Below are 288,358 nucleotides of genomic sequence, written 5' to 3'. Positions count from 1 at the left end.
TTTCCTTCCACATCTCAGCTGCCCACTTCCCTCCCGCCGTCTCCTACGATCACCTCCCAAATAAACTTCTGGCACAAAAATCCTTGTCTCCAGCACCACTCCCGGGAAACCCAGGCTAGGACCTACTTTAAAGAGGCGCATGTCAAAAGCTGCGTCGTCAGGGGCGCCTGGGTGGCCCAGACGGTTAAGGGACGGTCTCTTGATCTCCGCTCAGGTCACGATCTCACGGGTTGGCGAGTCCCAGCCCCACATCGGGGTCTGTGCTGACCGTGTGGAGCCTGCTTGGGATTCTCTCCCTCCCTCCCTCCCTCCCTCTCTCTCTTTGTCCCTCCCCTGCTCACGCGCACGCTCCCTCTCTTGAAATAAACTTAAAAAACAAAATTGAGTCTTCCACTGACTTTTTTGTTTTGTTTTTTCTTTTGCTGCCTCCTCTTGGCTTTGGTCCAACACGGATCAGCAGCCTCTCCCGGACTAAGGACCCTGTTCCGGGCACCGCACCTGCGCCTTCTCTCTGGGGGGAGTCAAAAGGTTCCCGGAACAGACAAGAACAAGAAAGCAGGGCTCTGCCTCGAGGCAGGTCTGCCTTTCTGCGTTCCCACTGCCCCCCGCCCCCCCTCCGCTACCTCCCAGCTGCTTTCAGTTTTCAGCAACTACTGGGTCTCCAGGAAGAATTCCAGAGGGCCAGTTCTCACCAGGGTGAGAGAGGAGACAGTGCAGCTGGGCTGGGTCAACACCTGCCCACCCCCCCCAGCAGTCACCTTCCCCGTCCCCGGCGGGCCAGCCCTGCCTGTATTGCCGGCCACCCTCCCAGCGACTGTTTGCATGGGCTCTGTCCCCCGTTATCTGTGCCCCTTGATCTCCTTGTGCTTTTCTGACCTCTCCCCCTCGGTCAGCCCAAACTTCCAGTGTTATCATGCTCTCTCGTCCTTGTCACCACTCTGTCCCAGCCGCCGCCACTGACCGTCAACACCGCACAAACACAGAATGAAGAGGGAAGGAGGGAGAGCATTGCACCCGGTCAATGGAGCGGTTCGAGAGGGGGGAAAGGTGGCGCTTTTTTTTTTCTTCTTTTTTAGAGCAGGTCACTTGTTTAACTTGCATTGGTCAACCATTACCCCTAATCGACTCATCGGTTCCAATGGTCAACCTGATAGAACTGGTAAATAAATACAAGAGCCCACGAGTTCAAGGCCTCCTGCCCTTCCCTCCTGATCTGAGAGGAGGAGAAACCCGCTACCTGAAAAACCAGGCATGGAAGCTCAAGGCAGCCTTGACCTCATGAAAGGGAGCCGTCGTTGCATAAACACACGTTCTCGTGTCAGGCTCATCTCAGCTGGAGCCTTTAAAATATTCTGGAAACTTCTTTTAGAAAACACAACAAATTCCTCCCTAAGGCATCCACGTCCCGTGCTCTGGCTGGTAAATCAGGTCTTCAAAATTTATCTGGGTGAGGGATGCCCGAGTTGCCCAGTAGGTTAAGCATCTGACTTTGGCTCAGGTCATGATCTCACGGGTCGTGGGTTGGAGCCCCACGTCAGACTCTGTGTTGACAGCTCGGAGCCTGGAGCCTGCTTCAGATTCTGTGCCTCTGTCTCTTCCTGCCCCTTCCCGACTTGTGCTCTGTCTTTCTCTCTCTCTCAAAAATAAACATTAAAAAAAAATTTTTTTAAACAGTTCTTTAGGTGAGGATATGAACAAGTCATTCAGAAACCATCTCAAAATTCCCAGTTTAAAAATACTAATCAAAGAAGGGCGCCTGGGTGGCTCCGTGAGTTAAGCATCTGTCTCTCCATCTCAGCTCAGGTCTTGATCTCAGGGTCATGAGTTCAAGCCTCACATTGGGCTCCGCACCAGGCGTGGAGCCTACTTTTTTTAAAAAAAGTAAAATTGTAATATATTTTAGTTACATTTGTATAAAAAAGAACTTTGGTGTTATATCTGGCAAGTTAGAGCTAGAGATGATGTTTTTCATTCCCTCTTTTCCCAATATCATTTAATAATTTTCTATAGCTTTTATAATGAAACCAAAGCATCTAAAAAACTCTGAATACATAACCAGATCGATTATTTTGGCAAAACTGATTAATCACTATAATTCTATCACTTAAAAAATTTGAGTAATTTTTTTAAAAAATTTACATGCACACTTCAACTTTTCTGGAAAGTAATTTAACAACATTTATTAAAAGCCTGAGAAATATTCATTTTGGGGCGCCTGGGTGGCTCAGTTGGTTAAGCGTCTGACTTCGGCTCAGGTCACGATCTCACAGTCCGTGGGTTCGAGCCCCGCGTCAAGCACTGGGCTGACAGCTCAGAGCCTGGAGCCTGCTTCGGATTCTGTGTCTCCCTCTCTTTCTGGCCCTCCCCTGCTCTCTCTCTCTCTCTTTTAAAAACAAACGTTAAAATTAAATTTTTTTCTTTTTTTTTAACTCAGAAATTGAAATTTTAAAAATCTATACCAGGAAATTTTCAAAACCTCAGACCCAGGTTAGTGCCCAAGGCATCCACTGCGGTATTGACTGCAGCCACACAAACCTGGAAGCAATTTATATCCTACTAATAGAAAAGCAAATTATGATATACTCACACTACAAAATACCATTCAGCCATCAAATGATCATAAAGAAAACAAATTGCAACGCCCAAAGCATAATGTTGACTAAAATAGAATGTAAAGCTCACATTTGGTGTAATTTCAACCACATATATAAGAAATATGTACACATTCCTATCAAAACACCACCAGCATTTTTTGCAGAGCTCGAAAAACCGATCGTAAAATGTGTATGGAACCACAAAAGACCCCGAATAGCCAAAGCAATCCTGAAAAAGAAAGACAAAACTGGAGGCATCACAGTTTTGGATTTCAAGCTATATTACAAAGCTGTAGTCATCAAGATAGTGTGGTACTGGCACAAAAACAGACACATAGACCGATGGAACCGAACAGAAAACCCAGAAATGGACCCACAACTATACGGTCAACTCATCTTTGACAAAGCAGGAAGGAATATCCAATGGAATAAAGACAGTCTCTTCAGCAAGGGGTGCCGGGAAAACTGGACAGCGACATGCAGAAGCATGACTCTGGACCCCTTTCTTACACCAGACACAAAAGTAAACCCGAAATGGATGAGGGACCTGAATGTGAGACAGGAAACCATCAAAATCCTCGAGGAGAAAATAGGCAGCAACCTCTTTGCCCTCGGCCAGAGCAACTTCTTACTAGACAATGTTGTCCAAGGCAAGGAAAACAAAAACAAACATGAACTATTGGGGCTTCATCAAGATAAAAAAAACTTCTGCACGGCTAAGGAGACAATGCACAAAATTAAAAGGCAACCGGCGGAATGGGGGAAGACATTTACAAATGACATATCTGATAAAGGGTTAGTGTCCAACATCTATAAAGAACTTCTCAAACTCAACACCCAAAAACCGAATAACCCAGTTAAGAAATGGGCAGAAGTCATGAACAGGCATTTCTCCAAAGAAGACATCCAGATGGGCGACAGACACATTGAAAGATGCTCCACACCGCTCATCATCGGGGAAATACAAACCAAAACCACGATGAGATACCACCTCACACCTGTCCGAATGGCTCACATTAAGAACTCAGGCAACGACAGATGTCGGCGAGGATGGAGAGAGAGGATCTCTTTTGTACTGCTGGTGGGAACGCAAACTGGTGCAGCCGCTCGAGAATAGTACGGAGGTTATATCTATACACAATGGAATATTACTCAACCATAAAAAGAATGAGATCTCGCCACTTGCAACAACGTGGATGGAGCTAGAATGTATTATGCTACGCGAAATAAGTCAGTCTGAGAAGGACAAACACCGTATGATTTTACTCATATGTGGAATTTAAGAAACAAAACAGATGGGCATGTGGGGGGCAGAAAGAGGAGAGAGGGAAACAAACCACAAGAGACTCTTAATGCTCGAGAGCAAAAGCAAGGGTTGATGGAGGGAGACGGGTGGGGGATGGGCAGATGAGTGACGGTACTGAGGAGGGCACTTCTTGGGAGGAGCACCGGGTGTTGTATGTAAGTGACGAATCACAGAATTCTACTCCTGAAGGCAATATGGCACGGGATGTTAACTAAAATTTCAAGAAAACAAAAACAACAGTGAAAGAAATACACACACACACATATGATCTTGACATTGTCAGACATTGTCAGACAAGGGAGAGGAGGCCCAAATATTTGTGCGTAAATTTACATCTACCACCAAAGAACGGAACTTTTCTCATAAAATGAGCGTACTTCCTGACGGGTCGGCTAGAACTCATGCGCTCACGTAGTATGTGATTCGAATCCACACCTCCGTAGTTTTATAACTCACTGTTTGCACTGGGATCATCCAAGGAGAAGAGGAACTGCATATTAAGTTGATAGCTGTTAAACATTTGCCAAGTACATATGAATAAGAAAAGTGGAAGGAAATTACCCTTAAATAGTACATTTTTCAGTGATTTATTATATACACCGTATATTATAATTATTATGTACATGTACTGTATTATATATTTCTATTTCCTTATTTTCTCTAGGAAACCTATATCATTCTTATAATTAGAAAATCAATACTTAGGGGGCGCCTGGGTGGCTTAGTCGGTTAAGCGTCCGACTTGGGCTCAGGTCACGATCCCACGGTTCGTGGGTTCAAGCCCCGCATCGGGGTCTGTGCCGACAACTCGGAATCTGGAGCCTGCTTCGGATTGTGTGCCTCCCCCTTTCTCTCTGCCCTTCCTCTGCCTGTGTTCTCTCTCTCTCTCTGCCTCTCTCTGTCTCTCTCTCTTAAAAATAATAAACATTAAAAAAAAAACAAAAAGAAAATCAATATTTTTAAAAGTGTCCACCCATTTTAAAGTGTATTTAAAAACAGAAGCTCCTGGGTGCCTCAGTCCGTTAAGCATCCAACTCTTGATTTCAGCTCAGGTCACCAGCTCACAGTTTGTGAGTTCAAGTCCCACGCCAGACTCTGAGCTGATGGTGAGGAACCTGCTTAGGATTCTCTGTCTCCCTCTCTCTCTGCCCCTCCCCTGCTCATTCTCTCTCTGTCTCTCTCTCTCTCTCTCTCCTTCTCTCTCTCTCTCAATAATGAATAAATAAACTTTAAAAAATATACTTAAAAATAAATATTAGTTTTTAAATGGTGTAAACCATTCCATTATAACCGCTCAGCCAATCTAATCAGAGCAATCTCACCACGATGAGGCTGTCAGAACCTCCAAAATGTTTCAGAATTAGTTTATCTTCAGAATTAGTTTACCACCTGGTAAGCATTAGCTCACAGCACCAAATTTTAAGCTTTTCTTATCGTACTAAGACTCCATTTATTTGGAAATTGAAGCAATCTTTTTAAAAAAAAAAAAGTTTAGGGGCGCCTGGGTGGCGCAGTGGGTTAAGCGTCCGACTTCAGCCAGGTCACGATCTCGCGGTCCGTGAGTTCGAGCCCCGCGTCGGGCTCTGGGTTGATGGCTCAGAGCCTGGAGCCTGTTTCCGATTCTGTGTCTCCCTCTCTCTCTGCCCCTCCCCTGTTCATGCTCTGTCTCTCTCTGTCCCCCAAAAAATAAATAAACGTTGAAAAAAAAATTTAAAAAAAAAAAAGTTTATGTATTGGGGTGCCTGGGTGTGGCTCAGTCAGTTAAGCATCTGACTTTGGGTTGGATCGTGAACTCGTGGTTCGTGAGTTCGAGCCCCACATCCCTGCTCCTCTCTTCCACCCCTCTCGCCAACAAATAACTAAATTTAAAATGTTTATTCATTTATTTTGAGAGAGAGAGAGAGAGTGAACCGGGGAGGGGCAGAGAGAGAGGGAGGGAGGGAGAGAATCCCAAGCAGGCTCCGTGCTCCGTGGGGAGCCCGACACACGGCTCGATCTCAGGACCACAAGCTCACGACCTAAGCCGAAATCAAGAGTCGGACACTTAACTGACTGAGCCACCCAAGCGCCCCGAGAATTTGAAGCAACCTTAATCCCTAGGGGAGGTTAGGCCCCCCCCATTATGCACTTACCATGGCTTTCTCCTGCAGGAATTTATCACAATTATAGTCAGTGTGTGCGTGTGGCCTTAAACTCTGTCTTGCTTCATAAATGAGAGCAGAGAGGTATCGATCGGTGCGTTACTGTATCCCTAACGCTAGTCCAAGAGCGTAGGACAGACACTGTCAATGGCTGGCTTCATATCACCCGGGTCCACCTTTGCGTGTACAGGTTTCTGCAAGCTGACTGCTCCCCACGTCCAGTACCTGCTTTTTCCGGAGTTTGCTAGAGGTACGCAGATTCACGCCCCCAGTGGTAACTCTCAACCATTAAGGGATAGGAATAAATGCTCCCCACCCCATCCCATAGATGGGCAATTCGGAGATGCCCCACCTGAATTCTCGGGTGTCTGCAGCATGACTGAACCCCACTCATTAACATGCCCTACATAGGTTCTCCTCACCCCTGCCGCACCCCATTTCTTACCGCTCCCCCTCCCCCCCCACTCCTGCTTATTTGTCGGATAAACCGCTGGTACTCAATCCTTGCCTCAGGCTCTGTTTCAGAGCGAGCCCAACTGAGATGCTTGCTTCATAGTTTTTCAACGAGTATTTGTTGAGTAGATAGACAAGTGAATACATTCTCACTGTGGCTAGTTTGCGATTAACAGTTTGCAGCAGACCCTTTTCTTTTCTTTTCTTTTCTTTTTTTTAAAGTTTACTCATTCGTTTTGAAAGAGAGAGAGTGGGACAGGGACAGAAAGAGAGGGAGACACAGAATCCCAAGCAGGCTCCGCACTGTCCGCGCAGGGCCCAGTGCGGGGCCTCGAACTCACAAACCGCGAGATAAACAACCTGAGTCGAGGTCAGATGACTGACCGACGGAGCCATCCAGGTGCCCCTGGAGCAAGCCCTCTCCTCATTGCATGTGAAATTATTAGTATAAACAAGCCCGTGAGAGGAACAGGTAAGGCACAAACTCAAGGACAAACTTGCATCCCATTGCCATAAAACAATCCGATGCTGTTTGCACGTTATTCCCATTCCTACATACAACGGACCCTGCAAAACCCAGGCCTTCGTAGCGTGGTCACGTACTTTTCAGGTGAGGGAGAGGTAAGTATCTATCCGGGAAGAAAGTCACCATTTCCAAAGGGGTCCTGTAACCAGGGTGTATCTTCCAGCGCCCTCCGCTCCGAGTGTTACAGCCTCATGGAATGAATTAAATTTGGGGTAGAAACCAAGCCGTCCCTCTCTGACTAGTTACACATCATTAGGAAAATATCCTCAGCTCCACTCTTCACGAGCCTGCTGGATTTTCCTGATGGCCCCTTTCAACATCTGTGACCAGCTGGAGGAACTGGCTGCCCTGGGATCGGCCCTTGCACGGCCTAATGTAAGCAATCACTGGGACACTGATTAATTTCTCAAGACTCAAAAATAATTAAGGTAACAATAATCCCTCACCCACACACTCCCCCCACTCTTACGGCCATTTAAGGGAGAGGCGGCAGAGGTCAGGCAAAACATTCAGCCCGGAGTTCCCATAACCGTCCTGCAGATCGGAGCAACACGCACTCTGGAGAATCATTAGAGGGTCCTACGTGCGGGGCGCGAAACACCCCCATAAGCCCCAGAGAGTTGTCCACCCCCCCGCGTGAGCCACATCCACCTCTCACTTGTCAATCGGGAGGGGGACTCCTATGCCTGTGAGCTTCTCCTGGGGAGGAGGAGAGACTTGGAAGCCAAAAAGGTTGGAAAGCAGGGACGCAAGCAGATGTTTGCGCACCGTGTTCACGGCGGCTTAATGCGCAACAGTGAGAAAGTGGAAGCAGCCTGAGCGTTCGTGGACAGGTGAATGGATACACAAAATATGCCGTGTCGCAGCGGAATATTAGTCTGCCATAAAAGGGAAGGTGTAAGGGGCGCCTGGGTGGCGCAGTCGGTTAAGCGTCCGACTTCAGCCAGGTCACGATCTCGCGGTCCGAGAGTTCGAGGCCCGCGTCAGGCTCTGGGCTGACAGCTCGGAGCCTGGAGCCTGTTTCAAATTCTGTGTCTCCCTCTCTCTCTGCTCCTCCCCCGTTCATGCTCTGTCTCTCTCTGTCCCAAAAAATAAATAAACGTTGAAAAAAAAATTTAAAAAAAAAAAAAAGGGAAGGTGTTTCTGGGGCACCTGGGTGGCTCCCACAGTTGAGTGTCCAACTTCGGCTCAGGTCATGATCTCACGGTTGGTGAGTTTGAGCCCCGCACTGGGCTTGCTGATGTCAGTGTGGAGCCCGCTTTGGATCCTCTCTCCACCCTCCCCCTGCTTTTCCCCCACTCACACCATCTCTCTCAAAAATGAATAGACATTTAAAAAAAAGGGGGGGGAAGGACTTCCTGACAACATGGATGAATTTTAAAGACACCACGCTAGCTGGAATAAACCAGTCACCAAAGGACAAGGACTGGATGAGGTTCCTAGAGTCGCCAAATTCACAGGGACAGACAATAGAATGACGGCTACAGGGCTTTTCATAAGGAACGAAACATCCGACTCGAAAAGTCACAAGAGACAAACTAGAAATGGCCGATAAAGGTATTAAGCGATGTCCCATCCCACTACTTCTCAACGAGAGGCACGCATGGTGAATATATACTATTTTGCGTGCACAGGAGAGAAACCAAATTCTACTGGACAATGTTCCACTCAACCATGTGTTGCTAACGGATATATCGCTCACCTTTCTTGGGGGCATGTGACCCAAGCTGGATGTGTTGAATGCTTGGCAAGAGTTTTTATTTCCATGGGAAGGGGCAGGGAAGATCCCGTGGATGTCTGCTCATGTCACGAAGGTCTTGCGTCTGGAACTTTGCAGAGTCGTATCTACAGACCATCTCCTCCCTGCTGATACACACACACACACACACACACACTCACTCATTCCCTGGTCAACAGTGGGAAGGCCCTGAAGCCAACGCAGTTCCATAATACATTGAAAAACCGGAGCTGGATGGCCTTAGTATCCTGATTCCAGTTGGCTATCTGTCCAGCTGCAACTCCATCACTCCTCTGTTCTTCATCCTCGAGCCAGTAAACAAACGTTCTCGCTTTTCCCTAAGCTGAGCTTCGTCCGGCTTCTGTCGCTTGTAACTCGGGTCCTGATTAAAATAGCAAGTAGGCGTAACGTCGATTTTTTTTTTTTTTTTTGGCTTGGCCCCTTTATGTTTGCTAAATGAAAAGAGCTGGGTAATAATGAGCACTTCACAGGTCAGATAGTTGCCGTGTAAGGTCATCTGAAGGAGATCGGGTGGCCAGAAAACTGTACAACAGCCCACGTCGAGAATCAACAAAGCAACGAACAAATGAGCCTATGTGCATCGGAAGCAGTTCTCGGGTATGGAAGAACAGAACAAGGCTACAGAGGTAAATGTCAGCTCCATCCAAAGGCAGACCAGGGTAACCACCTGTTGCAAACGTTCCCCATCTCAATGGCAGGGCTGTCCTTAGGACGGAGTGAAAGCAGGGAGACTAGAGCCAACGGACTTCGAACGCTATTCTTTCCGGCAAACCCGTTGGCATCTTTGATGCCGCTGAATTCTCTCCTTGCCTTTATTTTGAGTCATGTTCATCAAACGACTTTTTCAAAATGTGTATATATTTATTTTTGAAAGAGAGAGAGAAGGAGGGAGGGAGAGAACAAGAGGGAGTGGGGCAGAGAGAGAGAGGGAGACAGAGAATCCCAAGCAGGCTCCACGCTGTGAGCAGAGCCCGACGTGGGACTTGAGATTCTCTCTCTCCCTCTGCCCCTTCCAGGCTCACGTGCACTTTCTCTCTCGCGTGCTCTAAATAAATAAATAAACAAACAAACAAACAAATAAATTTAAAACAGAAGAAATGGTTCTATTGAAAGAAATGTTCCTACTGACATAGCGTGATATTTCATCGAGTAAAAAGGAAATTTTTCTAGAGCAATTTTGAAGGCATGATGACCATTTTACGGACGTCTGTACGTATCTGACATATATACGTGAAAAGGATCGATCGGGATGGCGAGAAAGTAAGTGGTTTTTACTGTTTGTTTACAAGTACGTAGCAACTTTTCCGTTTCTTTCTACCTTCTGCTGAAACACGTTTGTAAATAGACGTTCTGGAAAAAGCCTACAACTCTAAAAACAGTATGTATCTATATATTTATAAATGTACCCTCTGGGAAATTCTCTCTTTCTCAGACAAAGCTAAAGTACGGAAAACACTTTAACTCTTGTGGCTCTTCCAAAGTCCCAGATTATTCGCCTTTCGAGGGCAAAGGTCAGATGGGAACGCCCACCTCCTGGGGAAGAACCGAAGAACCGGTTCGGGACTGGAACAGGCTTCAGACAAGGTGCGAAAACGGGACTTTCTCTCACTGCTTTGTCCCTGAGGCAGAAAAGGAAGTAATCAAGGTTAATTGGGAAGACTAAATACACTGTTATTTTTATAAACAACATTATGTTCCTAGAGGTAAATCATGTCATCTGTTGGTTGCATAAATACACATGATTTTAAAAATACAATGGAGTCGGGGGAAAGGTCAGTAATATACAGTCCCAGTTAACCAATTTGCTACCTTGTGGAACACAGGCACATAAAGGTGGAAATTGAAGCAATCATTTTTTTTTTTAAGTTTATTTATTGGGGTGCCTGGGTGTGGCTCAGTCAGTTAAGCACGGGAGTCAGGACAGCATAGTAATGGCCGCGGGTTCTAGAATCAGATGAGCGCGTTCAAGTCTTGGCTGCTCCATCTATGAGGCAGAGTTCTCTGGATAGGTTGCCTCAACCCTCCAAGCCACCATTTCCTCGTCTCTAAAATAGGCATCATAACCTTTGCAGCAACGTGGATGGAACTGGAGGGTGTCATGCTAAGTGAAATAAGTCAGAGAAAGACAGGTATCACACGTTTTCAGTCATATGTGGAACTTGAGAAACTTAACAGAAGACCATGGGGGAAGGGGGAAAAAACAGCTACAAACAGAGAGAGGGAGGCAAACCATAAGAGACTCTTAAATACAGAGAACAAACTGAGGGTTGATGGGGCGGGCGGGGGAGAGGGGAGAATGGGTGATGGGCATTGAGGAGGGCGCCTGTCGGGATGAGCACTGGGTGTCGTATCACGATGAATCACGGGAATCTACACCTGAAACCAAGAGCACACCGTATACGCTGTATGTTAGTTAGCCAACTCGACAGTAAATTATAAAAAACAAAACCAAAAACCCAATAACGTAACATAGGCATAAGAATAAAAGTATATAGCTCATAAAGCTAACTTTGGGTAGGAAACAATGCCGTGTGCAACGTGCAGGCATTGAAAACAAGACAGCAAGGCCAAAATGGAATTGCTTTTGCTAAGCCCCACATCACCAAATTGAGACTAACTACAGTTTCAGCGGTCTCAGAAATAGACTCTTGAACCAGGCAGGTACCACATGATCAGCACAACTGGGTCACCTGCCTGATCGACCCCTGGCGTTCCCTGAAAGAAAGTGACCGTGCAATGACCAACCTGCTTTTTTTGATGGTATAGCTTTCTTGTCCCCACCGTCGTCTACCTGGAAACTTCTTTTGCTTGGCACAAGCTCCTCAGAGCTCCTTTCTGTCTGCCTGATGGGACGCTGCCTGATTCGTGAAGTGTCGAATAAAGCCAGTAAGATCTTTCGAATGTACTCCGTTGAATTTTATTTGTTAATACGTTCCATAACAGTATGGCCACTACCATGAAAAGTGTTCCAAAATGATTTATCTCTGGGACTGCCAACCAAGGTCGCTCGTCTACACAAAAGGACAGTCTTCAAGCAGTGGTAACTTTTGTTTTTAAATTTTTTTAATTATTAAAATTTTTTAAACTCATTTATTTTGAGGGAGAGAGAGAGAGAGAGAGAGCAAGTATGAGTGGGAGAGGGACAGAGAAAGAGGGAGAGAGAGAATCCCAAGCAGGTGCCACCAGCACGGAGCTGGTCACAGGGCTTGATCGCACGGTCCCGGGGCTCGATCGCACGCACCGTGAGATCATGACCTGGGCCGAAATCAAGAGTTGGACGCTCAACCGACTGAGCCACCCAGGTGCCCCCAAGCCATGGTAGCTTTGTATCATGAGTTGTACAATATTATTTGGAAATGAAGACCTCTGCATATAGTTTACGCATCTGTGATCTTCTCTCCTCTTATTCCTTCCCGCATCACAACTGTTTATTTGTTCAGATATTAGCTCACAATCCTCTCTTGACTTCCTCAGGTGAAATCATGCTCCTCTATGTATAAAGCCATGAATAGTTACCACATTTTGTAATTGCATATTGATTTGTAATTACTTGTGGTTATCTCTTGAATGGTCATCTCCTCCCGCGATACTGTGATTCATAAGAAATATATGTATTCGGTCTTCATCCCCATTTCCGCCACGGGACTCCCCGAAACCCCTGGAACTTCCTGTGAAGAGAGTGTCCAAGGTGTCTTTGGTTATATCAAGGAGGGGACGCCAGGAAAGCACCTGAGGAGGGTGGCTGGTTTCCAGGGGATACCAAGCATGTGTTCGAAGGTTGGAATATTCCATGTCACTTGGACTTCCTGAGAAAGGAAAGGGGCTGGAGGTTGAATCACCAGTGGCCAAACATTTCATCCAGTGGGCGTATGTAATGAAGACTCCATCAAGTTCGGAGAGCTTCCTGGTTCGCGAACATGTGGAAAAGGGGGAGAATGGTGTGCCCAGAGAGCATGGATGCTCTGTGCCCTCTCTCCACACCTCGCCCCATGGATCTCTTCCATCTGGTTGTTTCTGAGCTATTACCCCTTTATCACCAACTGGTCATCCAGCGAGTGAAATACTTCTCTGAGTTCTGTGAGCCACCCTAGTAAATTCATCAAACCCAAGGAGAGGATGGTTGGAACCCCCAATCTATAGCTAGTCACAAACTCAGGTGACAACCTAGACTTGTGATTGGCATCCGAAGTTGAGGATGGGGGGGCGGCCCGTGGGGCTCAACCCTTGACCTGTGAGATCTGACCTCCCACATGTTGGAATTGATACTAGAATCGTATTACCTCTCAGTAAGAACGTCACCTCCACTGGGTACCTGGGTGGCTCAGTCGGTTAAGTCTCTGACTTTTGGTTTTGGCTCAGGTCACGATCTCACGACTTGTGAGTTCGAGCCCCGCATCAGGCTCTGCACTGGCAGCATGGAGCTTGCTTGGGATTCTCTGTCTCCCTTTCTCTCTGATTCTCTCTCACCTGTGCTCTCTCTGTCTCTCTCTCTCTGTCTCTCTCAAAAATAAACAAAAAATATTAAAGAAAAAAAAAGTCACCTGCATGAGGTCAAAGGCCACACCCCATTCTCTTACCCATTGTCTGAATATGGTCTTCAATAAATATATTCTGAAGAAATTGATTAATTAAAACATTTTAAAAGGCAGTACACTTTAAAACAATTCAGCCCTTATATACAATTGTAAGTAATTGTAATTGGACCTGCATATAATTTAGTACTTTTCTCTATAGAATTAAATGCTCTTTAATCACGGGTTGACCTAATCCTGGTTGTGCGCCCAGCCTGAGAAAAACTCATTTTCACTTACCTTGAACCTTTATTTTTGACATGATTAACGTCCAGAAACTTTTCAGACTTCAGCACTAATTGTGCGTCCACTGATAAAATGGGATCTTAGAGGAATCTGGCAACTGCAAACTTTGAAGGGAATAAAGTCTAAAACAATCCACGAAATGAGTTGAAGCCGAGTGTCTTCTGAGGAGCAGGAAGTAGGGCGGGCAGCGGAGGCGGATGTCATTTGGGTTAGGAATCTCGAAGAATTAATTGACATGCATCACTTTCCTTAAAGAAATAAGCATTTCAAAAAAAGGTAGAAAAAAGTAAGTGGAGAATGAAAAATAAGAGGGGCACCTGGGTGGCTCAGTGGGTTAAGCATCCGACTTGGGCTCAGGTCATGATCTCAGGGTTCGTACGTTCGAGCCCCGCGTCGGGCTCTGAGCTGACAGCTCGGAGCCTGGAGCCTGCTTCCGATTCTGTGTCTCCCTCTCTCTCTGCTCTTCCCCTGCTCATGCTCTCTCTCTCTCTTTCAAAAATAAACATTAAAAAAAATTTTTTTTTTAAGTCCTCAAGAGGGGCACCTGGGTGGCTCACTCAGTTAAGCGGTTAAGCGTCTGACTTCGGCTCAGGTCATACTCTCATGGTTTGTGGGTTCAAGCCCCGCGTCGGGCTCTGTGCTGACAGCTCGGAGCCTGGAGCCTGCTTCGGATTCTGTGTCTCCCTCTCTCTCTGCCCCTCCTCCGCTCACGCTCTGTGTCTCTCTCTCAAAAATAAACTAAAAAAACACTTAAAAAATACAAAAAGAAACGAAAAGAAAAATAAGAGACATTAGTGTGTGGACCAAGGTGAGCACGGAGTGCTATGGTGGTCCATAACTGTGTCCTGGGGGGCAGAAGCACTCCACAGGAAGCCTTGTATAAAAGTTTAAACATCTAAAGAAGTAAATCAAAAAGCAAATCAACAATAACAACAAAACTGTTCGCTGCTCGAAGGCAATCATTTGAGTGTCTCCTCCTAGCACAGGTATCTAGAGGCAATCACTGGAATGTACCTTCTAGGACACGTATGTTAATGTCTTTCAAATGCCTGGCTAATGAAGTTACAATTCCGTACCCTAATGTTTCCACCCAATACTACGAAAGAACCACGTTCCCCATGTGACTCTCTGAGAAAGAGAGCAATTCGTTGAAGTCCTCCTAAAGATCATAAACTTTGATTCTGTATTCATCCGACTAATTCTGTTTATATCTAGACTAACAAAATAATCAAAAAAGGGAAGACGGTGTACCAGATTTTTCATGAAAGCCTTGTTTGTAACAGCAAGACATTGGGAACAAGCAGACTTTCCAAAACGAGGGAAGAGGCAAGCAAATTATGGTAAATCCGTAAGATAGACAATCTCAAAAGTCATAAAAAGTTGTGCTTCCTAGCAACGTTTGTAGCTACGAGTCTGCTTAATAGAGCACGAAAGCAATGTGAAATAAATAACGCAAGATGAATAATAATGTATATTTTTACTAATTCTTAGACTACAGATATACATTTATATACAAGTGTGCATAGAAAAGAATGGAAGGTATTCTCCTCCAAGGGTCCACAATGATCATCGCCAGGTGGTAAGATTCTGGTAATTTTTATAGCCTCACTATATTTTTCTATAGTTTCTAAAGTTTATATGATAAGGAGGCATTAATTTCTTTTTCCAGAAGAGGAAAGATAATATTTTTAGAAAGCCCTTTGATTGAGTTAATGCATAAAAGTCATTAGAAATTTTTTTAAAAAGCCTTGGATGGCTCTACTCTCTACATGAGTGATAGCTACAAATAAATCATATTTGTAGGACAGCCCTTAATTAGGTGGAAATAGTAGTGCTTAAAAAAACTTTCTTGGGTTAAGTTTTAAAGCTTTTGATTCATAAATTCCCAGCTAAGCATTAGAGGTGTCAAACCCTTCAGATCCATCACGGCGTGCCCAGGCCTCCCTCTTTCTCTCTCTCTCTCTCTTTTTTAATGACATTTTGAAATGTTATTTCACCAACTCAGGGACTGGAGATGATCCAGAAGATAATGACTTGAATTTTACAAACTCTTTAGGTCAAAATTTATTTTTTTCAGAGACACATTTATGTGTCTTTCCTCTCAAGCAGTCCAGTCCATTCACAGGACGCCAGGCCAAGATGGGGGCGCCTGGGTGGCTCAGGGTTGAGCGTCTGGCCTCGGCTCAGGTCATGATCTCGCAGTTCGTGAGTTCGAGCCCCGCATAGGGCTCTGTGCTTACAGCTCAGAGCCTGGAGCCTGCTTCAGAGTTTGCCTCTCCCTGCTCATGCTCAGTCTCTCTCTCTCTCTCTCTCTCTCTCTCTCTCTCAAAAATAAATAAACATTTGAAATTAAAAAAAAAAAAGAAGAAGGAAAAGATGTGAATGACCCATGAAGAATCTGGTTAGATTTTCTAACTTGCAATAGCACTTCACGTAAAAGCCCAGACAACAAGCCATGGGAGAGGGGAGAGCAGGGGGTCAGGGACAAGATCCAGGGACCCTGGGACGCACTACTCTTCAGGTCCACTTTTGCTTTAAAAGTTGGGGCAGAAAGTTTTACTGGAAAGAAAACACACTTGCGACTCAAACTAGAGTCTCATCCCGGGCTCAGCTCCCTGCAAACTATCTCTAATATGGTGACGAGGGCTCGCACCACAGCCCTGTAAGAAAATCTCCAATTTTTTTTTTTTTTAATATTAGCAATCACTTTTTGTTTTTAATGTCAAGACCCTGGCGGGCCAAACCAAACACCTTTCTGGACAGCACTAGTCTAGGGGGTGTTACTATGTGGTTGGCGATCAGAACCTGGCCTCGGAAGTCAACCACTTGTTAGTTCGACTCCTGCCTTCCCAACCGTGTGACCTTGGGCAGGTGACCGAGGCTTGCAAAGCTGCAGAGTCTCAACAAGGGGCATTACTATTGTTGTTGTTGTTGAAAGTCGTCCTGGAGAAGTGGATGAGGGCCTGGAGGAGGAGGGAATATTGGAGGAGCACCTTGAGTAACCAGGAGGAGGTTAGGTAAACATTCCTGCAGTCAACACATATTTGGAGCGCCTGCTGTGTTCCAGGCATTCTGTAGATTCTGGGAATCTTGTGCAAAACAGTCTCTGCTCCCCTGTATTCAGTTAGTGGAAGAAGTTTAAATACTATGCTTAGTGGTAGTTAGACACTATGAAGAAGAAGAAATCAAGGGAAAAAACCCAAATGTCCGTTAACAGTGATGTGGATCCATCAAGTGCGGTGTGCTGGTGGAACGGAACACCATACAGGAGAGATTAAGAAAGAACCACAGCTGGGGCACCCGGGTGGCTCAGTGGGTTAAGCGTCCAAATGTTGATGTCAGCTCCGGTCATGATCTCAGGGTCGGGGGATCGAGCCCCGCCTCAGGCTCCGTGCTGAGTGTGGAGCTTGCTGAAGATTCTCTCTGTCTTCCTCTCTCTCTCTCCCACTCTCTCTGTTTAGGAAAGAAAGAAAGGAAAGGAAGGAAGGAAGGAAGGAAAGAAGGAAAAAAGGAGAGGGAAGGAAGGAAGAAGGCAAGAAGGAAAAGAAAGAAAGAAAGAAAGAGAAAGAAAGAAAGAAGAAAAGAAAAGAAATGGAGGGAGAAAAGGAAGAAAGAAAGAATGAAAGAAAAGAAAGAAAGAGGGAAGGAGGAAGGGAAGAAGGAAGGAAAGAAAAGAAAAGAAAAGAAAAGAAAAGAAAAGAAAGATAGAAAGGGGGAGGGAAGAAGGAAGGAAGGAAGGAAGGAAGGGAAAGAAATCATAGACTTCCACTTTCCAGAGAGGGAAGGGAGAAAATACAAAGAATGCCAAGTGAAGACACAGACACAAAAGGCAGAGGCAGATTGGCGTTTTGTTGCCCTGAACCGAGGAATGCCTGGGGCTACCAGAAGCTTTGGGAAGAAGGATCCTCCCCTGAAGGTTTTAGGGGTAGCACCTTTATTTCAGGTGTCCGGACGCCAGACCTGTGAGACAGTCTATTTCTACGGTTTTAAGGTGCCCAGTTAGTGGTCCCTGCTCACAGCAGCCACAGGAAGCACCTGCACAGACCTAACCATTCCAACTCTACCGTAAAAAATCCGCTCAACTCTTCCTTGGGACCCAGCCTCTCCCGTGTCCCTGGGGGACGCTCTCAGAACCCAGCTTCTCTCTGTGTCTTCTTCCTCCCTCAGGTTCCTGTCTCCCTAAATGTCTCTCTAGAGCCCATCTCAAAAAATTAGAATCCCTTCATTTAGTTTTGTCACTGCCTAAAGAAGCCACCTTTAACATTACCTTTCAGTAACTTTTGGTCTCTCTTGCCTGTCTCATCGTCTCTTTCCCAGGCTCAAGGCCAAAGCCTTCTCTCTCTTTTTTTTTTTTTTTTTAGCTCATTTGTATTTTCTTTCTTTTTTTATTTTCTTTTTTATTTTTTAAAATTTACATCCAAATTAGTTAGCATCTAGTGCAACAATGATTTCAGGAGTAGATTCCTTAGCGCCCCTCCCCCACTGAGCCCATCCCCCCTCCCACCACCCCTCCCGTAACCCTCAGTTTGTTCTCCATATTTATGAGTCTCTTCTGTTTTGTCCCCCTCCCTGTTTTTATATTCTTTTTGTTTCCCTTCCCTTATGTTCATCTGTTTTGTCTCTTACAGTCCTCATCTGAGTGAAGTCATATGATTTTTGTCTTTCTCTGACTCATTTCACTTAGCATAATCCCCTCCGGTTCCATCCACGTGGTTGCAAGTGGCAAGATTTCCTTCTTTTTGATGGCTGAGTAATACTCCATTGTATATATAGACCACATCTTCTTTCTCCATTCATCCATCAATGGACATGTGGGCTCTTTCCATCTTTGGCTATTGTCGATAGGGCCGCTATCAACATGAGGGTGCATATGTCCCTTCGAAACAGCACACCTGTATCCCGTGGATAAATGCCTAGTGGTGTAATTACGGGGTCATAGGGCAGTTCTATTTTTAGTTTTTTGAGGAACCTCCATACTGTTTTCCAGAGTGGCCGCACCAGCTTGCATTGCCACCAGCAGCGCAAAAGAGATCCTCTTTCTCCGCATCCCCGCCAACATCTGCTGTGGCCTGAGTTGTGAATGCAAGCCATTCTGACGGGTGCGAGGTGCTATCTCCTTGTGGTTTTGATTCATATTTCCCTGATGATGAGTGATGCTGAGCATTTTTTCGTGTGTCGGTCGGCCACCTGGATGTCGAAGCCTTCTCTTTCTAAAACCCAAAGTCTTTACTGTTTCTTAAACCATAAGAAAGCTAAGAAGTATTTCGTCCTCATGAAAAGCTAGCTTTCAGGATATCACTTTTCCTCCACGTAAAACAACGTCGTCACTCACCTGTTTAAAGTTCTTATCCTTTCACCCTCAGAATATAATCCCAACACTTTCTTCCTTCGTCCAACAGAAGTTAAGCAGCTCTTGGGTCTGGGTACCTTGAAGACCCTTTACTGATGAACAAGAAGCCATAGTCTCTGCTGTCATGGAAATGGCGGACTAGTGCTGGGGAAAGACCACAAAGGAACACAAATACGTGCACTGCTATACATTGCAGTAAGTGCAGAGGGAGGAACCAAGATGGCGGAACAGATTGGAAGATTTTTTGCATCTTGCGTCCATAAAATACAGCCAGATCAATACAGTGCAGCAAGTGCTATGGAGGAAAGAGATTGGATTCTCTGAGCTACAAGAAGAGCATAAGTTCATCTAGACTGGGGATCGTCACAATTCTCCATTATCCAAAGCACCCCCAAACTTAGTGGCTTAAGACCAAACGCGGTCATGATCTCGCTCGATTTTGTTGGTTGACTGGGCTCAGCTGGGTGGTTCTTCTAACCCATGTGAGGTTGACTGTAGCCGCAGTCAGTGGAGGGGTTCAGGTAGCTGGAACCCCCAAAGTGGCTGGCTAATATGGCTGGCGGTTGAGTCCGGCTGTCTTCTGGGAGCCCAGCTGAGACTGTTATGCAAAACACGCATGGTGTCTCCATTCGTTTTCGGCTACTTATAGCATGGCAGCTGGGTTCCCCGAGGGAGCATCCCAAGAGCGATTGTTCTTTTTTTTTTTTAATGTTTATTTCTGTTTTTTAAATGTTTATTAATTTTTTTAATTTTTTAATTTTTTTTAATGTTTAATGAGTGGGGGAGGGACAGACAGAGAGGGGGACAGAGGATCTGAAGCGGGCTCTGCACTGACAGCAGAGAACCCGACACAGGGCTCGAACCGATGAACCTCGAGATCATGACCTGAGCCAAAGTCAGATGCTCAACTGACTGTGTCACCCAGGCGCCCCAAAGCGTAAGTGTTCTAAGAGAGGGGAAGCAGAGGTGGCCAGGCCAATGAAATGCCGTGGGCACAGCCCTGTTTCCCTTGTCTCCTGATGATTAAAGCACTCGGAGACACGGCACCCAGTCAGTGTGGGAAAAGGCTATTGAAGGGTGTGAACGCCCGCCGTGTGGTTCACGGGGGGTAACCACAGTTAGAGAAGACCTCACCAAGGGCCGAGTTCCTGCATACGGAGGTGGTGCTGAGTTCTGAAAAATGAGCATAAGTTCGCCAGGCCAGGAGTTGGGAGCAAGGCGGCCCCAAAGACCTTGGTTTCCTTGGGAGCGACAAGAAAAGAAGACTCTTGTGGCTGGAGCTTGGGGAACAGGGAGGAAAGGGACTGCGGGTTGGACTTGAAGAATGTGAAAGAGACGCCAAGAACAACTTCAAGTTTTCTGGCTTGACGCCCCCGAGGCAGCAGGCTCAGGGGACCGGGTGCAGGAAAGAGAACCGAGGGTTCCATTTATGACATGCTTTTCCTTGAGATGCTCATGGAGACGTCCAGATGCAGGCAGCAGGCAGGCAACCGGATGAAGGAGACTAGAGCTCGGAAGCAGCCGAACCGCTGTTCGTTTGCCTGCAAAACAGTCTTCTGCCGATGCCTCCAGACCCAGCCTCTCCCCTTCCCCCACACAATCCGGGCTCCGTCCCTGCCCCCACGACTGGCTGCACTTATTCACGGCTCTCTTCGCCCTCTGCCTGCCTCTCGCCCTCCATCCATCACCTGGCTGCCTCCTGCCAGACCTGTAGGTACGACCCCTCCCCCTCCCCTGCCCCGGATCAGGTTAGGATCTCCCGGCCCCACTTCCCATGGCGCTTCGCCACGGCCCTTGCCATATTGCATCCCGCTGTTATCTGCACACATCCTTCAAATCCTCCCCGCCTGGAATGTGAACTCCTTGAAGCAGGAAGCGTGTGGCGTTTAAGGTTGTGTCCCTAGCAGCAGTGGGCGCTCCTTAAATACGTATTGGATGAATGAGCCGATCTCTGACTCCAGCCCCTTCTTGCCCTGGTTCCTACGGAATATCACGCCTTCCCTTCTCAAGAAGCTCCGGAGACTTTCTGTTGTCTCCTGATTTCAGCGCAGTCTTGGCGTCTTCTATCATCTGTCTTTTTGCTAAATGTGTTGAAAGAGAAAACAGGCGGAGCCTAGGGGAGTCCCTGCAGGGAAGCTTCTCCAGGCGTCTCGGGCACCTCTGCACCGAGGTCTCAAGTCCCTTTTCAGTTCCCACACGAACACTAGACTGTGGCACGGAGCCAAGATGCCAAGTTCTCAAATGGAAGACGCGGGCTTCGAGCCCACCGGATTGTTACCACCGCTGACTTTCTGCAACGAGACTGCCCCCTCACCCGGCATACACCTAGCGATGGTAAAAATGAGCAAGAATGGAAAAATGAAACTAGATGCTGCTATTAAGAGCTAGTTAGATCCGCCCATCACAGCTGAGAACACGAGGGCCAGACGGAGTCTCTAGCCTTAAGTCAGTGGGCTTTTGGGGGTCAAGCGTAGAGTCCGTTGCTAAGGATGAGAAGAAATCATTGTCTATCATATAGAAAATGCTGGGGATATATTGTTGAAGATTGAAGGCAGAAGGTGAGGTGGAAAGCATCATTAAAAAATTTTTTTTTCATGTTTATTAATTTTTGAGAGACAGAGCGGGAGCAGGGGAGGGGCAGAGAGGGAGGGAGACACGGTATCCGAAGCAGGCTCCGGGCTCCAAGCTGTCCGCTCAGAGCTCGATGTGGGGCTCGAACCCACGAACCATGAGATCATGACCTGAGCCGAAGTCAGATGCTTAGCCGACTGGGCCACCCAGGCGCCCCGAAAGTGGCATGTTAAAGGAGTTTAATCCTCTTTGAAAAGATCCTCTGTGATATACGCATCTATCATTCCACTCACAGGAATACGTTAGAGGTGAGTATATGGGGGCCTCCCGAAAAAAACAGGACCCAGCAGAATGAGGGTAATCCCGGCAGTAGTAACCACTATCTGAAACGCAGAGACAGCTACTGATCCAGACTTTCCAAAAGGAGACCCAGAGGTACAAGGGGGTGAACGGCTTCATAATTGCCTTGGTTGGTGAAAGGTCAATGTGCTTGATCAGAGAGATCCAAAGTCTCTCATTCCAGAATGGAATGATAAGAAGCCTATGCCCCTAGTGGGGAGTCTCAAATTTTTGCATGAATCAGAATCAGCTGGAGAGCTTATTAAATCCCGCATTTCTGATTCAGTAGCTCTGAGGTGGGGCATGCCTAGCAGGTTCCCAGGGGATACTGATGGGGGTCCAGACACCACACTCTGAGAACCATGGCTCTCAAGCTTGGCTACCTGAGAGAACCACTTGGGGGAGCTTTTTCGGTTACATTATCTTATTTTTAAACATTCTCCAGCTTTTCTGCGACCTAATTGACAAATAAGATTGTGTAAGCAGGCCTCCCCGCTGATCTCGTAGCCTTGAGAGTCATTTACAAAGAACCTGCCTCACATATTTGTAGATTAGTTGGATTTTGAAGTCTGCCAATCAACCTACCCTCAGAATGCCTGTGTGTGTGTGTGTGTGTGTGTGTGTGTGCGCGCGCGCGCGCGCACGTCACCCACGACCGCGCGCATCTGATTGGTTATTCAACAAACCCGCACAGTCCCCGTCCCCCCGCAACACGCCGTAAGACATAAAAGTACCCACAAGTTGGTAAAATATATTTTATTCGTCCATACAAAGAAATAGTATGAATTACCAGATTTTCATTTTCCTAGAAACCTCTTTTCTCTGTGTAAAATTAATCTGTGTTATACATAGGACAAAATACTTGATTTAGTTGTTTTTTTTTTTTTTGTACATATTGGCTATTCTAACATCCAGGTTATAGAAGACACGCCGCCAGAATTTGCACAGTATTTCAGATTCCTGGGCTGAATGAACTCCGTCATAAATTAAGGTTACAAAAGCGAAAAAAAAAAATCTAACCACACCTTTAAATTTAAGGGACCATCCTTCTCGAGAATAACGAAAAAAAAAATGACACGGACATCTCTGTCTGTGTTTGAGACCCACGCTTAAGTATCTCTAGTTTATCGGAGCCTTCCGTTTTCCTTTCTTAGGTAAATAAATATCCTGGCAGGATCTGAAACTTTCTCCAAAAGTCTAAACTGTCACTCGAAATAACTTCCAAAGAGAATCCTATGAAAAAGATAATTTCTCTTCCTCCATCATCCAAATAAGTATTTCTTAGGCAGCCAATATACCTAAATACCTTTCCAGGTACGACCTACCAAGTTACCAGACTACGACACAAACACCTCCAAGCGAGCACGGATTTCTGGGACAGTAAAAAACCTCCCATTTTATTTTTCTTTATCTTTTCTGCTTTTAATAAAGAAGACAAAACCGAGAGGGGTCAAGTACCCCACTGAATAGCAGAGCTTTAAACTGGAAGAAACCCAAAACGTGCTGAGACAAAAGGCCGAAACATGAAATGGGTGTTTGTCTTCTAACAGCTAAAAAACTTGAGTCGGTGGCCTTGGAGATTGCTAGAACAGGAAGAAACTCAAGGCTGAATTTTATGTGTTTGTGTTGCTTAACTCCTACTGGAGGAAGGCATGGGGGTTCGGGCTCTACAATAACTATCACACGATGAGGTGTAACCTGGGGGCAGATGTCGGGTCTGGATCCGTCAGGAATTACGAGCCATCAGACCTCTATGAAGAGATGCGCAGGAAGTTTGATTTATTTGTCTGCTCTAGAAAAACGTGCTCTAGTCCGTCATTGCTAATTAGCGCCATCTGTTTGGATTCAAGGATTTGACCCAGAATAGAATCTTGACTCGCTTCAGGGCTCATGACTCAATGACCCTCCCCTCCTTCTATCTGAAAACTTCCTGTTTCTGTTTTAAGGCAGGGAATAAACAACTTCATCCAAATTGTCCAGCCTGGATAGACGGCGGGGACCCGAAGGCGGACTGCTTTGTCGCAAGCCCTCCTCCGAACCTTTCTGCAACTCTGCATCATGAGCCCTGTTGGGGCTCGCATTTGGCCAGAGTGTGGCCAGGGCAGGGTGAGGCGGAGGGGGTGGACACTGGCTTTTACTTGAAACGATACTCTGTTACTGAAAAGCAGCATCGGTGGTTTTATTTCCAGTGAGCTTTCGGACTGGAAAACCACACGACCCATCAGCACCCTTCTGGACCAATCGGCACCCTTCTGCAGACGTCTTGATGCCAAAGCAGCAAGAAGGGAGAAAGACCCACGCCAGGGTTAGGGTGTTCCTCTAAATGCAGCTGCTAAGCTACCTGGGAGAGGCAGTGACAGAGCTTTGAAACGAACAGAACATCTGAGGATCGCACGGAGCCCCCCCGGCCCATCGTCCTACACAGACCTCACCCGACCCACGATCGCTTTGCAGCTGAGGGCGAGCTGGGTGCACCCGGGCTGAAACGTGTGGGCAAACACAAACCAGACATCACCTAATGACCAGTGACATCCTGACCGATTGCTAAAGAGGGACCATCTCTCTCCTTTCATACAAGTGTTCGTACTCTGTCGGGCAAGTTATCCCGCAACGACACACGAAAGCGACTTCGTGACCATCACGCCCCGACCATTCTGCCGAGACGCGTTACCTTCCCGCATGTGCCCCGGCGAAAGCAGAACTCGAATCAAAACCCTCTGATGGCAGCAGCAGTTGCGGTTCGGAAAACAGGATACGGGGGGTATGTTCGTTACCTGACACTGCTATAGGATTACCCAACTGCCACAGGCTACGTCCTCAAAAATGATCTCCAACTGCTCGCTCGGCAGAGAGGTACCGGGCGGGGGGAGCATTCGGCCATCAGCAGCAACAACGCTGGAAACCTTCTGCCGGGACCTAGCTCAAACAGGGGGACATCTTCACAACTGGCAGGCGTGAGTGTCTCCAGGCAACACGGGGCCAGCTTTCCCAGCCTGTCTTTACAAGAGCCACTCTTCGTTCTTGCAGCCTGGCCGTCGGCTGCAGACTGTGTTGTCAATCTGGGATGAGCCAGGGATTCCGAGGAGGAGAGTTCCAGACATCAAGCGAGGGGGCCACGACTCACTTCCGCTGGCCACCTTTCTGGTGGGGGTTTGTCTTTTCTCCCCTCGGAGGTGGTCTACTCCCACAGTCTACTGGGATGTGCCCAACTGGGGCTGGCTGTGCACCTAGCAGCACCTTGGCGGACTCTGATGGGGTGGGATGCACTTGACCCCTCTGGACCCGTGCGGTCTCTGCCAGGAGATTCTGCTAGCCTAGGGGATTTCTTTGGTGTGTCAAAGCAGAATTGTCTGGCCTGGAGAACGGGGCATGGCGATGCGTGCAAATCAGGGGTCGTCTTTATTTCTAAAGCAGCATCCCAGCATCACACACACACACACACACACACACACACACACACACACACACGGGGCCCGGGAAGGAGGAGCTACCGTCTGCATACGCTTCGAGCTGCTTAACGAACCAGGGACTGGGGCAGAAGACGACACAGGGCCATCTTTCAAAACCCCACGCCCAAGTAAACGTTTGGACCCTGGCACAAAGGACTCCCCAGAAAGGAGGCGGGCGTCCCCGCAAAGGCAGGGATGTCCCCCACGAGCTGAGCAGACTTGGGGGAAAAGCCTCAGCGCTGTGGTTTGGCGTCCACGTCCTCGGAAATGTCAACACAGGGGCGAGGAAGCTGCCACAGGAGACGTGACCCTCTGGGGGGAAGGGAGGGGGGTGTCGCGTTCCTGCGAGGTGTGCAGGCAGGGACAGAAATGGGAGCCGCCCTAGGAGACCCAAGACACAAGGAGACGGCGAGCGAATTCAGCCAGCGATCGGAGGCTGCGTACCCGTAACGACAAAAATCTCAAGTTGTGCTTTTCTTCTTTTTAAATAGAATGGGGGAGGGGGGCGGGGGGGCACACGGAAGCACCATCAACTGTGAGGAAAAGAACCGATGAGAAGCTTTGGAATGTGAACGGGTTACGAAGCTAAACCCTCTGAAGAGTGTGGCTAGGCAGCTTAGTGAATTAATTGCTTACGAATTAAAAATAAATTATTATAAAATAGATTTCTGTACATTTTACATACATATAATCTCTGTCAACATAGAAGCCAAGTGGGAAAGTCACATCGCGCGGCGGGATGGGGGGGGGTGGGGGGTGGTCCCGTCAGTCCCAGCCGAAGTCCTGGCCGGTCATCTGGTAGAACTTCAAGTTGAACGGCCGGTAGAACTCGCGCAGCAGGCGCACCACCTCGCGGTCGATCTCCGGGTGGGTCCTGCCCTTGGTCTTGCCCAGGCAGTGGGGCTTGCTGCTGCCCTCGGCCTTCTTGAGGCAGGGGAAGCCCTTGGTCTTGTTGAAGTAGAAGTGCTTGTCGGTGATGATCCTCTTGAGGCCCAGGAAGTCCTGCACGCGGCCCAGCTCGCCGGCCGGGTCGCTGATGAGCCGCTCCCCGCTCACGAAGAGCATCTGGCCGATGGGAAAGTGGCGCAGCCAGTGCTCCAGGTGCTTGGCGTAGATGCCGATCTGGATGGCGCTCCACGACGTGTCGATGAGGCCCGTCGTGCGGTTCTTGAACGTCAGGCTCTCGAAGGTGGGGATGTCGGGCCGCTTGGACAGCGTCTGCGTGTAGTCCGAGATGGCCCGGGTCACCGGGTCGCGCACCACCACGATGAGCTTGGTGTCCTTGGACATGGCCGAGATGCGCGCGGGCGCCTCGCGGGTCACGAAGTAGCTGGGCGTCTTCTCCATGGTGATCTGCCCGTCCAGGGTCCTCGGCATCAGGTCCCTGGGGAAAAGCAAGCAGAGCAAAGTCGGCTCAGGAGGGGACGCCTCTTTGGCCGCGCGTCTCGTCTCCGAGACGACACTTTCGATCCCGGCTTCCCCTTTGTTACCGGGAACGGCTGCGGAACCGCGAGAGAGTGCCAACAGCGGGTCGTCCCCGGAAGGTACCTTAACATCCCCACGGAGGCCAGATGCTATCTCCGTGAAGTATGACAGCACCTTCCTCCGAGACAAAAAGAGGAAGGAAGAGAGAGGAGTTCTTCCCGATCTTGTCATGGGCACCACCCCTGACTCACTGTGCAGGCTGCCCAGCTTTCCGGACCGCCCCAAACATCAGGGGTCACAACACAAAGGCCCCTGGCCTCTGGGTATGTACCCTTCCTGACCACAGCACCTGGAGCCCCCAGAGACGGTGCCGTCCAGGAGTCCCCACCAGCCTCTCTTCGTGTGCTCACCAAGCCTGGGCACATGTGCGGCGGGAACCAGGAGGAAGAGGTCCCCCTGGCCCATCCAGGCCATACCTGCTTCACCGCGGCGACCACGGACAAAAACGCCTTCACGGCAAAAAGCACGCGGCAACCTAAAACCCAGGTGAAATCGGATGGAAGTATATAAACAGACGCAAACTTGCCAAGAGGAAATTCCCAAGACCCAGCTCTAGAAGCTTCCAAAAAATACTTCAGATTCCATTAAAAAAACAAAAGGGCTCGTAAGATCTCTATCACAGCCTTAATTTAAATAAAAGTATGCCAACAAAACTGTTAACAACCTATAAGAGATGCAGGCCATGATATTGGCACCAAAAAGCTGCTTTGGGGGCACCGGCGGCGGAGGGGGCCTCAGTGGGCTGAACATCCGGCTTTGGCTCAGGTCATGATCTCATGGTTCATGGGTTTGCGCCCCGCGTCGGGCTCTGTGCTGATGGCTCAGAGCCTGGAGCCTGCTTCCGATTCTGTGTCTCCCTCTCTCTCTGTCCTTCCCCCCACTCACACTCTTTCCCTCAAAAATAAATAAACATTAAGAAAATCTTTACAAAGGGACTCCTGGGTGGCCCAGTGGGTCGAGCGTCCGACTTCGGCTCAGGTCTGATCTCACGGTTCGTGGGTCCAAGCCCCGCGTCGGGCTCTGTGCTGATGTCTCGGAGCCTGGAGCCTACTTCGGATTCTTCTTTCTCCCTCTCTCTTTGCAACTCTCCCCCTCACGCTGTCTCTCTCTCTCTCTCTCTCAAAAATAAACATTAAAAAAGAAAAAATGCTGTTTTGTGGTGGCAGTTAGCTTTGCAAATAACAGTAATCGATGATGGAAGGTTGTGACTTACATGCTCCCTGGCCTGGAACATTCCACCACGTGATGTGGGAACAGTGGTACTTCGTTCAGCGTGTCTGTAGGAGGTTAGTAAAGCCAGAGCAGTTTAAACAGTTAAGGGACGTGGGCTCAGACATCAGATCACCTGGGTTCAAATCCCAGCTTTCAGCGTGTATGCTGTGCCACCTTGAGTAACTGTCTTACCTTCTCTGGGCTTCTCCTCCTCTGTAAGAATGAAGGTGACAGTACCTACTTCATGGAAGTTGGATGAGGAGTAAGACCATTAATGATCATAACATGCTCTGAACACGCTTAACATATGTAATTAATACATACTAACTGCTGCTCCTACAAGAGGATTATTTCCAGTATTACTGTGTTCAGCCCGCAGTTTACAGCACATGGTGGGACAAAATTGAGTACATGTGTGCACATCAAAAGGAAGGGAGATGTGTTAACTAACTGGAGACTCAGTGTTGGTCCCGGATGCACAATCTTCCATTAGCCATGGGATAGAGATTTCTACGTGGGCCCGGGAATTTTAAAGAAGGCCATTCCCACATCATTTCTGACCAAATATTCACCTCCCAGTAGGACATCCTAAACCTCCAGCTTCAAGCCACCCCTCATCTACTGAGAGCACAGCTCCTCTTACTAATAAAGCACATTTACGGAAACGACAGAAAGTTCTATCGCACGAGCCAGAAAGGGCCACATGCTGGGAGAGCTCCTTCTTCAAAAACAAGTTCGGGGGAAGGAGGTCGTCCCCCAGGAAGGCCGCTGCACAGCCCTGGAGCCATCCCTGGCTTGCCCTAAGGCTGGACCGACCCACTTTGCCCATTAACCACTTAGGTGAACGTGGCAGTGTCGTGGGGCTGATGGGATGGAGGGAAAAAGAGCCCTGGCTCTCAGTCTGTTCTGCGTTTCACTCAAAAGCAGGTGGAGTCTAGGGGCGCCTGGGTGGCTCGGTCGGTTGAGCGACCAACTTCGGCTCAGGTCACGATCTCGTGGTTGGGGAGTTCGAGCCCCGCGTCGGGCTCCTTGCCGTCAGTAGAGAGCCTGGAGCCTGCTTCGGATCCTCTGTCCCCCTCTCTCTCTGCCCCGGGTATTAAGTCACTGGCAACTGGACATCTGGATCACGACCTGAGCTGAAGTCAGCCGCTTAACCGACTGAGCCACCCAGGCACCTCCTCCCAACCCCACCGCCGTGTCCTTAAAGAAAGGGTCTGGCAGCAACCGAAATGGCTCACTGGGCCACGGGAGTAAGACACCACAGAACAGAGCTAGAAACCGGGAGAGCCTCACTATCCCCAAGTCCAAAGGCAAAACCTCCTTGGCCACAAAGAAGGATTCCTTGAACGGCGGACAGATTTCCTGAGCTTGACCGCCTGGGGGTCACCCAAGCCATCCTGGCTGCCACCAGCTCCAAGGGATCCCTCTCTCCCCAGAATGGTCTGCAGTCTGCACACATGTGGCAAAGAGCACACAAGGGGCCCCCAGGACTTTCTTTGATCCTGCAAATGACAGCCAGCGGACTCGTGCCGTGACAGACTGTTCAGCCCCTGCCCACTGGAGCCTGTGGGCTGCTCCCCCCTTGCTTCGTGGCTGATGGTGGAGTACACAAGTGGGTTCTCCCTCATCTCCGCACATGCCTCCTGAGTCCCTTCCACAGGCTTCCGGGGGGGGGGGGGGGGGCGGTCCTCCATGGCGGGCCCTGTGCTCAAGACAGAGCCACCAGCTCCCAGCACAGCCCCGTGGGTTCACTGGGTGGGGAACACGGCTTGAGGACCGTGTGGGAAAATCCCTGGCACCGAACCTTCCGGCAGCTTCCAGGCAAGTCCCCTTCCCCCCCCCTCCCCGCCCCCTCCCCAGGTCCTGGAACGAAGCCTTTTCCATTCTCTTCCTGGGGCTCCCTCCTTCCCCCCTCCCTTCCCCAGCCGGGCTTCTCGTCCCGGGCTTCTCGTACCCAAAACCTCTCTGGGCACAAGTAGCACCAAGAAGAAAGGAGGAGACGACGACATGGCCAAGGGCAAGCCCCTCCCCCACGCGTGGGCCCTGTGTGCCCCTCCCAGTGGCCCCAGCAGGACAAGCCGGCCTCAGGCCAGGGGGGAGGTTTGCAGCTTAATTGAGCGGCTCGTTATGCAAGCCAGTTTCTCAAACTGATCATCACAGCTAATAATTATATAGTGCTTGTGAGCCTGCGGAGAAACTCTCTCTTGCATTATCTGATTTAATCCTCACGACGCGCCTCTGGGGGGGGTGGGGGGAGGTCCTGCGATCCCCAGTTCACCAATGAAGAAACACGCCGAAGGAGAGAGGGTGGCTCCCTTGGACACAGGTCACCGACCTACAGGTGGGCGGTGGGGGCCCAGTCACCCCTCCGAGGCTCCTTCCCCTTCCCAACCTCCTGTTTCTTCTCAATCTGATGAGGAGCACACAGGGCCACACACAAGTCCCCTCTCTTTAAATAGATACCTGCCTCCCCTCCCCCCCTCCCAGATTAGGATCTTAATAATAGGTATTTCAGTGCTAGAATCAGAGGGCTGTGATCGTAACTGTTCAAATAGGAGTCAGATTTCAAAACAATAGACGTCGTAGGCCCACAATCTCCGGCGGTCAGCCGAGCCTGGGAATATTAGCGATTGTGGGAACAGATCTCCCCCTCCGGTGCCCGCCCCAGCCCCCTCTTCCACACGCGGCACGTGGTGAAGCCCGCGGGGCTGGACGGTGCCTTTGCTGCAAGTCCAGGGAAGACACGCTCACACGCACAAGAAATGCCCTTAGCAGAAGCCTAAGGGATCCTGACCAGGCAGATCCCCCAGGTCAGAGAGCAGAAAGGACCCCACTTCTTCAACGAACCCTCAGATGCCAAGGCAGCCGTGTCACCGCCATCAATACCCAGCAATGACCAGCACAGTGATCTTCTGGGAATATCAGTGACACCCCCCCCCCCCAAGAGCTGGGCCACGGAGCAGGATACCGGAGGCCCCAGGGGGGCTGGCTCTAATATGTTCCTCTAAAAGCAGACAATTAAAAACAAACCTTCAGGCCCAAAGGCGTAGGAAACTCGAATGAACCAGAGTTCTAAAAAGCCTGACAACAGTGATGTTCTCCAGCAGCCAATGTGGCCCTAATTTTCCTGCCCTGCGTCTCTTTCTCTCTCCTCGGGTGACGCCCCTGCTCCCGTGGTCCAGCAACTGAACTTACTGTTTGAACTGGCAAATTACACAACAATAAAAAGGACGATTATTCAAATGGGTGTAACCACCTCCGCACAGCCTGGCAGATGCCGGAGACATTTATGCAAAGCGGAGGGAAGCGAATGCCCTCCAGGGGGGGAGACAAAGCTGTGAGCCACAGTCGTCCGGGAGGGCCAGTCTCCCACTCAGACCTAAGAGACCGGGGGAAGAGACCAGGGAACATTCGGCCTGCCCCTTTCTCCTCCCCCTGCCGGGATGACGAGGGCCTCGCTCGGTTGCAGAAATACCCCCATGTTGTCCGAACTCCGACGAAGATTTTTTTTCTTTTTCAACATTTCTTCCAGGGGTTAAGCGGCCAACTTGGGCTCAGGTCAGAGCCTGGACCCTGCTTCAGATTCTCTCTCTCTCTCTCTCTCTCTCTCTCTCTCTCAAAAATAAATAAACATTGGGGCGCCTGGGTGGCTCAGTCAGTTGAGGGTCCGACTTCGGCTCAGGTCACGATCTCACGGTCCGTGAGTTCGAGCCCCGCGTCAGGCTCTGTGCTGACAGCTCGGAGCCTGGAGCCTGCTTCGGATTCTGTGTCTCCCTCTCTCTCTGACCCTCCCCTGTTCATGCTGTGTCTCTGTCTCAAAAATAAATAAACGTTAAAAAAATTTTAAATAAATAAATAAACATTAAAAAAACTAAAAATAAAAATGTCTTTCAAACTTACATATAGTAACTCATCACCCTTGGTGTCTAGCTTTATGCATCAGAAAATGCTCAATCGGGACTTAGGTATCTTGACCTCACGGGTATAACCGTTGACTTAAAAGACAAAAAAACCAACTCGTCTCCAGGAGGGCCTCTCTTCTGGTTCTGGTTCCGCTCCTAACTGGCATGACCCCCTGGCCGCATCCCTGACACGTCGGGCCTCAGCTCCCGATCTGTAAAGTTAGTATGACCAGGAGGCTGCCAGGCTCGGGATATTCCGACAAAGGGTGACCCTCCTGGGGCACAAGCCAAGAACCAGTTCTGCTATATTTACTTTAGCTTTTCCTTGAAGAAGCGGGAGCCCAGCCTCTGAGAATTCGGAACACAAAAGCAAGAACGGAACAATCCTCACGAAGCAGAAGAATCGAGGTTTCTAGAAAGGTTATGCCCCCCACGCCTAAAATAAAGTAAAATAAAATAAACCAAACCACCTCCTTCCTCACACCTGCACAGTCCCAAACCTGTCCAGGACCTAAGGATGTCCCCTTCAAAAGGCAAGTCGGGGTTCCTGGGTGGTGCAATCGGTTAAGCGTCCGACTTCGGCTCAGGTCACGATCTCACGGTCCGGTCCGTGAGTTCGAGCCCCGCATGGGGCTCTGTGCCGACAGCTCAGAGCCTGGAGCCTGCTTCGGATTCTGTGTCTCCCCCCCTCTCTGCCCCTCCCCCCAGCTCACGCCCGGTCTCTCTCTGTCAAAAATAAATAAAATAAACGTTAAAGAAAAAAAAAGGTGAGGCAAGCAGAATGCCACCTGATAAACCCACACATACCGGAAGCTCCACGCAAACACAGGGGGATCTGCAGAGATTAGGGGGAGAGGCGACACGAACAGACGGTGAGGGGCACAGGGGATTTCTAGGGCAGGGGAAACTGTCTGTCCAAGCCCATGGGATGTACGCACCGAGAATGAACCCTACCAAAAACTGGAACTTGGGAGACTATGACGTGTGCAGGCAGGTTCATCAGTTGTAACAAATGTCCCTCTCGGGTGGACGATGTGGATGGTGGGGGATGGTCCCGTGTGTGTGTGGCGGGGGGGGGGGGGGGGGGGGGGGAGTGTCTAAGGGAAATCTCAGCACCTTCCCCACCTTCCCCTCAATTTTGCCACGAACCCGAAACTGGTCTCAAAAAATGAAATTTACTTGAAGCCGCAACACGAACCCCAAAGGACCCGGAGGATCTCATCGGGCTTCAGCTTCTTTTCTGTGAGCTGTGGTTTCCTCCTTGGGGAATTCATGGGGTCTCACGCCCTCCCCCCGCTAAGTCTAGGTCACCACCCTATGGGGACTTCTCGCCTTCTCGCCACAGTCCAGTCCGTCTACACTCACTCTCCCTCTGAGCTGAGGGCTCTTCCTGGGACGCAGGTTGCCCAGCTGCGTGGCCCGGTCCACTCTGGCCCCTCCACCACCACCGCCTTGCCCCAACCACCCAGGATAAAAAGAAAAGCCGAGATTCTTAAGACATACGAGACAAGGTCTGAGAAACATGTCAAGCTTTCTGCCTTGAAAATATATGCACCCCCCCACACACACACACACAAAGTCTTTATTTTATGGAAGGACACCTGGATCACTAGGAATGGGACTGCTCTGTCCCCTCATCTTGCAGAGTTGGGGCTGTCCAAGCCCCTCTACTCCCCAGGGGAGGAAGGGAAGGAGCCAGAGCCGGCTGGGGGCTTTACTTCAGGCTCAGTGCTAGCTAAATGCCTCAGTATCCCCACTGCGGGGAGGCCAACTTGACAGGACAGGAGGGGGGGGGGCAGCAAGCTCAAAGCTGGAAGACAAGTCGCTGGCAGGTTGTGGGGAGGAGGTGTCTCCCCCAGGTTTCTTGGGCACTTGGTACCTTAGGCCACATTAAAGCATTTTCAGAGGAAAGGGAAAGAGGAGGTCCCTGGGTCATTACGGTCCTGGTCGCTGGACTTTGGTAACAAGTGTGGGCTAATCTCGTACCTTCTTCTGGGGGCCTCTCTTACCAACCCTAATTATCCGGCACCCCCTAAAAAAACTACCCCCGCCCCCCCGTGTCTTTCCATCTCGTCACCCTGTAAGTTATAGCGCACCTCCAGGGTCAAACACACACAAGCTGCAGCCTATCAGCCTCCCCTTTCCTCTCCTACAGAAAGCCCAGGCACCCGTGGACAGGGAAGAAACTTCTAGAAACCCTGACTGTGGACAAGGCTGGAGAGACCTTAACTCCCAACAGTGGGTCTTAACTCTGGGTAAGTTTCTTCTTTAAAGCCGCTTTCTAACCGACCCCCCCCCCCCAAACCCCGAGGGAGGCCGGAGGAAGGGTGGGCGGGAGATGCGTATCAGCTCTGGCCCCTCCTTATCTGGAACCTTCTTCCTTTCCTAGGGAGCCTCAAAGCCCACCCGTTCAAAGAGCCACATCTCCATAAATAATTATCTCCATTTGGGGGAGATGTTTGCATATCAAAGAACTCCTTTGGGAGGGTTTTAAAAATAATTTAAAATGAAATTGTAAATAGTCTGCTGTTCTCGGGGTCTCCCGGGTCCCCAAGCTGGATCCCTAGGGCTGCCGGAAGTGAGGTCATGACTCATTACAAAGTTTACTGGGGCCTTTTCCCCCTTCCTTTTATTTTTATAATTTTTTTTTAAGGTAATGGGTAGAAAAGAAGAAAAGTAACAAAAGGCTCGACTCCCCCACGCCTCCTCCTCCTGCAACCCTCCCCTCTCCTTTCTCCAACCCCCACTGCAAGGATTTGGCCTCCATTGTCCTAGAATTTCAATACTGCTCAGAAAATGAAAAGCCCCTGAATGCCATAAGGGGGTGGGGCGCAAAAGAGCATCTCGCTCCTTTGGGTCAACTCAAGATGCCTTTCTTTTTGGCAGAATCCTCTGTTATAGACGCTGCTTCACAAAGGCCTGAGTTCCTGTTCCTGGAAGGGGCTGGGGGGGGGGGGGGTAAGTGGTGAGGGGGAGGGAGAGAGGGTTTCAATTAGAAGCTAATAGGCTTTTGTGGTGAGCTCTCTGGGGCACCGCTCCTGCGTTTATTGGACCTGACTGTGTGCCGGGACCAATCCTGTGCAACCAGAGTAACGTGTCCCATTTCCCGGAAACAAGCGCGCGCGCGCGCGCGCGCGCGCACACACACACACACACACACACACACACACACACACGCGCATGCACTTTTTTTTTTTTGATCATTGGAAAGAAAAAAAGTTTTCAAGGAAGCGGACTTTTGAAGAAAGTTAATCCAGCCCTGCTGGTGGGGCGGAGAGGGACAGGGCAGAGGACCAAGCGTGGAGGAGGGGAGGGGGGCACCTGACCCCAAGTGAGCAAAGCCCGAGGTGACGAGGTCCTGCTCCTGCTTTGCAAGGCTTCCTGGGCGGAGACGGGGCCAGGGGCCAGGCGGTGGTCTCTGATCAGTGCTGGCTTGGGGGTCTGCACAGGCTCCTGGGGCAAGGAAGCCTCAGCACTGCGGCGGGGGGGACGGGACACTTGCCTGGCAGCACAGGGCCCGCCTCGTGTGTGTCACAGGCTCCTGTAAATCGCTCCCTGCCTCATCCCGAGACAATCTGCCTTCCCTGTGCCCTTGGTAACTCGGTGCAAATGTTTGTAAACAGGCCCCCGCCCAAGAGCTGCAGAAAACACTCAGCACTAGCGAAGGGCAAGCACTAACGCTTACCGGGGAAGCTGGGGGAGGGAACACACAGGGCAGGGGGGCAGGGGGAGGGGGCTTTCTAACACTGTTAAAAAAAAAAAAAAAGCAGAGGCTACAGAGCTCACGAGGCTGTGCGTTCTGGCTCCCGCTTTGGACAGGAAGGCACTCAAAGCTTTGGGCTCTGTTTCCCTCTATATGCAAGTTAATGGGTTGGTCTAAAAGGATGTTCTTGGGCTCTCAGAATCTGAAAAATGACGCTGATCATCTCCATCTCTCCCCACCGCACCCCTCCTCCATCTCCTGTTCAGCCAGCAGTGGTCTGACCCAAGCTGGCAGGGGTGAAGTCGAACCGGGATGGAGAGATCTGTTTCTTTGACATGCATTAACTACATCTCAGGGGCACCGGTATAGGCCGACAACACCTTGGGGTGGAATTCAGACAGAGGCCAATGTTCAACGGGCCCGCTTATTAATATGCACCCGCTTATTAAATAGCCTGGTGCCTGGTGGGGTGGAAAGAAAAGCAGGGTTCAGGGTCAGGCTGTGTGGCCTCCGGCAAAGTGCCTAACATCTCGGAGTTGCCTTTCCTCATGGGTAAAGGGGAAAGATTTGTCCTGCCTAGTTTACAAGAAAATAATAATAAAATTGGATGTCATCTGCAGGTGAATAAAAGCTCTTAAAGCAGCAAGACCCTACCCAAAGGTAAGGTGGAATGAACCCCACTCGTATGTCTTTATTATCTCCTCTGGCTTGTGGCTGTAGATCCTAGGGGTATTTCTGCGGAAATACTGCTAAGGAAAAAGAAAATACTAAACTGGTTCTCAAATTCAAAGGCTCATGAAAAAACAAGCTATCTGAAGAAGTCTCAGCTTCCCTTAATTCTCCACTCGTGCTATGAAAGAGCTCATGACTGCACCTTCTTTCCTAGTCCCCTGGTAGGACATCAGAGACAAAGGAATATTGAGTGCCCATTCTTGGGTTGACTTCAATGAATGAGTGTGGTGATCCAAGCCACAGAAGAATGGAAAATGAGGCAGCCTTTAATAGAATAGAAACACAACCTACTTGGGAAGATTCTTTCCTTTTTTTTTTTTTTTTTAAACATGGCAGAGAATGTTTACAAGGATCAAACCAGCCACAGTTTGGGGGCGGGGCGGGGGGGGGGGGGGAAGTCCATCTGAGGCTGAAGGAAAGAAATAGCCCAACTGGCTGAAACCAGACCCACCTAGTGAAGACTTGATATCATCAGTTACCTTCCTGCCTCCCGGCCGTGCGGCCAGTAGGAGTTCGGGACCAGAGAAATCCCAGTCAACTCTAGACAGAAGTCCAAGATAAGGGCTCCATCCTTCCCCTCGACTCAACAAACAGGACCCCGTTTTATGGTTATCAACTGAAAACCGTATAAAGTGAATTAGGCCAATAAAAATCCCGAGATGTAGGTTTAAAGTCAAGCTAAAGTAAAAGGAAATGAGTACAAATAAACGTCCCTTATCGCAGGCTTTAAATAGCTCAAGAACGTTTTAGAGAAGAAAAGAAGTACTTTCTACCCAGAGAGAATATCCAAGGGAGAGGATAAACTTCAGAGGAAACTGCTGACAAAAGAAAAAATTGCTGGTTCTTATCTCACACTCCTGACCGTCATCAGTTGGGCTTGACCAAGTCCTTGAAACTGACCCACAGGGGTCTCAAGAAAATGAGTGGCACCACATTGCCGATGGAAACCCCAGAGACACTCGCCAAAGTCCCCCAACTCCCCACCCCCCAACCGTTTTTGGAATTCTCAGCTTAAAAAGTATGGAAGTTCACCAGAGTCCGTTTTCAGCAGAAGAAAAGTCCAACTTCCCCAATTCCCATCCGTTCTTTGTCATGGTCCGCCTTTTTTTTTTTAATATAGAAAAGCAATAAATTTGGAACAGATTGTAGAGTCCAACTTGACTGTGGATTTCACGTCCAAGGAAGGACAGGAGGGATGGAACGTGCTGGGAGGCTGATGCTACGCTCCAGGGAGTGTGTGTCCCATGGTGATTTTTTACATTCAATGAGAAGTTTTTGGTGGATGAGCCTGCCTGCCTGGTGAGTTTTAGCATTTCCAGCAGTTCTGTGCTTTTAGACACAGCGCTTTCTCCCCACCGACACCACAATCCCCCAAGGGAACAAAACTTGAAGCACCAAAGAGATCAAATAACTAAATGGTGAGTGAGAGAGGCTGCTAAGAGTTACAAGTCAGATTAGCCTTTTACCCTGCATCAGCCTGAGCGGAACACTAACCCTGTAACTATTTTTAAGCTTAATGACTATTTCTTTTTTAAATTTTTTTTTTCAACGTTTATTTATTTTTGGGACAGAGAGAGACAGAGCATGAACGGGGGAGGGGCAGAGAGAGAGGGAGACACAGAATCAGAAGCAGGCTCCAGGCTCTGAGCCATCAGCCCAGAGCCCGACGCGGGGCTCAAACTCCCGGACTGCGAGATCGTGACCTGGCTGAAGTCGGACGCTCAACCGACTGCGCCACCCAGGTGCCCCGCTTAATGACTATTTCTAAGAACAAAACGTTTGGTACAATCTTACTGCCCTCCATGTTTTGTTTGCATCTGTTTGGATTGTGAATGTTAAGGATTTTTTTTTAAGTTTATTTACTTATTTTGAGAGAGAGAGAAAGTGGAGCAGGGGCAGAGAGAAGGGGAGAGAATAAGAGAATGGAAATCCCACGTAGGGTCCGTGCTGTCAGCGCAAAGCCCAACATGGGGCTCGAACCCATGAACTCTGAAACCACGACCTGACTCAAAGTTGGATGCTTAACCCACTGAGCCACCCAGGCGCCCCAAGGACCTTTATCTTCAAAAGACACACAAAACAGCGAAAATGGATGTGCTTGATGTGCAAATAATGTGCTTGATGAACAAGTAAATGAATGAATGAACGTAAATGAGCCAGCAATGCTTGAGGCTAAATGACTGGAAGCCATTTGCAGATATCCAAAGAGAAGAGGGCGCAACCTGGAATGAGAAATTACTGTTTGGGGCCAGGTTGGAAAACGGTGATAATCTCAGAGGCGCCTGGGTGGCTCAGTTGGTTAAGTGTCTGAACTTCAGCTCAGATCATCTCCCGGTTCACGAGTTGGAGCCCTGGTCGGGCTCCGTGCTGACAGCTCGGAGCCTGGAGCCCGCTTCGGATTCTGTCTCTCTCTCTCTCTCTCTCTCTCTCTCTCTGCATCTCCCTAGCTTGTACTTTCTCTTTCTCTCTCAAGAATAAATAAACATTAAAAAAAAACAAGAAGGAAAATGGTGATGATCTCCTATCCCAACGCCCAAAGAAATGGACTGTGCCTTATTTTCACTGTGGCAACAATAAGTGGGCTGTTTTCTTTTAATTTTTAAAAAATGCTTATTTATTTTTGGGAGACAGAGTATGAGTGGGGGAGGGACAGAGAGAGAGAGAGAGAGAGAGAGAGAGAGAGAAAAGGAGACACAGAATCCCAAGCAAGCTCTGTGCCGTCAGCACAAAGCCCCACGCAGGGCTCGAACCCACAAACTGTGAGATCATGACCTGAGCCGAAGTTGGATGCTCAACAGGCTGAGCCACCCAGGCGCCCCAGTGGGCTGGCTGTTTGATGAATGAAGTAGGTAAGTGGGTAAATGGACAAATGCTAGACCGAAGCTGGATTTGATCTAAGGCGGTGAGAAGCCACATCAGACGGAGCAGGGGGAGTGGCACAGAGATCTATTTGGAGTGTGGCCGATGGAGCTTCCCAGCAACACATATTGAACAGATCTGGGCTCCGGGAGTCCTACTGGAGACTGATACAAGGAGACGTCAAGAGCGGCGCCCGGGTGGCTCAGTCAGTTATGCATCTGACTCCCGATTTCAGCTCAGGTTGTGATCTCATGGTTCATGAGTTCGAGCCCCGCGTCGGGCTCTGCACTGAGAGCTGGGATCCTGCTTGGGATTTTCGGTCTCTTCCTCTCTCGCTTTCTCCCCAAAATAAATAAACATTAAAAAAAAAAAATGAAGAAATTTAGAAGGAACAAAAAAAGACTGCCAACGGTGGGGGGGGCGGGGGGGTCTTCCTTCCAGTTAGCTGACTCTAGGCTTTTACTGCCTTTGAAATATTCTGCAACTCTAGGAATTCTAAATTAACAACACAGCGATGCAATATAGCTCTTGACCACAGGCATGCGGAGAAACGCTTTCTGGGGGAGGCTCTGTGGATTTCCTTCTCCACTTCCCACCGCTTGGGGAAAAAAGTCCGATTCCCACCCTCTTTCTAAAGTCACAGCAACGTTTCTTTACTCCAAGTGAATTTATGTTCTTTTGACGTCTCCTCGGAACCACAGGTAACACCTGTCTGGTTCTCTCATTAATCGTGAGTGAAATAAGGGGCGTCTGGGTGGCTCAGTCGGTTAAGCATCTGACTCTCGGTTTCAGCTCAGGTCAGGGTCTCTCTCACGGTTCGGGAGTTCGGGCCCTGCATCCGGCTCTGTGTGCTGACAGTGCGGAGCCCTCCTTGGGATTCTCAACCCGCCCTCCCCTGCTGTACTTTTTCCTCTCTTTCTCAAAAGAAAAAATAAAAAGAAATCACCTTAAGTATGTTTTCAATAAGGGAGTTGCAAGATAAATGAGATTCTGTGCGTCTGAATAAGGGGCAGTGGGAATGAAAAAGTAGCTAATTCAAAGCCATTTTGTAGGAAGGAAAAGAGAAAAGCTAGCAACACAGGACAGAGATGGGAAAAGACGTAGCAGCAAGGATCGCCTGCAGTTTTTTTTTTTTTAATGTTTTTATTTATTTTTGAGAGAGAGAGCAAGCACACAAGCATGAGTGGGCGAGGGGCAGAGAGAGAGAGAGAGAGAGAGAGAGAGAGAGAGAGAGACAGAATCGAAAGGAGGTTCCAGGCTCTGAGCCATCAGCACAGAGCCCGACGCAGGGCTCAAACTCAGGAATCGCGAGATCATGACCTGAGCCGCAGTCGGACGCTCAACCGACTGAGCCATCCGGGCACCCCCAGATCACCTGCGGTTTTTAAAGCAAGGTTGGGGGGGTAGGGGTGGCGCATGGCACTAATGGGCTCTGAATTCACAGGCATTAAGTTGTAGCTTCCCACAGAGTGATGGGGGTGGGGGGAGGAGGAGTCAGCAGCAAAATGTAGGTTCTCACCCAAGAAGTGTTTTAAACAAGGATTTAGGTTTTTGTGTCCATATGTATGTGTGTGTGTGTGTATATATATGAAAACAGAAACTGAGAGAACGCAGATAACTATACCCCCAAATTTTGGCTAGAATTCTGGCCCGGAAAGGCCAATTCTGGGCAGGTGGCTCAGCCTGGGGTGGGCGGGCGGTCTCTCTGGGAGGCGAGCCAGAGGCAGGGTGCCGAGAGTGGGCCGCCTCTCCCTGAGAGGCTCAGTGGTGTTCTCTATTCACGGACAAAACCAAATAAAGGCCTTTAAGCTGCTACTTTTCCAAATGAGTCCACTTCCAAATCCCGGGGGCTGGGAACACAGGGCACTTAAGCCCCTGAGCAAACACCACCTAAAGGAGAGAACAAGAGACGTGTGGCCCTCTGCTGCCCCATTAGCACGTTTGGGAAATTAGTGTAGCTCCAACCCCTCCAAAGGGCAGTTCCCCTGCTTCCCCACCCCACCCCCCCCCACCCCTCACCCCTGTGCTCGCTAAATGCGCATTGATTCATTTGTCATTTGGAGGCAGGTGCCACTACTGGGTAACAAGTTGAGACTCGGAATCATCTGAGTGTAGAAAGAAGCTCCCTAAAGCCGGGGCCCCACCCATCGCTCTCCACGAATCTGGAATCTTTAGGAGACAAATACGGTATCCGTCGGAGGAAGGACTCCCTTTCCCCGGGTGGGAGACCCCTCAGCTCTTATTCAGAAGGCAACAGAAATATCCCAACACAATGGTGATGACCCCCCCCCCCCACCCCGACCCCGACAGCAATGTCCCAGCCACCAGTCTGCTGCTTTACCTTCGGAAGTCCAAATGGGATGGCTGGTGTATGAGGTCAGTGGCCAGAGCCCAGGGGACACTCATTCTCCGTCCACGTAATATCGTCAGCATCACACTTAGGCCCCGTGAGCTTTGCTCACCACCCCCCTAAGGTTTTGCCTACAAATGGGACACACCTCCGTATTTTAGCAGGCATCCCCATGATGGGCTGGCTTAATGATGGGTTTACGCGTGGCCTTGGGAAGCCACAAAGACACTGATCACTGTAATACTCAAAGTTCAGGCAACAGAAAAATGACTGGGGGCGCCTGGGTGGCTCAGTCGGTTAAGTGTCCGACTTCGGCTCAGGTCACGATCTCATGGGTCACAAGTTCGAGCCCCGTGTCAGGCTCTCTGTGCTGACAGCTCAGAGCCTGGGGCCTGCTTTGGATTCTGGGTCTCTCTCTCTCTCTCTCTCTCTCTCTCTCTCTGCCTCTCCCTTGCTCGCGCTTGGTCTCTTTCTCTCTCTCTCTCAAAAATAAATACATGTTAAAAAAAGAATGAAACAAAGAAAAACGACTGCCTCTGGTAAAGAATACACGAGCTTCCTTTTTGTCAGAAGATGGTTCTCTCGTCGTTGACCATGAGGAGGTCAATTCTGAGACCGACTCTGCACTTTACTCACCAGAAAGGAATGTGTCTCCAGGATCTGGTTGCCTCTCCAACACCAACCTTCTCGGGCCATCTTTGAAATGGGCAGGGTGCGCCATCTTTGAAATGGGCAGACTGAGGCTGGGGGCGGTTAAACGGGGCCACCCCAAATCAAACACGGGGCAATGGCAGAGCCTGGCCTCGGACATCAGAATGTTCAGCTCCGGATCTCACTGTCCATCCCAGTTCTCGACACTTCTAAGGGCCCCCAGGATTAAAAGGCTCCAACACAGCAGTCATCCACCTGACCCACCGACCCATCTGGTATCACCCATCCGCTTCCTAAAAGGTTTCCACCTTCTCTCCTTTTCTTGTTTTTTTTTTTTCAACTTTTATTTATTTTTGGGACAGAGAGAGAGAGAGCATGAACGGGGGAGGGGCAGAGAGAGAGGGAGACACAGAATCAGAAGCAGGCTCCAGGCTCTGAGCCATCAGCCCAGAGCCTGACTCGGGGCTCAAACTCACAGACCGCGAGATCGTGACCTGGCTGAAGTCGGACGCTTAACCGACTGCGCCACCCAGGCGCCCCACCTTCTCTCCTTTTCTGATGATAAGAAATAAAAAGGCTTGGTTTTAAGTTAATTTGGGGAATTACATGGGGCATAAATTATAATGAAATAAACCTACTTGCATTCAATAAACGTGTGCGCGCATGCACGCTCCCAGAGAGATTAACTTAGAAACTAGGAGCTAAACCTCTTACTGGTTCCCCGCACTCGTGCTCTTATGTTTCTTATTCGAGTTCATTTCTCAACTCAACCCTACTGAAACAAATGATCCCACAAACGAAAATAATCAGATTAGCTTCTCCCAAGCATGGCCCTAATTCCTCTGTCACTGTTCCCGGTGCGCGCTCGAGCCTTTAATTTCTTCAGCGGTGCCGGCGTTCTGCAGGAGGAAAGCCCTCGCCCCAGATCCTAGGACCCGTGTGACAGGGCAGCGTGGCTCAAAGCAGCGGGCCCAAAAGGCTCTGCCGGTGATACGCGCCCTCCTGGCTGGAGTGAAGGAAAGGAGACTCGGGATTTTTCTTGGTGTGCTTTACAGGTGTCCTAGACAGACGCACGGACCCAAGGTTATCTCCTCGGCTCTCCTTCCCTTTGAGGAAGCCAGGCGTGAAAAGGAAAGGCGAGCTGGTTCCGAATGTCCAGAGGCCAGAAGGCACAGCTCAATCCACCTCTGGGAGCGGGGAGATCCAGGAGGCCGTGCCAGGCTGAACGAGCCTCCCAAACCCAGAAACAAACAGGCTGATAAATGAGTACTGAGAAACCGCTGAGCTGAGCCCCACGAATCAATTCAATAGGCTGCCTCTTCTTCTAGCTCATTAACTATTTGAGATTACCATCATATGGGGAGTAGCCTCTCAGCTGGAAATTAAATTAGCCTGGCTATAAACCAGGAATGCAGACTGGAAAAGTATCTGATGAGCAACTCCTGGGGAAAAAAACAAAAAACCAAAAAAAAAACACCAAAAAAAAAAAACCCACACCACCAAATGCTCTCCTCCCAAGCATCATTCCCCTCTGGCCTTCCAAGCTGGTCCCCTTCTTTGCAACGGCCCGCCTGAACAGTAAGAAAAGACAGAGATGGCAAAAGGCGCGAGAGCCTCTTACTCTGGTTTTCGGATAAAAACCGGGGTTGCTCCTGGCGGAATCCCGAGAGGGGCGGCTTGGGACTAAACGATCGGAAACGTGGCGTCCAGAAAAAAAAAAAAACAGAGAAAGATGGCTTCAGATGAGTAAAGAAGAAAGGAAAGGGGGTGGGAGGAGGAGAGAGGGAGGGGGGAAATCGACACATACGTACCCCCCCCACCCCCCCCCCCCAGGGGTCGGTGCAGAGGTACAACCTCCAGTAACAAGGGCGGCAGGCACTAATTGCACACCCAGAACAGGTGTGTGCCTGCCAAGCCACCTCTTAATTACCAGGTTTGGCATTTGGGCACCAGCCGCCCGGTCCTGCTCAGCTTCTAAGAATGCTGGAGCCGAGCGTCCACGGAGCTGTTCTGTTGTAGGTCCGAAGAGCCAAGCGGTGGAATTTCTAATTACATGGCTTTAGGCTTTACCCTAATGAAAGGCTCCATCCAGACAAGCAAAAGAGCAACCGGCTTAGGGGACGTGGGTCCCGGAGCACATCCTGTGAGCATCTCTGGCAATTGCCGGGTTTTCTGGGCGGCTTCTCTTCTGATCGCTGGCGGGAGCGATGCCTGTTGAACGCTACTCGACGGCATCTTGTAAATCCCACTTCCAAGTTGAAATACTTGAGAGAGAGAGAGAGAGAGAGAGAGAGAGAGAAGGGGGGGAAGGTACGGGATAAACAGTGCTACCAATGGCACTTTGAAGTCATCAAGTTAAGGCTCACTCACCAAAGACATCAATCCTTCTGATGCTGTCCTACCCTAATTATTATGTTTCTCCTCTGACCATCCTTCCCCACATCCACACCTTTTCACGTAGACCTCCTTGCCTTTCCACGTGTGTTCCTTCTGCCGAGAAGACCCCTTTCCCCACACAGTCTGCACACAAACTCCTATTCACCCGTCAAAACCTTAACGAGGGTGCCCCCTCCTCTCTGAGGCCTTCCCAGTAGAGATCCTTCCCCATCCAGAACAGGTCTCCCTCTGCAATCTTTTCCTGCCTTAACCAGGCCTCTTCTTTTTTTTTTAACGTTTATTTATTTTTGAGACAGAGCATGAATTGGGGAGGGTCAGAGAGAGGGAGACACAGAATCGGAAACAGGCTCCAGGCTCTGAGCTGTCAGCACAGAGCCCGACGCGGGGCTGGAACTCACGGACCGCGAGATCGTGACCTGAGCCGAAGTCAGACGCTTAACCGCTTAACCTACTGAGCCACCCAGGCGCCCCTTAACCAGGCCTCTCCTTTTTGCATCCATCAAGGTCCACTGTACTTAAGTCATCTCAACCCCTGCCCGAAGCCACACTCTCCCTGGCCAGTCTCTATGGGGTGGTCAGGGTTTTTCTAAAAAAGTAGGTCAGATCCCGGCCCTCCCATTCACAGAGCCCCCAACTGGCATCCTCATTAAGAACATAAAGAGCTTCCTCTCTGTCCTCCCTCCCCCCCCCAACTTCCTTTGATCTCTTCAGTGCGGTCACAATGCCTTCTCTGGGGGCAAGTTCCCACCTCCTGGACCCTCGGACACCCCTTCTCTTCATTCAGGCCTCTCCTCAACATCACCTCTTGAAAAAGACCCCCTGCCTAAAATTAAAGCAGCTCTTTCCTCCCCGCTAACCCTCCAATGCCCCGTCCTGTTTTATTTCTCCTCTGGCTCTTATCAGTGGGAGTATTCTAGTTTTATTCCTTCACCTGCTATGCCTTTACTGCCCGCCTCCCCAGGAGAATGCAAATTTCACGAGGACAGGCTCCGGCCAGGCTGATAAAACAAACACGCAACAGCGTCTCAGAAATGAACACATCTTTGCAGCCCCAGAGTCTGCCACAGGGTCGATGCTCCGTAAATTAATCAGATCTACACAGCATCGGGAACAAAAAGCAACACCAGTGGACGGTCACGTGTACCCGGAGCTAAGGGAAGCCCTCCCTAGTTCTCCGTCCCTGCCGCTGGGCTCCAGGGGACACGGTCCTCAGGGCTGTCCCTGACACTGGCTTCCTCCCGGCGGTCCCCTCAATCCGCGCCCCCGAGCACAGAGAAGCCCAAGGATTTTTGCCACGGCCGCGAAACAGCACCAAATCCACGTCAGAGTGTAAGTGACAAGCAGCTGGAAGCTTCTTCATGGCACTCACGTGCGAAACGCTGAGTGAGGCCGAACGTGTAGGACCCAAAGCCCAAAGGCTGGGCCTGAACAGTGCAAACGCTCGGTGTTATCTTTCCCTGCAGCCGGACCTCTGCTGTCTACTCGTGCGGGGTACGCACCTCGAGCTTGGGGGACCTACGGACCATCCATGTGCCACAGGTGGAGGCCGAAGAGCCACAGGGCACAGGCACCAATAGGTGGTGGGCCCATGTACCCCCTCCCGCCCACAACTGACATCCCCAAAAGACACCATCTGGGTTCAGATGAGGTGGCTTCTTTGATCAAAGACCTTAAAACGCACAAAAGCTTAAGTCCTGAGGAAGCCAGCACATGTGCTCCCCGGCAAATGCTCTTTTTATAGAACAGACACAAAAAGCCACGAGCCGCATTCTGTATTTGTTTCCAGCTGCGACAGGAGGAAAACACAAGGCTAAGGAGAACTGTGAATGACGGAACCAGACGAGACAGAGGAAAAGAAAGGCAGAGGGAAGGAGAAAGGTGCATGGGGCAGACCCCTCATCAGGAGCCCCCTGGCTGTGCTCTCCTGAGCCCTCCCCCTGCCTCCCCACACCCCCCCAGGGAAATGCAGCCCCTAAGCCCCATGGGACGGATACCTGCAGTCACTTTTCCATGCTGCCTTGGACAAGGCTCCCCCAACACTTCAATTCAGACCGCGGAGCAAAGGCCCTCCGGGACAGTCATCCAAATTACCCAGGGAGGCAGTAGGGAGAGGTGGGGTCTGGAGTAAGTGACAAAGAGAGCCCCATCCCTTCTCATGAGTACCCCGGGGAGCAGATGCTTGCATGGAAAGAATTCGAGTGCAAAACTCACGAAGCATCTGTAAATTTCTTCAGTAGGGGAGGCTCAGCTGCGCGCCCGCTCCCCCCCAACAAATCCCTCTGGCCAGTAAGATAAAGGCTTCGCTCCCAGCATAACATTCAGCTTCTGAGCCATTTTCCTCTCCCAATCCTGACACTCCCTCTGCCCTACCCCATCCCCTAGTGCTCAGCCCACACCTCTACCATCCAGATGCCTTGGCCATGGCTTGGCGAGAAGTCTGCCTTACTGCCCGATTTCCAGAAGGCCCCACAGAAAGAGAAGACGGGTATTAAATATCTCGCTAAAACATACGTAACTTTATAGGAAGGGAAGCACGATAAGAATGAAAAACTAGTCAAGTCCACGCAGTGGGGGCCCCCACTCTGGTGTGAAACGGTCCGCGCCTCCAGACCACGCGAAAAGCCCCCCGCCAGACATCCCCCCCTGTAAGCGAGAGCCCAGGGCAGAGGTGACGGAGGCGATGCAAACAGGTGTTAGAATGTCCCCAAATACAAGGAGTCGATGGTAAGCGTATCTGCAGATAAGACGGTCATTCTATCTAGCAAGTTTAGAGTGCTTGGAGGGGAAATCCAGAGACTCCTGTAACTTAAGTTTGGTACAAACAGGTAAATTAATCCCCCTCTCGCTCTCCGTTAAAAGGTTCCACCCGCCTTCTTTCCCAGGGACACCTCATCTTAAAGTTTCCTTAGTTTCCGGTGCCGGGGGTAGTAAGAACACTTTCAAGGGTTCCCCCTGGGCCCCAGACAACAAAAGGGAAAATGCAAGGTTGTTTTTGTTTTGTTTTTTAAAGTGATTGGCTCCCTCTGCAGCTCGAGGGCGCTGATGTTTATGTGCGGCTAGTGAACGGTTATTTCCCAGAGACCTCAGCCTTCTGTCCGGGGGCGTGAGCAATCCTGCTGGTGCTCTGATACAATAAGATACACTTCACCCTCCACCCCCGCCCCCCTGCACCAGCAAGCAGAGACGGGGCCCTCACCTTTGAAAGCAGACATAAGCTTCTTGGAGGAACGCTGAACCAGCAATTAGCCTGCTCAGGGCACACCAGCGGGGCGAAGCCTTCTAAAGAAGCTTGCAGCGAGACCCGACTTGAAATCCTCATGAGCAAGTCGGTTTCCCCTGGCCTCAGCCTCAGCAACTTTCTGCCCGGGCTGGCTCCCCTGATTTACCGCGACCCACCCCCCCACCCCTTCTCTTTCTTTACTTTTTCTGCACTATCACCCTGGGGAGGAGGAGGGGGGCGGTTAAAGGGATGATGACACCTCAGGTTGTTTTTTTGTGACGTTTTATTTTTCAGAGAGAATGAGAGAAGGCAGGCAGGAGAGGGGCAGAGAGAGAGGGAGACACAGAACCCAAAGCAGGCTCCAGGCTCCGAGCTGTCAGCACAGAGCCTGACACGGAGCCCAAACTCACGGACTGTGAGATCATGACCTGAGCCGAAGTCAGACGCCCAACCGGCTGAGCCACCCAGGCGCCCCAAAGGGGCACCTTTTTAAAGGTGGACAGAGAGCGCACAGGGTCCGGGGTCAAATTCTTCAAAGTGTTAAGAAACCCTGGGGCCCTGGTCTGCTAATGTACCCCAAAGTGGCATCAGGACAAGCACCGCTTCGTGGAGTAACAGGTGATACTGAAGGAAAAGAGAATCCTGTACATGGTGGGGGTGGGGACGGGGAATGCCAGCTCCAAGAAAAGAAAACAGATTTTTGTCTTGTCCTGTCTGGGCTTTTTTTGGTTTGGTTTTGTGTTTTGTTTCGGGCCGTAGTGCTTCTCAGGACCTTTAACGCCCGAACACGGAACCATTTCTTCCGCGTTATCACCTATTCATCTTTCCAGAACTTTCTGTTCGTTGGAGGAACTGGAGACAGTACTTCTCAGAGTGTGGCCGGCGGGCCACCTGCTAACCGTCCTCAAGAAGATAAATGTTAACACTGGACAGTTGGCATTTAAAGCTATCATTAAGTGGGGCGTCTGGGTGGCTCAGGTGGTTAAGCGTCTGACTTCAGCTCAGCTCATGATCTCGCGGATGGTGGGTTCAAGCCCCGCGTCGGGCTCTATGCTGACAGCTCAGAGCCTGGAGCCCACTTCAGGTCGTGCTCAGCAAACTCACTGAGGGGTATAGACCAGCGTGCGTGTTGCACAGGCCACGAGCTGTGTACTAGTCACGAGAAGTAGGACCACACATCCCCAGTGGACTGGGGAAATAGGGGCTCACCTCCGTTGTACACGTGGGAACGCTGACACCAAAGACACAGAGCGACTTTCCCGAAGGTCACAAAGTCTGTGGGAAAAGGCTGACCCCCCCCAAAACATCTTTTAAATAGAAGCGGGTCATTAGAACAAGTTTGACGACGAGGATTCTGATTTCAAATGGCCCCAGCGAGCCTCGGAGCTCCGTGCAACCTCTCCCAGGATTTTTACAGAGGCGCCCGACGAAAACCAAGTCCAACGAGAAATGGCTAACCCCCAAATCTAACGAGAACGTCCACGACGAACAACGAGACGGAGGGAGTTTAATTCTGAAATAGTGCGTACCTGAAAAACGAGGCGAGGGGGTGGGGGAAGGGGACAGTGTGCAGCCAGCACTCTGGCACCGACCTGACCCAGGACCAGGCAGGTAACAGACGAGCGAAGCCGGCCCAGTGGGAGACAGTAAGGAGCAGTGAGGACTGTGTCAAAAGGGAAAAGAACATGCCCCCATTCACAGGTGCGGCTGCCTTCCGGTTCCAGCCAGCCGTTGGTCCCGCCCTTTGTAAAAGAATCAGAAAACCCAGATTTGCTTGCGAAACTTCGGAGCCTGTCAATATCAGCGATGAATTTACATGTTTTCAAAACGCTGCAAGTATTCGCTCCAGGATTTCATGTGTATTAAGTTCCACAATGTGTGATGGTGGAACGTAGGAGGGTTGGTATGTCCTTGGGACAGGGACAGTGACTGGAAGGGGGCACAAGGGTGGCTTTGGGGGGGGTGAGTTCTTAAGCCCCTATTACGTTGGGATGTTGACTTTGTGAACATTCATCAGGCTGCACATTCTTGCTTTGCACACTTTCTTGTAGGTACATGAAATAAGAATCCGACTTAAAAAAAAAGCCAGGCCTCTAGATAAAATAATGCGATGTCTTGGATTTTCTTCAAAGCACACAGAAAAGAGAGAACGCAACACTTCTTAGCAACGAAGAAGGGAAGTCTTGGAAAAGGAGAAAGGCGATAGTGAATGAAAAGACACTGAATGAAAAGCAAATAAGCAGAAACTAAAGCCACGTTGAGAAGATTTTAAGTGCGCAATGTTCCTACAGAGACCACGGTCTCTCTGTGGTTTCTGCCCGTGTAGGAGTTCTCTGAACGGGTGCTTGAAGGAAGACGATGCCATCCCGAAGTTCCTTTGTACACAACGGGTCTTGGCATGGGTAAGCGGTGGTGACCTGAACGGCCAGCAAGCTGCACAGTAAGAGCCAAGTTCTTGGACAAGGGCATAAACTCAGCATGGGCCAGGTCTGCTCTACGGTTAAGACCTTCTCCTGCACAGCGGCTGGGGACAGTACAAAGCAAGAGGTCTCCGCTGGTAGGGACAACGGTGGTTAGGGTGTCAGAGAACGCAGAAGGAAAGCAACAGGGCATAGGGAGCAAGCGGCAGAGTTTCAGTCATCCTGAGAACCAAGAATTGGGGTACGGTGGTGGTGGCGGGCAGGCTCAAAGAACAGGTGAAAGAGAACAGGTTGGTAAGTGAAGAAATGGAGGGAGGTTGCGGTCAGAAAACGGGGATCAAATACACAGATTTTAGCGCTTAGAGTAGGGGTTGCAGGGGTGATGTGAAAGTGACTGTGACATAGGTATCGTGAAAACTGCCATCTATCAAATGCCCGTGTCATTCCAACAGAGCTGAGGCTGAGGAGCGGGTGTGGGCAGAAGGAAAAGTAGGCACGGGGACCGAAAAAGAGAGGGAAACTATAACCCTGGGGATATTTTAATGTGAAAAAGTCTGTGTGTCTTTGTGGGGGTGGGGAGGAGGGAAACAAGAGAAGAGATGGCTTGAAGCGGTCCCCTGGAACACCAGGTGGAATTTCCGCCATGTACAGGAGCTCCAAGATGGGGTGTTCGAAGGGCCATCTGGGAGGGCTTTGGGTTCAAGAGGTTGACCACCTGCAGATCCAGCTGTGGGACCTTAGGCAACCAATCTCTGAGAGTTTCCCTTTCCCCCTCCACCATGTGGGGGGGAATCACACAGAAGCATCACTCCCTGCACACAGCAGGCCCTCACTCACTAACAATGAGCCATTCCCCCCCCCCCCCACTGTATCACATAGTAATGGACACTCCCTCTCCTTCCTATCTGCTTAGCGGTCTTTGGAAAGCTCCTGGAAAGTAAACTGTACAAAATCACATTTCAATTTTCACCGTTTCATCGAACGCTTCCTGTTCTCCTCAAAAGGGTTTTCGGAATTACCAGCGATTTCGCAGGACTAGCGATGTTAATTTTCTTTTAACGTTTACTCACTTTTTTGAGAGAGACAGAGTGCGAGCAGGGGAGGGGCAGAGAGAGAGGGAGACACAGAACCTGAAGGAGGCTCCAGGCTCTGAGCTGTCAGCACAGAACCCGATGCGGGGCTCCAACTCATGAAGTGTGAGATCATGCCCTGAACCGAAGTCAGACGTTTAATCCACTGAGCCACCCAAGCGCCCCAGGACACACGATTTTTTAAATCAGTGCTTAAGTTGCTTTGCGGCGTCTTTGAACCTGTAGATTTTTTTAGTTCCCCGGTTCAAACAGGCCCCTCAAGAACGAGTTCACGTCTCTCGTATTTCCATTGGCTGCCACGGATAGCACTTGAGAAAAGCGAGTGCTCCAACAGGGCATTTTTAGGGCAGTCGTATTATTCTGTAGGATATTAAAACGATGGGTACATGTCATTATATGTTTGTCAAAAGCTGTAACAGGACATGAAGAGCAATGTTGTAAACTCTTTAAGTCCTAAGGTAAGCTAAGGACTTTGGATGATAATGATGTGTCATGCAAGGTCATCAATGGTAACAAATGTACCATTCTGGTGATGCATGGGGACAGTGAGGGAGGCTGTGCATTTGTGAGGACAGGGCGTACCTGGGAACTCTGGTCTTTTCACTCCATTTTGCCGTGATCCTAAAAATGCTTTTGAAAGATAAAGTCTGCATGTTTTTTAAAAAGCAAGCGCTCCGGGCACCTGGGTGGCTCAGTTGGTTGAGAGTCCCTCCAGCTTCAGCTCAGGTCATGATCTCACGGTTCGTGAGTTCGAGCCCCACGTTGGGCTTGCTGCTGTCCGCACGGGGCGTGCTTCAGATCCTCTGGCCCCCTCTCCCTGCCCGTCCCCTGCTTGTGCTCTCTCAAAAATAAATACATATTTTTTTTAAGGTAAATGCTCAATAAATCCTTGTTAAATGAGTGGGGATAAAATAGGTCAGCGTGATTTAGGAGAATGTATTCTTCACTGACTGCAGAAAAAGGCTCAAAATGGTCACCTTTGACTTCCTCCATTTGAGTGTTTCAAGTCAGTGACAAAGTAGCGATCGCTCTCCTCCCCTATTCTCTGTGCTCACCCCTCCCCCCCACACCCACTCACCCACTTGGGGCTTCTGTAAAAGCTCTGGGCTGGGAACAGGATGTTTACTTCTTTGTGTATCTGTGTTAACTGGCAGCACTAGCATATGCTAAGTGTCTGGAGATTTCTGGAACAATCAGCCTGGAGGGCACCAGGGACCCTAGGAACAGCACATCAAGAGGAATGGCTGGGCTGAGCCAGGTCTGGAAACAAGCAAGTTGGCGGGGGAGGGAGAGGCCTTCAGCTGGGGGGGAAGGAACTGGGAGTGATCTGGGGGTATAAGACTGTTCTCTTAATTGTCTGCTTAGTGTGTCTTCTCCCCTGGGGAGACTACTTTAATGGACCCGAGATCCAAATCCTGCATTTCTTCAACATCTCCTGCAGCAAAGAGCATTGTCTTAGGCCAACGCCCCGTTCTTTTAATACAGATCATCTCCTGCATCTCTGCAAAAGATCCGCCCTCCAAAATAGGGTCTGTTCCAAATGCACGACAGTGGTCCCAGTGCATGGTATCAATCCATCGTGACAGGAGGCGTTTTAAGGTGGTCCTTCGAACCTTCCGCTGCACTAAACAAGGGTAACCTTGTGAATGTCCATATGCAGGCTGGGGGCTGGGGGCAGAAGGGCGCTCCGGGGTTGCACACGCGGAGCCATTCCAACCCCCTGCGGGTAGGGGGCAGCTGCTGGACTCAGGGCACTGTCGGGGGGGTGGGGGGGGAGAGAAGGGGGGCGCTGAGCCACCTGGTCTCCGTCCAGCAGAGACTCAGGAATCAGAAGGGGCTTGAGTTACTTGCTTTTTCCTTAGCCTCCTCTCCTCCCCACGCGGGGCCTTTTCCACCTTTTCTCTTCATCCTGCCCTTTAACCGGCCCCATTCAGGAAAAATAAAGCTAGTTTGGGGTGCCCACGGGACCTGCTGACTCGCATTCCAGGCACCCATTACAGAAGTGAGTGAACCCAGGAGAACACAGTTCCTCCCCCAGAGAGAAAGAGAACACACATGCTGCTTGAAAACGGACTCTGCCGATTCACTTCCTTCCGAGCCATCTCATCCCCTTCTCCTTAAAAAGGCAGTTTCCTCGCCCATCTCAAGAACTCATTCATTCCGCCCGCGCCCCGACCAGCCAGTGATTCAGCGAGGCCGAGCCCGATCTGCACCCCCAGCTCTACCCGACGGAGGCATATACTTCGAGAACACACACCTCCCCTCCAGGAGGCAGGGGAAATTGTGCCGGAGGGTTCCGAGCACACAGAGGGCGGGGAAAGAAAGAAAGCGAGCAAACGGACCCGCCGGGGCGTCGGGCTGGGAGGACGACCAGGGCTCAGGACCCGCTTAACCCCACCCGAGGGATGGCTGGCGGCGGGGAAATCCCGCCCGCCCCGGCTCTGCCCGCCCACTCTGGGCGGGGCTGCCTCGCAGGCGGAGCGCCATTGGCCTCCTGGAAACCGTTCGGACCAATCAGCGCACGGCCGCGGCCCGCCGGCACCCTCCCCGCCACCGCGAGCGCGGGCTGCTCCGCCCGGCTCGACCCAACAGGTGAGGCTGCAGCGGGGCGCTCGGGCTGGTCACGTGGAAGCGGCGGGCGACCCGCGGGGGCGGAGGGGCCGCCCCCGCCACGCCCCCGACAAGGGAAGCTCCGCCATCTGTCTCCGGGGCTCAGCGATCCTGGACCAGATGTAGTGATCCCACGCGACACAGGGACCGTGCTGACGGATCCCAGCCGCGGAGCCATTTTCTGTGCCACCTTCCAAGACGCCGGGTCTAGGCGAGCGCTCGGCTAGCTCCCCGATGGTGGCAGACACGTGGCCGCGCCGGGGGTCTTTGTGGGGCCATGCCGGACACTTCTGTCATCATATCTTCCCTCCTGCCCCTCCGCCATTCAGTCGAGGGTGTGCGTGAGAAATCTGCCGCTTCTCACTTCTCTTTCCCATATATGTATATTTCTTTCACTCTCCATTTGTTGCCCGCAAGCTTCACGTTGCCCAGAACAATCTAACAGCACTGTATGAGTTTCTGAGCAAGTGTAACCCTGTGCACTGAGTGCGACAGAGATTTGGGGGGGGGGGGGGGGGGGGAGAACAGGGGGTCTCAATCCTCCGCCCCCAAGCTGCTTGAAGAACACATGGAATCATTCACACTCTTGTCCAAAGTGTTTAAAAATACCGACCCCTTTGCAAGACGGGAGTCCAGCCTGGGCTTAAATAACAACCAAACCTGATGCTACACCAGAGTCTTCTTTTAACACATTTGCTGAATTTAGGAGAAAAATATTTTATCCCAAGAGCTTATCTGCTCCGTAACAAACATACCAAATTAAAGTCCCAGTGAATGTATGTATGTACATACATACTTTTATTACAATGCAAGTAGAAAATCCCAGTGGCCCTCTGTAGTGCCTCTCTAACCGGATCCACCGTCCTACCAGTTTCTAAAAGCAACTCTCTCTGGGGGGCGAACACACTGTTCAGTACAGCTTTGCTCTTTAAACATGTTGCACCCATGATGCAAGGAGGTAAAATTTTTTGAGTGACCCAGGAATGTAAGCTATTTTTAACGTTTCAAGCCACAAAAGTGTGTGTTTAAAGAATTTAAGATGTAGATATAAGGGAAATCAACAACTCCTCTCTATCTGCAAAGAAAATGAATGGGTTTTATTAGCATTAACAGTATTTTGACACATAGCCTCTTGGCTGCAATGAAAAATATTTATCATCATGTTATTCAAGCTGGTAATTGCTTCTCCCTTCTCAACTTTTCCCCATATCTAAATTCAGAAAATATATATAAAATATATAAATATATAAATATATATTATATATACACACACACACACACACACACACACACACACACACACCGGTAACTAACACCAGTTTTATTGGGTGTTAGTTTTATTTTGGTATACTTTGAGAGCGATCGGAGATTTCTAACAAGGTAATCTTTTAAATATTAGAAAAAGCTTCATGCTCTACTTACAAGTAGCTTTCAAAGATACCAGTATCTTATTTCTTCTCCGTCATGGTAAATGTTTTCATTTGAGGTAGGCACCATATTGTATCCATTACCCTTGAAAATATGCCACATACTTCGGGAATTCATGTTGCTGGGATTCCTGACTGTCCCAGCAGCCTAGCGCCGAAATTTCCCTTACTGTCTGAAATCACCCACTGTTAAATGAGAGAGGTAGCGCCCTATTTGGAACCTAACTCTATTCACAGCAAAAGAAATGCTCATTATGCGCTGCCTTTCGAGTAGACATTTTGTGTCTCTGTCAATCAAGTGAATTTCCATGTTCATAGAGTGAGGACACAAAGTATTGAAAAACTACTGACACAGAAAGCAGTCTTGCAAGCGATCTTGGTCACTTCTGAAGCTCTAAATAAATGCCACTTCCTGGATTCAGAACACTAGTGGGCTGGGTTTGTTTTTTTTTCTTTTCCTTTTTAAATTCCTGGAGCACTTTTAATTCTAAGTAATGTTAGTGATTAAAAAGGGTCAACTTGGGACGCCTGGGTGGCTCAGTCGGTTAAGTGTCCAGCTTCGGCCCAGGTCATGATCTCAGTCTGTGAGTTCGAGCCCCGCGTGGGGCTCTGTGCTGACAGCTCAGAGCCCGGAGCCTGCTTCGGATTCTGTGTCTCCCTCTCTCTCTCTGTCCCTCCCCGGTTCACACTCTGTCTCTCTCTCAAACATAAATAAAAATCTTAAAAAAAAAAATTTATTTAAGGGTCAACTTATGTAATCAGAAAACCTTATATCCTACACAACACGTTTTAAACAAAAAGGTAAAACCAGCATATGCGTTTGGAATGAGGTTGTGTGGCACATTGACTTGTTTTTAATCTCAAAAAGTTTTGCTTCAAACAAAAAAATAAAACACCCAAACTAGAAAAACAGCTGTGACAGATCACTTCAAAAATCTCAAACAATACAACTTTAGCTGGGGACATGTCTTTATAAATATTAGTCTCTATTAAATGCTAAGTTTTTAATACTCATGGCTCTGTTAAAAAGGCAAAATCTAGTTTACTCCACACTTAATTCCTAATTATGGTATCTTATTTCGGTAAATATTTTTTAATATTTTAATTTAAAAAAAAATTTTTTAGGCTGATTTTTTTTAAAGGCCTGTTCAATAATGCCCTATCACTTGAAAGAGAAGTGTAATTCCTACATTTCAGCATTTTTTTAATCTAAAACAAATAGGTTGCTATTAAATATTGACTATTTTATTAACTCAGAGCATCTGGGGAAACACTTATGATTAGGTTAATTTATGTTATATTTTCCCCTCAACTTGTAAAAGATTAATCAACCATTTTATGGTCTAATTTAGGTGCCTAATTAAAAACAGAGTTCAACACATGCTGCACTGTCTTGCTAATAAATCTTGACAGCTCTGTAACATGATGGTTTGTATTTCAAATTGTTGCATATAAATGGAGATTTTTGATCTTCACCCAGCAGCTTGAAGTGAGTTGCATATTTGGTTTGAACTCCAGGACTGAGAAAGTGCAATTACTTCAAAAAGGATTATCTCCAATCAGATCGTATCTTAAATTTCCCTCAGTGAAGACAGAAGCCGTCCTTGCCACCAAGTTTTCAGAGCTAGTCTAGGAAAACAGAGGAGAAATTAGTTTCCTCGGCATTTGGGAAATCGAAGCGTAGGAAGAGTTGCTATTTTCCGCTGCTGGCTTTCAAGTCCGAGATTTCCGAAGTTACTGGGTGTTAGAATCTAATTCTAAAGAAATCTGCTCCAAGTGTTCGTTTTAACGGTCTTCTGGTTTGGTAAGTGCAAGTTTTCAGTTTTGATTTGGGGGACTGTTTTTTTGTTTTTTAATGAATAAATTCATCCCAAGAAAGTTCTGGAACATCTTACTTTAACTCTATGCCCTCCCACACACCCCCCTCCCCAGCCTTAAAAAAAAAAAACAAAAAAAAAAAAACAGGGCAAATGGAAGAGAATAAATCTACTCTGTAGGGACATCATGTTTTCTCAGCCTTTGTATTTGAGGATATTTTTGTAATTTTAATGACTCCTTTGGCTCTGTCCTGTGCAGGCATAGAAATGAAACTTCTATAGTGATAGAATTATCCTTACTCTAGTTTATAAGCCAACATGGGATGCAGCAACTCTCCTATTCTGGGGCTGATGTAAGTGAGCAGTCTACACTGAGGTCATGAGAGGTACAAGAGACAACTCAAAACTCTTCCAAAGCTAACCCAGTTCTGAACTCCTCATCTATGACCAGCCTCCTGTCCTGGTCACTTTAAGCAAGGAGGGAGCACAGCCCAGAGTGACCTCTGGATCAGAACCTCCTGGGTTGCTATACTAAGCTCTGTCACTTTCTGGCTGTGAGGCCTTGGGCCAGTCGCTTAACCTCTCTGTGCCTGTGTTTCTTGGCCTATAAGAAGTACCTACTTCACAGGACTGTAACCAGGATTAAATGTGCTAATCCTGTAAAACTTGAAACAGTGCCTGGCACACAGGGAAAACATTCAGTAAGTGTTAGCTATCAACATTATAAAACCACCCACACGCCATACTTTTTTTTTTTTTTCTAACGTGGCCACAGCATTAAAGTGTCAGATTCTTTGTACAACCAAAAATGGAAAGAAGAGTCAAGGCGGGGAAGGGGTTCTGGCGCTGTAACATCTAAGGCATAGTTCTCTTAAAAAAAAAAAAAAAATTCACGATAGTAATCACACAATATTTAGCTAACTTAATTCCCAAACTGGGGTCATTAAAATTCTTGAAAATCTACCGAGCTTAAGCCAAATCAAAAAGAGAAACTTCCTACAGAATGCACATATTTAATTTTAAATTCCAAGTTTAAACCAGTGTTCAGAGCCTCAGTGTAGGCGGTGGGTGATTTCTCCACCTGGGGGTACGTAAGGTGGCCCCGTTCTTTCTCAAACACCTTCACCACCATGGAACAGAAGGTAAAGGCGGGTTTCACCCCAAGTCTTGATAAGCCAACCCATGGGGTCCTCGAAGCACCTGTGAAGTTTGGGAGGCCTGATCAGAGCAAGAGCGAGCTGGATAATGGACTGGAAAAATAAACCCCCAAGAGTCTTAATCCCAGACTAAAACACGCAGGTCCGGAGCAGATGAACCGCACTTACTAACAATTTTTTTTTTTTTTCCTGCAGCAGCAGGTGAAGCAGCAGAAAACTCCTGATTCCTGGCGGGTGGCAAGGTCAGCTCCGTGTGTCGCCACCCTGGTAGGCTCCTTCCTACCATGATCCCTGCAGCTCGGCCTGCTACTGTCTCATTCTGCCAAGGGTAAAAGACCTACGATCAAATCCAAAGACTTAACGCAAATCTGCCCAGGCTCTGGGCTACCGGTTAGGCCACTAGCAACAGTGTGTTATCAACCGATTAAACCTATTAACGACTTGCTCAGACACAGCCAAGACCCCGGTTCCCCCACGGACCGCCACGCCTGACTCTCGGATTCAACCATCCGTGCCTCTAGCTTCTTAGTGCCTTCAAAATGTCTTCCCCTCTCTCCTATTATTCTCTGCTTCTGAGAACACGTTTTAACCAGTACGCGAACTGCAACTCTCCGGTTAATTATTATTTACACTCTTCTGCAGTCTGCGGCCTGACCGTCCGGACACAGCGGGAGATAGATACAATGGGACACACCTCTGGCGAGGAGCTAGGCTCGGCTGAGCCCAGAGAACGAACTCCGGCCAGGGCGAGGGGTGCTCCCCGGGCACCGCATTTTAGGAAAAGCGTCGTGGGACAGGCGTTTCCTCCCGGTGTGGTCTGTCTCAAGTTAAAACGGCTGCCTTCAAAATAATTAAGTCCACACATGTGCCCAGACATCCAGAATATCCTTCATCAATTAAAAAAACGAAGTAAGCAGATGGCCCTTAAAAGCCTTGAGTTTTGTCTTGTTTTTTCACAGAGACACCCACTAAGCCTGCGGCCCCGCCGGGCGCTGCTGGGGCAGCCCGGGACCGCGGCGCGGGGGGCGAGCCGCGGGGTCTGCACTTTGCTCCTCCCGCCACCCCGGTCCGCGGGGTGGCCGCCGCGGGCCCTGGGCCTCCCGGTCCCCGTCAGTCCAGCCCCTCGGTTCCGGGAGCTGGTAAGGGAAGACGACGAGGCTCCCCCGCCTCCCCCAAGTCCGGTCGCCCCGCGCCCCCCCCTCCCCCCCGGGCGCAGGTCCCGCCCGAGGCTCCCCGGCTGCTGCGCTGCCCGCTGCAGGCGCGCGGCGAGCCTTTCCAACGCGGCTTCGCTCTTTATTCCGCAGTTTTGAGTCCATCGAAAGGAACGTGGCAGGTGGAGCGCGGCCGCCTAGACACCACGCGAATCCTCCAGTGGGGATTTCCGTATCTGCCCCAGGTGCTTCTAAAACCGCCTGACTCCGCCGATTCGGCGATTTTCCAGCCGGGTCCTCCCGACCCGGCCCCTAGCTTTCGGATCTTAGAAAACGCCAGGCTGCCTCCGGCCCCCGGCGGGTTCCCCCTGAAAAGACGTTCCTGCCCTCCCGGCCCCCAGATTGCTCATCCCTGGAGGAAGAGGGCAGGTGGTGGCAGAAGCAGGAACAACAAGGCAGCCGACGGCACTGACACCCGGAGAGGCCCCCACGTGGCTGCCGGGCACGCGAGCGCACCCGCGCGCTCCTCTCCGCCCGGGGCGGGGGCAACCACAGGATCCCCACTGCGCGGATGGGAGCACTGAGGCTCAGCGCCACCAGCGAGCTGCCGGAGCCCGGACGCGAATCCAGACGTCGGACACCAGAGCCCGGCAACGGTGGGAAGCGTGACTGTCACGGCTGGCTAAACCTTGAGACTCGGGCAACTCCTGACAATAATAAAAACATTAAGGACAAAAGGGAGCGGGAGGGCAAGGCTGGGAAGAGAGGGATTTTAATCCGCGGGGTCAGCCCCCTTTTATCTTTCGCGGGGCCTGGGGGCGGGGGATGGGAGCAGGGAACGCGGGTTCGGTTCGACTCTCCCCTTTTGTTTCCCCGAAGTCCCGAGCATCTTGGGCCTGGAGGACTGCCTGCCGGCCACTCCAGAGTCACACTCGCGAGGGTTGGGGGCTCAGGACCAGAGAAGGGGTGTAGGCCGTTGGCCGGGCTCCTGGTTGGCGACCAAGTTTTTCCAAGGCCGGAGTCTGGACCCCCTGTCCATCCGCGCCTCACCGGAAGCTCGGTCAACCCAAAAGCTCACTCCAAAGACGAGTAGCTTTGGAAAGCGTTGGGCAGAGGTCGTGATTATGACCCCAAGGGCCGCACGCTGCCCCTCGGCAACCCGACCCCACAACCTGACCCGAAAAACGACATTTTTTAAAGGCCCGACCTTCGGGAAAAGTACATTTCTCAATCAACGAACCCCTCACATTCTTTGCACCCCGACGTAGTGCAGGGCCGCGGACACACGCGTCCCGGCCCGCGCTCTCCCGGCACCCAGGCCCGGGAGGCGGAAACGAGCGAGCAGCGCCGGCGGCGCCCCGGAGCCCCGGAGCCTTCAAAGCCGCGCGCCGCTCCCGCCGGCTGCAGTGCGCGCCTTTGCCCGACAGGGACCAGCACCGCTCCACGCTCCGCGCCGCCCGCCCGGCTGCCGGGCGGAGGCGCCGGGCCACCCGCCCAGCTCGCCCTCCCGAGCCCAAGCTGCCCGCCAGCCAAGCGGGTCTGGCCGTCTTCGGGTTCCAGCCAGGAGTTCGACTGTAACAAAAAAGTTTACAGACGCCGTCGGTCTGTCCCACCCCCCTCCCCATCTGGAGAGCAGAAACCGCTCTGGAAGTTGGTCTAGGGTGGAGACCGTGACCGGCTAGGCGCAGAACGTCCCGGCGCTCCGGGAGGAAAAATAAAATACGAGTAGATCTGGATTGGTCGCTTTGGGAAACGGCCACAGTTAAGAGGGTCCAGTCGCTGACCACCCCCCTTTGATTAATTCTAGGGGCACCGCAGGCCACGGAGCTGCCAGACCTCCTCGGGAAGTTTCTATGGGTTGTGGCGAGTGGAGCCCCGAGCACCCGGTACCATGCCGGGGCGGGATTCCGGGCGCCGCCGCTGTATTCCTCTGTCTGCCCCACCCCGCCCCCCGGGGGTCGGAGGCTGTACCCCTGTCACTTCCCCGGCACATGCCACGTCTCCGTCCTCTGCGGGTCTGGATCGCGGCTGCCGCCCCTGCCCTTGGCCCTGCTGGGGAAACTCACCGGTACCAGGCGAGGCCCTTGTCGTAGCTGCGGTCGAAGAAGTGGGGCTCGGCGCCCACGGCGCGCACGTCGGGGTGCACGCGCAGGAACTCGAGCAGCGCCCGCGTGCCGCCCTTCTTCACGCCGATGATGATGGCCTGCGGCAGCTGCTTGCTCCCGGACCCACTGAAGAAGCTGGAGATGGGGCTGGGGGAGTCCGGCATCTCGGGACTCTGCTCCTCCTGGCTCGCGGCGCCCTCGGCCGGGGTGGCCGGCGCCGCCTGGAACGGCAGCCTGGGGGTAGTCCCGTCGGGACCCGGAGCCGGGGCCGGCGGGGCGTGGGCGGCACGGGACCCCGAGCCCAGCAGCAGCAGCCCGGGCGCGGCGGCGCACGAGCCGGCGCACGAGTACAGGAACATGTAGAGCCAGATGCAGAGCATGGCGAAGAGCAGCGCGAGCTTCCTCCTCACCGGTGGCGGGGACGGCGGCGGCTGCGGCAGGAGCCGGCCGGGGACATCGAGGCAGGATCGGCCGCCGCTCAGGCGCTGCCCCATGCGCAGCCTGGGGGCGCGGCGAGGTACATGGCTCAGCACATGGCGCGGGGCCCGCCGGAGCTGTGAGCGCGGAGGGGGTTCCCTGGCCCGCAGGACGCCCGGGCGGGTCGGTTTATTGCCCCCGCGCGCCCGCGGCCGCCGCCGCCGCCGCCGCCGCCGCTGCCGCTCTTCCCCAGGTGGCGGCGGCAGCTGTAGCGGTGGCGGCTTTTGACATGTTGCCCGAGAGGAGCTTCAACTGGAACGAAAGTCGGGGTGGCGGCAACTGCTGGCCCGAAGGGTGCTCCTGCTCGGGCAAGAGGACGCCGCGCCCCGGCTCCCCGGCCACTCCAGACGGTGCGCACGGCCGCTCGCCGGGGCTGCCTTCTCGCGGTCCTGCCCACTGAGCCTCGGGAGCGGCCCCGGCACTTCCCCGCGGAGGCTGCGAAGAACTGCGCAGGAAGAGAGCCCGAGACCGAGGTGGGGTGGGCGGGCCCAGCCTTCCGGACTGACGGCTCCGTCCACCTACCAGAAACCCGGAGCGCTCTGCAAATACAGGCGCTCCGCTGAGCGTTCGGCAGCCAACCGGCTCCCGGAACGTGGGGGTGTGGAAAGGGTTTGGGGCGGTGGAGAGAGGTCGGAGGTTGCTATTGGCTGCGGGGCAAGGGGCGGGCTCAGGGGGGCGGAGCCAGGAGCTGGTGACAGGAGCAGATGGTCGGAAGGATGCTGGATCGGCTGAGGGTTGGGAGAGGTCCGACCCCGCCAAGCGGTGCGGTCGTGCGCTCCGGCTCCCGCGCGCCTTTGCTCCCTCGCTGCCCTGGAGCCAGCCTTGGCGTGTAGTTGCCCTCGAGTCCCGACCCAGATGTCTTGCTGGCGGGCCCGAGGGGTGTGTGTGTGTGTGTGTGTGTGTGTGTGTGTGTGTGTGTTGTGCGGTAGGAAGGGGGTTGGAGGCGCGAGAGTCAGGCCAGAGATGCCTGCAGCCCCCCCCAAAGCGACCATCCCACGCCGGGGACCCGGAACAGGCACCGGTGTCGGAAGTTTAAGTGGAAAGTTTGTAAAAGGCTGTCAACTTTTTTAAAAAAGTTTTTCCTTCCTTTTTTTTTTTTTTTTTTTTTTTTTTGCCAGGAGTTGCTCTCTTTCGGGCTGCGAGCTAACTGAGATCGGTGTAAACTGTCCTCAAGAAAAATCTTCCCTCTGCTCCCTAACTGGCAGGAAAGGTCGGGGGAGCGAAGGAAGAAAATTAACTGTGAGGTAGAGTCTGGTGAAAGGCTTCGTGGTCGAAAAGGGAGTGTGAACGTCACGTGCAGAAAGTTTTGTCCGGATCTGAGTTTGTGGGAGGACCGTGGGTTTAAGAAAACGTTCTCTCTTTCCCCCTCTCCCTGAATAAACGTTAAGGCCAGCTTTCCATGCGCCTTCATCTAGGAGGCGGTTTGGTCTGCTGACCTGTTACACTAATTATCAGGTGTTGTTTTCTCAACTTGGAGCAAATCGATCGCTGAGCTGCTCTTTATTTAAGCCCAAACCCAGTGGAAGCCGCTCCCCCCAGCAGCTCTCTTGTGCAAAGGGACCCTCGGGGCGCGGGAGCGGAGCTGTAAACCCTCGCTGCGGAAGCGAGGGCGAGGGGGGCCCAGCGCTGCCGCATTCTCGCCCCGGCGGCTGGAGTTCGGAAGCTCGGGATGTTCAAGTTCATCCCGGTCGTGTTCGGAAAGCTTTCAGTGCCTGCACACGCGGCTCCGGCGGGGCCAGCGGGCCTCCAACGCCCGGCTTCGCGCCTTTCCGGGACAGAACGTTCCTTCCGATTCCCACCCCAGCGCGGCCCCCGGGGCTGAGTGTCGCCCCCCGGGGTGACTCACCCGGAGCCGCCGCCCACGCTGCATTTCAGTGTCGGCGCAAACCTGCACTGCACAACTGACCTCCCTCCGCCCTGCTCGTCACCAGACACCAGACTTCGGCCGCCAGCCCCGCGCACTCTCGCTCCCGGAGTAAATGTCCCCAAGCGCCCCGAGTCCCCGCAGCCCCACTCCGGCTCCGGTTCCCGAGTGTCGGGAGCACACGGAAAACAACGACAACAACAAACAGACAAAGACACAGCCTGGCCTTAGCACCTCCGGCTCGAAAATGCGCCAGAGGGAGGCGGCGGTGACCTAGAGGCCGCCACGGGACCCACGCGCCCCAGCTGTGCCCCGGGCCACCTCTTTGTAACTAACTACCTTGAGCCCAAGACATTTTCGCACAAAACTGCCAGGGGGGGAGGGGGCGACGGGGGGGGGGGGGGAGTGTAATTTAGGTAGAGGATTTCCCTGCCTCTTTTTTTGGTTCGCAGGGAGGATTTCTTTCCAACTTTTCTTTTCCCCTGTCGCTGGGATGCTGTATTCTTCAGAAGTGACTTGTTGGCCTCATTTTAAATTTAATTAATCATTAATGTCTTTTTAACTCTTAAAACACGAGAATGCTCTTCTGAGCATCAGACCGACGGTTTATTTTGGAAATGCAAGAAGGAAAGGGTATCTCCAAAGGATGTGTCTTTCATGAATTCCTACTATTGGGGGGTAGGAGCTAGGGGGTTGTGGAGTCGAAGATTTAGGGGAGAGAGCGGTAGTGCTCTGGCGAATTGTACCTCCCGGTGTGGCTAACTTCAGGCCTGGTTGGGTGCGAATCTTACAGCTTGTAAGTGTGCGTATGTTTTTAAGGATTTTCCTAATAAAAATGGTCTGTGTCCTGAGGGTTAGAGAAGTCGAGTGTAACAGAAAACAAGTAGGGAATTACAAATCAAGTCGCCGGATATATGGAGGGCTTTTTTTTTTTTTTTTCCGGGGGTGAAGAGGGGGAGGGAGTGGAAGCAAAAACGTGGGCATCGGAAATTGCCCCGGGCGTTCCGCAGAGCTGAGCACCCCAGAGCCCGGTCGCCGCCCGCCTCCTCCCGGCGCGCCTTCAATCCGCCCCAGAACAATGGGGGAGTTCTCGCTGCTCCCGGCGCCCAGGGGTTTCTGCCGCCCGAGGTCGGCGGGTCATCTGCGGCCTGTGCAGCGCCGGGGCTGGGCTGTGAGGCGGCGGCGGAGCAGCTGGCCCCTTGGCCCTTCCGTCCACTTGGCTGGTGGGTCCGCCGGGCTCGGAACGCGCCCCGCCAAGTCCCCACGCCTGGGCTGCCGCTACAGGGTCCGCCTTTGGCCAACGCCGTCCCTCCCCCATCCTCCCCTACTGCGGACGCGGAACCCCAGTGTCACCCCGCACAGAGCTGGTGGCGAAGCTGACCGTGAACCCAGTTTGAACCCTGTCCTTAAACATTGCTCAGCAGTGCCGGGTCCCCCCACCCCCGAGCCGGGCCGGCCGCTAAAGCGCCGCCCCAAAACTGGAGAAAGGTTTACTTTTGGTGAGAGGATGCAAAATGTTTGCATTCGGAAATCCTAGAAAGGAGCCGGTTCCATTTGAGTAACCCTGTGAGGTTCATGTGGTATTTTGGTTGGTTGGTTTGGGATTACCTAATGGGGTGCTCACCTGGGACGGCGGGGGGGGGGGGGTTGTTCTAAACTGGCAGCAAAGGGACAGGGCCGCCTTAGGGAGCCAGTCCCTTTTCCTCTTCCCCCGGGTCCGGCCGACGACCCGCCCTGCGACCCAGTCGGGTCATTCCCTGGCCCTAGAATTCCCCATCTGTAAAAGAGGGGACTTGAGCCCAAAGATCCCCGCGGTACTTTCCGCCTGAAGTTTCTCCGATTCTGGCCTCGGGAAGGGAGGCGCCCGCAGCTGCTCGAGCCCGCTGCCAGCTCGGCCTCGTGACCCTCGGCCTCCCGGGTCGGTGCCCCAGCGCTGCTCCCAGCGGGGCCGTCACCGGAACCCGGGCCCTCCTCCGCTCTCCGGAGCCCCCGTCCCACCCCCGCACCCCAGCTAGGAGGCCTCCCGGGGCTTTGCAGCTGCAAGCTCGCTCCCCCTCCTCCCCGCGCGGCCGCCGGCGGGGGCCGCGCCTCCGATGCCCGCCCGCCAGGGGGCGCTCCGACAGCTGCGGGTGGCGGGAGGCGGGGATCGCTGGCTGCCGAGCGGACAGGGAAGGGGACTTCCCACCCCCAGTTGGGCTCCTGCGGCGCCTCCCGGCGCACCCCGGAGTCCTTGTGGCCTCCCAACTCTCCCGCGTGGTCTAGATGGCCGCATCATCCCCATGTCCCCCCGGGGGTGGAGGGCGCCGCTCTCGGGGGGGGGGGGGGGGGGGGGAGGGGGGCACCTGCCCCGCCGCGCGGGGGCGGGGGGGGGGGAGCCGCTGGCCAGGCGGAGGCGGGGCTCGAAATTCCCGGTGAGGCGGCTGGAGGGCTTCCCCAGGGCAAGGAAGCGCTTCCCACCGCTGCGCTCCCCCTGCACCCAAGGGAGCGCACGTGCAGGCCCAGTGTGGGTAGGACCCGCCGGCCCACGCAGGGGTGCGCGGTCAGCTCCGCGGGGCAGGAAGGGCCCTCTGCAAATCACAGGAGGCAGGTGACTGCTCTGATCTTACAGATAAAAGAAGCTTGATGCCCAGACTGGTTCGGTGACTTGTATCCGGAGGCCTCAAGGCTGTGCTCTGATTCCACTTCGCACCTTGCCCAGAGCCCGTTAGTTTCCTTGCCCTCCGCCAAACTGGGGTGTGGGGGGGCAGGGAATGGTGGGGAGACCGAGGGAGAGGTACTTACGCCAAGGTCCCTCTTGGCTGGGCCATCAAAGGCTGGCTGCGTCCCTTCCTGGAAGTCATGGGGAAGTCCTCTCCACACTGTCGCCAGGCCCTGGCATGGCCGTCCCCTTCACCTCTTCAGACCTGGCCATTACTAGTGCTCAGGCAGCGCTCCTTTCCTGTGTGTCCTCTGCTCCTCCAGCATCTCTGGAAGTTACCTAGTCCTTTTATTACCCAGTCTCGGAATGTGCCCTGTCTTTCCTGCCAGGGCCCCAAATGGGATACACCAGACCTGGGCTCCTGTTCCTAAACTGGTTGCCAACCCAGTTGGCTTGTGTGGCTTTGAGTAAGTTACACAATCCTCTGAGCCCCAGTAACATTGTCTGTCATTGTGCTCCTGCCCAGCAAATGCCTTCGGCCCTTCTCTTCCTCCATTTGTACCCTGCGGGCAACGGAACCCTCCAAGGCCAATCCTGTCTTCCACCTTCCTGGCTAGAGCCCAGGGTGCTGGAGGAAATCATGCCACAGAGGTGACAGGACCTAACTAATTGTCCCTCCGCAAACCTACTATGGTCTCATTAACGCTCCTGCAACTCCCATAAGTGTCTCCAGGAGGCCCCCTTTGCCAAGTGACAGTCTTTCTCTGAGCTTCTTTGAGAACATAGATGCTAACAGAGGATCGTCTACACCTTCTCACCACCAAACCTCCACACTAACACCCACCCCAATCCCCCTTCTTCCCTCTTGTCACAATGGAGGAAGCCGGCAGGCAGCCCAGCACAGAGGGACCCCATCACTGCTCTGGAACTCGTCATTCCTGGGTCAAGGATGTCTCTTTCCCATCTCCCCCAACTCATCAGCTCCTCATGTGGTGGACACTGATGGGACCCCCTCCATGACTGCAGAGAACTGTACACAGCAGCTTGCTGGGCTGAATGGCCTACTCCTTCCCAGGGTGGCCCCATCCAGTGACCCGTGCAGAGGTAGAGGTCTGGCCATCCCAGCAACCGCCCCCTGCCCCCCAGCCACCTCTGGAGGGCTAGCCCAGCCCTGGAGCTTCCTGTGGGGCAGGCAAAGCAGGTTGGGCCTGCATCACAGCTGAACTTGTCACTTTGCCCAGGCCTGCTCCCCCAGTTTCCTTCTCCATCTCATGGTTTGTGAGTTCAAGCCCCACATCGGGCTCCAATCAGCTCGGAACCTGCTTGGGATTCCCTCTCTCTCTCTCTCTCTCTCAATAAATGAATGAACAAAAAAAGATTTTAATAAAATAAAACTAAGGAATTATTGAAGTAATAAATATATATCTTTATCCCTGGGACTATGGTTTCCTAAAAGATACCTCTAAAGTTAAGAAAATAAAATATGTGCATTTGGAATCATTTTTTTAAATTTTTTTGTTTTATTTTATTTATTTTTGAGAGAGAGAGACAGCATGAACAGGGGAGGGGCAGAGAGAGAGGGAGACACAGAATCGGAAACAGGCTTCAGGCTCCGAGCTGTCAGCACAGAGCCCGACGCGGGGCTGGAACTCACAGACCGCGAGATCGTGACCTGAGCCGAAGTCGGACGCTGAACCGACTGAGCCACCCAGGCGCCCCTGGAATCATTTTTTGAAAGTATGCCCTTTATTTATAGAGACAATATTTATTCACTTCCTGCTCTGAAACATGGGTAAACTGGCACACTTCTACTGTTTTCACCCCTGTAACTATAAAAAAATTAACTATTGTATACTTTATTTTACTTTATCAAGGTTGATAATATTGACACTTTTTTTTTTAAGTTTATTCATTTTGAGAGAGAGAGAGAGAGTGGGGGAAGGACAGAGAGAGAAGGAGAGAATCCCAAGCAGGCTCCAAGCTGTCCGCGCAGAGCCCAGTTTGGGGTTCGAATCCACGAACTGTGACATTATGACCTGAGCTGAAGTCTGATGCTTAACTGACTGAGCCATCCAGGCACCCTTGCTTTTATTTTTATGTGATTCAACAGAGCCAAGAAATCTGAGAGCTTCATTTCTGGTACCTATTTTTAGTTGATTGGGATTCATGGAATAAATGGCCATTGTGGATGCTGTTTGAAAGCATTCAAGGATGCTGTGCCTTCGACACCTTGAGAATGTCTGCCTATTGCCTTTTTAGACTTGAGGAAAATTTTGGCTGGGTATAAAATTCTTTCAGTTACACGTTTCTTTGTTTGTTTTCCACTTAGAATATTATAGCTGTTCTGCTTTCTCCTGGCATAGGGTTTTGCTAGGTCATTCTTGGATGGCATCCATTCTGCACTTCAACATCTCCTGAGTACTCTACCTCAATCACTGTCTATGTTTTATTCAACGCCTCTACTTTTTTAAAAACTGTTTATCGGCATACCTTCATTGTCTAGTTTTTCTCCCTGAGCTCGTGCTCCTCAAGGATATCAGCTGATAATAGGTAGCCGGAGAAGGATGAGTTTACAGGATGTTTATGAGGGAGTGCCCTTGGGACCACAGAAGGAAGGGGGTGAAGGAAGCAGGCTTGGGCAGAGGTTGAGAAGTCCTGTTGTGCTGCAGGCACAACATCCTTTGCTGACCCCACAGGAAACTCTGGAGCTCAGATTGCCCTCCAGAGATATCTGAGACTGGCCGGGATGACCAGACTTCTGCCCCTTCAGAAGGAAAGCTGGCTTACCTAAAAACATCCAATCTCTTCTTTGACCCCATTTATTTTTCAGAAGAATTGCATTAGTAATTTTTCTCTTGTAATTTCTTGAGAGGTCAGGGAATGATTATTCTGACTCCTCACTTTTCTTTTAAATGAATCGGCTTTATTTTTTAGAGCAGTTTTGGGTCGATGGAAAAGTTGAACGGAAAATACAGACCTCCCATTTATCTCCTCAAGCACCGTTTCCACCCATATTTCTGCCCAATATTAATATCTTGTGTTAATGCAGTACAGTGGTTACCACTGATGAGCCAATATGGGCATTATTATTATGTAAAGTCCATAGTTTACATTAGGGTATAACACGCTTTGTGTTACACACTCGGTAAGTTTTCAGAAATGCGTGTCACCATTATAGCCACACAGAAAATTTCATTGCCCTAAACACATCCATCTACTTGTCCCTCTCTCCTCTCAAGCTCCTGGTAATCACTGATCTTTTTGCTGTCTCCATTTTTGCCTTTTCCAGAATATCATATAGTTGGATTTCAGAATATCATATAGCGTTGCTGTTTTACATTCGATTCTTTCACTTAGCAATGTGCATTTAAGATTTCTCCATGTCTTTTCATGGCTTCATAGCTCATTTCTTTTTTTTTTTTAATTTTTTTTCAACGTTTATTTATTTTTGGGACAGAGAGAGACAGAGCATGGACGGGGGAGGGGCAGAGAGAGAGGGAGACACAGAATCGGAAACAGGCTCCAGGCTCTGAGCCATCAGCCCAGAGCCTGACGCGGGGCTTGAACTCCCGGATCGCGAGATCGTGACCTGGCTGAAGTCGGACGCTTAACCGACTGCGCCACCCAGGCGCCCCTAATTTCTTTTTTTTTAAGGTGTGTGTGTGTGTGTGTGTGTGTGTGTGTGTTTTGAGAGAGAAAGTGCACATGCATGAGTGAGCAAGATCGGGGGAGAGGCAGAGAGAGAGGGAGAGAGAATCCCAGGCAGGCTCCGTGCTGTCAGCGCAGAGCCGAATGCAGGGCTCGACCTCGGGAACTGTGGGATCATGACCTGACCCGAAATCAAGAGTCGGACACTTAACCAACTGAGCCACCCAAGGGCCCTTCGTTTCTTTTCACTGGTGAACAATATCCTGTTGTCTGGATGTATCGAAGTCTGTTGGTGTTACCTACTGGGTTGCATCCAATTTGGGCCATAAATTGTAAATAAAGCTGTTATAAATATTCATATGCAGATTTTGTGTGGGCATAATTTTCCATCTTATGTAGGCAAATACAAAGCCGTGCAATCGCTGGGTCATTTGATGAGAATATGTTTATTTTTGTAAGAAACTACATTATGTCTCCCAAAGTGGTTGTGTCATTTTGTATTTCCACCCACAACGGATGAGAATTTCTGTTCTCTATCTCCTTGCCAGCATTTGGTGAGATCTACTCCTACCTTCTTTTTATTTATTTTTATTTTTTTTTATTATTTATTTTTGGGACAGAGAGAGACAGAGCATGAACGGGGGAAGGGCAGAGAGAGAGGGAGACACAGAATCGGAAACAGGCTCCAGGCTCTGAGCCATCAGCCCAGAGCCTGACACGGGGCTCGAACTCACGGACCGCGAGATCGTGACCTGGCTGAAGTCGGACGCTCAACCGACTGCGCCACCCAGGCGCCCCCTACCTTCTTAATAAGATTTCTAAACTAATTCTAAATTTGCTTTCCCTTTCGCTCCTTTTAAAATAGATTTTTTTTTTAAATTAGGAAACACCTTGAATATATTGGAAAGCAAAGAAACCATTAAGAGACATCTGTACCTCTATTATCCAGAGGTGTTAGCACAAATAATTATTTTAATAAAATATTACAGAGACAGTTAAGTCTTCCCATTTTATTTTAATTTATTTTAATTAATGGCCTGTTTTTACATGGTATGTGAGATCCTATTTTCCATCCTTCATCTTTGCTTTTTTTTTTTTTTTTCTTATTTCTGGTCTTCTCTTGGATTGTATTTTCTACATTTCCTCCCCTCATTCTTTTATTGATTTGTAAATTATGGATTGAATATACATATCAAACCATTCTTCTGAGGGTTGTGGTAGATTATGACACTCGTGGCCCTCCGTGAAGCGTGCCACCTGGTATCTTTCGTAATCTTTCGTATCTTTCGTAATCTTCCACGTTGTGCCGCCAAACTCTAGAACTCCTCCCATCTTGCAAAACTGAAACTCTGTACTTGTTACGCAGTGATTCCCCAGCCTCCCTCCCCAGCCACCGGCAAGTGTCACTCTAGTCTCCGTCCCTGTGAATTTGACCACTCTGGGCACCTCACGTAAGCAGACTCACACAGTACCTGTCTTTTTGCGTCTGATGTATTTCATTCGGCGTTATGTCCTCGAGGTTCATCCCAGTTGTAGCCTGTGTCTGGATTTCCTTCATTTGTAAGGGTGAAGGATGGTCCACTGAGTCGCTTCTGCCTGTTGGCTATTATGAATAACGCTGCTGCGAGCGATCTTTCTTTCCATTCTTTTGGCGATAGATCCAGAAAGGGAATTGCTAGATCCAGAATTTTCCATAGGGAATCTCTGTGTTTAATTAGTTGAGGTGCCGCTTCTCGGATTAGTAACTATTCTGTTTCCCACGGCAGCTCCGTCGTTTCACGTTCCTACCAACAGTGCACAAGGGCTTGTTATTTTAAATTTTGGGGGGGGGGAGGGGCAGAGAGAGAGAATGGGGGAGAGAGGATCTCAAGCAGGCTCCACACCCAGGGTGGCCCGACGTGGGGCTCGATCTCACGACCTTCAGATCACAGACTTGGGCCGAAATCCAGAGTCAGATGCTCAACCGACTGGGCCCCCCAGACTTGTTGTTATTATTATTTTTTTTATAGTGGGCCATCCTGACGGGCCAGTCAGTTCCACCTTTAATTTTAAAACCTGAACCAAAATTTCGATTTCCGGTCAATGCTCTGAAGATCTTGACCTGTTCTATACCCATAGGACCCTTTCTCCATTTCCACTGTCGTAGCCGTAGGGCCAGGCAGATACCTCCACGGACAGGTCTCTACTAAAAATCTGCCTTCAGAGATCGATACTTCCTTTACACGGAGAGAGCATGGCTAGAAACGGATGGAAACCACACCCAGGAGTGCAAGGGCCCTACAGTAAATTGCTCGGGGAATTGAAAGAGCTTTTGAAGTAACAGGTGGCAGTTTGAGAGCCTTTGAACCAGACTTTACTTATTGGCTAAAAAGGAATCTTGTTGTTTTAATCAAAGAGAAAATGTGCAGTGGTATCTGGGGGGGGGGGGGGGGAACGATGGTTCTCATAACCTGTATCCCAAGTGTCTGCAGACACATCGCATATTTCAAAGTGATTCCTCTTAAAGTGGCAGGAAAGTGACTGGCCGTAGTATTTGGCTGAGCAACCGCCAGATTTTCTCGAGTCATACGCCGATGTCTCTCAAACCAGACCTGTTGAAATATAACAAGTGATCCCTCTGAGATCTTGAAACACGTTCAACCGGTGTGTTCTCTGCAGTCAGGTGATTTGGTACGGTGTTTTAGTGAATCGTCACCAGAGTCTCCAAACTGCTTTAAAAAAAAAAGCAAATGCACAGTATCCCTTGCTCTTTTTCTCATCCAAAAAGGCCGCTGATTCCAGAGGCTTCCATACCATGCCTCGCTGCCCCTCGCTTCTCCCCGGCAATGCCCCGCGACATTCTCTTCACTCTTGATGTGTCCCCCCTCCTCCGTTTCCGAACTTTCTTTTCCATATTCCCTCTTTCTCCCTCTGGAAATCACCTCTGCAACCTATTCCTCATTTTCAATTCCCTGCGGTCACCAGACAGGCCGAAGTAATAGACAAGTCTGTTTCCTGTGGTCCTACACGCTACACCCTTCTCCCCGGCTTTGCAAAGCACGTTAAGGAAAAATCGGCCGTACGAGGAATCGCTTCATTGTTGTTGTTTCCTTTGGACTTCCATCGGCACTTTATGAATTCCTTAACTTTCAGGGGGAAACCTGCCTGAAATCTGGACACGCAGGGCTTTCTGTGAACACTGAGAGTACGAGTAATGATGCCGACGTTCATAAGCCATCCATGGAAATGACTTATGCCACTGAATGGGGGGCTTTGTCTCCACAGTGTCCTGCTCAGCTTTTACACGTGCACAGGCTATTGTCAGACGTTCAACCCCATTTCCGTCTGGCAGACAAACAGCACGAATGTGAACCCTCCAAAAAATAAAAATAAAAAATAATAATAGTAAAAGAGGTTGGTTTATAAAACCCAGAGCTGGCTCTTCAGTTGGTTTGTTTAAGAATTTGTCCAGAGGCGGGGGGGGGGGGGGGGGGGGGGAAGGGAGACTCTGGGGGGCTCAGTCGGTTGAGCGTCCGACTTCGGCGCAGGTCATGATCTCACAGTCCCTGAGTTCGAGCCCCGCCTCGGGCTCTGTGCTCACAGCTCCGAGCCCGGAGCCTGCTTCCTATTTCGTGTCTCCCTCGCTCTCTGTGCCCCTCCCCTGCTCATGCTCTGTCTCTCTCCCAAAAATAAATAAATATTTTTTTTAAAAATCTTAAAAAAAAAAAAAGAATTTGTCTGGAGGAGGTTAACAGTATTAGAAGGAACACACTCTGTGTTGGAGTAACGATATTCTACTGGGATTGCTTTTCTAGTCATCACCGCCACGTCAACTAACATTTGGCCCCCGTGCTCTGTTCTGCCATCCGAATTAGTGGTGCTCACCAACACCAGGTTCAGCAGGCCCCCTCCCCGCTCAGAGATGCCCCCCCCCCCCATGGGTTTTAGCTGTGCAAGTCGTAGCTCCCAACCTTGATTTCATCTGCAGAACAAGTATCTGGCCCAGTCACCTGCCAACCCAGGACTCTGGAGAAGGTGACTAACTAATGCCTTGATGCCTCAGTTTCCATCTGTGAAATGGGGCTGGTAATGCCATATGGCTCAGAGCAGTGCTAGACTTAAGCCAGCAGTCGATGGATGCTAGCTCTTCCCGCCATTACGTAAATGATTGCTGTGCATCCCCCCCCTCACCCCCCGCCCCGCGCTCTCATCTGTACAGTGGCTCATGACACCTGCTGATTTTCAGGTAAGGAAGTGGGAAGAGGGTACCTTCTGAACCTCTGGGATCGAAAACACGCTCAAACATTCTGATCTACCTCCTAGGAAAGGCTCCCGCCCTCCCTCCAGGGACAGACACACCTCCAGGAACATCACTGGCTTGAACTCCTGTTCCAAATACCTGCTCTGAAACTCGGTCACCAGTTGGACCACTAGGACTGGTAAGAAACCATCGAGAGGGGTCCAAAGTAAATGGGAAAACAGCACCTACCACCCCAGGGCTAGCATTTCCTTGTGCTGTCGGATCTCCTGGGAAAACTGGATTCGTAGGTGAAGTTGCCTGCATTTTAAATGTGAACATGATTTCAAATGTTACATTTTTGAAATAGAATTCGAAGGGAGCCCCAAGAACCATTAATAGGTGAGCCCCAAACATGTACATCAGGCCCCTGTAACTCCAACTTCCGCCCTCTGGCCTATACAAACCCCTGTTCCTTCCAGAGAGTTCCTGACGACAAAGAAAAAATGACAATGTTGGAGTCGAGAGGACTTCCCCTGTGCACTACTGAGACAAAGAACTCCCTTTTATGGAAGACGATGCTGCTTTCCAACGATGTGAACGGACTTGCCCAAGGTCATCTAGACTTCAACAAAGAGGCCAAGCAGGCTGTTACCCACCCCCCCACCCACACCCATTACCACACGGGGGCCTCCCCAGTCTAGGTCTGCCCTTAGGGGGGTGCACAAACCACTCCCGTGTTGGGCGTTTTGTTCTATTTGTGCATCTCCCAGCCCACAGCCCAGGGACCAACTCTTCCCCTTTGTCAGCCCTCTTTAGCCCTGACCCTGGTGCCTGCCACAATCCTAGACCCGTGGCAAGTGGCCAACAAATTGTTGTTATCTCAAAGGAATTGCACTAATTAAGCCCGTCAGGTTATTGCATTAAAGTAACAACTTACTTGATATGTACGGATAATGTCAGATCTGCTTTAGATCCCCTGGATTCTAAAGTAAATGAGTTTCTGGATCCTTCACTAGCTCAAAACCTTCATTCATTCATTCATTTGTCCGTTCATTTGGCCTTTCTTGAGCTGCCCCTTGGGCTAGGCACTGTGTTAGGGACAGACACACAGTCCAGTCCATAGAAGAATCTTGCCAGTGTTAAGTGTAGATATTATGAAGGCATATGTTTATTGTAAAAGAGAAAAAAAAAACCATACCAATTTAAACACGAGGATGGGAAACGAATTCAGATGGAAACAGACAGCTGTATACAAGGAAGTTCTCTCCCTCTCTCTCAGCCCCCCTATCCCTTTCTGGTGGCTCAGAAACACACAGTTATTTCCCAAAGCAACGGAGGAAGGCTGCATAATTCCTGCATGGCGAGTTGGCATTGTAGGGGCATAGATCTGGAAGGGGCCTTCGGGATCTCTTTGCCCCATCTAAGAAGGATTTACTGATTTTTTTTTTTTTAACTTGAGAGAGAGAGAGAGAGAGAGAGAGCATGTGTGCATGTGAGCAGGGGAGGAGCAGCAAGAGAGAGAGAGAGAGAGAGAATCCCAACACCGTCAGCACAGAGCCTGCTGTGGGGCTGGAACCCACGAACCCCGAGATCATGGCTTCAGCAGAAATCAAGAGTCGGACGCTTAACCGACTGAGCCACCGGGAGCCCCGGATTTACCGACTTTTTAAAGCAGCGTTTTATGACCTGCCATCTGCCTTTGGCTTTAATGATCCCAGAACATAAACACAGACACTGAGTCATGGTTCGAGCAGTCAGATCCCGTTGTGTGATCCCAGAGGACATTTATTTTCGCGAATCCAGGCTCAGGGATCTGATCTGGCAGAGTCCAGCCAGCATCTGGCAGCTCCTGTATCTCGTTCACTTCATCTGTTTGGCCTTTAAATGTGAGGTTTGAGGTCCCTACCTCTTTTCTCTTGACACGGTCTCCCTAGGTGACCTCATTAAAACGCATGGGTTAGAATACCATCTACGTTTCAAAGGCTTCCAAATTTACATCTGTAGCTCAGTCTTCTTCTTGTTGCCAGGGCTGACGGCAGAGAAATTACTGCCTGTTGTCTCTTCGAGGACGTTTATGGTTGTGGGTCTCACACTGAGGTTTTTCAGCCATTTCGAGTTTATTTTTGTGAATGGTGTTACGAGAGCGGTCCAGTTCATTCTTTGGCGTGTCGCCGTCCCGCTTTCCCGGCACCGTTTGTTGAAGAGATTGGCTTTTCCCCATTCCCATATTCTCGCCTCCTCCTTTATCAAAGGTTAATTGACTATGTCATTGTGGGTTTATTTCTGGGCGCTCTATTCTGTTCCGTTGATCTGTGTGTCTATTCCAGCTCAGTCCTCTCGTGTCTGAGCCACAGTGTTATGTTCTGCTCCCTACTCAACATTTCCACTTGGGGGGGGGTGGGTCTTAGGGTTATTTCAAGACACATCGAAATAGCCCTTTCTCCCCGCCCAGGTTTCCCTCTCCATCGTAATGGCACCGTTGTCTACTCGTATCATTTTCTCATAGAAAACTGGAAGCTCTCCTCAAGTTCTCCCTTGCCTGTTTCCTCATCCATCCAATCCACCCATCAGGAAGTCCCACCACATCCTCCACCACCAGCACAGCCATGTCTCCCTCTTCTCCGCACCCTTCCTGTCAACCGCCATAGTCCAGACCACCATAATCTCTCTTGGACTGTAACAAACATCCCCCGAGTTGGCCTCCATGCTTCCATAATACCATTCTCTAATCAGTTCTCAACTTAGCAACAAATGATGTTAGAAGTCCAATCAAACTGGGTCACCCCTCAGCTTGACATATGGCTGCCCATCGAACTTCAAGTGGCCTCCAACTGCCCTCCAGCTTGCCCGCCTTGTCTTGTGCCCTCCTCTCCTTATTCGTGGTCCTGAAGTCTCGATGGCTCCCTTAAGTGCCGCAAATACGTTTCTACACCATGGTCTTTGTCAATGCTGCCCACTAGGCTGCATTTTTTTTGTCCCCACTCTTTACACTGGGACCTCCTTTCCAGCCTTAGTCTCACTCAAATACCCAAGTTCATGGAGACTTTCTCTGGCACGCAAGAAAGATACTAGAAAAATAGCACTCAAGGACCCCAGTAGGTTCCTGTCATTGTCTATATTAGATTAGCCTTTCCTGGGGCGCCTGGGTGGCTCGGTCGGTTAAGCGTCCAACTTCAGCTCAGGTCATGATCTCACGGTCCGTGAGTTTGAGCCCTGCGTCGGGCTCTGTGCTGACAGCTCAGAGCCTAAAGCCTGTTTCAGATTCTGTGTCTCCCTCTCTCTCTGCCCCTCCCCTGTTCATGTTCTGTCTCTCTCTGTCTCAAAAATAAATAAACGTTAAAAAAAAAAATTTAGATTAGCCTTTCCCCCTTTTCAAGGCACACATTAGAAATGGCAATTGTCTAAGTGACTTGTTTTCTGGTGTCTTCCACTAGAAGAGAAGCCATTTGAAGGTAGAGACTGTGTCTCATTTGTTATAATATCCCTAGTATTTATGTCACATAGAAGGTCCTCGGAAAATGTGGCCGGTCTTCTTAACATGAACAAGTAGTAAGACTAGAGGGAAACTGGAGGAAAATGGTGGATTAAGAAGCTCCAAGCTCTTGGTCAACCACAGAAAACAAACAAACAAATCGGAAACTGACTGACTTAACTTTGTCAGAACTCAGGGCAGGAGGGCGGAGGGAGTCCAATTTTTAAATCAAGTGAATGTCAAATTAAAAAAAAAAAAGACAGAAAGAAAAGAAAGGGGAAGGAAAGAAGAGAAAAGAAAAAGAAAAGAAACTATCTTCAAAGCGGTAGGAACGTTTTGTGGCATTCTTACTTGGCCTTACCCCGCCCCTCCCTGGCACAGTAGAAGTTTTGGTCTTAAAGTAGCAGCAGCCTGTGTTCCCACTTTGGGACCTCAGTCCTTCGAAGCAGAGGGAGCAGAACAGACCTCATTCCCAAGTTATTGTCTATATCTATTCTAATCTCTCCGGGGGATACTTGCAGGACTGATACAAGACATTTCTTTCTTTCTTTTTTCTAATTTAATTTTTTATTTTTTTTTAATTTACAAACAGGGGCGCCTGGGTGGCGCAGTCGGTTGAGCGTCCGACTTCGGCTCAGGTCACGATCTCGCTGTCCGGGAGTTCGAGCCCCGCGTCGGGCTCTGGGCTGATGGCTCGGAGCCTGGAGCCTGTTTCCGATTCTGTGTCTCCCTCTCTCTCTGCCCCTCCCCCGTTCATGCTCTGTCTCTCTCTGTCCCAAAAATAAATAAACGTTGAAAAAAAATTAAAAAATAAATAAATAAATTTACAAACAAATTAGCATATAGTGCAACAATGATTTCAGGAGTTAGACTCCTTAGTGCCCCTTTCCCATTTAGCCCATCCCCCTGCCTGCAACCCCTCCAGCACTCCAGCAACCCTCAGTTTATTCTCCATATTTATGAGTCTCTTCTGTTTTGTCCCCCTCCCTGTTTTTATATTATTTTAGTTTCCCTTCCTTTATGTTCATCTGTTTTGTCTCTTAAAATCCTCATAGGAGTGAAGCAAGACATTTATTTCTGTCTCACATAGCTTGGAACTGGGGTGAGAAGAACGATAGACACAGCTCATGAAAGCAGCAAGGTGGACTAGAGACCCACGGCTCTCTGGGGCAAGAAGTTGTGGGTTGTGACATAAAATGGATGACCTAAGACCTGGAAGGAAAGCTGGGGTGAGATTCTTTGGGAAACTAAGTCATTCAACAGCCACCATACATGAGAGGAGATTTAAAGCCATGCACATCCCCAGGGCAAGAGGCATGCTCAGGAAAGACCTCAGAAGACGTTAAGATTTCACCTTGAGCGAGGGGCACCTAGGTGGCTCAGTTGGTTAAACACCTGACTTTGGCTCAGGTCATGATCTTGAAGTTTGTGAGTTCAAGCCCCATACTGGGCTCTGTGCCGACAGCTCAGAGCCTGGAGCCTGCTTCAGATTCTGTGTCTCCCTCTCTCTCTGCCCCTAATCCACTCGCACTCTGTCTCTGTCTCTCTCAAAAATAAAGAAACATTAAAAAAATTAAAAAAAAAAAAGATTTCATCTTGAGCTAATCCCAAGCTTCAGTGCAAGTCTAGCTTAGTGCTGGCAAAGCGTTCCAGCCGAGAGCCAATTTACAAAGACTAGGAGGGCTATTTTGGTTTTCTGTATGTGTGTGAGTGTTTGCTCCCGGTAGTCAAGGAAATCTCTAGCAAAACATTAGCCGAACAGGAGCAAAAGGAACAGACTTTAGTGATCACATATGATAAGGAATAGTTGTTGTAAAAATGGTTTCGAAAATCACAAAAGAGATGGGCTATTATAGCCTTCGTCAATAAGAACAAACACAATAGAGCAATCTAAAGGTCCCAGAAAATTCTGAGGAAGACAGAGGAGCTGATCTTCAGAGTTACAACATTATAATAGTCAAACATGCAATTTTCAACAAAAAGTCACAAGGCATACAGAGAAACAGTAAAATCTAGCCCACTCGAAGGGACGAAATAAACTGAAAGAAACTGTCTCGAGGAATGCCAGCCATCAGACTTCCTAGGACAAGGCTTTAAAACAACTGTCTGCAATATGAATGAAAGGAAAATATGGGCAAAGAACTAAAGGAAATCAGAAAAAGATGCATTAACAAAGTGAGAATATCATTACAGAGAGAAAGGGTTAATAAGGACTGAACAGAAATTCCAGAGCTGAAAAGTAAAATCATTAACATTAAAAATTCACTAGAGGGGCTCAACAACAGATTTGAGCAGCCAGAGAAAAAGAATCAGCAAACTTAAAGACATGACATTTGAAATTCCAAGTATGAAGGAGAAATAAAAAAGAATGAAGAAAAGTGAACGGAGCCTAAGGGACACCATCCAGTGGATAAACCAACATCACATTATGGGAGTCCAAGAATGAGGACAGAGAGAGAGAGAAGAAGGGGCAGGAAGATTATTTGAAGAATTAATCACCAAAACCAGCTCAAATTTGGGGCGCCTGGGTGGCTCAGTCGGTTGAGCATCCGACTTCGGCTCAGGTCATGATCTCACAGCTTGTGGGTTCAAGCCCCGTGTTGGGCTCTGTGCTGATGGCTCAGAGCCTGAAGCCTGCTTTGGATTCTGTGTCTCCCTCTCTCTCTACCCCTAACCCACTCACATTCTGTCTCTGTCTCTCTCAAAAATAAACATTAAAAAAAAAATTTTTTTTAAAAACCAGCTCAAATTTGATGAAAGATCTGAGAATACAAAGCCAACAAGCTCAATAAACTCCAAATAGAATAAACTCAAAGGGACCCGCGGCAAGTCACATTATAATCCAACTGACAAAAAACCAAAGAGAAAATCTTGAAAGCCACAAGAGAAGTGACTTAACGCATATGAGCGACCTTTAATAAGATCACTTGTTGATTTCTCCACAGAAACTTGGGACACCAGAAGGCTAGGGGGTGATATATTTAAAGAGCTGAAATAAAAACAACTGTCAACCAAGAATTCTATATCTGCCAAGAACGTCCTTCAAAAATGAGGGAGAAATTAAAGCATTCCCAGACAAACAGGAGCAGAGAGAGTTTGTTCGCACTAGACCCGCTCTGCAAGAACAGCAAAGGGACTCCTTCAGGTTCAAATGGAAGAATGCTTGGAGGGCAGCTTGGAGCTGTAGAAAGAAATAAAGAACTCCAAGAAAGGTAAATACAGGGGCAAATATAAAAGCCAGTATTATTGTAAGTTTGGTTGATAACTCCACTCTTCTACATGATTTAAGAGACAAATGGATAAATATAAATATTTATATTGTTGGACACACAGTGTATAAAGGGGTAATTTGCAATATCAATAACAGAAAGAAGTGGAAAAGGAGCTGTAGAGGAGCTAAGTTTTTTTAAAATTCTTTTTAAAAAATGATTTTATTTTATTTTATTTTATTTTTTATTTTTTTAAATTTTCTTTTCAACGTTTTTATTTTATTTTTGGGACAGAGAGAGACAGAGCATGAACGGGCGAGGGGCAGAGACAGAGGGAGACACAGAATCGGAAGCAGGCTCCAGGCTCCGAGCCATCAGCCCAGAGCCCGACGCGGGGCTCGAACTCACGGACCGCGAGATCGTGACCTGGCTGAAGTCGGACGCTTAACCGACTGCGCCACCCAGGCGCCCCTAAAAAATGATTTTAAATGTTTATTTTGAGAGAGAGAGTGAGAGAAAGGTCATGAGTGCAGGAGAGGCATAGAGAGAGGGAGATACAGAATCTGAAGCAGGATCTAGGCTCTGAACTGTCAGCACAGAGCCCGACGCGGGCCTCAAACTCATGAACCATGAGATCATGACCTGAGCCGAAGTCGGACGCTTAACCGACTGAGCCACCCAGGCGCCCCAAGTTTTCATACATTTAAAAAGATTAATATCATGCAGAGTATTTTTTCCATTACAATGGAATGACGTCAAGAGTCAATAGCAGAAGGAAATTAGGAAAATTCACAAATACGTGGAAATTAAATAACACATTCCGAAACAGCAAATAGGTCGACAAGGGAAATTTAAAATACCTTCAGACAAATGAAAATGACAAACGACATAGCAAAACTTCTAGCACGCAATGAAATGATCCCTTGTTAAGATGGATGCAAAAAGCCTCAATAACATAATCACAAAATACATTTAGCAGCGTATTAAAAAGACCATACAACATGACCAAGTAGAAGTTATTCCTGGCATGCAATGATTGATTAAATCTATGGAAATGGATCAATGTAATACACCACATTAATAAAATAAAGGGGGGGGGGAACTCATGATCATCTCAATTGATGCAAAAAAATATGATAAAATCAAACACCCTTTCATGATATATTTTTTTTAAAAGACTCAATAAAGTAGAAATAGAAGGGAGCTTCTTCAACATAATAAAAGTCATTCATGTAAAGTCCACAGGTAACAGCATACTCAATGATGAATGACTGAAGCCTTTTTTCTAAAATCAGGAACTAGAAAAAAAATGTCCATTTTCACTACTTCTGTTTTACATAGTATTGTAAGTGCTAAGCCAGAGCAACTGACCACAAAACAAAGAAAAGGCACCCAAATTAGAAGGGAAAAAGTACAATTATCCCTGTTTACAGATGACAAAACCTTATAAACGCAAGAATCGTAAAGATTCTACAAAAATAAACAGAGTTGATAAACACACCCAGCAGAGTTACAGGATACATAATCGACACTCAAAAATTGGTTGCATTTCTATATACTCATGATGAACAATCCAAAAAAATTTTAAGAAAGCAGTTCCACTAATAATATCAAAGAGAATAAAACACTTTGGAACAAACGTCACCGAAGAAGTGTAAGATTTGTACCCTGAAAGGTACGAAACATCGCTAAAAGTAATTACAGGAAGACATAAATAAATAGAACAGCATTTTGCGTTCATGAATTGGAAAACTTAATACTGTTTAGACGATAGGACTACCCAAAGTAGTTGGATATGGATCCAATGCGATCCCTATCAAAGCTCCGATTACATTTTTGTGCATCAATAAAAATCCACCTTTAAATTCATGTGGGATGTCAAAGGACCCCATATAGCTAAAACAATCTTGAAAAGAACAAATTTAGAGGACTCAAACTTCATGATTTCAAAATTTACTGCGAAGCAGTAATCAAAACAGTGTGGAACTGACATAAAGACAGACATACAGACCAATGGAATAGAATAGAGAGCCCAGAAATAAAGCCTCCCACATATGGTAGGTCGATTTTCAACATGGGTTCCACACCATTCAGTGGGAAAGGACAATCTTTTCAAAAAATAGTTATGGGAAAACGGACAACCACATGCAGAGAACGATGTTGGACCCTTACCTTGTATCATATACAAAAATTAACTCAAAATAGTTCAGAGGTTAAACTTACCAGTGAAAACTATCAAACTATCAGAAGAAAACATCCAACGGAATACTATTCCATCATAAGAGGGAATGAAATTCTGACACATGCTGCGTTACGGCCGAACCTTGAAGACGTTGTGCCAGGTATAATAAGCCAGACCCAAAGGGACAAGTATTGCCTGGTTCGCTTCTTTGAGGAGGTGAGAATAGGCAAATTCATGGAGACAGAAAGTAGACTGGAGGTTGCCAGGGACTCAGGGGAGGCAGGAATGGGGAGTTTGTCTTTCACGGGCATTGCTGGTTTAGAAATGCTCTGGGAATGTTTTGGAAACAGAAAGTGGTGATGGTTACGCAACATTGTGAATGTACTCTTAAGTACACACTTGAAAACGGTAAGCGTGATCAATTTTACATCACACCTATTTGACTATAAAGGAGCAAGAAGCAGAAGGAAGATTACCGGCATCTACGACAGGAACAACACAGAAAAGGTCGAGAAGACAAGAAAGCCTCGGAAGGCAATGTTGGTGGCAGAGGGTGGCCAAGTGGGTCAAATGACAGTGGCTTATTTGGGGAAGGGCGTGAGGGCACCATGATGGAAAACACCTGGTGACGCCAAGAGCATGTTCAGTGGGGGCTCCGGGCAAGGTTAAGGGCCAGGCAGGTTGTGTCAATGGAGCTCCCTTAGGCTGCAAGGGGACAGGGTGCCCTCCTTGGCTCAGATGTAGGGACCCCGAGGACAGGGAGGTGCAGGAAGCCGCTCAATGCCTCTGAAGATCTAAGCACGGGTTGCCCAATCAGGAAAACTGTCATCCTGTCCCTGCCACCCTCCCTGCAGCGAGCACGCAGCGATTCTGGGTGTTCCTGCTATGCACTGTCCCCGCCAGGCAGCACTGTAGTCCCGGGCCCCCTGCACGACGGGTCCCCATCGCAGGACCTGGGGCAGCCCAGATCTCAGCACCCCCCAGCTGTGGTCTGTGCGACAAGCAGAGTCACACAAGAAGCAAGCGACTTCTCTGAGGAGACAACGGGGGCCACTTCCTGCTCAACAGAAATTTGGGGCATTAGGTGGCCAGAGTCATACTCCAAGCAACGCTGGAGACAGGGAGGGAGGTGCTAACAACGTGTTAGCTCAGTCCCACAGAGGTTTGGATGGGCCGCAACGGGGAGTGCGGGAGGGATGGGGAGAGGACAGGTGTTACTGGGGGGGTGTTTGCTTCCAGAAGAGACTGGGAAGGTTGGCGGGCAGGCTTGCCCACCGGCATGCTGCCTTCTCCAGAAGCGTGGCAGGGGGCCCACGGGAGCGGGGTGGGATTCATCCCCCTGCTTTCCTCCTCGCGTTTCCCTGTGGTCAAGGTTTGTCATTTGGGAGCTGTTTACCCACACCTGCAGATTCCATCATCTGTCCCCTTGTTGACTGTAGGAAGCCAGGTCCCAAGCCCTCCAGCGTGGCACAGTCTTCCAGTTTGGAACTGGAGAGATGTGCTGGTTTGAATGGAGGTCTCACGACGGATCTGTCCACCCTGCCCCTTTATCTGGAAGAGAACTCTATTTGGTAAAAGTGTCTCTATAGGCTTAAAGATGATCCTTCTGGATTAGGGAGGGGCCCTCACTCCAGGGATGAGTGTCCTCAGAGGGGAAGGGAGGAGACACAGAGGAGGACAGTGTGGAAACGGAGGCAGGGCTGGGCGGGAGGCTGCCACTGACCGAGGAATGTCTGGAGCCTCCAGAAGCCACAGGAGGCAGGAAGGATCCTCCCCTGGAGGCCTTGCCCACACCTTGATCTCAACCTTCCACCTTCTGGAACGGTGAGAAGTTGCTTCGAGGCACTAAGTTCCTGGTGATTTTCAGGGTGGCCGTCTTAAGAAAGAAAGGAACACTGGGGCGCCTGGGTGGCGCAGTCGGTTAAGCGTCCGACTTCAGCCAGGTCATGATCTCGCGGTCCGTGAGTTCGAGCCCCGCGTCAGGCTCTGGGCTGATGGCTCAGAGCCTGGAGCCTTTCTGATTCTGTGTCTCCCTCTCTCTCTGCCCCTCCCCAGTTCATGCTCTGTCTCTCTCTGTCCCAAAAATAAATAAACGTTGAAAAAAAATTTTTTTTTAAAAAGAAAGAAAGGAACACAAGAGAGAGGGGACAGTTGAGGAGATGCGAGCTGAACCAAACTGGTGTCCAACAGGACCGGCTCCCGGACCCGTGCGCGGGGAACACGGGGCGGTCAAGGCGCCGCCCCCCTCGTGGGTGGCAGGTGGACGGTGGGGCGGGAAGTCAAGTGGGGCCGGGAGGCTGGGAGCCAAGAGATCAAAGGCATCTCCCGGCTCCGGGAAAATGGATGGTGTTGTCAATGGGGATTACTGGCAGGGATGTGAGGAAGCATGGAAAGATAAATACGGGGTAGAGAGGATCTGAGGGGTGGAGGTGAGGGCTGGTGAGAAGAGACCGTTGGCGGTGATTACTTGGCAAGAATCGGACAGATGAACGGCTTGGATTTCAGGTGACGCTGGCGGGAGGTGGCTGAGTGGTGGCGACAGGTGTGGCGAGGCTGGAGAAGGATGGGGCAGAGTGTGACGGTGGCCCTAGACATCCCTGGGCACGTGGCGGCCAGGGGTGAGTGGTGGCGGGTGGGCAGGGAGGTTGGGGGTCTAAGACAGTTTGCCCTCGACTGGACAGGGGCTCCGCTGAGGCCACGAGAAAGGGGAGGGGGAGTCTGCCTTGAGGAGTTGGGGGCCAGGGGTCTTTGCATCGTAAGGAACAGCAGCTCGCTTTACCATAAAGGCGATGGGATGTTTTGTAAGGACAGAGAGCGAATTTCATGGGTGGCTCAGGGAAGGAACAGAAAAGGAGGCTGATCACAGACGGAACTAGAACCAGGTGCCCGGAAACAAGGGGCTTTGTGTCCCCAGGGGCCGAAGGGCTCTCTTGTGCGGGCCACTCGGTGCACGTCCTCATTGCCTTCCTCCGTTCAGGACCAGCCCCTGCGGCGTCCTTGCCGACCCTTCCTTTTATCTGGTACCCAGGTGGAGATGGCCCCCGCACCGTGTCCTGACCTCAGGTGCACCTGGGAGTGCCTGGGTCCAAACTGCTAAGGGACAGTCCCTCCCAGGAACCTGAGGCCCAGCCCCGGGTGCCCTGTCTGAATAGGGTCACTTAGAATAAACACGGCCCCCTGGGCATGCCCCTCTGGTGGTGCCCCTCCCGTGGGGCTGAAAAATGCCCCCCCCCCGGCTGTAATCCCTAGAAGCTGTGGCTGTTAGGGGACACAGGAAAAGACGCGGGACACCTGGGTGGCTCAGTCCATTGCGCATCGGACTTTGGTTCAGGTCACGATCTCACGGTTCGTGAGTTCAAGCCCCACACTGGGCTCACCGCCATCGGCCCCAAGCCCGCTTTGGATCTCCTGTCCTCCTCTCTCTCTGCCCTACCCCTGCTCACACTCTCTCTTTCAAAAAATAAATAAACCTTGGGGCGCCTGGGTGGCGCAGTCGGTTAAGCGTCCGACTTCAGCCAGGTCACGATCTTGCGGTCCGTGAGTTCGAGCCCCGCGTCGGGCTTTGGGCTGATGGCTCAGAGCCTGGAGCCTGTTTCCGATTCTGTGTCTCCCTCTCTCTCTGCCCCTCCCCCGTTCATGCTCTGTCTCTCTCTGTCCCAAAAATAAATAAACATTGAAAAAAAAAATTTAAAAAAAAAATAATAAATAAATAAATAAACCTTAAAAAAAAAAAACAAAACTGGCAGGATTAAGTGAAGGATCCTGAGATGGGGAGGTTGTCGTGGATGATGGCACCTGGGTGAGTCCTAATGAAGGATGCATGTCCTTACGTGACAGGTGGAGGGAGAATTTGCACACACCTCCCCCCCGCCCCAAACAGAACATGACATAACAAATGAGGCAGATATTGGAACGATGTGGCCATAAACCATAAGCCCAGGGAAACTGGCAGCCACCGGAAGCTGGGAGAAGCAAGGAAGGACTCTCCCCCGGCATCTTCCCAGGGAGCATGCTCCTACAGACATCCCGATTTCAGGCCAGCGATACCGACTTCACACTTCCGACCTTCAGAACCGCGAGGACAAATGTCTGTGGTCTTAAGCCCCTAGTGTTCCGGGAATCGGTTACAGCAATGCTAGGGAACGAGGTGGGGAGGAATGAGGGACGCTACACTGTGGCTCCTGCGTGAAGGAGGGGCCGAGAGAATTTAGGGGCGCGTGTAGAGGAAAGGAAAGGGGGGCATCGGTCGGATTCGATTCAACACGCAGGTTCTGTTTCGTGCCCGTAAAATGCAGACGCTTACCCTGGAAAAGGACAGGGATGTGACACATTAAATGCCACAGTAAAGACTTCAGCAGGAAACAAGGTAAGCAGAGTTGGGAGGCACTGTAGGTGAAGACAGACGTGTGTGTGTGCGGACGGCCGGATGGTGAATTCGGCACCTAAACAGAAGAGACCGGATGCCTCGGGTGAGCGGGTAATGCAAACAAGGAAACCCAGCCAGGCACTAACACGCAAACGTGTATGCACGCTTACACCCTACACTCCAGGGCGTTATGATTTTGCTTTCTATCTTGTTTGACCGCGTAGCAGCTGACCGTGTCTACGCGAGGCCAAAGCAATTGGGCAATTCAGCAAAATCCTTAGTCAGACTAAGAGTTCGGTCGAGGCAGCACAGTACAGGGCAAAGGACGTGAACTCTTCACTCCCATCGCTCACCCTAACTTCTGAAATGGCTAGGAATTGTTCCGCAGTATAGACGGGGACACAGGCTGGGGCCCGCAGAGGGTGGTGGCATATTCCCACAGGTACACAGCTGCAGAATTCACATTCGGATCTGCCCGACTCCTGACTGCATGATGTTCCCACCATGTGTGGACTAAACAAATAGACGTGCTCTCGGAAACTTTTGAAGCTGTCTGCCTGAGATAAAATGTGTCGGGAACTAATACGCTTGAAAAGTGCAGGGCAAAAATCTATGAAGAAACCACCTCCCCAGGGGCACCTGGGTGGCTCAGTCAGTTAAGTGTCCCACTCTTGACTTCAGCTCAGGTCTTGATCTCACGGTTTGTGGGTTCGAGCCTCACGTTGGGTTCCGCAATGCTTGGGATTCTCTCTCTCTCTCTCTCTCTCTCTCTCTCTCTCCCTCTCTCTGCCCCTCCCCCACTTGCACACACACTTTCTCTCAAAATAAATAAACTTAGAAAGAAAGAAAGAAAGAAAGAAAGAAAGAAAGAAAGAGGGATGCCTGAGTGACTTCAGCTCAGGTCATGATCTCACAGTTGGTGAGTTTGAGCCCCGCATCAGGCTCTGTGCTGACAGCTCGGAGCCTGCTTGGTATTCTCTCTCTCTCCCTGTCTCTCCGCCCCTCCCCTGCTCACACTGTCTCTGTCTCTCTCAAAAATAGGTAAGTAAACCTAAAAAAAAAAAAAATCAATAAATAAAGACAGTGTTTTGGGAGGAGTCTATAATACTTACATATAGAATAGGTTCATTTTATTTTTCAGTTTAAGCAACTTCTGTCCAGGCAGGTCTGGTCACGTGTAAGTTACGATATAAAGATAGAAAAGATGCTCCCGAAAGCAAGCCCAGAAGTTACCAAGCCATTCCCAATTACATAAAGACTTTCATAAAATTCCTTGAAGCCTGGCATCTATCTACACGCCCTACTCATTTTGCTGGAACTTTCTGAGGCGCTTTTCTCCAGCAAGGAGAAAAGTGAAATCGTCCAGGTCATTGATAGCCCTCCTGCAAAAGAAGGTTTCGGATACTGGGGAGGTCAAGCAAAATTCTAGACAGCAAGCAGACCAAACTTCATCAAACGCGGAAGTCAGGGTTCTCTGCAAGTGAGAGAAAACAGCACAAAATGGTGTAAGCCCAAGAGAGATGGGTGGGCTCATATAAGCGGAAAGTCCAGGGGTGACCCCTAGCACCAGTCACCGCCGGACTCAGGGGCTCAGGTAATGTCATCGGGAACTAGCCTCTCCCCTCCCTTGGCTCTGTTTTCATCTGTAGTGGTTACGTTCTGAGGGAGGCCCTCTCTCGGGTGACAAGATGGCAGCCAGAAACCCCAGGCTTACCTTCTCATAAGCACAAGTCCAACAGTTCAATCAGAAGTCCTAGGCATGACTCACCTGGTCATGAGTTGGACCACGTGACCCATCCTGAACAGATCTCTGTGGCCGAGAGGATGCTTTACTCCCACCGACCAAGCCCAAGTAACATGTCGCCTTTGGTACCTGGTGGAGAGCCAGCCCCATCCAAACCCTGCGGACTAAGAACAAAAGTGGGTGGTTCCTTGCAGGGAAGTCGGGGAGCTGTGAACGGAATAAAGGTGAATGGACAGCCTGGTGGGGAAGATAATGGGGTACTTTGTTATTTGAGAGTAATTCTAAGTGGTTCTCATTGGAGGGTGGTCACATCCCCCCAAGGGACATTTGACAATGTGTGGAAACATTTTTGGTTTTCGTAACTGGGTAGCGCTTACTAGCACCTGGTGGGCGGAGGCCACGGATGCTAAAACCCTACGTCACGTACACAGGACAGGCCCCTAACGACAAAGAATTATTTGGCCCCAAACCCCAGTAGTGCTGAGGATGAGAAACCCTGTTCTAGCATCTAGCCATGGAAGCTGAGACCCATCTCATTAGAGGAAAGATTTCTGCCCGTGTCTACAGAGGACGTTTATGTCCTTGAAGTTTATGAAAACCGGTTGGCGCCCCAGCATGGAAAAGAGGCCCGGGTGCATCTCTGCTTCCTTAACTCTTGAGTTAAACTCCCAGCCCCATCCATCTGTACATCAGGTATTGCGGCCATTGAGGTGACCATATTAGATCCAAAGCAATTAGGTGAAAAATCCTAGTGGACATCTTATAAATCAAGATTCCGGGCAGTAGTTAAGACAGCAGATGGGGGGCAGCGGCCTGTGATCTTCGTGAATATCGGCCAAATGGCTCAGCGTGTTCTATCGGTGGTATCAGGCAGTGGTTGGAGGAGGCTGCCTACCCATCTGCCTCTATCGCCTTCTCATCCATATTGGCTGATAAAGGGGGCCCTCGGGTCAGAGCTTCCGGAACAATTCCTTGGGGCTTCCAACAGTACCCCTGTGCAAAGCAGGGAGACAGTGAAGGACTGTGGGATCCCCTTCATGTTGTCCATGAGGATGCTTTTGGCTGCTGCTGACTGAAATTGTTTCAAACGACAGGCAACTCATCATCTCAAATGACAGCACGGTGAGAGGTCCTACTGGTTACTTGGCTGTGGGTCTCCTGGCCCTGCAGTCCCTGAGACATTTGCAGGCATCTCATCCAGGTACCACATGCTCAGAGGAGGATGAGTGGCCCCATGTCTTACAAACTAGAGGAGACCTTTTCCAGCAGCCACTTAGCCCACTCTCCTCATGTCTCATTGGCCAGGATCAAGTCACGTGCCCATTCCCAAGCCAAGTCCATTGCAAATGGGATGGCAGTGGTTGGGTCAAGAGCCTAACCACTTGGAGCAGAATGGATACAAGGTGTCTTCCTAATGACCACCGGACCCATGCAGTATCAGGCACTTGCAAACCCTCGGCAAACCAAAGTTGCCTTCCTTGGTATGTGAGTTCAGAGTCGGGGTTTTCTCTGAACGCCAGATCTGTTGTTATTGTTGAATCTTGTCTAGGACAATGTACAAGTTTGAGTCACAGTGAGACTGAAGCAATATTCAGTTATGAATAAAGGACTAGCTTAGGGTAATTCACAAGGGTGGGGGTAAACAGCCATTTCCTTTAATGGTGTGGTATCAGAGAGCGCCTCAAGGATAGGCGTAAGTATTTAGAATATTTAATAGTATCAGGGGCTGCCTGGGTGGCTCAGTTGGTTGAGTGTCCAACTTTGGCTCAGGTCATGATCTCACGGTTCGTTGGTTTGAATCCCGGGTCGGGCCCCAGGCTGACTGCTTGGAGCCTGGAGCCTGCTTCAGATTCTGTGTCTCCCTCTCTCTGCCTACCTTGCCCCCTGCTTGCACACTCTCTCTCTTTCCCAAATATAAATAAACATAAAAAAAAAAAATTAAGAATGTCAGAATTGAGGGGCACCTGGGTGGCTCAGTCAGTTAAGCGGCCCACTTTGGCTCAGATCATGGTCTCATGGTTTGTGAGTTTGAGCCCCATGTTGGTCTCTGCCCGGAGACTACAGAGCCTACTTTGGATCCTCTGTCTCCCTTTCTCTGCCCCTACCCTGCTCACACTCTCAATCTCTCTCACAAGTTAAACATTAAAAAAAAAAAAAAAAGAATATCAGAGTTGAAAAGAACTTTAGATTTTTGTTATCAGATATATGTTTTCATCTGCCCAGCAAGTCTTTGGAAAGTAGCCCCAAATTCGTAGCTTCCATAACCCTATGGGCTGAGTTCTAAGGTATGAAAGCCAACATTCAACCTACCACTACTCTATAATGTAACAAAGACTTCCAATGTCCCAACCAGAGACTGAAGGAGCCCTGCTCACTTTGACTCCTATGATTCCACATCATAGGGATTGCTATTTGTAATATTCCATTCCATTCCAGGAATGGATATTCCATTCCATTCCAGGAATGGATATTCCATTCCATTCCAGGAATGGATATTCCATTCCATTCCAGGAATGGATATTCCATTCCATTCCAGGTACCGATTACCTTCTTCAGGAGCAATGAGAATGTATTAAGGAAAAAATATGTTGGAAAAGTTTTGACGTTTGTGGTACATCAAAAAAAAAATGTGTGGGGCACCTGTGTGGCTCCCTCAGTTAATCATCCAACTTCCGCTCAGGTCATGATCTTGCGGTTCGTGAGTTCAAGCCCTGCACTGGGCTCTTGTGCTGACAGCTCAGAGCCTGGAGCTTGCTTCTGATTCTGTGTCTCCCTCTCTCTCTGCCCGTCCCATTCACACTCCGTCTCTCTCTCTCAAAAATAAATAAACACTAAAAAAATGTCTTAATTTAAAAAAATGTGCAAACACAAATAAGAATCAATAACCCTAAAGAAGACACAAGCGCATTTAGGGGCAATGAGCTGTCCTTTATTCATTGTTTACGATTACCTACCACTAAATAATCTAGTACTAACTTTGAACTTCCTTCCTTGAAGTTAGATCCGTGGAGACTGTCGAGAGCTCTGTTAATGCTTATCCGCTCGACGTGAAATGTCCTTCCGGTAACTTTTCTTCTTTAAACTTCTTTTACTGACAGACTCCCGGTTGGCTACAACTCGGTAAACGGTCTTCCTGTGAGCATCATGCTACTTTCCCCAAACCTTTCAGTTTTTTTCTTAGAGACAGTAGGTTGTACCGGCTGGCTCTTGTGTGGGGCATTTTTTTTTAAATTTTTTTTTAACGTTTATTTTTGAGACATAAAGAGACAGAGCATGAATGGGGGAGGGTCAGAGAGAGGGAGACACAGAATCCGAAACAGGCTCGAGGCTCTGAGCTATCAGCACAGAGCCTGACGTGGGGCTCGAACTCACGGACCGCGAGATCACGACCTGAGCCGAAGCCAGGTCGCCCTGTGTGAGGGCGCTTAACCGACGGAGCCACCCAGGCGCCCTGTGTGAGGCATTTTGAATAGAAATAATGGGTGACATTTATGAGCAGGGGCCCTTGACTGCCCTTGACTTCTGGGGCTTGCTTTCCCTTTGCTACAGTAATCAGCAACACTGAAGAAGAGGGCTCCTCTCGCGGTCTGAGTGTCAGAGGTCAGGGACATGCGGCGGAACCCCCAGCTTAGCTTACCTGCAGTGCACACGTGGTTTGAACAACAAAACAAGTTTTTTTTTTAAAGTGCATTAAGAAAAATAAGCCAATAGCTTTTGGGGGTACTTGTTCCTGCGGCATAAACTAGCCCATCCTAACCGAAACACTTCTCAAAGTCCTTTTTGTGCAGTATCTGGAGAAAAAAGCCTGGAGGAGGGGACAGAAAAAGTTACGTGGTCCCCATGTTCGCACTCTGTAATCTTCTTCCCTTTAGAAGAGCGGGTGCGATCTGTGACCTGCCTCTGTACAAAAGAATGTGGTACAGGTGACGAGATGTCACTCCCGTGGTCACGTGATGTCTTGCCCTTGAGGGGTCTCCCTTGCTGGCTCGGGAGAGAAAGATGCCACATTGTGAGCCGGTCTGTGCGGAAGTCCAGTGGCGTCAGGAAGGGTGGGGGGCCTCTAGCAGTCGGGAGCCGCGCCATTGACGGGACCCTGATCCTACAACCACAGGAGGGGAATTCTGCCCACAACCTGACAGAGCTCACAGGGGTGCCAGGCACCCCGGTGGCCCACGGAAACCGTAAATGTGCGTTGTTTTAAGCCGCAAGTTTGTGGTAGCTTGTCGGGAGGTAATGGAAGAGAAACGTACGCTGCAAAAACATTTTTTTTGGTCAGAAATTACCCACGCGTTCAGGATTACCCATTCGAGAACACGACACTGGGATCGGCGATGGGCCTGGTGTTGTCTGAGGAACTTGGGATCGGAGGTGGACGAAAACAGAGAAAAATGGTGCCCGGATGCACTTGGTGCGTAGCGAGGAAAGAAGTGGGTGGGGGAGACAGACAACCCGAAATGCGGTAAATGAGCAGATGACACAGTGCGTTCGGAAGCCCTGAGTGCTGGGGGGACAGGAGGACAGGTGCAGAGCCAGTGGCCGACCAGTCCCGTGGCCGTCTGGAGAAGGAGAGTTCCGCGTGGAGGAACCGTCTAGCAAAGTGAACCCGGCCAGTGTGAAGGAGGCCCTGTGGCTTGAGTGCAAATGGAAAGGAGAGCGTACTGGGGAGTGAGGGCTGAAGGGTCCTGGGGTGTTAATCACCTAGGGCCTGGCGGGCCATTGTCCCTGAGTGCGGGGTTGGGGAGGATCGCGGTAGGAAGTCAAGCGGAGCTCATTTAAAATAATCTCTCCAGGGGCGCCGGGGTGGCTCGGTCGGTTAAGCGTCCAATTCTTGATTGCGGCTCAAGTCGTGATCTCATGGTTTCGGAGATCAAGCCCCGCTGTCTCCTCCTCTCCACCGGTCCTACACACAGTCTCTCAAAACAAATAAATAAACTTGAAAAAAAAAAGTAAAGTGGTCTCTCCAGCGGAGGTGATAAAATAGACCACGAAGCGGGGCAAGGTTGGAAGCCAGCTGTGGGAGCCACTCCCGCCCCAGACGCCGGTGACCCGTGCAGACAGTGAGAGGTGGCCGGACCCTGGCTACATTCTGAAGCCATAGTGGGCAGGACTTTCAGAGGAATTGGACACGGGGGACGAGAGAAAGAGGGGAGGCCGTGAAGATCTTGGCTGAGCAGCCGGAGGACAAAGCTGCTGTCACCCGAGATGTGGATGCTCTGGGCGGGAAGATGGTTGGGGGGGGGGACAGGATCAGGAGCCTAGTGGGGCGTGCTGAGGCTGCCATGTCTCTTAAGACACCTAAATGGAAGTGCCCGCCAGGCAGCTGGATAGACATGTCCGGAATTAGCTGGAAGGGTCTAAGCTGGAGAGAGACCTTCAGAAGGTCACCAGTGAACAGCAGGTGTTTACAGCCTTGGGAACTGCCTGGGATCACAAGGGGGTGGGGCTGGGGGGTGGTTAGGAAGGAGAAGAGGGTCAGAGACTGAAGGAGAAGCAGCAGCCCAGGCTGACAGCGGGCGCCCAGAGAAGGAGGAAGAAAAGCCAGGAGCCAAGAGGAACAGAAAGCACACGGCTGGGTCCAACGCCGCTGAGAGGTCACGCAAGTCGAGGATGGAGAACTGCCCGCTGGGTGTGCAGCCGCGCGGAGGTCACGGGCGACCTTGACACGGGCGGGCACAACAGAGCGCTGGGGGCGGAAGCCTGGACGGCGAAAGAGGTCGCGGGAGGGAGGTAATTGAAAACAGCCACGGACGGGACCACTCTCTCGAATTTTGCTGCAGAGGGGAGCAAAGAGACGGGAGGGCCGCCAGCCGAGGGAGTGAAATCGGGAGTGGGGGGGGGGTTTCGGTTCTGTGTTGTTTTGTTTTCCTTTTAAATGGGAGACAACGGCACGTTTGTGCGTTTGTGGAAAAGATCCTGCAGTGAATAAGGAATCCGGGTTGCAGGAAGGCGAGGGCAGCGTTTCTGGGAACAGATGCGGGGAGATCAGGTTAAATGCGCGCGCGGGGAGGGTCTGGTTTTAGGGGGAACGGCTCCTCCTGGAAGCCCACCCGCCAACGGACTCCCGGGAGCAGATGCTGGGAGGTGGGTGATGAGTCAGACGTCGGTGGAATGTCTCTTCGGATCGCTCTGCTTCTCTGGGGGGTCATCAGCTGAGAGAACAGGGGTGCGGCTGGGGGACAGAGGAGAACGTGGGGGCTGTGCAGCTCAGAGGCGGTGAGGGGACCCAGGCGCATCCAGGCCAGGCTGAATCCCTTGACCGCGAGCTGCACTGAGGTCACCCTGCGTGACGGGCGTCCCCGTCCGGCCACCTTCAGCCGGCGGGATGCAGGCGTGGGCAGGCAGAAAGCCAGCTCTCACCGGGGCTCGGGTGAGCTCCATCAAGGGCAAGGGCAGGAGCAGCAGAATGCAGGCCAAGGTGTGGTCGCAGGTGACCGCTGGCTGGATGTCAACCAGGTGCGGCTGGAGCACCAGTCCTTCGTTTGAAGCCAGGCGGCCGGGCCGCCCCAGCACCCGCTGGTCGTTCGGGGTCTGCCTGGATTTGAAGCGCGTCCCCCGCAGCTTTGCGCCTCAATGCACCACCTGACTCTCTCCATTCTCAGCCGATGCGAAGAAGCATCCTGTTGAAGCAGAACGGACTCTTGTGTTCCAGAAGCACGGAGGCCCTTGATCAGAGGCCACCCGGGGAGCACGTCCACGCACGTCCACGCTTCCTGACCGTGACAGAGGACACTTAGGCCACTGGAACAAGAGCTATCGGACGGGGCCACCTGGGCCTTTCAGGGGACACGGTGGCAGGAGGCAGCACGAGACCCCTGGGCTGGCTTGGGAGCCCCGCTGCCCGGGCTGGCCACCCCGATGTCCCGCTGTGCCCACAGCCTGGCCTCCATCTTGGAGCAGGTGTAGGGACCAGACGGCACCACGGTCACGACCGAGGGTGTGGATGTCGCTGGCCCTGCACCTCTCTGGCCACTGGTGCAGCCGGCCCTGAGAACCCAGCCACTGCCCCCCCACACCCGCCTGGCTCCCCCACCCCGCCCCAACCTCTCCTGAGACACAGCAGCTAATCGCAGATTAGAGTTCGGCTAATTCTTTCCTTCCCAGGCTGTCCGGCCTGGCGTGTGATAGCCAGTTGCACGAATACATGTGTTGGGGCCTTTGATCTCCCGGTACAATGACATAGATTTATCAAATGTTTGCCTCCTTCTGCCTCTTTGAAAGGCTGATTTATAGGACACAGTCTTTGCCTCCCTTCCTTTCTTGAAATATGAAGTGTTTGTGAATGGCCAAGGTAATATTTAATATCCTGCCAACCAGGCTTTCGCCCTTGCTAACACATGATCCCCAACCACCCCCTCCCCCCCCCCCCTCCCCGCCAAAGGCCCACATCTGTTTGGGCTCCTCTTTTTGACTAAACAAATTAGCATTAAAATACCTCGCAGAGAATGCCAAGTGTCCCTTTCTAGCTGAGGGAGCAGGGACAATTCTGAGGGACAGGGCCACTGCCCGGGAAGCTGGGGTGCTACTTACACAGATGTTTTCCTTCTTCCTGAGGGCCGGGATTGTGGGGGGGGGGGGCGGGTAGTGGGTGCCCAGCAGGCCAGTGGCCCGGGGACGGAAATGCCTCGTCCTCTACTCCCTGCAGATACCCAGACTCGGGTGGGGTGGGGGTGGGGGTTGTGAAAAATGGCCCAGCTGGCTCATTTCTGGCTCTTGGATCAGGAAGCGTTTTCCCTAAAGGATTCCTAGGATAGCCAAGTAAGTGCCTTTCGAGCCACATCTTATTTAGAGATCAAGGTTGTGAAAGGTGAAAGGTACTGATTCAGGTGTTCTTTTCAGGGCCTGACCGGGGCTCGGAGGAAGGGTGGCTCTGCCTTCCCTGAGTAGGGGGCTGGCTTGGGAAATCTCAGGGGACGTGGCCGATGTGGTGCAAAGGGCAGGTAGGGGAATGCCCGGGGGTTTCATCCCGCTAATGGCCTTGTGATAAAATTGACCTTAATCTGCACCTGCATATACGCATGCTCTTTCTTTGATGGCTCCCGGGCCACAGGCGTCAGAGGGTCAGGACAAGCATGCCAAGGGCAGAATCTTCAGCTTGTCACCTTGGTTATGGGTGGGAGGGTCTGTGGGTCTGCACAGCAGCCGGGCCCTGCCTACGCTGGGGACCCCTCCACAAGGCCTGGGGGTTCTTTCGTGGGGCTCCAGCCACAGGTCCACTTCCTCCGTGCCCTGACCCCAAAGTCTCCCTGAGGACCAAACTCAAAGGTGTTTCCCGTTCCTCAACCCCCTTCCCACCACATTTCCCAAACCGGGCTCTGATTGACTTGAACCAGGCTGAGTGGGTCAAGAATGTGCAAAAACCCTCAATCCGGTGAATTGGGGTCTCCTTCCTTCCTTCCATTTTTAAAAAAAAATGTTTATTTGTTTTTGAGAGAGAGAGAGCCAGAGCATGAACAGGGGAGGAGCAGAGAGAGAGGGAGATACAGAATCCGAAGCAGGCTCCAGGCTCTGAGCTGTCAGCACAGAGCCTGACGTGGGGCTCGAACTCACAAACCGCGAGGTCATGACCCGAGCCGAAGTCAGACGCTTTACCGACTGAGCCACTCAGGCGCCCCAGCATGCTTCCTTTCTTACTAGGTTTGAATGAGAAGCTGACTCCCAGCCACCAATTCCCCACTCCAGAGGTAACCACAGTTACTGGGTTTTTTTGTTGCTTTTGTTTTTTCATTTTCTAGAGAGGTCTTAGGCATGAGGGCAGCGATGTTTGACTGTTTTGTTCACTGCTGCACCCCCAGCACCTGGGCACAAGGTAAGTAGTCAATAAATATCTGTGACTAAAAGAATGAATCATTTGTGCAAGAGGTTCCCACCTCTTAAGGGGAGAGAGCTTGCCCAGAGTGGTGTCACAGCAAATAGAACACAGTGCCTCCTGGATGGAGCCGTGCCTGAAGCCAGCCTGCTTCTGGACTTTTCAACCACACGAACCAAGACATCTCTACTCTTAATTAGGCCTCTTTCAGCTGGGTTTCCAGCCACTTGCAATTAGGAGCCCACACTGATACAAAGGCTGGTTCATGGTTATCTGATGAGGGCACGCTCTGCCAAGAGAGTAGCCGTGATTTTTTTCTAGCTCTGGGTAGATCATCTATAGTTTAGAGACGAACAAGTGTCAAATGGCAGGCTGGGGGGGTCTGAACAAACGAATTGGCTGGTGGGTTATTTAGATTAGAGAGCCTTAGGAGGGTGGGGGGGGGAGGGGAGGGAGGAGCTCCTGTTCTAGAAGCTTTGGGGCAGAGGCACCGGAGGGAGGGGACACGCCAAGGCACATGGTCTTGAGCAAGCTGCCTCTTATAGCACCTGGCCAAGAAGCTTCCTCTCGAGTGCCAGGCAGCGGGGAGATGCCAGGCAGAGGCTCGGGGATGGGTGGGGGCAGCCTGGGTCCTCCACAGGAGATGAGACCGGCAGTCAAGGCCATCAGGGAACACAGGCAGAGGACGAGAAGGGAACCACGGAAGAGGGACTCCCCCCTCGGTGAACGGCATCACCTTGGCTCCCAAGCCGGGACCCTGGGATGTCCCCGATCTCCTTTCTGCCAATCACCCAGCCAGGCCTGCAGGTTCCCCTCCGCCCCTCCCCCTCCTCTGCCCAGATTCAGACGCGTTATCGTCAACTGGTCTCCCCGGGTGTCCCAATCTACCTTCCACGCCATGGCCCGAATTTTTCGACACAAACCTGGCCAGGCGATCTTCCTGCACGGGGGGCCTTGCTCACCCTGGTGTGTGTGGGGAATGCCTTTGCTCCCGGGCTCTCCTCCCCTGCCACGGTCAGCCTGCCGACGCTGCATTGTTTCCTGGGCACAGAAACCCAGCTGGGAGGGTGCCTTGGTGCCAGTGTGCCCCATAAAGAAAAGGGGGTGTGAGCGGGGTGTGGAGAGGCGTAGGCTCAGTCTGGCTCAGATGTCCTTAGGAGACAGTGAGAGGTACGGCCAGACCGCCCTGTGATGGGTACAGAGCCTCAAAGACAGGGTCAGAGAGTCCAACTAAGGGACGCAAGAACCAGGGTCGCAGAGAAGTCGGTGTGGAGAAGGCCCCAAAGGGGCTGAGCAGAGACGATCCCCTGGCAAGGCGGTGGGGCCCGGAGACCATCCAAGGACTCGGAGTCACAGGCTGGAGTGGCCTCGTGCCCCCCGCCCTGCCACCACAGTCCTCCCGCCCTGCCAACCTCCAGAGTGAACTCGGGGAGGGGTCACAGACGATCCTGGCTCATCGCTTCGTCCCGCAGAAGGCCTGGCACGCAGCGCCCTTCGATAGTTATTTGCTCGGCGGAGAGGAGACTCCGTGGCTGTCGAGTTAACCATCCCGTCTGAGGGTGGGCTGCCTCTCCCTCCCTTGATGCTTTCTTTGGGTTTGTGTTCGTGTGTTTCTCTTGCCGGATGCCTCTCGTCTTGCCCGATGCCTCTCGGACTGTTTGTCCTCATTGCCTTGCTGTCTTGAGGTGTTTGGGGGCGGGGTGGGGTTACCCGTCCTCCTCCTGCCAGCTCCCACCTCCGTGCTGGGCTCTGCTTTGGCGACAGGAGCTGTCTGCTAAGGGCAGGGTTGGCAGGTGCCCCAGGCCGCAGTGACCGCGGGCTGCTGTCCGCTGAGGACAGACGGGCTTTTGCCAAGACGCCGGTGCCCCGCTTTCCCCCACGCGATCTGGGTGACCTGCCTTCTCGATCTTCTCTGTGCTCGGGGCCCTCGGTCTCTCAGCTCGCACTTCCCAGGAGGGTCCCCCAGTTTATGAAGCGGGTGGGGGTCCGTTCATTTCAGCTGACCCCGGGATGCACGCTGGCGGTCGCACACCAGAGGCTGTTAGCTGAGCTCACGGTTGCGGGGGATGAGTCAAAACAGTGACTTTCGGGAAAGGAGGTGGAGCTAGACACTAGATTCTCTGCTGATGTATCTGAAAAAGCCAAAAAAACCCAAAAAAACAAAAAAAAAAAACCCCCAAAAAAAAAGAAGAGAGAGAGGGAGGGGTGGGAGAGAGAAACAGTGTCCAAGAAGTCAGCTTGCCTAAGGATGCTTTGCTGCTCAGTGGTTGAGCCAAGAGAGCCCTGAAGATAAAGGAAATGGTAAAAATTCACCACAATTTGGAGAAGAAAGACTGAGCGAAATCAGGAAGAAATGACGTCAACTCCTCCTGGCTCAACTAGGCTGATTTTCTTCAAGAAACAGAATGCCGCACCTGCCCCAGATTCTGTCACACGGGGCATGTGCTGGTCTCTCCCCCCTTCCCCCCACTCAAGTGCGGGTCCAGGAGTCTCCAGCTCCTGGACCCTCCACCTCCAGCCACTCTCCTAAAGCCACTCAGTCATTCCTTCTGTCACTGATGGAGCGTCTGCCCTGTCACCCCGGGTTTTAGGGGCTAGTGGCTACAGCGGTAAGAGACAGTCCTGCCTTACTGGGGTTGTGGTCTAACGGGGCTGTTGGGGAAGCAGGTAAATTTTACCGTAAACAGGTAAATACAACAGGCAGATTGCATACTGATGGGCCCGATGGGAGACGGGCACAGCAGCAATGGTGGGGGCTGGGGCAGTGGTCTGACGTTAGAGAAGGCAAAGCCCAAACCACGTAGAAGCTGCAAGCTGGTGGCAGCAGAGGAGGTGAGCGGTGGCCACAGCCAGCGGACATCTTCTGGCCGGTGGCCTCCGTGACAGAGCTCAGGGGGTGGTGACCCAGGCTGGGCCGGTCACAGCGCAAGCTCGGGGAGGTCAGGCGGCATCTCCGATGATCTGCGATGGGTGAGGCGGGCCCAGAGACTGCGGAACAGGACCCGGATCGGGAAGTGAGGGCCAGAGGCTCTTTGATCCAGAAACATCTCTTTGCATCTTCTGTTTGGTTGGCAAACTGTGGCCCAAAGACGCTGGAACACTGTATTGTGCCCAGCATGAGGTCTATTATATTTGAGTTTCCAACGAAGAAGAGGCTTCTGCCTCTACTCTGGGCAGCTTGGCAGGTATCAACTTACCTGTGGTTTGACAGCGTCTGGGGAAAAACCAAGAGCGGCCTGCCAAGCGTCCACGGCCATTGCTGGACCTGTTTAATTTCCACCTGCCTTTGACGCCTGGGTGGTTAATACCACTGATCCTGCCAGAAGGAGGAAGTGTGCCCGCCGACAGACGCAGAGCTTTGGGGGTAATCACTGGCTGGCCTCTGATTTCCAAGAGAGAACCAACAAGGCCTCTTCTAGACTCCGGTCTTCATTCAAGTCAAACGAGGTGTTCTCGTGGGAACCCGAGCACGTCACCGGAAGGGTCAAGTGGGCATTTCCGGCAGTCAGTGACAAGTGTCCTGTCGCCCGGAGCGTATTGGGGAGGCGGGGAGAGGCGGGTGTCAGAGACCCCGGCTCCAGCAGAAACAGAGGAGTGAGCCTCCTGTCACACCAGGGTCAGCAAGCCTACTGGGCCAGACGGAGCCCGCTTCATGTCTGAAAACAAAAGCTGATCCCGGGGAGCAAGCAAAGCCAATTCCCCTAACAGCCTTCGGGGACGTGTGGTTTTATCCTGGTAACTGATACGGTGGCTTTCCTGAAATAAAAGGAAGTGGGTCCAGCCTGCCCAGAGTCAGAAGTAATATTATGCTAAGAATTGTGCTTTTAAAAAAGCAAATTCAGGGGCGCCCGGGTGGCTCAGTCAGTTAAGCGGCCGACTTCGGCTCAGGTCGTGATCTCGCGGTCCGTGGGTTCGAGCCCCACGTCGGGCTCTGTGCTGACGGCTCAGAGCCTGGAGCCCGTTTCAGATTCTGTGTCTCCCCCTCTCTGACCCTCCCCTGTTCATGCTCTGTCTCTCCCTGTCTCAAAAATAAATAAAACATTAAAAAAAAAAAATTGAATTCAGGGGCCGGATGTGTCCCTTTTCCTTTTCACTCCTAAGCTGTGTTGTAGAGTAAGTGGCCTCCCTGTGAAACCCCGTTTGGTAGCTCAAGCCCCTCCTCCCACACGTGCGGCCCCCGGGCCTCCCCCCTGCACTTACAACCGAGTGGCCTGAAGGACCATCAGTGAAAACTGATTAGTCCAGAGAGCATGTCCCGGGCTGTCGCTCCAGGAGGCCGCTAACTCCACGCAGCGGGCGGGAGGCGTTCCGAGAAAGGACCTGTGGCTGCTTAGTACGTTAGGGGATCGCCAGCGGAAGCAAACACAGGTTTTTAATTTTTACTTAACTTTGAGTCCCATGAGGCCATGCTACGCACATGTGCCTGGTGATGCTCCAAGAGCGCTGCAGCGTGGACATGACTTCCCGAAGATACCCCGTTAAAGAACATGCTTCACGCACCTGGGGAATGCTGATGAGCATTCCTTAGGAAAGGTGGTCAAGGTCAGAGGCTGTAGCAGGTGTGAAGAAACGAGGTGCCCCAGGAGTCCGGGTGAGCGAGTGACATCCTGGCCTGGGGAAAGGGGGTGGTCACGGGAGCTTGAAATCCACGTTCCACACCGGGACATACGGCACCGGGCTTTGGGGAGCTGGTGGGGTCACCTGAGAACAGGGTGCCTTCAGGGCGGTGGGGGATGTGAAGGGAAGTTCTCACATCGAAGATCCCTGGAGAGAAGACTGGGTCTGAGCGTTGACAAGCTGTGACTTCATTTGCCGCTCAGAGAGATGGTGCACCAGCCACTGAGATTTTCCGCGCAGGAGAACAACAGGTCCGGGAGCCCTGGAGGATGATGTCTGTGGTGCTGGTTTCGTAGGAAGAGGGGAGAGGCTGGGTGTTTCCAAGCCGAAGGAAGGGGAGGGGCGGGCGGGTCATGGCCCTTCTTCTTTTATTAGTAATAAGCATGCTCATTATTGTTTTGGGTGTACGGGTATAAAAAATCCAACGCACTTCCTTCCACCACCTTGGGACAGAAATACCAATCGCCCTCCAACCCCTGCTCGCTCATAAAAGCGAGTCGAGTGTTAGCAATTCTGCCAGGCCCCGTGTCAACTCGGTACAAGGCGATCAAATACACGACATCACGCCCACTGCTGTTCTCACCTACTGGTTTATTGCAGCAGGAGAGAATGGAGGCATTTTACAAACCCGAGGGCTGCAACAGGGTGTAGACGTTCTTTGCAGACATTCCTATGCCACGTTCCCCACAGGAAAGGACCCGGATACAGCCGGGACGTAATACCGCACAGAAGTAGAAACGGGGGTCACATGTTCTCGGCAGTCGCTTTAGACAATTTTGAGAACGGGCAGGCTGCAGTGACCGTTTAAATGTCGCCTTAAATACTCCCCACAATGAATCCCAGCAGTGCCCCCACAGACTGAGCAAGGAAAACACCCCGTTAAGCATCGAGACCTTCAGGCAAGTGGGATTCGACAGCGGACAAGGACCATATGTAAAGGACGGACGGATGGAAGGGACCACACGTGCCTGGCTACAGGTTAGCTCGCACAACTCCCAGGACGGACATATCCCTGCCCAGAGTCGGACCCGAGCTTCTGGCCACCGGATGTACGGAGACTGATTTCTGAGTTCAGAAGATCCCGGGAGAGAACGGCGTTTTCCACTGAAGGGACGTGAACGTGAGCTCTGTGGCTGGCTAGGCCTACTCACATTTTTGTTTGTTTGTTTGTTTGTTTGTTTGTTTGTTTGTTTTCCCTTCCCCATCGGCCTTGAGAAGCCACGCAGCAAACAGGCGGCTGAAGGGGGACACGAAGGTGTCAGAGCCCGCCGGATGGCTGGTATGAAGTCTAGCGCCACCCTTCCAGAAAGAAAACGCTTCAGACACCTCCTGTATTTTCAAGTGAACTATATAAAGATGCCTTTGATTCCTTGGAGTTTTTGAAATGCTGATACGTAACGGGGGTGGACCAGGGGCTGGCAGTCCCGTCTGGGGTCCCCTAGGCAACCGTTTGGAATTCTCCCTTCGCGATGGGCCGGCAGCACACCCTTCGGGTTCTATTATTGTTTGGGGGAGTATGCAGTTGAGAATATATGTGAGAAAGCTGGACTGGGGGCCCTGGCTCTTTCACAGGGAGGGCCGGCAGGGCGCACTTCCTCCGACGTGGCCCTCCGGGGACCTGAGGACACAGAAACTCCAGACCGAGTACTCCTGATCAACGCGTCTGGTCACCAGGGAGCATTCCGACTGGCGGGCCGGGAGTGTGTGTGTGTGTTTGTCTGTGAGTATGTGCGTGCGTGTGTGTGTGTGTGTGTGTGTGTGTGTGTGTGTGGCTAGAAAAGGAAGACGTGGACCTGTACCTCCCCGCAAAGAAGAAAATCAACGGGGAGGGGGCCGTCGGGGGTTAGAGGAAGAAATCTACAAAGACTCTTAAAGAGAAAAATACTCTCTCTGTATTATTAATCACCTGAGCCAACCCATTTCTCATTTGGGGCGCATCTTGGATGCTACCATTAAAAAAAACGTCGCGTGATCACGGAGCATCAAATCATTTTACAATCTCCTACTAAACCGGGCAATTTCCCTTCTCTGCTTCTAGAATTGACAAAATATTCTGGGCTCACCGCAAAGGACAAAAGAAAAAAAAAAGTGCGTCTCCCTGTACGTTTTTTTGTTTTTGTTTCCCCACGCGCCCACGTGGGGTCAACCCCGAGGCTCCCCCCCGGCACAGGTCGCCCCTGGCGGCCGCTTGCAAGTGAGCATGAGCAGCAGCAACAGGGGCAGGTGCCAGAGGCTGCAGAAGAACAGCTTCCGGGAGCTCTTCCGGTCCGCGTCGACGTAGAACCGGAAGCCGAGGTAGGAAATATACAGGTTGATGGGGAGGGAGATGGCGGGGAAGGTCCACGTGGTGACGTCCAGGACGGGGGCGGCGGCGGACAGTCCGATCAAGGCCAGGCAGTGGCGCAGGGCGACGCGCCGGCACAGGGCCGGGTGGGTGACCGACATCATGCAGTAGCCGCCGCGGGAGTAGTCTTCACGGAGGCCCCAGCTCAGGGCGTTGAAGTGGGGGAACTGCCAGGAGTAGAGGATCCCTCCCAGGAGAAACGCTCCTGTGTGCGGGTTGAGGGGAAAAGGGGAAGCAAGACACGCTGTCATCAGAGGCTTACAAAGGCATCGCTGCCTCTCGCCCGCAAAGCCCTTCTGGCCCCGAGGTGGCCCCTCCGGATGTCACCCGGATCTCAGAATCTCTGCCCGTCCCTGTTCTCGCCTCCACCTTGTCCAGGCCTGGCATCGGGGGACAAGCCCGGCGGAGGGGGTAACTTCACACTCTCCAAGATTCCCCCCCCCCCCCCGCACCCCCACCGCGGGGCACTGGGCATCTGTGGCCGTCCACCCGGCGCCCACCGTGCGTCCCAGCATCGCGACAACCGGAGGCCCGCTACACCGGTGGGACCTCTGCGCAGGGGGCTTGGGGGAGGCGGAGGCGGTCTCCTCGACGAGGCCCCTCCCCAGGGTGCCTGGCGGCTCCCTGCTCGCAGTGACGGTGCTGAACGTAGCCCCAGCCACCCCCCGCGCTGAGCATCCTGGCTTTTGTCCCTGTCCTGGCTGCGTCACTGAGCACAGCCAGGGCTCCCAGGGCAGCGTCTGGCACATTCCACGGGCCGGCGCCATGTGACAGGCAGGAGGTGCGAAGACGGCATGTGTCAAATAGATGGAGTGACATTAAGGAACACGGTCCCCTGAGCAGAACGGGAGCCTGTGTGTGGCTAGGCAGCTTTTCAACGAGGGCGTATTAGTATCGGGAGCACCATTTAGCCCCTTTGTCTGGAACAGGGCCTCCCCTCCCCCGCAGCGGTGGGATGAAGGCCGCCGATCCCCGGCACCTATGGGGTGACAGAGCCTTTCACAGAGTTCACCTCATTTAATCCTGACCCAGGATGTTAGGTAGGGTTCATGCCCCTTAGCGAACCATCACAGATCAGATGATGTTAGGTTCTACAAAAGGAGGTGACAGGAGGAAGCAGAACGAGCCCGTGTGCTGTGAAGACAGCCCCCACGAGTCAGGCAGCCCACTCCCGCGCAGGCGACTCACTGTTCACTTACTCCCGCAGAAAGTGCTAACTGAGTGCCTACTAAGTGGCGAGCACCGTGCCGGGCGCTGAGGAGCACAAATCCACCCCTCCGGAAGGCGGCTCGCCATCGAGGCATTCATCAAGAGCCACACTACTGAGTCTGCGTCGCCACCCCACTGCGGTGCGGAAGTCCGTGCGATGAGGACACAGAACGAGACCCAGCGAAGGCAGGCAGAAAAGGCCTCTCAGAGGAGGGGGTGTCTGGGCTGAGTTCTGCGGGACAGGTGACCTAGTCCCGTGAGGGCTGGCGGAGGAAGAGGTGGTCACGAAGGGGCCGGAAGGTGCACGGTGTAGACGAGGTATTACAAGGAGATGAGAATATGCGTTAGGATTCACGGAGCTGTCTATCGAAAGGAAAAGAGGTCAGCTGGACTGTACGATAATGGAGAAAACGTATCAAAATCAGAAAAGGGAAGCTAGTGTGGCTGGAGGGACAGGCAGGGCGCGCCACCCCCAACTCGGCGGGGTGTGCCTTCCAAGCACTGGCTTGATCCCCAAAGCAACAGAAAGCCATGGAGACAGGGGAACACGTTTCAGCGTGTGTGTGTGTGTGTGTGTGTGTGTGTGTGAGCACCTGTGTGTGTGCGGGGGGGCGTGAGGAAAGGGCATCAGTGTCACTTGGCCAATTTGAGAGAGAACACGCTGGCGGGGCCCAGAGCAGGCACGGAAGGTTCCATCAGGGGCTGAGGAAATGAGAGGGGACGGGTGTGGCGGTCAAGGTGGTGACAGTGGGAGGAAAGAGGGACTTGAGAGGGTTTTAGGAGGCCAAGTGGCAGGGAGTGAGTGTAGAGTAAATAAGGAGGGGAAGCAGAGGGCACCCCCTTGGTTTAGGGGCCCACGGAGACGCCAGCCATTGTATGAGATGAAAAACAGGGAAGGCTCAGAGAACAGCGCAGGAGCGGGACCTGGGATGTGTTCACCCTGACACGCTTCTGGGACACCCAGATGGCAACCAGGCAGTCGTGAAGAGGGGCCTGAGCTAGGATACGTCTCTGGGAGCTACTCACACCTGCATTTACCACTGGCTCAACCCCGGCGTGCAGTCATTCATCGTTTCTGCTTCCTGCCTGAATGCAAAATTCCTTAAGGGAATGGCCATTTGCCTTTTCCGTCGCCTCTCGGGAGCAGAATACAGAAAGCGCTCGATGCTGCTGCAGTGGAGGGTCCCCAGAGGCATCAGTGGGCGCCCACGTGTACAAAGAAAGGCTTTCCTAAAAGCCACCCGGGATCGGTGTGTTTCAGCACCGATTCGTGAGCCCACGGGGCAAACCACCCTCGGTGCCCTGTTCCTGACACCGAAGTGCTCCCCTGGGGGTCCCCCGCTGAGAGAGCTGAGGGCTCGCTCACCCACTCACTGTGTCACCTGCCCTGGCCGGCAGCATCCCGCACAGAGAGGCTGAAATTCTGTCACCACAGTCCTATTTCAGGTAATGAGGATCTACTGAGCGCACTCCACCTGCCCCCCCGTCTGTGGGAATGTTCCGAGAAGGAGAGGGTGGATACTACCGCTGAAACACAACCCAGCAGGAGAGAAGGCGGTTTAAATAATTCAGAATCATTCAGAAACCCAGGCTGGGGCTCTAAGGTCCTGAAGGGCCCCTGGTGTGCACATGCCAAAGAGGATCAGAAGGAATGAAGCCTTCTTTTAATCTCTTATCTGTATTCCTCAACAGCGTGGGCTGCAGAGGGACAAAGGCGGCGGGCTTTCCCGTCCCCTAAAAGACAGAGTGGTGATTTTTTTTTTTACTCCTATTGTTCTGGGCAGAAACTCGCCCATTTCTGCATTGAGTGTTAGGGGGCAGTTGCAGCATCTCGAGGAGAGCTTGTGTGGGTGCAGACCGCGGGGCAAGGGGACCTGCTCTCGGACCCAGTCGCAGTTCCTCGTGGGCTCCGTCAGTCAGTCAGTTCCGCTCCGACCTTCAAATATAAGGAAGCAACGGAGACTTGATGGGAGCGTCCCCATTTCAGCTGCCAAATCCCTCAAATCCCCTTTAACCTTCTCTGCAAATAACACAATACATATGTGGCAGTTCAGGTAAACAGGCTCCCATTTTCACGCTAACAATGGAAGCGCCACTACGCGTGGAACCCGCTCACTTGGTGACCAGATGGCGGGCGTCCACCGCAGGCCAGGCGCCATTCCAGATGCAAGGCCAAGCCCTGCTCCAAGTCTGGAGGGAGGGCCAGACAGAAACCCGTGTGACAGTGATGGGCGCTATTCAGAGAACAGGGGGGACACGCTGGGGGCAACTGGGCACTGACGGCTCAGGGACGGCCTTCCCAAAGGCGACACCCGCGGCAAGGCCCAACTAAGTGGAAGGTGCACCGCATCGGGTCCTGCGAAGGGTCACTTTGGGTAGGTTTCTGGCACGGTGTGGAGACCGCGGCCAGAGGCAAGGAGCTAAAGCACGGGGCTGGGCCCCGCGGGCACCTGCAGACCGGGTCAGGTGTCATGGGGGGGGATGGGGGTGGCAGACACCGATCCTTGTGCCCAGGTGGGGACGCTGGGACACACACCGGAGAGTGCGCTCATGGTGGATGCGTGAAGCGCTCGCCTCTCGGCCGTCTGAAGTCTGAGGTGCCTCCAAGCCATTCCAGTTAAATGCTCCGCGGCTGTCACACGCCAGGCACTGGGGGGAGGAACTCTGTCTCTCTCTCTCTCTTACGCTCACGACAACCTCTTACAGATGAGAAGATTCGTGAACGTGCCCCACCCAGGGGTCTTCAGCATGACTGGCACCTCCTTTTATTTCTTTATGTAAAGTTTTAACTTATTTATTTTGGGGGGTGGAGGGCAGAGAGGGAGGGAGACAGAGAATCCCAAGCAGGCTCTGAGCGGCCAGCGCAGAGCCGGGCGCGGGGCTCGAACCCACCAACTGTGAGATTGCGAACCGGAGCCGACACCGGGAGTCGGACGCCTAACCGACCGGGTCACCCAGGTGCCCCAAGCAGCACCTTCTGTTAGACAGCTGCTGCCCCTACAGGGGACATACAAGGACTGCTAGGGGGTGGCTGCGGGGTGCCAATGTAAAGGCTGACACTGCAGAACAGGCAGCGGGCTTGCTGGAAGGAAAAAGGGCATCTGCTGGTTTCTTAGGGGGTCCCGGGACCTTAAAAAAAATAGTTTGCTTCCATCAGAGACAGACGATATTGGCCTTGCCCGGGAGTATCCCTGGGGAACTGGAAAGGACAGAAGGGAAGGCTGGATGCCTCCTCTGTGTGCTGATGGAAAGGCAGATCATAAAGGGACCAGTAAAGAGGGGGTGCTGGTGGCTCCTCAGGGACTTGGGGACCCTGTGAGGTCCTGGCCATCATGTACGTGGAGTAGCCCACCCCGGCTCAGCCCGGGACGGGGCTCACCCCCAAAGGGTCTGAGCAGATTACAGGCCGCAGTGAGGACAGCCAGGGCCCAGGGGGAAGCGGACAAGGCTGAGACGCTGAGAAGGGAAAGCAGAGGTGACGGAGAACGGGGCGGGGGAATCGGGGAAATCCTAGCTGTTCTGCTGAGGAGCTGCCTCAGCCAGGAAACCAGACTGGAAAGGGTTAAGATGATCAGGGCCCCGGTGTGGGCTCCTGCCTCTCTCCAAAGCCCTCTCTTTTTTGTGTGCCCACTGGAGTATTCTGTTTTGCTCAATATGCATTTTCGGTTATGCTTCTGCTTAAAATAACATAATTAAAAAAATCATTTTCATAAGAGAGTAGCATGCTGCTTTTCTGTGCGAGAGGAAATTGGGTGTGGGTTTGGCTCATGTCACAAATGAAAGAGCTTTAGAAATCACAGCTTAGCCTTAATGGATCATAATCAGAAAACCACCACCCCCACAAGCTTCTACTCGATGGGCTGTGTGCAACTGCCTCTCCTCGTAGGAAAGATGTAAAGCAAATTGCTCTCTTCATCAAGATAAGGTGACCCCGGAGCAGGAAGGCTTGGATTAGTTCTGGGGCTGTGGTGGAGCCCACCTTCCTTGTGGGGTAAACACGGGAGCGCTCCGTTTACTGACTCAAAGGCCTCACCTCAGTGCCACCCACCCCCAGAGCCATCTGTTTGTACTGGGCCTATCTTCTGGGACACCGGAAATTTGCAGCGGGCCCGCTGTGGGACAGGCGTGGTCCGTTCTCCGGGCCCCTCTTCCGGAGTCTGGCCGCGGAGGGGGACGGCACAAAGGGGGAGTGCTGCCTCTGGAGGTCACCTTAGGTGGAGTGCTTGTGGGCGACGCACAGGAGGAAGGCCCATGTCAGCCTCGGAGAGATCAGGGAAGGCTTCCTGGAAGAAGTGAGTTGCAAACTGGGATCAGAGGATGGTCTCTGAGTTCCGATCCACTCACACAAGCCACGCCTTTTCTGCTTCTTTCAGATGTGTTTTCTCAGTTTCCTGCCCCACTCTGTAGAGTCTTTGAAGCAAATATTTGTTGGTCTATGAAATTCCTTTTGGGATGGAGTTCAATGGTTTCAGCTTGCTTTCTGGGCTGCCCGGTGGGCCCACATTCATCCCCTTCCCACCTCCACCCACTCTCATTCACTGTCATTCACCGCCCAGCCAGGGCCTCGAAAAGGACAAAGAAACAGCTCCCGTGAACCCCGTGCTGGGTTTGGGAGGTCTTCCGTGCTGGGTTTGGGAGGTCTTCCTTCCTCGGTACAACAGGCTCCCTCTCACCTTGGCCCTTGGCGGCCGGTCTGTTCCACGACTGGTTGTGTTTGTGCTTTCAGGGTTACGGGGTGATGTAAACTGGGGGTGAGCTAGGGGGAGGAGAGCCAAACCCAAAGCTTCGTGGGCACAGATTCCGAAGCCTTTCTTTTGAGGGCTGACACAAAGGGGCCTGTGAAACAGGTCGGCTTCCACAGTGTAAGCCACTGTGCACCCACCGGGCACCGTGTCAACCAGAGGCTGCCCTTCCAAAGCCATTTTGTTCATCTCCCTCAGGAAAGCACTGGCCCTGCCCCCGAACAGCCGTGACCGTGATCAACTGGTCAACCCGGCACAACTGATCTTGAGACTCGACTTCCCTGGCTGTACCAATTGGCTGGCCTCCAATTAGACCATCTGTCTTGGGTCTAGCAATGTATTTCTAGTACATTCTTTCTCAGACTTTTGTGTTTTCTGTCTTTGAAGAGAATAGGGCTCTGATATTGTTTGGTTTGCTAATATTCCCACGAAGACGTTCCTTGTTCACCCTGTCTTTAAAAATATCGTTTGTCAGGGCGCCTGGGGGGCTCAGTCGGTTAAGTGTCCGACTTCAGCTCAGGTCACGATCTCGCAGTTCGCGAGTTCGAGCCCCAAGTCAGGCTCTGTGCCGACAGTGCGGAGCCTGGAGCCTGCTTAGGATTCTGTGTCTCCCCCTCTCTCTACCCCTCTCTCACTCACGCTCTGTCTCTCTCTTTCTCTCCCCCTCTCAAAAATAAATAAACAATAAAAAATTAAAAATATCATTTGTCTTGGGGCGCCTGAGTGGCTCAGTCAGTTGAGCATCCATCCGACTCCTGACTTCGACTTGGGTCACGATCTCCCACTTCGTGAGTTTAAGCCCAGCATCTGGCTCTGCACTCACAGTGTGGAGCCTGCTTGGAATTCTCTTTCCCTCTCTCTCTCTGCCCCTCCCCTCCCCTCTCCCTCTCTTTCTCTCAAAATAAATAAACTTAAAAAAATAAACTTAAAAAAAAATCATTTGTTAATGCGACCTCTGAGACTAGTTATGGAAAAACCTCACACCAGATGAACACAGACACTCATTTTCAAGTTTGATTTCAGACCAGGACGTTCCAGGACATCTCTTGAAGTGTTTGGGTTAGGCAGTGCCAGGTACTTAATACGCCCTCAATAAATATTTGTTGAATGAGTGAGGGAATAAATTCCCCCCTTTCCTAGTCTATTTTCTCATCCTGGAATAAAGGAGCTACATAAAGTGAAACAGTATTTAACATTTTGTAGTTTACCAGCTGAGGCTAAAAAAAAAAAACAAAAACGCAATCTCTTTTTTTTTTGTTACTAAAACCATCCATCTGCCAAATGTCACCTCCTGATAAGAGCCTCGGGCTGAGTCCTCATTTGTAACTGAATGTTGGCTGACATAATTAATGTTTACCACACAACAACATTTGAATTACAAACCAGAGGCAATTTACACATCAACTCTACGCAGAGCAGAGCAGAGTGGGTCACCCTGGCCCGGTCCACCGAAGTCCCAAGACCCGGGATTTAGTCACATTTGGGAAAACAGAATCTGAGCCTTTCTAAGAAATGGCGGAGACGGGGAGGGAGAGGTGGCTTTGGCAAGGAGGAGGGGAAGGTACTTTAGAGGCCTGGAAGATAAACTAAGTCGTCCCTGGAGGTAAACACAGTGGAGGGGCCTAATGCGTGTGGCTCCAGGCCCGCTGGGAGGGGGCTGTCTGCTGAGGGCACTTATCTGCAGCGCCATCTCCGCCCCCCTCCCCCCCCCCCACCAAGCACACCTCTTCGCTGGGGTCCCCCAGCAGGTCACTTCTGTCACTACCTTCCTGCCACACCAGGGGCCAGAAAGCGGCCCCCTCCTTTGGCCTTCCGGAGTTTTTGCGGGTAAGCATTTTTAATGCGTTTTAATAGCGGTTAAGGTAAAAAATAAATAAATGAATACATGAATAAGAAAAGGCAAAGTAATTAGGTAGGGAGACAAGGCCTAACCCCAAATCTCAGAGGGGACTCGGTCGCAGGTAAAACCCCATTACGATGCTGACCTTTGCTGAGATCAACAGGGCTTTCGAAGCTAGCAGTTTCCAGCCGGAAACGTCTCAGCCATGAAACAGCAAATATCAAGAACTAACACTGCTTTAGCGTTCCCCATTTCCACACACTGATCTGTCCAATTCCCCCGTCACCCCGCGTCCCGCTACGCCTCGCCAGGTGCTGGGTTAGCCAAGGGGCAGGCCAGACCCACACGCTTTGCACCCACAACACCACCGGGGCATCCGAAACAACGAGAAAAATTCCGTTTTCTCAGATAAAAACAACAACAACAACAACAACGAGAAAGAGGTTGTGGGGGGGCGGGGGGGGGGAACCAGAATCCCATGTAATGTCCTCAGGTTTATTTCAGCTCTTCGGTCTTGGCTGGAGGAGGGACGGCAGGTTGATCTCTTGGGCGCTCAGGACCTCTGGAGGTCTTAATTGGCCCCGTAGCCACTACAGGAACCACAAAAAGATGTAGACGCTGGGAAGGGGGGAAAGGACTTTGGAACACTGACATGTCCTCAGTCCACGAGCCGAGCCGTCTGGGATGCGAATCGTGTTTTGCGCAAAAGCTCCTTATCTATCTTTCTTCTCAACTAGACAGGTCCTGAGGCCGTAGAAATTCCCACCTCCCCTCCCCCTTCCGGGGCCTGCCTGCCTCCTTCTGGGGCCCAGGAAGGGGTCTCTAGGGAGGTTCACGTGGTCAGGGGGACTGAGGGACCCCGATGTTCGTGCTGGGTCTTCGAGGTCCTGCCAGAGGAGCCGGGGAAAGGACCAAGGAACGGAATCCGTCCAGTGGACTCTGCCTCCCTGCAAACACGGCCCCGGCATCCACACCCCCAGGCAGGCTGGCAGGTGTCACAACATGTCACAAGGAGGATGACCGGCTTGAGGCTTCACTAGATACTTGCAGGGTGAAATGTGACTAGGGAAGGGTGGAGGCCAGGCTTGGGACAGTAGAGCCGCCCACCAGAGGGGCGCAGGGGTCGGGGGACGGAAGGGCACGCAGGCTTGGGAGGAGGACGCGCGGGCTCGGCAATGCGCTGCCTTCCAGCACCACGGGAGAACGCACCTGCGGCACGGGCAAATAATCCTGAACTTGGGGCCCTTGCCCCTCTCCTGCTTAACCTACAAGGGCCTTGACTGCCTTTCAATACAGTCCCCGTCAGGCAGCTCATCTCAGATCACGGCCCCCGCCCCACGCTGTCCGGCTTCAGCTCCCGTGCCTACAAATTCCTGTGCACGCTCTTCCCTCTCCTCGAAAAGCCCTTCCCTCTTTGAGAGAGTGGTCTCGTCCTCACTCAGAAGGTCCTCTGCTCCAAAGCCCTCTTGGGCCCGTCTGGGGAGGTTAGGAGAACGCAGAGCCCTCTGAAGACCTCTTTCTTGCTCAAGCTCTGACAGCTCAGTCAGTTATTTGACACCTGCTCGCCTCTCCCTGAAGATGCCGAGACACGCTTTCCGTGAAGACGGGGCCTGGGTTTTAGGGATTTTTGTATCCCTCGGTGCCCAGCGCACAGTAGGTCCTCACAGACACCTGCCCCAGGAAGAAAGCTGATCAGCGGAGTGGGTGGTCTCCCAGACCCTCTTACATCTTCCTCCCCTCCGGCCTCCTCTTCCTTCCTGTCCTTGCGGTTCAGTGGAGTACATCAAAGACTTCTCCATCCATATGCTTCTCCAACACGATCTCTCTTTGGAGGTCCAAAGACAAAATGATTTGGAGATACTGCAGGAGGGAAACGTTTGGGGCCACTTTTCTCCCAGCAGGGCTGTTTCAAGCAAACGTGTCCCCTAAGAGAAGAACCCGGATGGGAGACACAACCTCTGCGGGTGATACGGACGACACCCTGAGTGCAGCTCCAATAGTGCCATCTGCCCCCACCCTTTGCCCATGTCCCTAGGAATTTCCGAGGTATTCTGACAGCCAGGGCTCGCTCTCTAGTTCTGTCTTTTCAGACTAGTGGCTCAGAAAGCAGTCCCTGGAGCAGGGGCACTGGCATCACTAGGCAGCGTGTTAGAAGTGCAAATTCTCAGGCCCTACACCAGACCTACTGAACCAGAAACTACAGGGGCAGGGCCCAGGAATCTGGGTTTTATTTAGCGAGCCTGCCTGGTGATTCTGATGCACATTCAAATTTGAGAACCACTGTTTTAGACTCTGGTGAGACCACAGGTGCAGTCTCCCATGATGCCCTAGTATTCAAAGCACAAACTCACCAGGAAGATGGAACACAGGTTCACAAGGACATCAATGTGTCCCCGTAGGCAGAACTGACTAAACGCACTTTTGCAAGGATGGAAATGCTCAGTGCCATCAATATGTCAGCTACTGCCTCGTGTGGCTGTGAGCATTTGAAATAGGGCTACGGGGACTTAAGAACTGAAGGTTTAAATTGATTTAGTTTAAGCTCAAAGTTAAACAGCCACACGTGGCTAGTGGGTACTATTCTAGAAGGTGACAAGACTGTATATATAGTCACATTCAACCTAGTGGCTAAAATCCCAGCAATAGAAATGTTGAAACTACATTCTTGCAGACTCTGCCTTATTTCTTTTCTTTTTAATGTTTATTTATTCTTGAGAGAGAGAGACAGAATCTGAAGCAGGATCCAGGCTCCGAGCTGTCAGCACAGAGCCCGGCGCGGGGCTTGAACTCACGAGCAGTGAGATCGTGACCTGATGAGCCCAAGTCAGACGCTTAACCCACTGAGCCACCTAGGTGCCCCGTGACTCTGCCTTATTTCTTTGACTACTTCCGGCTAAATTTACTGGCCCTTGCACATGGCTGAGGCCCAATAAATATTTGGCAGTTGACCCAGGGTTAACCTAGTTTTGTCTGTAAAATGGAAGATACTGATTGATTGACTCATTCATTCATTCATTCATTCATTCATTCGATGTAATCAAAGATTTGCTGTTGATGTCACGTTTGCTCTATCAAATTCATGTTTCAAAACTTTTCTGGAAGCAGTTGAAGGCATCACGCAAAGTAACCTTCTTTCCGTAAATCTGACAAGACGTTAGGTATACGACTGGACCTGTGGGCGAATCAGAATTCTGGGGGCAGTAACCCATTTTGTGGTTGTGTGCCCCACAATGCGTTTTCAGGATTTGAAGAAAAAGAACATAATACAAGGCAACTGCTAGACGAACTTCTCCTTGTGGTGACACAAATCTGTTTCGGGCTGCACTGCTTTATGCCAGGGGTCCGTTCAGGCAGTGATGGGTCTCTTTGCGCGAGATAAGCATGCATTTTTGCCCTGCCACCTAAAACAAAGTATAGCCTGGCCCTTCGCTCTGTCTCACTAATGAACTTATATACGCGATTAAATGTGGATTACGGAAAGACGTGTTTTAAAAATGTTTTTTTAAAAAAATTTATTTTAAATATGACTATTGGCAGTTCAGCTAAATCCATACTGTCCCTGAACAAATCCAGGCTCCTAGCCGAATGCGCACTCTAAGTGGGAAGACTGTTGCAAAGTTCTTTCTCTCTCTGGCCTTTGGGGATGCAACTCCAGAGAACATTGAGGCCCAAAGTCCTCTGAAGGAAACCGCCTGGGGGTACAACAAAAGCCGCTAGCAAGAATCTGGGTGACCAACAGATGACAGAAGCGACCAAGTTCTGCACCGCCGTGGACTGCCCTGCCCCCATCGACCTCCAGGGGTTATCTGTCCCTGTAGATAGTAATACTTAACCCTGACCGTGGCTCTGTCTGGGATTCCCCAGAGAGAAAAGGTAGTTTTGGGGGCCTTGTTCCTTTTTTTTTTTTTAACTTATTTTAAGTTTATTTATTTATTTTGAGAGAGCGAGGTAAGGAGGGGCAGGGAGAGAGAGGGAGAGAGAGAATCCCAAGCAGGCTCCACACTGTTAGCACAGAGCCCGACACGGGGCTCAAACTCACAAACTGTGAGATCATGACCTGAGCTGAAATCAAGAGTCGGACGCTCAACCGACTGAGCCACCCAGGTGCCCCCTGGGGGCCCTTTTCCTTTAGGCTGGGTGTGAGGAACCCATGTAAGGTCCTGGCACTCTGGAAGGGTGTGGGGCTGTCTCCTTCAGGCAGGCAGGTGACTTGGAGCACAGTGCTGCAGTGTGGGGGGGGGGTCTCTTTCAAGGGCCCCAACTCAAATGTCTGGGCGATCACTAGAAAGGTTCGGAGGGGTACAGGAGGGGAGAGGAGAGTGGGGTGAGGAGAGATGGAAGGTTCCAGGCAGGGTCAAGACTGGGGCTCCAGGCAGAACTAGGAGGGGGGACTCTGACCAGGAATTTGGTGGTAAGCAGGTGTGTTCTCTAAATATAAACTGCAAACGAGGGGGAAAATTCAGACACCATCTAGTCTGGAGATGTCAGACCCATGCTGCCCTCTGTCTCCACCTATGCTCAAGATGGCCATCCCTAACACCGGACCCAAGGCCAGGAGCTCTGTCCACCAAGCCCAGAGGCAAGCTCACTGTGGGCAGAACAACAGCCAGGTAACAATTACGAATTGCTCAGAGTTGCCAGACCGATAAAAATCTCATGATTTTTGAGATTATTTTCTTGATCTGCATGACTCCATCTACTGTACAAATGAGGAATACTTAGCAAGAACTCACTTAATCCTCACGACAGCTCCGTGAGAAGGGACCACGGGGGAGATTGAGGAGACGGTAGCATAAAGAAGTCTAGAACGTTCATGTCAAGTCTAGAACTAGCCACCTGGGTGGTTCAGTCGGTTAAGCATCCAACTTCGGCTCAGGTCATGATCTCACGGTTTGTGGGTTCGAGCCCCACGACGGGTTCTGTGCTGACAGCTCGGAGCCTGGAGCTTGCTTCCGATTCCATGTCTCCCTCTCTCTCTATGTCCCTCCCCAGCTAGTACTGTCTCTCTCTCTCTCTCTCTCAAAAATAAACATTAAAAAAAAAAAGTCTAGAACGTTCCAAAGGGCACTCCTGCTCTGGAGCACTCACTCCTCACCACTGTGCTGCCATCCCTCCCACACGGATGAGATTCCGGTCTGGGGTTTATCACTGAGCAAATGAGCAGGAACGTTCTAGAATATCTTATGTGTAGACGCGTGGAACGCCAACATTTACAGGATATTAAAACTGTGCTAAGAGACAATCATGCTAAAGGTGTAACTGCCTTTGTAAGCTTGCCAAGTCAGAGTGTAAGGGCTTTTATGAAAAGTTTCAGAAATGTGGCTTATAGGGCAAACATTTATGGTCAACTGCCTTTTGATCTCTCATGTGAAAAATATGTACTTACGTCTCTTGCAGGAAACCTCACCACTTCCTTCCTAAGTGTTGGTCAGAAACACTAATTACCTGGCTAATTAGACTGTGAAACTTCCCTTCCAGATGGTAAAAAGGAGCTATTTTCACCCCACAAATTTCGTTGCGACATGCCACCAAAAAAAAAAAAGTAGATGGATTTCAATGGTTTTATTGTAGACACTGTGAAGGACTTAAGCAAATCATATAAAAGTAAATGAGAAACTGATGAAAAGGGTCTGCTCCTTCACAAAGGGGTGGGACGGGGGGTGGGTGGGGAATCACCTGGTTCTGTGGGGAAAAGCTCACGCCCGGGCAGGGGAGCGTCCGGATGGGCGGGAGAGCCCGGAGACCGAGTCCCGGACACCTGCTCCACGATGCGGGACATGCCCCAGGACTGATCAGCCCTAACGGGGCTCGTGACTTTTAGGTGCCTGCTTTCCACTCTACCTGCTGTCACAGCACTGCTTGTTTTTGTGGGTTTTTGTTTTGTTTTTTTCCCTAGGCATTCCCTGCCCGGCCGGGGAAGCAAACGTCCCCCTGGAAAGCCCGACGACACGGTCTCCCTTCCGCCCTGCGTTCACGCGACCGCAGGAATGAGTACGGGCTAGAGCGGACTCAGAGAGCGAGAGCTGCAGTTCCGGGAAGGACACGCCTCGGACCGGCAGGTGCCGAGGTCTGCGCACAAGAGCCATCCACCGAGGGCCGGGCCCTGGCGCCCCGCCGCCGCCGCGGGCCTGCGGGCCGAAGCCGAGACCCCCGCAACCCGGCACGCGAGATACTCACCGGCGTCCAGGCTGCCGGTCGCTGCCGTCCAGCCCATGACAGGCGGGATGGCCCCGACGACGGCTCCGACCCACGTGTTGGCGATGCTGATCTTCTTCAGCGGGGTATAGCAACAGGTGTACAGGAAGATGTTGAAGACCCCCAGGGCTCCCGTGAGGGGGTTCACCCCCCAGGTCAGGAGGGTGACGCCTGGAACGGCACAGCACGTGGCAAAGGACACAGCTAGCAACGGGCTGAAAAAGAGCAGCGGGCACAGAGCAGTCACTTTCCAGTCCGGCGGGCCACCTACCTACGTGGCACGGCAACCTGGGAGGGAGGCTGCTGCGCCTTCTTCCCGGCTACGGGGCACCGGAATCCGAAAGGCGGAGGGACTGTGCCTGCAGGAGTCCTGGCTGCCCCCTCTGACATCTGCCGGCCGGGGCTGAAGTTCGAGTCCAGGTGAGAGCGCCTTGGATTCGTTCTGTCCCTTCCCGGCCGTGGGAGGCGGGCGCGTCCCTCTGCTCACCTGCACGGCCGGGACGGTTCTCTGCTCTCGCTCGCAGGCTGGGGTGAGGGCCGAGGCAGACACTGCTTGGCACAGGGTTCTGCTTTGCAGTTAGTGCCAAGTAGGTGACGGCCATAGAAAAACCACCCGGAACGCGGTACCGGTAATGTTTGGGCAAAAGCTGGCATCTCAACCCTGCCCGTGTATTTATAGTTTAAACACATTACCCCATTAGCAGTAACGGATAATGACAGTATGTCTGAATGTATCTATCTGTGATAAATTACAGGCTTGGCAAGGGACCTGCTTGGGGCCCACGGCCACACACCAGGGGGCTGCCCCACACGGATAGCTCAGTTTCGGTGCCACAGCTGGTTTCAGAGCCACGGCATCTCCGGAGGACCCTCACCATGTTGGCAGGTGCAGTGAACAGGGTCAAATACAACTCTCCACCAGCCGGGACCATCCTACGCCTGATTCTCATCAGAGCCCACTTCTTTTTTTTTTTTTTTTTAAGTTTATTTATTTATTTTGAGAGAGACAGAGACAGCATGGGTTGGGGAGGGAAGGGGAGAGAAATCCCAAGCAGGCTCCGCGCTGTCAGCGCAGAGCCTGATGCAGGGGCTCAAACTCACGAACCATGAGATCATGACCTGAGCCGAAGTCAGACACTTAACCGACTGAGCCACCCAGGCGCCCCATGCCAGAGCCCACTTTCTAAGGTGGACTTTACATGGGATCTTGAGAGAGACAGGGAGAGAGAGAGAGAGAGAGAGAGAGAATGAGAGAGAGAGAGAGAGAGAGAGAGAGAATCTCAAGCAGACTCTCCACTGTGAGCCCGGAGCCTGATGCAGGGCTCGATCTCATGAACCATGAGACATGACCTGAGCCAAAATCAAGAGTCAGACGCTTAACCGACTAAGCCACCCAGGCGCCCCTATATTTCAATGTATGTTAATAATTTCCCTGTGTTCAGAATTCTTTTGTAACGTCATCATTAATAGGTACATAGTGGTCTATTCTGTGGATTCAACATAATTAATTCAGTCAATATAGCCTTTCTGGACATCTTGTATCTCTCCTTTTAAATTAGAAGTAACGGCATATATATCTTGCAGACAGACTGCTGTTCATACTTCTGACTAGGATGCATCCTGAGGATAAATTCCCAGACGTGACACTGCAAGGCCAGCTGACATGCACGTTTGTAGGGATTTGACTTGTACCACCGGTCTACGCCCCAGAGGGTTTAGGCTCTTTTACACTCCTATCAGCAGTACATGAGAAAGCCTATTATTTCTAGAACCTGTATCAACACCGGGTAGGGCATTAAACACAAACCAAAAATTAACAACGTAAAAACATGTTTATTGAGATAGCATTATCCCCATTTCACAGAAGAGAAACTGAGGCTCAGATGGCCCTTGAACAATGAGAGGAATGGGGCGCCGACCGCGATGCACAGTTGAAACATCCGCGTGTGACTTCTGACTCGCCCCAAACTTAACTACTGATACAACCACGAGAGATACCTTTTTACCAAGATACGCAATTTACTGCAGAGACAAACTGCTTATGCAGAGATGATTAGCATCACACATGGCATTTTATTATTCCCTTTCAAATTCTTTTTTATGTTTATTTATTTATCTTTGGGAAAGAGAGAGAGAAGACAAAGCTTGAGCAGGGGAGGGGCAGACAGAGAGGGAAAGAGAGAATCCCAAGCAGGGGCTCGATCTCACGAACTCCAAGATCATGACCTGAGCCGAAATCAAGAGCGACCCATCGGGTGCTCAACCCATTGAGCCACCCAGGCACCCACACGTGGCATTTTCTTTTCTTCACGTTTATTTTTTTTATTTTGAGAGAGAGAGTACAAGAGGAAAAAGGGCAGAGAGAGAGAGAGGGAGAGAGAGGGAGACACAGAATCGGGCTCTGTGCTGACAGCACAGACATGGAGGTCAAACTCAGGAACCGTGAGATCATGACCTGAGCCGAGATCAAGAGTCAGATGCTCAGCCGACTGAGCCACCCCAGCGCCCCCGCATGGCATTTAAAAAAAATTTTTTTTCAACGTTTATTTATTTTTGGGACAGAGAGAGACAGAGCATGAACGGGGGAGGGGCAGAGAGAGAGGGAGACACAGAATCAGAAACAGGCTCCAGGCTCTGAGCCATCAGCCCAGAGCCCGACGCGGGGCTCGAACCCACGGACCGCGAGATCGTGACCTGGCTGAAGTCGGACGCTTAACCGACTGCGCCACCCAGGCGCCCCACACATGGCATTTTAAATGGGTGCTCCCAAGACTTGAGCTCACAACAGCATCCAGAGGTGGTTATGAAATTCTTACAGCAGCTGATTTTACTGAGTTACGATTTAATACTCCATCTCTAAATGTGTTCATCTTTCTCTCCACTCAAATGGCACCCTGTGCAGTCTGCAAATGTTTGGGCAAGTTTTGAATAAATTTTAACTTTATATAACAGATTTATGTGTGTTTATGGTAGTATTATGCATCCACGACATACGTTTTTAATTTTTTTTGAAATTTCTAGGCCATGTGGTTTGTGAGTTTTTTCAAATTGTTGCCAACCTCCAACCTTTTTTCTAATATATTTATTGAGAAAAAAATCCACATATACGTGGACCCGCACAGTTCCAACCCGTGTCGATCAAGGGTCAGCTGTACCAGTAAAATAACTTGGAAACAGACTTGTACTCGGATTTACTCCTTGGCTCATTGATGCAATCCCACTGGTCTGTGGGGGCGCCCTGCTGTAGTAGGACTTCCTGATTCTCTGATTGCTTGGATCTTGCCGAGCCTGGCAGGGGGGAGGGGGGGTGGGGGCTGGAGTCTTTAGGCTGTTGCCTTCAGCTGGGAGCAGCAGCCTGAGGGTTTAAAAGCTCCTTTGGTTTACCCCGAGGTAGAAATAGCCTAAGTTCCTCCGGCATTACCTGAGATGAAAACACTGGGGAAGCACTACATTTACATACATACATACAAGGTCGGACCTAGGATATAAGGTGGGGAGCAAGACAGACACGGTCCTTGTCCTGGGGGCGCTTATGCTGAAGTGAGAGTTAAATAGGCCGGCAATCTGGGGCCACTGTGTGTGGGTGCTGGGGGGCTGGACAGGGGGAGGTTTGTAGGAAGAAGTGCTGGGCGGGCGGGAGAGGGGATAGAAGGGTAGACAGGAGTGATTCAGGCAGCGGGCACAGCACGAGGGGCGGGAGGGGTCAGAGAACACTGGGAGGGAAGGCCACATGGAGACATCGTGGGAACACTGCCTCTGGGCAGATGCACAGAAGAGGTTTTCTCTGCTTTTTTACACAGGGGAAGAAAACGATCAGATGTGCTTCTCACAAGGCCCTCGCTGCCTGCCGTGATGACCAGCAAAGACGGACAAGCATTCACTTGTCCGTCCACGTAGGGCGTTTTCGAGGAAAAAGAAGCGTGAGCCACACCACCACTGCAAGTTGGAAGAGCGCTACCAAGAATAACGGTTCTGGGATGAAGGGAGCGTGTACCAAGTGACCTCCGGGCTCTTTTTTAAAGTTTGATGTAACCAGGAAATCTTTAAAAATCACGGTGATATTAAAGCTGCTTCAATGTAGCCGTTTTTAGGGGCACCTGGGTGGCTCAGTCGGTTAAGCGTCCGATTTCCGCTTAGGTCATGATCTCGCGATCTGTGGGTTCGAGCCCCACGTCGGGCTCTGTGCTGACAGCTGGGAGCCTGGAGTCTGCTTCGGATTCCATCTCTCTCTCTCTCTCTCTCTCTCTCTCTCTCTCTCTCTCAAAAATAAACATTAGAAACAAATTAAAAATTTAGCCGTTTTAATAAAGGGATCTATTTCTGATGCAGAAAAAGATTAGTCAAGTGCGTTCATTTCTCATCTCAGTTAAACACCACTCTGATTTTCTGCCTTGGTACACATAGAAGTCCGAGCGAAATCTCAAAGCCTGGGAGGGCAATTTTGTCAAAGACCGACTTCTTGTTATTTTAGGTCAATTACTCGATACACTCGTCCTCCTAATCCTACCGCTCAGCCCTTGACCAAAACCCCCATCTGCTCTCTCCCATTCCGGGATGGGTTTTGGAAAGTATCCCAAACCTGGAGACACACGCACACACACAGAGTTATTTTCCCTTTTATCACGTCTTCTGTATTTAAAATTTCATTAAACATTTTTCCCCATTATATTAGTCTTTTTGTTCCTTTTATATCTGAATTCCTCAGCAGGTGGCTTCCATTTTGAGTGGCGCTCTGAGGCCTGATTTCTAGAGGCGAAACTAGAAGAAAGGGCTAAGCAGGTTCCCTTGGGATTCCCTGGGCTGAGCAGCACCTGACGGGTGAGGGCCAAGCTGGGACTCCCCGATGGAGTCCCGGGTGCTACCGAGATGTGGTCCCCGGACCCAGAGCGTCAGCATCACCTAAGGGCTCGTCGGGAATCCAGGCGATCGGCAGGCTTGCCGAAGTCGGGGACCCACCGCTGCGCCATCGCCAACGTGGTGCGGGTCCCATCTGGCCTACGTGAGGCCACGCCGACGGAGCCTGCGCCTAGAGAAGGCCTCCACCTCCACCCCACCTCCGATGCTGGGTGCAGCGGGGCTGGGTAGGTCCCGCTGTCTTTTGATATATGTCTCGACATATTCCAAGTGGAAAGGACGCGGGACAGCAGCCTAGCTCGGTATTCAGTTCACTGGGGAACTGCCAGTGTCTCCAGCCGCCTCTCTGCTCCGTCTACCTTGATTTGGTCTGGGCACGCTGCTAAGCGTTTCGGCCCTTACGAGGGTGAGACGAAGCAAGCGGCGCAGAGTCTTGATAATCCTGTGGATTCTGGGCGACGGGAACACCGGGGTTCGCTGTACTATCTCTAACTGTTGTGTCTCCTGGAACGTTTGCATGCCAAAAGTGTTTGTAAAAGGCTTTAATATTCCTCTTCTTCTTCTTATTATATTATTATAGGGTTTCCGTACAGTACCATAACTAAGCATCGCTGACAACAATCAGGTGGTCTGGGTTCAAATTCTGATTTGAAACAGCTCCGTAAAAGTGGGCAAATGAACCTCTCTGATCCTTGGTTTCCTCAGCTGTGAAGTAGGGGATGTATTAGGACTATTCTTTAAAATGTGTATTTATTTTGAGAGAGAGAGAGAGAGAGAGAGAGAGAGACAGAAAGAATACCAAGCGGGCTCTGCATTCAGCGTGGAGCCCAACGCGGGGCTCATTCCCACGACCGTGACATCATGGTCTGAGGCAAAATCAAGAGTTGGACGCCTGACTCAGCCTTCCAGGCACCCCCGTATTAGGGCTGTTTTGACGGCAAGACTGAAGCACAAGTCAAATTGGCTTATGCAAAAATCCTCAGTAACAAGACCACCGGGAGGGCAGGGGCTCTATCACCGAGCTGTAGGATCTTGAGCAAAGTAGCTAACCCGTTGGTCTTAGTTGCTTCATCGGTCAAATGGGAGGTACTTGAGAGTGAAGAATCAAAATAAAGCACTTGGCACAGGGCCCACTAAAAGAGCACGTAGCGTGCATTCGTTCGTTTATTAAGATGTCTCACTGTCATCTAGTCAGCCACTGTGCTAAGTGCAGGCATACAGCAGTGAGCGAAACAGACGGCGATGCTCACTCTGAAAAGGACGGTGGACGTTAAACAAACACAAGTACTACCAGGTCTCAAACTGTAAAATCAACCACAACCAGAACTGGCAACATGAGGCAGCGTTCTTTATTTTATTTTATTTTTTTAACGTTTATTTATTTTTGAGACAGAGAGAGACAGAGCATGAACGGGGGAGGGGCAGAGAGAGAGAGGGAGGCACAGAATAGGAAGCAGGCTCCAGGCTCTGAGCCATCAGCCCAGAACCCGACGCGGGGCTCGAACTCACGGACCGCGAGATCGTGACCTGAGCCGAAGTCGGACGCTTAACCGACTGAGCCACCCAGGCGCCCCATGGCAGCGTTCTTTAAATAGGAGGTAGGGCTGGAGGTAAGGGGTGATAAACTTTCAGTAAATCGTTTCCAGTGGTTTACTCTTTTCGAACTTACGAAGACATATGGATATGTGTTGGAATACGAAGACAAATGTAGACATGTTCAAGAACGTCACCTCAATTATAAATTATAAAAAGCATAATGGCTGCATAGCATTTCCTAATAGTAATTAAAATGGCAACACTTTTTTTCTTTTTTTTTTTAATATTTATTTACATTTTTGAGAGAGAGAGAGAGAGAGAGAGAGAGAGAGAGAGAGAGAGTGACTGAGCAGGGGAGGAGCAGAGAGAGGGAGAGAAAGAATCCTAAGCAAGCTCCATGTTGTCAGCACAGAGCCTAATATGGGGCTCGAACTCATGAAACCATGAGATCATGACCTGAGCCGAAACCAAGAGTCAGATGCTTAACCCACTGAGCCATCCAGGCGCCCTTTATGTTTTTATTTTCGATCGTAACTTTATTTTATTTATTTAAATGTTATTTATTTTTGAGATAGAGACAGAGTGTGAACAGGGGAGGGGCACAGAGAGATGGAGACACAGGATCCGAAGCAGGCTCCAGGCTCTGAGCTGTCAGCACAGAGCCCGACACGGGGCTCGAACTCATGGAGTGTGAGATCATGACCTGAGCTGAAGTCGGCCGCTCAACCGACTGGGCCACCCAGGCGCCCCTCAATCGTAACTTTAAGAATTTAACTCTATTATATCAAATCACAAAAAAAAAAAAAAAAGTAAAAATAAAATAAACCAGCATCAGGAAAAAGCAGACAGATCACACGGGAAACACTATTTTTTCCTAATGCTGGTGCTCTCACGTAGCTACGGCAGTGGCTGTAATGGGCTTTGTTAAGGAGAGAAGGTTCATATCTCTGTGAATGGTGGTCACTGGAGTGAACTTGCATAGGAAAGATCAGAAGAGCAGAAGAATGGGGTGTGATGGTATTGTGCACGATTTCTAACTTTCAGTAAAATGGAATAAAGGGATGACTAAGGCAAATAGCACTGTGGGGTGGGGAAGGAAGGACAGTCGCCGAGGAAAAGAATCTAGCTGTTGAACTAAAACGATTTTTTCATGTCCTTTCACTCACGCAGGCAAATAGGTTGATGGCTCACGCTCGGACTGAATGGTGATTTATTTCCAAACTCATATCCAAAACTGAATTACATTTCAAATAGAGACATCTCTCTACTGAGCATCAGCACAGAGGCAGGCTTCTCCTTCTGGCTTCCCTGCCCAGAGCTACTCCAGAAAAGGAACAACAGACCAGGGGACGGTGGGGGGCAGGGGGTGGGGGTTGTCAACACATTCCTATGAATTATTTATTCTTCCTTTAAAACACCGTACTCCTTCGTTTACTAAACACCAATCCTAAGTAGCTCTAGCGAAGTGGAATTTTCTGCAGAAATTAGGAACAAAGGAGGTTAAAAAAAATATGCAAGCTCTAATTTGATGACTATTTATTGCACTTAATAAACATAATCCACATTACGTGACTTTGAAATAACTAACGGGAGAAATGTGGTCTTTCTGTTTAAGTAATGTGTCAGAGAGGTCTGCGAAATGTGACATTAAATCCAGAAAGCTTTACATTGTAAGCAGCTCTATAGGTAATTGGTTTATACAAAAGTTAATCTCATACTTCTTGGCTTTTCTTCCAGAATAAATGATTTTTAAATTACAAAATAAAATTTCCTTTAACAACAAAAGAAAACCCCAAACCTTAATCAAACAAAGCTAATTTAGCTTTCATTTCCTGGATGAATCCCACATTTGAGCTCTGACCTGAGCTTTTGGGGGTAAGCCCCTCCAGATAACTGCTTTGACAACGTGTCCCCAAAATCTTCTCCAGGGGTTTTCTATTTCTCAACAAGACTCAAGTTGCAGATATTGCAAGGTAGGAGAGGAATAAGGAAAAGTCAGAATTTAAGGAACAGGTAAAGCAAATGTGGATGCAAGATATATTTTATTTATTTTATTTAAAATTAAAAAAAAAATTTTTTTTAGCATTTATTTTTGAGAGACAGAGAGAGACAAAACATGAGCAGGGGAGGGGCAGAGACAGAGGGAAACACAGAATCAGAAGCAGGCTCCAGGAGGCTCTGAGCTGTCAGCAGAGCCTGATGCAGGGCTCAAACCCACGAACCGTGAGATCATGACCTGAGCCGATGTCAGACGCTTAACCAGGTGAGCCACCCAGGCGCCCCTATTTATTTTATTTTTTAAATGGAATTATTTATTCTTGATAGGGGGAGGGGCAGAGAAAGGGAGAGAGAGAGAATCCCAAGCAGGCTCTGCACTGTCAGCACGGAGCCTGATACAGAGCTCGAACTCGCGAACTGTGAGATCATGACCTGAACCAAAATCAAGAGTTGGGCGTTTAACTGTCTGAGCCACCCAGGAGTCCCAGCAAGACGTATTTAAAAAAATTTTTTTTTCAACGTTTATTTATTTTTGGGACAGAGAGAGACAGAGCATGAACGGGGGAGGGGCAGAGAGAGAGGGAGACACAGAGTCGGAAACAGGCTCCAGGCTCTGAGCCATCAGCCCAGAGCCCGACGCGGGGCTCGAACTCACGGACCGCGAGATCGTGACCTGGGTGAAGTCGGACGCTTAACCGACTGAGCCACCCAGGCGCCCCGCAAGACGTATTTTAAAAGAGAATTTAAAAACATTTAAGGGGCACCTGACTTCGGCTCAGGTCATGATCTCACATCTTGTGGGTTCGAGCCCCGCGTTGTGCTCTGTGCTGACAGCTCCGAGCCTGGAGCCTGGAGCCTGGAGCCTGGAGTCTGTTTTGGATCCTGTGTCTCCCCCTCTCTGTCTGTCCCTTCCCTGCTTGTGCTCTGTCTCCCTTGCTCTCAAAAATAAATAAGAAACATTAAAAAAATTTTTTTTTTAATTAGGAGGAATTCAAGAATAAGCAGGTGTTTTGGGCAATGACTCTACTCAGAACACGGGGCTGCAGCATTATATTGAGAAAAGCTTTTTTTTTTTTTTTTCTTCTCCAGGGAGGAAAACAAAGCAGGTCTGAGCTGAATGAGTTTTGAAAGTCAGCGGAGAGACTCTTATTGATGTAGGAGGGAGGTGGGAAAAGACAGGCAGGGGTGGGAGGGTGGAGGCTGGGAGAAAAGTGAAGATGAGCCTTACTCGGTGTTGACCTCTGAGATGGGGCCTTGTAATTCAGGGATAAAGCAAAACGCGGACTCTTGAGCATTACGCTACGTCAATTCAGTTTAAATTGAGGAGAAGCTATCTGTAGAAAGACTGGAATTCTCAGCAAGAAGAGATTCCTGTTGTTTGATCCCATCCATGGAAACCAAGTTTCTAGTGCTGGGGTCCCAAATCAGTGTATTTCTCAAATTCCCGAACTCTACTCCCCCCCAGGCTCCCATAGCACCTTCGATATCTTTCCAGTTTCCTGGTGGAGCCAGATGGTTTAATTTTCTTACCCCACTCCTTTTTTTTTTTTTTTTTAAAGTTTATCCATTTATTTTGAGAGAGAGAGAGAGAGCGCGCGTGAGTGAGCCAGGGAGGGGCAGAGAGAAAGGGAGGGGAAAAGAGAGAATCCCAAGCAGGCTCTGCACCTGGAGCACAGAGCCCGAGTTGGGGCTCGAACCCACGAACCGTGAGATCATGACCTGAGCCAAAATCAAGAGTCGGATGCTCAACCGACTGAGCCACCCAGGTGCCCCTCTTACCCCCTCCCTTTTTAATTTATAGGATTCTATTTAAGAAAGCCGTGTTGTTCACCTACATAAAGTTAGGGTGAATGAATTTTAAGGCGGCTCTGAAAAGCTTTAAAAAAAACCACAGTTTTTTGGTTTTTTTTTTTAATTTTTTTTTTCAACGTTTATTTATTTTTGGGACAGAGAGAGACAGAGCATGAACGGGGGAGGGGCAGAGAGAGAGGGAGACACAGAATCGGAAACAGGCTCCAGGCTCTGAGCCATCAGCCCAGAGCCCGACGCGGGGCTCGAACTCACGGACCGCGAGATCGTGACCTGGCTGAAGTCGGACGCTTAACCGACTGCGCCACCCAGGCGCCCCCAAAAAAACCACAGTTTATAAAAAGAGAATCTGGGAAGTAAAACCACCCATCCCTGCAGCTTTGCGGAGCACCTTGGGGGTACAGGCTACCCGCAGACGAAGGTATAGACGCAGGTGACCTCACCTCCTGCAGGGCCTGCTCGGACGGACACCCAGGGGGACCAGGCTGGCGATCTACAGGGGTGAAAGCCCAAGTGATGAACAGCGGAGAACCGCTCCTCGGGCCTGACTGGCCGATCCCATGTGGGAATGTGCTAAAAAGCCCAGAAACCTGGGGCTTTGTTACATTTTCTATTTTCAAGTGCTGGCAACGGTAGAAAAGCCCAGCAGGCCAAACAACAACGACAAAAAGGCCTCTTCAGGATTGGGCCTGTTGGCCGCTGTCTTGCAATCTGCGGTCCAGGTGAAAGATCTCTGAGGTACGGATAACACCATGGCCCCGGAGCTGACCCCCCCACTCCGCCCCATACTGTCTTCCGTCTTCCGTGTGCTTATTTCTTTCCCATCCTCTAAGATTCAGCCTGGACATCAGAACAAGTCCTACAAGAACATCCTCCCTCAGCCTTCTCTCCTTCCTGCTCCCGCCCCCCACCCCCAGCCCTCGGGTGGCCTGCATACCCTCGTGAAAACAGCACGGCTCAGTCCTGACACGGACAGCTCTGGTGCCCTCCCCGGCCGCCCGCCACGTCCTACCTGGTTCAGGGCCTCTACCCTGTGCCACTCATCTTTCTGTTCCCTGCATCCAAGGCAGCTGCCCCAAACGCCGGCTCAAACAGACCTTTACAAACCACGCGAAAGACAGAACAAACACTACCACCAGTCGACGGGAATGGCGTTTCATGGCCAAATGTTGTCACCTCATCTGATCGAGAAGAGAGAGAGAGAAGGCGATAGGGCGTTTGACTCACGGACTCCAGGTCATGAATGAAAGGTGTCGGGTGTCTGCTCCTGTGACTTACCGCTCAAGTGGATGCGTTACCCTTCATACTAATATTTACTAGAATATCTGAGTATTTTTTTGGTTATAAGATGGGACGTGAGAGCTGAAGGACCCCCCATCCCCAGCACTGCTGACGAGAAGTGTTCACAACTCACGATGCTTCAGAACAATCGTAGGGGCGCCTGGGTGGCTCAGTCAGTTAAGTGTCTGACTCTGGATTTCGGCTCAGGTCATGACCTCACAGTTCATGAGTTCAAGCCCCGCGTCGGGCTCTGCGCTGACAGCACGGAGGCTGCTTGGGACTTGTGATTCTCTCTCTCTCTCAAAATAAATAATAAACATTAAAAAAAAAAAAAAAGAAGAACTGTAAATGTTTTCATGTTGCTTATGACCATGAGAGAAAGGAACGTTCACTTCTAGAAGACCCCCCCGCCCCAGCGTTCCTCTCTCTCACCCACTGTCGTGACTAAGCGTGATGATACACGCTAAACTTTTTTGTGGATGCTTCATACTGTGCGGTTCATAATGTCGAACGATTTTAAGACCAAAATTCTCCACACTGGCACCACTCTTACTGAGACCGAATTTGTCGTTCCTGCCATTTTGAATGACTGGTTAGCACTAAGAAAAAAAACCAAAAAACCTCCTATACTTATAAAATGTTTATGTTCTTATTACATTTGCAGTATATACACGCCAAGAGACTAATCATAACAATCCTTGGAAACTCTGTGGGGCGTCAGCCCGGTCTGGGTACTTGTCTGCTGGACCAGGGTGACGGGATGATGAACAGCCTTCACAGCTCCCCTGCAGCCTGCAAACTGTTTACATTCGCTTAAGTGCTTACTGGTAAAACCTTCAGTAAATTTGAAAAATGTCTCCTGCAAATCCCTATAATGCTTAAGCTAAACCCTGTTCTTTAAGTTAATCATGCCAGCTACACAATCCATTCATTTGGCTTCGAAAACTCAATCTTCGTCATTTATTTAAACACCGGGCATTGGCGGCCCCCGACCCCGAGTGTGTTAATTTGTCCTCTCTCAATAACCTCTCTCCCTGCTCTGCTCTTTCCATCTCTCCCGCCTGCAGCCCACAAAAATAACCAGGCCCTCTTCTTCAGGAAGCTCCCACGCTGGCCAGGCTGCCCTGACGCACGTCCCCTTTCCTTGACTCCCCAGGGGACGTCTCGCTTGTCCCGACTCCCTCGGTGCACCCAGTGAGTACTGATGGGACTGTCTCGTCCATCTGCGAAGGCTTTTGAGCATCTGGCTAATTTTTCACCCCGATTATAAGCCTTTGGAGCCTTGCAAAAACAGAACTGGAGGGTACTCGGAACATGATGGGTAATCAACGCATTCTCAATGAACTGAATTCGACAAAGGGATTGCTTAATTTTAAAATAATCCGGAAGCAACAGCAGACCTTGACGTTCTTAAGAATGATTCCTTTTTGTTAGGATAGAGCAGGGAAAAGGTTATTACTTAAAAAAAAAAAAATACATGTTGAAGATACAAGTCTGAAGGACCTCAAAACAGGTAAAGATGTTGGATTAAAGGTGTCAGTGTCTCTCTCTTGTCCACGAACAAAGAGAACCTACGGTGGAAAACTCTGGCTTAGACAGGAGCAGGGACACTCCTGCAGAAGAGTGGTCAAGAACAGGACAGCACGGGAGGACGCGCTCCACAGGCGAGGCAAAATACAAGACGCGCTCAATGTTAAAGTTAAGATCCTGGCCGCAAGAATTTGTGCACTGGGGGTGGGGGAGGTGGGTCACGGCTAGAAAGTCACAAAGCAGAACGGGGGCCCGAGACACATACCTGGCCAAGAGGAAGCTCGAGTGCAGCGGAAGGAGCCCTGGGAGGCACAGCCTCGGGTCCTTCGTGCGACCCCACCCCCACCCTGCACCCCCTTCCCTTGACCGGACCGGGGATGAAATGTCGGGCCCAAGCGTGGGCAATCCCGTTTCCTCTCACAAGGCTTGGGAACTGGGACAGAGGACTCAGCTGGGAGACCAGGGGGCTGAGGCTGAGGCTGCCATTTGGATGATGAGTCCGTTTAAGCAAAAGTGGGATCGGAAGAGCCAGGGGGCCGCGAGGGAAAAATGAAGTTCACGTACAGAGGAAAGCAGAGGTGGACAGTGCGGGAGGAAGCTAAACCGTGACCGAAGTGCTGAGGGGGCCATCCTTTCCAGAAGTCTGGCGGTAAGGAGAACAAGAGAAAAACCAGATGCAGCTGCTGATTCAGCAGACTCTTCTCTAAGACAGAGGGACCACTTGTCCAGATACTAAGTCAGAAGAAAGGGCCCCAGTGGGGTGGTGGGGTTGGAAGAGGCACAAGGACACCCTTAGGAGTCTGTGCCTGTTCTGAGGCGAGCCTGAGGGTCTCTGGGCTTGGGGACCATAGGTAGAAACGGGTAGAAACGGGCCCCCAACAACTGCCAACATCAGGTGCCAGATTCCAGCAGCTCTTATCTGCTGTGGAAAAACATTTGGTCCCCTGAAACAGAAGTGAGGTGTATCTTAGGAAGAACTACTAGGGACATTCACCCCTGTCCCTCTGACCCCTCACCTTGGCTCATCCTAAAACTACCAAATCCATTAAAAAAACATTTTTTTTTTTTTTTTTTTTACCATTCATTCATTTTTCAGAGACAGAGACAGAATGTAAGCAGGGGAGGGGCAGAGAGAGAGAGGGAGACACAGCATCCGAAGCAGGCTCCGGGCTCCAAGCTGTCAGCACAGAGCCCGATGCGGGGCTCGAACCCACGAACCGTGGGATCATGACCTGAGCCAAAGTCAGACGCTTAACCGACTGAGCCACCCGGGCGCCCCCAAATCCATTTTATCTGATGAGAACCAATGTTGCAGGTAGCCAGGGATGTCTGGTGAATGGAAGGAGTTCAAGGGCGTTGGATACGTGTGATCTGTAAGAGGAGGAAGGAAGACAGTTACCAGCGAGGATGGAAACGCAGCAGGGCAACAGGAGGCTCAGAGGTATGGCACTTCTCCATTCTGCCTGTGACAAGTTCCTCACCGACACGTGGAGCCAGATTACCAGAGCTGTGGGTCCCTCGGGCTGTGACACAGCTGTGCTGACACGCAGCCTCAGGGGAACAGAGGCATCGGGTCTGGCTCCGAGTTAACAGGGACAAACTCTGGCGAGGCGCCAGTACCGGAGGTCACGATAGCGCCATTCGGACCCTCCGGAGCCATTCTCTGCAGACATCTTCGGGTGCTTCGTAGCTGTCCAGAGCTCTTTGGCCAAATGCGCCAGGACTCTTGAGTTTAGCCCACGTGCATCTGGGATGCTTCCTAAGTGATGTGAGGTACAATGGGCTCAAATTCATCAAGTGGCTCCCCCAAGCCATTAAAGACGCTGATAAATAATTCTACCATGAAGGCCCCAGGGCTAAAGTAAAAAGCAGAAAGCCATGGGGTCAAATGCTTCCATTTGATAAGCAGAAGCTACAATAGGATGTTTCTATTAACCACCTGCAATTATTGTCTGGTCACAGCTCACTCCAACCATCGGCATCATCACTTTTTGGGTGCCTTCGAGAGCCAGGACGAATTTAAAGGTCATCTTAGTATTAAAAAAAAAAAAAAGTTATCTTTCTTTCCACTGGTGAGGAAAACAGGAAAAGCAGGAATTCTCTGACAGTTGATACGAAAGATTGTCTTCCTTTAATGGTAAGTGATGCCTTAGATTTACCGAATTGTCATTTTATGTAGGCAACAAAGAGGCACTTAGAAGTACTGTCATCTGTATTCTCCTTGGGAAACTGAAATAACAAATAATGTAATTTTGTAGATTTTTATTCTCACTAAGTGGCATTTTAGTTGTAAGGATTTTTGTCTTTGATTCTCCACAAAATTGCACAAAATTTCTGTTGCCTGAAATGTAAAGGGGATGTTTATCCTGTAACTGGCTATTTCGAAAACAATTATCTTACTATTCCTTGTTTATTAAACACAGTCAATGTCACTTTCTCCATCACGGGAAACGATACAGAGAAAGCTGCAGCGGCCGCTCGCTAAACAGCAAGGCGAGCGGCAGGGAGGCTGGAAATCAATCTGCACGTTTCCTGTCTTGAAACAGAGTGGAGTTGGAGTTTATTTACTTTATGTAGCTCATCCCTGAGGTGAAAATACATCAGACTCGAAATTATCCTTTGAAACCCCCTGCAGTGATCCATAAAGTGCACGCAAGGTTAGGCATGTACAGTTCTGGGAAATGACCACATCCACGAAAAATCCCCGAGGGAAATCAAAAGAGGGAACGAGGGGAAAGTCTGTATCTGGATGGCTGGGCGTTCGTGCCATTCTGCCTTTAGGACTCCGGTGGAGGAGAGACGGGGGGTCCTCAAGGGGTCTGTCTGCCGGCAGGGTCCACTCCGCTGTGTCTCGACGTCCAGCGCTGGCAACCGGACTGCACAGTCACGTATCTTTGCCGTGACGGTTGGGGGCGCTCCGCTGGACAGTGGGGCTGCTGCTTCTTGGGAGGGGCGGGGCTGACGACTGCTTTGCTACACTGCCTGCTCCTGACGAATTACGTGCTACCCGAACGAAGAGCTGCGGAGTGTAAGAAAGGTGCAGATACGTGTAGACGGCGGAGGCCTTCCTTAAGGGAGGTCTCGAGAAAACTCGAGAAGACAGGTGGAAAGGAACGGGAGGCGCAAAGGCAGGGTGGCAGGGATCGGCGGGGTTTTTCTGCGGGAGATCCGTGACCCACAGGAAGCGGGAACGGCTTGGAAAAGCGGACACAATTTAAGTGGCCTTGTGGGCGGTGGTGCCCAGTCTGCATTCTGGGTTGCCCCCCCCCCCCCCCCGACTGTGACCGCCCTGGTCTAAGCCATCGTCAGCTCACCCTGGACTGGTCCCAGGCCTCTGCTCGCTCCCGTGACGCTACGGTACATTCTGAAGACTTCCCTCACAAACATCAGTGTGACCACAGCGACCCCACGCTTACGACTCACGTCTGGCTTCCCGCTGCACACCGCCTCTGAGCCAGACTTGCCACTGCGGTGCCCTCGTGACCTCATCTCCTCCCACTCTGCTCCTTCTGGCCACTGCGGCCCCCGTGCTCTTCACTGGGTCGGGCACACCCTGACCGCCCGGGCTCTGCACCTGCTGCTCCCTCTGCCCACGCTGCCCTCCTTCCCTGCATCCTCAACCTCCGGGGCTCAGCGCATACCCCACCTCCTCAGGTGTCTCTGTACCTCCTCCTCAAGCGGTCTCCGCCACTTGGCTCTATATTATCCGGTTCCTTGTTTTCTCTGGACAACTGACAGCCATCGAGAGGGACCTCTGAACCTTTATTTGGCTCACTGGTTTACTCTGTACCTCCCCGACAGGACAGGTAAGGAGGGCCGGAGCCGGGTCACGTCAGCCGTATTCCAGCGCTGAGCCGGAGATGCTCGGCCCGGGGCTGTTGAAAAAAGTAGGAGCCACCACAGTGAGGACCGCACTGTCATTCACTGCTGTAGCAGAAGGGTCGCAGCCTCACCTACGCCCAAGAGGTAAACGCCCCAGCTTAAGAGGAGAGGACACAGCCGTCTCCTAACACGCTCCCGCCTGGGAGAGCAGAAAAAGCAGCTGGCTTCTGAGTCCAGGCAGACCGGCCCCAAACGCTCATGCTCTGCAGGCTACGTCGGCACGGTCCCAGGGAAAACCAAGCGACCTGAAAACCCACTAGTCATGCACGCAGTGAAATTCCACATTTTGAGAGTACAGTGAGTTCCGAGCTCTGACAGAGATACACAACGGTGTAAGCGCCACCGTGATCGAGATACAGACTATTTCTGGGGCGTCCGGGTGGCTCACTTGGTTAAGTGTCTGACTCGATTTCGGCTCAGGTCACGATCTCACGGAAATGAGATCAAGCCCCGCGTCGGGCTCTTGGGTGAGTGTGGAGCCTGCTTAAGATCCTCTCTCTCTTTCCCTCCTTCTGTCCCTCTCCCCCACTGACTCTCTCTCAAAACATAAAAAATAAAAAAAGATATAGAATATTTCTGTCACCTCACAAAGTTCCTTCATGCTCCTCTGTACTCCATTCCCTTCCCTTCACCCCCGATTTCTAGTAGCCATTGATCTGATTTCTGTCCCCAGGGTTTTGGCTTTCCAAAATGTCACCTACACGGGGTGGCACAGTATGTAACCTTTTGGGTCTGTCTGCTCTCACTTACAACGCTTCTGAAATGTGCCCATGTCATTTTATGTGTATATACTCACCAGCTGAAGGACATTGAGGTTGTTTTCAGTAATAATGAATTAAACTTATAAGTATTCACGTACAGATCTTTGTATGGACATACGTTTCCAGAGACACATGGGACTGGGGTTATAGATATGGTAAATCTTGTGTGACTTCATAGGAATCTGCCAAACTGTTTTCACAAAACTAACGGCATCACTTTGTATTCAGGCCACTCCACATCCTTGCCAGCACTTGGTATTATTGCTTTAGAAATGTTAACTGTTCTGCAGCCACTCTGGAAAACAGAGTGGAGGTTCCTCAAAAAACTAAAAACAGATCTACCCTATGACCCAGCAATAGCACTGCTAGGAATTTACCCAAGGGATCCAGGAGTGCTGATGCATAGGGGCACTTGTACCCCAATGTTTATAGCAGCACTCTCAACAATAGCCAAATTATGGAAAGAGCCTAAATGTCCATCAACTGACGAATGGATAAAGAAATGGTGGTTTATATACACAATGGAGTACTACGTGGCAATGAGAAAGAATGAAATATGGCCTTTTGTAGCAACGTGGATGGAACTGGAGAGTGTGATGCTAAGTGAAATAAGCCCTACAGAGAAAGACAGATACCATATGGTTTCACGCTTACGTGGATCCTGAGAAACTTAACAGAAGACCATGGGGGATGGGAAGGGGGGAAAATTACAGAGAGGGAAGGAGGGAAACCATAAGAGACTCTTAAATACTGAGAACAAACTGAGGGTTGATGGGGGGTGGGGGGAGACGGGAAAGTGGGTGATGGGCATTGAGGAGGGCACCTGTTGGGATGAGCGCTGGGTGTTGTATGGAAACCAATTTGACGATAAATTTCATATTAAAAAAAATAAATGTTAACTGTTTTAATAGGTGTGCAGTGATGTCCCACTGTGGCTTTAATTTGCATTTCCCCCAGTGAACTGGTGATAATGAAAACCGTTTTGTGTTTATTTGATATGCAGACTTCTTCTTTAGTGAAATGTCTGTTTAAAAACGTTTTGTCCATTTTTTGGTTGAGCTATTTTCTTGTCACCGGGCTTTAGGGATTTTGTACGTACTCTGGCCACAAGTCCTTCGTGAGTTCCATGCTTTGCAAATATTTTCTCCCACTCTTTGGTCCGTCCGGTCGTTTTCAGAAGTGTTCCTGGGAGAGCAGCGATTTTTATTTCGGTGAAGTCTAACTTAACCTATGACTTCATTTATGGTTCGTGCTTTTTGTACTTTTTGGTTTTGTTGCTTTTGTGTGGTTTCTCTAAGAATTCTTTGCCTCGTTTCCTGCAGTTGCATTCTGCATCCTGACCTTGTATCTTGTGCCCTTGCTATATCCACTTACTGGTCCTAGTGGCTTTTTTGTAGGTTTGTTTGAGTTTTCCGGGCAAACTATCACACGGTCTGTGAATGAAGAATTCATTTCTTCTTTCCCAATACACAGGCCTGTTATTTCTCTTTCTTGTCCTGAGCTGCTTAAGAGCTCCCCAAACGACACGGACCACGGTCCAATTCCTACAGCACAGCCCGTGTCACAATGGTGGGGCAAGCCACGTTTTCTCGGCCTCCTTCCTGGCTCTGCTTCCTTACTTTGCTCCTTCAAATCCTTCCCTCTGAGTCTGGCCAAGGCATTTATTTTTATCCTTAAACACACATTTTGCACTCCTCTGCCTGTCCCGATGGCTTCCTCATCCCCTTGACACCGTGCGCCGTGTACCCGTCTCAGAGTCTTCGCTTCTGTCCTTCCTCCCCTTGGGAGGTCATTTCCGCTTCTCTAACATCTGTCCCTCTGTCCGTCCACGCATCCCTCATGAAGCATCAGCGGTCTGCCGGATGTGATGGCCGGAGCGCGTGCTCCGTGACATCAGGGATGGCTGTCTGCTTCGTTCCCTGCCGGGTCGTGGCATTAAAAATAGTGCCGAGCACATGTTAGGCACTGAGGAAACTGCTCTCTATAAACGATCTTGGGGACTGGAGATAAACAGAGGGCAGACTCCATCTTTGTCCCAGAAGAACACACAAGGTAATGGAGCAAGGGGCCCAAGGAAAGGGTTTGCAGAGGGCTGTGTGGGGCTAGGACAGGGGCATAAACGAAGAAGAGGGCGAGCCCCAGGACAAACACCTAACCCCATCCGCCCCACTGGACTACGGGCGTAGCTGCCCCTTCCAGAGGAAGGAGTGCTTGGCACAAAACCTGCCCAGGCAATGAGCGGACTAGGAGAGCACACCCAGTGGGACAAGAGGGAGCATGGTGCTTCGGTGAAAACACCAGCGGGCCCATCCGGTCTCAACACCAAGGGATAAATGAGAAAAGGTGAGCAGAGGGGCACCCGGGTGGCTCAGTCGGTTAAGCGTCTGACTCTTGGTTTTGGCTCAGGTCACGATCTCAGTTGTGAGTTTGAGCCTGGCGTCAGGCTCCGTGCTGACAATGTGGAGTATGCTTGGGATTCTCTCTCTCCCTCTCTCTGCCCCTCCCCCACTTTTTCTCTCTCTCTCTCTCTGAAAATAAATAAACATTAGGAGAGGGAGCAGGAGGAGGAAGAAGAGAAGGAGACGAAGGAGAAGAAGAAAGATGCGCACAGAGGAGGAGGCTGGAAGGACCAGGAAGGATCAGATCCTCAAAGGCCTTACATGTAAGACATAGTAAAGAACAGAAAACAAGTATTTCTTCTTAAATATATTTAGAAGACTCTCCCCAAAGGTTTGAAGCCAGAGACCAATGTGATCATGTAAGGAAAGCCTGGGGAAGACAGACGGAAAGAGGGCTGGCGAACGGGCAGGGAGAGCAGCTGAGGCATGGTTCTAAGAACCCAGGCAAGCTGGGGGTGCTCTGACACCAGAGCGGGGGGTGAGAGGGCACATTCCAGGGTGACTTAGGGGGCTGGACAGACACGGTCTATTCCACAACCGGATGAGGGGGACCAGACAGGGAGTTTAGAGTAACTTACAGGCACCTGACTTCAGAACCTTGGTTAACAAAAAGCCGTGTGGGAGGGGGGGAGCCGTGCACTGGGATATATACTTAAGGAATCGGAGATACCCATAGAGGACCCCAAAAGAGATTTTCAAAGGCCTTGGCTCAGAAGAGCGGTCTGGGCTGGAGGTACAGACAGGGCAGAGGGCAGTGTCTGTAGATCGCAGACGGGATGAGGAGGCCAGTGGCCACCAACAAAGGAGTGGTCGGAGGGGGAAGGAACAGAAAGAACTTGGAAAAGGACAGGCTGGTTTAGATCCTCCTCCTCCTCTGGTTCTCACCTCGGGCCTCCCCTAAGTCACCCCGGACGTCCTCGCGCCTCCCCCAAGTCACCCCGGACGTCCTTGTGCCTCCCCTAAGTCACCCCGGATGTCCTCGCGCCCTCCTTAAGTCACCCTGGAGCTCTGTGGTCTGGATCAGGTTCTCTTCTTTGTGCTCCCGCATCACCCAGCAATGTCCCTCCCGCGGTGTTCCCCGCTGCACCTTGGGGTCCCGCGCGGTACCCGGCTGGCAGGTGCACTCAGCGTTACGTGTGTAGACCGTACCCCTGGTAGCATTCAGTGTCCTTACACGTGTGAGCTGCTGTCCCCTCAACGTGACCCTAAGAGAACGGAGAGCATGTCACCCACCTGCTAGTAACCCTGGCAACCAGCACAGTCCTCTACAGGGACAGCATTCCCCATCAACGTGTCCTGAGGGCAGCAGGAGGAAGGAAGGATTCCGTGACATGCCACAGGGTGGTCCTACCAACATGACCCTGATAATGGAAACACGTAACATCCACTCTCTGCTGTCTTACTTTCCAAGTGTTTTGCTTCTTTCTCCCTATCCCTAGAAACTAATGTAAAAATTTTTTTAAGTTTATTTTGAGAGAGAGAGAAAGAGAGCAGGCGAGCAGTGGGGGGAGGGGCAGAGAGAGACAGAGAGAGAGAGAGAGAGAGACAGAGAGAGAGACAGAGAATCCCAAGCAGGCTCTGTGCAGCCAGTGCAGAGCCTGATGCAGGGCTCCATCCCCCAAACTGTGAGATCACGACCTGAGCTGAATTCAACGGTCAGATATGTAACTGACTGAGCTGCCCGGGCGCCCCTCTGAATTTCTTTTTTGTCATTGCCTGTAAGTACTGAAATATTTGTATTGTAAAGCGAAATTTGAAAACAGGTGGAAGTCCTACAAGTAACTACTCGTTTTTCTAGAGTTTTAAACCTTCTCCCCAACAATGCACGTGTATTTGCACGATTCTGTTGACCTCATTGTTACCCGCACCACAACGGCGTGAGATGAACAAGGCTGGAATTAGGATCCCTCCCTGAGGGGAAGGGGCAGTGGGGCAAGGTTAATTCCGTGACTCGCCCAAGCTTAGAGTCCACCAGGTGACATTTTTCATTCGATTCTGTTACCAGACCAAGACTATCAGAAGACTGAGGTGTTTTCTATTACGGAGATTTTTTAAAATTTGCTAATGAACTTTCTCCAGCCACCAACTTAAAACCTGGATCACACTGAATCTGACTTTCTGATAAGAGGGTAAGCTTCTCTGACGTTCACCTTCACCAAGTGACTTTGGGCTCGCAGGTTCGACTCCGAAAGTGAGCAGACTCCTTTCAGTGTTCATTGCTGACGTGTGGCATGGATTCTACACCGTGCTCTCTGCCGGAGAATCAAAGGGGAGCTCTAAGCCCAACTCCCTCCTGACAACAGTCATTCAGAACCATGACTACACCATTGTCGCCAGAAACATCCAAACGAGTCAGTTGGCCTTATGCATCTTCTCCAATTTATGAGCAAACGTCGACATCGAGGGTCATTTTTTTTTAAGTTCATTAATTTTGAGAGACGGAAACAGCACAAGTGGGGAAGGGGGAGGGAGGGGGGAGAGAGGGGGGGGATTGAGAGAATCCCAAGCAGGCTTTGCACTGTCAGCACGGAGCCCGACGTGGGGCTCGAACCCACGAAAATGAGATCATGACTTGAGCCGAAACCAAGAGTCGGACACCTAACCAACTGAGCCACCCAGGCGCCCCGACATCGAGTGTCATTTTTAAAAAGCTAGTTAAAGAGGCCTGTATTATGGTGTGGACCTACAGTCTGATTTAGATAGGACATACTTTCCATTTATGTGTTCTTTGTTTTCTTCTCTAGGCAAAAAAAGCAATTGGAATTTGTAGGAAATGGACTTAAAAAGGAGGAAATTCTGTAAACTTTACAGTCATCACCACCAGCCCTTTCTAGAAATTACGTGGTGTGGCTATCATCCAGCCTGGACAGTATTAAGAGTGAGAGCAGAACACCATCAATAATTCTGGTGTAAAGCAGGACTGTCCTGGGCAAACCGGGACCAAGAGCCACCTGACCGCTCGCCCCCTCTTTCCTATCGTATCGTGTGGCGGGAGCACATCCCCCGCGTCGCCTGATGCACACACGAGACTGGCATCTTCTCTCCTCTCTTTCACGGGCTCAGCTTAATCCCTGGAGCAAGCTGGCATGCTAGAGAAGGTCCTTGGGCCAATACGTCTGCCCACGAGCTTCTTCCTCACCACCTGCTTCAAGAAGATTCGCTCTATGCAGTTCTCGGCAGGAGCTGTTCTTGGGTATTTTTGCTCTGGCTTGCGGCCGAGAGACACCTTAGAAATCTATATAGGTTTCCTCCATGGAAGTCATGTAGGACATTCTTCTAATACCGTCACCAAGTGTCCTTTCTTATTTTTTTAAGAACGGAGAGGCAGAAGTTTGGTCCCCCTAGGGTGGTGTTTCCTTCTCACGGACAGAGAGATTTTAGAGACGGTTATATGTAGCGGTTAGGAACTCGGGGCAGGGAAGCAAATGGGCCAGGCCAAATTTTGGTTCTGCCACTTTTCATAACACTTGGATCTTCAGTCTTCTCAGCTGCATATTCAACAGTGCCCTATCTCATGGTGTTGTAGGGAGAATTAAATATTAATATTGCACGCAATGCTTACCATTACGATGGGACTGTGATTTCACCAGGAAATGCAGAATGAAATCTACAGGTCAACCTCAGTAACTACGGTGACCTCGAGAAGCTTTCCTTGTTCTCGCCGTTTAATCACAGATTCTATGTTCCGTAACCCTGACTTTCTTTACGCATTTCTCTGTTTTATTAAGTTACAGTCTCATGATACCTCTAATCCTTTCTGGAATACAGAATAAACAACCAAAAAAGCACGATCTTCGGGGCACGTGGGTGGTCCGGTCAGTTGGGTGTCCGACTCTTGATTTCGGCGCAGGTCACGATCTCGCAGTTCGTGGGTTCAAGCCCCACATCGGGCTCTGTGCCTGATGTGCAGAGCCTGCTTGGGATTCTGTCTCCCTCCCTCTCTGCCTCTCCCCTGCTCTTTCTCTCAAAATAAATAAACACTAAATAACAAAAAAAAAAGCCCTATCATCTGTGTCAGTTCTATAAGGCATTCAGTGCCCACCTACCCAGCCACATTTTTCTGGAAGAGAAAACCAAAAGTTCAGAGAATGGCCACCATGCAAGTGCATAAATGCACAGATGGGTCCACACAGTATTTCCCAGGTTCTCAAAAAAAAAAAAAAAAAAAAAGAATAACTAATCCAGGCATATGTTTCTTTCCTTAATTGTATTCCTTTAACTTCTTAGAATACCCTTTTATTCACTTCAGTAAAAATTTTCAAACTAAATTGCAATCACTTTAAAAAATTAATGCCACACACACACACACACACACACACACACACACACCATAAATGCTCATGGTATGTCTTCAGGATGGAGAGAAGCCAAGCGAGGTACAAAGGAGGAAACAGCCGTCAGTGGCAAAGATGTCCAAGGATTTCCTTCCCAGACTGACCATGCTTACTGCTGCCCGTCAGTAATGACGGGAACTTACGCTTCACATGACAAACTGCAGCGTCTACGACGTTGGACAGATTCAACAAGGCAGATCAGTCCAATCAAATGGAGCAGTAAATTCCAAATCAAGAATTTCAAAATAAACTGGCTGGGCTTTACGCCTAAATGCCCAATAGCTATTGTGAATGTCAGAACCACCAAAGCTGGAATCAATGCTAACGGACAGACGTAAGACTTTCTACTATACCCCCGCAGCCAGCCACTTACAAAATATGTGTCATAGATAACAATTTACTAAATTATAATAAAAACTACCTGGCAGGATACCAAGTCTGCAGTTTCAAAACCGTGACTCTCAGTGCAGGATTTCTGCCGCAGACTCGGAACACCTCCTACAATTGTACCGATTTAATAAAATACACGCTAGCTCATAACAGAAGTTTGACTCTCTTTTTCCAGCCCCGTAAGTTGCCCCCTCGGAGGCTACTTTAGGCAACAATTAAGGTGTATTGTCATAAAGGAGACCCGGGGTCATCTTGCAAAACAAAAGGTGAAGTTACAAGTTTAGCAAGACTAATAACTAGATGACAGCCTGTCTCCTTTAATTATTATTATTTTTTTAACGTTTATTTATTTTTGAGACAGAGAGAGACAGAGCATGAACGGGGGAGGGACAGAGAGAGAGGGAGACACAGAATCTGAAACAGGCTCCAGGCTCTGAGCTGTCAGCACAGAGCCCAATGCAGGGCTCGAACTCACGGACTGCGAGATCATGACCTGAGCCGAAGTCGGCCACTTAACCGACTGAGCCACCCAGGCGCCCCCAGCCTGTCTCCTTTAAAGGATGGGCATTGCCAAGGCCAACGAGCAAGCCCCCCACTCTGGATGCACTTAAAGTCCTGGCTTTCCTGGGTGCAGACAATGACCACACTGGGCAACGTAAGAGGAGATACCAGAAGAATGGCGGGCCTCTATCTGATCGCCATCAGATGCCTAATGGCTGCTTACTGGGCTTGTCCCGCATCTGCCTTGGTTCTAGAGGGTATGATTTCACTGAGGAAAGGAGCAAGAACTTACGTGTGACCTGACCAGCAGCACAAGCAGCTTCTAGTTTTTGAAATGGGTTACAAAGCTTGCATTTGCTCTTGTGAACCAACTTCACTCGGGGGCACCTGAGCGGCTCAATCGGTTAAGCGTCCAACTCAATTGCAGCTCAGGTCATGATCTCATGGTTCGTGAGTTTGAGCCCTGAATCAGGCTCTGAGCTGACAGTGTGAAGCCTGCTTGGGATTCTTTCTCTCTCTCTCTCTCTCTCTCTCTCTCTCTCTCACTGCCCCTCCCCCACTTGTGCTCTTGAGTGCTCCTTCTCCTCCCCCTAAAATAAATTTTAAAAACTTTAAAAGCCTATAAAACAACTTCAAATTAAGGTACTTCTGGGGCGCCTTGGTGGCTAAGTCAGTTAAGCGTCCAACTTCGGCTAAGGTCATGATCTCACGGTCTGTGAGTTCGAGCCCCGCGTCAGGCTCCGTGCTGACAGCTCAGAGCCTGGAGCCTGCTTCGGATTCTGTGTCTCCCTCTCCCTCTGCCCTACCTTGCTCATGCTCTGTCTCTCTCAAAAATAAACATTAAAAAAATAACAATAAACGTACTTCTGGCACTTTTTAAATAAAAACACAGCAGATGGCTTGATTTATATTTCAAGAAAAGAAATCAATTATCAATAGATATGAGATTTCTGTTCTTACAGGTTTTCATGGCTCTTTGCAATATAATGGTATTTTAAACTCATTTAAGAACTGAATGGCTACAAACAGCTAATATTAAAAATCATTTTTACATAGACTTCTGACTGTACCTGCTTTGTTTCTTTTATTGTCTTACTGAAAATGTGTGATTGGTTTGATCCACAAGTGTTACCCGATACATTTTAAGCTCCATGAGGGCACTGCCTGGAAATGTGAGGGCAGGATTCACTGATTTAGAATAGTCGTTATCAACCATTTGCCTCTTTTTATTATTCTCGGCTGATGGTATCCACTGGATTTAAAAAAAATTTTTTTTTCAATGCCAGTTTCAAGGACTCCAGGAAGTTAAAACGTTTAATTATTAACCATTAGTGATATTAAAATATTTATATGCCTTTTAGTTCTACTTAATTGAATTTGGTAGAAAGAGTAATGGAGGCAGTCCTTTGCTTGGCAGATGACAGCAGTATCAGTTTGTCTGCAAAAGTAAGGCTTCGGATAGATCTTTCTTCGGATACCTTATGCGGATTTGTCTGAAATCACTTGTGCTAATGGAATGTTTTTATCCTCAGCCGGGACAACTGAAACAAGTCCACATTTCAAAGTGGGATCTCATAAAGACATCCACGGCATGAGTTTCCCCAACAACGGGACTGCAAATCTTAGCTCGGTTTTAGGTGCCCTGAGGTACACTTCGAGTAGAGGTACTGCATGTCCACGCCAGTAGGTCCCTTTGGGGGTGTGTTATTTGCCCGCCACAACTCAAGGCACAAGACTGGGAAACGATTCGGGATAAACCAGCAAATGGATGTTCTAGACGGTGAAAGAGTCTTGGATTCGTGAGTTTACCTGATCTGTCCACGAACCAGAGGTCTGTTCTTTGTCCTATTCATGTTTGAATCAAATGGCACCTCAAAAAACTGCAAAAAGATTGAAAAGAAAGACAGAAGGCATTAAATATAATGTGAAACAAGTCTTCTCTTCTGCTTCTGTTCTATAATTTTGTCCACAGCAAATTTCATTTTAATTTTTACTAGCATGAACCCATACTCTTGGTACTCGATGGAGGAAAACTCTCTGGAAGAGACATGCTATAAAATTGTATGAATTCATTGTCCAGGTCATGCACGGGTTCCACACTCATCCACTCTGAAAACCACTTACTAAATATACAGCTGCTTCTTCCAGAGCCACTGTGGCAGGTGTAAAACAGTAGTGCTCTAAATGATTTCAGCACCTCGAACACATCCCAAAGCCTGCGAGTCGACCAAGAATAAATGAACCCTGGGACATGGGCGACTGAAGCGATTAAGACCCCAGATGAAGCCGTATACAACCGACGAGGCTACCCTTTGACCAGGGTGACAACCCCTCTCTGCCTGGCCTAGTTCCCCTCTGTGCCTGCGGGTCCCAGCATCACTCGCAGCAACCCTTTCGCTTTCAGAGCATCCCAGTTTGGATAACACGTTGGTATCGCCACCCTAACAAAGAAGTACTAGACCTGCGGCCAAGAAATTCATACTATAGTGTAGGGGACAGCAAGCTCTAGCTTATGGGCCACCTCCAGCCGGCACCTGCTTCCGAATGGCTCACAAGATACGAACATGTTTTTTTTTTTTTAATTTTAACGATTGGAAAAATAAATCCAAAGAAGGAGAATACTTCGTGACATGTGTAAATTACATGAAAGTCAGATTTTAGTGTCCGTAAATGAAGTTGTACCATAACTCAGCCATACTCGTTTGTCTACGCCTTGCTCTGGCTGCTTTCACACCACAGCGGCCGGGTCGGGTAGCTGCAATGGAGATGGGATGGCCCAGAAAACCTAAAATATTTACTCTCTGGCCCTTTACTGAATACGGTGTGCCAACCTTTACTCTAATGGAAACACTGGCATACAGATGATTGTAATAACATGTATAGTACAATGAAAGAGAGATGGTCTACGATGGTCTCGGAATCAGCTGGGGAGGCAGGGAAAATAGCCTTCCGAGCGCTCTCCGACAGACTTAAGACTCAGCAGGAGTCCGATGCTTTAAGGGGACTGGAGGGAAGAAAAGAGCAGTCTAGACACAGGAGGAAGCAGACAGAAAGAAAGGCACCAGAGGCAGAAGTTTCATGATACACTCAAGTTGCCAGAAGAATTCAGGATGGCATAGAGGTTAAGGGTCCGGGCTTTGCAGTTACAGATGAGGGTTACATTTCCGCTTTGCCAATTACGAGCGCCTAAGTAACACTGTCTACAAGCCCGTTTCCTCATCTGCAAAATGAGGGTAATAATATATAACTTGCAAGGTTAATGTGACGATTAATAAGATACTGACATACAGTATAATGCTTGGAAGGTGCTTAATAATGGGTAGTTTATTTAATGTTTATTTTTGAGAGAGAGAGAGAGAGAGAGTGCGTGCGAGTGGGGGAGGGGCAGAGAGAGAGGGAGGCACAGAATCCGAAGCAGGCTCCAGGCTCTGAGCTGCCAGCACAGAGCCCGACGTGGGGCCTGAACCCAAGGGACATGACATCACGACCTGAGCTGAAGTTGGACATTTATGTGAGCCACCTGGGCGCCCCAACTCTCTTGTCTTTAAGTAGAACCACAAAGTGTGCAATCCTGCCCTCGTCCTGAGTTCTGATTTTGTAATGTCACTTGATGGTTGGTGTTTTTCCTTTGGATATTTTAACATCATCACAAATGCAATGTGTTCCAAACTGAACTCAACACATTTCCATGCAAATCAAGTACTTCTCCAGAGTTCTTTTTCTTTTTTAATCAAATACATAACTTTTTCTCCTATAACTCATATCAAAATCTTTAGATCAGCTTTGATTTCTTCTATTCATTGACCAACCATATTCATCGCCAAGTCCTGGTAATTTAGACTTCATAATCTCTCTCAAACCTGCCCTTCCCAGTTTACTGTACTATTAACACTTGTATGGAATCATAATAAAACTACTTGCTCAAAAAGATTGAATGATTTCATGTTCGCCTCACTGCTCATTCTCCGGTGGCCTTGGAAAGTCCAAACTCTTTTTTTTAAGTTTATTTATTTATTTTGAGAGAGACAGAGACAGCACAAGTGACGGCACGGCAGAGATAGACGGAGAGAGAGAATCCCGACCAGGTTCTGTGTTGCCAGAGCAGAGCCTGATGTGGGGCTCGAGCCCATAAGACCGCGAGACCATGACCTGAGCCAAAACCAAGAGTCGGACACTCAAATGACTGAGCCAACCAGGTGCCCCTGAAAGTCCAAATTCTTTGTATGTTACATGGGTTGAAGGCCATCCCTCATCTCACCCCACCACTATTTGCAACCTTTTATCACTTGCTTTACTTCTGTCCCTGTGCCACACTTGTCACTGTCTTGTGAACATAGCCAAGGGCCCCGGGGAGTTGGAGACTTGGGCAGCTTTTGACTCCGAGGCCGGAGGAAACAGATGTCATGAAGACATCACCACAATCAGGATACTGTACATGTCCATCATTCCCAAGTTTTGTCATGCCTCACTGTAATCCCCTCCCCCCACCCATAACTCTTCCTCAGGCGGCCAGTGAACCATACCTTGAGTCCCTATAGATCACTTGAATTTTCCAGACTTTTATGTAAATGGAATTTTACAATACGCACTTTCTGTCTGGACTTTTTTTCATGAGGCAAAATTATTTTGAGATTCATCATATGGCTCAGTGTATCAATAGCTCATTCTTTTTTATTGCTGAGCAATATTCCATTATATGTGTTGGTAATACCACTATTATAATAGATCTATTCACTTGTTGATGGATATTTGGGTTGTTTCCAGTCTGGGACTATTATAAAAAAGCAGCTATGGACATTTGTGTTCAAGTCTTTGTGGGGGCATATGCTTTTATTTCTCACAAGTAAAGAGTGTGCAACATACAGTAGGTATATATTTAAACTACGTCAGAAACTGTCGAACTGTTTTGCAAAGTGGATTGCCGTTTTACATTCCTCCTATTGGTGTATAAGAGTTCCACTTCTAGACCCTTCAAGAACTCCATTTTGGGTCATCTCCTGTGCCAAAGACAAGGGGAACACAGCTTGGCTAGCACACAAAGGTAGTTATAGACATCAGCAGTGGTCCTGTGACCAGGTGCAGATACAAAGAATGTAATAGTTCTGAGTACTTTTCTCTTATTTGGACATAAACATTTTATTCCTCTCTCCCCTTCTCCTAGTGGCAAAGGTACGCTGACGGTATTTAATCTCGTGTCTCAGAACTGAGGCTGGACAAACATCAAGGGGGGTGGGAGGGCTGTGACCCAGCCTGAAGACGGATGAACATCACCCAAAGATGCAAAAAGGGACTAGTGAATCTTGGGTTAGTGAATTTGGGGTTGTAAGAGGGACACTTTCATCATGTGGGGCTACGGCCTTCTCTGGGAGCTAGGTTTGACCCAACGGCATGTCCCGGTGCTCAGCTGACAAGGCGTTGTGTTCGCGTGTTGCTCCAGTCCACTTAGCCCGGAGCCACGATGCCCCATGCTCCCTTCCCTGTCCAGCTGCAGGGGCGGGACGGCCCCAGAGCTCGTATGCGATCTGGAAGGTGGAAGCGAAACAGCGGCCACGTTCACACTTGGAAAACTGCTCTAAGCTCAGGCACTACCAAGGCTCACCCCCAACTGGTGGGGCTCTGCCTGCTGCCCCGGCCGCCTGCAGGGGCACCGGGCCCGTGCTTCACCATCCTGCCGGATCTCTGGGCCACAGACAATTCCTGAGCTCACCCACTTCTCAGAATCCTGGCTCAAGTCTGTGTGCCGTTTCGTTTCGTAGTCAAGTGCACGTGCTCTTGGGCAGGTTACCTGTGTGGTCAAGGTTGCCGGCGGGGAGGCGGCAAGAAACAGACACGAGTTCCGAGTTCCCGTTTGTTCCAGTGAGTTTCACCTCAACCTTGCAGACTGCAGGTTGCTCCTGCTCTGCCCTCCCCGGCCCTCCCTGCCCTTCCCTCCTCTCTTCTCCGATGGTCCTGCTCAGCTCGGCCCAACACCAGGTACAGGCACCACCACAGCCTTCCAGACGGCTTCACTCCCAGCACCGCCTCTGGCTTATTTCCCCACAATACATCCCTTAAATCACTCACAGTGGCTCTGACGTTCTGCCCAAACCCCAATAAGGGCTTCTTCTCCATTACTGTCAACCCTGCCACTATTTAAAAGTATTTAAAATGTTTATTTCTTTTGAGAGAGAGTACAAGCCAGGGAGGGGCAGAGAGAGAGGCACAGAATCCGAAGCAGGCTCCAGGCTCCCAGCTGTCAGCACACAGCCTGACGCGGGGCTTGAACCCACGAACCACAAGATCATGACCTAGCCGAAGTCGGACGTTCAACCGACTGAGCCATCCAGGCACCCCTAAGTTAGAAGTATTTAACTTCTCAATATGCCCATCTTATCTGAAGTCCTGAATGACAGGCTTCCTGAGATATGTGAATTTATAATTCTTAAGGAGAACCATGCAAATAGGCGCAAATAATTTTTAAAGGAACCAGCAGTGCAAATGAATATGTACATTGGTAGACAGTATTACGTTCATTTTATGATGATTTATAAGTGTTAAAAAATTCTTTGCCCGAGAGTCTATAGTCTTTCCTGAAGTAGTTCAAGTTACATGTAATTAAAATGTTCCAAATCTGTTTAAATTCCCTCCCTTCCCCAACAATCAAACACTTTCTATTGGTATTTGAAATAACCTTTTCTTCATAACTTATTAATTTCATTTCACAGGAGTAATGAGGATTCCCATTACAAATCGTGCTGTTTAAAGGCTGGCTAAGGTGTTATCTCACATAACACAGAAGCTCTTATATAAACAAGTATTTTGGCAGTTCGCAGGGTGTGGTTCAGGAACTGAATGAATTATTTCACCTGGATAAGGAAAGGATAGTAGCCTGTCTCCATTTTGGGCACGTCAGCCATCCGAAGATGGGAACCAAGGTCTAGAACGTGCAATCCAACTGCCGGATGCCTGAACTTGGCGGGACCGTCTGACTCCCACAAATGCTTACACTAACTGGGACAGGCAACATCTGGGTAGAAATACCATGCTAACCACACTAACCAAGACCGATGGTTCGTTTCAGTGAGCACTGGACCATCTTTCCTAGAACCAAGGGGCCACAGCTCATTACCCTATTTTACTCTGTTTTCCATGCATTTTCTATAATGCCTCTCAGTTTAGATATTTAAAGCATATTTCCAAAACATAAAGTACGGGGTAGTTAGATGACAAATGTAAATACTTTAGAACCCACGGCTGGCTTATTAACCTACTCACATTTTGTTCCTGTGCTTTATAATAAGTTTTTTTTTCATGATGTTATTAGCATTTCAGTTGGCTCCAACTACTTCAGCAGTGAAGTAAAACTCCTGCAATGTGTATTAAAAACAAAATAGAGGGGCGCCTGGGTGGCTCAGTCGGTTAAGCGTCCGACTTCAGCTCAGGTCACGATCTCGCGGTCCCTGAGTTCCAACCCCATGTCGGGCTCTGGGCTGATGGCTCAGAGCCTGGAGCCTGCTTCCGATTCTGTGTCTCCCTCTCTCTCTGCCCCTCCCCCCTTCATGCTCTGTCTCTCTCTCTCTCTGTCTCAAAAATTAATAAACATTAAAAAAAAAAAAAAAATAGAAGGGCACCTGGGTGGTTTAGTCGGTTAAGCATCTGACTTCGGCTCAGGTCATGATCTCATAGTGCACGAGTTCGAGCCCCGCATCGGGCTCTCTGTTGTCGGCACAGAGCCCTCTTTGGTTCCTCTGTCCCCTCTCTGCCCTACCCCACTCTCAAAAATAAATAAACATTAAAAAAATACCTCCCCCCCCTTAATCACTATGAAAGAGCCTGGTGACATTTCTACATTAAAAAAAAATACAAATGCAGAATTACCAACCCTTAGAATATACTGTTCTGCCCCCTCTCCCATATCCTGACTACTCTGAATGATGGCAGAAGTAATACACCGTAGTGAGCACAATCTCGACAGCTGCTCAGGCCACACTGATTCTCTCAGGGGTCAGGCTTGCACCTGACCTGCCTTTGGAAGGCTCTGTTCCCTGGGTCCCAAATGGCTGTATATGCCAGTATGCACACCTGGACACAGTGACTGGTTTCCTGAGCAGGTATCTGATTCGAACTGGGCGACAGAGTCCTTCCTTGGATTTTACGAACCAAAGCCCAGGAAAATAGGTCCTCCCTCCTCTTCAGTTGTTTGTGGCCAAGGAGTAGGATAAAAGGAAGTGGAGAAGAGACCCAACAGGGATGCCTGGGGTCAAGTTACCTCTGGGGCTCCACCTCTGGCCCTTGACAATTTAAATCAACCCTTTAATGGGACTCCATCTCTGGCCTCCAATGTCCTACTACGTGAGGACTGCAAAATACTTCAAACGTAGAGCAACGTATTGCACAGAAGGGAATAATACTTTGCTTTTTTCTTGGGGCAAACAACTTGCTTTTAATCCATCTGCGTTCCTTTTCAGAAACATTTTTCAGTCTCTTTCCTCATAAGAACCCACCAGTCTTCTGGCATTCTTTTCAGTTTCAACTTTTTACTTTTTATCCAGGTTCCTGGCCTCATCATCTTCCCCTCGGTCACATACCCCCCCTCCAGCGAGCCTATATCATCTGTTATGTCAGTGGGGCTCCTGGGGCCACAGATGACAGAAAGACAGCTCAAAGTAGCTCAAAGAGAAATGGGGCTTTATCTCTTACAACAGGGTGGTAGCTGCTTTTGGGAATCACTAGCTTCAGTGTCAAAAGTGCTATCATGCTTCCGGCTCTTTCCAGCTCTTGACTCTGCTCGGAGTATTTCTGCTTGCAGGCTCTTGCCATCAAACAGCCAAAATGGCACTACCAGCCTCAGACTCTCACGCTCCTGGCAACCTTAGCAGAAAGTCTGTTTCCCGACAGATCTCTAAGAATCAAGTCCAGAACCAGCATTGCGACTAGGGGATGAGGTGACCATCCTTTGAGCAGGGAAGGGGTGCTCGTGGACAGACACAATGATGCAGTATCTCCCTCAAGCCACAAGCGTCATTTTCTCTGCATAGGAAAGAAAAATTCTATCACCAGAAGAAGGTAGGAAGATGTTAGGCAGACAGAGGCAGTGAAATCATTTACAACTCACTAGAAAACCAACACCCCCAAATCACTTCCTTCCACACATCATACTTTATAAAGTAACCTGCCTACAGCAGTGAAGGTATTCCTCAGTTGAAGTTTCTGAAAGGCATGAATCAATATGAACATAATAATTTGTATTAATCTTTGTCTTATAATCCGTTTGGGAATCAGTTTAATGGCTCTAGTGGATAGTGTAGCAAATGGATGCTCTTTTCTCCTCATAGCGACTTGTGGACGATACAACACACTATTACACCAACGGACAAATATTATATTAGATGCCTATTATGACGTATGTGCTTTTCTATTATATCATGCTTTCCTACTAGTAATAAGTATTACTCCAGAGAGATGATGCCCAGATGTAAACTATGGTTATTCGTCCTAATGGATAACGTGTACCTGCGAAACTCCTGAATTTTATGCGTGAAAATGACGACAGCTACCAAGAGTGGATAGAAGCAGAACCTGTTCCCAAGTGATGAACGTGGATTCCTATTCTTACTCTGATTAATTGTACGCCATGCAAAAATGAGACGTGTTCTGGAGATGTGTGTAAGTCGGGCTCGGAAAATATTGACTTTGATAACAAGGCGTAACTTTCCTTCCCCTGTGCTGAATCACCAGAGCAACATTCTTCTCGAGGCTCAACGGGAAAACAAACACGAGAACCTTGTCCGTGTTTGTTTTTCCATCCATCTCCTCAAAGCTGTCAACAACTGTTTGTCATTCCAGGGCGGCTCACAGCTTCCCAGGTCCACGATAATGCCTCCATCAATCTCGGGCCAAGTTAAAAGGGATGCTAAAATAAATAAATAAATAAAAGCACAGGGAGAGGCCCCTTATCCGGCGGGATTCCATATGCCATGACTTGCGGCTTACAAATCAGTTAAGAGACCCGGTCAGCCATTACTCTTTGGTTGTTACCAATGTTCTACTTGCCATACCCAGAGTAAACAAGTTAATGAGCAAGACTCCTTGTTCCCATTGATTTTTCCCCACGAGGCATCTGAACCCATGAGTGCATACGTGCCCCGGCATTCGTCAGAAGTGGCTTTTCAGCTCAGGTGGTGAGGGGGGCACCGTTCTCCTCTAAACATGTTATTCAAGCCATCTACCGCTTCGTAGGTTGTACTTCAAGGCTTCGCTCTTACGGGAAAATAACAGAAAGGTATAAAAGGTCACCCAGCACTGATGAGACACCCAAAGTACCACATCCTGTAAGTAACAGAACTCAGAAAGTCTCATCAACTCTGACCAGCTTCCGAAAACCATACTATAGGGGCGCCTGGGTGGCTCAGTCGGTTGGGCGTCCGACTTCAGCTCAGGTCACCATCTCACGGTCCGTGAGTTCGAGCCCCACGTTGGGCTCTGGGCTGATGGCTTGGAGCCTGGAGCCTGCTTCCGATTCTGTGTCTCCCTATCTCTCTGCCCCTCCCCCATTCACGCTCTGTCTCTCTCTGTCTCAAAAATAAATAAACGTTAAAAAACAAATTAAAAAAAAAAAAAAAAGAAAACCATACTATAGGTCATCCCTCTTTCCGTCCAGAGAGATCTGGGTTTGTAACGCTGCTCTCCGAAAAAAGGTGGAAGGAATATACGACAAAATATTTACAATCCACTTTGGAAAAAAAAAAAGGTATTAAAAACATTCTACCTAAGTGATATAAATACAGTATTTGGACAGACCCTCTTTAGGTGAACTAATAAAGAATTACTGAATTGATCTAGGATAAAACCCACATTTATGAGGCCCTAGAGGATTAGAACTCTTTATCCCCCAGAAAGAATCACAGAAAGACAAAGCGCTGACCCTGAGTATTTCTCAAGTACACCCATGACCGCCCCGTGGGCCCGGTGCCTCTCCCTCAATTCCAGCCCCCATTTCTTGTCCCATAGGTTGTAACACCCTCCTATCCACCTCCTGGTGCCAGTATAGATCCCCGGTACCAATTTTTCACTTGGTGGCAGGAGAGATCTTTCCAGACGCAAGGCGGCCTACGGGGCTGCCCCCGCACCCGGCTTTGCGTTCTGGCTTGGCCCTGGGGGCCACCTGTCCACCTGCCGCAGGAGCGCAGGCCACCAGCTCTTCGCCAGGACCCGGGCTGCCTCCGCCACTGTCCCGGGACTTGCTGCTTGGCCCCGCAGTTGGCTTTTCTCTGTGGGGGCGCGGTGGGGGTTGCACTGCGGTGGAAAGCCCGCCCTCCCCACTGCAAGTTTACTGCCCCCAGTCTCATGCGGCTCCTCTGCGCCCTGGACTGCCCTCACAACCTCTCCACCAACTTGGCCTGCACCCCTCGGCAAGGAGGTTTCACGTCTGGCCGCTCTCTTCCCTTCCACCCCCTCCCTTCCATGCGTGACATCTAACAGGGCACTGTCGTTTCCTGCTGCCATCGCTCGGACATGTGCGGCCTCCTCTCCCACCCAGGGCTGGTCCCTCCACCCAGGCTGGCGATCCCGGTTCCCTCCCGCCTTCCAGGAAAGCTACGGCGTCACCTATCCCGTTTCTCTACAGCACACTCAGCCTTGCGGCTGGATGACCCCCATCTGTACCTAAACATGGTTTATTTTTCCCCAGCCCCAACCGTCCCCCAAGCCCCACATATACCTCGATGTCATTACCTGACTTCAGCACAAGGCTAGCATCTGGAAGAGAGAGACAACAGTCTCTTTTCCTAGTACGCATGAAGTTTGGGGCCCACATCTCAGCCAGAGTGGGGTCCAGGGTGAGGTTAAGAGCCTTCCAAAACCTCCAAATAAACTCAAAGGAATTTCAGCTCTGACAGCTGCCAACGACTATAATCCCATCTCTGCAAAATAACCCCCCATTTTTAAAATCGTTTATTCTGAAGGCCAGTTTTGAAGAACAACAAATAAAAGCACTAAAGCCCACTAAAGGCTATTAATGTGAACAGATATTCTGACAGCAGAATAAAAAAAGAAAATAGCTTTTAAACCAGGGCTTACGAGATTAGAAAATCTTTGCTCACCTAGTGCTACATAGTTCGTCGTAATCTAACAGGGACGCAGGACTATCCTATCAATACATTCTTCTGGATCCCTCCACGGCTGTAAAACAAACTAGGCACACTTACTGACAACGTTAACAGTGATAAAATAATATGACAAGAGTCTGACCTCTGAAACAGCTCCCTAACATACCACAAAGAGTTTACATGCCGCTTAAAAAAAAAAAAAAAAAAGAAATTAGGACGTGAACGTTTTTAAAAGGCAAGAGGTGAGTAAAATCATCTTTTCTGAGTACTCCGCAGCAGAAGAATGGTAGGATCTACTCAAAAGAGGAAAGGTTATACCACATGTTGAGCAATAAAGCTGGCAAATTTACAGCGGTTCAAATGCGGCTGTAACATACATCTGGTCACAACAGGGCCGGGGCTAGAGAAATCATTAAGCAATCTGAGAACTCCCAAACAAAGACACTGTAAAATTCTGAACTATAAAGCAAAGGAAACACACTTAATCCCTCAGGGGTTGCAGTATGTATTTCAACTGGGTTATCCTTTCCCCCGTAAGGACACAGAGATACACCAGAAGGTGGAGTGACACAATATCTCCACTGTACGCATGTGGGCACAAAGCCAGCTTGCCCCAGCGCTCTTGGCACCTGTTGGCTTAATCATCCATCGCATTGCTCTACACGGCAGAGAGAAACTGGAAGGGGGGACGGGGAGCAAAAAGGAGGCGGCGGGGGGTGGGTGGGAAAAAAATACACGAGCCATTCATTTCGCCTATCGGAGAATATATACATATACCTTTGAAAAAATCGTTAACGCGTTCTTTCTGTAAATTTTCGGCAACATGTTAACACATTTCTTTGAAGATTACAGTTTGTTTTTGAACTTGGGGGTACTCTGCGACTGAAGAGGGAAATGATTTGGTGTGCTGGGAGACACCAACTTTTTTAGCAAATATTATCTTAGCAAAGGGACCTGAAACCTCTCTTTAATGACCCTGTTGCTTCCATCGCAGGGATCCTGTGTTGGGGGAACACTTATAACGTATTCCAACTTTAGTAAAATTTCTCAGCTGCCCGTCTCCACCACCATCCTCAAATAGTCCCTTACTGATTCACTAAAATTATTTCAAATTACCTTGTTAAAAATCTTCATGTTTAAAAGCACGTGTATTACAAAATGTGCTTCTGGATGAATTTCAGTAAAAAAAAAAAAAAAACTGGAAAAATGGAATGGCAAGTTAAAACAATGACAATTCCACCAAATAACGATAATAATAAATAATAATTATAATAAATAAATAAATAAATAATTGAAATAATAATACTTGCACCAAAGGATAAAAATAGCACATAAAAAAACACTGCGACATTTTCCGAGGGCTTAAGAAGGTGTTATCTGATAGTCATGAAGTGAAAAATACTTCTGACAGATTTTACAACAGTTTCTGTTCCTATATTCCTGCTGCTTTCCCTTCAACCTGATTAATGGAAGGGTCTTGATTCTGCATCTGACGCGCTCAGAATGTATATCTAAATATGGAGCCAGACCGTCCACATGACAGAGGAGGGCCTAGTGTCTGTCTCCTGAAAGCCAAGAAAGGGTAGAAAATTCCTCTACTAGGGCAAGACATCTGTCTTGCACAGTGCACAGGGTGTTGGGTAATTTCCCAGAACCCTCAAAAGCTGAAGTGTGTGGCTTCTTTCCTGAAAAGCCAAACAAAAACCTGGAAGCTACCATAAGCGCAGTCACCGTGTTCTGAGTGCACTTTGCCCATGTGCCACCTTCCAGAATGATCCGAAAAAAACCAGAGGTCAATCCACACACAAAACGTTCCCGGTCCTGCCCCACTTGAAACCAACCTGGGAAAAATCCTTACTTTTCTAAGACATGTGGCCAAAAATTCCTAGTTACTAGGAGTTGCTACAAAGGGTACAGGAGGGTTCAGAGGTGCGTTTTGGTTTTTCGAGGGCAACTTTTGTTAGAAGTTTTAATTTAATTAATTAAAAATGGCATAAAGAGAGCTTAAATATTTCTAACTTTTCTGCCAAATATCAGGTGAACCCCCCAAAGTAGGCCACATTTCAAAATGCCTATGAATTATAGTAACTGATGTGTGACTATGAATTTATTAGTAAGATTATAAAGCTTAGATAAATGGCATTTGGTCATCAAATCCCAATATTTAAAGAATTACAATAGAGCTAATAATGGCAGACAGTGACAGATGGTGACTGTAGTCATCGAGGTGGACAGAGCTTAATACACAGAATTGTTGAATCATTATGTCGTACACCTGAAACTAATACGATACTGTATGCAACTATACTGCAGTAAAAAAAGGTAAAACACTTTACAAGTAAAGAATTACAATGGGTTACATATCTGTATATTTCCTGTCTGCATTATGGTTTTCTGTCTCTGAGGTGATAATTAGAATATTAGGAATATATACATATAATATGTAATACATAACTATATATATATGTTCTCAAGTATATGATTTTTTTAAATTTAATGTTTATTATTTTGAGAGAGAGAGAGTGGGAGCGAGTGGGGGAGGGGCAGAGAGAGAGGGAGACACAGAATCCGAAGCAGGCTCCGGGCTCTGAGCTGTCAGCACAAAGCCCGAAGCAGGGCTTGAACCCACGAGCCATGAGATCACGACCTGAGCCGAAGTTGGACGCCCAGTTGACCGAACCACCCAGGCTCATGTATGATTTTCTATGTTTGCACAACTACCTGCATAAAGTAGCAATCTGACAAATTTTCTGACAAATATGAGTTAAAGGAAGAGTGTTAAATGTCTTAATGAAATACTTCCAAACAAAAAGGTTTTGGTTTTACTGACTACGTTTCTTTTGAGTTTCTTTTCTTTTTTTTAAAATCATTATTTATTTATTCTGAGAGAGACAGAGAGGGAGGGAGACAGAATCCCAAGCAGGCTCCACACTGTCAGCATCTCAGAGCCGGATGCGGGGCTCTATCTCATGAACCATGAGATCATAACCTGAGCTGAAATCAAGAATCGGACGCTTAATCAAATGAGCCACCCAGGCGCCCCGAGTTTCTTTTCAAATACACTAGTGGGAGGGCAGGTTTTCTAAGAGATGCTTAGTCTTGTTAAGGGGAGACCGTGAAAGCATGTGAATGGTCCCAAACTAGCAATGGTCACAATAAAATAACAGATGATGTAAAGCTGAGTACTGAGCTAAATTTTAAACAATATCCAAGGCTGGATTTTACACATAAAACATTTTAAAACTTATTTGAGTGCATTTCTAATGAGAGATGTTATTTTAGAAATGTCAAATGGCCCCCAATTCTCAATTTAACGCAATTCTATATTAAAAACAAAACAAAACAAACAAAACTTCCAGGTCCTGTACTGCTTTCTCTTAAGGGAGGCAGAGTAATTCTAAATTATATGTTCCAAGATAAAACATTAAATAACAACAACCATTATCACTCCCATAAAATCTATAGCAAATAAAAAGATAAGCAGACCCTTTATAAGTAAATCTGTAATGATATAAAACAACGTTGGTAATAAGTGTCTTTATAAGACCACAGTCTGCAATGCCAAATTATCTAACCATTACTACATCTGGTTGAGTCTATCCAGATGCCAGTGACTTTTATTCCATAATAAGAATAGACTAAAATACTCTACTTTCTTATAAAAGGTAGGCTTTATACTTATAACATGAATTAATAAGACAAGTCACATTGGGGAGTGGGGTTGGGACTTTGTCAACAAATCTTTGACAAATAGATAAATTAGCACTGTACCTCATAGTCAGGTTTGAAAATCCTAGAGAATATCCCTGTGTGAATTTTTGAAAGACTCTATGAGGAACGCAATGAAGTGCAATCTAGTTCAAATCAATAATTTTTTTCTAAATGGTTAAGTTAAATATATTTGCGACATCATTTCCTTCATCAGTGAGGACTTAAAAGTTAATTCTATTAAAAGTGTCTTTTTTTAAAATGAAATTCCCACCCCAAGTGAAGATTTTTAAACCCGGGCAGCCAAGAAACCAGATGTAACCTTGCAATTAAATGAAGAACAAATTTGCTGAAAGTTACTGACCCCATATATTACATATTTAATAATCTAAATTTTGTATGGTCTCACAACAAGTCAATGAGACTACCCTTAAGAATATAAAGAAAAAGAATTTAAAACACTTAAAATTAAACATAAAAACCCATGCAGGAATATGAAAACAAGAATATATTACTTCAATATCACTTGTACCCAAAAAGGGAAAATGTTCTTCATAAAGGGCAATGAGGAACTCTAAATTTAATGATTAATGATTCACTCTAAATTTAATTGTAGCTAAACTTATATTTATAATGAATGATTTAATTTATAGTTTACTCTTTGTTTCAGAGGGGTGGGTCTACAGTTTTTTGCTCTTTTTCAAAGTTTTCTTTTATTGTAATGAAAAAGGAGGAAAAGAATAAACACAAAGAATAAATCACCCAGATAGCTGTGGCTCTATTCTTTAAAAAAAGATTTGCACGTGGCCTGGGGCTATTTCAAAACGTTAAATGTGACATCACGTTTCCCAAACCACCTTCAATCGGTTAGGTTTTCCAAAACACATCAGATATGGAAAACGTTCATCACGAATGCTTTGGAAGGTGAGTTTGAGGGTGAAGGTCCTTACAAAGATCATGCAGGTGAAAAAGACTTAAAGAAGAAGTTTTGTTTATAAAAGGTTTCTTCACTTTTTAAGAATGTTTGTCCAACATGATACGGCCCAGAGCTTTAAATAAAGCCCAGCTGCTGAGTCCATGTTCCTCAGAATTTTTGTTTTATGTTTATTATTACAGTGGCATACTCTCATTGGCTCAAGAATTTACAGACATTTAGACCGGCAACGTAGGCTGCAACCCAATAAATACTACATGCTGAAACCATTTCTGATGCTAATGAGGTACTGGAGGTGACAAAGGCATCCTGCTTGGTATCCTAAGACTTCAAAGGCGCAAGTCTGTAATTTTTCCACCTTGGGCTGTGAGGCCAATGAGCAAAATATCTCAATCTGCGATCACTACGCAACTTTATTTTATTGCCAAGAAATCCCGTTGGCTTCTTTAGGCATAAAAGAATGTAACTAGGCTAGTTCATTTGAAACTGTCATATGTAACTTTCGCAATAAAATGATAACCTTTTATTCTGATCAGCTTCCCACTTGAGAAAAAACCACGCACAACCACAGCTATGGAAGTGGCAGTGAAGGAAACGGATTTCGCATGGGGTTACCGGCCAATCTGTGATGAACAGATAACTAACAGATCCTGGCTAACATTGTGAGGGTTTGCTGAAACGCTCGCCTCTCGTGATTAGCTATTCACAACTTCAGCAAAGCAGATGAAAATCTACAGTTAGTTTCATAATTGAACGAATACAACACACGAGCAAAATACAGGGCACCAGCGGGACGGTGCCTTTTTTATACGGATAAGGCTACAGCAATGCATAGATTTATTGGTTTTCTACATCAGGAACCAGGTACTACTAAGAGTCATTACTTTCTGAGGGTTTACTGCTCCCAAGCCTATGCTAAGCCTTTTGTGCATTAACCATTATCTCACGTAATCCTCACTGCTGATTTGTTAGGTAGGTATTACCACTATCTTCATTTGGAAGATGAGGAAAAGGAGACCCACGTGAGTCAAGTAATTAACTTAGGTCATAAGGTTTGAATTTGAACCCAGACGGTCTGATTCCAGAGTCCCTGTGGTTTAATCACTACGCTCCAAACCACACGGCACTTTATGCAACGGCCAGGACGAGACGGTAAGGCGGCAGGAGACAAAGACCCCGGCTCCAGCAACATGTCTAGCTCAGGAGATAAGATACTTATTTGTGAAATAATAGGAGGCAGTATGATGAGATTAACAGAAATGGACAGTTACTGCCTGTAATAAGTTCAGGGGCAGGATGGACTGGGATTCTCAATGCCGGTACGTCCAAAATCTGGCCCACCAGGCACTGGGGTAGAAGACACCAGAGAACTCGGAGCAAAAGTCTACGGTTGACTTACGTGGCTGGCAGCCAAGACCTGGTGGGGCTAACCTTCGCAGAGAAGAACCGTGTACCCCCGAAACACCGGTCTTGCCACCCATACAGCGGTTAGCATTCAGAGGGGAACAGTGAGAGAGAGCGTGTTTCAAGCGATTTTATTCTTTTCAAAGAGCATCACTAGCGTGTTTACCTGCAGGGGACTCACTTCTAAATTATTCGACATAATTCCAATATCCAATGACATGGGCTCAGTTCCTGTGAATTTTGCTTTACCCGTATAATGGTGCAATCTACACCATTAAAACCCTTTTAAAAGCAACTAATAGGGGCGACTGGGTGGCTCAGTTGGTTAAGCGTTCAACTTCAGCTCTGGTCATGATCACGCAGTTTGTGAGTTCGAGCCCCACATCGGGCTCAGTGCTGACAGCTCAGAGCTTGGAGCCTGCTTCAGATTCTGTGTCTCCCTCTCTCTCTGTCCTTCCCCTACTCACACTCTGTCTCTCTCATTCTCTCTCTCTCAAAAATAAAGATTAAAGAAGACATCCAGATGGCCAAGAGGCACATGAAAAGATGTTCAACGTCACTCCTCATCAGGGAAATACAAATCAAAACCACACTGAGATATCACCTCACGCCAGTCAGAGTGGCTAAAATGAACAAATCAGGAGACTATAGATGCTGGTGAGGATGTGGAAAAATGGGAACCCTCTTGCACTGTTGGTGGGAATGCAAACTGGTGCAGCCGCTCTGGAAAACAGAGTGGAGGTTCCTCAAAAAATTAAAAATAGATCTACCCTATGACTCAGCAATAGCACTGCTAGGAATTTACCCAAGGGATACAGGAGTGCTGATGCATAGGGGCACTTGTACCCCAATGTTTATAGCAGTGCTTTCAACAATAGCCAAATTATGGAAAGAGCCTAAATGTCCCTCAACTGATGAATGGATAAAGAAATTATGGTTTATATACACAATGGAGTACTACGTGGCAATGAGAAAGAATGAAATATGGCCCTTTGTAGCAATGTGGATGGAACTGGAGAGTGTGATGCTAAGTGAAATAAGTCATACAGAGAAAGACACATACCGTATGTTTTCACTCTTATGTGGATCCTGAGAAACTTAACAGAAGACCATGGGGGAGGGGAAGGGGGAAAAAAAAAAGTTAGAGAGGGAGGGAGCCAAACCATAAGAGACTCTTAAAAACTGAGAATAAACTGAGGGTTGATGGGGGGTGGGAGGGAGGGGAGGGTGGGTGATGGGCACTGAGGAGGGCACCTGTTGGGATGGGCACTGGGTGTTGTGTGGAAACCAATTTGACAATAAATTTCATATTAAAAAAAAAAAAAGAAAACCTAAAAAAAAAAAGATTAAAAAAATTTTAAAGCAAATAATATTTTGTGACCTGGGAAGCTCAGGCCTTGGTCTGAAAAGAAAAAAGTCAGATCATGGCATGTCACATACAGTACAATGCCTGTTTGTGGGTGTGTACTGAAAAAAAATTAGACAAGAACTATAAACCAACATTTTATGACTGAGTGATGCTATTTCCTCCGTAAGGAAACTCTATTCATGTGTATCCCTTTAATGATCACTCCGAGTAACAGTTGAAAGAATCGGAATTGGAATACTGAGATTCGCCTATTGTTAATGTAGAAAGATTGCTAGGTTGTAGAAAAATGTTGAAACGTATTGACTTGCCCCATGCCATTCGAGAATGTTTTGGAATTAAAGGGCTCTGACAGAATTACAAAAAAAAAAAAACAAGCTAACAAACCAACAAACGAAATGGAAAATAGGCAATTTGTTGAAGGACATGCCCATTCATTTAGACTTACAAATTGCATTTAAAACTGAAAATAGCAAGGGCTTCCCAATATGGAAGAGATTTTTCCTCCCAGAATGTTGGGACTCAGATTCTCCCCTTCCTTTTGACACTCAAAATAGTGGACTTTCCAGTCATCCTTAATGCTATTTACTTTTCTTCCTTTCACTCCGTTATTATTTTGAAGTGATGCATTTTAGAAAGTTGTTATGATCTGTGCATAAGCATCCTAACCATGCTGTTTTAACACTATCCTTCCTATTTTCTGTATTAAAACATGAAATATGTAATAACTTGCACAGGGAGAATTATTTTTAATCTCTTCATCTCTGTTCACTGTCTTAAAAAGAGGGGTAAATATTTATGTACTTTCTCTTGGGATACATTAATTTCTTTTTTTTTTTTTTTTTTTTTTTTTGACATTTATTTATTTTTGGGACAGAGAGAGACAGAGCATGAACGGGGGAGGGGCAGAGAGAGAGGGAGACACAGAATCGGAAACAGGCTCCAGGCTCCGAGCCATCAGCCCAGAGCCTGACGCGGGGCTCGAACTCCCGGACCGCGAGATCGTGACCTGGCTGAAGTCGGACGCTTAACCGACTGCGCCACCCAGGCGCCCCGGGATACATTAATTTCTAAAAGGAGAATTACGGGGTTAGAAGGTACAAATATTTTTGGATATACCGCTCAGATATATACATATACAAATTACATATGTGCTGTTATAATCTAATATTATTTCCTTTAACACTCAGAAACTTTTTTGTCATTATATAGTATTTGAAAATGGGACTTTTAAGACATTGCATAGTATTCCATTATCTGGATAAAACCTAATTTACTTTAACCGAGCCCATTTTTGTATGTTGAAATTATATCTAATATAAAGTATTTGCATACATTTCGATAGCTTATTGAGGAAAAAAAGCCTCTAGAAATGCTAAGTGTTGGGTTAAAGGGAATTTACACTTTTAAGATTTTTAAATTTCCCTCCAGAAAGACTGCGCCAATTTATACTCTGACCAGTAAGGAGAAGGCCTCCCTTCCAACATCCTCACTAACTGCCAAATAGAACAATTTAAGGGGCACCTGGGTGGCCAAGTGGGTTAAGCGACCAACGGTTGATTTTAGCTCAGGTCAAGATCTCACTGTTTATGAGTTCAAGCCCTGCATCGGGCTCTGAGCTGACAGGAAGGAGCCTGCTTGGGATTCTCTCCCTCTGCCCCTCCTTGCCCTCTCAAAAGAAATAAATAAATGAACTTAAAAACAATTTTTTGTTTTAAAGAAAGAACAATTTAAGATTAAAGAACAATCTAGAGTCTTTACACACTTGATGGCTCATTCCCTTACAAGCCTCAGATAGCCTTTTGTACCGATTTAAACGCAAAAACCAAAGTTCTCAGGACAACTGAAGTAAACTTGAAGTTTGGATGATTTTAAATGAAAAATATAAACACACAAATGAAAAGATTTCAACAGAAGTTGTGAATTAAACCCTACAACTTCACTTCATAGACAACTTTAGGTTAATCAAATGTTGATTTTTAAACACAAGCCAGTGGGGGGCCTGCCGGGGTGGCTCAGTCGGTGAAGCATTCAACTTCGGCTCAGGTCATGGTCTCACAGTTCATGAGTTTGAGCCTCACATCGGGCTCTGCACTGACCATGAGCCTGCTTGGGATTCTTTCTCTCTCTCCCTCTCTCTCTATTCCTCCTCCACTTGTGCTCTCTCTCTCTAAGAATAAATAAACTTAAAAAAAGAAAGGACGGTAAATTTAAAAACAAGAACAAAAAACACAGCCATCAGCACACGCAAATAATCTGTATCAACAGGCTACAATCGTTCCCATCTCTCAGTCTCCTTTCGCTATACTTTCCTGACACTCAGAGTCTCACTGGAGCTCTTGTGCTGCTAGCCTCATAAATACGATTATTAAGAAAAAAAAAACTAGCAGAAAAATGTACGAGCTTCACTATGAACTTTGATGCGTATACGTCAAGCAAGTAGGTAAATACGGTATCCAGACGACCAAAGTCTGAACTGTGCTGTATGGCAAGAAATTTCCTAAAACATCAGTATGTCCACAGTCACGCAAACCAGAAATGAATGAAAGCAAATCAAGACTTTTTTTGTTGTTGTTACTAGCAAGAATAAACGTTTAAGGAAAGGTGTATACGGTTACTCAGCCTTTCCTGAGGAGGGTGTCTATTACTCAAAAGTCAAGTAAGTCACACGTCAATTTTCTCCTATCTCTGGGAAGTAAAATGCTGCATGCCAATGAATTTTCTAGATTAATCAAGTTATTTTTCTGCTTTGAATACCTGTATTTACAAAATTAAAATCAGTTCTTGATGGAAATGTTCCTAAAATTTCTCCCGGTCCTCAACCTTCAAAACAATTTACTGAGCATCACTTCACCTTGTTGTCAGTGACTCGGGAGGCCTGCCTTCCCAAGACACTGCTCTAACTCCTAAGCTTTTTAAAATAAATCACCATTGCTATATTTTCTTTGTTTTGTTTTATGCTAATGTTTCCTACCTCCTCTACTTCCATCTTGAATCCTTAACTTGTCACTTTCAATTTTTTCTGTCATTACTTAAAAATAAAATAGGGGCGCCTGGGTGGCGCAGTCGGTTAAGCGTCCGACTTCAGCCAGGTCACGATCTCGCGGTTCGTGAGTTCGAGCCCCGCGTCGGGCTCTGGGCTGATGGCTCGGAGCCTGGAGCCTGTTTCTGATTCTGTGTCTCCCTCTATCTCTGCCCCTCCCCCGTTCATGCTCTGTCTCTCTCTGTCCCAGAAATAAATAAACGTTGAAAAAAAAATTTTTTTTTTAATAAATAAATAAATAAATAAAATAAAAAATAGGCTTGATGAAAAAAACAAACCTGGAATTTCAAAAACAGAGTGGAGACAGGGAGCCTGCATTTTCAGGGATCCAGGTGATTCTTCATACACAGTAAACTGTGAGAATAATCTAATATCTAAAATCAGTGATGTGCTTGCTAAACTAACCCTAACTTTTTTTTTTTTTTTCATTCCCAACAAAAACAGCTGCATTTGTTCCAAAGAAATTTTATCAACTGTGATACCGGTTAATTACCAAAAATTACTGAGATTTCAACTTAATATAGTCTACACAGCATTCTGATTTTAAAAATCCAAACAAAATTTGTCGACGGAACCAACACACTAAATTGCACAGGAAAGCAAAGAGCATTCCGTGTAAAACTCCACAAAGATTCAACTTTTTGAAAATGAACCGCCTTACTGTAGGAATCTTTGCGTCCCCAAAGTAGTCACAGAAATCTCATCATGTACTTATTAGGTTAACTTTAAAGATGATTTTTACGTGTAGAGTGATGCACGTGCTGTCCTTTGTTCAGAATAAAAGAAAAATAAAAGTGCTATACTTGGCCATGTAAAGAGATTTTTAAAACATGAGGGAGAGTCAACATCCTGGCTACGTACTGTGCTAGAGTTCTACTAGATGTTTCCACGGGGGACAGCAGGAGAAGGGCACAGGGGCCCTCTCTCATTCCTCACAACTGTATGCCAATCTATGATGATCTCAGAATAAAGAGTCCAATTAAAAAAAAAAAAAAAAAAGCACCCAGGGTGTGCCATTCGCAACTACGTCCATGGAATCAAACGAAATTAGTCAGAGAAAGACAAATATTATAGGACTTCACTCATATGAGGACTTTAAGAGACAAGACAGATGAACATAGGGGAAGGGAAGCAAAAATAATATAAAAACAGGGGAGGGGGACAAAACAGAAGAGACTCTTAAATATGGAGAACAAACAGAGGGTTGCTGGAGGGGTTGTGGGAGAGGGGGAATGGGCTCAATGGGGGAGGGACATTAAGGAATCTACTCCTGAAATCACTGTTGCACTAGATGCTAACTAACTTGGATGTAAATTTAAAAAAATAAATTAAATAAAAATTTAAAAAATAATAAACATTTTAAAAAAAAGAAAAAAAAAAAAAAACAAACACCCCAGACAGGGCAGTTTGTCCCTTTACTCATGACTAGTCAAAGAACTATAATGGAAGACATACTCTTTGCTACGGAAGTTGAGCGGCATTGCTGACTTTTTTTTTTTTTTTTTTAGCTTATTAATAAGCGAGCTGAATTCAAAATTCACTCCAAGAATGTACTACACCACACATATTCTTTGGGAACAGGTTTCATCTCCTTTTTATGGGCTCGCTACCCCTTTTTGAAGGTGCAAACATCTGTGTCCCGCATACAAAACAAAAATTAGGCATCGTACAGAGCTATTCCGTGCTGAAACACTGTCTGACCAAGGCACGGGCCTTTCATCTTCCGGTGTGAATGACCCTGAAGGTAGTTCTAAGACCCCGTTCATTTTTTCCCAGCAATCAAACAGTTTCTGACATATAAATTATTTACTAAAGCAAATTGGAAAAGGTAACTTTATTTTTATCTCCTTCGTATTCTTTAAGGATGCATTAACAAATATGTAAGTATTTCATCAATAATATTCCTAAAAGGTCCCGAGTGTCAGGGACAGCTCACTGAAACACGAAAAACTGTACTCTTTAAAGGTCTATGTGTAATGGGGTTTTGGAGAATCATTGCTTTTTCCTTCAGGCATTAACATTTGTTGAATCTGGAGACATTATGGAGTCTGCATCATGAAGCCTTTAATTACAAGTAACTGAAGGATTATTATTAATATTTATGGGGCCAAAAAGGAATTCTTTAGCACCAAAGCAAAGGAGAACGAAAGAGAAGTCAGAAATGTGGACTCAGAGAGACATAACGGACACCAGAGCTCCTGTCTATAAGACACAAATCATTGTCTGCGCTGCTGAACGTATATTACAAAAACAAAGGATTTCCATATGGTAACAGGTGGCCTCACATACGCCCTACAAAATACGTCAATGCAGGCTTTCACTAATTAAGATTACACTGGGACTAACGAAAAATCTGAATTCGGTAGACTTTTTTTTTAAGTTTGTTTCCTTAATTTCAATTATGATAAAAATTTCATGAATTTAAACTCTACTAATTAGTCATGTTTTTCAACATACACTAAACATATACTAAACATACTAAACATATACTAAAATCAGGATGAAACTGATCTCATTTAGGAAACTCTATGTAGTATTTCATAGTTTTAACAATATTTCGTGTTGATAGTGATGGCAGGCATTTGAAATGCTTGATAATCAACTGTTCAAGGATCTTCAAGTATATTTTATCAAGTACTTTTTATCACACATGGTGTATAATTACAAACCATGTTTGTTAATTCAATTAATTACATTATTAGCTATTATGGGGCATACAAAAATAGACACAATATCCACACTCAAAGATTACTCTTAATGGTAAGTAACTCTTCAAGGACTTTATTATCTTAGTTTAATTGCAAAAATAACAATATTGGGTTTCTTCAGAAATATTCCATAATTTGAACCTTTCACATATCTAGTTAAGACAAATTAATGTAATCTAACGGTAGCTACAATACTACAGATTAATGGATAATCAGAGGCACCCTCAAAGCTTCCTTTAGTGTATGAGTCACAAAAGTATTTCATTAACAGTTCCCTTGCTCAGATGTAAATATGCATTTTAAATACCATTATTATTTAAAAAATGTTCAACAAAGTTATAATTTTGATTTTGTTTGCACAGAAAGTACGAAAGTACCTGCAGCCCAATCCAACTAAATGTGAATGCAAAGTCTAATTGCGACGATACACAGTTTCAAAATAGCATTTCTAATAACAAACTATTGACTAAATGGCTTTTTAATAAATTTGAAGGAAATCCCAGGGGATTTTATAAACCCTACATTAACCCAAGCTTTCTCTGGTTGACAAACACCACACAACATCTCTATAAATAAGCTACCCAAGTAACATGACAAATCTTTAATTTAAAACTTTCAACAAAGTTGAAACAACTTTGTTTCCTTTGGGAATCAAAGAAACCTAAAGTGAACTACACTTAAAAAAAAACAAATGTTTAAAGTTCTAATGACACCATTCGTTCCGCATGATTAGATTATTACATTTCTATTAGTAACAATGCATAATCCCCCCCCCCCCCAAACTACGCTAGGATTTAACATCAGCATAAACACAGGGAAAGCAAAATAAAGCGGGATGGTTCTTTGATACAGTTGTTTCTTAATGCAACAGAGTTCTTTTTCTGCTTTTCAAATAATTTCATGGGTTAGAGGTTAAACGATATATATATGTAGATATCTATATAGATATATCTAACATATAGATCTATATACACATATCTCCTATGTAAAATTTAACACTTTATAAACAGTCTGCAATATATCCATATATTTATAAGACTAAAAAAAATATGCGAAATGGTATTTTCTAAGATTAGTGGAAAATTATGGCTAGAACATGTTAAAAGTACAAGCTGTTATGCCCACTTGCTTCTGCCACCATTCAGCAAAATGCCTATAAACTCAAAGACAGAGAGAGAGCAGAGAATCAAGGACAGGAGTATTTAGTAACACACGGATCATATCTCCATGATGTATAAACTAGTCCATCGGTCGCTTTTCTTTAGATGAAACTTTCTTAGGTAATAGATTTGACCATCTACGCCAATCCTCCGCCAGAACCGAAAATAAGAAAATTACAGACCCTGGTTTCTTACGTGCATCTCGGGGACAAGTGATTGCACAGCTGTGGAGATCTACGTCTCAAATATCAAAAATTCCTGATATAATAAAACGGTGTAAACTTAAACCACCCATTTCTAATCCGCTCACTTTATCTCCTCACCTCATCTGCAATGATTTCATGACGTTCAGATAAAGAAGGATGTGGCCCTTTGTTCGTGATTAAATGAATTCTAATGCAGAATGTAGGACTTATTATGGAAAATGAAACCCAAACAAAAGCAAATTCAAGTACTTTGACATCAATATAAATAATAAAAATGCACATTACTCGAAAGGCAAAGTCTAGTTACCAGGACATCATAAACAGCCTGCTTATTCTTCATTTTATAATTTAATCCCCCAATTTTGTTTTTGGTCAGAAGATCATCTAAATGAAAAGGACTTTGTCAAATGGCTAACTGGCTGTGGTTTCAGAGTCTCCTTCCTAATTACTTCCCACGCCTGACGAGTGTCAGTATTGCAACCTACATGGTCAACGTTCTCCAGAACAGTGGGTTTGTCAGTTTCGTAATACTTCATATACGCGTTTGCTATTATCTCGTGATAACAATACAGGCTGCAGTGTAATAATTTAAGAGGAAAAATCTGCCTTATAATATTTCCTAACACTGCTTTCTAAATGATTACCATTAGGATATTTGCAACGGAAATGTTTTGTCTGTCTTATTTGCTCCATCCGGTGCATTTCATGGTAGAAGGTGACCATCCATCCGGTCGCTTTGCTCATCTAAAACTATTTCACCACGCAAAGCCCGGGCCAGAACAAATGCCTTCACAGGGGGCTTACCTTCCTTGGTGAAAATAGCTGAGAACTGGAACCTTCCCCTTCCTACTCCCTTGGTTTTTGCTAAGGGGTTCTGCCAGACGCGGAGGTAGTTTTAACGTCTCCCTGGTGTCCCAGGAGAGAAGTCAGAGGCGGAACCCCCCCGCCCCCCCTCCCCGATGCATTGAGACTGAAGTCGGGAAACAGAGGGAAGCTGAGGCAGGGGCTTTTTGTGCTTCCGCTGTTTCATCGGCTCTGCAACAGGGTAATCATACGTGCCTCTCAGAGTTGTTCTAGGAATTGTGTAGGTGAAGCGTCTGTGTCTGGCATATACTAGGTGCTCAACAAAGCACTGCTATTCTTATGACCAGCCTGCGGTCCCATTCGACAGCGTTCAAGTTGCGATCAACCTATTCTCATGGGACATTTTAAATTTTTCAGCCCTCACGGGTTTATTAATAAATTATCCTTAAATAGCGTTTCACAGCTTCCACAATGTTTGCACGTGTATTATTGCACTCGAGAGGGTTTTCTCATAGACATGGTTTTACGTAACCTTAGGTAAAATGAGACGGGGAGGCTGGTGCCACTTTGTTTCTCTGTATCATATCCTGTTTGGTTGCTCCTAGGTTTTCCCTTGGGCTGAGATTTAATTGCATAAAACTGAGGTCCTTTTTGCTAAAAACATTGTTGATGCAATCTTTTTAACCGCAACATGTAAGCGATACACAGCAGGGGCAATTCAAAATATTTAGCTACTAATGTAGCATGGGCATGGGGCCAATCCAGAGGGATACTGGCCCCCTTGCCACTGCCGCTGCTCTGGCAGCCTGGGAGTCCTGGGAAAGGGCAGGGGGCGCCTTGCACAGAGGTTTCTGTCCCTGCGTTTAAACTGGACTACCGGACGGTATGGAAGAAGGATGTTGGAATCTAGGGTTCTGAGAACTCATTCTCCTAACCTCATGTACAGTCTCTCCAATGACAGCATGTTCATTCTTATACATTTTGCATCCACGTTAAACGGTCTTCCTTGATACAGCTCTAATTTTTGTACACCAGCTGAGAAATCATAAATTTAGTAGTATTTTGACTCTGGTAGCATTGCTTTTTTTTTTTTTTTTTTTTTTTTTTTTTTTTTTTTGGTCTCAGCAACAGTCCTAGTGAAATTATTTAAATATTTTCTGGAGTCTTCTCTCGTATCTGCGAAACGAGTAGAAAATGAAACACGGAAAGCGTAAGTACCAGTGATCAGAGAAACTGCAAAGGAAAACCTGTGTTTAGAGCTTGCGATCTTCGGTTTTGGGTTACGGTATTAAGCTGGGGGACGGGACATCTGACTGTGAAGGAAATAACCGAAATTGTTAAGCCCTGGGAAAATTCCAGAAATAGAGCACTGAATATCATGTTTAATTGGGAACTGTAATTAAGACTTTAATGATAGGGGCACCTGGGTGGCTCAGTCGGTTGAGCATCTGACTCTTGATTTTGGCTCAGGTCATGATCTCACGGTCCGTGAGACCACCCCTCACATCGGGCTCTGAACTGATCGCGTGGAACCTGCTTGGGATTCGCCCTCTCTCTCTCTCTCTCCTCTCTCTCTCTCTCTGCCCCTGCGTTCCTTGTGCCACACCCCCCAAAGAAATAAACATTTTTTCTTATTTTTTTTATTTTTTAAAAAAAATTTTTTTTTTCAACGTTTATTTATTTTTGGGACAGAGAGAGACAGAGCATGAACGGGGGAGGGGCAGAGAGAGAGGGAGACACAGAATCGGAAACAGACTCCAGGCTCTGAGCCATCAGCCCAGAGCCGACGGGGGGCTCGAACTCACGCGAGATCACTCGAGATCTCGCGAGATCGTGAACTCACCAACCGCGAGATCGTGACCTGGCTGAAGTCGGACGCTCAACCGACTGTGCCACCCAGGCGCCCCAGAAATAAACATTTTTTTAAAAGTTAATATAGTTTTATCTATATCTTCATATGGACTGTTCCGTAACACGTTCTTTCACTTAGCAATATGTAGTGAACATCACTGGTGGTAAAATATACATACACAGACAGACCTACCTCATCATCTGTAACGGCTACAGAGAAACTCCTCCAACACCTTTTAGTTTTTCCTAAGCTGCTCTGTGGTTATTCTTCTAAATTATAGCAACTATCGGATGTTCTCTTCAATAAACTGCCCTTTTTTAGATGCTTACGGATCAATGACCAGTTGGCCTTTCATTTAAATGACTTGAATATAGGGGCGCCTGGGTGGCGCAGTCGGTTAAGCGTCCGACTTCAGCCAGGTCACGATCTCGCGGTCCGTGGGTTCGAGCCCCGCGTCAGGCTCTGGGCTGACGGCTCAGAGCCTGGAGCCTGTTTCAAATTCTGGCTCTCCCTCTCTCTGCCCCTCCCCCGTTCATGCTCTGTCTCTCTCTGTCGCAAAAATAAATAAACGTTGAAAAAAAAAATTTAAATGACTTGAATATATCTGAACAACACCAAAGGGAAATCCAATCGTTCATTTATTTGAGAAGAATGTTCTTAAGCATCTTCTGTGTGCTGCTGGGAATGCGGTAGGGAAATAAGCTCTTGATCTTAGGAAGCTACCATTTAATGAGGGCACAACCACACGGAACAGCCACTCTGGGAGGGCTTTTCGAACGCAGTCCGTCTCAGGGGTTTTCGGCGCTGGAAGTGTCCCCAGGGCTCTAGGAAGGTTCCTGAAAGGTCTTGTGTGATAGGAGGTGATGAGGGAGAGGTGCAGCAAAGGGGGAGGGAGAGATGGAGGGCAGGATGCCGAGGAGGGAAAATAACAAAGACGAAGGCAATGAGGAGGAGGGGCAGGGCAGAGACAAGGGACAAGGAAACAAAGACATAGATGAACAAGGTGGGAGGGCAAAGTTTTCAAACTTACAGACCTAACTCAATTCTTAGAAACGAATTCCACAGGGTAGATGTTACAGGCCTCAGGTTCTATGTGAAAAAGCTGAGGTTCAGTGAGATTAAGTAATTATGTTGACAACAACACCTCGTGAGCGGACCTAGGATTTCATGCTGGGCCTGCTCCACTCTCAAATGCGTGGCCTTAACCAGTAAACTATTACATAGATTCCTATCTGTTACAAATAACTTGGTTAGACGTTCCTGAGAATTTTCAATTGCCTATGAAGCGATGGGGCTTCAGATCCCAGATCGCGGACAGACATGGCTCAGAGTTTATCTTAAAAAAGTAAAAGTACGCAACAACAATGACTTGTAAAAATATTTTACAAATACGGGAGCAAGATTCTCCTAGGAGAGTGGAATTATTCCGAACGAAGTGGAATACATTCAGCCATTGGGTACTTATTTTTGCAGGGTAATTTAACCGGGGACTAAAAACCTCTCATTTACAGCCAAAGGACTTTACTTCCTTGACTTCTGTCGAAACTCGAGGAGCGCCTGGGTGGCTCAGTCGGTCGAGCGGCCGACTCTTGATTTCGCCTCAGGTCATGAGCTCATGATTCCTGAGATCAAGGCCCGCGGCGGGCTCTGCGCTGACAGCACGGAGCCTGCCTGGGGCTTGGGATTCTCTCTCTCCCTCTTAAAATAAATAAATAAATAAATAAATAAATAAATAAATAAATAAATAAATAAACAAACAAACAAACTTGAAAAGAAAAAAGAAAAGAAAAGAAACTCCAGATGGACAATGGCTGACTTCAGCACATGCACTGTATTCTCCCAGGAGACAGGAGACACGAGAAGATGCCGGGGCTCACGGGCACACACACCGGGCACAGGGGAGTATCACAGGCTCATTTGTCTGGGAGTCTTCAGACGTGACTGCAGTATTCACTGGGCAGGCTGCTGGACAGGCAGAAAAAGGAGAAGTAGGCCTGCAGTCTTGATTCTCCAATAAACGGACACAGAACCGGATTCGGCCGGGTTTCACCCCCGTCTCCTTCCTGTGCCGTTTCGTCAGCCTCACTCCACAAAAGGTGTCTTCTCGACGGGGCCCGCTTTTCAAAGTAAAGAGGTCTGGTTTCTGGGAAGCACAGACCGCCTGCGTCTTCGCATCTCTGGCTAACGGGACACGTGGCGCATCGTGCTTACGGTGCAATGAAGAAAATCATGGAGGTGATTATGAGGAGTTTTCTCAAGAGGCCTTCAAGACACAGAGATTGAAAAGCGCACAAAAATATACGAGGTTGCAAGAGCTCGTCTGCCCATATAAGACGAGGTAAAAATAGCGCTACCGATTCAGCACCAAGAGTAAGATCCTGGTAGAGATCACAAAAGATGTAAATACCACAGGAAGTTTTAGGCTGATTCAGACAGAGTTTGTACCGCCAGGAATCAAACAACGGAACTCAGGTCGGAGAAACGGGAGAGCCTAAGTCGACAGTTCTTAATGGCAAGGGGATCAATCAGCTGAGGAAAGGTTACATTATTTATACACTGATGTGAAAATATAAAGTACCATTGCATCAAAGGGAAGAAATTTCATTTCTGCCAACGAAAATTTAAACATAACGTCCCTGGCAATATCTTAAATCTAAAGAAAAAGATTTAGTTTTACTAATGCAAAACAGGTGTTTAAAAGAAAAATAGATGTAGAGATACAGATTTTAGAAATGTACCTTGAGATGGGCTCTTCTTAAAGTTAAATGCTTTTGTTTAGATTGTGTATGCCTGCTGTAACTCAGTCCAGCTGTACAACCATAAATCCCCCCGTAATGTACTTAACTTCCCGCTCAGAGCACCCTGTTCCCCTCCGCCAATACCCTTTTTATTTAATTATCTAAATATTTGAGCTGAAAGCATTTTTACAAGAATTCATGCACGCAAAACAATTAGAGGATCCCTACGATACGCACACCCTACTTGGAGAATTCTGGATAATGTGTGCCCTCAAAGTCACACAATTTTGAGGGTTTATTGAGGCCAAAACAATATCTGAGAGTAGTTACTTTCTGTCCAGAAATATAAAATAGAATAGCAAGAAATGGGCATTATAACCATTAAAAAAAAATACATTATCTGATATTTAGTATTTTTTATTAATGACTACAGGGCTAGTTTTTGTCAGATAAGCACTATTTCCCTCCAGTGTCCAGAGCTAACATTTTTCTCTCCTAAGTATACAGCAAACTAAAAACACAAATTACAGCTGAGAATGCAAATGCTCAAAACTGTGGCATTAAAATGTAGATAAAAATGATGTAATCCCATAATCCTTTTGTGTTTTAAATTCTACTTGTGAGCCTAAGATAGCCTGTTTTCAAATCTTTTCCTTTTACTAAGAATTCAATTCAGTGAAATTTGCTCATGAGACTACCAGAGGTACCAAAAAAAGAGTAAAATTAAACATAAAATGTCTACACTGTAAAAAAAAAAAAAAAAAGATAAATCAGATTTATATACAGCATCTGTAACAAATTTGGGGCACTGGCTAGGCCTTCAAGGTTCCATGCTATAATTTAAAAACCACACGCCCGCGCGCATGCACACACACACACACACACACACACACACACACAGGGTTAAAGATTCAGATTACTATTAAAAATGCAACTTCTGAAAAAATTAAAAACGCTTCTGAAGGTGGTGCTAACTTTGATGTGGCCATGTTACCAGAATGTTTTGGGATTTGAGGGCAAAATATTAACTCCTTAGTAGCGTGTCATTAGGAGAAGAACATCTAAGTGTGCCAAAAAAAAAAAAAAATTATTTTTAAATACAGAATGACAGGGTAACAACATTAACATCTTAATTTTAACACAGGGTAACATGCACAAATGCTCAGTACGGCACATTCACGCACATCATGAAATTGTTATTTAACAGGACACATTCGCTCAATATTATTTCTCAGTTTTGACCCACACAAATTGAACAAGTAGAATAATGCATTTATTGCATTTAAAGTTTTGGAAGTGATCTTAAAACTTCCTATAGGTTAAGAGAAAATTCACACAGACTACTTATTTTCACCTCTAGACTTTTAAGACTTTACATCAGAATGTATCTGGCCTGTTCTTCTTTGACAGACTATGTAATACATGAGAAAACTGAGGTACGATTAATAAATAAAGATGAGTATGGTCGAGCTGCCGCCAACCCCATGAGGACGTCTCAATGCCCTAACTTTATTCAGTGGGAGCAGCAGGAAAGTGGATACAGGAAAAATACTCTTCAAAAAATAATCTATTCAAAAAAACAAAACATGCATCTACGGTAGAGAAGCTGGGTTAGTGAAGAAAGCAAATAACTAAAATTTACACATGGCTAGTTAAAACTAACTCTCTTTAAAAGAGCCAAAGCGAATTCAAAAGTTTTACCGCAGTCTTGGTCAAATTAAGCTATTTTCTTTCAAGATTATATTTCAAAGATTTAAATATGAAGCCTGGGACTTTCAGTCCTTTGCACCAGATCTATGATTCCATTATTTAAGGAAACATGAATTGGAGTTATTAACAACCTATTTTTCTCTAAAGTTAAAAACAAATCAGAGACCAAATCAGGATAATGTGGCCTATTTCAGTAATGCTCACACTGATTAACACTTAAATTTTCCTCGTGATTTTTAGGCACTGAGAAAACAGTACACAGAGCAAAAATCTATCCATCTATCTATGTAGATTTTAATGCTGCAAGAACTTGAGAGAATTAAACAAAACGCCAGATTCCCAAAGGCACGTTACCAAGTTCTCTCCAGCACTCGCCCCCAGCTGACATCTCCCCCCACAAACACCCTCATGTCCGTGAGCTTAACAAAAATGATTTTCATCAAAATCTTAAGAAAAATAGAGCTGTGACCACTGTCACCATTAAATACGCACAGCTCAATTAGGTGGCTTAAAAAATGTGTGTATTTGAAAAGCACAGAATACCATAGTAAAATTTCAACACAATCTACACGAAGTCTGAAAGTTGCAGAGAAAAGTTAGTTTTCAGTTGCTAATTAGCTGTGGCAACAGGATGTCTCTTAAAGCTGAACTTATTTTTTAAATGTGCATTCGACCTCTTTAAAACTAAGAGGATTATAGAAATCAGAAACTTTCGAAATGGTGTTTGAATGCAGTAATTCAAGAGTTTATACTGAACCTTTTATTCAATGCTTTGACTAAAGGAATTTAAATTAGTGAGACCCAAATGGCTTACGTTTAAATGGATATTGACGGAGAAGTAAACATTTGGGTACGTTTTAAAATAAAGATGAAATGGTAAAGTGCCTTCAAGCTAAACATATTTAAAATAATAAATAGCAAGTAATGAAAGATGTATCTTTATAAGGAAGGAGGAAAAAAAAAAAATCCCAGCAATGAATCAACACAAGGACCCCTTATTAATCGCAGTGTTTTGTTAGAAGCATTTTCTAATTGACACCGAATTAGCATTTACTATCCCGGAGAGAGTTCTCTGTGGCAAACACTTTAATGGAGGTTGTCTGACGGCTTTGGCTCGTAGTAGAGGTGTAACAAAACAGATTTAGCGAGCACAGCTTGCCGTGGTCGGGCAAGCAGCACGATGGAGAAGCCCCCCTCCTCACCCACAGAACAGCCTATGCACGAAGCTCTTGCCCTTGACTAATAGATCAGGTCCTCTAAAACAATACATTAATTACGCATTCCCTGTGAGTTCAGACACTGTGCTTAATGTGATTAGTGCTGCTGTCTACCCTACTTAAGGGCTGACATGTATTTTATAGACGGAGAGTGGACTGGATGCCTTCTCCTGCCCAGAACATTAGCTGCGCGGCCTCCTCCGAGGACGGACAGTACAGGCCAACGCGCACATGCCTCACCTACTAATACTTGTAAGAGTCCCGCTTGGTTCTTCACTCGCGGGCAGCTCCCTCGGTTAATCGCCTCTTGGATTCATTTGCCTCTCAGAAGAGCTGCATTTCGTCGTCTGGCTCTGAATACTTGGCCTCTGAATATGTTTTAAATTTTACAAGGTGGTTTTCAGTATTAAAGTCAAAATTTATTTTTCGGTAGCCCCAGTTCTTTTCCCCCCTCTGCGGCGATGAAGTCCCCTGGTACCGTAAGCGGCTATCCTGGCAAACGGAACACTGCAGAAATTAACATCGCACCCACGCTTCCGTTCTAGACGGCTGCAGGCCTCTGTTACGTTTTTATTAATAAGACGACGGTGGTGTGGCAAGAGGGGGCACGCTGAAAACCACAGCCTCCCTGAAATGTTCCAACTGGAGGTGACAGGATAAAACACATCCCTGCAGTTGTTTTACCGATGTGCGTTCATCGGTGACAACCTGTGTAAACACATTCAAAGACGAAGTTCGCATTTCATCGTTCACGTTGCGGGGCGGGGGGGGGGGGGGGGTGGTGGGGACCAACCAGCATCTCATCAATCAATTTGTCACCCACTCTTACGGACCCTTTACTATCTCAGACCAAAGTGAAAACTGACAGGAAAGGGGCAAAGAGAAGGAGATCTAAACAATTTTACACAAACAGGAACATTTCGAAAATTGGGGGGCTGTCTCCAGGCGAACTTGTAATAAAAGGATGGACGGTGATGCAACATGGAACAAATCGTACCCAACATGGGCTCCACTCCTGCGCGTTGCGGGAAAACACCTAACCCTTAACCCCCGCTCTGAGGACGGGGAACGAAGACTCCACGTTCTGACAGATCAAGAAACCGAGGTGCACTGGGGAAGCAGAAGCAGTGGAGGAGGGCTCCCCGCACTGGACCATGTGAGGGCCAAGACGTGACGGGTCATTTTTTGCCCCCTTTATGCAATTCCCGTAAGCAGTCACCTAACAAGCGGGCGTTTTGAAAATGAGTACACCATCTCAATTGTCAAGAGGCCCATTAACACATTACACATGCACACGGACTGTGAGAAAACACACACACACACACACGCACGCACCAGCAAAGGGCAGCAGGACTGGCACTGGCACACCAAAACTCTAATAAGGACAAGGAGAACCAACTGTGAAGGGTCCTATGGAAATGTTATCGTGACCTCTTGATTCTGTGTTGATGGAAATCAGGAAGAACCCCAAACGGAGCTTCTCGGGAGCTTCTTGCAGAATAGTCTTAGGATACGGTGCCAATTCGCGGCAACTCTCCCCCTCGCTTCTCTACCCTGGGTGAAATGGCAATGGAGTCTAACGAACTCTAAATACAAATCCCTCCAAAGTGGCTGTTCACCATCCACAAACTCTGTGCCAAGTTAGGGATGGAGCGATTCTTTCTATCGCCAGAAAGGAGCTGTGGGAGTCTAACAGGCTGGTCACCCTGCAACATTTGATGCAACAGCTGACCTATTTATAGCCGGACTGGGCAGAAAACGGAGAGTCAGGTACCTGATTTATTCTTCAGAGACCCACTGTCACAGCGGCAGGGGCGAGCGAGAAATGTGAAACTAACCACCATGCAATCAACTGGAACTGCTGTAAACATTTTATCTGCTCTTAAGTAACAAAAGGCGAGCTTAGTTTCACAGCTGGGTACTGCTAATACGGAGCACTGGAGAGAAGGGAAAAAGTACTTGATATCGAGGGCAAACGTGTCTGCGTCTGAACATCATATGGTTTGACTTAAAACGGACTGATTAAAGATATTTAAACGACTCTTGAACATAAATTGCACGCACCTGTTGTTCTCTTAGTGGCCGCCTTCCACACCCCCGCGAGCATGTGAATGCTTCCTTCTCCACAGACAGAAAGCCCTGCCTCACGGTGGCCTCCCCCCGCGGCGGGGGGGGGGGGGGGGGGGGGAGGGGGGGAAGGGGGGGAGGGAACTTATTAATAGTTTCTTTGGGGTCCATTATTTACACGAAGATGTAATACCAAATAGACCACAGAAATAACATTTCCATTCTCTATTTAATGCCTTCCATTGTAAGCTGCCTTCCTAATTTTATGATTTGTAGAATTTTTTTTCTTTTTAATCAGACAAATTAGTTTCATGTGTCTCCATCACGCTGGAGGCTACTTTTATCCACAGTGGGGGAAAAAATCTTGCATTCTTAACAAAAGTTTTCATTTTCACAGCTCATGCATCAATCACACTGCCCACGTGAGTCCATTCTATTCATATAATCTTTAAGAGTATTATTGAGTTAATGCCGCTGAGAAGAGATTTAAGATTCGGAGATCCAGATTCATTAGGGCAGACTGGGAATCCTCAACTGAAAGAAAAATTCTGCAGCCATCACTTCCCCAGCTCACAAGTAGACAAGACGAGGCATTCGAACTCTGGGCCTCGGTTTCCCAATGTCCTAGGCTGGTGACCCCACCTGCCTCCAAGAATTGCGGGGAAGATCAGAGACCTGCTGCAGGAAACAGCTCTGCAAACTGCAAAGCGCTCTAGAAACAGAGGGTCTGACAATGTCCTTCTCACTCCTACTCCTCCTCACTCCCCCTCCTCCTCCTCCTCCTCCTCCTCCTCCTCCTCCTCTCACTCCTACTGACTCCTTCACATCCTGGGGTCGTTTGCTGCTACTGCTGCATGGGCCTGGCGTCTGCTCTGAAGTCCTTCTCGAACCAGGAGGACTCCACGTGGCGGCCACTCCCCCAAGACAAGCACTGGGAACGTCAGCTTGGTTTCTTTGGGCACAGGCAAAATGTCACCGGTGTCCGACAGATGTACGATCATGCAAGAGGTTAATTTAACGTGGTTTCCTGAAACAACGGTGTTCCGGCCACTGGATCAGGCCAGTAGCAACATCCAGTGCCGTGGCTTTTGTGACGACGAAGAAACAGTGTGGTGTATCTTGTGACAAGTCTGAGAGGTCACAGCGCCACATGCCGATGGGCGGGCCTTCGGTCATTTGGCCAAGGGCATTCTTCTTCCTCAGAGGGTCTCGACGCAGTCACTGCCACCAACCAAGACGCCAGTCAGCCCTGCACCCAGAACAATCTCGGACGAGAGTGAGGGGCCAGAACAGAGGGAGGCAGGGCAAGCCCTAAAGCATGAGGTAGAAAACCCCACAGGAGCAGGTGGGAGCCACAAATCGGCTGATGGCGGAAGGCAGGTAAGAATCCGGATAGATGCACTTGCTGAGGGCGTTCGGTACCACACGGTTAGACGTCAGGTGGGTAAGTCCGAGTCAAGACAGAGAGAGCGCCAAGAGCCAGAAAAAATTGCCCTGACTTCTAACTCTGCCATTTGGCCAAATAACCTCAGGCAAAGCACTGAACGTCTCTGGGCATCCATCTTCTCCGCTGGGCTGTCAGGTGGTGGAAACAACACCTCCCCCACGGGGTTGCTCTGAAGATCAAATCAGATGGTGTCTGTAAAGCGCCTGGTGACCTAAAGTGATGCTCTCTGTTACCATCACCATGATGGACACTGGGATCAGGCTCACGTGCAGACTCACACAGGAAGCAGCGAGTCCCCCAAGGCACAAACCTGGAGGGCTTACCTGCTGCAAACAGAGCCAAATGGGAAGTTCAAAGTCTATAACCCCCTTGACGAGGAGCCAGAAGATGCGAGAAACTGGGAGTGGAGGGAACACCTGGCCAGTGTGCAGATGCAGAATTGTAATGACTTCTTGCCCAAGGCATAACAGTGTTTTGTTTGTTTGTTTTTTAGAGACACAGACACACACACAGAGAGAGAGAGAGAGAGAGAGAGAGAGAGCAAGAGCACGCCTGAGCCGTGAGCTCAGGTGAGCATGTGGGAGGCGCAGACAGAGAAGGAGACACAGAATCTGAAGCGGGCTCCAGGCTCTGAGCTGTCAGCACTGAGTCCCACGTGGGGCTCCAACTCACGAGCTGTGAGATCATGACCTGAGTCGAAGTCAGATGCTTAACTGAATGAGCCACCCAGGCGACCCAGCAACAGGTTAGGTTTATTCTCCACTGATATGGCCCACTGCCATCGGCTCAGCAACTAAAAGTTCTTAGTCCCACAAGTATCATTCCAGGACTTCAAATAAGAGTAAGAATTTATAAGAAATGATAATTAGTCATTAGCCAAATTTGTTTCACTTGTTTTTTTTAAAGTATTTATTTATTTGAGAGAGAGACAGAGACAGACAGAATGAGCAGGGGAGGAGCAGTGAGAGTGAGAGACAGAGAGAGACACAATCCCAAGTAGGCTCTGCACTGACAGTGGGCCCCGACCTGGGTCTTGAACCCACAAACCATGAGATGGTTTGAGCCGAAACTAAGAGTCAGATGTTCAATCGACTGAGCCACCCAGGCATCCCATATTTCACTTGCCTTATAATAAAATTTTAACATTTTTGAAATTTCCACGTAGCAAAAGTTAGGAAATTAATTACTGGAATAAGCAAGAACTAAAAAACTTAAGTAGAAAGTTGGGCATTTCTAAAAGGAAAAAAAATTTTTTTTCCAATTTCGTGAAAAAGCATCGCTAATCACTTATTCACAAGTCCACAAAAAATACTTTCTCTCACCAGTCTTATTTGCAACTGTATTAAACTTCTCTTGATTTTCACTACTTAAAAAAAAAATTAGCCAAAGCAGCTATGACAAACTCTGAAAAAGGTAGGCTGGCATGGATTTGTAAAGATCACAGATCGCAAATCTGTATTTCGGTCTAACTGGTCCACAGTGACCTCTCTCCACTTCCATGGGTTGATGATGGCTACTAGAGTACTTTGAAGGGTTTTGCAGCCTGACCTGTTCTAAGAGGGAAGGGGTCACAAAACGGAGGCTGGCGCCCAAGCTAACAGGTGCATTCGCATGACAATGGAGTCAAAGCTCAAAGTAAATGGACTTTTTTAAGAAGGAAGAGCCCCTCCCTTTCTTTCCCCCTCAAATTCAGTTCCTCTTATTATCACCATCGTTTCTGAGTTCATGTTGCCTACACTTGCGGAGGCTGTGGCAATCACACTCTAACTGGTCAACATGGCTCCAGGCTTTTGCTGTGTAAACGGCTCGCTATTTCCTACCGAATTAAAAATTTTTTTTAACCCTTATTTAGTTTTGAGAGACAGAGAACAAGTCATGAGACAAATCTGAGCTGTCAGCACAGAGTCCGCAGACTCGGGGCTTGATCCCAAGAACCGTGAGATCATGAGCTGAGCCGGAGTCAGATGCTTAACTGATTGAGCCAGACAGGTGGCCCTCTACTGAATTAAATCTGAACTCTTAACCAGGCAATTCTGACCCTCAGCAACATGGCTCTAGTCTTATGGCCAATGACTTCCTTTCTGCAATCTGACATTCTGGGTCCTTCCATACCATACACATGCATCTCTGCGCGTGTGCCTTCCAGCTCCCCTGTTTTGGCTCAGGCTATTTCTTCTGACTGGAACCACCCTCTCATCTTCAAACTAGACACACCCTCTCCTCTGGAAGCCTTGCCCAATTCGATCCACCATACAAGTCAGAGATCACCTTTCTTTCAGGAGAGTCTATATCGCTTTATTTCTCTGATTTATTTCCTATGCTCAATTGCAGTCACCTGTGTATATAGCTCACACCCCACTGGGTTGTAAGAGTAGAAATAATGTTCTCTTTACCTGTCTCCAATGACAGCACACGATACAGCAAGATACTACCATTTCCGTCTCCCTTTTAGAGATGAAGAACTCAAAACACAGAAAGGTTAACTAATCTGCCCCATGTCACACACCTATTAACAGCCACCACTCATACCTGTGTTCTTAACCACCGTGCTACTTAGCGTCTCTATCAGGACGCAGAGACTGCTGGAACTCGTGATTATTTTCACTTTCATGTTGATTACTGGGCTGCTTAAAGCTTCAGTGGCTAAGCTGTAACCACGACAGCAATGATGCAGGGTATTAAGATATGCATCCCTAACCATTAACCTTGCTTCTGGCTTAAGTTTTGCGAGTGATTATTATTTTTTTTTTCCCTTGTCACGGTTCTTAGAAAGTACCTGGGAGTAAATAGATAAATTTTTTTTTTAATGGACGTTTACTTCCTATTCACGCTAGAATTCATATCATAAGGCGCGAAATCAAAGGTGAGGTGAGATACAAGTTGGCTGAGGCAGACACAAAATAAAAAGAGAGCTGGAAGATACGAACAAACCATGTTAAAACTGTAATTGCAGAATTGAAATCGGCACTGGCGGCATGAGAGGGCAAAATCCACCACGAAGGAAATTCAGCCGGTCATGGGCAGAGCGGGTGTGACACATTTGGCAGATTGCAGAAAGACAGACAGATGAAACTGTCCAGAGAAGACATTACTGGTATGGAAGACGGACAGTGGAAAAGGAAACATAACCAATGCCTGAATGGGAAGGGAAGACGGCGTGTTACAGAGATCTAGGTTCATCGTAACTTCTGTGCTTCTTAGGATCTAAGCTTTAAAGCGACAGAGCCATCCAGCTGGAGAGACTCAGCCCGGACAAGCCTGGGGACGCTATATTCCGGAGGGCGTGATTTTCACTCACCATTGTCGTGTGATGTGTCCCACCCTCTCCCCCTCCGTGTCACCTTTTTTAAATTTAATTATCATTATTATAATTTTTGCTGCACACATCTGCCTTTATTGTGAACAGCAGGTGGGACAGTCCCAGCACTAGTAAAAAAAAAAAAAATTAATTTACAAAAGCAGGAATTCGGGGATGCCACCTGGTTGGTACCCTTGGGAGGGCCTGTGGGGGCCTGGGTACCTGTTATTCATTCACCTAGAAGGCTCTTCCTCCCGTTTGCCCAGTAAACTCACCTCACCTCTAGGAACGCAGCTCTAACATCCTTTCTGTCCCTTTTACAAACTCAAATAGTACCAGGTACTTCTCGTTTACAGCCCTCACTAGAGCGTCTTATAATCTTCAGACAAAGCCTACAATTATGTAATTTCTGTCTGCCACCTACTCCCCACGAGCATTAGGCCCACCGAGAGGAAGGATCGCCGCTGCGAACCCCATTGCCTAGTGACTGGCAGTGCCTAACAGACGCTCAGCTGAAGACAAAACAGTTGAACACGAGTGGGAGACGTGAGCCAGTTGCCTCCAAAAAGGCAAAAATTACAAACTTCTACAGAACCAGAGGCAGTGGGACCAGGAGACCAATCACTCCAGGGCAGAGGCACAGTGCGTAACATCAGAGTTAGGCGGGAGAAGCGGGTCTGTGTCAGGGGCTGCGGCTTCGCACAGACGCTGACGCTCTGCACGAGGGCCAAGGCCTCGGCCGAACACGCCTCTCTGACTTCAAGGGTGAACACACGGGAGAATCACGACGGTGGGGGTGTCAAAGGTCCCAACAGAAAAAGTGGCAAACGGTACCGAGAAGCAGCAGAATGTGTGAGTTTGAAAACAATCTTGCTGGGGGAAAAGAAAAGTAAATTCTGGAGAGCACTGGCTTTTTACTCCCAATTCCACAAAAGAAGAGCTAAGGGAAGATATGACCATATATTTGCTGGGGGCGGGGGGAGGAAGCTTCCTGAGCGCAGACATGCAGAAAAAGAAAACGGCTGACAAATGAAATGATTTTAAAGAAACTAAACATTTAAGAGCTAAGAAAACTTAGGAATGCACACTTCAAAAACAAGGACAGGCTCTAAATTTTAGCAACTGCATTTTACTAAAATGAAATACATAGTGTGAGCAAACAGGGCAGATTTAGCATATTTCTCTGATTCTTCTATGTTTCTCCCTTACGTTTTAACATTCCTGAATTCATCTTCAGACTGATTAGTGGCTCTGACGTTGTCTCGTGTTCTACGAGCACCTTCCTGTCCCCAAGTGTTAGCGAACGATCTCAAAATCTCAGAAATGCTTTTGGGTAACAAGACTAAACAGCGCAAAGATGTCTCCCTTCCTCAAATAATTTATAGGTACGATGGAGTTCTAATTACAGTCACATTTTTTTTTTAAGACTTCAAAACAATGATTCATCTGAAACAATAAACTGATGAGAAGCACCACAAAAGTCTTGAAAAAGCAGCACACCGTGGCAAGCCTTGCTTTCTCGGATATTAAAGTATGTTACAGCTACACTGAAGAGGGTGTGGTTCTAGAAACAGAAGAGATTAGTGAAACAGAAATCTATCTGGAGTATAAGAGTGGCATTTAAAAATAATCCCGGGGGGGGCGCCTGGGTGGCTCAGTCGGTTAAGCGTCCGACTTCAGCTCAGGTCACGATCTCGCGGTTCGTGGGTTCGAGCCCCGCGTCGGGCTCTGTGCTGACAGCTCAGAGCCTGGAGCCTGCTTCGGATTCTGTGTCTCCCTCTCTCTCTGTTCCTACCCCGCTCATGCTCTCTCTCTCTCTCTTCTTCAAAAATAAATAAAAACATTAAAAAAATAAATTTAAAAAAAATCCTAGGAGGATATGCTGACAATTTAAAACCAAAGCAACTAAATCACCACCCGACAGCCCATTTTGGAAAAGAATCTACATGCTGATATAAGGTCTTTGCAATTATTCTTGTCAAGGAGAAAACCATTATAAAATGACATATTGGAATATTTACAAATGTAAGGCTTGGGGCACCTGGGTGGCTCAGTCGGTTAAGCATCCGACTTCAGCTCAGGTCACGATCTCGCGGTCCGTGGGTTCGAGCCCCGCGTCGGGCTCTGGGCTGATGGCTCAGAGCCTGGAGCCTGCTTCCGATTCTGTGCCTCCCTCTCTCTCTGCCCCTCCCTCTGTTCATGCTCTGTCTCTCTCTGTCTCAAAAATAAATAAACGTTAAAAAAAAACAATTTAAAAAAAAACAAAAAAAACAAATGTAAGGCTTTAATATACAGGCTTGAACAACACAGTGGGCAGGGGCGCTAAACCCCAGCACAGCCCAAAATCCACCTTCAACCTCTGACTTCCCAGAAGCTTAGCTACCGATAGCCTGCCTGTTGTTGACCAGAAGCCTTCCCCATAACACAAATAGTCCATTAACATGTATTTTATATGTTATAGGTATTATGTACTATATTCTCATAATAAAGTCAGAGGAAAGAAAATGTTACTAAGAAAATCAGAAGGCAGAGGAAATACATTTCCAGTACTGTATGATATTTATTGAAAAAAACCCCACGTGTAAGTGGACCCACACAGTTCAAACTCGTGTTCTTCAAGGGTCAACTGTATTCCAAAACAACATAAACAAAATCACGGTGCAATGCCAAGGACAGGCTAGGAAAAATATTTGCAACAAATTATATTAAACACCTCAAAAGCGCTTACATATCATTTTAAAAGAAAATATCTTCATGCTAACATGGACAAAAGATGGAACAATCATGGCAATTAAATAAGAAAATACAAATGACTAATAAATGCTTATGATTCGCGCATTATGAACACAAGACTGGTGGTGGGGACTGAGAGAACACTGGGGTCCAGGAAAGACTCCAAAGTCTCTAACCCGGGGAACCATCACATAGGATCGATTAACCGTGGTTCAGACAGTCAAGCAGAGCAGGTTTGAGGTAAAAGATCAGAAGTTCGGTTTTAGAAGTTACGTTTCTGTTACCTTGCAGAAATCCAAGTGGAGCCATAGATCGGGTAGGCAGGATATAGGAAGAGTCTGGGTTTCTCTAGCTCCCGTCCAAGTGTTTTGTCTGGTAAGGAAGTTTCTGATGAGGAAATGTATCTCTGGAAGATGCCCTCCCTGATAGCTCTTTGTTGTAATAACAGAGAATATACATCACTCCCGGTGATAACCTCCAAATCACTTTGGAATACCAATTAGTGAAAAAAGTTTTTAAAAACCTTCAAGTGATAAAGGAGATACAATTTATACACAGTTTCATTTAGTATCATGTACAACCTACTTTGCTGTCACAGATAACTTCCACGCCCTCCTTCACTGTGGGTTGAATTTATCTGCTCCCCTCACACTACTCAATTTCAATTTAACTTGTTTTATTACAATCTCAATGTAATCCTTTCAAAAATGATGAATAAGTTTCTGGGAAAATCTGTACAAATAATAGGATTATCTTTCTCCTCACCACCATTATAAAATGTAATTTCGTTTTTAAATGATAGGTTCTTCACATGAAGCTGGAATGGGGAACAAAGTAACAGTGTTTTCTAGGCTCCTTTAACCACACTGAACTTGGGTTCTCATCTGCCGACTCATGTTCTCATTAATTTATTTGGCAGCCATTCACTAAGAGCCAGGGATTAAAATAAATAAAATATGGCCTTTTAGCCGAAGAGGGGCTCACAGGCCGGTTGAGCATTCAGATATGTAAAAACATAACGTGCTATTTAATAAATGGTCCAACAGAGAAATATACAAGGAGTTAGGAGATCAGAGAAGAATGTGTCAAAATCCAAAAAAGGTTAAGCTCGGTCTAACACACAAGTTTAAGGAAAACAAGTCCTGAACAAATATTGGTGTAAGTGACCTTACTGCAGAAGGTCAAATATAACCAATAAGGGAATGTTTTGTGCTACCACTTAGTGACCTAATAACCATACTTAAGAATATCCATTGTTGGGGTTTCCTATCTAACAACTAAGAATTATTTTTTTTTTAATTTTGTTTTTTAATGGTTTATTTATTTTTGAGACAGAGAGACACAGAGCGTGAGCAGGGGAGGGGCAGAGAGAGAGGGAGACACAGAATCGGAAGCAGGCTCCAGGTTCCGAGCTGTCAGCACAGAGCCCGACGCGGGGCCCGAACTCACAAACTGTGAGATCATGACCTGAGCCGAAGTCGGACGCTTAACTGACTGAGCCACCCAGGCGCCCCTAACAACTGAGAATTACATACGACTATAGTTCTTTCGCCCAATGACTGAGTTCCACAGTATTCCTCAAACACGAAAGAACTGGTCCTCCATTAAGCTAATTAAACACGGAGGCCATTACACTGAGGTGGTTCCAGTATCTTAGCAGCTAGGACATAAGTAAACCAAATCCTAAACCTATAATGAATGCCTCAGGGTTAAGAAATGAAAACCCAAGGACAACCAATCACAAGCAGCCGACTTTTCCAAACATGGCGACCCTTAAGCTATGGCCAATCAAATACTTCCTCTGCTTTGTTTCCTTCCCCATCTTCTCAACACTCCCGATTTGGTGCTGCCCAATTCAAATCTAGTTTTGCTCCGATACAGTCTGAAAGACTTTTAAGATGCCTCAGCTTATCTTTTCACACCTCTTTTATGGAAGAGTACAATGTCAACGTCCCCGGCTGGCAACGTGAGATACCTTGCGGCGAAACATCCAGAAGTATTTCTTTGATCAGTGAATTATTAAAAATGAATGCTGAATTCTTTACTATTACACTACCTTATACAGACATTTAGAAAGCAAATTAAGAATTCTACGGTCAATTACTATTTAGATTTCAGCCTGTTGGAAGTGATAAAAGTAAGGATGAAAGCAAGTATGACAATGAAAACAAGGGTGACAGGTTTACGTTGATTTGATGTTCTCTTCTTGCAAAAAGAGCAGTGAAATTAATTGGCTGTCTAATTCAAGTGATTTTTTTTGTTGTTAAAGTTCACGTGAATTTTTTAAAAACGACGCTTGGAAAAGAATAAAAATACTTAGAATATTGTACTTAATGTGTGTGTGTAGACATTCGTGGCGGGGCGGGGGGGGGGGGGGAGAAGGAGGCTAATGAGGGAAAGGAGGGTTAAGCAATGTGCGTAACTGTTGAAATACTTAAGCCAAGAAATGCACTAATATGGAATGGCACCAAATGTAAATGAACTTTAGAATCTGGTCTCTTAATTTGACAGCTGTTTGACAACTGCAAAACGGAAAGCCGACCTCAGACAACTGCAAATAAATGAGAGACGATTAAGCCAAAGAATTTCGCATGGAATGATACAATATACATTGTAGTAACTCCTCACAGGGGAATAGATAAACGCAGGCTGGAATTTTTATTGTCTTTGAAGGTACTGATATTCAATGGACTTAAGTTTCACAAAGAGCTGTGTGTTACTCTATTACAAGTAATGGCACTTTTCTGAAACATAACGCCATCGGTGGAGAAATGATTGTAAACACATTTGAAATTTCCAGGTGTTTCTTGAAGCAATTTTTATTTGACCCTCCTTGACTTTACCTTTTGGATGCGAAAGCAGTACCATACTCCCACCCCCTTCTTTAATTTAAAAATAATGAATTCTTCTACGGTATAGCTGGAGAAGCCACACATGTCCAAGAAAGCTAGCAGCTTAATCCACAAAGTACAATTCAGCATCCACGGCTTGATTCTAAGTGAACTGATGAGATCGTCTGTGCTTCACGCTTCTTGGCACGGTGAAAATAAGGAGAGAAAACTACATTTAGTCATTAAGAATTCTACTTTTCAGGGGCGCCCGGGTGGCTCAGTCAGTTAAGCGTCTGACTTTAGCTCAGGTCATGATCTCTCGGTTCACGGGTTCAGGCCCTGCGTCGGGCTCTGAGCTAACAGCTCAGAGCCTGGAGCCGGCTTTGGATTCTGTCTCCCTGGCTCTCTGCCCCTCCCCCACTTTCTCTCTCCCTCTCTCTCTCTCTGTCGAAAATAAACATTAAAAAAAAAAGAATTTTATTTTCAGAAGGAAGATCTTTTTTTTTTTTTCTAGATGTTGGTCAATGATGATATATAAATTATATATCCCATTTCAGGGGCGCCTGGGTGGCTCAGTCAGTTAAGCGTCCGACTTCGGCTGAGGTCACGATCTCACGGTCCGTGGGTTCGAGCCCCGCGTCGGGCTCTGGGCTGATGGCTCAGAGCCTGGAGCCTGCTTCTGATTCTGTGTCTCCCTCTCTCTCTGCCCCTCCCCCGTTCATGCTCTGTCTCTCTCTGTCTCAAAAATAAATAAACGTTAAAAAAAATTAAAAAAAAATAAATTATATATCCCATTTCAAAGGCTAGAACCAGTGTAGGGGGTGGGGAGGGGTGGTCCTCAAGGCAAATTCCACCCACTGGCAGATTTCATTTGGTTTGCACAGGATTTCAGAAAGACTGACCCAACAACAACGAATTGAGCCTACACTTAAAACTCAGGAAATTTCACATGAAAATCCAAGTGTCTAGCCTGTAATGAAAAACCGGAGGTTCTGGCAACACGGGGCCTGATTTTATCTAGGCCACTCATAGCAGCTGCTCCCCTGGGTCAGGACACTCACTCCCCAATTCATCAAGGCCACCACCCAGCCCTAAAACAGCAAGGAAAACATGTAAGGAAGGGACCCTGGAGCATCTGTCTCTGGAAATGGAAAAAGTCACTGTGGGTAACTAAGACGCCTTCCTTGTGACCAGGGAATAGCTTTTTAAAAAAATCTCATTTCTAAGGCTTGCCTGTAATCACTTTCCAGCAAGGCTGTTTCCTAGGAGCACAATAACAGTCCTGGAAAGGAAGCAGCCTGAGGGGGGTGTGGGTGGGGGAGAGGCCTGGCTGGGTCTGGCCCCAGGGAACTCCCTCCCCAGCCCAGAAAGCACAGAACGAGCACAGAGGGCCACACTGGTCTCCCTCCAGGCATCAATGCACCCGCCTCTTCCTCTCGTAGAGGCGGCCCCTCATGTGCCAGGCTGCAATGCCACCTCTATCTGAGTGTTGGACAGACGCCTGGTTCTCCCACCAAACGATAAGCAACACTCAGTACTCACTCACTCATTCATCCATGCAATGAGCTCCTACTGTGCGTCGGGCGATTTTCTAGGCACTGGGGGAAGAACAACGAATGAGGCCAGGTCTCTGTTCTCATGGTGCTGCCGTTCTAGTGAGGGAAACAGACAACAGACGGTAGGAATAGGCCAGAGGAGAGGGCCGGGGGTGCAGAGGGTGTCAGTGTGCCCACCTCTCAAAGGAGGGGAGGAAAGAGAGAAAGAGAGAGAGTGAAAGAGAGAGAGAGAGACAGACAGACAGACAGAATCTGAAGCAGGCTCCAGGCCCTGAGCTGTCAGCACAGAGCCCGACGCGGGGCTAGAACCCACAAACTGTGAGCCCAAGTCAGATGCTTAGCCAACTGAGCCACCCAGGTGCCTGAAGCCTCTGCCCTTTATGAATGAGCAGGCAGAGGGCACAGGGCATGGCAAGACTGTGGGGCAGGAGAGTTCTCGACGGGCTGGGGAATGGGAAGGAAACAAGCCCAGCTTGTGTGCAGAGAGCGAGTGAGCCAGAGGGAGAAGAGCAGTGGCCGAGACCAGATCTCCCAGGAGCAAGGACGCAGCTTTTATTCCAGGCTGATCCATTCACACTCTGGTGCCGCAACATTCATTCCAGGATCCAAATATCCAGATATCTGTATTCTCCCATCACAGGAAACACCAAAAACGTCAACACCATTGCTGCTCCCTGGGTCCCCACCTCTCTACTGCCCTCAAGTCTGCATTGTCCACCCCCCCCCCCCCACAAAGCCCCGCACTCATTCATTCTCCTCGGTCAGCCAACCAGCAGCTTTACGGGGCCAGACCTCAATGATCTTGCTACTATCTCCGGCCCATGCCCAAATCCCCTGGGACCCCCGGATGGCTCTATTCAGCTCCCCTGGAATATACCAAAAGCACTGCAAGCCCACAACCCACCCCCCCAAATCCAAGCTGAATTATCTCCTTGCCAAGACACTCCTCCTTCGAGATCCCCCGCCTTAGGATGGCAGGCCACCATGTCAGAAATGGACAAGGTATTTTAGACTCCTGTCTTTTCCTCATGAGGCCATCCGATTAAGGACCGGCCTGGGCCCTTTCCACTCTGCACCCTTCCTGAGGATGCCCCTCTGGCTCTCATGATCTTAACTACGCTTTGTTATCTGAATCGGTCTGTCCCTAAGCTTTGGTTCACAGAATGGCTAAGTCAACTTCTATAGAAAGCCACCTCCCCACCTCCCTTCTTCATTCAGTAAATGTTTATTAATAAATAGTGGTGATAATTAACATTAATCGCATGCCCACCAAGTACCCAGGCCCTTCTCTAAGAACTAAATACATCATTTCATTTTCTCAATAACTTCCTCTGTCAGGACAGAGTAAGTCAACTGCCCAAAGTCACAGGGCTAATAAGTGGCAGAGATGGAACCTGTACCCAGGCCGTCTGACCACTGAGCCTGTCCTCGACCATCGGTCCCTACTGGCCTCTGAGCAGCTCTCTTGTGCCAGGCCCTGATTTGTGGATAAACAAACGGGGTCCCTGCCCTCGCCGAACTTACACAATCACCGGAATGTCCACTTAAAATCCTGCAAGGCCCTGTGAAGGAAAGCTGCGTGGTGTGGCCTACGAGGAGGAGCTGACCAGGTCGGGGGTTCAGGAATTCCGACCTGATATGGCTGCCAATGTCTGGTTTTACTTTCCACATAGTACTGTCCCTGCCTGATCCTTTCTCATTAATATATTCACTGCCCATCTCTTGTTGTTCTACATAAAACACACCGAGAGAAGTGACCTACCTGCATGCCCAGCACAGTCCCTGGCACATACCAGGTGCTCAGGAAACGTTTCTTGACTGCATGACATTTTAGCTGAGATCCTGTGATGTAAGGCGTGGGCAGTGGAAGGAGACGCTGGAGAAGAAACAGGCCGTGCAGGGTGTGTAGGCCAAAGTTAGGATTTTCTTCTCTATCCTTAGAGTAATAGAAAGCAATTAGTTGTACTAGGGCCTTATTAACGCCTACCAGTGGTTGCCCAATCCCTATAGCGGAAGTCTGGATACTCAGCAAGACAGGCAAGTCCCAGCCAACTTCTTGAGCCAATTCTCTCATAGAATCCTCCCCACCCTGGGCCTTATGCGTCTGCTGCACGGTAGGGTGTGCAGGTGTCCAAATGGTCTCCTATGCAGAAAATTTCCCACCTCTTGGGTCTTTACTCGTGATGTTCTGTCGGCCTGGAAAGTTCCTCTCATACACGTCTACCTGGTAAACACCCACCCGAACTTCTGAGACTCTGGTCGCTTCTGGGTGAAGCCTTCCTGACCTCCACAGGTAGAAATGACCCCTCCCCACGCCTTTTTACTGAAGGCACTGCCTATTTCTACCGCAATACCGACATATTTAATTGCTTTATTGTACTTAACCTAGGTCTGTCTTCTTCCGCCAGACCGGCAGCCGCTTCAGAGCAGGGATAACACTTTTTATCACCCGTAAAAGTAATCGATAAATACGTGAGGATCCTTTCTGAAGATAACTTTCAAGAAAAGCCCACCGTGTAGCATTAGCACTTTCTGCTACTTTTAATGGTATCATGCTTTCTGGTCCCAGCCGAATCGAAATTTCCTTCCAATAGGCAGGTAAATGCTGAGGGGATTTCAGCGGCCTCCCTGACTCAATAATTTTAACCTGAACTGCACAGAATAAACAAAATTCTGTGCAAGCGAGAACTCGTCCAGTCACGTTTTCCCGTCTGTCAAAGGCAGTAAAAAGAAAGCAAAATCTTAAAGCCTGAATGTTCACCGAGTATTTGTGAAAGGGTCATTTTTTAATAGAACCTCACTTCACTTACGCCCGAGGTATCTGGGATGGCTGACTACCTATCTGTTGAAAAGCTTACGAACCGTCACTCTTCTTGTGAGAAAACACGTCCGACTTGGAATCAGGGGCTACCTAGTGGTCCAAGGGTAACCGCACGCCTACTTAAATGAAGCTATTTATTTACTCAGCCGCTCACTCAAGAGTAAGTGAGAATCACGGAGGGGATCCAGGCTCAGGATGCACCGTCCTTTACTAATACCCCAGTTTTCAGATCCCTGAATATTTTTATAAGAACTAAGAATCTGGTCTTAAGATATTTTTATATTTAACCCCCATGATGTTAAATTGGGAGAGGACAGCCGTAACTCTTGGGGACGGATCTTCACGCACGTAGCTTCAGCGAGCTGTCCGTGGAGACCGCACATGGCCCTGGTAAATCCTCCTATAGTTCACCTGACGACAGCAGTACTAGCAAGGCATTCCCTAGATCACCAGGCATACTTTCGCTAAAAGCAATACCAGATTAATTCTACTCAGATACATTAGTGAAAAGGTTAGGATGTTATCCTGGATTTTTATTTCAGTGGCAGTCTTCTTTCTTAGAAGCTGGCAGGTGAATCTCTTCTGGGGCCAAAGGAACTTCAGTTGGAATAAAAGCTAAACCTGCATTACTATCTTAGCATTTTAAGGTTACACTGTATAGTTTAAGGCCTAAGGACACTCTAGATTACAAGTATACATAAATCTTATTAACTACCAAATTTTCTCTTTTGTTTCACCCTATCTCTACATTCCATCATTCAGATCCTTTAGAATTTCTTTGTTCCCTCTGTGATCACTGCTTCCGGAAGAAATCTGGCATAGGATCTGAAGGAAATGCCAGAGCGAAACTTTCCTTAAGATTAATCACACAGGTAAGTAATTTCCTCTTCTTGCCAAATAATATTTTCTGAAACTTTTTAGAAAATCAGTAAGACAGAAGTGGGTGGTCATGAAAATGTGAATTTTAGGATTTACTTAATCACTTACACATAACTTTCAAAGGTCTAATCGCTTGCCCGAAGCAGTCTGGGGCTCCGTTACTAGCTGCAAAGAGCAGGAATTCTCCAAAGCTGGTCTGGGTTAAGGAGCTTGAGTAGCAGTCTGCCCCACTGCCCATCCCAGAGACCCTGGTTCCTATTCCCGCTCTTTTCCAGTGTCTGGGGGCACAGCAGGGAATTCAGAATCATCAAATGACTCGAATTTTAAAGTATAAATATCAAGGCATCAAGATTTTTCATGTATTAAATCTTAAAAGCAGTTTGTTTCGAAGGCTAAAGGAGTGAGTATGAGATGAGGCAGTGAACAGTCTCCCAGGGACTGGCCACACAGTCGGTTTCTAATACGTGTCATCAGCCCTCAGTCAGCCGGGAGTGCCCCTAGCCAGAACAGAGGAGGGGAGCCTGCCGTTCCCAGCAGAAAACGGACAGGCTCATGGGATTCAGAAGAACAAACTATCGGGAAACCCAAACATAACTGAAGACTTAAGAAGGAAGGAAGGAAGGAAGGAAGGAAGGAAGGAAGGAAGGACAATAGAGGCAAGGGAAGGAGGGAGGAAGCAAGGAAGGGAGGAGGGAAGGAGGGAGGGAGGGAAGAAGGGAGGGAGGAAGGAAGGGAGGATAGAAGGAAGGGAGGAGGGAAGGAGGGAGGGAGGAAGGAAGGAAGGGAGGAGGGAGGGAGGGAGGAAGGAAAGGAGGAAGGAAGGAAGGAAGAAGGGAGGGAGGAAGGAATCACTTGGGAAGAAACTCGATTTGATTTCACCTTGGAACGACATGGAGACATCCAGGAAAGGGACAAGCCTCTGAGTTCCCCCAAATCAGGTTTAATCACAATACGTACCCACAGACACAAGCCAAGAATCATTCCTCCAAAAATCCAAATTGGTATTATTTCCATTACTTCCATTAAAGTCTCAGTTAAACATCTGTTTGTTCGATTTATGAATCTTTTTTTTTTTTTTACCAGTATTTCTTAGATTTACCAGAACTGCCTAGACAATTCCATAATAACCTATGGAATGGTAGAGAGCCACTAATGTCTGCTGAACTAAGTGACCACACAATTCAAATATGAAGAACTCAAATACAGGTAAATACACACTTGAAATAAATGCACGTGCACGTACACACACACACACACACACACACACACACACACACGCACACTACAGTTTGCAAGCATAGCCCAAGTCTCTTAGTACACTGAGGAAAAGAAACACATTTTCCCGTCCCATTCTCTATATGGAGACCCTCACTGGAGACAGCCGACAGACAATCCGATTCTCAAAGTGTGGAGGATATGGGGCTGAAAACAGACCACACGTTAATATTATTAACAGTAACAACAGCTAGTGTTAATTGAGCACTTAGCTTTCAAAGGGCAAAGTGCTTTAGGTCCTGCGCTCTCATCAGAAATGGCTGTTACCATGCCCGTGCCAGCGACGACACCCTTCTCTGGTACTTAGTGGCAAGGATGTCAGCAGTTAGCTTGGTAGAAAGCAGACTCCTATTGACGGGAATGACCCTATTCCAAAGTGGTGGCTGGACCAGGACGTGTTGATTGAGAGGAACCAGCAGTGAACCTGGGGTCCATGGGGTCTGCTGGACCATTTTTCAGATGTGTGACCAGTGGCGTTGCTAAGCTTCATTTTTCTCCTTCTACGACACGGGAAAAACGTCATCTCACGGAGCTGGTGTAAGATGGTGTAAGAAGCAAAATAAATAAATTGAATGAATTAATTAAATAATGACCAGTTCGTGAGGCATGTGAATGACAAAATACTAGCTACGTACACATGTTCAAATTATCATCATCTCTGCATTTGCTGCAAAACTTCAGGTGGAGTGATTCTGGTTATGAATACCAATGCCAAACTCACTCTACTCAGATGGATCGTTCCAGAGAGGGGACTCAAATGTAATTTAGGAACTATTTGGGGTTATATAAATTCAGGAAAAGAGACTCTGCATTTAAAATGTGTTTTCTTTTTCTGACATTGTTCCGTGATGCTCATCATTTGCCTTATATAAAAAACATATTTAGCTGGAGACCCTTTCCCACATGCTATTCAAAGACTCCCGGCAAATCTGACCTAGTGCGGTAGCTAATCTGAATCATCTGAATAAGCCACAAGTATGGACTTCAGAGGCCACTGAATGAATGCGAGTTGCCCACCGGTTAAAACATCAAAGTCAAACAAATCACAATATTCAGAGGAGAAGTGTATTTCTCATATTGATTTTTCTTACACACATGATGTTCTATGAATCACATCCCTGGTGTTTGCTAACATCAGTCTTATTCTCCTAGAATACAACACCACGTTTAATAACCACTTTTGTTCAACACGGCAGACGAAAGCCAATTCCTACCGCTCCAGGCAGACTGCATAGTCAAAACAAAAGAAACATCACAGAAAGGGAAAATGGAGAAAGACGCATTAGATATTAATCTCATATTCGCTGGGAAAACAGAAAAATCTTTATCTGTTTCTCCTTTCAGAGTTGAAAGGGCTGTGAGTTTTCTGCTGCCCTACCCCCCCTATAATTCCGAGCTTTTTATCCAAAGCTCTTCCTTTTTACCTTATTTCAGCCATGAAAAGTCTCTCGGGCACTGTCAGTATGAAACAAAATACACCTCTCTTCTTGACCTTGCTTCATTCACACCTCTTGATCTCTTTCATTTCCTTTCATAAAAATTCTTCAACATTCACAGATACCCTCAATCCTAAAGATAACATACCCTTATCAGCTTTCCTTTCTAATTATAACCTATCGCTCAGATCTGAAAGTCTACTTATGTTTTCTGCCTTTCTTGTAATTTTCTCCAAAATAAAGTCTCCGAGAACATCAGTGGTTCTTAGAGCGGAGTCTAGGTTATGAATTCATTTTGATCTTTCAAAACAGCCAATTTCTTTCTTTCTTTTTTTTTTTTTTGGAAATCCTATGAACCCAGACTTAAACAGATGAGCTAAAGTAAAATGCTCAGAACATTCCTTGCATGTAGCAAGCGCGGAATAAGCAATAGCTGCGATTATTGTTATTATTAACACTTCTTGCTACTTGCCCCTACTCCCCCCAAAAATATTTCTTTATTCCCAACACGACTTCCTGAGGAATTTCGCCCTACCGGCCCGCTACATGCTTGTGGGAAGATATGCTAGATGTACGTAAGAAGTAGGTCATAACCGCTGGGTCTCAAGGACGTGAGAGTTCTCGAAGGAAGAGACACAGATGAATACCACAGGTACCGTAACCATAGCTGGAAAGTGATACCTCGAGGGGTGCCTGGGTGGCTCGGTCAGTTAAGCGTCTGACGTCGGCTCAGGTCATGATCTCGTGGTTTAGGAGTTCGAGCCCCGCGTCAGGCTCTACGCTGACAGGTCGGAGCCTGGAGCCTGCTTCCCATTCTGTGTCTCCCCTTCTCTCTGCCCCTCCCATGCTCATGCTCTGTCTGTTTCTCAATAATTAATAAATATTAAAAAAAAAAACTTACACAGAAAGTGATACCCTGGGACTATTGTCACGGGGAAGAAGACACACTGAGTTTCCCCAGAGAGGAGAACTATGACCCATAGGTTCAAGTTATGGAAGGCAGACTTTGACTCAACATGAGGAAGACATTTCTCATCACTGGGCTGTCGACCTACGGAACTAGATGCCTTGGAAACCGGCGACAAGCGTGGTAATCGGTATCTGCCAGGGATACTGTAAAAATGAAGGCGGTCCAAGACAAAAGAAATCACCGACATACTGGAACAATTTGCTAACAGAGTCATAATGGAGGAGAAGGCTCTTCAAGCTGTTTTCTGTGCGTGCACGCAACACCACAATTCGGCCCGCCAGCAGATCGTACCCGTAACTACAGAAAGGATGGAGGTGAGGCAAGCCAGATGACCTGGGCTGCAGTGAGGAAACCCGTGCTTGTCCAATGAGTACAGGCGTGAATAGAAAAGCCAGAACCCCAGGCCAGATCTTTTGGTGCAAAGGCACTTCCACCACATCTCGTTTACGGGGAAAGACTGAAGGTGCAGGTGGCCTGTGAATAGAGCCCCTAGAGTTTCCTGTCCAAACCGGGAACACTGGGGGGTGAGAAAGAGGCGTAACTGAGAACTACGGCGGCGGCGGGAACACAAACACAAACCAGGACACGTGACCACCCCAGCTATCAGTGGGTGGTTACACAGGAAGAAATGCGAGCCACGGAATGCCTGGGGCAGAAACTGGAGCCCCGATCTTGGGTAAAGATCTAAGAGCGAAATCAGGAATAGAACTCGTTAAAGCAGTGGTTCCCAATCAGGGGTGATTTGGGTCCCCAGGGAACCTTTGGCAATGTCTGAAGACATTTGCAGTCGTCACGCCTACGGGGTGTGGCCCCAAAGCATCCAGTGGGTAAAGACCAGGGATGCTGGGGGACACCCTACACAGAACGGGACAGCCCCTCACAGCAATGTCGTCCGCCCCACGCTGTCAGGAGGGCCAAAGCTGAGAAACCCTATAATGAAAATTAAAAGATCTGCCTGCACAGATATATGAAACATCTGCACTTCAAAAGAAAACAGCAGAAAGTATTCAAACCTTAAACATGACAAAGAGCTAATATTGAGCAATCCAACCTTCACACATCAAAACTTCCTGGCAAACACAAACGGCCAACGTTAAAAAACACTTCCCAAAACCAAAAAACAACTCCACCTCCTAAGTAATCAAAACAACTTGAATTAAAAGGACACACCTAACGTTACCTACAAAGCTGGCACAGGCTTTTTTCTATTTTATTTTTTTAATGTTTATTATTAATTTTTGAGACAGAGAGAGAGCACGTACGCACGAGCAAGTGGGGAGGGGCAGAGAGAGAGAGGGAGACGCAGAATCTGAAGCGGAGTCCAGGCTCTGAGCTGTCAGCACAGAGGCTGACGCGGGGCTGGAGCCCATGGACTGTGAGATCACGACCTGAGTCAAAGTCGGACGCTCAACCCACCTAGCCACCCGGGTGCCCCGAATTCCCATTTTTATTACGGTGTCGGTGAGCTTCCTAGAGTACAGTGTTTTCCAAATAACATGGGAAGTATTTTAGTTTTAGTGTTGCTACACAGTCTCATAAAATTCAAACAAAGGAATGTGAGAACAGTTTCATTAGTGCATTTCATTAGTGTAAGCAGAGCAAAGAGCACTAGGCCACAAAGCTTTAACGGAGTTCTGGAATAGCAGGTAGATAAAGAAATAGTTGTTGGTGAAAAGCAAGAATTTACTGGGTTTTTTGGGGAGCTGGCGTTCAACTTAAAGAACGCCTATGTGTGGTTGGTATGTATAAAAGTTTTCAACTTCTAATAGAGTTCTGTGGGAGAAAAAAAATTTCTTTCTGTCCGGATTTACAAAAGGATTCAAATAACATCTCATATTTTTTAAATCCTTCTTTTAGCTGTTATTAATTTAGTTCTGAGTGTTTCTTCTTTGTACCCGACTTCTGTGATCTCTCTGTGATCGGAAAAGTACGGCTTTGGAAAACCAATTCCTACATTTGTTGTAGGGAGAGAAAATGAGCTTCAGCTTCTGATTTATGAAGTAGTGACTAGTGCATAAAGATGTATATACATATACATATATATATATTTGAAACCACTAACATTAAAATGTACGAAGGAATTACACCCACGTTTTGTAAAACATACGCACGCTTCATCTGAAACCATAGCCAGGCCTTAAAGCGAGTATGCCTTCAAAGGATGAAAGCCATCCGTAAAATTTAGCAACTGAACGATAAAATGTGACGGATGGCTTCGACTGATCGCACCTTGAGAAACAAGCGACCTCAGAAGTGCAAAAGCTGAATAAATTCAAGAGGAAAGAATTAAGAAATTGAAAAAGATAAGAAATGTCAGGAAATTGTCAGTGTGATTGAGTGTTTGACATAGTAGAGATTGGTATAATAAAATGCATTTGGGGTTATTTCACTTCTGTTACAAAGAGATGATAGTTTTTTAATGGAGGGGAACACTGAATGTCGGCAGGTACGTTGCTACAGGGTACGCTTTCCTGGTACCCTGCCGTTCCTCCTGATGGATGTGCCCCCACTCTCTCGACCGCTTCTCCACTGTTGCAGCTTTTTGTTTCCGTAGCTGCACTGCACGCGCCTCTAACTGTTCTTATTTTTATGTATTTACTTATCTTAAGTTGGTTTATTCTGAGAGAGAGACAGAGCATGCGAGCTGTGGAGGGGAAGAGAGACAGGGAGGGAGATAAATCGTCAAGCAGGCTCCGCACCATCAGCGTGGAGCCCGATGCGGGGCTCGAAGCCGTGAACCATGAGATCATGACCTGAGCCGAAACCAAGAGTCAGACACTCAACTGACCACGGCACCCAGGTGCCCCGTCTCGAATTGTTTTTAAAGGGGATGTCCTTCATGAGATCAGGGCTACCAGCCAAAACATGAATGAGACGGGTTTAAGTTGGAATGTATGTGGTCTAATTGCTGACATCTGTACAGTGTTGCAGAGCTTACAAAGCACGTTGACATAAATTATTATTATTATTATTATTATTTTTAAACTTTATTTACAAACTCTGTCAGTGCAGAGCCTGATGCGGGGCTCGAAGCCACAGAACTGTGAGATCACGACCTGAGCTGAAACCAGGAGTCAGACGCCTAACAGACTGAGCCACTGAGGTGCCCCTACATAAATTTTTGTTTTTTTGGTTTTTTTTAATGTTTATTTATTTTTGAGAGAGAGAGAAAAACAAAGTATGAGCGTGGGAGGGGCAGAGAGAGAGACACACACACATACACAGAATCAGAAGCAGGCTCCAGGCTCCGAGCTGCCAGCACAGAGCCCAACGCGGGGCTTGAACTCATTGACCGAAATCTCATGACCTGAGCCAAAGTCGGATGCTTAACCGACTGAGCCACCAGGCACCCCATAAGTTATTATTTGAACCTTACTACCCTACAAGGTAGGGGGCATTAGTGCCATTTCTATTTGTAAAACATTCTGTTTCATCACTGAATTATTCTTTGTAAAAGCAGCATTTTAAAAAAAATGTGTCATGCAAATAATGGTTCCATTGCAGATCAGTGAGAAAACAGAAATAAGCAAAAACAACAGTAACATTTTTTATTTTATGTTTCCCTGGTGCCAGGCACTGCTCTGTGCTTTAGACTTACAGCAGAGAATAAATGGAAACTTCCAGCTTTGTGGTGCTTATATATCCCGCCTCCCAAGCAGACTCACTGGTTAACATTTTGATTTGTATTATCATAGACTTTTTTTTTTTTACACACACAACCTTCACATCCTTATTAACTTCACGCAGAAATGATTTACATGTATAATACAACTTGCCTCTATATATTTTCTCCTTTAAGTAGTATACCATGAACATTTCCCACCTCAGTATTTGCTGATAACATGATTGTATATGGATATACTGTGATTTCTTTAATCGGTTTCTCCTTAGCTGACATTTTAGGAATTTCCAGTCTTTGGCCCATGTAGATATGCTGAGATGAAATTCTTGCAGCTGAAATCTTTGAACATGTCCTTAACTATTTCTTTAGATAGATTACTAAGACTGTGCATTAAAAGATATGTAGTTTTTAAAATTAAAAAGTTAAAATCCAAGAAGATATGTGTTTTAAGTACAGGGAAATTTCTTCCCAGGAGGTCTTTTGTGTGTTTGCTTTAAATCAGCTTGTTATGCTTCTCATTGGCACCATGTGAAGTGCTCATCACCATCACTGCGTATTAGAAAGTCAGAGAGTAGAGGGGCGCCTGAGTGGCTTAGCTGGTTGAGCGCCCGACTTCGGCTCAGGTCGTGATCTCGCAGTCTGTGAGATCTCGCAGCCCGCGTCGGGCTCTGGGCAGATGGCTCGGAGCCTGGAGCCTGCTTCCGATTCTGTGTCTCCCTCTCTCTCTGCCCCTCCCTGGCTCATGCTCTGTCTCTCTCTGTCAAAAATAAATAAACATTAAAAAAAATTTTTTTTTACAAAAGCCAGAGAGTAGAAAAGTGGTTACCAGGAGCGTCTGGGTGGCTCAGTCGGTTAAGCGTTCGACTTCGGTTCAGGTCATGATCTCATTGTTCATGAGTTCGAGCCCCTCACAGGGCTCTGTGCTTACAGCTTGGAGCCTGGAGCCTGCTTGGGATTCTGTCTTCCTCTCTCTCTGCTCCTCACCAACTCACATGATCTCTCTTTCTCTCTCTCAAAAATAAATAAATAGTACAAAAAAAACCCAAAACACAAAAAACCCACAATGGAATTCAACAATTCAAAATCATTAAGATTTTTAAGTATTGTGATGTTTCCAAATGAAACTTCAGTCCAAGACAAGGGGAAGAAGGCAATATGAGGAATGTAAGAAAGATGAAACTATTCTGTGCCCAATAAGCATGGATTAAGGGCCTACGTTACGCACAGCACTGAAGAACCCTGGGGGGGGCAGGGGGGGGTGGGTGGGGGATCAGCAACCGTGGAGGAAGACATGGGAGTGTTCCAGAGGAAGAGCAGGAAAGCTGCCTCAGTGAGTGTCAACGGGGCTAGAAAGCCAGCCTGGGAATAGACGAGGGAGACTTAGCGATTTGTCAGATGCAGAGAGAATCCCCCTCATAGAGTCTGGCTCTTCTCAGTAGTTTGGAATTGACAGAACCTAACTCACTTCCCTGCAGACGACAAAACAAAGCAGCCGTCTGAACTCATTTAAACTTTTAAAATTTCTAAAACTTTGGTTTACGTTCAGTTTCTGAAAATTTCTGCCTAAATGTAAAAAAAAAAAAAAAAAAAAAAAAAAAACAAAACAAAACAAAACAAAACAAACCCCCCTCCCCCGCCCCGGGTCTTTTCTTGCTACAATCGACAGGCTTTTTTTTCCATAATAAATTCTTGAACCACCTTTGTTTTCGGGTGGGGGACAGGAGGACTGGGGCAGCTCAAACTCAAGGCAACTCTATTATTTCGTATACTATTTTGGGATTTTGGAATCATTTGATGCCTATCAGATAGTTGCCGATGATCTTCTGAGTGTCTACACTTTCATTTTAAATTTTATTTAAAAAGGAGACAGTGGCTGGTACCTCGAGGATACATGTAGGTCTTCAATTGAAAAAAGGAGCCTGAAAACTGGGATGTGTGTTCCCTCCTGGCTTAATCTTATGACCTAGATTTGTAACTAAACAGAAGTAATAATTTAAGAAATATTTTGCAATACAGACCCAAAATAGCAACACAAATCCATTTTGCTTAAAGTGCTTTCTATTCAAAATTTCATTAGAAACATTTCGTGGTGAAACCATGATTATTTTGCCAGCCAGACAGCAAGGGCAGGGGGCAGAAGGGAGGAATAATCTGGAAGAGCTGGGCCGTGGTCTGCAGGATGGGATGAGACTTTTGGAAAAGGAGCAGGATTATTTGGACCTCCCTCCCCATGAGACTGTTTCCACATGAAAAATTGTAACAAAAAAATAAATAAATAAACTGTATTTGAAAGAGACTGATCCCTCCCCAGACAGCTGGTAACACGTTGTAAAAGCCTAATGATACGAGGCATTATCAAATTAAAATTCCCATATTTTGCAGGATGCCGATTTATACATCCACTCAGCCACGCTGTTTTTCTACTGGTAACTTGAATTCCTGTTTTAAAACTGTGCCAACTCCCCTTGGGTGTTCTGGTGATGAAAACAACTTTCCTTAAGTTTCAGCCAAGACTTTTTCACTCTTGGTATTAGATGAAAAATATGCATGCTGGGGCGCACACTGCAATGACCAGGCGTGGGACAGGGCGGGGGGTGGGGGGTGGGAGGAGAGAACTATTTCAGAGAGCTATTCTGATATTTAAAATAATAGGGGACAAAAGGATGCATTAAAAATAATATGCTAATTATTTTTTAAAATATATTCTGATTCTATACACCAAGTTTACTGAATACTGAATTACCGTTTGTTTTTTGTTTTTGGTTTTTGTTTTTTTTTTTTAAAAGCTGGATATGCTTGTTTAAAATACAAAATCCCAGGGCACCAGGGTGGCTCAGTCGGTTAAGCATTCGACTCTTGGTTTCGGCTCAGGTCATGATCTGTTGCATGAGTTCAAGCTCCGCCGCATCAGGCTCGGTGCTGACAGTGTGGAGCCTGCTGGGGATTCATTCATTCATTCATTCATTCTTTCTTTCTTTCCTTCTTTCTTTCCTTCTTTCTTTCCTTCCTTCCTTCCTTTCTTTTCTTTCTTTCCTTCTTTCCTTCCTTCCTTTCTTTCTTTTCTTTCTTTCTTTCCTTCTTTCCTTCCTTCCTTCTTTCTTTCTTTCCTTTCTTTCTTTTCTTTCTTTTCTTTCTCTCTTTCTCTCTTTCTTTTTTTCTCTCTCTCTTTCTCTCTCTCTTTCTTTCTTTTTTTCTCTCTCTCTTTCTCTCTTTCTCTCTTCTCCTTCCCTCCCTCCCTTCCTCTCTTTCTCTCTCTCTCTCTCTCTCTCTCTCACTCTCTTTCTCTCTCCCTCCCTCCCTCTCTCTCTGCCCCTGCCCCACTTGTGCTGTCTCAGTCTCTCTCAAAATAAATTAACTTCAAAAAATAAATAAAATAAAATATAAAATACAATGTTGTGTATGTAAACAAATGGAGACAAATCAAACCAAAGAAAGAAGAACACATACAATGATAAGCTCGGGGGAAGGTGCCTGAAATGCAGGAGAGCAGAAAGCCGAGCAAACAGCTCGAAACCCGTTCCAACCCAAGGGCGCCTGGCCGTTTGAAGCCGATACATGGCTGCTCTCTCACCTGAAACACCTGAAAACCGTTCACCGCAGAAGAGACAGACGGGCTGTGTCACCCACAGACCTCCACAGGATACGTGGTGTCACAAGCTCCCGGGACCTCTCCATCTCTATACGTGGTCTCGGAAGTCATTTATAAACGCGTGACAATACCACCGTCTGGGAGAAAGTCACATCACCATAATCGCGCTGAAAAGTGACTGACTGACCTGATTGATGGAGTTGGCAGCACAGGATGCAAGGCCCGTTCCCACAAAAGTAAGCAGGAAACACGGCAGGTCAAAAGGTCCCGGGGCCAGCGCAAATCCAGCCGAGGTGGTGCTGACAACGAGAGCTGCAATACAGAAACAGAGCAGTCTCATCACCGATGCAGACTCGGGACTTATGTTAAAGCCCAAAAACAAGCCCTCTTCCACACACACCAATCAATTTCATCAGTGACACCAACTATGGACGGATCCTCTCTCATTAAAACAATTAAAATTTTTTTCTGATTATAAACATTATATACGTTCATTAGTAGAAAAATGCTAATATTCCTTTAAGTCCATTATACTCAAGAGTAAAAAAAAAAAAAAAAAAAAAAAAAAAAAGATCAATGTTCACTTCTTCATCCAACAAACCCTTACTGAATACCTAATTCCCGACCAGCACCTGGCTGCGTGCCAGGCCGAGTACAGGATGAAGGTACATAAGGTCTCGTTCCTACTGTTGGGGACCTTACTGGGCAGGGAGGTGACAGACACACGTCAGTAACTCTGACACATACAAAAGGAGTCCCAAGTCCAGGACAAGCTCCAGACAACCTGAGCAGATGAGAGAGCAACCTGAGAAGATGGTTCTGGGGCCCAGAATCCGGCTAGAGGAGTACCAGAGGGAGGTGACAGTCCTACAGCCCCCAGGGGGAGCCGAGGGGAGGGGCGAGGTGAAGGCGCAAAGCCGTGTCATGCAAGCATCTGCTAAGGCTGCTCCTTTCGTTAGGACCTGGTCCTTCCTTCCTGGGGGTTTACAGAAGCTGGCAGGGCCAGACAGTGTCTAGGACTGGGACTGATATGGGGCTGCAGAAGTTCACTGGAAAAAGGATCACCAATGGTGGACTGATGGGAGAAGACTTCGACCAGACGGCATCCAAGCTGGAGCTTCGGGAGGGGAGGTAGGACACGGTGGAGAGTGGGAGGGTGGGAGACATCACAGGCGGTTGGGTAGTTCCGAGAGCAGGCACAAGGGCAAGAGAGACCAATGTCGAGTGTCTCTAGTAATCGGACACCATCTGCCTGGATTTCGAACCAAACACCTGGGGAGCACTGTTGAGTCTCACCCTGCCCTACATCGCAGCTGTGGAGAGGTACTGTCTGTTAACCCCACCTCTACTGCCAATGTCAAGCCCGCTGATTCATAACCAGGGTGGCTCTGCCCCCAGGGGACATCTGGTAATATCTGGACATATTTGGTTGTCACACTGCAGGTGGGAGGATAACGCTGTCCTCCAGTGGGTGGAGGCCAGGGATGCCTCTAAACACCTTATGGCGCAGAGAGCAGCCCCCCACCCCCAAACCAAAGAATTTTCTGGCCCCAAATGTCAACAGTGCTGAGGTTAAGAAACGTGTAATCTAGTCCGAGCTACTATCTTGTGTGGACAAGTGCAAGGGCCTGTCCCTTACGTGGCCTCCTTGCTTCCGCCTTGTCCCCTCCCCTCTCCCAAATGAGATTTTATAAGTATAAACAGATCATATCACCCCGCTTAGAAAGTCCCCAGGGGCGCCTGGGTGGCTTAGTTGGTTAAGCATGAGACTCTTGGTTCCGGCTCAGGTCCTGATCTCACGGTTCATGGGTCTGGGCTGTGCTGCTGAGTGTGGACCCTACTTGGGAGTCTCTCTTTCCCTCTCTCTCCGCCCCTCCCCTGCTCATGCGCATGCATGTGTGCACGCTCTCTCTCAAGATAAATATTAAAAAAAAAAAAAAAACAAAACAGGAAGAAAGAAAGCCCCTTGACACTACACCAGGACTAACAGGCAAACTCCTCTGTCGTGTGTGTGTGTGTGTGTGTGTGTGTGTTGTAGCTCTCTCTAGCCCACTCACTGCTCTCCATCAGGAAGGCCCAGCTTTCTTGCCTCAGGGTCCCTGTGCTTTTGTGTCCCCTGCCCCCTTCCGAGTCCTTCAGATCTCAGATATGACTTGTTAGGGAGGTCTCAGATATGACTTGTTAGGGAGGTCTCAGATATGACTTGTTAGGGAGGACCTTCCTCTCCGGAAACCCCCTCAGGCAGGAGCTGTGACGGCGGCCTTCATTGCTGCAGGATGGTCACGGCTAGCGCTCCGCGAGGGACACAGCAGTGTTTACCAGAGGAAGGGGAAGAGGGGTACAGGCTGCCACACCGCAGGCAGAGCTCAGGGTGAGGAGTTTACATGCCGTTCGGTTGGCAGGGGACTCACTGACGGCCCCATGCAGGGCAGGGACCCGTCACTGGAGGCCAGCCTGGAAGCAACAGGCACCGTGATTCACAACAGGCAGGGAGTGTTTCAGACAAACAGTTTGAGAGGCTGTACTGTCGTTGATTTTTTTAAGTTTATTTATTTTGAGAGAGAGAGAGAGAGAGAGAGAGAGAGAGAGAGAGAGAGAGAGAGAGAGCATGAGCAGGAGAGGGGCAGACAGAGAGAGGGAGACTGGGAATCCCAAGCAGGCATTGTGCTGTCAGCGTGGAGCCCGACACGGGGCTCGAACCCACAAACTGTGAGCTCATGACCTGAGCCGAAATCAAGAGTCAGACGCTTAACCGACTGAGCCACCCAGATGCCCTGAGAGGCTATACGGTCAATCCACTCTGAATGAGGTAGTAAACGCGGGACTCAAATAGATATAAGGGATATTGTGACGGGTCCATTGCTCGGACTTGATAAATGTGAGAAATGGAAAGACCAAACAAAGTAACAAGAAAAAAGGATACAAGGTAAAGTGTTGCACCGGGGACTTGGAGAAGGATCAGAACATTACCAGAAAGGAGTACATCCAGGGAAAGGTGAGCAAGCTAGCTGGTCTCAGGAAAAATGTGCTGGTGTTGAAGAACCACGGGTATCTGCGTGGAAAGGTACAAATCTGAAAGGAAAGAGACTGGGAGGCAGGAGAGAAACACGAAGCTCTGAAGTCACTTGCCCAGAGACCAGGACTGAGCCCAAGGGGGATGGATGAGGTCGTTGATGGACACTAAGTGCGGTGGGAAGAAGTGTATGAAAAAGTCAGAACTTGGCAGATGGGGGAAAGGAAGCAGGGACAGACACAAAGAACATCAGGAGACAAGAGTCAGGAGGATGAGGTGTCATCGAGGGGCCGCGGGAAACAGTGCCAGGGGCACCACCACTGACATCAACAAAAAATGCCAGGGAAATTGGTAATTCCTCCTAATGATCACGAATTGCTTGGCATGTCCTTCAGGCTAGTTTTATCAGCAACATATAGAAACTCTCTGTTGTTTTACCATGTGGACAAGCCCCGAATATCTAGACCAGACACGGGCTTCTCGGTGTCTCCATATTTCTCTGCCTGGGCTCACGGCAATGTGCAACGGGGAGTGACGTACGTGTGCGGAGATGGGCACCCTAAACCAGAAGTCTCTAGTGAACATGTCCGTTGGCAAGGAGGTCCCTCCTTGAATGGCGTGGTCCCCAAATGGGGTTTGCATCCACATCTCCCGGGAGATGATTTAACCTCCAGAACAGAGCACAGATGCTCAGTGTTAAGTAGACAGCAGAGCGAGTCCAGGAGCGAGAACACAGGTTGGGATAAAGGTTACAAAAAAGGATGAGCAGCAGATCAGGAGCTGAAGGCAAAGAAGAGAAAAAAGGGCCTGGCTTAGGCCAGAGAGCGCGCCCTGTCCCCTCTCCCCTCCTCTGCTCCGGGGGCCCAGCCTGCCCGGGCCCACAAATCGTACTACAAGCCAGAGCGTAAGAATCTCACGTGAGTATAGACAATGGCTGCCTGGAGACTTACGCCCAAAAGCAAATGCCACGGTGACTCCAGGCTCGAGTACAGCAGTTGCAGGTGCATGTGAAGGGACCTTTTACCCACAGGCAACAGGGAAAGAACAGCTTCTCATTTAGCGGTCCATTTAGCCATACCTGCGTGCACACGGCAACTACCAAGAAGGGCATCTTTAGAATAAACGAAACTCCTTTCACGATACTCGAAATAGCTCCAGTCTTTGAGGAGGATTCTTCATTCTTTACCGATGTCACACCTTCAATCACAAAGCTTCATGGACAGTCCCGTGTCTGAGACCGAGTGTCACCTTGCTCTCTGCACAACTCAAAAGCTCTGGAGAGAGGTTAGGTGACCCCTCGCCAATCACCCGGGTGTGGTGACAAGCCAGGACCGGAAGAAAAGTCTGGAACACCCAGGCTACTTCTCAACTGAACCACCAGCAAGAAAGCTTGATGGTGGCAGTGGGAGGACTGGAGGGAATAGAAACCACAGGGCTTGCCCTCTCGAAACGAACTAAGTAAGTTTTTTTACATCCATGGAGCCAATCATTTGACATCATCCTTGATTCTGTGTTAAGGCCTTGAACCTTTAACCAAAAGCAGACTAAACAACTATGGTCATTAAAAGAGCTTAGAAAATCCACAGTAACTTTCTCAATACACAATTAGTAAACTCTAGAGTCACCAGTATGGCTTTAGCTATCTCTAAACATCCACATCAACATTTTGTATTGTGTTTTATCAGCAGCTAAAAACAAACAAAGCATTTCCACCCCGGTGGGCGAGATGGCACCGCAATCACTGAACTGTCAAAAGAAAAACTGCAAAAAGAAAATTCGCTTTGCTGAAAACCAGAAAGGGTGCGTAGCTCCATGAAGGCAAAACTGATGGTTCAGAGGAGAAAGTCTCCTGTTTTTCTTTTCATCTGCCTCAGAGCTTGACTGAGTGACGGACGATAGAGGAAGACCATCAAATTTCTGACGGGTAAGTAGAGAAGAGGTGGAAGGCGGTTTGCAAAAAAATTGCCCAAGGGACTATGTCTCAGTGAGACAGAAGAGTGACTCAATTTACCAAGTAGAAAGACTGCCTGATGTAAAGCTGTATGAACCGTAAATGGTACAGCACTTACAAAGTGATAGGGACTATTATTACTATTACAGAGGAGGAAATCTGCATTTGATAACACATTTCTGCCAAAACATCAAACCCTAACAAAGAATGTGTTTATACCTGCTTTGTCAAGGCAATTAATTTAAAGAAAAGAGAGAGGCAGAAGGGATTGATAAACTGTACAAGTAAAATTGACCACGGCAATATTCTCATACAGAACGGCCAAAACTGTAATTAAACTTTTCATTGATTTCCTGGGATTCATTATGTGGAATCATTTTGCAACACCAGGATCTCATTAGAAGTGGGTGTAATATATTCTTTCATTAATAACACTTGAAATTATATTTTATTTGGTAATCTCCTATTCTGCCCCTTCACATGTAAACATGAAATCAATGCTGCCAACGAAGCATGACCCATCCAACAGAGGCCCAGAGGCGCTGGACTCTGGGCCCTGACGTCTCTGGGAGGAAGTCAAGGAAGAGTCATAGTCCCGCTCCTGGTGGAGCCTGACCCACCCTCCTGGGTGGGCGCCCGGCCGGTGATGCGCAAGCATCCTGTGCAGAGAGAGTCAGCGGCAGCCTGTGCAGGTGCCTAGGGAACAGCAGTCCCGCCTACCAGGCCCAGCTCCGCCCAGCTGCAGGTCCACCCGTCTCTTCCGAACCATAAAGCCCTGTCTGAGATCTGCCGGGGCCACCTTCTTCCACAGCCCGTCGTTAACAGGAGTCCACAAATACGGGCTCGTCTGCCAGCCCTCCCTGGGGAGAGCTGTGTAATACAGGTTTGTCCGGAAACAGGTGCAAGTCCGCAGGCCCCACGGGGCTGGAAGGAGCAGAAGTCCCCGAGGTGAACGGCCCAGGAGGGCCACGTGGCAGCGAACGGCAGGCCGCCTAGAGGAGCAGGACAGTCCGGGCGGATGGCTGGAAGGAAAACGGGGTCCTCGGTCCCAGGCAGCCAGAGAAATGAACTCAGCGAGCCTGGAAGAGGCCCCCAGGTGAGAACCACAGCCCCGACCCCAACGCTGACTCCCGGGCGGAGGATCCGGCCGGGCCGGGCCCGGAAATAACTGCGCGCTGTTTTAAAGCACCAAGTTGTGCTAACTTGTTGTGTAGTGAAAGAAGACCAGCCTGCACTGGAATGAGGGGGCGTTTAGGAAAGGCCAGTCCACCGACCACACGGAGAACCGACCGGTGTGGAGGAAAACCCACTCAGGGCACCACGTAAAGGCCGCTGCAGAGCGCTGGGTGGGAAGGGGTGAGGCCTGGGGGGACAGCGACGGTACAGAGGGGTGGATGAGGGGTTTGAAGGCATTGGCAGAGGCCTTCAGCATCCAACACACGGAAGTGGTTACAACAAAGGAGCGAACTCAGAGGACAACAAGACCTTACTGTTAAGGGAACAGTCACAGAACTGTCAAAGGGAACTCAGGGCCAACAAGTGTAATCTCGGCCCCGATGCGAGAACCCCGCGACCACGTTTTTGGACGGACGCTTCCTCCAGATCTGGGGACCCTGGGAACCCCTTCTGCATGGAAGAGCTCTAGCTGACTTGGTTCTCTCTCAGACCAGGTCCAGTCAGCTTCCTCGAAACACCTCCCTACGGATGTGACTTTGTCTTCCCGAGCGACCGGGAGGGAAGTACCTCTCACTCCTTCAATCGCCAAGTGCAGCTCTCCCACTGTCTGGGTCTCCCCACGGGAAGTGTCCCTAGGGACCAACCGCGCTTGACTTCCACACTCCTGCCCAGGCCATGTGACGCCTTCAAGAGACACGCTAGGTTCACTATGACAAAAGCACGTGGTTAATGAGCGGTGCTCTTGCTAATTGTTGAGATGTGCTTCCCAGAATTCTAGATGAAACAGGTCTCTGGCCACTGAGCTTAGACTTCACATTTCTAAGGGGTGCCCTTAGGAACTTCGAGAAAGGATACAACACTGCCTTACAAGCTCCGCGTGCCTCGAGGGTTGTTAACCCAAGGTACCACTGCCTCACTCTTGAGACTGGAGAGCAGTCCCTCCATAAATGTGGGTAAAAAATGACAATGACAGAAACACAAAACTTACATTTGTGGAGCACTTTACAATGTCAGAGTGCTTTGACTAGTGCTTAAATCTCAGAAGCGCTAACCTTCAAAAAAAAGTAGGGTGTGGAGAACTCCGGGATATGGGAAGAGTACATGAGAATTTTCACTTATATTTGACTTATTTTACTTTATTGTTTTTTAATGTTTATTTTTATTTCTGAGAGAGAGAGAGAGAGAGAAAGACAGAGCATGAGTGGGGGAGGGGCAGAGAAAGAGGGAGACACAGAATCTGAAGCAGGCTCCAGGCTCCTAGCTGTCTGCACAGAGCCTGATGAGGGGCTCAAACCTGCGAACTGCGAGATCATGACCTGAGCTGAAGTCGGATGCTTAACCGACTGAGCCACCCAGGCACCTCTGACTTTACTTACTTTAAAACACACACTTCGCATATCTTAAAATTAATACAGTGTGCTGGCATAAGAGTACATGAGTTTTATTTACAAATAGCTATACATTTTTCTGTTCTATATAACATTTACGTGCAATAGCATAAATACTATTATAAATACATGTACGTGCACATAAATACATGTGTCTGCACTTAAAACCTTTTTACTGTATATGCACTTAAAATACATGACTAACAAACTGCATAGACCCTACTCTAAAAAAACAGCAAGGCAGGGGGCGCCTGGGTGACTCAGTCGGTTGGGCGACCGACTTGGGCTCAGGTCGTGATCTCACGGTTTGTGAGTTCGAGCCCCGCGTCGGGCTCTGTGCCGACAGCTCAGAGCCTGGAGCCTGCTTCTGATTCTGTGTCTCCCTCTCTCTCTGCCCCTCCCCCACTCATGCTCTGTCTCTCTCGGTCTCAGAAATAAACAAACATTAAAAAAAAATTAAAAAAAACAGCAAGGCAAGCATGGTAGGTATTTACGTCTGGTTTTATATATGGAGATACACATCAGTGGGAGTGAGCTCAATGAAGGGTCTAATCAAGACAGTCATACGGTTTTTGCACAATAGTCGGCTCTCTGCTTTACGGGGTATTCTTTGACAAGTACGGCGAAGACTGCTTTCCAGAAGGAGAAAATTCAACCAAACGAAGGGACACGCGTGCACGCACTCACACCCCCTCTCCCCCCACATCCGCCTAACTGATTACAGAATCACAAACCAGCCCGGGAAAGCTCAGACAACACCGTATGCCTGCCTACACGCCACAATGCTGTTTCTTCCACTACAGGTTTTAAGGGCACGGTGATGAGTCACAGGGGAGGGAGCCCAGTCTGGAAGGTGGGGAGGAGCCTCCCTGCTTACGTGACACGGGGCGCTTGCTCTGTCACCATAAACTGAGGTTCTGTCAGACTCGGCGTGGGAGTCTGGCCACGCTGTCCAGCTCTGATCTCACAGTGTACTTTCCAGTGCAGCGTTGAACCACGTAAGGCCTTCGCCTTCGCCCGTATGCAAGAGCTTTTCTTGGAGAAGCAGTTTTATCGAGAATTATTTTTTTTTAAAGGCTCAATACTTTGAGAACTATCGGTCTCTGAGCATAAGCACAACACAGGCACTTGGACTTCCTTTCTGAGATCGTCAGTTAAAAATAACTACAAAGGGGCGTCTGGGTGGCTCAGTTGGTTGAGCGTCGGACTTCGGCTCAGGTCACGATCTCACAGCTTGTGGGTTCGAGCCGCGCATCAGACTCTGTGCTGACAGCTAGGAGCCTGGAGCCCGCTTCGGATTCTGAGTCTCCCTCTCTCTCTGCCTCTCGACAATAAATAAATGTTAAAAAAAAAAAAAAAAAAAAAAAAAGCTTTAAAAAAAAACTAGAGGGGCGCCTGGGTGGCTCAGTCGGTTGAGCGTCCGACTTCAGCTCAGGTCACGATCTCACGGTTCGTGAGTTTGAGCCCCGCGTCGGGCTCTGGGCTGATGGCTCAGAGCCTGGAGCCTGTTTCCGATTCTGTGTCTCCCTCTCTCTCTGCCCCTCCCCCATTCATGCTCTGTCTCTCTCTGTCTCAAAAATAAACATTAAAAATTTTTTTAAAAGAATAAAAAAATTTAAAAAAACTAGAAAGATTGTATCAGAAAAATTGTCAACTACATCCTGACTTTATCTCTTTTAATACTCCCCCCGCTTTTTGTTTTAGCATGAGCTCCTAAAGAAATAAGTGAAAAACAAAATTCCAATAAATCAATTTGAGTAATTATTAACTCTGGCAAAAGATTTGGTCAAAAGATTAAAACCCCTGGCTAAAGGAGAGTTTGAGATTCTCTATAGATTTCAAATTATCTTTGTGATCTATCATATCTCATGACCCCTGATAGCGGATAGAGCGCAATACTGTAATCTGAGTCCTACAAACCTGAGACGTATTCTCCTTAAAGCTCCCGTGTGTACTAAGTGTATAGGGAATAGGCAGTTAATGAATTTGTCTGTGGTTTTGCTTACGTGTGTGTCCAAACAATGGAATCAGTTTTGTTACCTGATCTTAAAGTTCAAAACGGCAGAACTTAATTAAGAGGCAGGAATTAAGTCTTTTCTGATTCTAAAATGAGCATGTCGTTTTTGCTTAATAGCTGTACTTAAAGATTTCCTCCTCTCTCTTCATTCTTATTAACAGCTTAAGCTTCAAATAGCTCAGTTTCTAAGGAAAGTGAGCTTTTTAGGCTTCAAGGCTCTGCAGCGGGTCTGTGAACTCTGTGAACGTCCTGACCTAGTCATCTTCCTTACCTTACATAACGCGCAAATCAAAGAAGGTGGTAATTCTGGTGATCACTGTTCACTTGGGAGCAAAAGTCACCTGATGAGTGACAGGGTACTTTTTTCCTCAGCCACATTAAAGGATATCAATCAGGGGTACCTGATTACAAACCATAACCACTTCTGGTTAAACGATAAGGCTTTTTATAGGGATTTTTAATAACACAGCTGCAAAATGAAGAACTTTCGGGGCCTTCCTGTTTTCCTCTTTTCTTTTTTTTCATATACTTAATGACCAAAGCTGGTCAAAAAAAATAAATAAATAAAACCCTAGGACCAAATTAAAACTCATACTTCAAACTGATGGAGCACCACTGTTACCAAAATGAAACATTTAAGTATGGTCCCTGGGGGCAATTCACCAGGAAGCATTTGGTCTGCATTTACAGTTAGCATTCAGAAAAGGGAAATGAAATTATCTATCAGGTCCGCTTCAAAAACCAAATAAAACCTGTTTATATCTAAGTTAAATAATGCATCACATTTGAATGAGATCCTAAGATTATTCTTTCAATTAGTTTTTCCTTGAACCACCTAAGCTTTTCTACTAGGGTGTAAGCACCCTATTTCTCGTGTTTTTTTCCCCTTCCAATAAAGAAATATTTCTTCTCAATATACTTAATAAACAACACTTTACAACCTCCGTAATTAACTAAAAACCTTTTCCATAGAACTAATGTGCATTAAACTTTTAAGAAGTGGAAATCTGTGCTTAGTCAGTTAAGTGTTCGACTTCAGCTCAGGTCATGATCTCACGGTTTGTGAGTTCGAGCCCCGCGTCTGGCTCTATGCTGACAGCTCAGAGCCTGGAGCCTGCTTCGGATTCTGTGCCTCCCTCTCTCTGTGCCCCTCCCCCAACTTGGGCTCTGTCTCCTTCTCAAAGATAAACAAACATTTAAAAAAAAAAAGAGGTGGCAATCTGTCTTCTGCACAATGAGTTGGCAAGAAGGTATTGCCAGTTAAGCGGTTTTCACTAAAATAATGAAGCTTTTTCTCAGTTTCATCTCAAAATTGTTAAGTGTTGCTATCCAGACAGCATTTTATGATAAACATTTAAAATGAAGAATTAAGGGGCGCCTGGGTGGTTCAGTTGGTTGAGCTTCCGACTTCGGCTCAGGTCATGATCTCGTGGTCCGTGAGTTCAAGCCCCGCATCAGGCTCTGTGCAGACAGCTCAGAGCCTGGAGCCTGCTCTGGATTCTGTCTCCTCTCTCTGCCCCTCCCCCACTCATGCTCTGTTCTCCCCAAAATGAATAAACATTAAAAAAAAATTTTAAATAAAGAATTAAGATTACATGTCCATCTAAGGTATAATTCAGATTTTGACAGTATTTAGTATTTATCTACATTTGAGTATTTTTTGCCACACATATGTAGCAGGTCAATAAAATGGGCCTGCTCATGTGTTCTTTGCATCTGTACCTAAATGCATACATATATAAAAGCATCATGATTTTCTCTTGCACTGAAAATTTTCATTTACTCCTAGTGATTAATGCACTAATGCTGGCTGTGTCATTATTCTAGAGCGTTCGAGACAACTTTCTAGCACAAAGAATCTTTTAGAAATACTTTTAAGATGGCCAAGAAACGGAAGCATTCTCTTACTGAATCCTGCTGTCCCTTTAAGTGAAACTGACAATCAATCACCATTTGCCAACTCTAAGAGATGATTCATTGATAATCTTTATGTTCACTACTTATCTGAAAGAAATAAAAAGAGGTCTCTTAGCTGGGGGCTAGATTAAAGCACAGCTGAGTCCTCGAGGGCCTCCGGGAGTTGGAAGGGATACAGCTTTCACAAACTCGATGAACTTCCTGGGTTAACGCAGTGGGGCTACCCTCCATTCCCACAGTTACACGGAGTACAAAATACGGCAGCAGATTGAAAACTTCAGCACAGCTCGGCAAAGGTGAAAGCGACACTGTAAAAAAGCACAAGGGCACCACAAGGCACAGGGGCCTGATAGTCCTCTGCTTCAGGTACAATCCTTTTCAGTCACCATGAAGCATTCAACTACTACAGTACGGTAAAATCATCGACTGTTTGTAATTAATAGGCTAAACTGTTCCAAATACTGTGGATGATGGCAACAGGGTCCATTGTACTTTCTTTCCCCCACAACAGGCATCACAACAGTGTCCTGGTTAGTGCTTCGGAGGGGGGTGAAGTCAAGGACGCTGTGAAGAACGAGGGGGGTGGGGGTCCTAAGCTAGAAGGCTTCCCAGGCTGATGTCAAAGCTGAAGGCAGGAGGGTAAGGAGGAAGGAGTTAACCTGGTGAACAGGGAAGAGGGTGAGGTTCGAAGCGTTGGAAGCAGAAGAACAAGCACAGGGTGAGAGAATGTTCTAGATAAACACCCACTCCCCCACCTAAGGGCCAAAAAAATCGCAAAGTGTAAATACAGATAAAAATGCACCCTGTACTCTCTTACTCTTGATATGTTAGCATTGCTCTTTTCCTTCTTTGCCTCCAAATTCACTCCCCCTCCCTTCTTGGGATCCACAAAATAAAGCTCTGGGGCGAACACTTTTTTTAGTACTGAAAGAGGTAACCCTGGAGCATTCTTTTAAAACTTGTTTTCGTGTTTCATGCCTTAATCTCAATAAATAAGATGCTAGCATACTTTGCTTTGAACTAGAAACCAAGCCCTTGGTAAGAGCCCAAAGTGATAACCAGGCCCCTGGGCAAGTCTGACCCGCAGGGATGAGAAGCAAGGGCTTGGTCCTCCCTAGAGATTCAGAGGACACACCCTCCTGGGCAGAGGGAGATCTGTGTGGACTTGCAGGACCAATAGGACTCCCAGGTATCACGCTGATGGAGCTGTCCAGTGACCAGAGGTTGCGGGGGAAAGGAAAGGAGGACAGGGGAGAAAAGGCAGTGACAGGAGCGAATTCAGATGAACCGGGGTAGCGGGAAGTCTCCTGATGAGAACAAAACCTTCGTTTCTGTTAGAAATGGGAAGCCAGGTAGTTTGCTGATAGCCAGCGTCAGGGTAGGGGAGAGGGCACTGAATGGGTTCTCCAGAGAGGAAGAGTTTCTCAAAGTGGGATCTGGGGACCATCAATAACCAGACGGGCTATTAAGATACAGATTCCCGGGGCGCCTGGGTGGCTCAGTCGGTTAAGCATCCGACTTCAGCTCAGGTCACGATCTCACGGTCCGTGAGTTCGAGCCCCGCGTCGGGCTCTGGGCTGATGGCCCAGAGCCTGGAGCCTGCTTCCGATTCTGTGTCTCCCTCTCTCTCTGCTCCTCCCCTGTTCATCCTCTGTCTCTCTCTGTCTCAAAAATAAATAAACGTTAAAAAAAAAAAATTAAAAAAAAAAAAAGGTACAGATTCCCTTCCTACAGATTGCCATGATGGTTACAGCTTTGTAGTACAGGTTGAAGCCTGGGATTGTGATGCCTCCAGTTTTGGTTTTCTTTATCAACGTTACTTTGGCTATTCGGGGGTCTTCTCTGGTTCCATACAAATTTTTTTTTTTTTTAAAGGTTTTTTTATTTATTTTTGGGACAGAGAGAGACAGAGCATGAATGGGGGAGGGGCAGAGAGAGAGGGAAACACAGAATCGGAAACAGGCTCCAGGCTCTGAGCCATCAGCCCAGAGCCTGACGCGGGGCTCGAACCCACGGACCGCGAGATCGTGACCTGGCTGAAGTCGGACGCTTAACCGACTGTGCCACCCAGGCGCCCCAAGTTCCATACAAATTTTAGGACTGTTTGTTCTAGCTCCGTGAAGAATGCCGAAAGTGGCTAAAATTAACAACTCAGGAAACAACAGATCTTGGCGAGGATGTGGAGAAAGAGGAACCCTTCTGGACTATTGGTGGGATTGAAAACTGGTGCAGCCACTCTGGAAAACAGTATGAAGGTCCCTCAAAAAGTTAAAAATAGAACCACTCTACGATCCAGCAATTGCACTACTAGGCATTTATCCAAGGGACAGAAAAACGCTGATTTGAAGGGGCACATGCACCCCAATGTTTATAGCAGCGCTATCGACAATAGCCAAAGTATGGAAAGAGCCCAAATGTCCATCGATGGATGAATGGATAAAGAAGATGTGGGATGCATATATATACATATTATAGTCTATATATATGGGTATATAGAATGGAATATTGCTCAGCAATGAAAAAGAATGAAATCTTGCATTTGCAGCAACGTGGATGGAACTGGAGGGTATTATGCTAAGCGAAGTAAGTCAGCCAGAGAAAAACAGATATCATATGACTTCACTCACGTGTGGAATTTAAGATACAAAACAGATGAACATAGGGGAAGGGAAGAAAACATAAGATAAAAAGAGAGAGGGAAATAAACCATAAGAGACGCTTAAATACAGAGAAGTGAGGGTTGCTGGAGGGGGGGCGGGGGAAAGGCTAAAAGGGTGATGAGTAGGAAGGAGGGCACTTGTTGGGAGGAGCACTGAGTATCACATGTAAGGGATGAATCACTGGGTTCTACTCCTGAAACCAATATGAATTTAAGTAAATAAATTTTAAAAACAGAAGATGACGGGGAAAAAGTGCTGGCACATCAGTGAACAGCCACACCCACGACAAGAAAAGGGAATGTCGAGCTGGCGAACCAGCCTTCACTTGAATACACTACATTCGAGGTGCACCCGTGTGGCGTAGTCCCAGGGAGGACTCAGTGGTGGTGTTCTGTCTTCTTCGGAAAAGCGGACAGTGGAGAGACGGGCGGCCTGACGTCCTCCTCCTAGAAGAGGATGCATCGCATAATGAGGCAGCCTGGGGGGCGCTCTGAGGACACGGTGGAGGTGGCTACCGACAGCTGACTAGGCTGGACAGACAGAAGGAGGAGGCCACGCTTCACAAGCTCCCTTGCAGCTGGAGGTAGCCAAGTTGTACAGCCCTGGCCAGCGAGACGCAAGGAGAAGCCCCAGTCCGGAGCTTTCCTTCCCAGATACAAAGGCAGAGTCTCGTAAGGAGGTTTCTGCCTTCCTACGATGTCCCCCTTCTTCATGTGACCCCGGAGGAGTGGCAGTCACCTTGCACTCCTGAGAACAAAAGCCACAGGTGAAAAATGGCAGCTGAGGGGAGGAGCCAGGTATGTTGACAACCTCCCATAGCACAAGCTCTGGACTTCATCATTCCAGACGCCTCGAAACCAGAGAAAATAAACCCTTTATTTGAGTCACTGTTCTTCAAGTCTTCGGTTGCGTGCAGCCGAGCCCGTCCACAACTTCGTTTACTTCTTCCTTCCTCTCCTCTTCAAACTTGTTGGTAGTTTTTGCGAATGGTTATTAGCCTCACGAAATGTGTCTTCACGTTCCTCTGGCATCAACCATAGTAGCATCTTATACTCGCAATCAATTTCATTAACATCGAACTGATTTAAAGCAATTAAATCATCTGAAAACAGAAGAGCCTAGATACATCTGTTTGTCATCTAACTTAGAACACAGGCGAAGGCATCCTCATGGCCCACCCTTACCAGAAACCAACGGAAATGAAGGCATAAAAATAAAAACCAGAGAAAGACCTGCATCGGCAATAAATCAGGTAGAGAGGATATACCAAAACCCTCAAGAAATGTTTGTCAAATATGGTGCAGGTGAAACTGAGCTGAAGACAGTTGCTTTATTGTTTGATTGGTAAAAAAAACTGGATACCTAAGTACCAACTAATAAGGGAACAGAGAAAGATGGGAAGGGAAGGCCATCTGATGGTACCCATTATGTCTTCCTAACGTGGAGAGGTAGAGAGCAAGGGGCAGAGGCGGGGGTGGACCACGGGCAGGATGGGCCCATTCCATGAAAAGTCCCTTCCCCATCCCAGCAGGACCATTTGGGGCAAGAAAAGTGGTCTTGACACCAAAAAGGAAGCAGGGCCTTGCCGCGACATACTTCTGAGACAAGGCACAAACGTTTCAGAGCATCGGTCTGATGTAGCATGACACCCCCTAACACTATGTCCTGGCACAGGGGGTACTCTTCAGCCTGGCAGGCAGCAAGCACCCAAAAAAAAGGCTGGGGACGGTTGAGGGAAGGGGCAGACTGCCACTAAAAACCAGACTTGGGAAGCAAGATACTGGCGCTGTGATTTTCAAAAACACAGTGGAAACGACTTTCAGGGAAAATGTTCCCTTGCTGGTAGCTTGTTCCCTCTGCATCTCCTCAGGCCACAGCAACCATTAAATACAAATTTAAAAACTCCAGGAGCGCCTGGGTGGCTCAGTCGGTTAAGCATCCAACTTCGGCTCAGGTCACGATCTCATGTTTCATGGGTTCGATCCCCGCAGTTGGGCTCTGTGCTAATAGCTCGGAGTCTGGAGCCTGCTTTGGATTCTGTGTCTCCCTCTCTCTGCCCCTCCCCCCGCTCAAGTTCTGTCTCTGTCTGTCTCTCTCTCAAAAATAATAAACATTAAAAAACAAAAACCTCCAGAGCCATTCTTCACCCACCAAATAGGTCAAGTTTAGTTGAAAAAGCATATTTTGGGGGCACTGGGGTGGCTCAGTTCGTTAAGCATCTGACTCTCGATTTCCGCTCAGGTCATGATCTCATGGTTCGTGGGTTCAAGCCCCACACAGGGCTCTGTGCTGACAGTGGGAGCCTGTTTGGGATTCTTTCCCTCCCTCCCTCTCTGCCCCTCCCGACACCCTCTCTCTCGAAATAAATAAATAAACTTTAAAAGAAGGAAAATAAGGGGCGCCTGGGTGGCTGAGCTTGTTGAACACCTGACTTCAGCTCCAATCATGGTCTTGCAGTTTGTGAGTTCGAGCCCCACACCGGGCTTGCTGCTGCCAGGGCAGAGCCGGCTTTCGACCCTCTGTCCCCTCCCTCCGCCACCCCTCTCCCACTCATGTTCCCTCTCATCCTCTCTCTCAAAAATGAGCAAACATTTTTAAAAAATTTTTTTAAATAATAAATTTAAAAAATAAAATAAAAAATAAAAGTTAGTTACTAAGCATATAATTATTAAGGTAATTACGTGAAGATATAAATGAAAATTCAGGAATAAATTCTAGTCAATCAATATTTTTAGGAAAATGGGAAAGGCTGCTTACACAGAGCTGAAGACTGCAGTAAGTTGACTTTTAAAAACGACACAAGCAACGTAAAATGAAATTGCACCCTCCATTCTTGTTGCTTTTCTTTTAATAAGAGGCATTCTAGACTCCAAGGGGGAAAAATCCACACATTGATAGACTGTAGTTTGTATCAGTCCCGTCGACAGGATCACCTATTGGTTCTAACAATCTATTTTCGTGTTCTGGTCTCAGAAAGTAGGTTGTAGCTTTTCAGCACAGATGTTATTCAGGGGGGGAAAAAAAAACCTGGCTTTTTATTGACCTATATTAAGTATAAACTCAGCTGAGTCACCAAAGCCTCTTGTGATCCTAACCCAAATAAAATCTCTTCAACCCAGTGTGGTCCTTGCAACAAACTCCAAAAACATATTGTAAATAGCTCAGCTGGCAAGAGGAACTCAAGGGAGACATATTATTACTTCTTTATAAATTCAGTCTTACTTCCTTTCATACAAAAAATAAATAAATAAATAACTAAAAAAAAAAAAAAAAAAAAAAAACCAAAAACCCTTAAATGGTGCACCATTTACCAGCAAACATTTGGCTCAGATCCTGGCATAAGGGTCAAGGGATCCTACTCTCCTACAAACGAAATAGAAGTATGATCACTACGTGGCCCATTCACTTATTCTATAATTAATTATCCTTGGTATATTACAGCTATAAACAAAGAGAGGCAAAGAAAGACTAGTTCTATAACGGTGATCGCTGACTTTCAGATATTTCTGTCTCGGCTATCATTAGCTATAAATGAATGGCCCAAGATGTTAAGAGTCCGAAAGAAATCAATTGATAGATACCAGGGAGTTTCTTAAAGAAAAAAAAAAAAAATCCTGCTGACTCCAAGACATGTGTGAGTTCAAGTAATAAACTAAATGGGGAGGTGAAAGGTCAAAGAAGAGGGTAGGGGTCACCCAAAGGGTGCCGCCTCTTTAAATGGAATAAGCAGAAGGAAATGACTTTAATTCAATTAGCTCGTCCAGAAACCTGGGGCATGGAATACATAACATGATACGAGGGGAAATTTACTGCCCTGGGACTCCTCCATCTGTGGTTCCAGGGGACGCTGCTGCTCCCTTTCTCCTCCGTGCATCTTGCTTTTGCATCCATCTCTTGTGTGGTCCAGATCCTGCCCCAGCTGGCTTTTCCTGCTGCCAGCGGTCGCGAGGGCCGCTCTGGCTCTCACGACGCGAGTGCTCCCCACGTCCAGCCAGACCGCTGGCTCTGGGATCGCCACTCTTCCTGCACAACACCTACTTCACTTGCTCGAAGGGTGGTCCGGGACCACCTGCGTCAGATCATCTGGCATGCTTGTCAAAAATGCAGATCTCTGGGTCCTGTCCCAGGCCTGCAGGATCTGAATCCCCGGGGAAGGCGGCCAGGAAGTGTCGTCTGAACACGTGGGCCGTGTATGCTCGTTAGCATGCTGACACGTGGGAACCGATGAGTCAACACACGCTATATAACGCACTAGGTACTACTGAATGAGTAATTCAGTCATTGCTTTAGATTTCGGTCACTGGGTTTTAAATAGCAAATCCTACATCTGGAATGCCTATTCAGATATGCGACGCTGTGAGGTACGCAAAAGGAAGAGGGCACAGGGAGAGCCAGGATGAAGGAAAGAAGGTGTGGCCTCCCACCCAAAAGACTGACCCTAAACCAATCATCATGCTTTCCCATCCGTTCCTAAAGAAGTGAGCACTATGAAAATAAACTTTAAGGAATTGTTTTAAATTAATCATTTCAAGTACCTCATTTAAGGCTCTAAGAGGAAATGCTAGTAATGATTTCCTGAGTTAGCAGTCAGTCAACACAGACTTCCTGATGGCCAAATAAGACAGCTCTTTTTAGCCAGCCATCTTAGCAGACCTCTAGCATTTAAAAGTGTTGACGTCGGGGCGCTTGGGTGGCTCAGTCACTTAAACCTCCGACTTTCAGTTCAGGTCATGATCTCATGGTTGGTGAGTTCGAGCCCCTTGTCAGGGTCTCTGCTGTCAGTGCAGAACCTGCTTCAGATCCCCGCCCCCCCCCCCCCCCCCCGCCGCCCCTACCCCACTTGTGCGCATGCTCTCTCTCTCTCTCTCAAAAATAAACATTGAAAAGTGTTGATCTCTTTCTTGGGGTGCCTGGCTGGCTCAGTTGGGACAGCACGCACCTCTTGATCTCAGGGTTGTGAGTTCAAGCCCCACGTTGGGAGTGGAGCCTACTTTAAAAAAAAAAAAAAAAAGTGTTCGTCTCTTCCTTTATGAGCCGTGTCTTCTCTTGGCTTCTGTGACTAAGCCCTTTCCTGTTTCCCTTCCTCTGATTGTTTAGTTCCTTGCAGGCTCCGTTAACACGCTCTACCCAATCCTTAAAAGGGGATGCACCCCAAACATCCTTGGCTTTCTTCTCTGGTCAGGACGCGCTGCCCGCCGACCACTGTCCTCACTGCCGCGGTCTCGTGGCCCCTCCACGCTGTAGACCCTTCAGTCTTGCAGCCCCGCGTCCTAACCGGGCTCCCGTCCTCCACAGCCACCTGTCCGCTGGGGACATGCCAGTGGAGACTCAAAATCCACGACTGCAAACCTGAACTCACCCTCTTCCCCCTCCCTTCAGGATTCACACTCTCTAGCTCCATATCACCGTGTATCCCTCCCAGAAAGGGGGCAGCTTTTCGAGAGCAGGGACGGCAAACTCACACTCAAATGCCCAGGTAACAAATTTACCTTTTACTTGACAAAAAAGTAGAGCCCTTCTATGTAGTTCACAAATTTTGTCTCATTTAATACTCACGGCAACGCTCTGAAGTAGGTATCGTTATCTCTAGTTTACAGGTCGGTAAATTGAGGCACGGGGTGTTGTAGTTTTGGTTTTGTTTTGTTTTTTGAATGGACCTTGCTCAATGTCGCTCCACTAGTAAGAGCCAAGATTCGGACGCAGGGACTCCGGCCCGGAGGTCAGTGCACTGTGCTCTCTCTGAGAGAACAGAGTTGGGTGAAGGAAAATACAGAGCACAGGGCCCAGAAAGCTGCAGAATGTCTGCTTCGAGGCAACCAAACTCTTCACGGCTCTGCGTCTTAAACTTTTATTTTAGGTCTCCACAGCACTCCCCCACCTCTACATAAGGTTCTGTTCATTCTGTTTCTTCAGTCCCTCTCTCTCTCTCTCTCTCTCCCTCTGCCGAACCACAGCCTTAGTTCAGCCCAAATCACGTCTCAGTTGACTGCCACTGATTTGTTGGCCACCATTCTTTTTTTTTTTGAAGTACATTTATTTATTTTGAGAGAGAGAAAGAAAGAGAGAGAGAGAGAGAGAGAGAGAGAGAGAGAGAGAATCCCAAGCAGGCTCCACATTGCCAGTGCAGAGCCCAATGTGGGGGTTGATCTCAGGAACCGCGAGATCATGACCTGAGCCGAAGTCGGACACTTAACCGACTTGAGTCACCCAGGCGCCACTGTTGGCCATCATTCTTGCCTCTCACTGGCATGTGCTCGATAGCCGTGGTCAGCAAGGTTTTTTCTCTAAAGGGCCTGATAGGAAAAGTTTCAGGTTTTCCAGGTCTTAAGTTTTCTATCACAAATACATAGCTCTGCCAACACAGCATGATATCAGCATAGAACAAATGGGTGTGGCTGTGTTCCAATAAAACTTTATTTACAAAAACAGGCAACTCTTGCTCAGTGATATCACTACCACAGTTCTCATGAACAATCTTACTCCTTATATGGAACTAAATTTGACATGGTCCCCAAACCTTAGAGAATGTGGTAAAAAGAGAAAAGTAAAGTACCGGGTAAAGTAAAACGTAAAGTAAAAAACATGAGTGAATGCTTTTATAACCACAGGGCAGAAAAAAATATCTAAGCATTAAAAAAAAAAACAAAAAAACTAATAAAGTTGAATACATAAAAGTTAAATATCTAAGTGGGGAAAAATCAAAACAAACATCACAAAAAATGTCAGTAAGAAATGACTAAGGAGATAAGAAACAAAGAATAGAAGAAAAAATACAAATGATCAAAATAGAGGAAAAGGTGTTAAATCCCATCAGGACGTAAAGTATGAAACTGAATACACACAAAAATCTTTTTCAGTTATCCTGTAGGCAAAACTGATAAAGACTGCTTTATGTACAAGCACAGAATACAGACGGAATCAGATTCCCACACGCTATTACAGGGCATATAAATTATTACTGTCCTTTGCAAGGAACCAACTGGTAGATTTATCAAAACTAAAAAGTTTAAAGCTAGCACTTACATTTCAAAACACTCATCCTACAAACAGACTCACACAAATTATCCAAAGACTTATGAACATAAAAATTAACCACAGGGGTACCTGCGTGGCTCATTTAGTTGAGCGTCCAATTCTGGACTTCCACTCAGAATCTCGTGGTCCTGATCTCGTGTCATGGTTCATGGGATCGAGCCCCACGTCAGGCTCTGCACTGACAGTGTGGAGCCTGCTTGGGCTGCTCTCTTCCTCTCTCTCCATCCCTCCCCCTGCTCGCACGTGTGCATGCTCTGTCTCTCAAAATAAATAAACACTAAAAAAAAAGTTAGCGACAGATTTGCTTTTAATAGAAAAAACTGGAAACACCCTACATGTTTATTGGTAGAGGGTTAGTTAAGCAAATAATGGCAGTTCTGCATAATGGAATAGTAGGCAGCAATAAATACTTTGAGTGAAAGCTACAAAGCTAAGAGAAAGTGGCAAGTTGCAGAACTGTGTGTATGTGTGTATGTGTGATGACCCTATTTCCATAAAATGTACAACGATAGGGCCGCCTGGGTGGCTAGTCGGTTGAGCGTCCGACTTCAACTCTGGTCACGATCTCGCGATTCGTTGAGTTCGAGCCCCGTGTCAGGCTCTGTGCTGACAGCTCAGAGCCTGGGGCCTGCTTCGGACTCCACGTCTCCCTGTCTCTCTGCCTCTCTCCTGCTCGCACTCTCTCTCTCTCTCAAAAATAAATAAACATTAAAAAAAAATTTTTTTTAAATGTACAACCATACCTATCAGTTCAGATCTGCATACTTGTACACACACAGGAGGCTACATTTCAAGCAGGGGTTTTATCTAGAGTGGACTAAATGGGTACTTTTTCAGTTTTAGATACATGCTTCTGTATTATTTGAATTTCTGTTGTAATAAGCTTGTAATAGCTGAGAAATAATTAAGCCACTTAAAAAAAACACGAGACAAAACACAAAGTGATTGTATGTTCCTCCAAAGAACTTTCCAGAACTTCCCGCAGCCGAGATATGGGAGCCAAACTCCTTAGCGTGAAATGCATGCCAGCATGGCAACATGGCCCTGCCTAACTCTTCAAACTTTCAGTGAGTGTCTCTTCTGTGTCACATACAATTGTACTGCATTCCTCATAATATCCCCAGTTTTCAGAATATTCCAGGATGTACCCAACTTCTTTGCCTTTGCAACGCCTTCTCCCTCTGTTTACAATCCTTGGCCTTCAGTATCTCTTAAACACCCCTTCACTTCAACCCCCTTCACAGGCAGAAACAATCCCTTCTCTGGGTCCCCCCTCTGCCTTAGGACACAGCTCCATTAACATTATAATACAGCACCCATTAATACAGATTTCTCTAAGCATGGGTACAGTAAAAATAACAGTATTAATAATTGCTAATTAAGTGCCTAAAAGGTGTTGGGCATGCTGGTCTCATTTAATCCTCATGATGAGGCTATAAAGTGAGTACCAGTCTCTCCATTTTACAGGTAAAGAAACTATGGCGTTCAGGGGCGCCTGGGTGGCACAGTCGGTTAAGCGTCCGACTTCAGCCAGGTCACGATCTCGCGGTCCGGGAGTTCAAGCCCCGCGTCAGGCTCCGGGCGGATGGCTCAGAGCCTGGAGCCTGTTTCCGATTCTGTGTCTCCCTCTCTCTCTGCCCCTCCCCCGTTCATGCTCTGTCTCTCTCTGTCCCAAAAATAAATAAACGTTGAGGGGCGCCTGGGTGGCGCAGTCGGTTGAGCGTCCGACTTCAGCCAGGTCACGATCTCGCGGTCCGTGAGTTCGAGCCCCGCATCGGGCTCTGGGCTGATGGCTCAGAGCCTGGAGCCTGTTTCCAATTCTGTGTCTCCCTCTCTCTCTGCCCCTACCCCGTTCATGCTCTGTCTCTCTCTGTCCCAAAAATAAATAAACGTTGGAAAAAAGAAAAAATGAAAAAATAAATAAATAAATAAATAAATAAACGTTGAAAAAAAAATAAGTTAAAAAAAAAACAAAAAAACTATGGCGTTCCAAGGTGAAGTCAATTACCCAAGGTCACAAAGGTCACCAAAAGTTCTGGGTTCGAAACGCAGATGCATCTGACCACCGTGGTTTTATTTTTATACACGTGCAGACCTACAAAATCTCCCCCACCAGACTGTTAGCTTCTCTGTGAGGACAGATGTCCTGTATCTCTGTATCTTTAGCACTTAGCGCAAAGGTACATGGCAGATGCCCCGCAGATACCGAAGGAGAGGCAGGCTCTTAGTATTAGCACCATCGAGTTCCACCCCCTTGATGATGCAGGAGCCCCCACTCCAACTTCTCTCACACATGATCTGCTTCCGTGTGGATGGTTCCAAGGACGAGGACCGCCGCCTTTTGAGGCAGCCCGTTTCGCACCCGATCCTTCTCCCGCGGGCTCTCCCTCACGCTGCTGGCATGTGCAGTCCCTCCGTTCTGCCCTCTCAACTGTAAGTCAGCAGCACTGCTCCTTTAAATCAAAGGCGCCACAGACACTGGAAGACGCTGGATAGGTGTCTTCATTCTCCTTTCCCTCATCTGCTTTCTCCCTCCTCCCTTCTCTCTCCCAAGAAAAACCACCCCCTGCCCCAAGTGACAGGGTTTCCAGCCCCCCCCTTCCTTGCACTTGCCCTCCTCCGGACAACTTCAATTTGTTAATTTCCCTCCTACAATCAAGTCCTTATAAATGAGAAGCACTGTACGCAGAGAGCTACGTACTCAACAAGATGGCACGATGTCTGCCCGCAAACATCTTGGGGAAATCTAACATACATTAAATAGACAAGCAGACGTCTACCTGTAATCATTTGGAAACTAACCTTCAAGGTGCTCCCATGCGTTGGGCGTGCTGTTGGGTACTCTGAATGCACCATGTGATTTAACTCTGATGATCATGGTTCCTGCTCTACACGAAGAAGTCTCAACAAGGCTGAGAAACGGCCCAAAGGCTCACTTGACTAGTAAATGACCTCGCCAGGATCTGAACTCCACTCTGCTGGACTTCAAAGCCATATTCCAAGTTTTGAGAAGGGAGACTCGGGCCAAGAGCAGGCAAGACAAGGCTTAATGGAAAAGCCTTGAAAGGCGCTAACTGGATACAAGAGGGGCAGGAGGAACGGGTATGGTGGGTGTAATGACCAGTTAACGGGCAGGACAGTGTGGGGGGAAAAAGTCTGCTTATGGGGAAGAGTTTCGTCATTCCTCTCAGGTCTGGCAGAGCTGAGGAGGGAGGCCGTATGGAAGGACTGCAGACTCTTGGGCAGGATAGGAATACACGAGGGCAGTGTTTTAGGAAAGTGGGTCTGGCAGAAGAAGAGAGGCAGAGATCACAGCCAGGAGCTCCTGCAGTAACCGCAGACATCTTATGTTTTGGACCTCAGCTAGGGTGGCAGCTTCAGAAAATCGGATGAGAAATCTCATGGGCGTTACAAAAGACTCCTATGCTAACAGTTGGATGTCAGACTAGAGATGAAGGGAGATTGTGCAGCAAAAACTCAAGAACGATTCTAAGGTTTCCGGTCTGGGGGAAGCAAAGAATGCTGCTATTACTGCCAGAAATGGGACAGAGAGAGTAAGAGAGAGAGAGAGAGAGAGAGAGAGAGAGAGAGAAGTGATTTGCAGGATGAGAGGGGGATACTGATGTGGGCACGTTCAGCGATGGTGCACACAACGCAAGAAGTTCTTGCTGGTGGCGGAGGTCAGTTCCGCTGCCTTCAGACTGGGAGGACGCATTTTTGGGGTGACATCCTCATGATCGCTTTCGGGAGTCATTCTTACCATGGCAGCACCGATACGCCACTTGCATAAATGACAAAAGCAACCTTCGGTGAAATGTGATGATTCCTTGCTCAGCTTCTGGAAAGCACCAAGGCATGTCTGCGAGGAGGCCCCTGGAATCAGTCTCACTGTTTTAGAGCTACACTGGGTAAGTCTTACGGTGACTCTTCAGCTCTTCCCGTCAAACTCCCTATGCCTACTTTCCATCCCGCACCCCCCCCCTCCCCAAAAAAAGGTTTTCTTTAAGTGACCTCGGTCACTGAGGAAAGAAGTTTGCCTCCTTTCACCTTGGATTTCAGGCTCAGCTCTCCTGAAACACACACACCACCACCACCCCGCTTTCCCTGGTTTTCTCTACTCTCAAAAGCCTCTCTGTCTCATCTGTTCGTTTCTCCATTTTGACTCCGTTAACATTACTTCCCACTTCTCTCCTCAGAGAGTACCTGGTTTAACTTTATGTTTCGCCCGTTATACTTCTCCCTATGCTCGTCCAAGAAGAGGAGAGACCGTGTCTTCAAGCTGCAGGATGACCCAGACCCCACCTTCTACACAGGGTTAGCCCACAATAAGCTACTTTTACGCTTAGCTACGAGACAGGATGCCAACAATGAAGCTTCGCCTGAGTCACTGGTGGCTGTTGACAACCAACTGACACGATTACGGGTTAATACCCAACACGTATGGTAAAATTTGGTACGGTTTGCTAGACTTAGGCAACGAAAATCTGGCTCCAGACCTGTTTCTCAGAGAAGCACGCTAAATCTCCACATGCCTGGGACAATCCCGGAGGCCCTACAAGAAGCAAAACCCAGAAGTGAGCTCGGAGCCCTGGTGGCCACCGCAGGTGTGCTGCGTACCAAGCACAGGCGTGCAGGCATTTTCGTTTCCAGGCCTCAACCAGAACTCATTATCCCACTGCAGCTTTAAAGGACAGCAGGTGTAAAAACGCAAAAGATGAGAAATATGCAGGACAGGCATTGTACTTTAATTGCAACTAAGAGAGAGACTAGTTTTAGTACCACGCGTTTGGTGCAAAACCATTTACAGTTCCGTGTAAACGGAGTTTGGAAAACTTGGTTTTAAATCGCAATTACGCTGAAGAGAGCAAAAACCACCAATGGAGGATCAGCAGTTTGAAGATATTCCTTTGGGGGCGGCGGCATCTGACCACAAGTAAGGCTTTAAGCAAGAATCTGACGATACGGGAAAAGCAATGTACCTGTGAGTTTGATTTTGGACAGCCGAGCCAAGATTCCTGGCAAATCATCCAGATGGAGTTTCATCTCTTTCCACTGCTTTTCATCCTTGGTCTCTCTTCCCACATCGAGTGAGCCTTCAATTACGGAGGCCGATTCCAGTTCCAGCAGTTCTTTGTCATTGGGCTTTCTGGATAAAGGTAGGTGGGGGGGTGGAAGAGGTCTCATTGCACAGGTCTCTGCTTTGGCCTGAGCCAAAGAGCTTCTCTCAAGGAAAGGGGACACCGTGGGTTCTGGCTTCCGTTTGACTTGCTGGTTGAGGCTTCTGTTCAGTTGTGTGACATACTAAATAAAAAAAGTACACGTTACTATCAACCCAAGGCCCCAAAGGCTCTTAGACGGTTGTTTAGTAACACCGTCCGTCAGTCTGATACTGGACTTGAGAGATTTTCCTCAACCGTTGTAAATGTATGCTGAATCAATGAATGCTAGAATGTCTTCTACAAGGAAATCTCTAGGCTAAGAGGTACAGAGACTATAATGCCTCAGCAGCGATTTTTAATTCTATGGTTTAGAGAGTCCTAGAAATTTAAGTTCCTTGAAAGAAAAATTTATTTCTTATTCATACTCCAGCGTTTTCCTCAACACAGTACCACAAGCTGGAGGTTAAACGTCCAATACGGTGAAAAAGTTTTCTATCATTGAGAGAGCCCAAGTCAAACCTACTGTGGACTTTCAATGTTCATAGGCAAACAGAGAGGGGCTCAGCGGTGGGGTAGAATTCAGGACTAAGTGACATTAAAGCGCTGTGTATGTGGGAAGAACACGAGATGTAGAGTCCAACAATCTCTACTGCTTACCAGTGAAAAGTAATAACTACTACTAACATAGTAGGGCCCTTTCTTGTTTTACAGAATACATATCTTTACAGTTTATAAATTGTGTATCTTATTTAAGCTTCCAAAAGGCTATTTAAGAAAATGGATCACTGGGGCGCCTGGGTGGCACAGTTGGTTAAGCGTCTGACTTCAGCTCAGATGGTAATCTTGCAGTTCATGAGTTCGAGCCCCACATCGGTCTCTGTGCTAACAGCTCAGAGCCTGGAGCCTGACTCTATGTTTCTCTCTCTCTCTGCCCCTCCCCGACTTGCACTGTCTCTCTCTCTCTCCTCTCTCAAAATTAAATTTAAAAAAACATTTTTAAAAAAGAAAAAAAAAAGAAAATGGATCATGATCATTATTATCTCTTTCTTTAACTTACAGAAGAGAAAACAAAAGATCAGAAATAAAGTGACAGAGTCAATGGCGAGTTAGTTGTATGTGTCCCTGGTACCTGGACCCACCTATTTTGATAACCAGTTAAGTGATTTTCAGTTACGTCACAAAGACTTGAAATGACATACACTAGTCCTAGAAAGGAATGAAAACTCGTGAATGAACCAGAGTTGTGTTTATATAAAAAAAGGCATTATATACATGCTTCTAAATATCCATTATCCTTGATCCCCAACTTAAGAAATCTAAACATCTCTGGAAATGTAAATCTCTTATCAAAATAACGTTTCATTAAGATTTTGTTACTTTTAAGTTTTAAGGTGGGCATTCTAAGTTCAAAAAGATGAGAGAAGTATCAAATCAGACTTTAGAGGATGAATTTGCTAACTGTTCATACCTGTGTCATAATTATGAGTTTTCAGCTCTCATTTCTCCATTCTGTACTTTTCTATTTGAGAAAATGGCAGATGTCCTCACTGCTAATTAGGAGTAAGTTACCCTGTGGCCCACGAGATCACGGAACCAACCCAGAGGCCTGAGATGTATGAGCAAAGCTCACTATAAAGTCCCTAGCAAATGACAAGATCTCAGTTTGCTTGAGTCTACTCAGAAGTGCCTGCGTTTCAAAGACTTTTGGATGCAAGGCTGATGCGGGAACACAGGTCACACTGGTAAAGAAATTATTTCTACGTTACTGATACATTCACAGAACCTTAAAGAATTTAAAGAGATGTGTGATAACGGTTCAGCTTTTCCTAATTTTACCCTAGGTGAAATATGCCAAAAGTTTCCAATCTCTCTCCAAACTTTATCAGTAAGTTCACGATCATACTTTTAGCCTCGGACACCAGGGTTATTCTGGTTTCAATTAATAATCAAAACGAGGAATTCAAGTTTTGGATAAACTCGAGAGGACACTAAATAAAAATCTTTTTCAAGCAGCACTTCTTACGGCTCTTCTGATAACGGGAATGTCTCAAATTTCCTCCTACAAAGAAAGAAAAGGCAGATGTGCTTCTGAACATACCATGCGCCTGAGGAAGGTAAAGTGTTGAAATGTCATCCACTGCTTACGGACGCTCCTGAAAAGACGGATGAACTCGCGAGGGGATTCCTGCATAGCTCTTCCTTCCAGATACCAGACACATCCTCCCACCCAACCTGTAACACAGAAAAGGGGAAAACAATGCGCCCATGATTAGTGCTCCTCACCAAGTGCTGACGGCACCTACCCAGAAGCCAAGCCGGCCACTGCGGTAAGCAACGCTTGCGTGATGGGTCAGACCTCTGATCGGGTTTGCCAATCACTGCAGTGGTTCACCAAGGCAGCGTAATTCTTCAGCAGGGACGGGAAATTTTCCATTTGGGGATCATTACGCTTTTAGTATATTAAATGCTGTAATGCCCGCACTGTTGATCTTTTTGAGAAAATATAAATAAACAAGTCAGTCACTTTTAAAACAGAGGCACCTGGGTCGTTCAGTTGGTTAAATGTCCGACTCTTGATCTCGGCTCAGGTCAGGATCTCACAGTTCGTGGGATCGAGCCCTGCGTTGGGCTCTGTGCTGACAGTGCAGAGCCTGCTTGCGATTCTCTCTCTCCCCCTTCCTCTCAAAATAAGTAAACTTCAAAGACCATGTTTTAAAATGGCAGAAAATGAGAGACAGTTTTTCTCAGTAACAATAAACTGGTAAATACATTTCAGATTAATATTTTGGCCACATTGGGGAAAACGAATAACCAAAAGGAAGGTGAAACAGTCCTCAGTGAAATGGGGCTCTATCAATCATGTCAGAAAGAAGCAAACCAGGGGCGCCTGGCTGGCTCAGTTGGTTGAGTGTCTGACTTCGGTTCAGGTCACGATCTCACAGTTTGTGGGTTCGAGCCCTGCATCGGGCTCTGTGCTGACAGCTCGGAGCCTGGAGCCTGCTTTGGATTCTGTGTCTCCCTCTCTCTCTGTCCCTCCCCGCTCACACTCTGTTTTTCTCCCTCTCAAAAATAAATAAACATTAAAAAAATTTTTTTTAATTAAAAAAAAAAAAAGAAGCAAAACAGCTGTGTCTGAATTTGGCTTTTAATCAAACCATACCTCCTCCCAAATAACAAATCCAATGCTTCTGTGTAAGGCCATGGAAGGGGAGCGTTTTATCACTTCCACGACACTAAATATTTCTGGTTCTCCCCCACCTTCGCTCATTGCTTCTCAGCTTTTTGTGCCATCGCGTCTTGCTGTGGGTGGCCAATTCAAGACAACCGCGCCCCACTGCGTATTGTCCCTGAGCAAATGCAGTTCTAGGGTAACTTCTAATCTTCAACTCATTTCTAGGGTCCTCATGCCTACTTCCCACTGCTGTCTCAGTATCTCGACATGGATGGGTTGTAGCAGATAGGGTTTCTTCTGGAAGCCCAGGACAGACCTTACTGGCCTAGACGTGTGTGTGTAACTCCTTACTCTCCTCTAGGCACACCACACATTTCACAATTTGTCCATCTTTGTCGATGTTTCCCTGCTTTTGGTGTCTTGCCTCTGCTCTCTGCCTGTCAAATTTTCAGAGCCTCTTTTCGACTACTCTGGCATATTAAACTCTTTTCAGTGGCGCTTCTTACCGGAAACTTTCCATGTGTCTCCGCCATCTTATTTGGGGGTTCCTTGACGGCAGGGGTTCCCCTTTACTCACCTCTGCTCCAAGAGCTCAGCAGAGTGCTCTCTATACAATGACGAGATAACGTCTGATGACTGGATTTCCTATGTGACCTACGGAGACTGTGGGTAGCAGCATCACTGCCCCTCAGAACACATGGCAATTATCTTAGACTGGAGATGTCATTTCTTCACTGAAATCACAGACTCTCCTCCGACCTCAGTGAATTATGAAATACTTATTTTCCATACGTGTGAGTGTGCGTTGCCTGCATATGCGCACAGGAGGTGGAGAGCGACACTGAAATCAGTCCTCTGAAATTTCCTTTCAAATGAGTCCTCTGATAGTCAAGGGCTCGTTTTTTGTTTTTTAATTGGATGGTGTATAATTTTCCTTTTATTGCCTTGATACTGTTCTTTGGGAAGATAGGACTTAAAAAATTTTTTTTCATGTTTATTTTTGAGAGAGAGACACAGAGACAGAGCAGGAGCGGGGGAGGGGCAGAGAGCGAGGGAGACACAGAATCAGAAGGAGGCTCCAGGCTCTGAGCTGTCAGCACAGAGCCCGACACAGGGCTCGAACTCACGAACCATGAGATCATGACCCGAGCTGAAGTCAGACATTTAACCGACTGAGCCACCCAGGCGCCCCGGAAAGATAGGATTTTAAAACCAGTTCTGAGGTCATTTGGTCCAATGAGAAGTACAAGTTGCTGGGAAGGAAAGAACCATCCTGGAAAACATCTCTCAAGGTTAAGTGTGTCAAACCTAGATTCTCCAGAATAGTAGTAAGAAAAAAAAAAACAAAACAGCTAGGAAACCTCACATTTAAACGATGAAAACACTTCATTCGGTCAAAACGTGTTGTATTTCTATGCATCAGTGCCTAGAGACTGAAAGACATTTCAGCCCTACTTAAGCAAATATAGGTTTGAAGGTCCACAGAGCTTACGATACTTAACATTAAAAATCTGCAAACACGTGACCATATCCACTATTCGCACCAATACTGAGTCATGACGGTAGAGCTTTTATTTTTGTGGGGAGGGAGGGAGGGAGGGAGGGAGAGAGAGAGAGAGAGAGAAGGTCTGTGCGTGCACGAGGCTGGGGGTGGTGTGGTGGAGAGAGAGAACCTTAAGCAGGCTCCGCGTTCAGCACAGAACCTGACACCGGGCTCGATCCCACAACCGTGAGATCATGACCTTGGCTAAAATCAAGAGTCAGACGCCCAACCGACTGAGTCACCCAGGCGCCCCCATGATAGTAGAGCTTTTAAAATGTGGTGCACACACACACACATAACTGAAAGGTCCTGAATTTCTTGTAATGGCTACAAAACACTTTGAATTTTCAGAAGCAAAAGCAGACATAACCATTAGATGCCTAATATAATCTCACTCTACCTTTCTGCCACCCTTTCCAACCACGTTGCTTCCATGTATCAGGCTCTCGTAAAGACTTCCAACTGGAACATTAGCAGGTTGTATACTTCTTCCTGGCAGATTTTCTGGCAACTGTGTTCATGGGCTCAGGAAGCTAAACTGTCTATTAATTCCTCTCATACCAGCTTTGAAAAGACTGAGCCAGCAACAACGCATGGGAACCACACGCGGCCCACTTACGGGAACTGGGGAGCTCTGAGCGGTTAAGGGAGATTGTTCTCTAAGGAGCGGAAAGTACAGAACTGACAGGCAGAAAAGCAGCCCAGTCGGAGGAATGCACACTGGAAAACCTCCGTGCAGAGGTGACAATTCAAACACGCGGAAAGGAGGAGCTCTCTGAGAATGAGCGCCTGGGGTCAGGATCAAAGAACGCTCACGATCAGGGAGGACAGAAAAAAAGAATCACGGACCTTGTAAGAAAACTTTTCATTACGAAAAATTTCCATCACATGCAATTACGTAAGAACACAGTGAGCTCCCACTACGTACTCCCCAGCTTTAACAATTACTACAACCATGGCCCATCTGGTTTCGCCTATACTTCCTCTCCCTCCCCCCCCCCCCCCCCCCCCCCCCCCCCCCCGCCTCCTTCCTTCTTTCTGAACCAGAAAGGACCTTTGAGATCATCTGGTCCAACTGCCTCCCTCGTTTTATAGATGTGTAAACTCAATTCCAGAGAACACAAATGATGTGCCCTGAGATTACACAGCCAAGAGAGACCCATAAAATAACCTGGTTATTTTAACGTGTAATATTTCAAGTCAGTGTTTGTTATTTTATCAAGAGAAAGAAAGGAATTCCATAGAGCGGCTGTGCTCCACATTGCTGGGTGCTGCAGGGAGCTTGTGACAGGTGACGCCTAAAAAACGGTTCTGGGATTTGACCAGAAGGGAGTCCCCGGCCTCTCCTACCTACCTCCAATATGGACCTGGAACAACACATTCCTCAGCCGTTGGTTCTCATCAAAACTACTGGGGGGGGGGGGGGGTACAAAACAGTTCCCAGCCTCCTCTTTAACAGTTCTTTAGTGGGGCGCCTGGGTGGCTCGGTCGGTTAAGCGTCCGACTTCGGCTCAGGTCATGATCTCACGGTCCGTGAGTTCGAGCCCCGCGTCGGGCTCTGTGCTGACAGCTCAGAGCCTGGAGCCTGTTTCAGATTCTGTGCCTCCCTCTCTCTCTGCCCCTCCCCTGTTCATGCTCTGTCTCTCTCTGTCTCAAAAATAAATAAACGTTAAAAAAAATTAAAAAAAAACAGAACAAAACAAAACCGTTCTTTAGTATCTCCATAACGAATGAACAAACACCACACATTGACAAACAAATACTGAGAGCCAACAATACACACGGGGGACCGTTTTGGGCCCTGGGGGCCCACAGATGAGCCAGAAGAGAAACTGTCCCTAACTTTCACAGGGTTAACAGTCTAGTTGGGAGAAACACACAACAAGCCTGTATGTAAATCAACGATTACAGATTGTGCTAACCGTGGGGAGAGAAATAGGAGGGATGTGAGAAGAGAGGGGCGGGGGGCGGGGTGGGCTCTACCTTAAACAGGGTGGTCGGGGTAGGCATCTCTGAAAAGGTGGCACTTGAGCCCAGACGGGGCAAAGGGCCACGGGGGCGCAGACCGCCTTCAACATAGAGTTGTTACAGATCTTTCAAGCGGGAGGATGGCCATCCGGGGCCACCGCCGATGGTGGAAAGCCAAAAGTTCGAGCGGAGCGGTGCTCCGCCCTCTGTGGTTGTCACCATCTGTGTCACTTCATCACGACAACGTTATCTTCGCTGTCATCACAACCCTTTCTATGGGAACAAGGCTTCCGAGCGACGGCAAGGGGCTCGCCAGTCCTCACCAGGGGAGCTGACAAGTCACTTACACTTGCAACTAGGAACGGAGGCTCTGAGCAGCCAGGAGGCTCGTGGGGCCCCAAGGTTCTCCTCCGTCCTCCCGCGCAGCCTCCGCTCGGAAAACCGAAAGCAGCCCCAGACACCAGCCCCCCGGGGGAGGGGGACGAAGGCGGCGTGGACCCCCGGGGCCACAGCACGACCCTCGCTCCCCGGCCTCTTCACTGCAGGCTGCTCCAAAGCTCACTTCCCCCCACCGGTACCCAGCCGACCTCGCCAAGGGCTCCCAAGGTTGCAGCCGGCCGGAACCGCGGCCCTGCACGTGGCAAAAAGATGAGAATTTTCCCACAGTCGCGGCCAAGGGCGGGCGCCGTACCTGTCAGGAGGCGTGAGGAGAAAGTGTGCGGGGATGCGGCCATACCGCACGAGTCCGGCCGCCGGGGTCCCCCGTGTCCTCTCTCCTCACCGGCTGCTGGGCGCCGCCATCTTCCTTCCCCGCCCCCGTGGGAGGAGAGCCGCTTCCTGTGCGTCACTTCCGGAGGGCGGGACGCGGCGAGACAGGGCCGTGGCTGCAGGTGTTTTCGCGGGTTGGGCGGGAGCGTGTAGAGTTGGGAGGTCGGAGGCCTGAGGTCCTTTCGAGAAACGCGAGGAACACGGAACGGCCAAGGCTTCCGGGGAGGAGAGGACGGCGGCCCCGCACCTTTGTTTGCAGAGGTTCCCAGGCGTTTTCTGGCCGGATCCCAGGGCCTCGTGCGATGGGCCGGGCTGGACACCGCGCGCTTCAAAGTCACGTTTGGGATGCTTCTTGCTGACTGTATCGTCAAGAGGAACTGGTTCTTGGAACGATGCCTCCGCCTTCCAATCTGACCAGTGGCAGCCTTACCGTGTTAGCTATCAAGTGGGAAGACCGGTGAACTCAAGGTTGCTTGTCGGACCTGAGCCACACCAGGGAATGCAATCACCAGAGCATCTCAGGATGTAGAAGGTGCGTGTGGGACTTGACCTCGGGCTCCGGTGGGAGGGCTGCATTCGCGTCCTCACTTCACCTCCTGCCCTTCTGACCCGCTGGAGCAAATTACAGAAGCCCTCTGAACCTCACTTAGGGGTAATAACATATATTTCGTAAGAGGGTCCCAAGAATTAAATATTAGGTCTTTCTAAGGGGGAAACAGACGCCCACTACGGATAGGTTCTAATAATGACCATTGGTGTTATGATTACCAGAGGAGATCTTAGAAGCCCTCCCTTCCTCTGTTGTTCTCTTATTTTTTTTTCCTTAATGTTGGAGTTCCCCAAGTAAAAGGACTGAAGAAAAAAGACTCCGCTTTTGAAAAAGAGGAGAGAAATAGGGAGCTGGGTTCCATAAGGGCAATTTCTGGCTGTCTTCCATGGTAGCTAATATTGCTAGACGCAGGATACTGAAAATACGATTCTTCTGAGCTGTAGAAGCTTGTCCTGTACCAGTGGGGGTGGGAGAGGGTGTCAGTTAACGGGTTCAGTGTGATCGGGTAATTTAGAAGATGTTGCAGAAATACAGATGAGATAGCAATTCTAATTGGGTCAAGGAAGGCCTCAGAGATTTGAACTCTACTTAGAGGAACAGATTTTTTCCTGCATGCAAGGGAAAGAACACTCCATAAAGAGAAAAACAGTATCCGATACTATCTTAAAAGTTTTCACACTCCTTATACTTTATCATACGCTTTTATAAACATTTGACGTTTATATCCATAGCATTTTAAGGCTCAGGGTTTTAAGTCATCTTCCCACAGTCACCGAGCTACTGAGTTCCAGAACCAAGACTGGAACCCCTGACACCTGCTACAGTGTTAGTTCCACCATACCATACAACCTTATTCACCAAGCATCTTTTTTTTTTAAATTTTTTTTCAACGTTTATTTATTTTTGGGACAGAGAGAGACAGAGCATGAACGGGGGAGGGGCAGAGAGAGAGGGAGACACAGAATCGGAAACAGGCTCCATCCAGGCTCCAAGCCATCAGCCCAGAGCCCGACGCGGGGCTCGAACTCCCGGACCGCGAGATCGTGACCTGGCTGAAGTCGGACGCTCAACCGACTGCGCCACCCAGGCGCCCCTCAAGCATCTTGAAATGTCACAGCTTCTGAGATTTATAAAGCACTCTATTTCAACCTTGGCTGTCCGTCACAGTCACCCAAAGGGCTTTAAAAATTACGGATGCCTGAACCACTTCCAGACCAATTAAATCAGAAAGGGTGTGGAATGGAAGGACGAGACCTGTAATTTTCTTTTTAAGCACCACAGGTGATTTTCGTACACAAAACTGAGAATTACTGCGTTTCAGCCTCTTTTTTTTTTTTTCACTCGATGACACAGCTATGTCTAAAAGATTGGCTAACATGAATGTTATATTTCATACACTCAGAAAATTGGAATTCCCAAGTGCTCTTGGCTTATGATAATCGAAGCGTTTAATAGACATGTACCTTTTTGGGCAACAGATTTTTCCTTCGTTGTAAATCCTTTCTAAAAACGGGGGATGGGGCGCCTGGGTGGCGCAGTCGGTTAAGCGTCCGACTTCAGCCAGGTCACGATCTCGCGGTCCGGGAGTTCGAGCCCCGCGTCAGGCTCTGGGCTGATGGCTCGGAGCCTGGAGCCTGTTTCCGATTCTGTGTCTCCCTCTCTCTCTGCCCCTCCCCCGTTCATGCTCTGTCTCTCTCTGTCCCAAAAATAAATAAATGTTGAAAAAAAAAATTTTTTTTTTTTTTTTAAAAACGGGGGCAAGGTATGACTAAGTACATGAATTAATGCACAGGTTCTTACTTATTGGGAGAAACCAGAGTGAAATGTGAGAAATGCCTAAACGATGAATACTTCCTGGTGTGATCGGTCAGGAAGAACATTCCCCTGTCTTGTGAATGTGATTAAGTTAGCCCACATCAATAGTCTCAAAGCATATTCTTCCTGAAAAGTCATCCTTGGAGGTACTTCTGGAAAGAACAGGGTTCCATGGCTGCATATAATGCTCATAGCTGCAAGGGAAGCTGTGACTAGCTTAATTATGCCAGTCACAGTTCATCTCTGTGGACCTAGCCATCTTGCTGTCACAAATCATATTAAAGTGACATTAAAACTGAGGAAGAAGTAGGAAGTGGATTTGGGGTAAGCATCTAGAAGTCTGCCACAATTTTGTTGAACCCTGTTGTTTCCAAACATTTTGAATGCAACCCATTTTGTGAAATAACATGAAAACTTGGAAAATGCTAGCCTTACACACACACACACACACACACACACACACACACACACACAGTTTAGGAGATTGCAACATATTTGTACTGACGATTTTTACTTAGTCTTAGGTGAATCAGACTTCCTGATTTGGAACTATCTTGTTTCATTAGACTTCTTTTTCCTGGACAGGTTTCTTTGGGAAAAGACATATACGAACCCCTGCCCCTGCAATGTGTTTTCAATGTAGGTCGATAGGACTTGCAGGGAGTAGGTAGGCCTCGAACATCTGTGTAGCTCGACCTTTCCAATTCATAGATTTGGAAAGTGAGGTCTAGGGAGGTTAATTTACTCTAAGTGAGAGAACTTCCTCTCTAGACATGCAGGCCAACATTTTTCCATCTCATTAGAAATAAAACCTTGGTGTGCAAGCATGATTTGTTCCAGACACATGCTTGCAATCCAAAGCACTTGTATATCAAAGCGAATTTCAACAACCTTTGGCTCAGTGGCGATCATGTGACATTCAGCGTCAGATACGGCTCACATTGCAAGACATCGCTCGTTTATCAAGTTAAAATTTATTAGACGTGTTTGCTCGTCTTGCAGAACACTCACAGAACAAGTTACTTGCAATCCAGGGTTTTACTTGTCTATTGTCATTCTTGCCCCTTACTCCACCTGTAATGTCTTCACTAATGAGATGCTGGAAGGTGTGGATGTTACCCGGCATGCTGCTGAGAGTCGAGCTTTTGGAAGGATGGTCAAAGAGATTAAAAGACTGGGTTTTTGTCTTCACGTCTTCTCCTTGGGTTCAGTCTTTTGAGATTTCTGGTCTTTGGTTTTCTTCTCTTGGAATATACTACCACTCCCCGTCACGTTTGATGGTTCTTCTGATCCCATGATCTTGGAGGACGAGACAGGCCTAGGTGTATTCCTTGCCCGAGACAGCTCTCCTGCTTTGAAAGGGACTCAGACTCGTTCTAGTCATCTGGGCTCCCACCTGGTCTGGTGCTGCTCACCGGAGTTAGGGTTTCCCCATACCTGTGTGTGTCCAGAGCCTTACTCAATAATAAACAGTGGCTTGGGGTGCCTGGGTGGCTCAGTCAGTTAAGTGTCCGACTTTTAGTTTAGGTCATGATCTCACAGTTTGTGGGTTTGAGCCCTGCGTCGGGCTCCGTGCTGACAGCTCAGAGCCTGGAGCCTGCTTCGGATTCTGTGCCTCCCTCTCTGTCTCTCTCAAAAATAAATAAACATTAGGGGCACCTGGGTGGCTTAGTCAGTTAAGTGTCCACCTTCGGCTCAGGTGGTGATCTCTGCAGTTCGTGAGTTCGAGCCCCGCGTCCGGCTCTGTGCTGACAGCTTGGAGCCTGGAGCCTGCTTCCGATTCTCTGTCTCCCTGTCTCTCTCTGCCCCTCCCCCACTCATGCTTGCTCACTCTCAAAAAAAAATGTTTTTTTAATTTTAAATAAATGAACATGTAAAAATTGCTTAAAAATAATAATGAACAGTAGCTTTTATCTGCCTTTATCCTCTTTTGGAGGCTTAGGAAAGGTAATCTGCTACGACAGGAGACAACTCAGGTGTGAGGAGGTGTGGCTGTCTCAGGATTCTGCCCCTGGCTGTCTGTCTCTTCAGGACAGCCCTACTGAGTCCGGGCCGGTCAGGAGAGAGGACTCACACCCATCCTTTGAACAGGAAATTTAACATACAGATGCACACGTGCAGAATTGGTGACTGAGCAATCGGGAGGGTAAAGAGGGATCTGTGAGGCATCGGAGAGGTAGCACCTGCCGGAAGCAGGTATCACCTGTCTGGCTGGGAGAAGAAAAGGGAGAGGTCAGGATTGTTACAGTTTAGAGACTTAGGGGAACAGGGCTGCTCGGGTCTCCAAGGGGGACCTGACCTGGCTGGTTCTTGAAGTGTCAGAGAAGCCACACACCAGGCCCGTCTACTGCTGGCGAGGACAGGCATGGGAGGGAGAGGCACCCGAGCTGCAGGCAGCCCAGCAGCAGGTGGGAAGAGGGGGCCCCTTCTCCCGGTCCCAGCCGCGCAGCACTGCTGCCCCTTATTGGCAAAGCCACGCCGTGAGCCCGCAGGTGTGGGGCGTGCCGGCTCCCAGCTCCAGCAGGGCTGAGGCACGGGACACAAGCTAGATTTGGAGCCAGGGCAGATAAACCCCCCAGAGTTCTTTTCGGAACAGATGTCCTCCCCTCCCTGTACGGATTAGAGCTTAAAGAACAGCCTCCTGTGAGCTTCGAACAGCTCACATCGGTCCCCCACATCTGCTGATACTTCCTCCAGGGTAACTGACCACATCAGGATCTGATCGAGGCCAAGATCATGCCAATCAGATAGGACACCTCAGCTATAACCTGCCGGCTGCTCTTTTCCCCCTCAGCTCCCCGGGGCTTGGTTCCACACGTGGTATCTTGGTATACGGGGAGTGGAAAAGTGCCGCTCCACAGTGCAGAAAAAGGAGAAAAAAAAAAAAAACAACCCAGGAAGATGTGCTATAGGAAATTCTACTCACTGCCATGGCCTTCTGCCTTCTTTAATAGTGGCCTCATTTTGTTGAGGGAAACAGTGTGCCCAGCCCCAGGAGGTGAATCATGATCGCCTTAGGTCAATCAGATTTACCTCATTCGCATTTCCCAGAGTTTCTTCCCTCCAGAGATGGCCACGTTACACAGCCTGGCTAAAGAAATAGGAGAAACCTGCCCGCAAGGTTTCTGGAAATAATTCTGTTTACTGCTTAAAAAAAAAAAAAAAAAAAAGGCAGACATGCAGAAGAAGGTGCTTTCTTGATCTTTCCATTTTATACTCAGGAAGCAGGGCTGAAGAGTGTGATTCCTGGAGCCAAGGCAGCCATATTGCGACTAGGAAGAGACCAGCAGAGGTCGGCAGGGTGTAAGAGAGAGAATAGAGCCCAGTTTCTGGATGAAATTGTTGAGTCACTGCAGCAAGGCTGTTAGGTCTATCTGCAGACTTATTTCTCCAGGCGTGTTTTTATGCTTAAGCTAGCGTGTAGTTTCCTGTTCCTTGCATCCTGGATGATTGATCAGTTCCACAAGTAGGACAGGGGAGCCCAGCAACCTGACCTCAAAGCTTGTTGAGGACAGAGGATGCAGAGAAACACCTGGAATCATTGTCAGACACCCGAAAAGCAGGTCACGTTCCACAAAAATAAATTTGAACGCGGTGGCTGTTTCTAATACGATACAGAAATCCACAGTGGTTTAGGTAACACAAAAATAAAAGAAGCAGTTTTGTGCACATCAGCTTCCTGTCCTTTTGCTTGCTATTTTCTGTGTGCCCAACTCCTTTGATGACATGAAACTGTCCTGCTTCCCCACACCAGGAAAGCATTCCTTTCCTGGTCCCCTCCACGGCATCCTGGGGCCGAGTGGAAAAATAGGATGAAATGTTCATGCACGGCAGGAGGCAAGGCCTGTTGGGCACTCTGCCTTGAGAAAATCATAACCCAGAAAGAGCATCCTCAAGCACGCATTTTCTCTTAGCTACTGGGAACTCTTAAAAGTGGTTCTGAGGTATTTTGGCGAGTGAGCCGTCAATATTATAAAAATAAGAGAATTCGTAGGTACAAGGAGACAAATCAATAAGGCAGGTTAATCAGAAGAATCCCAGAGAAGTTATTCTCACAACAATACTCATTTATAAGCTCCTAGGAAAGCATGGACATCACATCTTTTCTAAAATTAGGTCCTAATTCTCACCTCTGGACTTCCTTTCTCCCTGCATTTATTCAAGGCCAGTCAAGAGCAGAGAGTGAACATGTTGGTCCCTTTTTTGAAATCAAAAACAACGCGTGTGTACAAAAATAATGTCACTTATCTAGCACTTACTTTGTATTAAATGCCTTGTCGTGGCGTCTCAAGTCACTTCCGCAAGAACCTCGATAGGGGTTGTTTCCGTTTTCAGATGAGAAGAGTTTGAAACCATCAAAGGCTAAATAGTTTTCTCCAGTTCACACGGCTAGAAAGTAAGCGCCACAAGTGGAATTTAAACCTTTCTGATTCCATGTGTTCTTAATCCTAATACTGGATCGTCTCCCATATTTTATGTATTATGGAGCCCTCATTATCTGGCATTTTTTCATACCAGTCTAGAGTTTCACGTTTCATCCAACTAGTGAAGTTCTTGAAGTTCAGCCTCAAAAAAAAAAACACAACTACTTGATTTTACATTTTCTGACTTGGGTTAAATTTCCTTTGACCTCAGTTTCCATATTTATAGAACAGGAACCCTAATACCAGGTCTGCCACTTAAATTACATTGCACTTTCCGTATTTAATGAGAGCTCATGTCTGGACACCCCCAAGTAATACTCATTCTGGAGGTCTACCTAAGACCTACTGAACCAAAAATCTTTGGGGGTGGCCCAGGAATTCCACAGTTAAGGCAAATGACTTCATTATTTTATGAAAACCATATAAGCTTTGTATAAAAAAAAAAAAAACACGTCAAGAATGCAGAAAAAACGTTTCCAGGAGAGAGAGCTACCCAAAGAAGGTGATGGGAGGGTGGAGAAGGGACACCTTGATGGTACAACCTATTCATTAGATTCTTCCTGCCTGCCAGAACTTAGTGGCTCCTGCTATCTTATCATATTTCGCCTTCCCTATAGTCCTATCACAAGTTATTATCCACCTTTTATAGATAAAGTAATTGAAGTGCATAGTCTTTGAGAAATCCACATTCGTTTCCTAGAGCTTCCGTAACAGAGGACCCCACGCTGGTTGGCTTAAAACAATGGTTGTCTCCCCTGGAAATTTGAAATCAAGATGTCAGCAGGGTCGTGTTCCTTCTGAAGCCTTTATGGGAGGGACTTTCCTTGCCTCTTCCAGCTTCTGATAACTCCAGGCCTTTCATTTCTTGGCTTAGGGCCGCAGAGCTCCAACCTCTGCCTCTGTCTTCAATGGCCATCTTCCTTCTGTGTCTGTGTCTTCACGAGGTGTTTGGGGGGTGTGTGTGTGTCCCAACCTCCCTTTTATAAGGACATGAGTCACTGAACTAGGGCCCACCCTAACGACCTCCTTTTCATTCGATTACATCCGCAAAGACCCTACTTCTGACGAAAGTCACGTTCATGGGTCCCTGGGGGATAGGACTTGAGCATCTCATTTTGGCGGACACAGTGTGAACCTCTAACACCACCCAAGGGTACAGTGGCTGGTGAAGCATGGAACTCGATTCGAAGTTAGGTGATTCTAGAATCTCTCCCTTTGGCCATCAGCCACCACACGTGCCATCTCAGTGAAGGCACTGGGGAAATCATACAGCAATGCCTCGAGAAACAGGAAGGTGTAAGTGAAAAAAAAAAAGTCTTGCAACTATTCAGTAAAAATTTATTTACAAGAGGTTGATCTCAGACATTTCCTCTGCAGCAGTTAGATGCCAAATGACTCCACGGGGTTTTGAGGTAGAGAAAGTTATGAGCTAAGAACTTTATACCCAACAATTCGTCTTTCGGTGGGACAGGCGGGCATTCTCAGAAATGCAAAGGCTCAGAAAATATTCCACTTGTTGAGCAACTATTTGAAGATGCATTCCAGTGGTTCCTAGGGTCTGGGATTGTATAGACCACAAAAAATTTCAAAAATCATGTAGAAACCAAACACAGCATTGCCCACAACTCCACGAAGGCGTTTTAAAACAAATCAAACTACCATCCAGGGTACGTTAAGATTGCTTCATAAGAGATAGATCATTTTCATGCCAAAAATATTAGAAAGGGTATAATCTGATAGGCATTTAAGTTGAGTAGTTTTCGCTCTGTGAAAAAAAAAATACTCGTATTTAATATATTTTACCCCAGGGTTAGCGAAGACCTTTGCCACAGATAAGATCTCATTCATGAATGGGTGTTTGAAAAAGCAGGAACGGGGGCGGGAAAGCAAAGGAGAACATCAACTGAGTTCTGGCTAGCCTGATTTATGCAACCGAGGGAAAAATATCATTTGAAACTGACCGTAATCATTTCCATTTTCTAAGGGAAGTTTCAGTGGGAACATAAATCCAGGTAGTGCTACTTTCTTGCACGTGCAGAGAGGATGGTGGAGGGTGGGGGTGGGGATAACTTGCTCCCTCCGCTGACATCTGGGTTTGCACTTAGTTTTTCCACGTTCTCCTGAAAATACCCATGAAAGAACCACTAGTCTAAAATGACGATTTGCACTCACACATTTAATTAATTCTCCCCTCCCCACACACACACACACGCACACACACCTCCACATTCTCTATGAAAAGAACATGTGTGCCTTTGAAATCGGGGGTGGTGCCCACTTGGCTGGAATTTCTAAGAACTCCTGCAAATTTAGAGCATAGGTGAGGCCAGATTGTGACAAGAGCCCATCAGTCCGCGATTTCAGGACACATAAAGGGTGAGACTCCCGCACAGAGAACAAGGAGGGGCCACCAAGCAGAATTCAACCAATGCCCGCCTCCCCGGACTCAGAGCTAGAGGGGCCGGGAGCCAGGACAAACAATCCAGGATTGAGCGTCTCAGGTACAGACACAGAGGCTGCCTGAAGCATTCGGTGGCCTTTCTACTTGGAACGAGTTTCCGGGCTCAGGAAAGCAGGTCAGCAGCTTAAGACAGGAAGTGGGTCTGCTCTGGGAAGAACCACCCTGGAGCATTGCCCTGCAGCCCTGGCCGAGTGTGAGCTAGAACTACAATCAGGAACAGGAGCTCTTAGGCTCCTGCCTTGTATCTATCTGTCCCCTTCCTCTCCTGCTGCTAGGCAGATGGGTCCCCTGTCCGGTAGAAAGGAACATCACGGTAAGTGAAAATGTGACTCCCTTATCACAGTAACAAGAGACCTCTCAATACTTAAGAAATGTGCAGCCTTTACTAAGGGACTATACTACGGTAATAAACAAAGCCGCAGACCTATATGGCTTGACACAAACCAAAGGTTTACGTCTTGCTCACTTCAAGCTTAGTGCGGGCCGGGTGACTTCAGAATTACCGTCCTCCAAGCAGGACTTCAAGAATCCAGGCTGTTTCCACCTTGTGACTCCACCATTCTCAGGATATGGCCTCTATGGTCACCACCTCAGAGGAAGAGAATGTGAAAGACTCACATATGCTCTTAATTCCCTCTGATCATACGTGGTAAATGTCTCTGACGTTCCCAGCTCACTGCTCGGAACTGATCAGATGGCCCCACCCAACGTAACTGCAATGCATGAAAAGACACCAGCTTTCTGTGTTAGGAGAGAGAATATCGCAGGCTGTTCATTCTCTGCACCGTAATCTATGGCTGTAACGTAATCCCAGACATAGTGCCTAAATGATTCCAAAGTGTTTGAGGAAGAATAATGAGCGAGAACAGCTAAGAAAAGTCGGAACACAAAACGGAATAAGATAGGGCTCTCCACTAAGGTATTAATACGTCTGGAAAGTGACCAATTGCAGGGCGCCTGGGTGGCTCCGTCGGTGGAGCGTCCGTCAGACCTCAGCTCAGGTCATGATCTCGCAGTCTGTGGGTTCGGGCCCCGCGTCAGGCTCGCCTGCTTGAAATTCTGTGTCCCCTTCTCTGTCTCTCTGCTCCTCCCCCGCTCATGCTCTGCCTCTCTCAAAAATAAATAATAGAACATTTTTAAGATTTTTTAAAAAAAGGAAAGTGACCAATAGCTAAAATAACTTGGTGGTACTTGCCCAAGAATAGATACCAAGACTGCTGAAACAGAATGAAAAGAATGAAGACAGACCAAAGACCATGTGAGTATCTAGCATATTTAGATAAGGGCGATAGGTGAAATCAGAATGGAAAAGAGAGCCTATATATACATGGATATGTATATATTCTTATTTTTATATGTACATATATACAGAAATTTTTATCTAAATTCAAATTAACATATGGTGTAATAGTAGTTTCGGGTATACAATACAGTGATTCAACACTTGTATGTAACACCCAGTGCTCATCACAACAAATCAGAGTGTTTATACTAAAAACAGGGTAGGAACCACTGACTCATCACATGGGGAGAAAAAAAATGTTATGTCTGTACCTCACACTACTCTCTAAAGTTTATTCCAGATAGATTAAAATTTTTAAACGAGTTAATAAAAGAACAGATAAGCTTGGGAAGGATAGTCCATGTACAACTTAAATCATAGAATCCATAAAGATTAAGGTGTGTGCATTTTTTAACCTAAAAATCTTAAACTTTTCTGTGTTCCAAAGAACAAATCAAGTCAAAAATGGGGGAAAATTGCATCGCACAGGACAGACAAGGAAATACTGCTATTGAGATGTGAACAGCCTTAGAGATAAATACTAAATGCACAAAAGCATATGCACAGAGAGGAAGATACACATTTTTTCAATAAATATGATAAAAACTTCAGTATCATTGGGGTGCCTGGGTGGCTCAGTTGGTTGAGCGTCCGACTTCAGCTTTAGGTCATGATCTCCCAGCTGGTGAGTTTGAGCCCCGTGTTGGGCTCTGTGCGGACAGCTCAGAGCCTGGAGCCTGCTTCCGATTCTGTGTCTCCCTCTCTCTCTGCCCCTCCCCTGCTCGCACTCTGTCTGTCTCCCTCAAAACAAATAAACGTTAAAAAATTTTTTAAAAATAAAACAAACAAAAAAAACTTCGGTATCATTAATGTAAGAGAAGCACAAATTTAAAAAAAGTGATATAATGCAAAGATATCTTTTGAATTGGCAAAGATTAAAAAAAAAAAAGAATAGTTATCAGTCAGTGCTATTAAATGTAGGATGATGAAGAACAGGATCGTGTGTACTCTCTAGAAGAAGCCTCCAAAAGTTCTAATCTGTGCATTCTGCTTTTAAGGATTTATCCTTACAATGGATCGGTAGAAACAGTTGTCTATGAAAATAGTCACTCAAGCTCAGTTTCAGGAGCAAAAATTAAATTTGAGAGCGGCCCAAAGGTTCAGTTCCCGGTAAATCTCCAATAATACGTCTTGACTAAATAAATTATTTTATGTCCATATGCTCAGACATTGTAAATATCGTTGTAAAGGCTGTTTATGGGCATTAAAAGGTTCATAGGCTCTTTTTGAATGAACAATGCAGGTTACCTACACTATGTTCCTGTTTTAATTCTGTAGACTTTATACATGCATTAAAAATTCTAGAAGCATGTGTTCAAAATTAGCAGTGGTTACTTCTGGTTGGGAGAATTAAGGCAATTTTAAATGTTCCTTTTGATTGTATTTTAAAACATATCATAGAATAAGCATGCCTTAATTAAAAAGTGGACAAGGGAGAGGGGAAAATAATTGTGGACTCCTGGACTCCCGGAGCGCCCACTGCCAAGACCTGGAACGTGGGTCAACAAAAGAGAACACCCGTTTTGCCCTCATGGCTCCCTAAAAACACATATTTCAGAGTTGGCTGCGTGCTTTGTGGGCAGCTCTGTATTCCAAGGGCTGAGTTTTGCAAACAAGCTTAGCAAAGTACAGCGTGTGCCCCTTCAGGTGGTTTTTGGAGCTCATCAGGTATGAGTAACACTAGCTCATTTATCTCTGGATGAGTTTGTGTGGAGCACGGAGGTGCTGACAGACCCCGAGCAGAGAACAATGTTTATTTATACCTGCACACAATAATTCATGTCTCTCTAAATGTGGGACTCTCTCCTCATTTGCTCACAGTTTGCAAACATTTGCAGTTCTCTCCACTGGTGATCCCTCGTTTGGTTTGGCTGGGCTTGAGCAAACGGCGAGGAGCATGGCAGAGAGTGGAGCTGAATGCTGTGATTCATTCACAGAAAGGGAGCATTTGCTCCCACTGATGTATGTGGGGCACGCCGAGATCTCTGGACTTGGTTTTGCACCTTGACAACTGATTAATATCTGCATTGTCTGCTGTAGAAGAAGTTGTTAGCTCTGTGTGTGTGTGTGTGTGTGTGTGTGTGTGTGTGTGTATTGCCAGTTGGGATCCTGCATTTGTGGCTATCGAAAGCCTCTACAGAATGAACATTCCTATAAGCCAGCGTTTATTATGGCAAATTTCAAATATATCACAAGTTTCTTTGAAACTTGTGATAACCCTCCCCCAATATGGTGTGGGGTAATTGTGTCAGCAGTCATCGACACGTGGCCAATCTTATCTTCTCTGTAATTCCAGCTGCCCCCCCCCCCACCACCAGCCAGCACACCAACTGTTAAACCCTGCTAATGTCAATGGAGGTGGAGTTCAAGTCGCAAGTCCGAGTAATTGTGAATTGTAGGGTGAGAAAGAATAGGGTAAAAGAGTGGGGAGCCCGATAGACCTGATCTGCATCAGGCTTGACCACTATAATTTGCTGGTTGACTGATCTTAGGCCGTTGAACTTTTCTGACCCTCATCTGTAAAATGGCATTATAGTGTATAATTTGTCGGACAGCTAAATTAAACCCGTGGTACCCTTAAAGTACCAAGCACCATCCCCTGTATCCAGCAGGTACTTACTTGTTACTTGATTACTGTTTCTTTGCCTCTATCTAGAGTAGTCCATCTGAAGTCTAGAAAGTCCTCCACACGATTAAAGTTCCTAAAGAGGCCGATGAATAATCATTACCCACTTGCTGAGGTCGTTAATCAGGAATGAGTACCTTTTGGGAGCAAAATATGGAATTATTTTATTCCATATAAAATATAATTTATAATTAGCCATTATATTTAGCATAAGCTGCTGCCTTCTCGATGTAAACGGCAAATACCACCTACCAACATTGTCCAAAATTTCACCAACATCGGCCTGAACAAATGAAAGGAAATCCGCACCCCCCACCCCCCTTGGCTAGCCATTTCTTTGGGTGAATTCTGTAGGGGTAAATAAGGCGATCGTCATGCTCTCATCGGCCGAGCCAATTAGTTTTCAGCCTTGGTTGTCAGTCTGCCAACGAAAAACAGAGCAGGTACACTTTGGTGGGAAGTTAGGGTATTAGGGAAGGTAGGAAGCCTGAGGTTGGGGTGTGGGGACAGCGGGGCTTTGGGTGGGGGAGATACGGGAGCATGACTCACCTGGAGAATGTGTGCTGAATGGGGAGAAAAGTCACTGAACTTGGCCACAGGGAACACCGTGGATAAATGTCAACCCGTGTTCCAATCCAGTTCGGGGTGTGGGGTGAACACAGCACAACCTCCCAGCTCAAAATCAAGAGTAATATGTCCTGATAGAGACCCATTCATTTCTTAATCGTTCTTCCCAATGAGTTTCTGGTCCGAGGCAAGCCACGCTGCCCTAATAAGTATTCTTATCATCTTGGCTTTGAGACATGGGTTTGTCTCTCGTGTTGAAAGGATCTATCTATCATTACCGAGCCGTGGCAGGCACAGAAGCCCGCTTGCGTAGATCTGCTTCAAGGAAGGTCCCGCTGATCGCCGGGATGGGGAGTGCGCTTGGCTGACAGCCTCCAGTGCCAGCACCTTCAGGATCCAACCCGGCTTTTGAGCCGACACCACATTCTTTCTAAGAAATGTCCCAACCAGCGACTGAGCGTGACGTGAATCCTAGGGCTTGGCCCTTTCTGCCAGATGTGGGGCTCTCCCAGGGCTCCCCTTTGGATTCACCTGAACCTTGTCAAATCTGCATCACAATCTGAGGCTTTCGCAGAGAATCCTGCTTCCCTCCCCTTTCTTCCCAAAGAGTCAGGTCCACCTCAGGATCTGCAAGGTCTCTCTGCCCCATTCTGCTTCCTGCCCCCTTTATTGTTCACAGGTAGCCCCCGCTTCCACTAACCTGCTTGCGGTCCTCGCTCAGTTCCAGACGATCCACCTGACACAAGTGGTGTGCCGCCCGCCTTCCCGTATTTCAAGGAATTGTCTTGTTTGTAACAACACAGTAACGGGCTTAAAACGTAAATGATTGTACTTCAAAAGCTTATGTCACATAACAGGGTGCCTGTTACGCCACAAAGCAAAACAACTCAGGGCGCCTGGGTGGCTCAGTCGATTAAGTGCCCAACTGTTGATTTCAGCTCAGGTCATGATCTCACAGTCGTGAGATCGAGCCCCATGCGCAGCATGGAGCCTGCTTAAGATTCTCTTCCCTCTCTCTTTCTCTCTGTCTTCTCTCCCCCACCCCGGCCCCTCCCCTGCTCACACACGCTCCCTCTCTCTCAGAAAAAATAAATAAAATTAAAAAACAACTTGGCATTGCGATGCTGTCCCTTCATCCCGGAATTAACCTTTCAGAATTTTCTTTACAAGCCCCACAGTTCTCTTGGCCATGTCTTTTGTTGCCAAACAGACAATGACCTATCCCTTCCCGGCCTTCTTTCCGGAATGAAGAAGATGATTCTTTCATTCTGCCCTTCTCTAGCAATGCCTTGACCTTTTAACTTTTCCTTCTCCAAGTATGCTTTTCTTGAAGGTTTTCAATAGTTTTCTTTAAAGGGGCGTCTCACGTGCAATCAAGACAAGGAAAGTTTCTGTTGAAGTTATCTGAGTCCACATGTCACATTCGTTATTTAGTTCAGCCACGAGTCAACATTTCTTTATAGGGGCCCAGCATCCATTAGGGATTGTATTTCATTGCTAACAGTGTTTCAAATGAAGTAGTTCTAAAAAAAGGAAATGTAGGGGCGCCTGGGTGGCTCAGTCAGTTGAGCATCCGACTTTGACTCAGGTCAAGATCTCACGGTCCGTGGTTTTGAGCCCCCGCGTCGGGCTCTGTGCAGGCAGCTCGGAGCCCGGAGGCTGCTTCGGATTCTGTGTCTCCCTCTCTCTCTGCCCCTCCCCTGCTCATGCTCTGTCTCTCTCTGTCTCTCAAAAATAAATAAATGTGAAAAAACCATTTTTTTTTTAATTTTAAAAAAAGGAAACTTAACGAACCGCAGGATGTGACGGCCTCCAAGCTGTGTGACGCTCCGTATTCTGGGATTCCCTTTCCCGTGTGTCCCTGGTTAGAGGGGGTTGCACAGAGGTTCTTGGGGAAATGTGGGGAGGAGAAGGGCCACGGCAGCCATCCTGTGTTCTCGGGTCACTCGAGAACGCGGGTGTTCTCGTATATCTGCCGGCCCACCTCATTGATGTGAGGACCCACACTCGTTCACACCTTTTGTCGGATCCTCTTAGCCTCTTGGATGCCCGGGTCAGGTGTGTGCATTTAGCTCCACCGTGAAAGTCCCCAGTGTCTAAGGGCTGTTTCCACCTCTCAGGTCAGTAAGGCCTAACACGGGCCCAGTCTGTCCCAAGGACTCCAGATGGTGCCGGAGTGTTCCGGTTGGTCTTCTCTTTCATCTCATGTCCATCTTTCCTTCTCAGCCGCGTGCAGCCTCTAGCATCAGGTACAAGGACCACAGCCTTACAGATAGGGCTTAACCTGCTCCCGAAGTTACTCAAGGTTCAGTCTCTGTCACGGGACACACACACACACACACACACACACATTAGTGATGCCGCTTCTCCGATGGAACCTTACCTCATGCTCTGCAATGGTGGTCCCATCCCGTCGTGAGGGATTCAGCCCCGTTGCCGTCTGGCCCAGCCACCCTTAATACAAGAGCTTGAAGCCTCAAGATCCCAAGGTGTAGACACCGTACCGTGGTCATCGTTTTCTGTTCCCTGCAAAAAAGATGGGGAAGAAGAGGAAGCCAAAAAAAAAAAAGGGGTGGGGGGAGCTTTCCCTGAAGCCTCGCTCAACAACCACCATAAACATCCTTCCTCTTCTCCCCCACCTTCAGGAGAGGATGGGAAGTGGAGTTGTTTAAATCGGTCACTTCTGAGGATTTCGTTAGACGAATGTGGGGAAGTCAGTGTCCGTCTTAACTCCTTCGGATTCCGTGTCTCCGTCTCTCCCTCCCGCCGGAGATGGGAAAGGTGCGTGGCCTTAACCTTGGGGGCATGAAGTCCTGAAGTCTAAACCACGTCCGTACGTACCTTCGAGCAACAGCTAGTTGAATAGAACAGAACAGCAAGCGTAACATGGGCTCCATACAAGTGTGCACTTGAAATTAAACGTCTAAGAGGGAGAGGGAGGACGGGAATTAGTTTATGTGGCGTTTTTGTAAAGGGGGCGATACGCTTACCGGGGGAGAGTCTTCCGGAAGAGATCACTTTACCCCCTGTGACCATTTGCGTTGTGTGCTTTAGATTTCAGGCTGTGTGTCTGAATCGGGGTGCACGTGACGTGTGTGCTTCTGTAAAAGCAAAAGGCGACGTGTATTTTTCCTCACTTTTGACTTGTAAACCAGAGGGATGTTGTTGCTATTATACCGAACGCTTGTAAATAGAGAAAACATTTGTTTTAATCCGTATTAGAAAAAAATATGTATCTTAATTAGGAAACTTTATAACACTTCTCAAGACTTTTCTATGACTGTCCCCTTCAAATAAGAACTAAGGCAAATTTGGTATAAATGCTGGGAGCTGAAGAAAGTTTAGAAGGGGAGCCAAATGGGAAAATTACTGTATTAATTCTTTTTCATTCGTCTCTTCCAACTATTGGAAGAGAAGAAAGCCAGAGACCTTTATTTACATGCCTGTATTTATTTGCCAGGCTGCTGCTTTTTTAAAATGGGTCGAAATGTCCCATTTTGTTTGAAACGTCTTTTTTTATACAAGTGTACCTTTTCATTGGGGCGCAAAACAAATCTGTTTCTTGAAAATGAGAGGACAAACATGCTGAGCTTAGGTAACTTAAGATGTGTAAAAAAATTTTTTAAGACTTATTTATTTTTGAGACAGAGACAGAGCACAAGTGGGGGAGGGGCAGAGAGAGAGGGAGACACAGAATCCGAAGCAGGCTCCAGGCTCTGAGCCGTCAGCCCAGAGCCCGACGCGGGGCTCGAACCCACGGACTGCGAGATCGTGACCTGAGCCAAAGTCAGACACTTAACTGACTGAGCCACCCAGGAGCCCCAAGATGGTTTAAACATTAACAGAATAATTGGAACTTAATACAGACTATTATTTTACCAATAAATTCTGAAATATTTGTACTATTAGCAAACTCTGTCTAGAATGTAAGAGGTCAGGATATTTCCATTTAATATCAGAGAAATTTGAATTTGCTTAAGAATTCTTTAAATGTTGTTTTTGAGAATCATGCCATTTGAAAAAAATGTTTTTCTAAGGAACTACATCGTTTGCCAAGTTAAAAAATATGCACTTCGTGCTGATTAAAAGCATGATGTTAGGTAGTATTAGAAATCTCTGTCTCAAAATAAACGGTGGTGCCTGACTGGGCAGAAGGAAGGATAGCAGCTATGACTCAGCCTACAAATACAGGGAAGCAAAAATGTACCCTCTTTTTTTTATTTTATTTCCTTTTTCCTGTAACCACTTATCTCCTTTAAAAAAAAATTTTTTTTATGTTTATTTGCTTCTGAGAGAGAGAGAGAAAGCGTGAGCAGGGGAGGGTCAGAGAGAGGGAAACGCAGACCCTGAAGCAGGCTCCAGGCTCTGAGCTGTCAGCACAGACCCTGACGCAGGGCTTGAAACCATAAACCAGGGGCGCCTGGGTGGCGCAGTCGGTTGAGCGACCGACTTCAGCCAGGTCACGATCTCGCGGTCCGTGAGTTCACGATCTCGCGAGATCTCGAGTGATCTCGCGTGAGTTCGAGCCCCCCGTCGGCTCTGGGCTGATGGCTCGGAGCCTGGAGCCTGTTTCCGATTCTGTGTCTCGCTCTCTCTCTCTGCCCTTCCCCCGTTCATGCTCTGTCTCTCTCTGTCCCAAAAAATAAATAAACGTTGAAAAAAAAAAAAAAGAAAGAAAGAAGAAACCATAAACCATGAGTTTGTGACCTGAGCTGAAGTCAGATGCTTAACCGACTGAGCCACCCAGGCGCCCCCTGTAACCACTTATCTTCTAACCCAAGCTCCTATACTACCATCATGGAGGAAATTTAAACTTGGTCCACTGTGGGTCCACCGCCCTTTGCATTGCCCCCGCTCCCCCCACCCCAAATTCTGGTAAGCTTCTATTATAAGAAGGTGTGCATTTGTGAGGAGAGGGGGCCACAGGTCAGGGAAAAACAGGTGTTGATCGTTGGGGTTCTGGTTCCGGTTCCCCCCTCCCCAGCTAGCCTCCTCTGTGCATGCCCTCTCCTTCCTCCGTTTCCTTGTCTGTGAAGTTCATGATGGAGCTGGCCCTCTATCCCCCTGGGGGCAGCAGAGAAGCTGCTGCCCCTGCTCCCTGCTCCCATACAGGAAACAGCCAGAGGTAAGTTCCCTCTGCCCACATGTGTCCCGTAACCATTTCTTCTCTAGAGTCTTCCTCTCTCCCCAGGAATCTCCATGGGGCAGCAGACCCAGCTCCTCTCCTTACTTCCTGACCTTCCTTGGCCTAATTTAAGTGCGGAAAACAGAGCCTCCTGCTCAGGACCACCCCCCACCCCCACCCCCGGGTCTCCGTGAGCATTTATGTTGCCTTCGCGCAAATCAGAAAAAGACACCCATCTGGATGGTCCACACAGGAAACAGTGTGCCCTGTGGGTGTGCACAGCCACGCAGGCTCCCCGCTTGGTGAGCAGAAGTACCTTTGTACAAAGAAAAAGTCCTCCTTCCTCTGGTGGGGATGGGCATCCCTCACCCACAGTCCCGTTGCTTCTCTGATCACAGGGAAGAAAGTTTCCCGAAAGCGATGCTTCGGGAACACAGCTATTCAAAGCTCAAGAGCTGGAAAGAGATTCCTTTTTCTTTCCTTTTTCTCTTTTCTTAAATGTTTATTTATTTATTTTGTGAGAGTGGAGATAGAGGAAGGAGCGGGGGAGGGGCAAAGAGAGAGAATCCCAAGCAGAGTCCAGACTGTCAGCGCAGAGCCCGACATGGGACTCAGACTCACGAACCGTGAGATCATGACCTGAGCCAAAACCGAGAGTCAGAGGTTTAACCGACTGGTCCACCCAGGTGCCCATCTTTCCTTTTTTTCTAATACATCACTTCTGTGCAGCAAACAGCCCAGAGTCACCTGACTGCTGCTTTAGTGTGTGTGTTTGTGTGTGTGTGAGTGTGAGTGTGTGAGATGGGGTTGGGGTGAAGGTTGCCAGCGAGGCAATTTCTGCTGATCTCTTCATCCTTCTAGGCAATTGGAATTTTAATCTGGCCAAGAAAAACGATACACTTTCCTTCTCCCTTTCTCTGGAACTGAAACATTTGGAAGGGAACAAAAACAATTCTGACAGAATCCGTCTCAACTTTCAGTGTGAGACAAACACAGATTCCGTGTCAGGAGAAGTAAACAGAAGAATCATCACGCCTATGGCCAATAGTTCAAAACGAGGGGACCGAATTAGCCACACGAGAAGTGTCCTCGTTGGAAACGAGTCCTCGCGAGGAATGAGATGTGTGTGGACACCTAAGCCATTAACAGCTCATAGTAGTTGTAATGCATAAAACTGCAACGCATTTTATTTTTCATATGAATATTTTACTGTAGGCAGAGTTAATAATCCTGCTCTTGTCAGAGTGGCAGGAATAAGTACCTGACTGTGACGATGTTCAGATTTTGAGGGAAATAGGCAGAATCTGCCAGAAACTTATTCCCGTAACAGACTTGGAAGCGTGTATAATTTTTCAGAATTCTCTTCTGGCTCTGGATTAGGCTCAGAGACGTGTGTGCAGATCCTGGGGTTGTTTTCTAAAAGATTAAGAAAAACAAAGCTTCCTAAACACATGTGACTTGTCAGCCATCACCACCTGCTTGTTACGTTTGCCCGCCCATGACGACAATCCTGAGTGAGCAGGCATATCTTCACACGAACGATGGCTGCTCCCTGCTCCTTTCTGTCATTTTTTTTTTATGAATTTTTAATTTTTAAAAAATAATTTATTTACTTTCAGAGAAGAGAGAGAGAGAGTGTGAACGGAGGAGGGACAGACACACAGAATCGGAAGCAGACTCCAGTCTCTGAGCTGTCAGCACAGACCCCGATGCGGGGCTCGAACCCACGAGCCGCAAGATCACGACCCGAGCCGAAGCCGGATGGATGCTCAGCCGACTGAGCCACCCAGGCGCCACCCCCCGCTCACTCCTTCTTCAGCTACGGCGATCCCGTAAAAATGATGCCCGGCTCAGACTTCTAGAAAGATATTCAAGCGTTTCTAGCAGCGTTTCTCGTGCTTCAAGTGCGTATGAGCCACCTGGGGAATTATGCAGATTTTTATGAATTTATTATGCAGGATTATGAGGTCTGAGTTTCTGCATTTCTGACACACGTGTAGGTGACGCCAGGGCGCCTGCTTCAGGGACCGCACTTTGAGTAGCAGGGTTTTATATGGCTGCGAGATGGAAGGTGTTGCTCTGCTGGGAACTTCAGGTAACCTCAACTTGGTCTCCTTCCCCATCTTACCCACCCGAGTTCTGGTGGGCGGGGCCTCTCACGGTGCCAGCAAGTGGTCGTGCGCCTTAGGTCATTGGTGTGAACGGGATGGGTAGCGGGTCTGGGCAGGTGGCCGGGTCAGCGCTGCTCTGAGCAGGGGAGTGGCCCGTGTGCCAGGCCTGTTACACGTCTGGAGGGCACAGCGTATTCAGGGTGGTTGCTTTCTCGAGGAGTCCGTTTGGATCATTATCGGGCGTAAAGCATGTCTGGGCTGGGCCACATCTCTGGCGAGGTCCCCGTATCAGGGGTGGTCGTCGTGCGCAGCCTCGCGGTCCGTGGAGCGTTTAATGCGTCTGGCCCGTTGTTGTCAGTCTCTCTGGACCGGTCAAGTTTTCAGCCTTTGCACTTTTCTTGCACCTCATCGTAAGCCCGACAGAGGCCGTGCAGGTATCTCTCAATGTCAGGAGTGCGGCACAAGGATGCACTTGGCAGGCAGGCTGGATTTCTGGAGGCCCAGAATGACCTTTCTGGCTCGGCCCTCCTGCAGAAGGAGTCATCCTCACGCTCTTAAAAGATGTCAGACTCTGCTCCCGCTCGTGTTCCGTGCCCATTCCCACCCCAGATGTTCCACACGCGGGAAGATGTCTCCGGGGAGCCTCAGGAGAGGGCCACCTTTGCCAGATTCAGGGGGCTTCCCTGCTTTCTCCCCCCACCCCCCTGCAAAAAAAAAAATCCCGACAAATAAAGCGACTGCCCTCTCGCACCTCCTATCTGTAGGCTTTTTCCTAGTCAGGAAAGTTCAGAAAAGCACAGAGCCCCTCTCTTTCCCCAGCCCCCACCTCTGGGCATCGGTTTCCTCCCTGGTAAAATGGGGAGGGTCGTTCTGACCTGTGGGGTTCGGGGGAGGGTTAAATCCTGTCACACGTCGGACGACTTGTCTCTGCACCGGGTAAAATGATAAAGGGCAGCAATTAATTTCTTTTAGCCGTAAAAACTCTGAAGAGGCACATGGTGAAAACGAGGCTCAGCTGAACCTCGGGGACACATAACTAAGATTTGTATGGAGAGTCACCATAGACTCTCTTGTCCAAACTGGAACACCTCTGAACACCGTTCTTTTTTTTTTTTTTTCTTTTCCTTACTTTTTTCTTTTTTTTTCTTTTTTCTTTGTTTTTTGAAATTTACATCCAAATTAGTTAGCATCTAGCGCAACAATGATTTCAGGAGTAGATTCCTTAGCGCCCCTCCCCCACTGAGCCCATCCCCCCTCCCACAGCCCCTCCAGTAACCCTCAGTTTGTTCTCCATATTTAAGAGTCTCTTATGTTTTTTATGTTATTATATAATATATATATTTTTTAATATTATATATTTTTATTATTTTTGTTTTTATACTATTTTTTAATATTATTTTTGTTTCCCTTCCCTTATGTTCATCTGTTTTATCTCCTAAAGTCCTCATGTGAGTGAAGTCATACGATTTTTGTCTTTCTCTGACTGACTCATTTCACTTAGCGTAATCCCCTCCGGTTCCATCCACGTAGTTGCAAATGGCAAGATTTCATTCCTTTTGACTGCCGAGTAATACTCCACTGTATATACATCCCACGTCTTCTTTATCCATTCATCCATCAGTGGACATTTGGGCTCTTTCCATACTTTGGCTATTGTCGATAACACTGCTATAAACATTGGGGTGCACGTGTCCCTTCGAAACAGCATACTTGTATCCTTTGGGTAAATACCTAGCAGTGCAATTGCTGGGTCGTAGGGTAGTTCTATTTTTAGTTTTTTGAGGAACCGCCATACTGTTTTCCGGAGTGGCTGCACCAGCTTGCATTCCCACGAACACTGTTGTGTATTTAGCTATTAGTAACTGTGAGAGTATGACAGGTGTAAACAGACCTTCAGCAGGATGCGTGCTCATCCAATTTATGTACAATTTAAGGTGTTTTTTTAACGTTTATTATCAAGAGCAGAGAGAGACAGAGCATGAGCATGGGAGGGGCAGAGAGGGGGGAGACACAGAATCCGAAGCAGGCTGCAGTCTCTAAACTGTCAGCACAGAGCCCGACGCGGGGCTCGAACTCACAGACCGTGAGATCGTGGCCTGAGCCGAAGTCGGAAGCTTAACCGACTGAACCACCCAGGCGCCTCATGTACAATTTAAGTTTTAAAAAAATCCATAGTTCACATTCTCAAAGAAAACTGGAGAGGCCATTGCTCACTTATCAAAAAGAATCCGAAATAAGGAAGATATAAAGTAAAGAGGGAATTGGAAACGATCAATGAAAGTCCATAGAAACAGGGAACGGAAGACTGGAGGCTACAGAAAATTAAACCAGTGACTTGGGGGAAAGTGCAAGTTCTAAAACTTACAGACAGAAAAAAATTGAAGATTATCTGAAAAAAAGGCACAAGAAATGGTACTGACACAACCAAACAGCCATATGCAAACATAATGAGTCTAGACACAGGCCTCACACCTTTTGCAAAAATTAACTCCAAATGGATCAGAGCTCTACATGTAAAATGCACAACCATAAAACTTCCAGAAGACACATAGGGGAAAAATCTAGACCACCTTGGGTTTGGTGATGACTTCTTTAGATATAACGCCATTTGAGAACTCCTGTTTTCCAAAAGGTCACAATGAAAAGCACGAGAAGACGGGCCGCAGACTGGGAGGAAATCTATGCCAAATACGTGTCAGCTAAAGGACTGGTGTTCAAGATTCAAGAGGAACTCCAAAAAAAAAAAAAAGGATTCAAGAACTCTGAAAACTGAAAAATGAGAGGGCGCCTCAGTGGCTCAATCGGTTAAGCGTCCAACTTTGACTCAGATCGTGATCTCATGATCCGTGAGTTCGAGTCCCATGTTGGGCTCTGCGGTGATAGCTCGGAGCCTGGAACCCGCTTCGGATTCTGTGTCTCCCTCTCTCTCTGCCCCTTTCCACTCGCACTCTGTCTCTCAAAAATGTGAACACACCCCTCACCAAAGAAGATCTACAAATGGCAAAGAAACATAAGAGAAGATGCTCCACATCATATGTCACCGGAGAAATGAGGGGTCCCTGGGTGGGGGGAAATGTAAATTAAAACAATGAGGGGTCCCTGGGTGGCTCAGTCAGTTAAGTGTCCATCTCGAGCTCAGGTCACGATCTTGCGGCTCGTGGGTTTGAGCCCCAGGTCGGTCTTCGCGCGGGCAGTGCGGAGCCTGTTTGGGATTCTCTCTCTCTTTCTGCCCCTCCCCAACTCATTCTCTCTCTCTCTCTCTCTCTCTCTCTCTCTCTCTCTCTCTCCTACACACCTATTAGAACCAGCCAAAATTCAGAATTTTGATGGCATTAAATGCTGGTGAGGACGTGGAGGGACAGGAGCTCTGATTCATTGCTGGGTGGGAATGCAAAATAACACAGCCACTCTGGAAGACAGTTTGGCACTTCCTTACCAAAGAAGCTAACTATATTCTTCCCCGGTGATCCAGCAATTGGGCTCCTTCAGCTGAAAACTTATGTTCGCATAAAAACCTGCACGCAGATGCTGTTAGAAGCTTTGTTCGTAATCGCCAAATCTTGGAAGCAACCAAAGATGTCCTTCAGCAGGTGAATGGATAAACAAACTGTGATCCATCCGGACAAAGAAGAACTATTAAGCAATAAAACAATAAATAAATGAGGAGCCACAAAGCCATTAAAAGGCATCGAGGAACCTTAAATGCATATTGCTAAGGGACAGCAGCCAATGTGAAGAGGCAGGGTACTTTATGATTCCAATTATGTGATATCCCGGGAAAGATAAAACTATGGAGACAGTAAAAAGATCGGAAGTTGCCAAGGAATAAGGGGGTGGGTACGAGGGAGGGATGAAGAAATGGATTGCACAGAAGAACTATTATTCTTTAGGTCACCGTATTGGTGAATGCATGCCATTATATACTTACCAGAAGCCTATAGAATGTAGTATACAAGAGTGAACCCTAATGTGTAGACTTGACTTAGTATTAATGTATTGATACGGGTTCACAGGTTGCAAGAAATGACCACCCCAACTCAAGATTACTTTTCTCTCAATTTTTTTTTCTGAAAACCTAAAACTGCTTTTAAAAATTTGATTCATCTGGGGCGCCTGGGTGGCTCAGTCGGTTAAGCGTCCGACTCTGGCTCAGGTCATGATCTCGCAGTTTGTGAGTTCGAGCCCTGTGTCAGGCTCTGTGCTGACAGCTCGGAGCCTGGAGCCTGCTTCAGATTCTGTGTCTCCCTCTCTCTCTGCCTCTCCCCCACTCGTTCTCTGTCTCTTTCTGTCTCTCAAAAAATAAATAAAGGTTAAAAAAAAATTTTTAATATGTAATTCTGCAGGGGGAAAAAAGTAACCTCAGTATTTTATATCAAGCCAGTACGGTTTTATATGCAAATGCAACAGAGATATTCTTGGATACATTTGGGGATTCAGAAAATGCACCTCATGTTATGCCTGTCCTGAAAAAAAAAATGACCTGAAAATGTCCTGCTTACTAAATTGCAGCAAAGAATTCAAGAATAAGAGAATACTGCATAAAAAATGGCAATGTGTGATACCCATCCAGTATAAAAGCATTAAAAAAAAGGTGACATTTAAGTGATCATAATTGCTGTGATCAAGGAGCAGTGTAAGCAAAAAGAACAAATCTTGAAAGAGACTACATCCCATATCATGAGATATTTACAAGTACTGATCATTTAGCAGCCACAAACTTTTCAATACATTCCAAATCCTAGAAATTACACAGGCACAAAATACAAGAAAACTTAAAAGTTTCAGCACAAGCGTAAACATACAGACAAAAATGAAACTTCTTGGCAATTTAAAATTTTCTCAAAAAGCCTGAGACAAAGAAGAAATCAAAAAGCAATTTTGGACCCAGAAAATAATGGCAATTTCGAAGTTACATATCACAGTCAGATGTGGATTACGCTGCACCCAGAGATAAATTTATTACCTTGAGTACAATGAGAATAAAGGAACTAAGATTTCAGTTCATCTCATCTTTTAGGATGCTTAGACTCTGCTGTTTATTTGGCTGTGGCTAATTAATGAGAGCAAACCTCCTTGATGTCCTATCTCCTGCTGGCCTTTTCCCACAGACTCTTTATGTCCTATGTCCTGCCGGCCTTTTCCCGCAAATGCCTGGGTGTTTATGGCAGTTCTTCCATTTGCTCCAGCTAAGAGTCTGGAACAATCTTGCCTAAATGGTGGCTTTCAAGTGCGGATTGGCCAGCGCACAGTGAGGGCCTCTGACATCATAGATGAGCTTCCTTAAGGACATACTGTCAGTATCTGCTTGATACTCTGCATATGGGATTATGTGTACACCTTCCCTGCTTGTGCTCTGCCTCTCTCTCTCTCTCTCAAAAATAAATAAACATTGAAATTTAAAAAAAAAATTGTTTTTCCTTTAAAATGAGAAAGGTAATGTTTTTCATTTTGTAAAAAGCTGCTGTTGGATCTACGAAGGTAAAGAATTTTTTTTTTAATTTTTAGGTTTATTTATTTATTTTGAGAGAGAGAGACTCGGATAGCAGAGTGGGGGAGGGGCAGAGAGAGAGGGAGAGAGAATCCCAAGCAGACTCCTCACTGTCAGTGCAGAGCCTGACGGGGAGGGCTTGAATGCACACCGTGAGATCATGACCTGAGCCGAAATCAAGAGTCAGACCCTTAACCGACTGAGCCACCCAGGCGCCCCTAGAAGGTGAAGCATTTTTAACGCGTATATAGGCCTATATCGATACAAATTGCCTAGCAGGGGCAGGGCCTTATTTGGTTGATTAATGCATTTAGTATTTGCATTTCCTACAGCTTGCATGTTTTCTAGCGTCAAAGTTCTGCAGAGGTGGGCACATCTAACCAAAGGAAACTGTCTGTGTAAAAATGTTACGATTTTCACGTGTGGAACTGTTAATTGTAAATAAAATTTTGCCGAAAACAAATACTATCTGGATGTACTGTGTGGAACTGGGGCCACAGGGTAATTGCGGGCTTGCCTCTCCTAGCCCTCATCATACTCTTAGGGAACATGCATTGTGAGGTTAACAGGAGGGTGGTGAGCAAGGAGGAATGAGTAACCTATATAAAGTACCAATATTTACCCCTTGAGCTAGGTTTGAGAGATCGCCTCCTTGTTTCCCAGGACGACAGTGGCCGCCATAAGGTTAACATCATTTCCTGAACTTGCAGGCCACAGTGGTCTGTCTTCTGTGTTCTCCTGGGGCCCCAGCGAGGCCACAGGAGGGGCAGTGGGACGCCCTTCACTCTAGGACAGTCACCAAAGAACCCAAAGAATTCCAAAGCTGCGTTATTGACAAGTCAGAAGAGAACCCAAGCCTGTCTCTTGAAAGGGAGTACAGTATTAGAAATATGGGCATTTTTTTTTAAACCCAAAAATTCTTTTATGTGTACTGACTGTTCGTTTTAAAAAGAACCACGGCGTGTTTTCTTTTATAGACAGAAATGCATTATAAATAGCCATGGAAATGTCACATAGTGGAAATAGCCTACTAAGAGAATATGGCACACTTTGGGTATTTTGAAAGAAAAGAATTTAATGTTGCATCTGATTTTTTTTTTTTAACTGGAATTGTTTCCAGAATGTCCTCAGGATCCATAATTTCCTGTACTCACAGAAGAGTTATCAGATACTCGGAGCATGTTAACTAATTACTTTATCATAAAATTCTATGCCCTGTGTTCTAACTTCATCATTTATCTGGGAAATGCTTTGAAGATAATTTTCCTCTGCTACATTAAGAAAAGTCTTACAGTGCAGGATAAAGGGAATAATGGATTGGTATTGGATGAATCTGAGTAGTTGATATTACAAGGCTAAAAGATGGGAATTTTTGAAAATCAGAATAATCTAGCTTGCCTTTGGTATGCTTAGATCATTTATATGAGAAGTTTTCACTCATTGATTGAGTCATCCATTCATTTATTCCTTCACTCCTTTATTAGTCAATTAAGTGCCTAGGCATTTGTCAGACCCTGAGCACATAAAAGCATCAAGACATGCTCTTAAAGAGATTTCTGATGAGATTACAAGCATTGCCGTTAGAGCTGATTCTGGGGGCAACGAGAGCATAGAGAAAGAGCCACTAACCCGATCTTGGGGGATCACAGCCAAGGGACACAGGAGGAACATCACAGCAGAAACCCAAGCACAAAGAGGGGTGCCTGGTTGGCTCAGCCGATTGAGCATCTCACTTCAGCTCAGGTCACGATCTCACAGTTCATGGGTTCAAGCCCCATGTCGGGCTCCGTGCCGACAGCTCAGAGCCTAGAGCCTGCTTCGGATTCTGTGTCTCCCTCTCTTTCTGTTCCTCCCTCACTCATGCTCTGCTTTCTGTCTCTCAAAAATAACTAAAAACATTAAAAAATTTTTTAGAAATCCAAGCACAAATAGGGATTAAATAGGTGAGGGGAACAGGGTGTGAGGGCAAGTGAGAAGAGGGATGAGAGCCTAGAGGCTTAACTAGAGATTCAGAAGGAACTCTTGATGACAGGGGTGTAGTGGGAAGGGTATAGAAGAGGTAGGGGAGGAGGGAGTCTTGAAAGGAAGGGAGAGTCCAAATCTCGAAGGGCTTCCCACATCTCACAATTTGGAGTTTATCCTTAGAGCAACGAACAGCCACTGAAGAGTTCTAAATAGCAGAGCAACAGAATCAGATTTGGTTTTAGGAAGACAATTCTAGATGCAGAATGAAAAAAATAAGGTGCAATCTAATGACAATTTTAATGGGAAAACCAGTCAGGGGACTGTTAAAGCAATCAAGACAAGAGATTCCAGAGAAGATCCAGAGAAGAGATACAGGTGACATCAACTGGAGTGTTGGTTTGGGGAACGGACAGAAGTAGATGAATTTATTCAGTGGTTCAGGTATAACTGACAGGGCTTAGAACAGAGGGTGTAGGAAGTGCAGAGGAGGGAGGGGTTCAGGATGGGGCCCACGCTTGTGGCTTGGACGTCTGTGCAGATTGGGGTTCCATTCACTGAGGAGAAGGGAACACAGGGAGCACTGGAGGTTTGATAGTGGAAGGAAGAGAAGATGGTGAACTCCGTTTCGGGCAGTCTCGTCGAGCTCGGAGATGAAGAGTTTCGTCGGGCAGGTGGGCGTGCCGACCTCAAGCGGACTAGAATGAAGCCATAGCAATGAATCAGATCGAATCAAATCACTTCTGGGGAGGGTTCAGCATAACAAGGCCCAGAACCGACACTAGTAAGGAGTATGTTTAAGGGGGGGGCGGGGGCAATCAGCAGAAGAAAAGATTATAGCCCAAAGAATATATTAAATGACACCACAAGGTCGTAATTAGGAAAGCCAGAACGTGAGAAATTTTGCAGCCCATTGGGTTGTATGACAATTAAGAGACAAAAACCAAATGCAAAGTGTGACTCTTGTTTAAACAAACTAAAAAAAAAACAAAACAAAACTTATGCGTAATTGGGGAAATTTAAACACTTCCTGGCTATTTGATGAGGCATTCGTGTTCATTTTTTCAGTACTCAGGCTATTGTGGTTATGTTTGTTTTTTTAAGGTTTTTTTGTTGTTGTCTATTTTTTATTGTGGTAAAATTACCAACTCAACCGTTGGCTGAATTTACCAACTCAACCGTTTTTCAATGTACAGTTCGGTGGTAATAGATACATTTCTAATGTGGTGCAACATCACTACCATTGATCTCCACAGCTCTTTGGATCTTGCAAAACTGAGACTCTGTACCCATGAAACACTAATCCTCATTTCCCCATTCTTTGTAGCCCCCGGCAACTCCCATTCTCCTTTCTGTCTCAATAATTTTGACGACCCTTAGCATGTCACGTAAGTGGAATCCTAGAGTATTTGTCTTTCTGTGATTAGTTTATTTCATTTAGCATAATGTGGTTTTGTGTTTCACAAGAAGAGGACCTTTTAGAGATGCATATAGGAATATTTAGAGCTACAATGATGTGACGTCTGAGATTTACCGTGAAATAATCTTGCGGGAGCAGGTGGGGGGGGAATGATTGTGGTATAAATGAGATAAGAATAGCCGTGTATCAATAATTATTGATGCTTGGTGATGGATACACGGGGACTCACTCTCTTCTATTTTTGCACATGTTTGAGATTTTTCATTTTTTTAAAAGCTTATTTATTTTGAGAGAGAGAGCGTGCATGCAAATGGGGGAGAGGCAGAGAAAGAAGCGGGGGGCGGAGAGAGACAGAGGATCCCAAGCAGGCTCCACACTGTCAGCACGGAGCCCGATAACGGGGCTGGAACTGACGAACTTCAAGATCATGACCTGAGCCAAAGTCAGATGCTTAACCAATTGAGCCACCCAGGTGCCCCGAGATTTTTCATAACCAAAGTTAAAAAAGGTTCTCTCCTACCCCCACCGCACCCTGACCAAACTCAAGTAGAACTTTTTTCCTAAAGGAAATCTCATGTGGAAACTCAGTCTACAAAGTATGGGTTGAAGGAGCTGTTCTTCAAATACCTAAGGCTTTGAACCCAGACCCCATAGCTCTGACTTCCTGGTAACCTTCTTGCCCTGCCTCTTGCTTCCCCAAATTCTAGTTCTTTCCCAGAGGACTGTTGGTAAATAGATTGGCATGTAGGAAGTGGATAAGGAGTAATGGTATTACCAGTGATACACTTCAACTTTCTCCTCACGCCCATTGAGCTCTCTCAAGAGGCAATGAGCATATAGACAACACTGGACATCATACTTACCTTGAAGTAAAGTCATGTGAATTCCCTGGATTTCTTTAAATATCGGATTTAGTTGTTCCTTTAGATATCAAGTTCAGTAGGGAAAAAGTGTTGTGTGACCATCACCACTTCAACTGGAGAAAAACACACTGTATTTCTATCACACTGAAAATAATTTCATGAACGTGTTTTGCTTTTAAACATGGCCATAGGTAGTAAATTTTAATGTCCAGGAAAGATAAAAATGTACTGTTAAGAAATACAAAAGTAACGCCGTACAATACTATTAAGTAAACTGAAGATAATATTTGGATTCCCTCGGTCTTTCCACTCATGTCCTTCCTCTACCCTGGGATTCAATCCAGGATGCCACAGCGCCTTCAGTTCTCACAAGTCCGCAGTCTCCACCGATATGTGACAGTGTCTCCATCTTTCCCTGTCTTTCGTGGTCCGGACACTGACGTGTCCTCGTTTGAACCTCCACATAGTTAATACCCTCCTTCGGGATTGCAGATTCCATGAAAGGTGGGGAGCAGACAGCCTTCACAGACGGTCATCTGTCTGATGAACGGGAAGTTTTAGGAGCTGAACCCCCCCTTTATACCTTGTAGCTTCTTTTACCCCTCCCCCCCCCCCACTTGCCTTTCCCCTCTTCTGTCCAATCCAATCAAACTCTCCCAGATGGGATTCAGCCTACATGACCATCCTCTACGAGGGACGAGCTTCTGTTTACAGGCCAACTTGGTCCTTGCTGGTTTCTAAAGAGGAAAATGGCGGCACTCAGCCACAGAGAATGCCTTTCAAGTGGTTTTATGCAGAAAGGCCACGACGTGGCCGTTCTGTATTTAGTAGTACACTAACTATTAAACTGGTAGAGCATCATGGAACTGGTGCTTCAGATGCCCGTTCTAAAGCCAGGATGGCTAAACCACTCATCCTTTTATTTAAAAAAAAAATACTACAACAAAACACAAAACAGACCTGACTTAGGTAGTGGGAGCTGCTGCTTTCCCGATGCTTTCGCTTTATGGTCTAAGATGGGGTTTTAATAAATTTATGCTCCGGTAGACACATTCAGAGCCGGGGTATTTTATATCTGGGCTGGTGCTTTCCTGCCAAGGCTTAGCACTCTTGATCTCCCTCAGGGTCCCCATGAAGGCAAAATGCACACTTATCACTACTTACACCCCTACTTGCCTTGGGCGCTGGCTCCATAAATACCAAAATGTATTACATCAAGTGTGAACAGGTCAGCTTTCCCTTCACCGTCCCTGCAATAGCTTTCTTTTTTCATCAGTCCCTTTAAAGATAGACTACCAAATCGGAACTCACCCTACTCCCGTGCAGACGGAAGTGAAGATGCATTCATCCAGGCTCCACTAATTCCAGCCCTATGATAATCGTTCATAAAAAGTAAAACACTTTAAGTAAAAAGTTGGGCCTGATGTCTCTCTCTGTATGACTCTTCAGTTTGCTCAGGGGTAAAGTAAATCTATTCACATGTCGGTTGCTATTTCAAAAGAAGGATTGATCTTAAGGAAATTAAAGGTTTTTCTAATATGCTTCAGGATCTAGAGATTTGTGTGTGGAAAGGGATTCTGATGTTTGATGTATTACAGTGTGATGGGACAATTTATTACCTGGCTGATAATAGGTACCGTATTTGAACATAATGGAACCACTTCTTTAAAACTGATGTGTAATTTAGAATTTTTACTGTCAACTGAACTTTTTCCCCAACTGTAGGATAAGCTTCTTGAATTTAAGTATCATGCATTTCGTATTTTTTTTTTAGTGTCCCTAGACTACTTGCTCAATTGCTTCCTCATCATAGGGCTCATAAAAGTGCCTTACACAGAGAGAATGCTTAGTAAAAGGTTTTCCTTAAGGATTATGACACTTGATTATTCTGAACGTGTGGATGCAAACCAGTTTAAAGCAGCTGGATGTGCCGTTGTTAGTTTCTTATTTATCTAGTTTTTAAAAATCTCTCTTTAAATTGTTTGCTTTATGTTTTCTCTCTTTTTTTAAATGCTTATTTATTTTGAGGGGGAGAGAGAGAAAGAGAGAGAGAGAGAGAGAGAGAGAGAGAGAGAGAGAGAGAGAGACTGTGAGTGGGGAAGGGGCAGAGAGAGACTCTCAAGCGGGCTCAACGCCATCAGTGCAGAGCCCGACACAGGGCTCAATGTCATGAGCTGTGAGATCATGACCTGAGCCTTAATCAAGCGTTGGATGCTTACTCAACTGAGCCACCCAGGCACCCTGGTTTGCTTTACATTTTCAATTTGAGTATGCTGTCAGGATGATTTGAATGTAAGTACCAAAGGATCAAACTCAAGCAGCCTAACAAAGAAGAAAATTTATGATCGCATAGTACAAGAAGTTGAGGGGCACAATGGTGAATAGGCTGATTAATTTAGGAAGTCGGCAATAACATCCGGGATCTGTTCTCACTATGATCACTAAAGCCTGACATCCCTCATGGTTGCAAGATGGCTACAAGAGGTACAGCAAAGATACCCCCACAGCAGTGTCCCCAGACCAGAGAGAGGGCCTCCTTTCTTCTGTCCCTGTCCAGGGGCTCCCCAGAAGACTTCCCTCCATGTCACGGTCCTCTTCCTATGCTGGTCACAGACAAGGGGAATGGATTTACCTGGATGGCTGCAGACCAGCGAAGATTCACCCCTATGCCACAAAGAGGCCCAGTGTCTGGAAAGCATTTGGCTGCTCAAACATGAAAGTGAGAGTGTCATTTATGAGAAATAGACTGTGGTCATCGGGGTGATGTATGGTCTTCGTTCATAGTTCCTGGCTCACTGCATCCGAAACCCTAAGAGCTTCCCCAAAGCTGAGAGTGATGAAGGTGTCTTTTTTATGTTAATGAGGTAACTTTAGGACTCTGCCTAAGGATGGGGGCTTGTTGCCTAGAGGGACAACCCTGTGATTAGGAGGCTGGAACTTTCAGTCCTGCCCCTAGACTGTCCGGGGGATGGGGGCGGGACAGGAGGTTCAATCAATCCGTGGCCAAGGACTTAGTCAATTATGACTATGTAATGAAGCCTCCTTAAAAACCCAAGAGGGAATCCCCTTTGTGTGGGAACTCCTGTCTGTCTTCATCTGGCTGTTGGTTCATATCCTTTAACAGATTTGCAAGTATAAGAAAGTGTTTTCCCTGAGTTCTGCGAGCCGTTTTAGCAAATTAGTCAAACTTAAGGTTATTGGAACCTCCCATCTGTAGGTGGTCAGCCAGAAGCACAGGAGGCTTGCGGTTGGCGTCTCAAGTGGGGGGACGGGGTGCAGTCTTGTGGGACTGGGCCCTTAACCTGTGGGATCCGATGTTGTCTCTAGGTCAAGAGTGTCAGAATTGAGTTGAATTCTCAGACCACCCCATCGGTGGCTACGACTTGCTTGGTATCGTGTGTGGGGGAACCACTCCTCACCCCCACATGGGAATTGGGTCCAGGAACCCTAGAAGAATAAGCAGATCTGGTGCTGCCGGTAAGAAAGAGGTCGGTAATAACCACTGGGTACAGATAACAGTGTGTGCCGTAAGCCATATGTCTTTGTGGAGAAAACCGGGTAGATGCTATGTAGCTCCGTGCCTTTTTCACCAGTAAGAGTCGCTTCCTCCTTGTGGCTTTCCTCCTTGATAACACAACTTAGGTTTTGTGTAGGTACAAGGGGTAACAGGCCAGAAGAAGACGATTCTAGTCCTAGGTGATGAGTTAGTGATGAGTCGTAACACGGTTACGGTAACCCCGCTTCTATTTGCCAACAAGCAGTTTAGGAAAGTCCAGTGACCGGGTCTCTGGGGAAGATTTTTCCACCTGATAACATGGCAGATGAGCTGGGGGTCTGCTACCCTGACTTGCTTCCTGCCTTTGGGCTTGGTTGCATGAAGACATGATACAGAATTGATGCGAGCATCCCATGACCTTGAGCGGAACCTTCCTGACCTGCAAGACAGCAGAACAGAGAGTCAGGAAGGGTCTGAGTGTTGTGGATGTTGTTGAGCAATTGAATCAACCCTGAGACTGCTTTCCTCTGGACTTCTCCTTAATGAGATGTCAGTAAACTCCCGCGGTTTAAGATTTAGATGGCTTTTGCTGCTCGCTACCGAAAGCATCCTGACAGATGGATACTCTTTCTAGAAACGTTCACCGCGAAGCCCTTTATTGTGGTAGATGTACAGAAAGCACGTTAAGGTTTTCTTCCATTTTAAAACATAACAGCTGAAGTCAGCCTGGGGCAAAAAGACAAACAAAACATATATGTGTACAGAATCCAAGCCCCATAAATGTTCATTTAAAGAATTCAATAAATGTTCTATACGTTTATTATAACGGCTTTCTCAGGAAACATGTTTTTTGGATACGTATATCAACAAACATTATTTCTTTGGCACTTCTAGGAACTCTGTGTTTATGTCCTCCCTAGAAACTTCATGCATTTCTGCACAGTTTTTCCTGCTACTTTGTGATCTTGGGTGTTCTTGGAAAGAACTACTTGTAACTTCCTTGGCTTTCCTTTCTTTAATTGTGAACTTGTAACTTCCTGTTGCTAGCCGCTAGCTAGCTGCCAAGCATTTGTCCAAAAATATGTTCCCACAATAACTTCCCTTTTACAGTATTCAATATGCAAGGTGGTTTAAACATTTCTCCATAGTATTCTGCAAACCATTCATTTTTTTACTAAAAACAAAACAAGGGGCACCTGGGTGGCTCACTCGGTTGGGCGTCTGACTCCCGCTCAGGACACGATCTCACAGTTCGTGAGTTCGAGCCCCGCGTCGGGCTCTGTGCTAACAGCTCAGAGCCTGGAGCCTGCTTCGGATTGTGTGTCCTCCTCTCTCTCTGCCCCTCTCCTGCTCACGCTGTCTCTCTCTCTCTCTCAAAAATAAATAAACATTAAAAAAATTAAGCAAACAAATGAAACAAAACAAAAAACTTTTGATATACGGAGGATTTGAAATGCTCAGCAAAGCCCAGAAAGTTATATGGGAAATAATCATGTACTCAGTGCCCTCGGCCTCATAGTCATATTAAATTCAGGTGTAATCTATGTTAGCATAGCCATATTTCCTTACAGAGAAAGCTAGAGATTTACCTGCATCCCTACTCCTTCCCTCCCATTAGAGATAGCCAGTGTCTTGATGATGATGATGATGATGATGATGATGATGATGAAGAAAATGATGGTAATAAAAGCAGCAAATGGCCATTATTCTAAGCACTTTGCATACATTAGCTCCTTTAATGCCCACTGAAGACATATGACACAGATACTATTTTCATCCCCCATTTTATAGATGAAGGGAAGAAGAAAGGTTGGTTAAATAACTTGTCCAAGGCCATATATATAGCTGGTAACCTCGATTCTAACCCAGGTAATTCAGGTTCCGCCATATACTATCCCTACACTGATATTGCTGTGTATATTACATACGTTCTCTAAATACATATGCACCTGTAAGAAATATACATTGGATTGTTTTTTACATTTAAACAAATATATGACTCGATAACACTTGTGTTTTTTCCCTAGTTTTTTTTTGGTTTTTTTTGTTTTGTTTTTTTGTTTTTTTGCTATTACAAGCCATGTTGCCATGAACATTCTGGCACTTATGTCCTTGTGTGTACCGCTCTGTGGCAGACATCTAGCAGACGAATTTCTGGTTGGCAGGACATCATCCACATCTTTTGTAAGTTATTCCAGAATTGTTCTTCCAAACAGTTGTGCCAATGTGCAGCCATGCGAGCACGATATAAGGCTTCCCATTTCCAGTAGCCCCACCCGTTCTTGGAACTGGATGTATCGATTGACTATTGGCTATTGGTTTTTGCCAACCTGATAGGTAAGGATGGTATTTCGTTCTGATTCGCACTTTCTTTGATTACTAGATAGGTTAAGACATCTTTTCATGTGTTTATTTGTGTTTCTTTTTTTTTTTCTTGGATCGTCTTGCTGTATTTTTAAGGAATTCTATTATATTCCAATTGTAGAAAATTAGTTACATGGGTTGTAAACACCTTCCCATAATAGGTATTGACTTCCTTTTTGTCATTGTCCTGGTACACAGACGCTCATAGTTTAATATAATTATATTTACAGTATTTCTTTTCTCAGTGTGGCTTATGCTTTGGTTACCATAAATAATATGACAGTATCCACGTGTCATTAAGATATTCTCCTGTATTTTCTTTGTAAATTTTGATTTTCACATTTAGTGATTTTTGTGCATGATACAAGGTAGATATCCAATTTTACCCTTTTACACATGAATAGCTGGATTCCTTTTCTTTTTTTTTCTTTCTCTTTTTCTTTTTTTTCTTTTTTCTTTTTTTTCTTTTTTTTTTTTTTTTTTTTTTTTTTTTTTTTGCATATGGTGATGTCTGATCATCATTTATTGAATACTCGGATTCTTTGCCCAGTGATTTACAGTGCCATCTCCATCATATTCCAAATTTCCATAGCTAAGTGGTTCTATTTCTAAGCACTCTATTCCCTGTGGCAATATTGCACTGTTTAAATTACTATAGCTTTACGAGGAGTACCGGTATTCAAAAGGGTAAACCCATTTTTTTCTTTTCCTCCTCCTCCTCCTTCTGAAGCCTCTTCCCCTCCTTTTTTTCTTCGTTAATTTTTTAGCTTATTCTTGTCAAGTCTTTGAAACAACCTACTGAGATTTTTTTTTTGTGGAAATAATATTGAATGTACAGATGCATTTGGGAGAACATTGCAATCTTTAAAATACCAGACCCTCCCGTCCATGAATATAGTAAATCCTTTTTTCTTTCCCCCTTCAATAAAGTTTTGTGGCTCTCTCCGTACAAATCTTACACACACCATTTGTTAGATTTATTTCTGGGCACCTTAAAAGCTTTTATTGCCATGCTTAATAATGTCCTTTAAAAATAACTATTGATTTTTGTATATTGATTTCTAGCAACTCATTAAACTTTCTTATTAGCGCTAATATTTATTTGTAGATACTCTTGGATATTCTGTATAAACACATTGTATGTACTGATTGCATTACCCCCTTCTTTCCAGAATTTAGCCTCTTGTGCTTTTTAAAATTGAGATATAATTACCAAACATTGAAATGCACAGATCTCAGTTATTCAGTTCAGTTAGCTTTGAAAACTATATACACTTGTGTAATCAACACCCCAGTCAGGACATAGGACATGTTCATCACCCCACATCCAAAAAGCTTCCTCCCTGCAGTCAGTCCCTCATAACCCTTTGGCAACCAACAGTCTGCTTTCTGTGGCTATCAGTTTCCTACTCTCGAACTTTCTATAAATGGAATCACACGGTATATTTTATTTTGAGATCGGTTGCTTCCGCATAGCATAATGTTGTTTTAGGATTCATCCGTGTCCTTGCCAGGATCAGCAACTTTTTATGACTGAACAGTATTCCACTGTGTGGATAGTGTACAATTTGTTTACCTGTTCTCCCGTTGATAGACAGGAGTTGTTTGAATCTGGGGTTATTTTGGGTTGCTTTGGATTTTTGGCTTTTATGAATAAGGTTACTGTAAACATTTCAGTCTCTTATTTTCTTGTTAGCACCTTCAGTATCACTTTGAAAGCAGAATAAGGGGGTATTCTTATGCTTTTCACATTAGTAATTTCAATATTTGCAATGGGTTTTTAAAAGATGTCCTTTTAAAAAAGTTAAGATAGTTTCCACCTATTGCTAGTTTGCTTAAGAGGATTTATTTATTTCTCTTGGGGAAGTATATTTGATTAGTAAGGAATGATTGTTGAATTGTATTAAGTACTTTTCCTGCATATATCAAAATGATTTTTCTCCTTTAACCTGTTAATGTAATGATTATATTAATTGATTGTCTAAGGGATTTTTACATTCTTGAATACATCTTAATCAGCAATGAGTTACAAAATTGCACTGCCAGATATTCTTGAATGTTTATTTACTTTTGAGAGAGAGAGAGTGTGTGTGAGCAGGCGAGGGGCAGAGAGAGAGGGAGACACAGAATCTGAAGCAGGCTCCAGGCTCTTGCTGTCAGCACAGAGCCTGACATGGGGCTCAAACTCATGAGCCGTGAGATCATGACCTGAGCCAAAGTTGGTTGCTTAACCAACTGAGCCCCCCAGACACCCCAGTTTTTTTTTTTGAGAGAGAGAGAGAGAGCAAGCTTGAGCAGGGCAGGGGCAGAGGGAGAGAGAGAAAGAATCGTAAGCATTCTGCAGCACAGAGCCCGATGCAGGGCTTGATCCCAGGACCCAGGGATCATGACCTGAATCAAAATCGTGAGTCGGACGTTCAACCCACTGAGCCACCCAGACATTCCAAACTGCCACATTTTTTAAAATGGCATGCTATGTAATACATTTTTCTCTTTGTTCATGTATGAGACTGGCCTATGGTTTTCCTTTCCAGTTCTGTTTCCATGTTTAATGGCCTCCTAAAAGGAACTGGAGAGCTTTTGTCCTTCTTCTGTTTTTCTGAAGCAACCTTATGATAGTAAAATCATCCATATCTTGAGGGCAGAACTTACCTGTAAAACCACCCAGGCTTGGTAATTGTGTTTGTGTTCGTGTGAAGGGAAAACGGCAACACGAGCACGTGGATAGTAACATTTATGCTCACGTTTTATATTTTTCCTGGAGTCGGTTTTGTTCTTAGTATTCTCCCAGAAAATTGCCCTTTTTTTTTAAATCTAAGTTTTCAAGCTTGTTGGCATCATTTATATTTATCTTCTATTTTTCTACCGCGTATCTTTTGTTCTTTCTATTTAGAGCATTGTTTATTTTTATTTTAATTTCTCTTCCTTTGATCATGTCAGCCAGATGTTTGCCTAGTTAATTCATCTTCCAAAAGAACCATTTCCCCCACTTTTGTTAATCTTCTTAACTGTGTCTTTGTTTGTAATGTTATTAACTTCTGCTCTTATCTTTATTATTTCCTTCCTTCTAATTTTTTGGGTTTACTCCTCTGTTCTTTTTCTAACCTTTGATTTAGATCCTAAGGAAAATCACTTTCAACCTTTCTTCTTTGTTTCCCATATGCATTTAAAGATGTATTTCAGTTGTTAGCATTGGTGTGCCAGAACCAGCTATAGCCAACCCGTATTCTTTGGTGAGAGTTGATTTTGTGTATTTCTTCCCAATTTTACGCTTCCTGTTGATGGCTTGAAATAGACCTAGCGGGATACTTAGCCTACAGCTGTTGGCAATTGCTGGATGTCTTTCCCCACCCCCACCCCACCCCCTAACAAACATACACACACACACCCAACCCGAGAACCTGTTGGAACACATGAACCGGTACACCCCTTGCTGTTTTCCAGATTTGATTCTTAGTGTTTGTATTATGATTTGGTTAAATTGCATTATTTCTTCTTTACTCGTTGGTTGCTTAATTTCCAAGCATATTGACACATTTTTTTGTTGTTATTGAATTTTCTTAAATGTTTATTTATTTTTGCGAGAGAGAGAGAGAAAGAGACGGTGTGCAAGCAGGGGTGGGGGGCGTAGGGTCAGAGTGAGAACTAGACAGAGGATCCCAAGCCGGCTCCGTGCTATACAGCACGAGCCCGATGTGGGGCTTGAACTCGAGAACCTCGAGATCATGACCTGAGCTGAAATCGGATGCTTCATTGACTGAACCACCCAGGTGCCCCTGTTGTTGCTGAATTTTAATTTTATTGTGTTGCAGTCTGTAGGATATCACTTCTTCGTCATTTGTTAGAGTGTGGTTGGTAGCATACTATGTAGTCAATTTATTTAAAATATTCGATGTGTACTTGAAAACGTGTGTGCTTCGATTCTGAGGGTTCTACATATGTCCCTTTAATTGGCTTGCTAATTGTGTTGTTCAGGTTGTCGCTACCATTACTGATTTTTTGTCTGCATAAATGTCAATTCTGAGAACAGACTATTAAAATCTTCCACTATCTTGGCTCATAAATTTATTTTGGTTGTTAATCCATTCTTGCTTTATATGTTTTGAGGCTAAATTGTTAGGTACATATATGATTACTACATCATTTTGATAAATTTTTCCTCTTATTATGTAGTGTTGTCTTTATTCTTAACAGTGTCTTTTACCTTAATTATTTTTTTTATCTGATACTTATGTCAAACAATGGCCTTTTTCAGTTAATATTTGCCTGGTACATATCTTTCCATCTTTTTCATTACATTTTAGATATGTCTTTGATAAACAGCAGGTAAATTTTTTCTTGATACAAGTTTTTCCATATTTTAATTAATAAAAAATCTTTTATATTTATTGTGGTTGATTAGGTTTTTCTCTAGACTCACTTTCTTTAATTTCCTGCCTTCTCCTTCGGTTGATGATAAGGTTTTCGATGTCATTATTATTATTACTATTATTTATATGAAGTATTTCATACATGTAGATAAGGAGTAGAGGCCAGTATGGATATAACAAACTCTGTGTACCCAATACTCAACTCTATGAAATTTTAATATGATAACTGCGTTTGTTTGAAGACGTGTGTGTGTGTGTGTGTGTGTGTGTGTGTGTGTGAATGTTTACTTTATTCTCTTATTTTTTGATCTTCTCTTTGGAAATTATAAATTCTATTCCTATTTATCATAGCATCGGCCATTAGCGTGTTAACATGCATCCATGATTTGACATATGACAGGCAACTCAGAATGCTTTAATTCCAATTGCTGTCATCTCTCCAGCTTGCCTTTTCTGCTTTGTTAGCATTTTATTTTCAAGCATATCCTCCAAATTATTATTATTTGTATTTTTTATATTTTGAGCCAATGTTTATGTAGCTTTACCTATAGGTTTGCCAGCCCTGGAGTTTGCCCTGTGGGGAATATATTATTTTTGCTTTATTTTCCTGATGGCTCACACTCCCAGCCCCTTCTCACTCCACTTCACCCTCATTCTTCAGCGTAGCCGATAGGAGAATTCTAAGTTGCTGGTGATTTTCCTTCAATGCTTTAAAGCTGTTACTCTATGCCTCCCAGCCTCTATTCCGTGCTTGCATTTTATCATGTGATGATGCCATTATCATATTATTCTATGCCTTCGTTGCCATTTGGTGGCTCAGTTGTTGGTTGAGCATCTCACTCGCTATCAGCTCAGGTCATGATCTCACGGTCATGAGATCGAACCCCACCTGGAGCCCTGTGTCCAGGCCACCCTGAGTGTGGAACCTGCTTTAGATTCCCTGTCTCCCTCTCCCTCTGCTCCTCCCTGGCTCATGCACACATGCACACATGCCCTCTCTCTGTCTCTCTAAAAAAACCCCAAAAAACAAAAAACAAAAGTTCATTGCCTTTAGGTTATTGTTTTGTTATTGATAGTTTATCCCCCTGCCCCCCGAGATATTTTGGTTTCCTTAGGTTTCCTATAATTTCACTACAATGATCTAAGTGTAAATTTATTTTTATTTTTTTAAGTTTTTTTAATGTTTTATTTATTTTTGAGACAGAGAGAGACAGAGCGTGAGTGGAGGAGGGGCAGAGAGAGAGACACACACGGAATCCGAAGCAGGCTCCAGGCTTTGAGCTGTCAGCACAGAGCCCAACGTGGGGCTCAAGCTCACAAACCACGAGATCATGCCCTGAGCCGAAGTCGGACGCTTAACCAACTGAGCCACCCAGGCGCCCCTGTTTTTATTTATTATGTTTAGACTTACTGTGCTTCTTGAATCTGAAGAATCTGTTTTCCAATCAAATCTAGATCATTCTAAGCTATTCCTATTATCAACACTATTTCTTCTAAATTCTTCCCCATCTTTATTCTCTCTTTCTGGAATTCCTATTAAGATATACATTGGGGTTTTACAATTTATATTCCATGTTTTTTAACCTCTCTTTAAAAATTTCCTGTCTTCTAACATCTTTCCATCTGTGTTCTGGGCAATATGCTCAGATTTGGCTTCCGGTTCATTAATTCTTTTCCACCTTATTATTTCTGTATCATGTAATACCTTTATTCATCCATGTCATAGTGTACTCCCGGATTATTTTTTATTTTTTTCATATTTGGGGGCTCTAGTTTTTATGTTTCCTGTTTTTGTTGACTTTCATTCACAAAGAATAATTTCCTTGTGCACTTTATAATTTGGGATTATAAGAGGGACTTTATTTTTCTTTGGGAATCTGGGCAGCCTGAGTTGTCAGAGTCCCTCCAGTGTGTTTTTGTTTGCTTCTCCTCAACACCCCAGAGCCAGCACCAGCCCAAAAACAATTTTACATTACTTTTTGGCTCAAGGACTTCCCACACCGTGAACGCAGTGTGGAGCAAACTCCAAACACGTAGGCCTGGTATGTTGAGTTTTCATGGGAGAATTATTTATTGATTTAGCCTTCTAATTTGCCAGCTAGACTCGTGGCTGAGACAACTTCCATATTGTCTCTCTGGACTGGTGGGCAGAGTTTATTAGTCCCAGTTTTCACCAAGTTAGCAATCCATCAAGGGTTGAATTCCTAAATAACCAGATTAGATAACAAACCATCCCCACCCCCCACCCCATGACTAGAGCATCAGCTCATTCACATACCTGGTGACCCTCAGCTGTCTCCTAACTTCTGACACGTGGGGCTTCTTTTCCTTTTCTTGAACACAGCAATAGTTTTTTTTTTTTATTACAATAAAATATACATAGCATACAATGTACCATTTAAACCATTTTAAGTGGCTGTTCAGAGGCATTAAGGGCACATTGTGGTGCAGCTGTTACTACACAATTTTTTTTTTTTTTTTTACCTTCCCACACTGAAACTCCCTAGCTGTTAAACACCAACACCTCCATCGTCCCCTACACTCAGCCCCTGGAACCATGATTCTCCTTTCTGTCTCTATGAATATGATGACTCTAGGTCCCTCACATAAGGAGCATTGTATAGTTTCTGTCTTTTTGTGACTGGCTTATTCACTCAGCGTAATGGCATAGCATAAGTCAGAATCTCCTTAACTTTTTAATTTAAGGTTGAATACTATTTCCGCGTATGTGTGTGCCACGTTTTGTTCGTGCATCCAGCATCCGTCGGTGACCACTTGGACTGTGGCCACTGTTTGGCTATTACTGTAAATAATGCTGCTATAAACACAGGTGTACAAATAACCTCTCCAAGTCTCTATTTTCAGTTATTTGGGGTATAGCGGAATTGCCACATCATTTGGTAATTCTGTGTTTAATTTCTTAAGCTGCCATAACCATCTTCCACAGCAACCACCAGAGACTCTTTCCTTTTCTTACTCAAGGTCTTTCTGTGACTATTCCAGGTCCTAGGTCCCCATTCCAGAATCAGCAAGCTAACATAGATCTGCTCAGGCAAAGAACGGGCACGGCACGTGGATCTGGGTGAAGCAGGGTGGCCCTCTTCGTAGGTTTGGAGGTACAAAGTCTCCCTGAGGCAACCGCTCTTACAAATAGGTTGGCTTTTACTTGCAGATTTTTGGGGGTTCTTATCATGTAAGAATATATTTGATCCCCAAACCCTGGGTTGTTTTTTCCACTTGAGTTGTGTCCATTCCAAGTGTCTTTCATGGCAATGAGTTTACCAAACCTCCTTTATTAAAGTACAGGCACCGCTAGAGGCCCTGGGTGACTCAGTCAGTTGTGTCCAACTTCAGCTCACGTCATGACCTCACGGTTTGTGGGTTCGAGCCCCGCGTCGGGCTCTGTGCTGACAGCCCGGAGCCTGCAGCCTGCTTCGGATTCTGTGTCTCCCTCTCTCTCTGCCTCTCCCCTGCTCGTGCTCTGTCTCTCCCTCTTTCAAAACTAAACACTAAAATTTAACAAAATATAATACCAGCAATGTTAAATATAGGATGATATTTAGTGATTGAGGTAAAACGAAATTCCAGTTCTTTTCTTGGAGGTTTTTAACTTCATTAAGTATCTGCGAGCATGCTGAATTCTTCGATAATGTCTTCTTTTTTCCACATTTTTTCTTGAACCCAATGCCACCTCACCTGTATTTTTTTTTTTTTCTCTTCTGGAGAAAAGAATGAACCCATGATGGAGAAAGTCATTTTCAGTGAAAGAAAAAGCTTCAAGAACATGGCTCGTTCATTAAATTTTAGAAAACAAAATTATATCCCTTTGAATGGGTCCCTTCCTTTAATCAAGACTATATTCATTGATAGTTTCAATTAGCAAACACTTGCCGAGTTCCTGACTCTGCAGCAGGGGATAGATAAACGAGATATGGTGCCCCCCTTTGCAAATAGGTCATTATTAGGAAGGCAGTTGTGAAAACAAAGAATTCCAGACATCTATTTCCGACACTATGGCCGACTTGAGGCTCAGGCCAGTTGTTCCTCTGAACACAACAAAAATCCTAGTTAAAATGCAATCAGATTTCTAAAAGTGTTGAGATAAGCTGCTGTAGAAATAAGGATTCCTGGGGCACCTGCATGGCTCGTCGGTTGAGCGTCCGACTTCAGCTCAGGACATGATCTCTCGGTTTGTGAGTTCGAGCCCCACATCGGGGCTGCTGACAGCTCAGAGCCTGGAGCCTGCTTCGGATTCTGTGTCTCCCTCTCTCTCTGCCCCTCCTCCACTCATGCTCTGTCTCGCTCTGTCTCTCAAAAATAAATAAATGTGAAAGAAAATTTTTAAAAAAGAACTCAACAGTGCTAAGCACAAGGATAAGGAAACAGATGGTTTATTATAAAGGCAATGGCAGAAGACTAATTGCAGAGAGAGATTGTGTGTGTGTGCACACGCACGCATGTTACACTGTCGGACGTTGGATGCACAGGAACCGGAACGCTAACCAATTTCCTCCCACTCACCTTTTTTATGATTCAATCCATCTGTTATTTGTGTCTCAATGAATGATTTCCTGGTTCTCACAACTCCAGGTGTAGTAACCCAGAAACCCAGAGACAAAGGTCCAGAGGAAGGAAGCACGAAACTCTCTACGTTTTCAGTACGCCCGAGGGAAGCCGTGTGAAAGGCTCCCAACCGGAGAACGAAGATCACTGAGTTCCAGAAACATTTAAGAAAGTTTGGGGATTATTGGACTCAGAAGCTGGTAAGGATTGGTGAGTGCCAAGTGAGGCCAATGAAGGGATTCTGTAGATGAAAAGAGAGAAAGGTTGCGTGGGAGAAGAAGAAACAGCATCTCTGGAACAGGGGCTTCTGGGCGGCACAGTGGGTTAAGCAACAGACTCTCGCTTTGGGCTCAGGTCATGATCTCACGGTTCGTGGGATCGAGCCCCTGAGTTGGGCTCAGCTCTGACAGCACGGAGCCTGCCTGGGACTCTCTCCCTCTCCCTCTCTTTCTACCCCTCCCCTGCTTGCACCCTCTCTCAGAATAAATAAAATAAATAAACTTAAACAAAAAAGAACATGTTTGAAATAGACCAACAATTACAACAAGACTTCCGTCCGAATTGGCAGCCCAGCTCCCAAACTTAAGACCATGAGCCACTTACTCAACCTCACTGTGCCTCTCTTTTCCCATTGGTAACATGGGGATTCACTCAGCCACAAATAATTATTAGGCACGTAATAACGTGAAGGAAGGAAGGAAGGAAGGAAGGAAGGAAGGAAGGAAAGAAAAGAAAGAAAAACAAAAGAGAGAAAAGAAAGGAAGGGAAGGAAGAAAGAAAAGAACAGGAAAGGAAAGGAAAAAGAAAGAAAGAAAGAAAGAAAGAAAGGGAAGGGGAAGAAAGGAAAGGAGAAAGAAAAGAAAAGAAAAGAAAAGAAAAGAAAAGAAAAGAAAAGAGGCTACCTGGTACGTCAGTGTTAAACAAAAGCCAATGCCCAGAACTTCCTTGGTCTCCCTTTCTTCAATATCCCCACACTTTGCTGTGTCACCTACTTGTTGACTTTGCTGCTATGTTAATTTCTCAAACGTCACTTAGAGTTACATCCGCCCTCGAACACTGAGTGACTCCCAATGTCTTCAACCCAGACTGTAAATCTCTCCAATGTGAACGTTCAAGATACTTCAAAATCATTTCTACCTACCT

The 288,358-nt window shown here is 47.5% G+C and overlaps 2 protein-coding genes across 2 annotated transcripts; both read right to left on the bottom strand.

Annotated features, from left to right (window-relative positions):
• Nucleotides 1-22,597: 22,597 nt before the first annotated feature.
• On the bottom strand, nt 22,598-62,529 carry LOC125151923 (heparan sulfate glucosamine 3-O-sulfotransferase 3B1). The gene is made up of 2 exons (XM_047833460.1): nt 61,556-62,529; nt 22,598-26,689 (listed from the first exon to the last, which is right to left on the bottom strand). Exons 1-2 carry the CDS (start codon nt 62,086-62,088, stop codon nt 26,071-26,073), a joined length of 1,152 nt encoding a protein of 383 aa, XP_047689416.1. The 5' UTR covers nt 62,089-62,529; the 3' UTR covers nt 22,598-26,070.
• A 40,878-nt stretch (nt 62,530-103,407) lies between these two features.
• On the bottom strand, nt 103,408-241,714 carry LOC125151365 (protoheme IX farnesyltransferase, mitochondrial). Its single transcript, XM_047832212.1, has 7 exons — nt 241,592-241,714; nt 236,316-236,449; nt 234,038-234,359; nt 208,089-208,213; nt 146,251-146,321; nt 119,149-119,381; nt 103,408-105,385 (listed from the first exon to the last, which is right to left on the bottom strand). Exons 1-7 carry the CDS (start codon nt 241,632-241,634, stop codon nt 104,979-104,981), a joined length of 1,335 nt encoding a protein of 444 aa, XP_047688168.1. The 5' UTR covers nt 241,635-241,714; the 3' UTR covers nt 103,408-104,978.
• Nucleotides 241,715-288,358: the final 46,644 nt, after the last annotated feature.

Source organism: Prionailurus viverrinus, chromosome E1, assembly GCF_022837055.1.
Source record: "Prionailurus viverrinus isolate Anna chromosome E1, UM_Priviv_1.0, whole genome shotgun sequence".
Classification (NCBI taxonomy): domain Eukaryota; kingdom Metazoa; phylum Chordata; class Mammalia; order Carnivora; family Felidae; genus Prionailurus; species Prionailurus viverrinus.
Note: the sequence above shows the minus strand (reverse complement) of the source record. Positions and strands in the feature narration are given on the sequence as shown.

What these genes read in the sequence shown, in the direction of transcription:
- LOC125151923 (XM_047833460.1), bottom strand. Translation starts at nt 62,088, where the DNA reads ATGGGGCAGCGCCTGAGCGGCGGCCGATCCTGCCTCGATGTCCCCGGC. An exon ending in AAGGGCCTCGCCTGGTACCG is followed by an intron (nt 26,690 to 61,555) that starts GTGAGTTTCCCC and finishes GCTTTTCCCCAG; the next exon opens with GGACCTGATGCCGAGGACCC.
- LOC125151365 (XM_047832212.1), bottom strand. Translation starts at nt 241,634, where the DNA reads ATGGCCGCATCCCCGCACACTTTCTCCTCACGCCTCCTGACAG. An exon ending in CTGGTTCGTGGACAGATCAG is followed by an intron (nt 119,382 to 146,250) that starts GTAAACTCACGA and finishes GCTCTTTTTCAG; the next exon opens with CCCGTTGCTAGCTGTGTCCT. An exon ending in GACCGGCAGCCTGGACGCCG is followed by an intron (nt 105,386 to 119,148) that starts GTGAGTATCTCG and finishes ACCCGCACACAG; the next exon opens with GAGCGTTTCTCCTGGGAGGG.